General features: G+C 39.5%; 2 protein-coding genes and 3 long non-coding RNA genes across 5 annotated transcripts; 3 read left to right on the top strand and 2 right to left on the bottom strand.

The window, feature by feature from the left end:
- Window positions 1–4,897: 4,897 nt before the first annotated feature.
- FGF9 (fibroblast growth factor 9) lies at window positions 4,898–34,019 on the bottom strand. The gene is made up of 3 exons (XM_062615211.1): window positions 32,438–34,019; window positions 25,942–26,045; window positions 4,898–7,820 (listed from the first exon to the last, which is right to left on the bottom strand). The coding sequence occupies exons 1-3, from the start codon at window positions 32,712–32,714 to the stop codon at window positions 7,575–7,577; spliced, it is 627 nt and encodes a 208-aa protein (XP_062471195.1). The 5' UTR covers window positions 32,715–34,019; the 3' UTR covers window positions 4,898–7,574.
- Window positions 34,020–35,952: 1,933 nt separating this feature from the next.
- Window positions 35,953–48,367, bottom strand: LOC134161899 (uncharacterized). The gene is made up of 2 exons (XR_009964126.1): window positions 45,882–48,367; window positions 35,953–36,047 (listed from the first exon to the last, which is right to left on the bottom strand). It is a non-coding gene; the product is annotated as an uncharacterized LOC134161899 (long non-coding RNA).
- Window positions 48,368–60,994: 12,627 nt separating this feature from the next.
- On the top strand, window positions 60,995–203,342 carry MICU2 (mitochondrial calcium uptake 2). The gene is made up of 12 exons (XM_062615212.1): window positions 60,995–61,270; window positions 140,245–140,392; window positions 165,522–165,553; window positions 165,666–165,741; window positions 170,367–170,414; window positions 174,551–174,633; window positions 178,975–179,037; window positions 187,597–187,694; window positions 197,621–197,792; window positions 198,076–198,184; window positions 199,705–199,862; window positions 200,140–203,342. The coding sequence occupies exons 1-12, from the start codon at window positions 61,022–61,024 to the stop codon at window positions 200,242–200,244; spliced, it is 1,341 nt and encodes a 446-aa protein (XP_062471196.1). The 5' UTR covers window positions 60,995–61,021; the 3' UTR covers window positions 200,245–203,342.
- On the top strand, window positions 120,173–124,814 carry LOC134161900 (uncharacterized). Its single transcript, XR_009964127.1, has 3 exons — window positions 120,173–122,038; window positions 122,494–122,625; window positions 124,640–124,814. It is a non-coding gene; the product is annotated as an uncharacterized LOC134161900 (long non-coding RNA).
- Window positions 125,787–129,137, top strand: LOC134161901 (uncharacterized). The gene is made up of 2 exons (XR_009964128.1): window positions 125,787–126,423; window positions 127,440–129,137. It is a non-coding gene; the product is annotated as an uncharacterized LOC134161901 (long non-coding RNA).
- Window positions 203,343–209,773: the final 6,431 nt, after the last annotated feature.

Here is a 209,773-nt window from a genome sequence, read left to right on the forward strand (position 1 = left end):
TGCAGTGTACCTGTGTGTGTATGTACAACACAGCGCAGGAGGAAAACACCATGGTGTCTGCTAAGAACAGCCTGCTGGCATACACCAGTAATGCAGTTTTTAGATAGATAAGAAGACCATAAAAACTGAAATATTAATTAAGTGCATGGAATATGGGCCGACGTGGGAAAGATAAGAGGTTCAAATTCTACTGAAGCCAAGTATGAATTCCTTCATGTGGTTCTGGAACAACGAAGGTGGTCTCTTTTCCTGAGGAAACTTCTTGTGCAGTACAATAAACCAAGAGACAAAATCTTCCTTTCTAGATCAAGCAGCAGCCTGGCAGGCACTCTGTTACAAAGCCTGAAGCACAGAGAGACGCTGGGCTTCAAAAAGAACAGCCTGATCTCAAGAAACAGAATTTGTCAGTAACCATGGCAGTGTGTAAGAACACCCTCTTAGCAGAGCATTCAAGGGGTTCATTGTACATGACTTTGCAGGCAATGGATAAAAAGCTTTTGCTAGGATGGCAGATAATATCACTTGGAAAATAATGGGACATTACAGAACCCCAGAAAGACAGCCAGGAGTACAGAAATCTCTTAAGAGAGATCTTAGAAAGAGCAAGTTCACATTAGCTCTCCTTCAAACCTCTTTGAGATAAGGGGTAACAACAGTTAGTTTTCTTTTCCTTCACTCCTTCTTCCATTATCTTTTGTTTGTTTACTGGATAAAGACTGTTTTAGAAATGAGAGTACATTGGACCAAATCACAGTAATTACAAAAAACAGGTTTCACTGACAGTGTCTGACTCAACACCCAAATATCACAAAATTATATTAGGAAGATTAAGGTGATAGGAAGAAGCAGACAAAAATTGATTGGAGGAGGGTTTTTTTTTATTAAAAATAAAAGAGATAATACAGGAGAGGGGGCCATTTGGGAGTGATTTCCATGCACACTGAGGAGCCCAAAAGAACTGCTTTCCTCTGAAGGATAAAAAGGTGGACTGATGCCACTGAGGAAAATATCCTTACTGGAAGAGGGGACATGTACATGACTTTCATTCTTCCGAAAACAGTTCAGATCTTACAAGAAAAGTGATCGGCAACCAAAATTTGCACCTTTAACACACATGTCAAATCATTATGATTAAATGACTTGCAAACATGGAGTAATACAAAGTGGCTGATGAAGAGATTTCAAGTTAATAAGGTGATGACTAGAACAGACTTTATATATTAACTGATCTTAATGGATAATAAACAAGGGCTTACACAGAACACTCTGTGGAAGGAAAAATGGAAATGGATATGCCACATCTGAATAAACTGATATATTATATGGAATAACCTTCTAATGATCCTACTAGGAATACAGGGGAGATAAGGACCCAGACCATCCTGAAGAGGAAGATACAAGCACTGATCCCATCTGCAGTCAAACCAAATAAGGTCTCAAAGATCAAAATGAGCGGAGATTGTTACCAGTAAGTATTTTGCTTCCCTGGAATGAAGATAAGCTAGAACACACATGCACAGCCTTACCATGCATGTTCTTTGTGAAGGATTGTGAAACTAACTACAGTCCATGAATAAAAAAAGTCTAATTGAAGCGGGAAGAGAAGAAAAAATAAGTGTCCTAGCTGAGAAGTTGCTGCCTTGCCTGCCAAATATAAGAGGTCCAGAAAGAGAAAATTGGCTTAACCGAAGAAGACTGAGGTACATAATTTGGCTGTAACTAAGTCAATGTGTGTAGGACATTCATAACAAGCATAAAGGTCTCTAAAAAGCAGTAAAAATTATGTTACATAGAAATACAAAAGAAAGAAGTATGCGTTCAGGAGCACATCTGTGAGGGAATATTTCAAGACATAGTTTCAATGTTTACATCTACTCTCTCAACAAGGGTAGAAATAAAAATAATTTTAACTAAAGCTATACTTTGTGGGGGGAGGTTGTCAATAAAATGAATGAGTTACAACATTACAGCAATGCTCTTTTTACCTAGACTTACTGCCTCCAATAATATATACATAAATACAGGCCCTCTGGACATGGAAAAAAAAATCTACAGGGCATATTTTGCATATCACCATAATTTGATGGTCTGTGATTTCTCAAGAAAACAGAAATGTGGGAAACATGTTGACAGTTCAGTTTAACTCCAGAATTCTTTTGACTATGTCACAGCTACTTGTGAGTGCTGCACATCAAAATAATTTCCCTTAACCTAAACAAAAAGGTTCTTTTATTTAATTTATTTATTTGCTATGAGGTGAAGCCCCTCTGCATCACTAAGCAACATGGAGCTAAAATTTACTTTATACACAGCTCTCTATGACAGGATATTTGTGAGCGTGTGTTCAACAGACAGATACAGGTTTAATAAAGCTGGCATGACTTGAGGCTCATTTGAAAAGATGTCTCCTATGATAACAACAACATATAATGTATTAAGGCACAAATAATACTGCAACGCTCCATGTGATAGCTACCATCAGATGAGGTCATCCTATGGATTATACCAGCCACTCTGAGCACAACAGCAGCATCTTTCTAACACATGTGATCCTCTGTCCTAACCCAGGCTCACATGGTGACTTTCCTACTTCAGGGCTTAGATCCCAATAACTCTGAAGAATTATACAAAGACAGCTGGACCACAGAAATAATGAATAAAAAATAAAAGTTTTCTAGTATCATCAGGTAGAAGAAAATGCACACAAGCTACAAAACATATATAACCATCCAGGGAAAAAGGAAACAAGACCGGAATTATAAACTCCTTTGCTGGTGGAACTTGATTATTATTCTTGTTTTAAATTTTCTGAACATCAAGATACATTTTCTGCTTTTAAACTTCATGCAACCAAGCCAGCAAGACACCCTGCACAATAGCATTTCTTTGTTTATAATCACTAATTGTTTTTCTTATACTTGATGGATAAATTCAATGAGTCCTACATTTGAGCTACTAATTAGCCATGCTCTGATCACTTCTCAATGACAAACTGCTCAGCAACAAACTCCAGGGCAGGCTGTTCCAGCTTCTTGACATGAAGAAATGAAATTATCCTACTGGTACACGTTCAGAGGCCAAATGTCAAAACCACCTTGTAGTGTTATGGTAAGGTGAAAGGTAACACCAAGGCAGGGCAGAACTGACCTGTGAAAAAGCCATGAAGACTTCAAACAGTTTAAGAACAGATATAAAAGTCTGGAAAACAGAAGTCTTCTGGCTTCTCAGATCAGTAAACAGTATGTCATGTGGAAAAAGATATTGAGGAGGATGTTTTTGGTTATTTCTTCCCCTGAATTCCCTACCTACAAATATGGCTGCCTATACATACACAACTACATCAGCAGGGGTTAAGTTTCCAAGATTTCACTAAAACATTCAAAAATCTTGTATTTCTGTAAAGAAAACTGCAGTTTTAAGGAGCCTGGCCATATCCCTGTCTCCATGTTAGCTAATGTACCTCACAGGGACCTTGTGAGAATTAACTAGCTGGGACAGAAGTTGACACAAAAAGGCATTCAGCATGGTTCACAGCCCATCTATTTCTACTCCTATAATCATGGGTAACAGAGCTGAACCTTATTTCTGCTTCTTTACTTGACACAAGAATATGCAGAGGAGAGCATGAGCTAAGATGAAGCAAGTGACTCTGAAAGCCATGCTGCAGATGCACCTTCTCTTACCTCCCACCATATTGTGTCTTCAAGAAAACATAGAGACTGCCTTAGAAGCAGTGTTTTCAACTCTCTCCTATTTGTATGCTTATTAAACACATCTTTTTCCAGAGGAATAATAGCAATGCTTGACCTTTGATACCAGAAAGTCCCGTCTCCAGCCTGCAAGATGTTACCCAGTCCTTTATGAAAGGTGTCAGGCTTTTAGCTTCCAGTTGGCAGGCAATTAAAGTTCTGCACTAATTGGTAACAATTTAAGACCATTTTCCTCTGATTTTTCATTCTCCACTCTCTGCACTGATCAGCTCTGGTAGGTTTCATCCACCCCACTTAAGTTTGGGAGAGCTGCCTGACACCTTATCAGATGCAGCTCAAAACCAGCCCAAACAATATCATTGCTCTGGATCTGCATCACCTTTTGCCAATGCTGTTTGCCCAGACAGATGTGCTTCAGGTGAAATGCTAATGCAGTTCTTGTCAGAAGAATACCCCCTACTGTTTTCCAGCTTAACAAAAGGCACAGAAAATATTGTTTCGCTTTTCCTGGAACTCTCTCACAACCTTTCTAGAAATAAGAAAAGACATCTTTTTGCAATCCTATTATACATGTGCATGGCTATAAGAAAATGTTCTGAAGGGACATCAATCAAGTAATACCAATTTTCAAAATTCTATAGCAATGTATTTGTACAAATTACAGAATTCTGTATGTATTTACACACCATTACAGAATATCAAGTAAATAACACCAATTGTTCTTTTGTTTTTCCGTCAGATTTCTCTTTAAGTGAATTTCTGTGCTCAAGAAAGGTGCCAGATGGACAGCACTAGAAAATGAAGACTTCTGTTTGCCCACAGCACAGGAGGAGCAGCACTGCAAGCCTCCACGCTTTGCCATGTCAGCTCTCTCCAGCCCTGTTTTAACAGAATCATATAAGGAGCGGGAGGACGTCTGTACCCTTTCATGCTTTGGCAAAGGAGCTAAGCAGCACGCAGGTGATGATGGTTTTGTGCATCCCCCACCAGAAAACAAACAGAAATAACTCATTTTACACAAGTGACTGAGCAGAACCTGTTGTTCTCTACCTGAAACAGGCCGAATATGACCCAGTGAACCTGCAAGGACTGGCAAACTGTCAGCTCCCGGATCATCCAGTCTCGCAATGATGCCTATGTTAAATTACATGTTTCTATATTTACATAAAGTCAGTATTTACACACCATTATGGATTAATTCGAGTAAATCGGTTACAGTTTATTTATATGGACTGTCATAAACTCATAACATTTTTCTTGGGTTTAATCCTTTCTTTAGAAAAATACGAAAAAGAATAATAATTAAAAAACATGTTAACTAGTAGTAATGATTTGCCTATGACTAAAAAACCAAGTCAATTTAAGATTAAGACTCAAAACACGGCCTAGTATTGTGGCCTCAACTCATAGCATTGTTAACCTTTGCAATTAATTTCTTGGTGAATGTCAGATTTACTGAAATATCAGAGTTGTAACCTCCCTTCCTTGTGATAGGATTGTTTAACACTGAGCAATGAGCCCTAGTCTTCCACAGAAGCTTGCTTTCTTCTCCTGCAGTCCAACATGGCTTTGCACCACCCAGACAAATGATTCAGCAGCCAGTTGACCTGCAGCAGCCAAAGCACCTGCAGGTCTCAGCAGCAACAAGGGGTTGAAAACAAACTCATGGGTTGCAATTGAAGGCTGTAAATTCCCAGACAATAACAGTCCCTAGACAAGTATGTCTAACTATATCCTAAAAATCAACCAATGTAATTTGTGTATCTTTGTAATTCATAAACAACTGTAATAAAATTCAAATGCCACATTATATTTAAGATTACTGATATCACTGGTTTGATACATGGCCCTCCTACCTGCTCAAGTACAGAAAGGTCATGTTCATTCAGGACACCAAACCAGAAGTTATTCCAGAACAGAATTCAGTTTCAAATAATATCTATCACATGAACAAGAGTGCCTGAGACCAAAAATTACTTAATTATTAATAAGCTACAAACTTACGTGTAGCTCCTCCAAAGTACACTTGCACTCAGCCTCCACGCCTCTGCAGGCATTCAGGAGTGCTGGGACTAGCCATGCTCCTACACATCCAGCAGCAGAGGTTATGCCTCGACTTAAATGGCACCGGATGAAAATCCTAAGGGATAGAAGAACTAGAAAATGCATTTCTCATATGGACCTTGCATGTTTTATTTTCTCTACTTTATTTTGTTCTTCAGGGTACTAGGGAAAAAATGCCTCTTCCTAGGGATTAATTTCAAACTGGTAACTGCTAACCAACACGTTTGTGTGCTTAACATAAACTGCTACAATCCCTTGAATATTACATACTGTCAGCTCACTTATGGTTCATGAATACTTAAACATACTTTAGGATAAAAAAAATAACAAGTCTAATACTGTCCCCCTCATTGTTATTATTGATAGAGATTTATTAGTTTCATTTTGCAAGTTTTACTTTAGGAAGGGAGCTAATACCAAGTATTATGACAGTTCACACTGAAAGCAATTTTCCATAAAAAATATTACAATGACCCCTATGGAACTTGTATAATTTCATAGTAGATAGCCAAGTGCACAAATAAACATGTTTACAAGAGTGATCCTGTTAACCTGGTTCTTGCCCTCTGAAACCGTTATGTGCTATTTGTGGAATCTTAAAATTAGTACAACTGTTGATATTACTTATGCTGTTTCTGACATTCTGCTTTAGGAAAAAAAAAAAAGCATATTTATCTATTTGTTATTTAGCTTTGGTATACTCTGCAATAGGTTTTAACAAGTAGAATATATTCCAACTCCTGTATTTTCCACAGCTGTGAAATTTACAACGATGTAGGAAGTCACTTCATCAGAGAGGAAATATTACAGACGCGTTAAAAAAAATTGAAGACCCAGTTTTCTCTTTAATCCTCTGGGGGTAAGCTATGAAACAAGCAGTCAGAAGTGTAAGGACTCAGTGTCATGAGTGGTGTGCATAATTGTACAATAATACGGGCACAAAAGAGATTGTCGCCTTTAGTACATGAGGGTCACTAGAATTTATTATTATTATTACCTTTTTATTATTGTTTTTCTTTTTTATCCATGCACCTCTATATTTACTTGCATGAATTTACCACAGGTTCATAGTGGCCTTTGCCATATTAATGCTTACAGAGCCTAAAGCTTCCAAAATGCCTATCTGGCCTGTACATATTTCATTAAAAATAAACTCTATATAATAAATAAATATATAAAATAAATAAAATGTTGCCTTTGGAATTTCTATAAATAAATTTAACTTTTTATTTTTATCTTTTTACTAAGAGGTCTTTGCTTTAAACTCAGTGGGGTGAGACCCAGAGAGCAATTAACTGAAAAGTCTCTTGTTTAAGTAAGACTGCACCCTCCATGCCTTTGTAAATGCAGCGTACACTTGAGCAGGCCACCAGCCAAAAATCCTGATGAATCAAAGAATGGCAGCTATGCTGATATATGACAAAGTACAACTGATCAAAAATTTAAAAGCGTGTCTATTCCCCAGCATGCATCAGGCCTTCTTCCTCCTCCTCCCCTTGTCTCCTCTCTCTCGCGCTCTCACTCCCATTCATCCTCTCCCTTTCTCTCGCACTCACTCTCTCGCGCTCCCTCTCGTACTAAATCAAGCGAGTGGGCATAGGCTCTCCTCCAGGAGGACAAACCTTTAAGTGCAGAACAAAATCAGCATGTTCCATCCAAGCCTCCATCATACATTATGCATGCGACAAAGTTTGGCAACAGTGGAGCTGATGTGATGACACAGCTAATCAATAAGAACCCACCGCATGAAACCTTTATAGTGGTTACTTTTTAAGGGCTCAAGTGAAGGAATTGTCTTTGTCAACTTTGGCTTAAAATATCCTTATATAGTTCCGGTACTTTCTCAGGGTCCACTGGTCTAGGTAAAAAATGTGTAAATTTTTGATGCCGTTTAGTCCTAGTCCCTTCTCTTGGAGTCCCATCTTTATTTAACGCAACGTAGTATCGTCTTCCAGTGTCCACGTGTTTATATAGATTTGATGAATATGTGTTATACCAGTTTTCTTCAAACTGCTCTCTGAATACACACTCCTGGGTTAATTTTTCCTGTGGAAAGAAAAGAATAAGTAATAAAGGAGATAGAGAGCCACCAAAAAAAAAAGTTATTTTTGAAAGAACTACTGTTTTCACAGTACCTCCTTGCCCAATTTACAAAATGAACCATTTCAATACTCCCAGTTTCAGCTAAGTAAAGCAGTATTGCTTGGCATTTCATTAAGCAGTCACAAGGGTGGATAACTATGTGAAGCAAAAATGATTCTTCAAGTATCATTGCCCAAATCAAAACAGCAACAGCAAAACCAAAACCAGATATTTTAATTTCTGATCATTCCCAAGCACCTCGATATTGCTGGACTTCTGTAACTAATTGCTTCAGTTATGAGTGCATACATTTAAACAAACAGACATAAATAAAGAAAATTAGAACTGGTTTGCAGCACTGTAACACAATTTAGGGCCTTCAAATCTCTGTGTCCTTTCATTGCATGAGAACTCAATGCATTTCATTAGTGTAAAAAGATACAATTTGCTACCCTTCATTTGCTCTATTATTTCTATCACAGAACCACAACCCAAGACAGCCTCAAACAGGAGTACAAATCCCATGTGCTGTAATGAAGTTAGGTGAGGAAATTCCTCCAGGCTTGCTTTACTAGGGCTGTCCTTGTGCCCTGTCCTACTGATGGGATCTCCTGAAGACATCAACCATTTGCCACATCACCCTGCCACAGATTCCCACAGCTTTCAGTTCATCCACTTACTCGGTCTGTGTGTACCCTGCTACATCCTTTGGTCTAAATAGATGGTGTTTGCTTAAGAGGAAGCCACCTGATAACTGGATTCAATTTAGGAAGGACTCACATAAGTGACTGAGCAAAAAGACTGGAAAAAAAGGTAGTGAGTTCTAGCATGTGAGAGACAATGGAAAGCTTGGAAAAATTAGCTTGGAAATAGTTTTTTCACTTGGCACAAAAATGGCAATTTATTATATTTTTTCATAACAAGAGTTCTCAGCTGAATAGCAGTCACATTGATCAAATTCAGCTTCCAGCTGAGGACCAATTTCTAATTATTACAAAGCTCTGTGCTTTACAGACATTAAATCCTAAAACAGTCCTTTTAGATAGATACACAGAGAAGGGAAAATGGAGACCAAGGCCCAGATGCAGCAAAGTATTTACAGCACCTAGAGTTGTAAATGTGTGCCTGAACACAACCAAGGAGCCACAGCTCAGGCTCCAGTGTACCCAAGAAGCTACCGTCCATGGCTTAACCCACGAGTTTCTCAAAACCCACTATCACTGAAGAAGTCTGCAGCTTGCCCTGGGGCTGTAGGAGCCTTTGGGGGTACCTCTGCTAATAGGGACTCATCTCAAAACCCTTTCCCTGAGCAACATGCTTCAGCCCTGATGTTTTCATTGCTGCTCTGCATGGCTAGTATGCCGCTCCTGGTGTAGACCTCTGCAGCTTAGCAGGTTTGGGTACCAGCAACCTAGCCAGGTCAAATGAGCCCTATGCACCTTACAGGAGTCATCCAGGAACCATCCTGTTTCAGGAGTGGTACAGGAGTCACCCATCCTGAACTATCCTGGTACAGGAGTCACCCAGGAACTATTCCACCCAAGAATCATCCTGGGGAGAACAACCCCTGCATGAGTGGGGAGAGCAAGCCAGCACCTCTCTGCACCCCTGTGAGCTGGGTACTGGGCTGCAAAAGGTCCTCCTCAGTGCCTCAAGGTGTGCGATTTGGAGAGTTTCTAAATTCAGCCTGCGGCAACTCCAGCAGGCAAGAAAGGCAGCGAGCACACAGCTCCTAACTTCCCGTTTTTGGGGCTTTGGGAACATCATAACCCTTCAGGAAAGAGAAATCCACAACAGGACCAGGTTTCAGACACTAAACACTTGAGTATTCACTGTGGCAGCAGCCATGTCCCTGTGTGGATGAGGGTGGCTGCAGCTTGCACAGTCACAGGAGGAGCCTGTGATGGACAACAGTGGTGGTCCCATCCCTCGCACCCTCTCCTGCAGTTTGACCAGGAGATTTCACTCCCTGTGGGTCCAGCTGAGCAGCACGTGTGGAAACACAAGCATGTGCACAGGCCAGCTGTATATAACCATTGCTTTTAGAGGTGTTTCTGACTATAACATTTTTAATGTGCAAAGTAGCTCAAACACAGCAGCACTCCATACTGGTTATAGGAAAAAGAAGCACAAATCTGTTTACATTAAAACATTATCTATGGACCAGATCCTGTAACCTCCTATTGATAATTGCCTCTATGTCCTTCAACAGTGAGAAACTGCATCAACAATGCGTATTACTGGATCTCAGCAGCAGCTGCAAGTTACACACATTGCGGTAGTCCCCCTGTGCGGCCTCAATGTAAAAATTACTATAAAAACTACTCAGCTGCTATAAAGACTTTCTTTAAGTACAGCTTTCATTACTGCTCTATTTTGCATGAGGTTTAAAATCACTTTGTTTGCTGCAAGGCAGATGCTAAGTCGTATTATATGTTTGGCCAATAGGTCCATGGGGAAAGAGAAACTAATTCAAATTGTTTCTCCTGCTCTCAGAAGGCAACAGGATCACATGACAAGCACTGCAGAAGCACTCCTTGCTAAAAATAGCAACATTTTTGAAAGATATTTCAGTCCTGTCTTGAATTCATTAATTATTCACTTCATCTGCATTTTTTTTAGCATTCATAAATTTCTATCTTTGCAAGAACAGTACTTCCCTATGCCCTGGATGAGACATTTTAAAATAGCTTCTCTCTCTGACAGGTTTGATGGATCATGAATAGTGCTGCGGTACCCTCAACTAGCAGACCTTGAATAAGAGGGTTGGTATCGTACTGTGCTCTGGATGAGTTCAATAGATTACAAGCTTACAAACTCAATCTTTTTTACAAGCTTATCCTGCTTTTACTTTTTATTCTCTCACAACACAGCTACATCTCTTTTGCCTTTCATCAAAATTCTCAAACATTTGTGTACAAACAGTAGGCAAATACTTCAACATGAACTTGACAGAGCAATCAGGACTCAGGTTCAGATGCAGAGGGACACATAATCACACTTTCAGAGAAGCAAAATAATTTCTTTATAAGTCCATCAAACTGTTTCTTTCTAGGATGCCTAGAAATTCTGGTTGTAGTCAGACCACTGACTGGAGTAAATTGGTGTTGGCGACTTGGATCAGGCCCTATAAAGAATGTGGGGACCAAAATCCCATCATACCCTTGTTCCCTTGGTGTGGAGATACTTATAATAATGGCTCATCTAACACCATGACAGACAGAAGCCAGTATCCACTAGGATAGTCATGTATGTAGAATCGTAGAATTATTTAGGTTAGAAGGATCTTTAAGATCATTGAGTCCAACTGTTAATCTAACACTGCCAAGTCCACCAATAAACCATGCAGGTGCTACCACAGCAGTACTTAACACTAGCTTACTCTTGTGTTTTGAGCACACACGCCTTTATTCAAGCCAGAAATGAGCATAATACAGGTGTGAGACTGGTCCACCCTGCCAACAAGCACCTTCTTGCCTCACCAGTTTAGAATGGGAAAGTGTTGCTGAAAGCCAGCTCTCTCTGTATGGGAAGATAGTGTTTCCTGATCACAAATGACTTGCAGTTTCCCTCCTGGCTATGACTTTCAGGAAGTCCCTGTATGCACAGTCGAAAAGCAAGATTTAGCCCTAGAATACAGCGATTTTTGGATACTTCTATTCCAGCAACTGACTTCTCTATAATTTTTCCAGTGCCAATATTTACTTGCACCACTCTTAACATCACTAGACAATCTTTGTCGAAGGCTGACACAAATACCAAACATATCCAACTGGAACATCTATGGAAAGTAACCTACATTCCTGTGAAAGGGGAGGCTGCCTGCCTTGATCAAATCATTTAATTCTAAGGCCAAATAAGGAGGTGACCTCAAAATTATATAAATAAGATGTTGCACCACACACCACATGTTTTCTGTGAGGAATGCTCATACAGTACTGCACTACAAAGTAATAGATTCTCATTTTTATATTTCCACACTTTGTCTATCTGGGTTTTTTAACCTGTTGTTTACCTTGGAATTTTCAAATAATTAAATTGTGCAAAGATGCACATGTCACAGGTATGAAAACCTAAGGCAGATTTAATTCACAAGTCTGCTGCTGCCTGGTCAGTGTTAGCAAGCCCAGAATCTCTTTCCCTCCCTAAATTGTCCACCATCTAACCAGGGAGAAAAATAGTTATGTTATCCTATTTCCAGGTGGATTGATTAAAAGTGAGATTGTAAATTAATAAAGTACATAGTTACAGCCATCACAATGAAAATTTTGCCAGCTTGTTTAAAAATAAATATCCCTGTGACGAAACTAACTGAAAGTGAGTGGAAATACACACGTGCACTCCTCAGAGAACAGTTTCGTGACACTAAAGAATGGTAAGACCTTTATGCTGTTTAGTGACTGAAAGCGCAGTACAGGGTCCTATATCAATATTCCTTTTTTCTTTCTTTCTTTTAAATAACCTTACAAGGCTGTAACTTATTTTGTAACCTGAGAAAAGGAAACCTCTTCAGACCATCATTCCTAAAATCACAACAAACACTTTTCATGTCGAGCAAATGATTCTGTTCTATGCCATCGATTCAATAGAGACACAAGGAAACGCCTAATCCTGAAGTCCAAACAACTATTAACAAGAAGTGTATTCGATCTAGTCAGCACTTCCTACATACCTGCTGCACATTCTCACTGTGTTAATCCACCCTGTCTTAATAAAATCATGTCTAAATATGTAGTCTTCTAAATAAGTTAATGAAAATCCCTCATTATATCTGCATGATGTTAATAAAAACTGCATATGCAGTGAAGAGAAACAACAACAAAAAAAAAACTATTCTCTTCCAAAGCGGTTTTCTGGTCTTCTTTGTGTTCTGCCAAGAAACGCACACATTTTACATGAAGTTTGCCCTTCCCATGCTGTAATGTAAACAGCCTCTAGAACATACGGTGTTCAGCTAATAATTAACACTCATCCAGAGTTATCATAATAAAGGTGTAGTTTAGCATTTGCTGTGGTGTTGTCACATCTCCCATGCTAAGCCTGTTAGTCTCTGGGTGGGTGGACAACTTCCAGCCACAGTGAGAAGCCAAATGCTGGTGTCTGAGCAGCATCACCTTCCTTTCCAAGCTAGAGAGCAGTGCGAGACAAACTGAGGACATTGCCCGACTTGGTGGATGTCACAGAGTTTTCTTTGAACAGTTTCTCCAAGCAGTGCTCTTTTAGAAAACTTTGGTCAATAATTTGACAGAACATGAGAAAAAAAAGTCTGTCAAAAGGACTAGCTGATTGCTTTTTTTTGTGTTTGTGTCAGTGCTTCTCCACAAACACTTTGGAAAGACAGTGGGAAACCCTGCACATCCGGAAGACCAAGACAATAGCCACATACCCATTCACACGCATTTCATATTCTGTGGCTCCTTTCATAAAATGAGGGAAATTAGGCAAGATGTCCTGGCAAAACAACAGTTGGGTAATTGCATTCTCTCTACCTGAGGTCACTTCGTACTTTCACAGAGTTGGAGTATTCATATTAGTTTCTCCTTCTAAATTTATAGTTACTTTGTATAAAGTTTTTATTATACATAGATCCCCAATTAGGAAAAAAAAACCAAAAAGTGTGACTGTTCTGCTGCCATGGAGGAGTTATGAGATTAACATCTTCCACACAAAAAGCTTGCAAAGTCCCTAAGACCCAGCAAAACCTGGTTCCCTTAGGACTGTTATCATAAAAAGCCACAGTAGCTACACAGATACATGGCTTACACATCCTGATGAAGGCAACAGAAAAGCAGAGCTTCCTGAACAAAGCAAGAGGACTCCAACATCAAGAATAAAATCCCAAGAAACCATCAGTGCATCAGGGATTTAATTCTCCCCTTTGTCCCATTGCTCCTTTATTGACTCCATTGCTATCCACTCCATCATGGACCTCCTCTGGGGGGACCAGACTGGAATCCAGCACTACGCTATCACAGGGTTTTTTACAAAGCTCTTCTGACATGAGGTGCAGGAGGATGAGATGCCAATCAGATCTCTATCCATTTTTGCCACTGCCAAATCTACAGCTCTTAGTCTTACTGATATCCACTCCTTTGAGATTTCGAGTTTGCAGCATTTGTCAATCTTTAAGCATGCCCTTCCTGGACATGAAACCATTATAGGTAGAGCAACCCACTGTGCCTGAGCTCTCATCTGCCAGCACAGACTGCCTACCAGCAGCCATGCTTAGGTCTGCAAAGGCTTGACTCAGATCTGCCCAGCGAAGTGCATTAGATGAAAACGTGTTTTCACCTAACACCTAAGGTCTGCTTGGGCTGCTGTTGGGAGTCATGACAAAACTCCAGGGACAGGCTTCAGGTCACGTAAGCTGTCACAACACCATTTTTTTGGAAGCTGAAGAGCTTCCTTCCCTCTCTGTACCACAATGAAGCAGAACTGGGACAAATTCAACTCTTAAATGATAAACAAGCAGGTGTGCTCCCCTCCCTCCTGCGCCAGCAGGTCTGGGCCCACACTGTGCCATTTACTAGTCACACTTCTAACCTCTATTTTATTTTTTGTTTCCTAGCACAATCATGAACTGCAGTCATCAATGTTATCTAAGCATCTAATTCATAACGCTTGGCTGAACCCTTCCAAGAATCAGAAAGCAAGGTGGTATGCAATCTGATACGAGGGCTAGAGCCAATTTTTAAAGAAGACAGGAGAAAAGTTCCTATCAGCTTAAATGGAACTTGGATCAGGCTTGCAATGATAAAAAGGCAACAAATATTTTAAGACATTAAAAGAACCATTTCAGGCATGCTCAGATTTACTGAAAGCTGTAATTTGACCTACCTCAACTCCCCACTCCACAAATTCTCTTCTATCGAAAGACAACATGCGTGTCAAACCAGCTCTGTTATCCTCCAGCTACACACACACTCTCTTTAGCCTGAAATACTAGTTAAGCTTCTAAGTGAATAGAGATTTTTAAATAAAATATGCTCTCCTTAAATAGAACTAATGTGGAGTATAGAGTCAGTGTTTTGTCAGTATTTTTTACTTTGTTTTGTGGTTCTCTTAGCACAGAATGCTGGGTCAAAGGAAAGATAGCACTCCTTCAGCAGAAAGTGCTGCCTTTTGCACAAGTCTGCAGCTAAACTCACACGCTGAAAGACACTACAAAGTGGGTGATAAAAAGTACTTTATCTGTATGAGTCTCTGCAGTCAGTGAGTACACCCCAAACTGTATTTATCCATCATCAGAGGAGCACCTTATCCCTTAGCTATGAAGTACCATCACAAAAAGAGCATAATGCTCAGGGTCCTTCATAAAACACTTTGCCATGGGGACTAAACTATAATACATATGTGGTGATAAAAATGTACACTATGAAAGTACTTCATGTTTTATTCTTTCAGAAAGATGATTTGGTCAAGGACTGATGAATAAAAGCCTGACTCTATATTTTATTATTCATTTTATGTAAAGTTACCTGCTAGATACTAGCTCAGAGGACAGGGACATTAGTGACCACATTGTCACTCTGGATGGGGGCTGTCAAACAAACAAAACATCATGGGCTATCACATTTTGGGAAGACCCATTCCTCCTCACTGAAATGCCAAGCATGCACTGAAGTCTTGGAAACCAATAAGTTTGTCAGAGATTTGAAAATCTACAGTGTTTTGGTGGACAGTACAGCAAAGGGTTGGTACTCTAAGATCTTTACCTGGCCAGACTCAATTCTATACTCAGTTTAAGTTGTTTAAAAATTAGGCCTTTTAACCTCCCACCTTTTTGGACACAAAGGAAAGCCAACATTTCAAAGAGCTACTGCTGAAGAAAACATGTCACATTTGCTCTTTTAGAGAGCAGTGCTCCTCCATTGGCAAACATTTCTCATAAGTGGTCTCTCCAGAGATGACTCTGGATTTCCCCTATTCCTTTACCAAGAGGCAATCCCACCAATAAAGTCATGCATCTAGATACACAAATCTTTAGTGTTTAAGTTTATGAGTAAGACAAAAATGATTTCTCTAAAATTTCTTGGAAAAAACACCTAACTTTGGTATTGCTGTGTATTGACTTGTTTTCAGTGACACATCTAACCCAGCATTTGGAAAGTGCTGGACAAAGCTCCTCTGTGAGCCCCCTACTCCTCACACACACACATCAGGGGACCTGTCTTTCAGTGGGTCAAAGTTTAGCCATGCAGTTAATTCAGTTAATTTCAGCTTTGGTGACAGAAGTTGTCAATCCGTCTGAAAAAAAAAAAAAAATAATAACAACTTCAACAGAACTGGTGACTGAAGAGCTCAAGGACCAGGCATTTGGTCTACCATGCATCAGTCGCACACAAACCTTTCAAAGAGCTCTAATTTTTGAAGTACAAGGAAAAAAATAAAATTATGATTTTTTTAAAACTTTATATTTATGTATTCCAAAATGACTCAAAGGATTTTCATTAAATCTTGCCCAGTAAGTTTCCTGTTCTGAGTCCAGATTATACACTAGATGCTGTCCTAACAAAGGTATCAGCAGGCCAAAACCCCTCTTGCTATACAAAAGAAATAAACACTTACATGTTAAAAGACTGTCATTACACTGCAGACTCTCACAGGCAGGAACCTTGTCTGGATTTAGGTTTTTAAAATTATGAATTGAGCAAAGCTCTTATCTGGATCAGGGTCTGCTGACACAATCATAAAATTAATTGGTGATTTTACAGGACCAGGTCCAATCCTGATTCCATTGAAGTCAATGGCATTTCAACAATAATAGAAACAAGTCAAAATTTCTCCTGAGTCACTGTAGCCTCCATAATTGTGTAACATTTGAAGAGTAAAGTTTAGCAGATTAAAGAATGCACATCCTGGGCCAGACCCCAAAAGCATGCAGCATTCACACCAGAAGCCAAGTTCTTCTTTAGCAGCAGTCATGGAATATGAATATAAAATCTGATCTTCAAATCAAAAGTAACAGCAGAGGTCTGTCTTATAAAAAGAAAGAAAAAGAAATCAAAGGACTTGGGGGGGGGGGGGGGGGGGGGGGGGGGGGGGGGAATGGATGGATTTGCACTGTAACAAGCTTTATTTCTTGAGCTTTTTGAATGCAACACAAATGAACTGCATTACTGCACATCACCAAATCAGCCTGAGCACATTCAAACTGCAAAGCAAATCTCAACCTAGACAAAATCCCTAATGAAGTCCCTGCAGGGCAGACTTTTTTCTACTCTGCCTTTGAAAATGATGAATGGTAAAGTGGGGAAGAGTGCCATGTTCACGTCCCACTGGCTCCTGAGTCAGAAACAGAGCACATCAGATCTTTATCTGATGCAGCGAATAATCCCCAAGCATATCTCAGTATGTCACTGCTGATGATGCCCTTTTAGCATGTCACTTCAACATAGTATTCTCAGATCAACTGAAGACACTGAACCTTTTCACACCTCCATATCATTATCACGGCTAGCTCCAGAAACATTCAGGGCTGCAACGACTGGGGAGCTACACAACTGCAAAGAAATTAATCTGAAGACATTCAAACTGAACACGCCCTGCACTTGCTTGCTGGGTAGGATTTGGGTTTGTGATGCAGTTATGCCATTTAACAACTACCCGCTGCGAACAGTGCAGTGCTCAACGCCTCTCCCACCCCACACTGCAGCTGATTCCCCACACTGAGCATTGGTGCTTGCCCACAAAGGCAACAAGCCAGTTCAGGAAGCTAAACCAGCAGAGAAGCAACCCTGCAAAAAAGCAACTCCAAGCTTTCTTCTGTGGCTTTGCTTCTCTAAATTAGCCTTCTGACAGGTCAGACGAGTACTGCTGTTGCAGCAAGCAGACGCACACAGCAGAGGCAGGGAACCAGGACTGCCCTTTCTGGAATGGGGTTTCTGCAAAGTGTCAGATCACCTTGATGCCTCCTCAAGGAGCACCTCCAATCCCCTGGTTTTGTAAGAACACAAAATCCTTTAACTAGGGGAAAGCAATTATTACATGAAATTACGGTTTGAGGAGGAACTCGCTTTACCAAAGCTTAGCTTTATACACACATACACATGCACACACACATATATATATAATTTAGGTAGGAGATATTCTTACACTTTCCTGTCCCAGGAACGCAGTGAGAATCCAAGTTCAGCACAGAATTGCACACCAAGATCAAGAGATCACTGAGAGTTTTCTCTCCTAAAATGATCCTCAGACTTAGTAAGTATCTGGAATGAAGTCTTCTGAGGAAAATCAAAGATCTGAGGAAAAGTGTGGCCTCTATCCCACAAAAAACTATCAGCAGGTGTCTCTGTTTGGTGACAGGTGTTCTAATCTGTGAAATTCTGGTTTTAAAAACAGACTGAGATTTAAAAAGACCACAATAGCTGCATTTTCTCACAGAGCTTTTTCCCATATTACCTGCGTTAAATGTGTGGATTCACCCATCAATTCTTCCTTCACCAGTACCCACATCTCAGAAGACCTTTATTTTCTGCAAAGTCCTTCATACCTTGCTGAGTGGGTTGCAGTTTATGCTTTCATCCTCAGCCTGAGAGGAACCATTTACAGTACTCAGCTTTCAGCAAAGCTGCTATCCAAATTTAGAGAGAGACTATCTGCAGAGGTGAAGCAGATGGGGCTCTAGACAAATTTTCCCAAGTAACTGAAGTTTCAGGGCTTTTGTTGGACCTACACCTTCCACACAATAGGCTTCCACAATTATGAAGTTGTCTCCTACCGTACAGTGCAGGGAAAAAGCATTTATGCTTCATCTCCCACCTCCCTGCAAAAATTCCTCAGGCCAGCTCAAAATCGCACTTCCTCATGACCTGACAGTTCCTCATAATCCAACCTAAGCTTTCTTCTGACCCATTCAAACCAATTCATTCTTGTCCTCTATTTCAAAGACTTTTTCTTTCCTTGGTATTAAACTTCAACGCATTGACAGAGACCAAGAGCATACCCTCTCTTTTCATTCTGCATGCTAAATAAGCCAAGACTTTTAGACTTCATCATTTGATTGTCTTTTCACCCTTCTGATCATTCCATTAAGCCCTTTCTGCACCTGTTTCAGTTTCAATTCATCTTCTTTAACACAAGTGACCAACTGTACTTTGCATTTAGACTGGATCCTACCAGAGTCATAGGCAGCGGCACCAATTGAGCTCTTCCTGAGCCCCATGCGTGAACATTTTGGGTACTTCAGATCAGCAAGTCTTTTCTGTGACACTGCCTTCTGTCTGCCTTCCCAATTTTGCAAAAATTTCAGTAACACTACTACTACTTTTTTTATGGCAAGATGTTTAATGTCCCTAATAAAAGCAGGGAATAAAACCAGTCCAAGGACCAATCCATAAAAACTCCAGTAATAGCTCCACTCTCCACTAAGCTCCACTCAGTCTAATACTTTTCAACACACCTCATTGCTGCCTTCTCTCAATTTTTTCACCATCTATCACAAAAGTGTTCTACTGACACCCATTTTACCCACTGTAGCGAATGCTCTCTTCTATGGGTCATACCTAACACAGCCTTGCAGATTAGCACAGCCGTATTTCCTGTTTCTAGAAAAAGAAGTTCGTACCCAAAATAAAATGCTAGGCTTGCCTGAAACTATTTATCCAGCTTCAATAAACTCATCTCGCACATACTTCCAGGTCCTCCTCTACTCTTGCTCTTACGCCCCAGGCACAATCCGCATCAGGCTGATAACCCTCCAGCTTCTTAGGTTGTGCCCCAGCCAATCACAAACCACACAGCTATGGGACGACAAACACTCAAGGCTGGCAAACACCTGCATTGCCTTGGAGGGAAGTAAGCCCTCCCTCTCCCAGGCTTGCTCCCACCTCTGCATTGCATCTTGCAGTGACCTAGGAGGGGACCACAGTGGCCAAAGACAGCCTTTCTGTTTGGCCAAGTTATTTTCCAGTTCCCCAGTTCAGTTCACCAAGTAGCAACAGAAATGTTTGTGACAGCAGAAGGGAGGAGATTTATGGGTGGAGGGAAAATAGCCTCTTAACAGTGATGTTGGCTGCCCATGCTCCCTTTGTTCATCACAAGACAGGGAATCCCCCAGCCCCACCTTACCACCAAGGAGTCTATCAGAAATACCAGCTAGCCCAGTTGGCAGCCACGTTCTGACCATATTGCATTTACACTCCTACCTGAATGCACCATGTTTGTAAAGACTCCTGTTCCCTTTCCGATTACATACCTTAAAAAGTTTTTGCCTTATATTTTAGTGTATATTTTAGGGCCCCAGTCAGCTTTATTGTCGTAATTTCCATTTTAACCCAGTACTTTTACACCTCTAAGATGTGCTTTTCTACAACCTGCCCGTCTCCCATTCCTCACAGACCCTCTTCCAAGTACCCACAGCCTGTTAGTCTCCAGATGCTTGCCAGCAGTTTCACCCTTGCTGGGATACCATTTTCACAGGATTTCTGCATCTCTGACAAGGTTTCACATTTCCTTCACATTCAGAACCATAAGCACCTTTTTGAACTGGGCCTCTTCAGACCTCAAAGTCTGCCCTTTAGAATTAGCTACAGGCCTCCTTCTTGCAACTCGACTGCTTAAAGCAGATTTACTCAGGAAGACACAAATCACTGTTTCTGCTAAAAGACACCACTGGGTTTTTGATCACAGGAGGGTCAGGTTCTCCTGAGCAACACTGCTCATGTGGAAAGTCTGACCACTCTTGGAAGCCCAGACCCCCAGGAACTGCCCTCTGCCCCTTCACCATTTGTACCATTTACCAAAAGGCACTTTATTATTTTACAAACAAGTAGAAGGATGTTAAACCTGCTGCTGTAACAATTACTCCTCTTGGGATCTGACCATTCTCAGCCTAGAAGTCTGCGCTTTCACACAGGAAAATTGCACTTAATTCTCCCTTTGGAGGGAGTTGTGTGCTGCAACTGTCGTGCTTCATCTCACCCATAGGTACATGTGTGTACACTGACAGATATTCCAGATTATTAAAAAACCCCAATCAATCTGAGGCATATTCAGTTGCTTTAGGTCAGAGGTGTTTAACAGAGAAGTGTGAGTAACACTGCAGGGTAATTTATTTATCTATCCTATTCTTAGGTATCTGTAGCAACTGTATACTTGACCCAAATGCTGTTCCCAGCATGCACCTTCAACCTGTTTTTTTCTTCACGTTGTTTCTGTGCACCTTGACCTACCATTTGAAGGGCTGAACAATTTCCTTCCCTTATTTGCACAGGAACATAAAAGATATTTTTAGAATGCAGCTAAACAAATCCTTACCTACACCAACCAATTTTCAGTAAACTATGAAAAATTGTCCCTTTTTTTGTCAAAAGAATTTCTGTTTGGCTGTCTTTGTAGCCGTGTAGTCCTTCCAGGACTGTGGAGACCCAAACAAAAGTACAAAGCACTGCAGGTGCAGCCCTGCTGGGACAATAAAGCAGCATATCATCACCTCCCTGCACTCTTACTGGGAAAACATGTTTCTTCAAGGACAGTACTCTTTCTGTCTAGTCCACGCTCTCCCCTGTAGTTTTAGGAGCAAAAGGTGGATTTAGTGTCCCAAAAACATTTGGACAAACAAGTTTTCCACTGATTTTTTGAAGGACAGCAATTTATTACCCTATTATAAGCAGTCCTAAATTTCACTTTGCTGCACACACCCTGTAAGTCTGAAACCCAGAGGTGAGGAGCGTCCTTCCTTGACTCCAGATCTGGGCTCTTTGGCTCTTTCCCAGCTGCTCTATGGAAACATGAAGCCTCTCCCTCTTCAGTCCTCTCCCCTCTCCTTCCAAGCACTGCTAGCCCTCTCCCCCTTCCCCAACAACTCCACCATATGCACTCCTGCCTTCCTCATCCCTCTCTGCACAGCTCCCCTTGTAGCTGCTCCAGATCTTCCAACTCCCAATTTCCTTCTGAGCATCTAGCTTGAGCTGCCTTTTGCCACCTGCCAAGGACCCAAGGAGCAATGGAGACACCAGCATCACTGCCTGCTGTTAATATTCCCAAGGGCAGCAGTACAGGGCAGCATGAGGGTGGGACAGCACATGAAAGTCCTAGGACTTCTAAGACCTCCCTCACTCCATGGCATGGCACCAAGAAGCATAGTTAAGACATATTTGCTAACTTTTGCCAGAGATGTCGGCAAGAATCATTTGGCACCCTAGAAGGAAAAGGGTCTTTGTGTCTTGTCTTGACACCCTTCGGCTCCTATCTGTAGTTCCCTCTTCTCCAGTGACAAGCACAGTAGCTGTTGTGAAACATGATGCATCACGGCTGCAGACTGCAAGGGTAAGGCAAGGTAAACGGAGAGCAGGAACAGAGCAAGACAAGAGGGAAAGGTGTCACTAACCAGCCTCCAAGACATCCCTACGTAGCTACCACTGGCTTCGCTGCAGTACCATATACATGTACCTTCAGCTTTCCCTGGCTAAATCTGTGGGATGAGGAGGAACCTGACAACAGCCACCCTATGTTATACATCACTGCCTGAGAGCAGCAGGAGTGTCACTGTACTCTTTTAACCAGAAAATGCAGTAGGAACTGCTATAACAGTGACAAGTTGGGAAGAGGCTGTCAAGCATCTAATCTAGGAGGAAAGCAGCACTTTGAGAAGGCCAATGGGAACACGTCTGGATGAAGATATGCTGAAACTGTCTTTACTGTTGCCTTTCATGAAAATTGGCAGCAATCACCCGTCCTGGCTGCTCTGCTTCACCATATGTCCCATCTACAGTGGTACCACAAATATGCTGGGAAAAATCTTCCTGTGCCAAATGTTTCAACCACGAATATAGAAGTCTTTTAGGATGCTGGTTTGATTCACACCTAACATATTTTTCATACAGCAATTTGAATATAAATATGATAGTGTCGTAGACACAGGGCATTCATTCTGACAGCATCAAGTGCTGCAATACAGAATGCTTGCAGAAACACACCTGTTTAGATCCAAAATGCTATTGTAGAGCAGGACCAGGTATTTCTTAGGCTGCTAAGAAAACAGTTTCCCACCTTAGACAACATGTTTAGAGCCTCTTAAGTGTACCTGCTCCATGACAAAGCTGGTGCTATTGACAGCCCTGAGTGAAGAAACCAAGACACAGGGACCCAACTCCTGGTACAGGCAGCACAAGGACAGATTGCTGGGGCTACAGAACAGTTCAACTCGAGTGACTGCTCCACTTAATTCAGGTGAAAAACTTAAACCTCATCTTATCACTTATCAGTCTCAAAACTAATTTCAGTTAAACTGATCTCTCTCTCCAGAAAGGTAACTCTGTGTTGGATTGTGCTTGCTTCTGGTTCAAACCACAACATGTATTCCCATCACAGGACTTTATTTTCAATTAATTGCATTTTCTTGACCGAAATCAAATACAAAACACTGTTACTTAAAAATGTCCAGCCAATTCTCATGAAAATCTGCTCTGAGGCCTGCTTATCTCAGTGTTTCTATGAGAGCTGACAGTTGCTGAAATATAGGCACTAGGATTCCTAGTGTTGACAGGGCTTTAAAGCATCATCACACTGAGTAGCCATTAGAGGTTATATTTCATTTGAAGTAATGTAATTCAATTACCATCACTCTTTAGTATGTCCCATCTCTGGAGGCTGACAATAATCCATATCATCCATCAGATTTTAACCTGAACTTTGCATTCTGGCCCTGTAGATTGCCAGTTCTCCATTATGAATGGCTTTATATTTCTAGTGTCATTTCTTAGGGAAAAAAGGTTATCCAATTATATTACACATCCATCTGCCTGCCTGTCTGTTCTTCCCTAGCTTTTCAACCAGTTTCAATCAGGAGGCAAAGGTCTTTAAGAAAATTAAGTTCCTATCAGTTTTGCAACTAATCAGAGGCAGAGTAAAGAAGGGACATTTGCAGGTCCCACTTGGGAGTGGTGAGATATGCAATCCCTGCAAACTGAGAATCTAGTGTGCAGGGACAGCTAACACTGTCTATTTCTCATACAAGAAACACAAAAGCCTGAGAAATTTGTGTTCTGCAGGGACTGAAAGTCAGGGAGACCCACATCTTGGACTGTGAGACACAAAATCCTAGGAAAGCAGGCTCCCTTAGAACTGCTGTTCATGAAACAACTAGTTTGTTAATACAGTAAGCTTAGTAATTTACAAATGATTTCTTGTGCATATTTCCTGGCAAAGAATGCTTTGAGTAATTCACTCTGACAGTCAACCATATTGCAAACACAAAATATAAACTGCACAGAAAAGTGATGTAACATTTGCTTTTCCAAATCTATGCATTTGAGTTCTATCAATACCCACATTTTCTTTTTCTGAATATCTGAAGTGCAGAGTAACTGATTTACTATGTTTATCTGTTTAGATTATTACTCTTATTGATGATTATCAACATTACTGATTCATATTACTGTTGCTGTTCTGCCTTCTTGCCGCCTGAGCTATAAAAGTACTTGTGACTTCACTAGTTCTCTATCCCATTCATCAGCTGCACAAGGACTGTGACTTACGACAACTTACTCACTCTTCACAGGCAACTTGTTCACATTTGTCATTGCATTCATTTGCTTTCTCTCTTCCTCTCCATCTTTCCAACCTTTTCCTCCTCCATATTGCCATTTAGTAAAGGCTTTTCATTGGCCTTTCCCACTCACTGGTTCTCACCATCTCTGCATCTCCCCTTCTCCCCTGTCCACACATTCTCCATCCCAGCCTTGACCTTCATTCTACCACCTATTCTTCTGCCTCCCACATACACTGTCATGATCTGTACCTCCTGGCTTACTCCCCTAGCTGGTTCTTCACTCAGAAGACAGTCCCCTTCTCCTCTCTATCTTCCCTTTCTCACACAAAATGTTACTAGGAAGGGATCAGTGAACCTGGACACCCCTATAAAAACACTTCTGCTGCCCTTCCTGATCTTGCTTCATGTTCCACCACAGATCATGTATACAGAAGCTGAACTTCCCTCTTTCTCTGTTTTCACCTCTCCAGTTATCTCATTTCCTCTCACTCTCACTGCTGCCCCACTCAGTTTCCTCCCCACCCTTTTCCCAGTTACAATTACTCCCCTCTGACACAGGTACCTTCAGCCACACATGCTTAGCCTTTTTGCAAAATTTCCACAATCAGTTGACTATTGCCACCTTCTCCTCCATGTTTCTACTGAACCCCAGTGGATACACAGCCTCCCTTCACTCTAGGCACTTGCTTACTTTTCAAACTTGCCATCCTCTTCCTCAAATACAACTCCTTCTCAAGTCCTTGTCAACTTTGGAGGCTGATATATTGCTAGTAGAAGAGGCAGCCTGCCCATTACTATTTGGGGAGTTGCCTGTTTTGTTTCAGCAGATTTCAGATTCTCCCTGCACATGATGACCTCATGATGATACTCAAGGTGTGAACCCCAGTGTAATACATCAGATGTCTCAACTATTGCCAGGTAAGGGTCACACACACACACCCTTCTGCCACAAGGCCATGTTGCTAAGAACAGTCAGACATCAGCTGCAGGAAGGCTGGTTCGCCAGCCTAACTCCCATGTCTAAAAGTGGGAGTTTTATTCATCCCTCACACCCGTTACTCTCTCCTGCTGCCACCATCCCTCAGAGACCACCAGCTAAACTTTCAGGACAAGACCACCAACTTTTGTCCTCATTCCTATACCTTTTAACAACTTTTATCCACTCCTATTTCTCATTTGCTCATCCACATATGCCACCCTTCATCTCCACCTCTACTTTCGTCAGTTCCCAGAAAGCTCTCCACCTACACACAAAAGGTCTCACTTCAGGTCTTTACTGAAAGGACATGTTCACAAATCTTACAATACTTCCTTTTGACTTCAGTGACCAGCTCTGAACACCAGTCTCCATTGCTTGTATCTAAATTGTTGCTCATCCGCATTATTACTCATTCCTGATGTTGTCCCCTTTTTGTTCTCCCATATTTGCTATACCACCCACAGGGTCTTGCTTTGAATTAGACTGCAAGATATTTAGAACAGAAAGAGTGCTCATAGAACATCTAATGCGATGGGAGCTTGTAGGAGCTGGCAAGTATTTTTCCCATAGAATATAAGGATCACAACTGCCCAAGGCTATCAGGAACTTACCGAGCCGTACAGTTCCCCTTTCTCATTCATTCCAAGGTAGAGTCCACTGTCAACTCCTCGGATGCTGACCAAGCCCACTGCTATACTGATAAATTCCAGTATACCTATAAAAAGCAGGAAAAACAAACAATGTACATATTGTTTCCATTGAAAGACTTTATTTCTGATCCCTGAGCAACAAGTAGCTATTTTCACATTTCCCATTTTCAGAGTTGTTTGGAGGAAGACGAGGAACAAATAGATGTATCTTCAAGTACAACAGTAGACCGCTGAAGTTCTTTGAGTCTCTGCTAGAATGATGCATTGCAGACAGCATGAATACCAAATTAAAAAATTACTCTCAGTCCTTCTCACCATTTCTAAACACAGATCTAAATGTCGGTCATATTCTGGTTTGCACAAGTCATACATGCAAAGAAAAAATAGTATTAAAGAACCTGTGAAATTTGTCTTGCAAAATAAATTCTGAAAAAATACATTTGAATCAGAATTGTCAGATAAAGAACGTTACACACGGAACCAAAAGATCTACTTCCAGGCATCATGAATATGAGGAAATATTTACTCACAGTATAACCTTCCAGAGGCTTGAGAACTGAAAATCCTTAGTATAGTCTCACACATTTCTGTCTAGATAGTAACTCTTCCCTCTGGTGTGTTATTTTTAACTCATCTCAAGTTTGAAAATTAATATATTCTAAACATAAGTAATAGTGTGTAAATGATTAATTCTTTCCATGCACATAACAACAAGCTCACGTGGACATTTGTGCACTAGAGACAAGAACGTTTTGCAGAGAAGCCCTTCTTCTACAAAGCTCCTAGGTTCAGCATCAATGTGCATGGTACAGCAAGTATCTGTATCAAAAAGAAGGTCTGGGGATTTTTTGGCATCCTTCTGTCTTCAATGAGGATGCTACCAGCCAAGCCTTGCATAAGCCTACAAGTCGTGTGGAAAAAATGGAAACTGCTTCCTATGTGGAAATGCTTGTGTAGGACTGTAATGATTCCACAGGAGTTAGCCAGCAATGCTCAGAAGAACACTCCTGTGTTACGCTACTTTCTGAGCCACAAAATAAAACCTAGAGTAGCATTTTCAATATGTTTTTGTGAATCTGCATGTCTACACACCATGTAACTATTTTTAAAGCTTAATGGAAACTATATTTAGATTAAATAATAAACCAGCCATGTAGTATTTGTTGAGCCTCACATGGCCACTAAAAAAAAAACACTTTCATGGTTTTTTTGAACAATTAACTTGGCATCTCCCTCAAAATAGTTGTGCAGTAATCAATAACAGGCATGAATCACATAAATCGAAGACAGCACAAGTTGAAGCCAATAGGGAAAATTTATAGCCAAGCTAATGTAAAGATGAAATGTATTCCCTGTAAGGGACTATTGATCATTACCTTATATATTATTCAGTACTACAAACACCATATTCTTACTGTTTTGATAACCCTGGTTTTAGGCCTGGGCATCTTAAATTATTCTCTACATATGCACAAATAAAAAATACTGGGAGGAAATATTTAGTAATTAAGGAATTTTTTTTAAGTAATAAGAAGTGGTAGCATGCTGTTCATCTGGTATATGTAGTATCTCAGACACAATCGCTCCATTGAAACTACTTAAACATTCCCATTATATCTGGACATGCAATACTTCCAGATTTCTTACTAAGGCTTTTTCTGTAAAGCTTTTACCAAACTATCATATTACCTGATACATATTACCAAGCAATTTTAGCTGAGGTTAAATCTTATGTGAAGTGTGTATTATACCATACTATAGCTAAGTTAGGAAGTCTGGCATCTTTCACCTCTGTATAAATGTAGTCTTTAAATGCTGTCCTCATTTCAAATATTTGGGTGCATGCTGCTCTAGCATGTCAAAAGAACACAAAAAGCATTGTCACATCTTATTGTAAGTGCAGAAAATTAGTTTATGGTACTTGGCAAAGAGCAAGAGCATGTCCCTGCCCAGGGCAGGGGGGGTGGAACTAGATGATCTTTAAAGTCCCTTCTAACCCAAACCATTCTATGATTGTATGATCTTTGAGATCAGAATAGAGACTTCTTAATTTGAAATATTCAAAAGCCTATTCCCAGCAAGTTGTGTGTGCCATGCTGTTAAGTCCTTCAAGAGATTTTCTGAGGCCAAGCATGCAGTCTTACATGAATCTTGCCAGTTTAAGGACTGCATGATGTGGCCCAACACTCCAGTGAATATTTTCACTGCAGGGTTTCTGCAATATAGAGATGGCACTTAGGACCTGAACCAGATATTAAAATAGATATTCCTATTCAAAATGAGGATGAACCAAACAAAAATCAGGACAGCTGCAAACTTTAGAAGCTCAGGCCCTATTTATAAGCAATGGGGAAGAGAAAAAAGTAGAGAGGAAATGTCTCAGTACCTAGTATGCAGAATATCTTCTTGTCAGACACTGTCAAACACTGTTTCTTTAATGAAACCACTTCAAGGCAAAGATCTCCTCCTCCACAAAGGGGTTAGGAAGAAACTTTTGGGGAAAGTTATTCTTTACATGTCCCCATCAGCCCTTCATGCACCTTCCTCCACATGACGCAGCTTTGACAATGCTGAATGGCAGCAGGACACCAGTGTGGCCATGAAGGTAGCCGTGCTCTTCTGCCAGGGTCACAGGAGAGAGGCGGTGGGTCGCTTACACAATGTGAAATTTTAACTTCCATCTGGTCTAGCTCTGGTGAACAACAGACCTACAGAAGCATTTGCCTTGGCTTTAAGCAACAGACATCTCTACAGCTATGTATCTTTTTGTTGTTGCTGTTCCGCCCTTCGCACATTTTTGTCTTTGGCTATACATAGGCTGTCTTTGTATTGCTAGATTGAAGGAGTTTAGCTTCCGCTGAGCACCCTAACACACCATCCAAGACAACGAATACAGTAAACGAGCATCTCTGCCAGCCACTTCTTTGTACGACTTCCAGGGGAAGCGGAGAGAAAGCGGCGAGGGCCCGCAGGCGGAGCGGGTCTCTGGGGCTGTGCTGCCGTGTGCTCGGCAGGCAGCCATCCACCCAGGGGAGAGCAGAGGGGCGAGGGACGCACAGCCCCTCGCGGCTGGGAAGCTGCGGGAGGCCAGTCCTGGGCCGGGGCTTCCCCGGCTCCCCCCGCCCACGGCTGCGGCGCTCGGCCGCTCAGAGCGCGCCGCGGGGACACGTCCCGCCGCTCGCAGCTGCCACTGCTCCGCCCGCTCCTCCGCAGGATGCCAATTAGGAGGCGGGAGTGCAGACAGCCATGGCCCCCCAGGAGGCTCTTCCAGCGCCCTCGCCCCCCCACCCGCACGCATCCCCTCCCCTCCGCAACGCTCAATAGCAGAAGAGGCTGTGGGAGCTGCTGTGGGCCCTGCCCCCCCTCCAAAACCTGCCCCCCCTGATTCCCACTCCCGGGGGTCAGAGCCCTCTGCATGCATCACCCCCACCCCCCCCCTCGCCCTGGTCTGCCGGCTCTCCCCGGAGACAGAACGGGTTGGGGATGCGGGAGATGTGGAAGGTGCAGCCCCTGCTCCCCGCATCCATCAGCAGAAGGGCCCTCCTGCCGGAGCTGAGCCCCGTGCTCTGCTCGGCGGTCGACCCTCTTGCCAACCCGAGGGCCGGGGCGGGCAGGGCGTGCTGGAGTGGCGGGAGGGCGGGCGGCTGCGCGGCTCCCGCGGATGATGAACGCATCGCTTCCTTGCAGCAGCAGCTCCCGGGGAACGGAGGTCACCTGCTGACAAGCTTTTTTTTTATTTCCTTTTCCTGCATGCTCCTATCTTTTTAATGCTGTGCATGCAGTACTTGTGCTGACGCACAGAGACACGCCTCTCCACTGTTACAGGGTTCCTGAATTTACAATGATTCCAAATGCCCTAGACTAAAGGAGACTGCCTCAAAAATCTTTCTCTTGTGACCTGGGAGAGATAAGGCTTTGATCACCTACGATCGCATTACGGGGGAGACCGAGCCGGGCTCTCCCAGGGAGCTTTTCTTTGAGAGAGGGGCATCTTGCTGCAAGAATTGCGAAATGCCAGGGCTCCCAGAACCGGGCGAGTATAGACACACAATATGGCTCGGCTTATTGTATGCAATAGGCACACATCCAACATAGCATCACAAAAGAATTACTCTTATCTGATGTCTCTCTAGAGGTGTGTGTGCGCGCGTGTGTGTGTGTGCGGGGAGGGGGATTCCCACAGGGCAGAGCCCAGGGAGGAGTTTACTCGCAGCCCCCGGGATTTTCTCTTTGTCCTCTTTATTCCTGGAGGAAAAGTTCTGCGGACTCGCTCCCCCAGATCTCCCCCCCCGCCTTCCCCCCCCCCATGCAGCTTTCCCGCACACGCTGAGAGGAGACCAAGTCAGCCCGGGCTCCCCCAGGTAGCTCCCGAGTTGGGATGCCGACCTTCCCAGGATCATTGGAAGACCTTCCGATCACCGAAACCCAAACAGCATCAGCTATTCGGTGACCTCCCGGCAAACTCAACAGCAATGCCAAGGCACCCATATAAAAGCACCGTGATCCCTTCTCCGCCCCCAGACAAGCCGGGAGCCCCAGCGCATGCCATGGCTTTGCCCTGCCCCGTCTGCTCGACCCCGCACCGAGCAGGGGCATCACCGGCGCGCTCTGCGAGAGAGGAGTTATCACAGGGGCGCGTCCTGGGGAGGAGGCGGCGAACAAACAGGGAAGGAAAAAAAAACAAAATACATCTATTTAAAGCCAAGGCGCTGCAAGGGCTGGAAGAGCTGCTCCTCGGAATTGTCAGCCTCCTACAACTGCAGCTGGAAAGCCATTTGTAAAAATAGACGCCGCGAATAACGTGGTCGCTGCCGCCTTGTGAAGGGAGCAGCTGGCGGCCCTCCCCCGGGGCTGTCGCCCCCCCCAGCCCCTGCTGCCGGTACGCACAGCGCCGTGGCAGCCCTACACCTGCCGCCGGCCCCGCACTGCGCCCGCTCTGTGTGCCCGCACCCGCGGAGGCAAACCTGCGGCTGTGCTACAGCGTCTGCCCGTGTGTCAAGCAAAATGCCTGGATGCGAAAACTCCCCCACTCCCCTCCCTGCGTGGCTGCCTCAAACACTTTCTGCACTTTCTCTCGCCAGCACGCGTGGATGTTGCGCCCCCGGGACAGCCTCGACCCCCCCCCCAAACTCCGCAGGAAACGCTGGGCGGGCGGCGTGGGAATGAGACAGAGCCTGGGAGCAGTGTGAGGGTATCCGCGAGCAGCGGCCGGCGGCGGATGGAGTATAAACCTGCGCCCATGCGAGCCTCAGCCCTCTGCCTCCACGCCCCGTCCCTTCCCGTCTGCGCCCTTTGGAGATCAGTCTCCTACCATACCGGCGTTATCTAAACAGCTTCACAAAGCAATAAAATACAGCTTAGATATCGTTCCAACATCTGGCATTAAAATACGAAGACAGAAAAAAAAATCACCACAGGACTTTGTTTTTACGACCGAATCTAAGTACTGTCAGGTTCGTTCTCTCACAAGTTAACTCCTTCCAACAGCTGGGAGCGTGGCGAGCTAACCTGGCATGTTTTCCTCACCCCTCCTTAAAAAAAAAAACCCTCAACAGTAACCCAAAGAATCAGCTTATTCAGGCTGGTTTAGTTACTTTCGTGCATTCCGTCTGCAGGGCCTTAAAGAGGGTCCCTGGCAGCAGAAACTCCAGGCCCCCTTGCCTCGGGTGTGGGGTTCCTGGGTGAGCGGTCACAGGCCCTGGAGAGCGGCCGGAGCCACGACCTCTCCAGCTCTGGCTGCTGAGTCACAAATAGCGTCCCCTGGAAATGAGATCCAGGGAGCACTCTTGCGAACTCCCTGCCAGCTGGACACGCCACACAGCTCGGGAAAGGCCGCGTTTAGCGCAGGCTACCCGGCGGGTTTTGGGTGAGTACGAACCCCACCTGCGCTCCCTCCTTCCCGGGGCGCCGGGCACCGGCCGTGGGGTGCAGGTCGGCGGACGCTGCCGGTGAAGCCGCGCCGAGAAGCGAACTAGGCTGGGTTTGCATTTCGAGCAGTTACTAGGGCAGGTAATCGGCAGAGAAAACGAAAGAAAAGCCCTCGTTAATTTGCGTACAGGACGACAGCCACTCCCTTCAGGAAACTCGGTGAATTTTAAATTGTAGTGGTTAATGATTAAACCCCCTTTAAACTCGCGAAATCAAATCATCCAGCAGAAACGTCCCGAGCAAAAATGCCACCGCCGCCACCAGCGCCTCCCGGTACGAGCCTGCTCTGAAGCAGAACTTGGAGCTACACAGCATCGCTACCCCAGCCTGGAGACTCCGGCGGGGGCTCCCGCGCCGCAGCTGTTGTCCACCCGCAACCCCGGACACATCGTGTTCCCCTCCGCGGCTCAGCCAGCAGCATCCCCCACACGTCCCCGCAATCCTCGCCATCCCCCCGCCGTCCCCCCGCCCGGAGTTCTGCCCCCGTATTTCATCACATGGCCACTAAAGGGTTAAGGATAATACCTACCAAATCTGCTGTGGTCTTGCCTGGTTCCCTGGATAGTACCATTGGGGAAGATTTCTAAATGAAATCCAGTCCTGCAGTATAGCTGCCTCCGCCTGAGGATCCCCTTTAAATGATCCAAGTCCGTGACCGCAGGGCCCCTGGGCAGCCCACCTGCCTCAGACTGACCCAGGTGGTCACTTAACAAAACCGGGCTATCCACCGGCAAAACGGGCACATTCCCAAAGGGTACTGCGTCCTGCACACCGAAATAGTTCCCAACTTCACCTAAGGGAGCCATCAGAAGATTCTGCTTTTAGAGAATAAGAATAAACAATAATGATGGTGCCAAACCCAGGAGATATAAGATTAGGTATATTCCACTCCTCTCCCCTCCCTAGCGCAGTTACAGAGAAAATGTTCTTTCTTCAATCCATTAAACGCATAAATAAAAGTAATATTCTCTTTTGACTGGTACAGGTTCAAGGTCAAACCAGTTAGTCTAAGAAACCACCACTTTATACTCACACACTGACATATTTATAAACATATAGATGTGTATATCTATATAAATGCATATATCCCCAGCTCTTAGCAAGCAATACGGTCTTCAGCCCATCCAAGTGTAATAAAAAAAAAAATCCGTAGTTTCTCCATTTGGTTTAAGATGAGAATGACCATAGCAACTTAAATACCTAGGCGTTATAGGGATTTTTTTTTTTTTTAAGATGCACAGGCTACGTCAGGATTTATGGATTCTGACTCCAGAAAGGCATGCGCTGTTTTTACTCTATAACAGACTGCATACATCAGCATGAATCCTGCAAAGGGGGAGGGGGGAAATCTCACGTTGTTGGCTGAGATAAATCCAAAAAAAAAAAAAAAAAAAAGGAAAAAAGAAAAAGGAAAAAAAAAAAACAACTTTTGACGTCCAAATCTATTATCCAGAATTCTCAGGAGGCTCAGCAGATGTCCACTGGTTTAGAATTATTGACGATCCACAAGCAAAGCAGCAACATACAAGTGCTTGTGTCTTTCTTGGCTGGCTCGGAACAGGTGTTGCTTCTGCAGGGCTCCCTCTGAAATGTTGTACTCCAGCACTGAGCTGCAGCTCTTGACTGTGGATCTCCATCCAGCACGCAGACTGGCGCAGGAAGAGGCATTGGGCTGGGTTTAAGGTAGTCCTGATTGCTGCTGGAAGGATTCTCCGAGGTCCTAGCGCTCAGCCCTACCTGCTGCAATACAGAGCCGCTTCCAGCGCCAGGCACGGCGTGGAGCGGCTCTTGCTGCTCTGCGGCAGCGCGGCGCACGCAAGCAAATAAATAAATAAGTGGGCGAAACTTTGGGGGAGGAAAAAAGCAGCGCGATGCTAAATATACCGAGCCCGCCCGCTGCGGGAAGCGGGCTCCTCGGGAGATGCCCGCATAGCCCGAGTCGCCCTTGACATTGGCGGGGGGAGCGAGGCGGGCAGCGCCCAACCAGCGGAGCCCGGCCCCGCCGCCCCGCTCTGCCCCGCCGCAGGGGAGGCAGAGGCGCGGCCGCCCCGCAGCGCGGCTCCGGCCCGCGGCTCAGGTAAACGGCTGCCGCTGTCTCAGACGGGGTTGAAACTCGGCTCCGGCCAGGCAAACCTGGGGGGCGGGTGAAGTTTGGGAGCTGGGGCAGAGGAGGGTTATCGGCCACGCCGCGGTTTTCCCCTTCTCCACTCCGGCCCGCCGCAGCCCTGCCGCTCTGCCCCTGCGCGGCCCGGGGTGTAATGCTGGAGGTGCCGCCGCGGCAGCGGGTCGCGCTAGGACCCCGCCGCCTCCGCCGCCGCCCGGGGCGCTCCGGGGGCGAACCGCGGCTCCCGGCTCTGCCCAGGGCTATAAGAGCGCAGTGGAGGGGAGAGGCGGGCGGGAGGTGTCGCGGGGTGGAGGGGAGGCGGGGGTGCCTGTGCCAAGTACGTGTTGTCCCTCCACCCCCCCTAAAAAAAGAAGTTACCGCCAAGAGAGACCCGGCGGCGGGAGGAGGGGAGAGAGGATTTTTCTTAAGATGCTGAGGATTCGTGTTACGGAGGTTTTGCTGCTTTGATATAGCTGCATTAATTAGCAAAGGGACAGAAGGGTTTCCTGCCTTTGCAGAAGGTTGCTCAAGGACCCGGCACGACGCAGAGGCTTGTGTGAAGGAGAGGACGGCTCTGGCAGCCCCTTGAGTTAAGCGCAAAACCCAAAGATAGGTTTTTTTGTGGGGTGAGGAGAGTGAGTGAGGCAGGGAGAAAAGGAGAAGAAACATAGTATCTTGGGGGCTGGAGGGAGAGATTGTATGGTGTGAATGATGATGTGCATCACTGAGGTGGTGGGGCCCAGGAAGGTCACTGGTGGAGAGAGAGCTCGGGAGGAAAATTTTGCAAGGGGTTAATTAAAAATAATTGACTCTCTGCATGTCCTCCTGCTCAGTGGGCACGAGGCACAGGGGGCAGCTCTCCTCCCTTTCCCCACAACAAAAAAAGGCAGCTCAGGTCTGACTGGTGCAGCCTTTCTGCATCCCCCCCCCCCAGTTGCCATTGTGACTTTACGCTTGGGAGGGGGGGAAAGAGACTTCTAGTTTCCATGTCTAGTGGGGAAACTGCAGCAGGGAAAGGCTGCATCCTGAACCCCCACAGACCTTTCAAGAACTGACACAGTCCATGTCAGTGGTGCATGAACCACCTCCCTTTCATTTGACTCCATCAGTCTTTGCTGCTTTTTGAAGGATGGGATGGAGAAGCTTCAGAGCAGAGTCCCATTGTGGTAGTTCTGTACAAACCCACAGAAAGAAACAGTTGCTGCATGTCAGTCCATCCATTTTGATGTGTAAGAGCAGACAAGCCTCCAACAGAAAGGAGGAAAGCCAGTGTTCTCTGGTTCCATAGCATTTACCCTGTATATTGGGTTTAAGGACACTGCTCTTGCACACACACTGCTTATATCAGCATGAACATCTGCAGAATGACTTGGGAAAAACTGCAGAACTCACCATGTCAAAAATCATTATTCTTTATCAGCTGGATCCTGGCAGTACCCAGAGGCCCCATTCAGGGCTCACAGTCCTATTGTGTCGGATACTGTAGACAAATGTAATAAGAGAGATGGTCTATGCCCAAAGAGCTTATGATCTTAACCCATGATGAAAGACAACAGGTGTATACCACAGACCCATGGGGGAAGGATAAGGGGAAAAGCAGCCTTGAGAATAAAAAGCAACAGGCCTGGCCAATGACAAGTGTTTGGTGTCAGAAAGAAGTTTTAAGGAGATTTGAAGGAGAACAATAAAGTAGCTGTATGGTTATTAATGGGAAGAGTTTTTTCCATGCGTTAATTTGGCTAACTTGGAAAAGAACATAAAATTGCTTGCTAGGCACTTGGATTGCTGAAAATTGAAGGTTTGTGCCACTGGCAAAATAGAAGGTATATAGCAAAGTGACTGAAAGGCCTGCTATCTGGTGTGCTCTTGGTCCAGAAACAACTGGGAAAGAGGCTCCCAATTCCTTTTCAGTGCTTTAAAATTTACATTTCTAGTCCCAGTGAAAAGTATTATATGGAATTTTATTTTTCGTTCTAGTGCAGGCTTCAGTATTTTGCATCTTGTACTTCCCAGCAACATACCTTATGAAAAATACCTGAAGGTGAAGAAGAAAGTATTGGTACAGTTGCCTTTTTTTTTTTTAAAGATACTTAAAGCCCACAGATTATTTGCTATAGGAACTGTAGTGTTATAGAAGTGTTATCTAAGTTAAGGCTTTGATGTCTGAACTACTCATAAGTATCAAAGCCACACATGAATTATGCAGGACATCCCCAAAATTATACCCATCTGTGAGTAGGTGGTGTTCCAATCCTGCTTCACATAAAATCTATGTGTGATGTGTAATGTCAAACTTACCCGTTGCACAAGTCTGGCATTACTGATAGCTGGGGCTTCATTAAAAACCTACACTTTTATCCCCAAGACACTGAGGCAGGAACATCCCTACTCCTTGCTCCCCTCCACTCGAGATTCACACCCACTTCCCTTATACCCTCCTGGAATCAAAGGCTGCATCTGCCCCAGTGAGTCACCAAGAGCTTACTCATCAGTTTATGCAGGATTTTAACTCCTGCAAGCAGAGCTGGGTCAGGAGGAGCCTGCATTTCTTGGGGAGTTCCTGGCACACGTGCTCCTCACATGTTCCGCACTAGAGTGACACCTCTGGCAAGGCTTAGAGATTATGACTTTTTTCTTTCTTTCTTTTTTGTAAACACTGATTCATCTGTACTGTGTCGACCAGTTCAGCTCTACAGGAACTTTTCACATATTGATTTTTGAATGTCATTTAAAAAAAATAAATCAGCCTGCTATAAGAAATGTTTGGGGGGCATATTGGTTGTTGGGTTTGGGTTTTTTTCATTCCTCCATGCTGTGTGATTTCACCAAAGTGCCTAACTCATTTATTTCCCAGCCTCACAGATGCAGAACTGGAAGACTTACATTACTGAAAAGACAGGTGCTGTGACTTTCCCCTGACACACGTGGCATTTGCCACTTTTACTAAGATGCTGAGTCATCAAACTTTTAAAAGCTTTTTAATAAATTGACAATAATATAGAAAGTGATGCTATTTACAGTTTTCTTTAAAAATAAGATCTTTTAGGGTACTTTGAAGCATAATTTAAAGCTGGGTACAATAACTATTAATTCATCTTGCCTCACTTAAGGCTGTGGCAGTGGAGACATCAAGATCTAAACTACTTGTTCTTTAACACAGAAAAATAGGACCAATTTTAGGGCACAAATCATCTGACCTATTCTGTGCGCCTACTTTAGGATGACGTGACTCATGCTCTGAAGATGCTTAATTCTCCCTCGTGTATGAAGGGAGCCTATATTAGATATAGACTTTTACATGACAGAGGTCTAGATAGGACTGGATGGATCCCACCTGCTGCACTATACATGTGATTCAGCATTTCCCCAGAATGGCTGCTGAGAGCACAAAACTATTAATATAGTTGCACAAATTAATCGTCCAAGGAAAATTCATGTCATCTCAGCAATGAAAAGGTACTGAAAGCCATGATTATGAAACATGATATTGCCTGGAAGTAAATAAAATGTTTGTGAAAACCTGTAGCCACGTGACTCAGACTAACTGGATTAATGTAAGAAGTGCCTACAAGTTCAGAAAACTTGAGCTAGAGAAATGCATTTTCTTTCTCACTTCAAAAACTGTTGAAAAATCAGCAGTATTTATGACAAAAAAAAAAAAAATTACCTGTAAGAATCCCAGAAGACAACATAAAAGGGCCTGTTTCCCCCATCACCAAATGTTCAGGCCAGAGGAGTGTAAAACAGGCAGTTTGAATGGAAACCTCCAAGAAAATGCCATCATCAGTGTCACCACGTGATACACAGCCACAGTAGGGTATCTGACCTGGATTTCTTAGGGCATTAGTGTGTTTTGCCACATACAGAAACTGGTGAATCTACATTAAATAAGTGTTAGCAGATCTTTCTGACCATCCTAGGGAGGAAGTTATCAGATTACATGTGTTAAGATATCTTAATTTAAGTATAGAATTAATAATGCCATTATTGATCAGATAGTGAAGTGCATCGACACAGATGTTGATACAGTCTTTTGAAATGCGGGTCCTTGGTGGTGGCACTTGGAGGTAGACAGGGTGATGTAAGTGTGAAAGCTGCCAAATGTTTAAAATTTCTCCAATGCCTGTATCTGAGATGGCTTGTATCTGCATTTTAGTAATGAATAGATAATCCATGATGTTGCAAGTCCCTCCTGCTCAAGAGCCAAAGTACCATTTGGAAGGAGAAAAGGGGAAAAGATCAGAGTTGCCATGTGTGTAGGTGACCACAGAGGCCTCCGCGTGGCAAATGATTCGTGTATCTCAGCTCACAGAGCTGCTCACTGTGAGAACAACTCTGCCCCTGCTTACCCCTTGCCTTGTGCACTTTTCTTGCGCAAGCACAGTGTCTCATCAAAGAGGTTTCTTTCTTCATGCTCCCATACTGCTGGTGCTCATTTGCGACTGCAGGCTCGGCAGGGTTTGCCAGCAAGCTGCAGGGTGCTCCTGAGAGGCTTCCTTTGCCTGACAGACTTCCTTTGTAGATAGTTCACCAGTTGAAAGAGGAGGTGACATTCATATACCAACCAAGGCATACCCAGAACATCTGCTGGATGCTACTTACCCATGCCAGCAACCAGCTGGTGTCACCTCCCTGGGGGCAAGGAGAAAATGCCTCCTGGTGCTTGCCCAGCTCAGCAGGAGCCGGGTGCGTGCCTCGCTTACCACTCTGCATGCACTGCAGCAGATGCAGCATTCTGGTGTGCCTTTGCTCCGATGGAGAAGGTGACTATGCCAGCTCCATGATGGCTTCATGCCTGCTTTCTGGAATGGTCGAAGGCCTCACTAGCTTTCCCGATGGAAGTGATTACCTCTTCATCTAGGGCACCATAGCCATACAGGTCATCTCCTGCTGGAAATGCTGGTCACCAGACCCCAGGTGAAGGCCTCGGGGCCCCTGGCCGTCGCCGCCTCCAGAAGGCACGCCCGCGGAGGCTCCCGCTCCCCAGGTCCGCTCAGGCCGCCTGTAGCTGCCACCCCAGGGCGGGTCCCCGCCGGAACCCCGGGGCAGGAGTGGGACCTAGCACTGCGGGGCAGGGGCAGCGCCCCGCCGCGCTTGTGCGGGGCTCTCTTGCCCTCTAGCGGGCAAAGCCAGCGGGGCGGCCCCGCCGCCGCATGGCGGGAGCGATCCCCGAGCTCCCGAACAGGGGACGGCCCAGCCACCCTACTGCGGCTAGCGGGCGGACAGGGGCAGGAGGCCGGGGCCGAGCCAGCGCTGGGCGTGCTGCGTGTGGTGGGCATCCTGGCGGGGAGCAGAGCAAAAGGAGTGCCACACGCAGAGCGCCCTTCCAGGATACCGCCACCACCAGTCCGCCAGCAGTGCGGAGAGGGACACTGCGCCACGGCCCCAACAAGCAGCACGAAGGCCTGATAAGCAAGACCATGATGGAGCAGTCGGAGGCACCACTGGTCTTTAATGGGCGTGATCCCCTCAGCTGGTCATGGTGGCTGACAATGTCCCTGTTGTGCAGTGCTGGCCAAGGAACAGATGGGCTATGCACCCCCAGCTGCTAGGCAGATATTGCATGCCTGCTACTGGTGATGACAACGGTGCTTCAGGCATGGACTGCCCACACAGGAACCTGAAGCCAGCTCTGCAGTGAGCCCACGGCCGAGTGGGGACAGAAATGGAGCTGGAGGCTGTGCTTGGGGAAGAGAGGACATCCATGCTTGTGTAGGGTACTCTGGCACACCATAGGAAGACCAGTTCTCAAATTGTCTAGTCTGTGTTTACTAAAAATTCTCCTTTTTTACTAATGCATTTGAAAATATTTCAGTTTCACTATCTCCATCATCTTCTCATATCCAAAACAGTAAAAACTTGGTCTTTTCCTACATTATTTAAAATGTATTATCTCCATCTAATGAAACATCTTATACCATCACTAGAAATGCTTTCTTTACAAGTATATTTTAGGAAATTTGCATTTCATTATAAACCTGTAGTGTCTTTCTACTGTAGTCTTCAGCTTCAATCTATCACTTTCCCCATTTTGTAAATCAATTTTATATTTCTGTTATCTCCCCATTTAAAAAATTATTTTCAGTACTATATACTGGATTTTTGCTCTGATTGGTGGTGTAACCACTGAACCACAGTGGGCTTAAAAGTTATCCTTGTTATGACATACAGCTTGTTATCCATCTAACAGAATTCAGAATTTGTTTTCTTCCTCTCTAAAGCTTTTCTCCTCTCACTCTCATTTATAATTTCCCATTCTTTGGGAATTGCTGACACCTCTGGAGTGACCTTCCCCTCTTGTTGGGGTTCCCTGAAGTAGGGTAGTGATGAGAAAGTCCTGTTTGCCAGTAGTGAATGTAATCAGGTCATTTGGAATGCAGTCACTTGGAAGCCTCCACTCTCTGCTACAGTTATTATAATCCTTTGTAATATTTTGCATGCCTATGTCCATTTTGTTCATTTAAACGCTACCCAATTACTTTGTTGATAACATATTTTGCATAGTTTTGCCTTTTGATTTCCTTAATCATTCTGCTGCTATTCCACCAATAACTCAACAGTATGTAACTGCACTCTGATTCAGTGATGTGCAGGGGCAGAAAATAATATAACTGTATTCTTCAAATAATTACCTTAGGTAAGTACTAATGTTTTCCTTGTGACTGACCAAATCAAAAGCATCTCTGACTAGAATCACGGCTTCTTCCTTCTGAACTTCCTGCTTTTACAGTAAGACAGTATGGAGAGGAAAGGGGCTGCTCTGGAGAAGTCAGTAGCTGTGGGGAGCTGAGGGAGTGTAAGATTACTAAGCCATTCCCCATAGAGGACTGCCATTTTATGTTTAAGTTATTTATGAATAAGTTTCTAAAGGAACCAGGCAAAAGTGTGAGAATGAATGCTTCACATTTGGACAGAGTGGAAGGTCATGGAAAATGCACGCCATATTTTTGGTTTGAGAGAGTGTCTGACCTGTTTGATTCTCCAGTTAATATAAGGATATAAGAACACAGTTATAGCAGACTGGGACACAGCTATGATACTTTTATGATACCTTTATGATACCTTTATGATAGCTGCAGTGGGAAGCACCATCTAGCGAACACATCTGTTCCTGGCCACTTTGTGCAGTCTGATCCCCTCATTCCCATCCAGTAACCACAACCACTGGAAGAGGGATATTAGAAGGTACTGCCCTGCATATGCATACTTTGTTAATATGCTTATAGACCTGGTGCCCCTGAATTTGCTTAACCCTGCTTTGACCCTGCCTCCACAGTCTCCTATGACAACAAATTGTGGGAGTTCATTACTCTCTGTATAAAAATGAACTTTCTTCTATCAGTTTCACACCAATCTCCTATTAGCTTCATTGGAAACATCCTAATCCTTCTGCTGTTGAATAACAGATGAGCAACAGTTACTCATTCACTTGATACACTCCATTAATGATTTTGTAAACCTTACTCTTTGCTCTCAGACTTCTCTCCAAACTGAAGTCTCGATATACGTAGCCTCTCATCAGGCACCCAGCAGGTGCAAAAGTCTTATTTTCTCCTTGAGGAGACAATAATTATTATACACATTTCAAACATTACCGGAAACTTAGGCAATATCAACCTGAACTAAAGGATGATAGAAAATGGGCTTAATGAATGGGTTTATGCAGTGTGTTATGTGCAGCTCACATGAGGCAGGTTATCAAAATTATTTCAGACAGAAGAATCCCAGGGGCATGCTTTTATTTGCTGTCAGGCCAGTTCTCCAGGAACTGATCAAGGAACCTACGTTTTGTGTACAGTATGTCAAATGTGTTGTAGAACCAATCAATGCTAAATTCATTCATACCTGCAATGTGACCATCACCACAGATACAGCAAGCAGTGGACCGTTCATATAATGGATCTTGTAGCGTACCAGAGAGGTATCCAGGTGTTGACCATTATATAGCTCTCGTGAACACAGTTTTAACCATGGAGACTGCATCACAAGCTTATCTCGTCTTGATCCCTTGTCTAACTGTGCTAATGCTGTGTGCAACTAAAATGTTTGACCCTAGTACAAAATCAAATGATAATTAAGACATTAACATGGAGGAGTGTTGATGCTCAGACATCACAAGCCATTAAATGATGTTGGTTAGACTTTTTATGCTTGATGGTATTCACTCTTTCCTCAGTGGTCAGACTGTAGTCCTAACATTGTCAACTCTTAGTGAATTACTACATTGGCAAGGTGAAGGTGGAGAGAAGGTTCTGCACTGTACAAATTGACATCAGTGTAATCTGTTCACATGCTGTCCTGAGGCATGAAAAGCATTTTATATATTATCCCATATGCTGGTGAAGAACTGAAAATGCCTATGACCTAGGAACTACTAAGGTGTTTCAGATAAGGAGTTTTTCTCCTCCAGATCTCTGTCATGCACAGCTGCAAACTATGTTTGAAGTTACACAGGGATTTAACCAATTGTAACAGTAGTCTCTTCTAGGTTTCAAATATGTGAAAAAAATAGGCTTTCAAGAAAAGGAAGAAAAAAACAACAGCAGTTCTGAGCTACTACCCAGCCCTCAGCATGATTCTCCCTCCCACTCTGTGGCTCTCAAGGCACTGCTTTTGTGAGGGCCACCAATACACTTCTGAGTATCAGGCTGTATCTTTATTGGCATACCTCTCTATGGAGAAGCTGAACAGAAAAGAGTCTCTACTCCTCTCCTACCCTTCATTTCTCAGAAAAATATGACAAGATGAAAAGCTCTTTACTGACAGGAGTTTGCTTCTCTGCCTTCATAGCTGCTCTTGATAAAAAACAGCTTTCCCAACCTGTTGTTTAGAGATTTCATCAAAGTCTGTAAACCTGAAATCCACAGTGGGGATTTCCAGTACCCCCGCCCCCCTCAGCAGCTGTTATTCCAAGAGATCTTAGAAATTCACCAGAGGGTCTGAAAAACACATCAGCGCTGGGAATCCACAACTAGCTTTTCAGAAATAGATGTCTGAACTGCTTTGCTTTTTCTAGGCATTGCAGTGAAATCACTGACAAGCAACGGGGGAAGAAACTGTTCAGGAGGCTCCTGTGCTTCCTCCGCTTTAAACACTGCTCTAGATTTGAGAAGGAGAATTACATTTACTGTCAGGGATTCTCAGGGACTGGCTTTATAGCACAACCAAGCACTGAGAACTCACTTCTGCAGATACAGACAAACTGGCTCTGACTACCTTGCCCTTACTGCAGTAGCACTGCAGCCAACAGAACTACACATGCACAAGTTGAGACATCAGACAGACCTCTAGTATTAGCGATCCTGCTTTTTTAAATGGGGGACAGGCTTGTGAAGAAACACATGGCAAAACTGAAGGAAAATTATCTTGCCAAGTCTCACGCTATGCTATTTGTATAAATCTTGATATGAACAAGCAGAAGGAATTTGTTTGAACTTTCTGGAATTCATAGCTTGTATTCTTGTAATTATCTGCTTGTTTCAGCTCTGTATCTGGGACCTGGTTCTGCTGCCCTGCTGAGAGTTGCTAAGTAGAGCTCTGACATACAGAGTCTGTAAGCTTGCCTCCTTCTTTAGAGTACATGTTTTCCGGTTGTGTCTTCCAGTGAAGTAATGGTGACAACTCTGCAAACCCAGTTCCTCAAAGAAAAAAACGGAGCAGATTCTCAGCTCAAGTAAACTGCCACAACACGACCCCATTGCTGGAGCTCTGGCAATTGATATGAGCAGAAGATAAGCATGCATTTGGGTCTTTTTTTCTCTCATGTAAAAAAACCCCAAACCTAAAACAAACCCTTACAGTTAGTTCTTCATTGCAAATCCTCAGAATTTGTGGGCCATTCTTGGCTGCAGCTTCCATAGCGATGGAAAACTGTGGAAATCACTATCATGGATAGTTAACAAAAAAGCCCAGGTACACCAAGCACAGGGAAATGAGTACAATTTCTGAGAACTGCTTAAACATTTAGAGAGTCACTCACTGAATTTCTGGAAAGACTGTTTGCAGCCCAGCTGCTCAAAATACTTGACTCTCAGATGTGTAAGTGTGAGGACTAAGTCCTTACTAAATGTTTTTGAATTATCCTCTCTGGAGACTTGCCTGTCACTAAGTTTTTCTGGGATGCAGATTTTGGTCCAGTAGTTCCCATATTTTATTTACATTTTGAGTCATATGCTGCTTTCATAATTTTTTGTCTAGTCATTTTAAACATCTATGTAAAGTATTCAGACAAGAAGAGTGAATCTTGTAGCTATTATTATATTTGCAATTTCCCTTGGGTGTAAGCAAAGTCTATATAATGCAGAGTCTATCAAATATTTCAAATGTACTGCATTCCAAAGCTATTAAAAAGTTAAGGCATTACAGTTGTCTATTAACAGTGAGAATGAAGCTTATTTCATAGCATTCCTGAAAGGTAAAAAAAAATCTAAGACACACAAATGCCACACTTGAAAAATAACAGCATACTGGTAATATACTTGAAAAGAGTTGGTCATTTATAAGGATGTTTTATAAGTGGAGTCTCTCTCTTCAGGAACAGAGAATCAAATAACTTCCATTACTAAAATGATTTGAAATTATGCTTTTTATAAGGCCAAGTATTAAAAAAAAACCAAACAACAAACCAGAGCCTAAATTAAGACTGAAAGGCTAAGATTCTCAGAACTGCACTTTGATGTCTCTTTTTGGGCAATTAAATTCAAAAACTCCACAGATGCCTCATATGAGGGCTCAGTAAGTGAACTTCAGAAAGTACATATGGAAAATTAGGTCCATTTAGATCTCTTAATGGAATCATAGAATCATTTCAGTTGGAAAAGACCTTTAAGATCATCAAGTCCAACTATTAACTCAGCACTGCCAAGCCCACCACTAAACCATGTCCCTAAGTGCACCACATCTATATATCTTTTAAATACTTCCAGGAATGGTGACTCACCCACTTCCATGGGCAGACTGTTCCAATGCTTGACAGCCCTTCTGGGGAAGAAATGTTTCCTAATATCGAGTCTAAACTTCCCCTGGCGCAACCTGAGGCCATTTCTTCTTGTCCTATTGTTTGTTGGTTGGAAGAAAAGACCACACTCACCTCACTACAACCTTCTTTCAGGTAGTTGTGGAGAGTGATAAGGTCTCCCCTGAGCATTCTCCAGGCTAAACACCTGCAGTTCCCTCAGCCACTCCTCAGCAGACTTGTGCTCCAGGCCCTTCACAGGCTTTGTTGCCTTTCTCCAGCACTCCAATGTCTCCCTTGTAGTGAGGGGCCCAAAACTGAATACAGTATTCAAGGTGCAGCCTCACCAGTGCTGAGTACAGGGGGACAATTACTGTACTAGTCCTGCTGGCCACATTACTGCCAATACAAGGCAGGATGCTATTGGCCTTCTTGGCCACATCAGCACATTGCTGGCTCATATTCAGTTGGTTGTTGACCAGCACTCCCAGGTCCTTTTCCACCTCTGTGCAGTGTTTTATGTGGTTGTTGTGACTCTTCAATGTCTTTAACTATTTACTTACTTATGTCCTAAGTAAGGGTAAGGATTTCAGTGCCTGATTTTAAGCTCCCACTGTTTTAATTTCCTGGCTTCATCTTTCCATAGGGATATGACACTTTCATTGATCTATGGCATTTTTTTTAACATGCGAAAATTTAAAATACTTGCTTTACATCACTTCATACCTCCTTAGCTCTTCTGAAAATGACATCACCCAAATCTAAATCATGAAAGGCTTCCTATTTCATAGGATATACAGTTATGATCTTTGCTTTAGAGTATTTGGGTAGTCACTGGGGTAGCCCTGCCAGGTTATGGAGAGCAGACGTGAGCTGCCAAGAAGGCTGGTAAGCATGGTACTTTATTCATGGTACCTTTTTATTCACATGATTCTTCTTAAGCAAAGTGAGAAGAAAAGCTGGTTCAGACAAGACAGCAGCAAACCTGTATGCAATATACAACACAAGAGAAGGAACATTAGTTTAATACTAAATTCTGCCTGTATCTGGCCTTCCAGCCTGACCTTACTAGCAATTCCCTTCAAGAGTAGTCCTTAGATAAACTACTTCTGAGTAAAGGTTGTAAAATGACAATTTTTTTTTTTGTATCTTTTGAACAGCATTTAAGCATAGAGATCACAGTCTTTACTCCTTCCCCTGTTAAACACAGAGATCACAGTCTGCCTCCTTCCCCCTCACTTTAGGTGGGGAGCATGGGCATAAAGTTTACAGCTATTGTGTGTTCCAGGATTCTTCCTCACTGGGGTTGAATGTGGGTTCTTTGACCCTCAGGACTTCAGCCACTCTTGGCTGACTGCAAGTTCAAATCCTACGTCTGTCCACTGGACAAATATTAGGCAGCAACTTCAAACTTTCTGAGGTAAGCTTCACATAAGTGGCTTCAGTTGTAACTGCTCAATGGTAAAGAACTGCATGAGCTTAAACAGTCTTACTCCAAGAGGGAATACAAACAGCTCAGCTCAAGGTCAGTTACGCCTAGATCATGACAAAACAGGAATCCACAATGAGCTAGAGAGGAGCTGTTCATGACACTACGCTCTTTGAATATACTGAAAAATGCAGGCTAGTCCCTGCTAGTCCTAATGCTTGTATTTAGAACGTATGTAACTGCTGAAAATTAATATCCTCTAGGATGCATTTACGAAGACTGTTCCAGCTTCGCTAAGGACCAGACTGGGTATCTACTGACATAAAACAAGGGAAAAGCTAAAATTCCTATCTCAGGAGAGATACATGTCCCAGTCCACAAAACGAACCATCAGTTTAGACTTACAGGCAAGGATTTCTTTCACATTGCAGAATGCTGTCTCATGCTTTTCTGAGGACATCTGTTCCGAGTCACTACAGCCTAGTTGGTTACCATCAGATCCAGCATTTCAATAGTACTAACTGCTGCCGTATGGCAGTTACTGTTGAGTCTGCAGAAATTAATCCAGTCTTTTTTTGCTGACAGCATAAGCCATGAGATTGCAATGTTACGTGAGCTGTTTTCACATTTTGTCTTCTGGGTCTTGTTTTTTATGTCTAATTTCTTATAATTATTGAAAGGCTCTACCCGTCTGTGCTTCTTTACCTTTTCAGGGAGGTGCAGTCAATGCCATTCAGTCATCTTTGATTTCATCTCCAGTTCTGCTCTCAGTATGGAGCTATCTCATCAGCTCCACATTACATCACAGCCTTGCCTTTCATCTTACTTATGCTTTGGTGTAGATGTCTGATGACTGGAGCAAGAAATACTCATTCATGAATGGAGTTTTCAAGCTCTTAATCACTCAGTATTTACAGCAGAAATTCTAGCATTTTGCCCTTAACAATAATGCGAGTAACTTTGCACTGGGTATTACATTATTTCATGTTGTTCGTAGCCTTCTAGTGAAAGCTCATTTAGTTCTTCTTGTGTAACAATCTGATCCTCTTCCATTTTTCTTACCAAATTCATCATCCTCAAAAGATGAGATTCCTCAAAGAATTATGTGTGTAAAACAGAGACTAAAAGAACATGTCATTCTAGAGCAAAACCCTGTTATCTTCATGCCAGCTATGGCCCCTGTGCCATAACCTCTTTGTCTAAGCTACTTTCAGCACCAAGGGCTCTGCATTGCAGCATACACATCTTCTGAAATGTCAGAAGGAGTTAATTTATCATCCTTCTACTCCCCTTCCTGATGTGAACATTCTCAGCTGTGGAGGGTTAGAGCTACAGCAGAGCCAGCTGAACAGTTGACTTATTCTGTCCTGCCGATGATGTGCCACATCCATACAGAGACAATCCCCTTTGCACAAAGAGCTTGGTAGGAATGCTCAAATCTCAAGCGCTTTCTTCAATTAAGCTTTTCAAAATCAAGCAAAATTTCACAGGCCTTTTGAATTTCCTTTTTTCTATTTGTGTGACCATTATTCTCAGTATTTGCTAGGTGGTAACGTACCTTCAAGAAAGGAATATTTTCTGATATCCTGGTTCTCTGGAATACTGCTTTTTTGCTCTTGTTTAACCCCTTTGCCAGTTTTAGTATAGCCAACATGCTTTAACAGCCGATGAATCAAAGAGAACCACAACTTCAGATATTAAATATCTGAAAGTCAGTACAAGTACTTGGGAAAAACAAAAACTCTGCTTAAAGTGTGTACACAAAAGATGGCAGCAGCTTTCAGAATTAAAAATCTCTACAGTACAAATGCAAGTAATGTGATCCCAAAATAAAAGGCTGCCTTAATATACATCTGTAAATAAAATATGATCTGTGCTACAGACTTGGTTAAGAGGGTTGGGGGACCAAGACTGAGAGCAGACTAATGTCAGCACCAGGAAAAGATTGCTTTTTGTTGGTTTGGGGATTTTTTTTGTTGGGGTTTTTGTTTGTTGTTTTTTTTTTGTTCATTGGTTTGGCCTTTTATTGAGCTCCTTCTGACATGAAAACCTTGATTCAGAACCTTTCAAGCACAAACCTCACCCAGCATCTGGTATGCAATGCACAGAGGCAAGTGCTTCCATATTCAGATAATCAACAGCAGTTACTTCTCTAGCAGCAATTTAGAGATTTGTTGGTAGAACTGCAGTCACGGAAAAATCTAAAAAGGGGACACTCCTTCCCCTCAACTGAAGCTTTGGGCTAAAATTCTAGTCCCCATTTCAGCTTTCACAACATGTAAATGATACAGAGAAAGACAAACAGAATTCCTTTTCCTTCTCTTATCATCATAACACTCTTGATCACAACATTATTAGTCATTTTTCAGGCTGCTAATTCAAAGTCCACTGGCAGTTCCATTCTTTCCTCTTCAAGTACATTTTAATGGTATCTCATCTGAAATTCAAGCCTGGTAAACATAATAAATTTGATTGTAACTTAATATTCCCTACTTATAAAATCAGCTTTTCAGAAAGAGTGCTGAATCTAAAGGAGAAAAAGTTGCAAATGATACCTGACAGCTTTAATGCTCTTATAACCACATTAACAAAAGATGCTGTGATTCATCATATATAAAGTTTTGTGAAAAAAAAATTGGGTGAGCTGAGAAAATAATGCTAACAGCTTTGCAGAACTACTTACAATTTAAAATAATCTGGGTGGCAGGGAAAATATGCGTGATTCTGAAGACTACAAAGTGTTCCAAAGTATGTAAAATTTTCTCTTGAAGAATCTGTTTTTGTGTAAAACAACAGCAGTAATTTCTACTTTCATAACTGCCAAGGTAATATCAAGTATGGAGAAACCAGGCAAGATACCTTCTCTAAGTAAACATCTTACCATTTCCCTGATTTGCTAGCATGAAAGATGTGGCTGACAGCAAACCCATACTTTGTGTCCATAAACTTAACACATAATATTATTACCTACGTGACAATTGGGTGGTGTATTGTAGGTATCAATCTTATAACTCCAGGATTCATAGGAGAAGGCAGGGCATTATGACTTTAATGACACAGTAAAGGACTCAGATAAACCAGTGGAAATGTAAAGTGCAAATAATGGCATTCTTGTCTTTTGGCCGAGAACTCAATCACCTGAACCAAACTGTATGACTTCTGTTTATGGGTGTCCTGGAATTACTTACAGCGGATCTAGGGGGAGCAACTTTTTATTTATGCCATTTTGATAGAAACCTTAAGATAAACAAAATTCCAACAAACAATCAAACAAAACCCAACTGTATCTGGCAACAACAACAACAAACAAAACCCAACAAACGCAAACCAAACTAATACTATAATCTTCATACTTCAAGATTTAATATAAGAAATGAAACTAAGGGCTAGACTATCATCCAGAATCTTCTCTTTTCATTTTCATTAGGGAAGAAATCTTTAAAGATCAATGTCAAATCATTTGCACAGCTATGTACAGGTTTCATCAAATCACAGAAATTTAGGGCTAGAGGGATCTCAAGAGATCATTTTCTGAAACTACAACACCGGGGCAGAATGAAATATGTAAAGAAGAGTCCAACAGATTGTTACCAGATTTGTCCAGAAGAAAATTTCCCATTAAGGATATTCTGCAGCCCTTCCACATAGCTTGTTCCACTGCTTCCCTACATTCATAATGAGAAAGCTTTTTCTAACCTGGAAATTAAGCTGATTCTCCTTGCTTTTCCCTAAATGGCCAATCAAGAACTACTGATCACTATACTTAGAAAAGTCTTTTCCATACTGGAAGATGTCAGCACTTCCCTCCTCTATTTTCTGCTGTCTAGACTAAACTAAATTGCAGTTTTTCTTCATGTCACTGTTGCACTTCACTGAACTCACTTCTATTTATTTGTATTTTTAAAAGTTTTATGTCTCAATTTGGATACAGTAAACTAGTTCAGGTTTCTGGAAAGCATCTCACCCAAGATTCCTTTCCTACAAAAGGTTTTGGGTTTGGTTTTTTGGGGGTTTTTGGTTTTTTTTTTTTTTGGTGGGGATTTTTTTTTGTCTTGCTTTTGTGTGATTCCTCCTTCATCAGCACAAGAACCTGTTGCACTTGTTGATTTTAAGCCATGTCTGCAACTTGGGAGGATCATTTTACCATTCTGATCCTTTTTTTCCTATTTTGAACTTATTCCATCTTGACATAAATTTTGAAATTTATAAGCATATAGTCTAGTCACTTATCTCATCACATTGAAGAGAACTGTCCCAAATTCCTAAAGCCTACATGAAAAAAGTCTGCATGATACCCATAATATCAATTACATGTGGGCATCCAAATTAGCCAGGTATGGGGTATGCTGGCTAATGAACAAACTTACAGCTTTGAAAAAAGTAATTTACTAAAGGAAATGCTTACTAATTAAAATGTTCAACATAATCCTTAAGAGGCAATTGCAGCCTAGTGGTTTTTTTAATGTTACTGTGTAATCTGGCATTTTGCTAGTTTGGGGTCAAAACATGGTTCAAGTTATGACTAAGGATAACACAGTTTTCACGGAAAGGAGAAAACTTTATGGACTCTAAAACCACTTCTGCAGGGAATTCACTATTTGTTCTGGGTAAGCTATTTCTAAGGCTAGGGTATAAAGATGATTAGTAAAGCAGGTTAAGTTTTAGACTATCAAGTGTACATAGAAGTACAAAAGGTGAGTTCTGGACTGAAGTCCAGAATAGTTTTGCCAGATTAAAACTTTAATCTTAAAATCTTAGAGATTGTCTCAGAACCTTAGGGAATCTTAACTTGTGTCGTTTAACTATAAGGGACTTTTAACTTGTTTTATTTAGATACAAAGGAACTAGAATAAGGTGCACTAAATAAGGCATAAAGTTAACGGTAGAGATGCCCACCATTCTTTAGCCATAATTTTGTTACACCTTCTTGTTACTCGCTTTTATTGGACCATAGTTTGTTCTGTTTCTTCAGAATGCAAATTGCAGCAAATTAGAACCCATGGACTTACAGTTAGGAAAATTTTAAAATTATATGTAAAGTGGCTGTAAGGCAGTGGCTAAGCAGTAGTGTAAGACAGACACAGATATCCTTGGACTTAAAATCAAATGTGGAACCCAAAAGTTCAGTAATGCAGAATTTTTTTTTTTTAATTTGCAATAACCAACTGGAAACCATCCAAATAATGCAGCATTTGCAGAAAATGTTACAAATAACTTTTGCCTTCAACAATTATCTCCAGGTCTGTCACTGCCTTGCTTTAAGATGTTAGACAAATAATTTTAGCCTATGGCATTTCATGGTACCCAAAGAAGGCAATCAACCTCTATTGGTCCTCCACAGATGCTGTAAGACCTAGTCCTTAATGAGGTACATTAACCCTTCAGAGCAGTAGAGTCTCCTGCAGGGACTCTGGTACCTCATCAACTACCGGTGCTAGCTGAATTTCTGGTGATCAGCAATTAAAGCTAGCTGATGAATACACACAGTATCACTTAGACTAAAATGGAGCTTATATAAAAAGACATTAAGGATCTGAGTAGACTGAAAGGAGAGAGACACAGATTGCATGGGCGTTAAGTCATTTAGATCCCACCTTGTAACAACAACTGCTAACCTATAATTTATTCAATACAATAATGCAATACTTATTCCTCAGACTTGCCTTCCACTTCATCCATCCTGGTCTGTTAAGATGAGCGGGCTCTTTTGGGTGCCAGGATGTTATCAGGCATAACAGACAGCAGTCATGGGTAGATCTGGGGAAAGATCACACCATTCACAATCTCTGGTTTCCAGCAGGTTACCTATAGGCTCTGCTGGTGGTCCTCAGTCCTCCACTGCTGCCACAGCTTTCCAAAGCTTCTCAGGGCTTACAGTGTGAGAGACTCCAAACTGACCTTTGGTCCTCTGAGTCAAACAAACAGCTTGCTCTCATCAGTTGCTCCCTTCTTACTCTTAAAGCCCCACCCAGCTAAGCATAACGACAAGTAGACAGGTAGACTCTGGAACACTGGGCCATCTACCTTTGTGAGCGATCTCTGCAGCAGATAGGAGTGACATCTGAACTGACAGAGGATATGTGTATTTTTCATCCAAGTCAACACACGAAGGAGATGCAAATTCCAGCCTTCCCAAATACGGATGTTCATAAGCCTAGTAACAACCTAGTACTTAGGTGGAGAGGACATCACTTCTCCCATGCAGCAGCAATAAGACATTCTTTCCTCAGTGGCACACTGAAGTAACACATCCATGCTTCCACTTGTGGCACCCCATGATGAAACTGTGTCTGACTATCTCCTTTGTTGTCAATTCTGACAGCATAGTGCGTATGTACCCAGCAAGTTTGATATCCAGATCTGCAGGAGTTCCTTTTCCAGAATCTCTGCAACAGCCATAAGCAGTAAATAAAAGCAGCTTACAGTGTAGATATTTACAGCTGAGCTAAAATCGTTTCAGTTCCTCTTACAGCCAAAAGACTGAAATGGGTATTTCTTTGGCTGAGATTCATCTAAGCCACTTTGAACATTTATCTCAGGGTAAGACAAATCATGACAGAGATGCATACTTCTCCCTGTTGACTATAATGAGAGCATAAGGCAATTAATTCAGGTGCAGACACCCATATGTAGACATTTATGTGTAGCTGGAAGAATCTTAGCCTGTCTTACATACCTTTGCCTTTCTACACAAACCTTTGTTACACATGGTTTAGTCTCACCATGTGTAACACTGAGTCCCCTTTCCTCAGGAATTAAGTCCTAGATCCTGACTGATACTTGTAGGGGTACATCTTTTGCGCTGCATGAAAGGGAGAATGCTCAAGGACCAGAACCAGCACCACATGGGTGCCCTGGCTGTGCTGTGGGCTCCTCCGACTAAATCTCTCGATTACAGACCAGATACAGACAGGCTATACCTAAGCTGCAGGAACACAAGACCCATAAACACTTCAAATGCCATATGAACGGGAGACTCCCTAAGCCTTGTGAACATTATCCAGTCTGTGTATCCTGACTTTTTGCTCTTGGTATAGCTTATGCCTCCTTGGAGACATGCAATTCAGATACTGCAGAGAACCAACTCCCTCAGGTTCCCTCAAGACCCTTCCCTTTTCTAGAAGAGGGTCCTGTAATGGACTGGAAATCCTCTCAGCCAAGAGCTCCTGCCTGAACAGTGCCAAGTTGGGACTGTTCCCCAAAGAGCAGCTTTGTCCACAGTTGCTTCAAGGATTTTCATTAGTGCCATTATCACTATGCCTTTGCGAGTGGCTCCAACAGCCCCTTTTGATGTCTAAAGAATCCCTTGCTAGCAAATATACCATGAATACCCACAATATTTACATAAATATTACAGCTATTTTTCAACTCTGTAAGAGCCAAATGCATCTATGGAAACAGACTCTGCTGACCACAATGAACTTTGTATTAGGACTGTCAACTTTTTCGTGAAAGAATCGCAGAACCTTTTATAGTGAAGGTATGTGTCCACCACACACTTGTGCTATTAGCTTAGATCAGACCCTAATACTAATTTTAGTTACTACACAACTAAACACACATATTTGGAAAATAATCATGCCTTCTACTGCTTATAAAAAAATATGTGCAACCAAAGATGATAAATAGTACTCTCAGAAAAAGAAGTAAATGCTACTTAAAATAATGAAATACACTAAAGAAAACAGTAATTAGAATTTTATCATTCTTTCCTTTTTCAAAGAAATAATTACATACACTTCACCATCTTCAGTGGTATTAAAAATGTTATAATTTAAGATTACTTTCATTAATAAATCATAGTAGTACTACAAAGCATTATTAAAAGTAACTTTAGACAGTGCTGTGGGAAAAGAAACAAGAAAGAAGGTATACAGTGCTGCTTCTACTTCAACATTTCCAGAAAACATATATTTTAAATATATTTTACAGCTTACAATACTGATAATTCTATAATTGTTTCTTTAGTAATACTGTGAAGTAATGTCTTTGCCACTGTTATTGTATTTTTTGAACTACATAACAATAATTATTTACAATTATACCAGTCAAATTGCATTTAAAAATATAGAGTCAGAGTCCCTAATAAATCCTTCTGGTTTTTCAAGTAACACAGATAAAATTAACTTTGCTAATCTTGACTTGTTTTATTGTACCCTTATGTGCAATTTCTATCCCTCTTTCTTATTAAGTATAGAATCTATACAGTGGAAAGTGTTAGGCAACCTTAACTATAGTTATTGCTGCCAACTCTTCCTATAAAACTTAGGGCGAAATAGTGGTATAATTAAAATTGATAGCAATGCTCACACTAATTTCAGAGAATGGAAGAAAAGAGAAGAAACGCTCCCTGAAATACAGTAAGGCCCCCACAATAGAATTTTATATTTACATGGAAAGCACTGGTAATAACATTTCAAGAAATCTTATGATTAATGCAGTACACAAAATACATGTATAAATGTGTGTATATACATGTATGTATATAAAGACACATGTAAAAAGGATTTCACTTAGATGTGTTCTATCTTTTCAACCAGTGCTAGCAACACTAAAGAAAAATCCTTGGAAGGGAAGAAAAATGAAGTATAACTTATTCAGCTGGAACCATGAGGAAAATATTAACCACTAAAGCACATAATGTAATTCCATTACTTAAAATGTTTTCAGGGAACCTCTATTATTGTTCCAAAAGTGCCATGGGATCTTATCATCAAAAGATAAAACAGCAGTTGAACCACAGTTCTCATCTAATAGCAAGAAAGTCCCCAGTCTTCAGATTTATTTATACAGTTAATTTTATGCAGCAGGAATAGTCTTGCTTCAGACCACAGAACATTTCAAATGCTTAAAATTAGGCATACTATATGTAACTCATCACAGAACTGGGACCTACAGCTTAACCTGGAGAGCTGTAACGAATATACTTCTCAAATAAAAAAAAAAAAAAAAAAAAGCATGTTCCTTCAAAAGAGAGTACCGGTTGACCTGCATTTTTTATTCATATAAAAGCAGTATTTCAACAGTCTGTATATCATTTCTCTTATGAATTATGTATTTACCACAAGAAGGTCACTCCCAACTTAAAAAACTGAAATTTAAAATCTTTCCTATTACTAGTATCTTCAATTATTTTTTTTTTCGTTTTAATAAGAATTTTGCTTTCACCTTGCTTCTCTGAATTTTCAACTTGACTTAAGAAAGCAGTTCTTCTGAAGCTTAAGGGAACTTGTTATGTATGTCAGCAAGGTGTTTTTCAGCTAACTACATCGGAACAGTGTTAGAAGACAGTGTGTTAGGTCAATATAAATTAATGCTGTGAGAGGTATTTGGGAACACATATCTTAGATAAATTTTAATTCTTTTCCTTTTAAATGGACTCTATCATGATAAGCTTTCAAGTAACTTTAGCAAGTTGAAAATATTTAAAGATAAGCTGTATTTATAGCAAATGCAAAGATTGCTGTGAACTCTTATTTATGAGCTGAATAGTGTTACCTAGCCACTAATGTTCACATTTATTTTCAGTCTCACTAGTGGATGAGTGTTGACTCTCTTGTAATTGATGGCTTGGCTTCGCGAGCGCAGATTTGGGAAGGGCTTTAACTACGCTTACTACAAGGATGATGACCAAGAGCATGTGCGATATGCAAATCTGGTTGGAAAAAAAAAAAGGGTTCTTAGGCAATCGGGAAGTGTCCGACCAGGACTGGCAACTCCTGAGCAATCTCGAGCTACCCATGCGCTGGTCCGCCCGCATGCAAGGTTGGATCTGCAGCTTCCCATGCACCTTTTCACCTACCGTTTCGACCCTCGCCTGTCCATACAGACAAGTGAGAGTGAGCCCTTCCAGCCTGCGCAGTGGATTTTTTAGGTGAGGCGTAGCTTGTGCAGAACTGGCCCCACCCTTTACACCTGAGGTTTAACTGCCACGGCCTAGCTAGCTAGGACGGTGACAGCAAAGTCCACAGTTTTGTAAGAGTGTCCTTCTCCTAGATGGAAGACCTTACAAGGCTAGACGAGCTCCATCTGCCAAGGTTTGAAGATAGGAGCTTTCCGTCTCCTGTGAGGAGGCCTGTCCTTCACTAACGAAGATTCAGGAAGGGCTATTTCCATCACCTCCAAATGTTATACAATAACTGGACTTTCTATAAACTAACAGCACATTGTCATCTTAAGGCTTCTTAATCAGAGGAAGGCATTTCAGCTTCCTTGAAAATGATCTCTCATCTGCTTGTTATTTGTTTGGTTTTCTTTTGTTTGTTTGCTTTCTTGTGGAGGAGGAATGGGGAGAAATTACAGAAACATTCAAGGTCAGGTTGAATGAGGCTCTAAGCAACTTCATCTAGTTGAAGATGTCCCTACTTATGGCAGGGGATTTGGACTAGATGGCATTTAAAGGTCCCTTCCCACCCAAACTATTCTACAAGTCCATGAATAATTGTCTCTCTAGCATAGGAAGCAGCTTTGGAAATCTCTAGTCAGCTCCCAATCTCCACCATACAGACCTTGGTACAGGACTTTTGAGACTCTGGGGAGAGATCAAGGTATCAGCTGATCAACTTTAACAACTGTCTAGTTTTATCCAGTCACCCTGTAGTTTTCAAAAGTGTGCAAGGATTATTTCAGATTCTCACTTTTAACAAAACTTGTCTTCCTTGTGTTTATACCACTTTTCTGCTTCAAAGTATTTTCCTTGTAATCACAGACATATTGCACTCATGTCTAAGGTAGAATACAAGTGATATTCTTAATTTTGAGGGGGCTAAAGAAGGACTGGCATTGTGAGCACTTCCATTTCAGTCTCCTGTCTGACTTTGGGCAAAATTCAATCTATGGTCCAGTTTTTCACCTCCAAACCCAAGCAGTGATATTTCCTGTCTTTAAATTACCTTGTCTGTTCAGCTCCTCTAGGAAAGTATCCAAAATATTTTAGCACAGTGCCTTGTCTATTAAAATCCTATTTTTTGTTGGAGCTTACTGTGAAATCTACATATGGCTAAGTAAGCCAGACCACCTCCATGTTACTTCTTGTGAAATGGGGTCATGTATATAAAAGGTGGCTTGACAGCCCCTCCCTCTATTCACAAATGGCTGGTGGTCACCATCCCCAATCCAGTTTATGCAGCATTTGAAGTCCTGAAAGACAGACGAGCATGATGGGTGGCCCTCTGACTGGATGACTGAATCCATCTCTCAACTCTTATTCTATCTAAAATGGGAAGACAGGGTTTAGATTGAATGTAACAGGAGTTAATTTAAGCTGTTACAAGAGTAAATGAATGCTGGCACTAAGCCTAATGCTCTCAAGGGGATGGGAGTTCTAGCAGAGAGTGAACCCCTGTTGGAACTTGGCCTAACACTTTTACAAGACGCTGAGACATGGAAGTGGACCTACAGGCCTGGAGCTGTAAGTATACTTTGTATTTTTAATTTTTGCTATTGAATTTTTAACAAAACTTGGAAGAAATGAAATTTATGCCAAATGTGATTTCCTAAGAATTGCAGGAGTCACAGGGGTTTTGTTTCATGGTACTATGTTTTTGTTTTTTGATGTGACTTCACATTATGTTTATTATGTCTAACAAGAAATGACTGCATTTAAATATTGCTATACAACAACTCAGTGGAACATTGAAACTTACAGGAAAATTACATTCTTAAACATTTAAGAAAATATTTTATTAGACTTTTCATTTGCTTTTGCAAATTTTTCAGCAATGTAAACATCACTAGTACAAAGTCTGAAGTAAACATGTAGAAAGCAGTTGTCAAAAAAGCAGGTTTGTCAGCTTGCTAAATGTAATGATTTCTGCTTACAAGAGCCAAGCAAGAGCAAACTGAACAGTATGTGAATGGTAGTCTCTGAATCAGTGCCACAGGGCACAGCAATTGATGACATTTGTCACCATGCAGCTCTATTTTTTGGATGAAACTCCTGTTATATTTAGCAGATTCTCAGTGTCATTCCTACAGACTACAGCAATCTTTCCTTTCTATCATAAACTACTCTGCAGTAGCTCTGCATGAGGTGAAACAGAACTATGTCTTAATAGCAAAGAGTTTCCAAGCTACTTAGGCATATGTTCTAGCACCCACAAATACACCAGCCTGGTTACAGCAATACATTAACGCAGTGGTAGCTTTGCACTCCTGGACACTGCACACATGGGGAGAATTTACTGCATGGAGAGAAGGGGTGGCTAAGGACACTTAGTTTCCCAATCAGCATTGCATGCTTGCAGTCATAGGAGAGCAGTTCTCCATCCACACTGCAGTTGTATCTGTTCCAGTCAGGAATGTCATTTGACGGAAGACAAATGACCTACTTTTTTGCTCTTTCTCAAAGGAAAACTGAAAAAGGCTGGCAGGGTGCTGAACTAAACCTGCTTACCTGTGCTGTAGTTGTGTGTTCAATGTCAAGGGATCTGCATTCAGAATTCAGATCTCTCAGGCATCCTTTACAAGATTTCAGGGTGTTGCCAGCATTCATGAAATGCTTGTTATTGGGTGACACAGAAAGGGAAATATTCTCAATCTGTTTGTGCAAATATTCAGTGTCAAACTATAAGACTGGGATGGAAAATATGTTATCTGTCTAGAGGGGAGTAGAAATAGGGAAAAAAGAATTTGCTCCAAGTTTTACATCTCTGCAGCAGAAATGGAATTCTGCAGTGTGTGTTTGTGTATGACAATAGAGAGATTTTGCTGCTGTTTTACAGGATCTGGGGATTAGAAAGTATTTTCCTGTGTGAGTTACTTTTAGGTCTCTGGGGATAGGAAAAAGATTATGCAGTGTACATTAGTCTGCGGAGATGGAAACCACTCATCCTGCATGTTGCACTCCTGGGTGATTTTGCAATGAGCAGTCATCTGTGTTCCCCAGAAGGGTTTTTGAAGGGTTTGTATCCTACTAGGGACTCAGGTGGCACATTCCTGAGGATGTCTCAAACACTTCACAGAATGACACTCAGTGAACAACACATGCTAATGGAAGACTGGATAAATTTTGAGATTCCATTAGTTAGATGACTGAAATTACCATCTATGAAACTGAATTCATGACTCCGAATTCAGGTCAGGGAAGGACAGTGAACTAACATTCCTTCCATGGCACTCATGGATGATCCCTGTTTGTCAGTGTATAGAGGGCAAAAAGGCATTTCCGTATTTCAGAGCCTGTACCACAGCATTTGTAATGCTGACAGCATAGTACTGGATGTTGTATCAAAAAGAGGTGAAAGTTATAGTTTGCTAAAATGGACGGAGTACTTTCTGAAGGCCTTTAACCAAAGACTGAAGTAATGGAAAACTGCATACAGCAGTTTTTTCCCCAGTCTATTCCCACATTCACATGGAGCCATTAGGTCAACAACTCCAAAAATATGGATACTGGCATTGCCAATGTACAAATGACATTCAGCTTTCCTCTCCACTTCTTCACTGATTCCCAGATGGCCCGATGTCTGAAAGTGATCAACTAACATTACAGTGTGATCAACCAATTCAATCTTATCAAGGCATAGAGAGCTTTGTTAAAACTATGGTAGTGGACAAAAAAAAAGCATTTTGAAGCATTCACAGTGAATAATTTTCTTTGACATAAGTAATCAGTCCTGGTCAAGTCAATCTGTAATGTTCTCAGTTATCACCTCTACCATAACAGTTTCTGTAAGCATACCTTCTGTCACCTGTATTTAATGAGAAACCCTACTCTGCCCTTGAAAAAGATGTTCTAAACGTATTACTGCTTTTGTTGTTTCTTGTCTGGAACATAAGCATAGCACCACATCCATACCTGACATCTCTGACACTTGGAAAAACCCCAACTGCACAGCACTTGGTGTCAGGTCAGCCCAGCTAGTGCAAGTTCACCAGACCTGCCATACTCTGCATACTGGGCTTCCTGCAGAATTTCAAACCCAGCTCGTGACCCACTGCTCTTCATGTACCCAGCAGTGCTTAAAGCTCTGGAAGAAGAATCACTTCAGTGAGTAACATGAAGCTGTGAGAGACACAGGTGGAGGACCGTTACAAGCATCACCACTTTTCACTCTCCGCTACACAGGCGAGGCCTTGGTTACTGTCCTCCCTTATACAAGCGAAACGCCAGACTCCAGACACCTCCTTCTCGCTCCGCCAGGTACCTGCTAGGCGAGCCTGGCAGCGGTCAGGCCCTCCGCTTCTCTTCCCGGAGGAGGGCCCGGGTCGGCCGCGCAGGGCCTTTGCTCGCCGACCTGCCCCTCCACTTGAGCTGTTTTCAACGAAACGCTTGAAACGGGGGCCCGGCTGCCACCCCTCACCACTGAGAGACCTGCCAGGCCCGGGGTGGAGAGACCGGGAGCCCAGCGCGTTTCCAAGACAAGAAGGCAGCCCTGCGGCGCTGGTCACTGATGTGAGACCCTGCACACCTGTGCGTGCATTACCTCTCTGCCAGCTCCATCCCCTCCGACTGTACAGGCAGCCTCTCTCTCGCCAGCGGAGTTAGGCCAGCACGTTCCCAACAGCAGAGTGACCCGCCGACGCCGACGCCACCGCCACCGCCGCCGCCGCCGCCGCCGCCACCGCCACCGCCCCCCCGGGGCGGCCAGCGACCGATCCCGCCGCCTCGGACCCGGCTTTGCGCATGCGGCCGAAGGGCCGGATCGATGTCGGTGGCGCCACCGCGGCTTCCGGGAAGATGGCGACGTGGAGAGCGGTGCTGGTGGCGTCTGCCCGCGCTCCGCTGAGGGGGCGGCTCGCCGGGCTGCGGCTCCCTCGGAACCAGCGGCGCCTACCCAGCTGGAGGGTCGCCGCCGCAGCCGCGGTCTGGGGAGGCTCCCTGGCGACGTGTTACAGCGGGCGGACGGGCGTGTTCCCCATGGTCCTGGCTCAGGTAAAAAGTGGCAGCAGCATCCCCTCTCCAGCAGCCTCGTCTCTCGCCGACGGGCAGGGCCGAGTGGGCCGCGGCGGGGAGCCGGGGTCGGGTGGGGAGGAGTGGGCTGTGGGCGGGCAGGGGTTCGCAGTGGTCAGACCTTGCCTGACTCAGCTTTGTGAGGCAGGACCTGGCTGTGGGAGCTCTCGTCGCTCAGGTAGCCCAGCAGATACTGCGCGTCCTTGGCCCCTTGCAGCAGCCGGGCTCAGCAATGTGTCAGTCACGCTAGTCCTGCTTCCCCTATTGACAAGAGGTTTGCTGTTTTCTTCCGCGAGAGAAGGCAGGGTTTGCCTTAGCACCCAGCGTTTCCTCTGCTCCCTTTACAGCCCTAGTCGTGCAACCTGATGAACCTGTGTGGTTTGCACAAGCACACGGCCTGTTCAGAGCTCCATGCTTTGCTGGTAACTTTCAGAGGTTGATACTTCCATAATACCTGGTCTGCGCGTCAGGTGGTGTTAGTCAGTTGTGCACCTTTTTCCCATTAAAAAAGGAGTATTGTGCAAGAATAGTGCTTTTATATCTCGCACTTTGTTTGAAATGCTTCGCACATAACGGGATGATTTTCTCCTAGTACATCCAAAATGCTGTGCTGTGGATGTTAACATGTAGTTTGCCTTGGAGCATCAGTACACACTTAGAAGGTTATGTTCAAGGGCAGATGCACATTATTTACAAAATAATCTTCCCAAGATCAAAATACAGTTATGCTTCCCAACTGTATTGTTTTTATGGAGGTCGTGAACATTTTTCCGTTCTTCCTTCAGAAGAGTTGTTACTGCCAAAAAAGTTGGTCAGGTATTTCAAGACTGAAAGAACCAAATGTTTTTAGGCCAGAGAGTTTTGGTGGTATGGGGGAAGAGGTCAGCATATGCTTGCAGTACCATTAATCTACTTATGTTTGTGAAATTCTGGAAGTCTTCAACAGTTTATGTGCTTCAGTGTCATGTCTCAACATACTGAATAGGCTGAACTACAGGCATAGATATCAATCTTTATTCTTCAGTCAAGAGCAAGAATAATTGTATTTTTTTATATTGCAGTCTCAGTTGTGGAATTTCTAAGCTGCATCTTCTTAGGAAACTCCATTTTTTAAAAAATAAGCATGTTTCTAAATAGGTTAACTATTACTTCTAATTTCTTGGATAGCATGTTAAAGCTGGTTTTCTGTATACAGGTCATAGTGAGGGAAGGCATCTACTATTTCACTAGTAGTCCTACTGGAAGCATATCTTTGTGTTAAAGAGCCAACAGAATATGATTTTATATTCAGTTACATGATTTTTTTGGAAGCATTGTGCTATGTTTAAGAAGTCCTGTTGTTGAGAGCAATTTCACATATGTATGGAACTCTTGCATAAGTAGGTGTATGTGTAGGTATACATAAAAAGTGTTCAATGCAGGAAGTAATCACTTTTTAAAGGGTAGTGAGTGAAGTGATCTAATACTGCTGCTACTGTGTTCATGGAGTAGCTTCCATGAAATGCATGGATAGTCCTAAAGATACACTTTTGAATTCTCTGGGGAAGTCCAAAAGTCTACAGCTTATTTAATTAATTTTTTGAGTTAATAAATTGCTGGATTCTGCCAGTGTTAAGTAGTTTATTCAATTTAAACTTCTTCCTTGTCCAGTAAAATGACTGTTGGAGATGCTGTCATAGTTGCACACAGAAGTTCTCCATATGTCTTGTACTCCATATTGCTGCAATTAATGTATTGAGTTTTTTTAAACCACCTAAGAACTGGCTATGCAGAGTAACACTAAGGCAAATAAAGTGAAAGTGGAAGGAAATGGATTGTAAAAGATGTCAGGGATAGAGTAACAGAGCTAAAGTAGCAGGCTGCGAGTCATTTAAGTTTAGATGTTCCTTGTAGTTTTTTATTGGCAGAAATAGGAAATACTCAAAAGCAAAACAGAGTGCTGAAACAGGCACATCGCATTCATCTCATGTTTTGAAGTGATATTTGTTCAGTTCAGAGCTTGTGCAGTTAAATGGAGATGCTTTGCACATTCTAACAGTGGATAACTTTACATTCTATTGTTAAGTCCTTTTTGTTATAACCAGTCTTAAACATCCTTGCTTTTGATTTTACTGGCAACCAGTTCTGAACTGGTTGGTTGTGTTGCAGTATGTTATGTAGGGGAAATGTTTGCATCATAGATACGTAATATAGGTTAAAGCAAGTATTTGAAATTAAGCAACATAATTTTCATTATCATTGTGGAATAAAGGAATATGTAGTGGAACTATTTATGCTTATATCTCATCAACCAGGCCTAGTATTTGCTCTTGAGAATGCAATGAGATTATGCTACAGTGCTTCCTGGTTTCCCATCTAAATCTGTGGGAATTCATTACTGCAAAATAGGTTGTGATTACTTAAAATACTTGACAAAGTGAAGCTGACAAAGTGGCAATGTACCTCAGTGCTGTAAAGAGCCAACAGAATATTATGTTATCTGATATTTTTCAGCAAAGTCTTCCTTGTAAATACTTGCTGCTTGTTTAGTTTAAGTAGTTGAAATTGATAACTATTTAGATTTTCTATTAGTCTCAATAAAACTAGTTTCTATCAAAATAGATTTTTTTCAGCTATTCCTTCTTAGACAACTTTGGAGCTATGATTCGCTATTGAAGCTGGCAAACAACATTGTGAAGCTAAAGTTCTGTAAATTCAGTATTTGGTCTTCTTCTAAAGCTTTTAATTATTTTAAAATCAACAACAGATACCTTTGGCACCTAGGATCTTATATCTTTATTTAATCCCAGTCCTCATGTACTGCTGCAGTTGGTTTAATCCCACTCATACTGGTTGTTGGCACTTCTGACTTCTGCTCAGAGTGAATGAAGTCCAGCCTGCCTACAGTCATTGCAGAACCAAAGGTCTTGCAGGTTCAGTTAATCTGTTTTCTTCTTGTGAGTTGTATGGGTAGTGTCTGTTTTAATTTGTAGTGGTTTATGTTTGGTTACTGTTTTTAATATAATTGTTGTTTATTCTGGCAATAAATTTTTGGGTTTGGGAGGTTTTCTAAACTTTTTCTGGCCCAGTTGTTTATCAACATTTTCACTGCCATTGTGTGTTCTGAGAACTTGTATTAAGCAAGTAGCATATTAATAATAAAACTTTCTAAATTTAGTGTAAGATTACCTCAGATGTAATCTTTCATACTGAGTTTCAGTAAGTGCTTTATGAACTTATTTCATTCTGTATTTGCTGATCTACTGTTTAGAAATGTACAACTAATATGTATTGGAATAATTCCTTAGTGCTGATTATAAATCTCTACAAAGATTTTATAGCACAATTAACATAGTCCTTTGTGTTTGTTTTGGGTTTTTTGTTTGGGTTTTTTGTTTGTTTGTTTGTTTTTTTATTGATACAATGTTTTAGCTCTACCTGCTCTTGTTATGTACCAGTGAAGCTACCCTGACGGTATCCTAGACTACGTCAGCCTGTGCTGGGAAAACCTAACTTTTTTTTTGGGGGGGGGGGAGGGGAGGGGTGGGATTTTTTTATTTTTTTTTTTTTACATGAAATGAACTGGTCAGCTTGTATAAAGGGGTTGGCAGTGTGTAAAAGCTTTTGTTCTACCAATACTTTAGAATGAAGATTTATGTTGAATTTCACTTAAAATGTTTTTATTGTTACTCAAACCAACACAGACAGGTTAAAAATTTACAAACTGCACTGCACACTGCAGTTATACTATACAGGCTGTTTTTCTTCATTAGTAGTGTAATTTAAATGCCACAGTGGCATATGGTTTGTAACCTTGATCAGACTTACAGTATTGTCTACTGTGTCTTTATTATCTTGGAGTTTGCAAGTTGCAATACTAATGTAGCACTATATGGGCTAAAGCTAATGGAATTATTTGGTTAAAGTATGCTGTTTATCACCAGTCAGCTTTGCAGTCAGTTAGGTTCCTTTTATCAAGCTCAAGAATCAAGTGCCTGATTGTCAAAGAGCGTGCAAGTGAATTTGGAATGGCACACATTGGGAGGCTGTCTCATTTTATGAGAGTAAATGATTCCTGCCGTCCCACTCCAAAGGAATTTGTAACCTGGGATCATAACATCGATCTTGTATGTCCACAAACTGCAAATGATAAGGAAACTGAGAAGCAGCAGGCTGCCAAAGTCATCGTCTCCTGCCCCTGCTGAGTTTTTTATGGATATGTTTAGTCACTGTCTTCAGAAAGAAAACATGATTTGATTCACCACTGAAAAGTTGCCATCCCTGCAGTGTCACATTTTGCTCTCAGTCTAAGTCACTGTTTTCCAAATGAGACTGACTGCAGTTGTCACTAGCACTTATATGAAGTTATTTGTGTGCAAAGTCTTTTCTGTTTGCTGATAAATATGATTTTTTTTCAGCATTCTTTTTCTGTGGTTATGGGAGCATTTGTTGGTACTTAAAATTTGATACGGCTTGCCTGAGGTAAAGAGGAAAACACCGTTTATTAACAGCATTTTTTGTCCTTGGTACATTCTGTTACATGATTGCAGTGACTTGGTTCTCTATCTTACCTTTTCTGCTACTGCGGTGTTGCATCAGCAATGTGCTACAGTTCTTACAGATAAGAGAATTCTTGTTTCCGGTCCTGGAGGTCTTAAACAAATATTGTATGTTTCACCATTTTCCAATGTTAATGATTCTTAAGAGAAGCAAAGGTAAAGCACGCATAGTGGTAACTGTGTGTTATAATGATAAGGAAACTTATTCCAAGCAACTAAAATACTTCTAATGATTGAAACTAGAGCTTAGATCAGTTTTCCAGGGCTACATGTGTAACCACCAGGAAAAAAATATTTTGTAACTACTGCCTTAACCTATTTAAAGAAACCAAAGTACTGTAAAGAATTCCCTAAACACCTGTTTGGTCAGGGAAGACCTGCTTGGTTCTGCCACTGTGGAAAAGGGAAAATAATATACTTGGAGGACCTCTTTACAATTCTAGGGCTCTGTAGAACTCAGTGCCACAGTTCATAGGATAATCTAGGGAGAGTGCTTAAATTAAATATAACTTAAGTTTATCAGGAGTTTGGAAGATGTCTCTGGACTCTCAGACTTGGAAGTTGATAAAACTGGTTTATAAAGTTCTGAAGTTCTGTCTGTGTTTCTTGGTGACACTTTGAAATGTGCACTGTGTCTCCAAAGAGATGAGTACTGAGATATAATTGTTTTAGACAAGTTGTGGTGTATTGTGCATGGTTTTCACTCAGGTGAAATTTCCAGCCTAAATCAGTAGATGATTTGCGAAATAATGTCTAATATAAGCGTGTTACATGTTTAGTGATTAGTAGCTTCTGGCATAAACATGTAAAATACATATGCTTCTAAAACAGATGTAATGAGTGCATGTCAAAACCAACATTTTGTTTAGATCATTTGAAGCAGCTTCTTCAGAACAGTGGAAGGAATAAGTGTGTAGCTGTGGGATTTTGGTGGGTTTTTACACATCTTCTGTATGCGGGACCACTTAATGACTTTGATTATGCTTGCACTACTTTTAGCCCACACTTTCTCACTCTGTATATTTCTGAATATATTTTGTAATAGATAATACTTAGGAAGGCAAGCTGTGCATAATAACTGCATGTGAAAGATTTTTTGTCTTGACAGATAGAAAGTATATATGTGGAATTTGAGTTTGGTCACCAAATATAAAAAAAATAGTGTATGTCTTTGTAGGAACTATTGAATCTATGAGTTATGTGTAAGCATTTGAAGTTGTGAAGACATTAGAAAATCTTGTTAGAATGGGACTTTTTATGGGGGTCTCTTTGCAATCTTGTTTTAAAAGCCTGGTTCATGCTGAGGAAAGAACATTGCTATTAAGATTAAGTGTTTTGATAAATATAGAACCTGGAATGAAATTGCATAAGGATTTGTAATCATATATAGAATCGCCTTGAGGGAGGACTGTGGTTCTAAAATAAAACCAGAAAAAATACATGCAGTCTAATCTGAGAAATATACAGGAAGATTCTTGTTCTTACTCTGTCATAAAAAGAAAAAAAATTGTCCACTTTTGTTGGATCAAAAATCCTAAAATAGATTTTGTGTCTTAAGTAATATTTAAGAGTGTTTATGTCTAAGTCTTTATTCTATTAGAAATTAATTGAGAATGCAGCTGTAGCAGCGCATGCAGCAGATACTAGGATGCTCACAAAGTAAAATTAAGCATGTATAAAATAAAAGTCTGCAGCGTAATGCTTTAACAGGCTTTTGAAACTTAATGCAAATGTTTTTAATCCACATCAAACATGCAACTCGGTGATAGCTTGCAGACCTCAGAGAAGCCTTATATTTGAGTTCAGCTGGTGCAAACCTGCCCACATGGTCACATCATTAATGCTTAAAATCTGTGTATTAAAGCAAGACTATGTAAAAATCATTAAAATTACTTTGCTGTTGTAGGTTGGAGAATCTTTAAGGGCTATATTTTTGGGTGTTTTTTTTTAAACCTATCCCCTGCTTTACCTTGTCTCATTCTTAAAATGTTGTCTTTACATTTTCTTGCATCTTGTTTTGCTGCTGATGGTTGTTCCGTCTGTGTGGCAGAACACATTATGCTGTATGGAGCAGACCAGGGTGCAGTGCATGGAGCCAGGCAGTGATCCCCTGCACAGCCTTGGATTTCTGTCCTGATTGTAGCACACATGGAAAGGTGTTAGAGATTCCTCACTGCATCTTCAGGTTGGGACCTTGAACCATCTGCCAGATGATGCCTTCAAATCTTCTTCCCACTGAAGAATCTGCAAAACTGGCAGCCTTTGGGGGACGCAGTTTGATTCAAGGTGCCTTGAACCCATGATGTTTTTTTACTGAGGTGCAGTGAGCAGTAGCCATGTGGTGGCATCCCTCGGCCAACTCCATGGTTTACATCCTGCTGTTTCTTCACCGCTATTTTTACTGTCTCAATAAATATTACAAAAAGTGTTATCTTAGGTCACGACAAGGCAGTCAGCTCTGTAGGTAGATGCATTACATACTGCCTGGTTTTGAGCGGGAAATGGGTAGTCAATTTTTGATTACATGACTGAGATATTGATAGTCTATGGCTACAAAAGAGACAGTTAAACACAGTTCATGCATATACCTTCTAACTCTGGTATATCATATGAATACATTCCTGTTAAGTTTTTTCATTACCATCCTTCTTAGAAGCAAATTGAAGTATGACAATATAATTGGTTTGGTTCTGTGCATTTAAATGCCTTCATAATATTGTTGCCTCCTGATTCATCTAAAATTAATGGGTTTCAATTAACAGTCCCAAAATATTATGAAAATTCAAAAATGCGTTTTTAAACATTTGTCCACTTCTTAGTCATCAATAAACATGAATCTCCCCTGCAAGAAGAGCCCTTTGGAATTAGATTGCCAGGTCAACCTACCCTGATCTTTTTTTTTTTTCTTTTTCCTAAATATACTTCAGTATTTCTGAAACTATTCCTCTTGTGCAGCCAACCAGGGTAACCTTAGCTACCTCTTGTTTAATTCTGTATTTCACTGTGTTATGGAAATACTGTATGTATCAGGTATCCAGCAAGCAGTCTAAATCAATAACTGAGATATTAAATATATCACAAACATCATTCTCAGCATTGGTGACATACGGGCATTGTCATGTTATATGCCTAAAATAGAATGTGGTATTGAGAGTATGGAATCTGTAGGACCATGATGTTATAATTAATTATAGACTTAAATATTACTTATGGATGTGCATTTGTTTCTAAACTTTAAATATACACTATCCCTGTCAGCTTTCTGAATTGAGATATTTATATCCTGAAATTTTTGGCTTTGAAAATATTTACGTTTATTCCCTTCTCTATGTGCATGGAGATTCTTCGTGCAGGTGTCTTCATTGATAGTAAACCAACATGATGTCAAATGTAGTCTTAGTTAAATTTTAACCTTGACCGCTATCTTTCATCTGACCTGTCACCTTTTGCTTGAATTCACTCTTCTTATATGACTTCAGTGATTAAATAAAATCTAATTAACATTCTTTGTAGGCATTTTGATACATGTGGACAGATGGGGTGAGTGAAGCTGCATGGTTTTGTTGTGGTTTTAGTTATTGTTTTAATTGCAGTGTAATAAAAGGTTGGTGTTTAAGAGTCTTTGGCTGTTTATGTTAGTGGACAAACACAGACAGATAATAATTTGCCTGAAAATCAAAAGAATACTCTTTTGAGTAGAAATAATTGCCCAAAATAATATTATGATTTTTGAAAAAGATCCACAAAGATCCCAGAGAAGATCTGTTATTTATTTACTGGGGATATGAGACTTTTTCTCCAGTAAATAATCTAGGTGGTTTCAAACAGATATCATAATGTATCTTTTTTTATCTGGTTGCTTAGATGGAAGTTCTGGGTTGTTTTGTTTTATAAACAAACAAAAAAAACAAAAACTACCAAACAAAACAAAAACTTTGAACAGAAATTAGTCTTTTTTAATGAGAAATAATACGTTGTGTACAAGCAGTAGCATCTATTCTCCATTGCTGCTGTTTTGTACTGTTTTTCAAATGTGTTTGCTGGACTAGCACAATTGCTCTATATTACGTGTCCTTGCAGACATTTGTGTAAAGACTGTGGCTGGCTGAATGTGGCTATTCATAACAAGCCGGTCAGCAGCTTGGAAATATAAGGTAACCAGAAAAAGAAATAACTTCGAATCTACTTTAATTTGTGCTGTGAAGAAAATTTAATACCCACTTCACTGGTGATAGCTGTAACAATAGCACTAGGTCTGTTTATTCCATTTCCTGTTTTCTGCATTGGGTACTTTTAGGTCACTAAATTTTGATACATTGTAATGTTGTCTAATTCTCTTTTTCCAGTGGTTCCTATTATAAGATTACTTAATATAACTAGGCTTAATTTTGTTTGAATAATATTCCAGAAAGACGCTAGCTAAAATAATCATTAAGGATAAATAACTGTCACAGATAAATGACAGATGAAACTGTGAAATGCTCATTCAGAATACATGTAGCAGGCTATATCTCCTTACTGCTACTCATGAAGGTTTTTACTAGACTGAACTGAAAGACAGGAGGGGGGAGTCTTGTCAGCTTTAAACACCAAACATCATTTAAAGTAGTTCCTCAAGGTGTTTGTGTCCCTTTCAGGATAGGAGAAATTTCAAGAGTGACTGTCGTGCGCTGTTGGAGTCTATAAAAAGCAGTTACCGCAGATGTAGCTAGTAAATATTATCTTATCAGCCCTGATACCTTCCCTGCTCTTTTGCTAAATGAGTGGAGGAACTCCTTTGCCTGCAAAACCTGCAGAGACTAAATCTAGCATATATAAAAAAATTATATGAAATGAAGGAAATCAGTGTTGACAGAAATACCTTTTCTTTAATCTTGCCTTTTTTTTTTAAAGTAAGCATTTTATTTTATAAGGTGTATTACTTGAGATGCTGCCACATTATATTGATAATCTATTACTAAATTATAATGCAGTATTAAAATACATTGAACTGCATGTCAAGTTATAGCTTTACATACATATACATATCTATAATGTGAATTTATACTTTATATATTAGTAAGTATATAGTAGTATACATATATATAAACTAGACATGCAGACTGTGTGAATGCAGTTAAAAAAAAAATAAATACCGTGTTAATAATAAAGTTATGGCATTTATTTTAAACATCTCTAATCTATCTAAATTGTCAGATGTGCCAGGAATTTAAAGGATGAATTCTGCCTGAAGTTCCATCAAAGGCTCCTTCTGGTGGCCCTGTGAGAGGCAGAGGGCTGTGTGCTGCCAAGTCAGGCTGGGCTCTGAACTTGACTTTGTGCACATGCCAGTGTGAAATCTTGCCAAAGAGAAAAGTGGAAAGTTCTGTACTGTCATATTGCTCACTGTGGTGAAATGGATTTGGTAATTGTATTATATTCTCTCAAAATTGTCAAAGTGAACTTTGTTTTTCAGTGCAGAAGTCTTCATGGTTACATATTGACCATGTTATTTGACCACCTGCTTCTCCTTTTCTAAAACTTTGAAAATTATAAGGCACCAGATCTTAATGCCATAACTAACAGAAGAATTAGTTTGGGGCTACAGTACAGCTTTTGTACTAGTTCTCACTAGGTTTGTTTTTGAAGCAACTGTGGACTTCTTTGGTAGTTTGATGTTTTTTAAGGAAGTGCAAAATCAAAATGATACTTAGCTTGGAGACTAATATAATGCTTTTTACCTTTACTTTGTAACCTTAAATAGTCTGAATGCAAAGTGATCTAGTGGTCTCAGTAGTCTGGAATTGTCACAAAATGAAATGTTTTCCCTTGCTCATTTTTGTGAGGGGAACACATTAGAATATGGTTCTTAGGAATGCAGTAAAGTTGATTGATAAAACATCTGGCACCCTTTTGTACTGAAAAATATGCTTGATGGTCCTAGGCATAAGGGAATACAGCAGTATCACTGATGTAATTGGGAATAATAATAAGAAATGACAGGCTTCTGCTGAAGATGTGAAATAGCAGGAATAAACATTGTAATCTCCAAAAGACAAAAAACAACACCACAAAACGTGCATCAATTTGAAATCAGTGTATCCCGGAGCAATTTAGGTTGCTTTTACCTAATGTAAAGCAGTAATACGAAATTTGTACTTTTCAGTAGGGAGATGAATGAGGAGAACTGGTACTTGGTTTAGTTGTTCACATTAGATGGACTTCTGGTTCTTAATGCATAACTGTTCTTTGTGAGATGCATCTCGACTGAAGAGTAGCTTTTCTGCTTTTTGCAGTGAGCTGTCATGGTTTAACCTAAGCCAGCAGCTAAGCACCATACAGCTGCTTGCTCACTCCCACCCAGTGGGACTTGTGAGAGAATTGGAAGAGTGTAGAAGTGAGCAAAAAGTGAGAAGATTTGTGGGTTGAAATAACAACAGTTTAATAGACAAAGCAAAAAGCCACACACACAAGCAAAGCAAAACAGGGAATTCATTCATTCCTTTCCCATCAGTTCCTCAATCTCCTGGAAAGCAGGGCTCCATCCTGGATAACAGTTACTTTGTTTTGGTGTAGAGTAGCCATATAGAAAACGTGGACATGGTCACATGTTCTAGTAAATTTACAGTCAGAGAAATGTAACCTTTCATATTCTGATTCTACAGAAATCCTGTGGCTAGGTGAGAGATGTTTGTCAGCACATGAGGAACAACTGAGTGATGGAAATAGAGCTACTTAAACAATATGCAGATTCCATTGATGCCCAGTTGGATGAGCTCTACAATATGCAGATGCTTTTCTTGTGCTGTGACTTATTTTGTCTGAAATTATTTTCTTCTAACCCTCGAGCAGATTATCTGGCAGTGCATGCTGCTATTTATTCTTTACTTAAGTGATGGGTTTTTTTAAGCTCTGCGAACTCTTTTCATTTGCGTGTAGCCAGACCTTCCCATATGGAAAGTTCTCAATAAAATCTTAAAATATGTTGGGATTAATTTATAATAGCTAACCATGCTTTATTTTGTGATATACAGTTAAAATGTGTATTATAATTTACCAAAGTAATTTTCTGTATTATATCAGAGCTGGATTTTTTTTTATATAGCTTGGTGGTTGTTGCATGTGTGTGTGTTACTAGTGCAGTATTTCTCCTTCTAGGAAAGGATGGTTGTTCATTTTTTCACACAGGGCTGTGGTTAAGCACTTCCGTAAAGAAATTTGTGCTTGCCTTTCTTGAGCTCTCTCAACTTTCTTGACAAAGAATACTGAAGACCTAAAAATTATAAGTAACAGAATTTAGACTGTGACCTTGAGAAGGACTCAACATGGAAAACAAAATGAGTAAAAGCTAATGAAAATCTTATGTTTCTGGATATTTTTTAAATCTATTCAAACTTTGTATTTTCAACTTAGCTGAAGAACCATCATGGGCAATAAACAGCATAAAGTGTATAAAATTACTTTTCCTAGAACACAGTGTTTCTTTTTTTCTGAATATGCCTGTTGTATGGAATGTTCTTACTCAGTCTCCCAGAAAAACATTGTAGGAAATTGCTGACATACTTTTTTCCCAGCTGCTGTTAGATTTGGAAAACTGACAATGTCATATTTCCAAATGGTATTTGATTGTTATTCTTCAGTTTTATTTTCTTACTTCTCTTCAGCCTCAAATGTGAAAAATATAAAGAAAAATGGAAAGATTCAGGTGCACCAGAAATACTGCATGTGTTAATTGAGCAGACTTTGAATGAATACCAGATTCTTTATGTGAACACGTCTGTAAAAACTAATGCACTTTCACTGTTAATGTGCCATCTGCTTAGTGTATGTTTATCATGGGTACCTCATTTTCTAATTTGGACTGAAGAGGTTCCCCCACAGTACGGCTTCTGAAATGACAGCAATGTAATCAAGATGCATTGAAAAAAAAAATTGCAATTCATAGTCAGATTCCTTGGTGTAAAACTCTTTAAAGCAGTATATGATGTCTCACTGCAGATAGCTTTTTCTATGCAGTATACACTCATTCTCTGTGGCGGTGGCAGGAAGTACCACTTCTAGTATTGCAGAGTACTCATACAGACAGCAAACAGGGAGTGATTATCCTGAGAGTCATCACATGGATGAATCCTTTGAGGGAAGCATTTGTGAGACTGTAGTTGTGGGAGTAATAGGGCATCTTTCTTGTTCCTTCATCCTCTACTTGTTAATTAGATCTTTGGCGGGTCTGGGAGCCTTCACTGCGGAAACTCTTCCTTACAGCAAACACTGCTGCATGAAGTTGTGCAGACCGTCCTGGGTGTTCTCTCTTTTGCATAACCTGCAAGTTACATCACTCTCTATTCATCACTTCCAGGACCAGCAGACTCCATGTGAGGGACTGCTCTGCACTGCCACTTGCCAGCAGGAAGCAATGCTTGCTTCTGCTTCCTCCATTGCTGAAGCAGAAAGGCTGGACTGGGCTTGGCTTTGAATACAGAGTTAGAAGGTGGCAGTTAATGGGAAGTAGACACAGTGGCTCTGGGCCAGGCTTTGTAGAGATTAAATTCTGGATGTGGTGTTAATATGATGGAATCAGACCCTTCCATATGGTTCAGTAGAGCATGTGTGATCGCATATCACCTCTATAAATTCCTGTTATGTACATCTGCTTCTAACCATCAGAAATACCCAGTTGATCTGACTAGAGTACCACAAATGAATTTAGAAATTGCTAGTAGTTCTTTGAAGTGTGTTGCACTTCATGCATACAGTGTTCCTTGTCATCCTGGAGGTCATATCTGACTGTTATTTTGTTATTTCAGACATAGAGATGGTCAAGTTTCCCATCACTGCATGCCTGAGGGATGCTTCTAACCCATTTAGTGTCCCTCTGAATGTGTTTGGCAAAACAAAGTTGATAGCACCGATAGTCTTTATTAGACCAGCTGCTGTAACTGGGAAAATTGCATAAGCTTTCGGTCACTACACCATGCTGTAGACTGTATCTTCTCTGTCAGTACATTTTGAATAGACAGTTAATGAGCAACTGATGATGACCAGGTTATGATGAGGTAACCATGAGACAACAGTGATGTGCTTTTGGTTGTGGATAGGGTATTGGTCCTGGAGGCCATACTTTGCAAAAAAGCAGAGAACAGAATTTGAAGTTAGCATGCTGGCAAAGCTTATGCCTGTATATCAGCTGAATAATTTTTCATACTGGGATATTTTGCTGAATATGAGAAACTTATACCATAGGCAGTTCATAAAAGCAGTTCTTCTGCTTTTGCAATAAAAATGTCCTTAATTCAGTTTTGGTCCTGAAATATTTCTACTTAATATAATACTTTTATAGTAGGGTAAGGAGGGGAGAGGAAGTAGATCTGCTCTCCCCTTAGAATTTGCTCTACTGTATTTTTGGAACTGATTATATGCATAAGGCACTTTGGAAAGCACCCTGTGTTATTGTAGTTGTCTCAAGAAATGTTAGTTTATGTAATATACGCAATAGCATAATTAATTTCTCATTATTCATAAAATAAGTGTCCATGAAATGTCTGACATTCAAAGACGTTAAATTTCTGTTTAATATTGTATTTAAATAGCTTATAAATATATAACCAACCTGTTAATGGTAAAACAATGTTTTGACAAGAGACTAAATTGCACTTCATAGTAGAGTGATGCAGTGGTCATAAGTGTTCAGAAATAATCAAGCCTTAAAATTGAACTGGCTGAAAATGTAAGGATTTTGTTTAAGATCATGTGGATTCTTTTTACCAGTTTTGAATGTCCGGGTTTGAAACTTCTGAACTGAATGTGCTAGAAGTTTTTCAGTGAAAGCTGAGATACTTTCTCAGTATTATGAACAGTAATGTGACTTTAATGATATTGAATGATTTGCTAATATTCATAGAATCATAGAATAGTTAGGGTTGGAAAGGACCTTAAGATCATCTAGTTCCAACCCCCCTGCCATGGGCGGGGACGCCTCACACTAAACCATGTCACCCAAGGCTCTGTCCAACCTGGCCTTGAACACTGCCAGTGATGGAGTATTCCCAACCTCCCTGGGCAACCCATTCCAGTGCCTCACCACCCTTGCAGTAAAGATTCATGATGAATCTCGTGGTAAGAAATTTTATTGAAATGCCAAGTTGCACTACTTACCACAGTGAAAAATGAACCTTTAATATTAGAAAAAGGGCTGTAAAAACCTGATGACTTATTTCATCTTGTGGAATTCATATTTAAATTTCTTCTTTCCTTACAGTGTGTTTGCTCTGTATAGCTTATTTTCTTGGTTTGCGGAGTTGAGGGCTAGTGACCTTTGAGATTTCTCCAGACTGAAATGGGGAATGGATCACTTCCCACATTTTAAAAGCTAGAGAAAATTGTAAATTTAAAGAAGAAGGGGGGGATAAAGTGGTAGGGAAGTTTTCATTACATGGAAATAATTTACCTAGCTATTATAAACTTGGATTATCTTTGTGTCAGTTGTTTCTTATACAGTGCCTTGTATGCTGAGATTGTTAATGACAGGGTTCTCATGCACTGCAGCAAGCAGATACGTGAGCCATGAAGCCTGGATTGGGTTTTGCTGGGGGAGTAAAAGCTTCCCCCTTTTTTTGTGGGTGTGTTGGCAGGTAGTGTTGCAATTTAGTTTTTGCTTCTCGTTATCAGCATGGGAATAGCTGTGTTCATTGTGCCAGGTTTGGTATGGAATTTTAGCAGCCTTCTGTTAAAAGTCACAAGGCCACACTTGAGCATAACAACTATGCTAGGAAGTCCTGGGCATCTGCATTTGTGTACAGAAAGCCTCAGATTTTCCTGTAGTAGCAAATTTGCTGGAGAATTGGCAGAAGTTTTTTTTCAATTAGGTTGTGTGTTTTTTTTTCCCACTGAAAACAAAGAAGGTGGTTGTAGTCTGCAATGTTAAGAATATGTCTGTTTTGACACTATTATGTAGATTTCTACTGCTTAAGTCAGTAATAGAGTGTGTTTAATTAGTAAAAGTGTTTAAATTGTTATGGTATTGTTTATCTGTGATAAAAATATGAACCTTTTAGGGCCAGAGCGAAAGAGAGGCACAGAATTTAGAAGGTATACTGTTCCTCAACTTGATTGGGATATAACTAGGTATAGCAAGTACTTACAACTGAAGCAAAACCAAATCACTTTTGAAAGGAAACGTATCATCAGTTTTTCTCTATTCTCTCAGTTTACAAAGAACTTCCTAAAGGACTATGTTTTGAGTTTGTTTTTTTTTTCCTGAGACTTGGAGTCAAAATAGTTGATTTTATGAGTCAAAATAACTGTTTTTATGGAGTGTTTAAAAGGTTCACATATGGATAACTTGGTATTCAAGTACAGTTGGTTTAGTGTAACTCGTGTGTGAACTGTATCATTAGTTTAATTGGCTTGTTTTAAAAACAGTATTAGATTAGAGTTGGAAAGATAACACAGTAGTTTACCAAGTGTTAAACTGGGTTTAAAATCCTTCTTAATGGTATAGCCTGAAGTGTGTATCTCAGTTGTGTTAAAGATACTAAAGTTAAAAATAAAGGGGAGGAGGAAAGGCATATCTGTGGTGTCAGCGAGGCATGTGGTAAGCTGATGTATAAAGGGAAGGTAATGGATCTACTTGGATTCCAGCCAGCGGTGCCGGACGTGGGCATTCTGCCGAGGCACATTCCGGGGCATTAAGTGCAATCCCTTCCCTGAGCTTACTGAGCCTTTTGCGTAATTCATCTTCCTTGCAGTACACTCTGCCAGGGTCTGGGCATACAGCTTGGGTAGTTTCATTACCACTGCAACTTCTCAGTAGGTAGTTTTTCAACGAGGGCAGTGTTTGACTTCTGAACACTCAGACATAAGTAGCTTTGTTTGAATCTCCTGTACAGGCACTATCTTGCAGCTTGCTGTTTCTTTGAATAGGGTATTAGAATCTTGTTTCTTCTCTAAATTTCTGGTTGTAAGCAAATCATCTTAAGAAGATGGCTTTTTAATCTACTTTTTTTTCCTTAATGCATAAGCACCGTTGGTGTTGGCATGCAAAATTAAGTGGTGATATTTCGTTTTAACCTCTGTCATGTTATCAACTTAATCTGCTACTACAGCTGTTTGCTATCTTATAGCTACACTGGAGGGGAAAAAAAAAATTTTGTGAACAGAAAAGAGGAAGAACGAAAGAAAAAAGTTATTATTCATCAATGAAAGTTGCCTTTCACTGTATATTTCAACAAGTAATCATGCGCTGCAGTAAACCTCACTCCCTGAAGGTATGCAAGATCAAAGTTTACATCCTACAACCTGTGGGAAGCATCATTGCCATTTTCCCCATCAGCCTAATTTTCCATCTTTTCCCATTTTCTTGGCCATTTAAAAGCTAGATGAATTGTGCATACAACTCTGTTATGTCTCCTAGAGTAAAAACTTTAAAGACCTTCAGAAATGCTTGCAGGGTTGGCCTCCTGTTCCTTCCTATGCTCAGAGGGATGGGTTACCTCAGATCTCCCAATGAGAAGCATACACCATTTTGTGAAAATAGTTCCTCCAAGGTTGCCTTAGAAGGATTATTTGGCCGCTTGTTTGGGCAGAATGACCAGGGTGAGCCTGAACGTAGAGGCTCTAGCTTTGCATGTTTGATTGTGCGCAACCCAATTATGAAAAAAAGAAATATTATGAGAGCATTTAATAAAATATAAATGTTTATAATAGCTTTTAATACAAACTTTTATGCTAACAGCTATAATTACTTCTCATTGTTACTGAAAAGCTCTTTTGTAACAAGAAGTTACAGATAAATATTTAATGTCAAACTGGGCTGAGATTAATCAAAAGATATTAATATACCCAAGGTAACTGTGACCTGCACTTCATTGAGATGCTGTGCCTTGAAAACATAGAATTACCTGCATTTTTAGCATGAGTTTCCATACTCACTGTTAAAGAGCCTAATGGTCAAAATCTATTTTTAAAGTAGCTTGTTTTTCTGACATGCTGATAGCAATTAATCCTGATTCAAAGATGTATTATTACAAGCTAAGGTTGTTAAACTGTTTGGTTTACCTTTCATTTCTCCTGCCTTCTTAGAAAATCTTCCTACTTTAAATGCTATGTAATATTTCTAATTGTGGATGCAAAGAACTAGAATAACTGGAAAGTATATAGGAAGAGATGGCATTTTCCTCCTGTACCTTTGGGAATGTAGTGCACTGACATCTGTCCTCCTCCATTCCCACAGCCTTTCTCAAAAAGAAGTCGAGGTCCAAAAAAGTTGTGTTTAATTTGATGCTGTCATTTAACATTCTCTATGCTTCTGGAACAAAGCTATTTACGTGTGGGACCTAAATAGCTGTTCACAGCTGCTGCCAGTTTATGCGCTGGTGATGGTTATAGCTCCTCACCCTAACACTGGATAGACTTCTTTTAAATATAGTATTTTGATGAACACTGTGTTTTGTGGTTAGAGCCCTTGTCTAACCCTGTTCGTGTTTCATGTTTAGGAGAGCTGGCATTAAGCTCATCTCTGTTAAATATGGGGAAACCAAAAGCACTTGAGAAGACAAACAGTTCTGAAGAACAAATAGATGTAATTCAGCAATATGCCTTATACTAAGTAGTCTGTTGTTCAAATGTGAGAGTTGTGCTTCATTTTTGGCAAGTTCCTCTGGTTCTGATACAAGGCAATTTTTGTTATTGTAGTTGAACAACTCAGTGCCAGTAGTTTGACTGTACTTTTCTGGTAGCTTTTACTGAGCTTTCCCAAGCATTTAGAGCGTTGGGTATCTAAAGAGAAATTAATACGAAGCTCAAGCAAAGGCAGTTTTGTTTGCATTGAGAGACAATAAAAGGAACACTGAGAAATAGCTTGTCATCTCTTTCTCAACGCTGTTATCGATTCATTCCATAATCCTATCAAAATAAAGATAATAAATATCTGAATCTTATGTTGGTGCTCTAGCGTAGTGTAGCATGGGAAAATGGCCCGCTGGAACTTCTGACCTGTTTTTCTTCTTCTTAGGTAAGAATTTTCTAATTCTTTATTCTAGTTCACTTTTATGTTGCCTTTGTCTTACCTCTAAAGAATGTCCTCAGCCACCTTCTGGCTTTGAACTTTCAGTTTGTCTTTGTGCATTTTGATTTTAAAACATTTATTTGAGGAAGAATAAAACTAAAAAATAACTATGACAAGGGAGTTAGAGACAATGGAATTTGCAGGTAAGTTGTACAGACATTGCTGTACCAACAGCAGTGTAGCATTATGTGATTTACAGGGCAGAGGATATACAGCATCATAATATTCAAACTTCTTTTATGATAAAATGAATAATGAGCACTTGTGTGCAAAGTATTAATTGGAAAGGAATGCTGGTTTTTAAGAGTTATTTTGTGTTGACATTGAAAGTAATTATATATGGTCTGTTCAGTTGCATTCTGTAACATGTTAGGGTTTTTTAGCTACCATATTAAAGATAGCTTGGGCTTCCCTCAGTAGAAGTTTTAATGCCTAGCTCAAAGTGATTTTAAGGAATTAATGTTTAGTTATAACATTAACTGTACGGGAAATTAACAGGGTTAGAATAATTAATGAATAAAATTGTAACAGCTCTAATTTACATTGCCTAATATAAACTTTTAAAGCTTTCTTGAAAGGTTTTTGCTAATTAACACACTAAATTGGTTTTATTTCATGAACAGAATACAGAAAAATATGGGTAATTTCTTTGTAGGCTCCATTTGACTTGACACCTCACTGATTTCAAGCCTGGATTAAAAATTCACTCTTTTCTCAAAGCAGATACACTAGAGGTTCAAAATCCCTCAGTTGGTATTGCTTATTTTGAAGCCTCTGAAATTTCATTTTATTTTGTGATTGGATTTGCTTGTTTTTTTGAGAAAGTATTTCACCTTTTAGTGTGTATTGGTGGGAAGAAGGGGAAGGATTGAGAGATGAGGTTTTGAGTTCTTCCTCACCAGGCTAGAAAAAAGCCCTTTAACTGGGACACCAGGTGCTTGCATCACAGTTGACACACTCCATTAATATTTGAATTGAACTAAGTTTATAATATTCATACTTGAGGAGTACAGTGGGTATTATAAGTGTGCACACTGTATCTAACTTCGTGTAGTTTGGTATTCTAAATTCATAATTGTACTTAAGAAATTCCTTTCTGGTCTTCCAACTCATTATAAAAAATGGACATCGCTAACTGATGTAGGAGTGGCATCCCAAAGCTTTTGATCTCTGGTCTTGAATCTTTTGAAGTAGAAAAAAATAATAGCTTAGAAAAACTTGATCGAAGATTACTTCAAGAAAAATGGATTTAATAAGTGGCTGCTTAATTGACATGTGACCTGTAGGGTTAGAGATGCCAGACAGCGAAACTACAGTGAAAGAGCTGGGATAAACTCTATTTAAATAATGCTTTCAGATGCTATTACATATACAGATTGTAATCAAAGTGACTATTTTATCTAAAGCCCTGGTAGAGACTATAAGAATTGGTACTTTATAATTATTAGTAAATTCCTCAGACTACTGCTAAGCGCAGCTAATTGCTTTCCTTTCTATACTTACTTCTAATCAAAGAGGAAAAAAAAAACAGCTTAGTGTAGTGGCCAACATTGTGTAGCAGGATCTGTCACACTCACTGGTGTTTCACCAGCGAAGTTAGTTTTGTGCTACCTGTCTGAAGGGACATACTCTCAAAGAGGCATAACTGCCTTATAACCAAAGCACCCGTGAATAGTGCTGAGTATGGCAGGGCTGGGGATATCTCTTTCCCATCCCTAGTAATGTATCAACCATTTAAAGTTGCTTTGTTTGTAGAATGCTATTAATTTCTATGTAAAAATGAAGCAAATTACCAGGGTTGCTTTTTTTATTGTTGTTGTTTTGCGGTTTTTTTTTCACTCTTTTAAGTGTTGTCATTTAAAAAAAAAAAAAAAAAATTGGTGAGTTTTTACCATGTCAGTCGTCTTTACTTCAGGGATAAAGTAAAAGTTCTTGCTTTTCTTGAATTACCCTGACAATATGTGTCTGTACTTGAGTCCTGTGTCTTAAAAAGGATAAGGCTTGATGATTACTAGCATTTTATTACCATTGTTATGTGATGTGATGGCATGTAGCAGTTGGGAGAGAAGATACTGTTCTCTGACACATTAATTCCATGTTCTATTGGGCCATTCACAGACCATTCACATAGTCTTCATTATTACTATTAATCTTCCATGGCATACTTCCTTCAAATCTTTTGCCTGTGATCATTCCTTACTTGGAGTCTATATTTAAATATATGAAACATGAAATTTGTGAGTAATGTGATGCTGTCCTGGGTTCAGCAGTAGCAGTCATTTTTCTCCTTCTTAGTAGCTGGTGCAGTGCTGTGGTTTTGACTTTCAGCCTGGGAGCAACGCTGATAACACCGGTGTTTTTAGTTGCTGCTCAGTAATGTTTAGTCTGACCAAGGACTTTGAGTCTCATGCTCTGCCAGGGAGGAGGGGAAGCCGGGAAGAAGCAGAGACAGGACACCTGATCCAAACTAACCAAAGAGGTATTCCATACCACAGCATGTCATGCCCACTATATAAACTGGGGCAGTTACCCAGAAGGGCTAGATCACTGCTTGGTAAGTCTGGGTATCGGTCAGTGGGTGGTGAGCGGTTGTGTTCTCTTCCCTTGTTATTTCCCTTATCATTATTATTATTGGTGGTAGCAGCAGTGGTCTGTGTTATACCTTAGTTACTGGACTGTTCTTATCTCAACCCGTGGGAGTTACATTCTTTCGATTCTCCTCCCCATCCCTCCGGGGGAGGAAGGGTGAGGAGTGAGAGACTGCATGGCTGACTGAGTTTAAACCACAACAGGTGCCCAGGGAAGATTAATGCAGCACTCTTGGTTCCACTTGATCTGGGTTTTTGTCTTAATCATGTGATTCTTTTCTTTCAGTCCAGACAGTCAAATTCTATTTCCTAGCTTTTCACGTAGTCACACATAATTAAAGGCTTCCCAGGTTTCACCTAGAAACTTATTTATGAAAGTACAGTGATTCTTATCAGGTTTTTATGTATTAAAAAAAAAAACAAACACCAAAAGAACCCTGCGTTGTTTTTATGATCTCTTTTTCTGCTTCACTTTCCTAGTAACAACAGTTAATGGATTTACTTGGAATCTGTGATTTGTCATTTTTCTAAGCTTGTTCCTCATTAATGGAAAACCGCTAGGAATGGGGGAAAAAAAATTGTCTATAACTAAATTTGGAAGAATTAATACATATTATAACAATATCTGTATTGTATCATTGATACAATTGATACTGTTAGGGTGGTGAAGGCACTGGAATAGGTTGCCCAAAGAAGCTGTGAATGCTCCATCCCTGGCAGTCTCCAAGGCCAGGTTGGATGGGTCGTTGGGCAACATGGTTTACCGTGAGGTGTCTCTGCCCATGGCAGGGGGTTGGAACTAGGTGGTCTTAAGGTCCTTTTCCAACCCAAACCATTCTAAGATTCTGTGATTCTATGATACTGTGATTCTCAGGTGTTCTTTGATCAAATACCTCTTGCTGTGCTAGAAGACAGTAAATTGTTTTCTGTGTAATAGTGCTTCTATGAAAATACTAGTTTTTTTAAGTATCTAAATAATTGCATAAATTGCTTTCTTAAGCTGTTAGCAGTTTAAGTAATTTAAATAAAGATTAATACATGGGTGGTTTCATGCAGCACTTTAAACTGGTGTGGAAGAAAGACGACCAAAATTGGTGCTGCATGTCATTCCATAGGACAGGCAGAAACCGTGATGCTCTCATGTTGTGTGTGCTTTGGAGTGACCAGGATCTTTTTTATGCAGAGCACAGAATATGAAATAGGGGTTGTATACTTGTGGAGTTGGTGGGGGGAGAAGTGAGTTTGTGTGATGTGTGGGTTGGATTTCTTTTACTGTGTGGTTGGTTGTTTTGTTGGGGAGTGTTATGGGTTGGGGTTTTTTGTTTTTTTTTGAGGGAATGCTTTGATTTTTTTCTTTTTTTTTTTTTTTTCAGTGCAGGGGCTTTTACTCCTAGTTCTACTCTTAGGAAGCAGATCCAGTCATATCTTTTCTCATGGACAAAAAAGACCTACACTTGATGAACAGCTGTAAAAATTAGTTTCAGAGATTTTCAAGGACTTAACCAAGTTGCTTGCATGTTTAACTTTGCTAGTAATATTTCTACATATTTATATTTTTTTGCAGAGGTAATAGATAATTTAAAAGTAAAAATGTTGGCTATCATATATAAATAGAGACTTATTATTGGTAAAGTACCAATGGTAAGTACCATTGATAAGTAAGTTCAAACAAAGCTGTGGAGCAGACCAAAAAGCAAATGGTATGGATAGTAAAGTAATAGCAGCCTTGAGAGGTCTGTAATTCTTTCATGGATTAGATACATGATATTTTGCTGGCATTATGTTCAAAAACCTGTTCCTTTATTATTTGTAATTTGACTTCAGTCATGCATAGACTTGTTGACAGCTATTTACTAAAAATCTGCCTTTGCAAGAGACTAGAACCCTCCTGTGTAGGAATAAAGATATCAACATATCAGCTGCCAGAATTATTTTTCAGCTGTATTAATATGTAAATATTAGAAAACGGGAAAGAATTTAAGCAGAAGTGTGCAAATAAAAACTTCTCATATTAATTGCATGGCTGCCTGATTATGCTGTTTTCATTAGAATTGTGCATTATTTTGTTTATGAAATATCAATATTCAAATTACTTTTTCAAGTTACCTGTATTTAAAAAAAATGGTCCTGCCTAACAAATCCCAAGCTGTCTTTAGAGTTTGGGATTTGTGTATTAAACTCTCCTGTTAGTAATGGCCTGCAAGAATGTTGGAGAGGGACTCTTCATCAGGGATTATAGCGAAAGGACATGGGGTAATGGGATTAGATTTAAACCAGGGAAGTTCAGGTTAGATAGAAGGAAGAATACTGGATACTGGACAATACCATTTTGTAAAACGCATTAGTAAAACTATTGAGTTGGCATTAAATAGATGAAAATACTTGTTTATAAACTTCTGAAAGTTGTAATGTAACCATTATGAGAAAGCTGTGCTTTTCTTGCCTTCTGCCACACACATACTTTGAGAGTATGTTGATAACTGGGTTGCTTTCTTTGGTTTTGTGCTCCATTCGCTTCTGAGCACATTAGTCCAGTCTGTTTTGCTTATCAATGAACTGGGAGACATGTCCAACCTAATGACTTCTTTTTTGGCATTTCCAGTTGAATTGGTTTTCTTAATTACGAGAAGTCCTCATTTTGAGTATGCAGCATTTAAAAGTTTACTGATTCTTTGGATTGTAGGTTCAGAGCTAGGCACAGTAAACCTAGTTAATATGTCTCTGTTGTGTTGCTCTGGTTTATTTGTTCAGTAGCTGGAGGCTAACCCATACCTGTAATAGACTTTGTTTTCCCCGTATCTTGTCAGGCTCTGCGTTCACTTTTTTTAAATGTTGCAGAAGAATGATGATAATTCTGTACAGCATTCAAAACTGTGGTTACATGAGTGGCACAATGATTTTCTTCTTTTTATTCTTTCATCATTTCCTGATGATCCTAGCCTTAGATTTTCCATTTTGATCACTATTGGGATTTTAGCTAATGTATTTGGAGAACAATGTATGATGATTCAGTTTTTTCTCCCAGACTAGTAACAGAGCTCCTATCATTCATCATGTGTAATTTCTTTTTCTATGTCCTTTCTTTTATGTTTACATGGAATTTTATCCTTCAGTCATTTATACCTTTTGATCAGCTTTATTTTTGATTACACCAAATAATTAGTAAGCCATTTGACTTTTTTTCAAACTAGCTTTCTAGATCTTAGATGTGCTGGATCACAGTGACCCTTTTGTAACTCTGCTGGCAAAATCTTTCATACGAAAAACTGTTTATTTCTGCTCTTGCTTTGTTTTGTTTTAATGAGTTACTTAATTCCATAAGGACTTTCCCTTTTCTCCTGTATTAGCACAGTTTGTTTAGGAGATTTCTTACCTTTTGTCAGTTAGCTTGTCCAAACTTACTGAAAACTCACATCTGCTCTGTCATTAAAAGCACACTTATGCAGCTGCTTATCAGTCCTTTAGCTACTACTAGTAGTGATGACTTCCCTCTACAAAAGTTGTTGACTCTTCCCATGTATTTATCCATATGCTTAGTCTTGCTTTTTCTGTTATAAACTGTTTTGATACAGTCCTGACTTATCAAAATTCACTGACAGCTCGCAGAAAGCTATTTTTTTGTTTAAATGATGTAATATTTTATTCTGTCATTGCTGTCTTATATGAATAAATTTCACACCACAGTTGTTAGGTCATTTTTTTCATATTTTACTTTGGGAATTTTGGGTAAATAGTGTCTGATCCTGATGACTTGTCTAGATTATATTCTGATGACGATTGCTTAAAATGCTTTCTCTGTTCTATCTCTATCTGGAGAAAAACTCCAGCAACTTCCATCAGCTCTTCTATGGTGAGCAGCAGGGGAATGAAAAAATCAATGTAGCTTTTCTGGTACTTTTGTTTGAGCTCTTCCTTTATGTCTCAATCACATATTCAGCCTACTCATTCTCTCTCATCTTCATGCTTGTCCTTGGAACAGGTTTTAATTGTGAATTGAGAGAGTTACTAAAACTTGATTTTTAAAATTTATTTTTGCTCTGCTTTTTTACGCTTTCTTGTTAAATAGCAAAAGTTTATGGGGAGTTCTCTACCACATTTTTTTTTTTTCGTCACTGTTTAGGAGCCACATCCACTTCTAAAAAGATTATTCTTCTACCTAAAACAGCCTTCTCCAATGTGGTTTTTAAATCAAGCTGGCTTTTCTGCGGCTTTTTTATCTTTGCTTGCTTGTTTTTAATAAGTGATGTGTGTTTACTGTGAACTTCTGAGGATTTTGCAGATAATCCCTGTCACGTGCAAGTATTTACATGTGCAGGTATTTATGCTTCAAGGTGCTTGTTTTAAATAGCCTCCTAATTCTTACTTTTTACATTTACTTCCGTGAAATTTAACTTTATAAGAGTGGATATATTTTATATGCTTGGTGGATGCTGTGCTTACAGACCTGTTGGCTTTCCCACAGAAAGGGGTAAGGGAAGAACAATGGAAGCCATTTACTTTAAATTTTTGTGAGGCCTTTAGCACTGTCTCTCATAATGTTCCTGTCTCCAAGGTAAGACACTACAGTCTGGATGGGTGGAAAAGATCGGTGAAAAAATGGTTGAATGATCAGCCTCAGAGGGTAATGGTTAATTGAGTCATACTTCACCTGAGGCCCAATGAAACTGAAAAACACCAAATTGAAGGGAACCAGTTGATACACAGAGCTGCTATTTGGAGAGACTAGATGGGAATAGGACAGCATAGATAGATATGAATAATAATGTAGCATAATGAATAATAATAGATAATGATATGAACAACAATGAATAACAACAGATATATAGCAATATATATTATATTAATTATATTGATATAACTAAATTTAATATTTTATAAGTAAATATACTACATATACTATATTCAATATATTGTATAATACATATTTTATGTGTATATATTTATTATAGATATAATAAATATAGTATTAATATTGCAATATTAATATTATAATTAAATATAATAATTCATATTATAGATAATAGTAATAGATAATAATAGGTAGGAATGGGACAGCAGGAACCTCATGAAATTCTAAAAACAGATGCAAAGTTCTACACCTGCAAAGGAAGAATTCTTTGCAGCAGTACTGTCTGAGGAGCCCATCTGTGGAAAGGGTTAGGGTTTTGGTGGGCAGCAGCCTGAACCTAAGTTATCAGTGTGCCCCAGCTGCAAAGAGGGTGAAGTATCCTGGGCTATATTAACAGTAGATTGAGGGAAGAATAAACAGTATTCCCTTAACTTGGCATTCTTCAGACCATGTCTAGAATACCACTCCCAGTTTTGAACTCTCCAGTACAGAAAGGTGTCAACGAGCTGGAGTGAGTTCAGTACAGAGCCACCAAGACGGCTGGGGGCTTGAATGCTTGCTGTGTGAAAAGAGACTGAGGTATCTGGGCTTGTTAAACCTGGAGAAGAACTTTCAAGAGGGCATAATAGCATTCTTCCAGTGCCTCGGGGGAAGTTATCAAGAAGATGACCCGGGGAATTACAGACCAGTCAGTCTCACCTCTGTGCCTGGCAAAATCTTGGAGCAGATTCTCCTGGATGGCATGCTAAGGTACATGAAAATCAACAAGGTGCTTGGTGACAGCCAGCATGACTTCACTAAGGGGAAATCCTGGCTGACCAATTTGGTGGCCTTCTATGATGGGGCTACAGAACTGATGGACAGGGGTAGAGCAGTTGATGTCATCTACCTGGACTTGTGTAAAGCATTTGACACTGTCCCACACGACATCTTTGTCTCTAAATTGGAGCGACATCAATTTGATGGATGGACCACTCAGTGGATAAAGAACTGGCTGGATGGCCGCACGCAAAGAGTTGTGGTCAATGGCTCAATGTCCAGCTGGAGACCAGTAACGAGTGGTGTCCCTCAGGGATCGGTGTTGGGACCGGTCTTGTTTAACATCTTTGTTGCTGACATGCACAGTGGGATTGAGTGCGCCCTCAGCAAGTTTGCCTATGACACCAAGCTGTGTGGTTCGGTTGATGGAGGGAAGGAATGCCATCCAGAGGGACCTTGACACGCTTGTGAGGTGGGCTGATGCCAACCTCATGAAATTTAACCACGCCAAGTGCAAGGTCCTACACCTGGGTCGGAGCAATCCCAGGCACAGCTACAGGTTGGGCAGGGAAGAGATTCAGAGCAGCCCTGCGGAAAAGGACTTGGGGGTGTTGGTTGATGAGAAAATGAACATGAACTGGTTTCAGTGTGTGTTTGCAGCCCAGAAAGCCGACCGTATCCTGGGCTGCATCAAAAGGAGCGTGACCAGCAGGTCAAAGGAGGTGATCCTGACCCTCTACTCTGCTCTTGTGAGACCTCACTTCAAGTATTGTGTGCAGTTCTGGTGTCCCCAACATAAAAAGGACATGGAACTGTTGGAACAAGTCCAGAGAAGGGCCACGAGGATGATCAGGGGACTGGAGCACCTCCCCTATGAAGACAGGCTGAGGAAGTTGGGGCTGTTCAGCCTGGAGAAGAGAAGGCTGCGTAGGTACCTCATAGCAGCCTTCCAGTATCTGAAGGGGACCTATAGGGATGCTGGAGAGGGACTCTTCATTTGAGACTGTAGTGACAGGACAAGGGGTAATGGGTTAAAACTTAAACAGGGGAAGTTTAGGTTGGATATAAGAAGGAAATTCTTTCCTGTTAGGGTGGTGAGGCCCTGGAATGGGTTGCCCAGGGAGGTTGGGAATGCTCAATCCCTGGCAGTGTTCAAGACCAGGTTGGACGAGGCCTTGGATGATATGATTTAGCATAAGGTGTCCCTGCCCATGGCAGGGGGGGTTGGAACTAGATGATCTTAAGGTCCTTTCCAACCCTAACGATTCTATGATTCTAGGATAGAACTGGGTTCTTGGCAATGGTGAATAGTGGAGAGGACAAGACACAGTGGGCATAAATTGAAATAGAGAGGATCTTGCCAGATATTTTTTAAAAACTAACGAGTATAGTGGAGGTACACAGGGGGATTTTGTGCCTCTTGGCATTACTGTTGCATTTTTGGCCCCTTTAACTTTGAACTGTTTGATATGGTAATTCTAACATTCTTTTAACATTGTATTAACTAAAAGAAAAGGAACAGGTACTGGAAAAATACAGGAATGTTCTCAGCTGGTGCTGTTGCAATTACATGGTGTTCCCATTCCATAGTACTTGGGTTGGAATGCTGTTCAAGATGTAGAGTCTAATGGTGTTGTTGGACTGTATCTGATTGTGTGGTTTTGGGGTTTGGTTTTTTGCAACTTACCTATCTTGATGCAGATTAGTAACATGTAGAACTGTGAAATCCATAGGTAGTCATTATTTCAGTGTTAATGTTCCAGCTATTCAGAAAACAGATTTAGAAAGAGCGCTGTGAATACAGATGTGAAAACAAAATCTTAACAGAAAATACGTGTTGGTAAAAAACAATTCATTTCAGGCACTTCCAGACTTGCAAAAGTGTAAGCATAAATGGAGAGATGAAAAAATATCATTAGATCTCAGTAAGTAACTTGGAGACATCAAATACACAGGAGTCCTACCTTTATTTGTTGTGGAAAATTACATAATATTTAATCTTTCTTTTAATATAGAAACTTCCAGACTATTAGTGAAAACTTGCTGTTGTCTGAACTATTCTTAACTTGTAGAGGCAGTATTATTTCTTTTGTTATTTCCTCAAACATATTTTTCAACTGGAATTTGTTACTGTATGATAAAGCCTCCTGAGGAAGCTCTCTTAACCTTTGATGACAGTTGCACTACATTGTAGCCCTCTTTTTTTTGAACTAGGAATTAAAAAGCAAGATGGGTTTCACTGCTGTTTTTGTTTGCCTTAACAGAATTCGATCACCTGAAATGCTCTGTAAGACAGTTTGATTATTGATCAGTCTAAGAAAGTAACTCATATAACTGAAGTGTATCAAAGCTTTTCTGATTTGTGCTCTGCTGCCTCAACTCCCTCACCTTTCTGATTTCACAGTTGAGAAGTGGTCCTTTTCTCATGGAAACAGATACAGGTTCAGCCAAAGAAGAATTGAGAAATTGGGCCAGCATTTATGGAACTTTTTATAGTATGCTGGCCACTTGAGATTTGGCAGCCTGAGGAGAAGCTGTCTTGAACTCAGAATTTACTGGGTTTCCAGTTCATAAAATCATAGAATAGTTAGGGTTGGAAAGGACCTTAAGATCATCTAGTTCCAACCTCCTTGCTATGGGCAGGGACACCTCACACAAAATCATGTCGCGCAAAGCTCTGTCCAACCTGGTCTTGAACACCACCAGGGATGGAGCATTCACAGCTTCCTTGGGCAACCCATTCCACTGCCTCACCACCCTTACAGTAAAAAACTTCCTCCTTATATCCAATCTAAACTTCCCCTGTTTAACCTGTTACCTATTGTCCTATCGCTACAGTCCTTAATGCAGAGTCTGTACAGTCCCTAATGAAGGTTGGTTGTTTTTCCTTTTCAGTGAGCATCTCCAGATTTCACCTGAATGCAAAAATGTTTAGTTTCTACAGCATAAAGTGTCAGCATTTAGCAGCTGATTATGTCATGAACCATCTCCTATTGGTTTTAAGCATTTGGTATCCAAAACATTTATTAAGATCTCTTTTAAATGCTTCAGGTACAAGTCAGAATAGAAGCTAGAAACATACTTGAATGTTTTATCCAAATTCTGTATTTGCAGTTGAACACAGTGCAAAGTACCTGAAGTGAATAATTACAAGCACAAAGTTAAATAAAAAGCTGCTTTGTAACAGAAGTGTTATTTTTCATAATGAATCCTGTTTGTAACAATTAATGGAGTTGTGAAGGTAGAAATCTTTCAAAAATCTAGCACAACTGATTGTAGAAATATGCAACAGCGGATATTTATGCAGCATTTGTTTCTGTTTGTGAATATACTTGTCCCATACAGGTTGGTTGAACATAATGACACGCTTAGTCATCTCATCCTGTCTTCAGCAGTTTTCTTAGATCAAGAAGTAATGCAGATTGTCATTGCAAGACAGGGTCACTTCTTGTGTTCTCTACATAAAGTAGAGAAAATGATGGATTTCTTGAGGTTGTGGTTGTGATCCCAAAATTGCAAACCAATCAAGAGATGCAGAAGCAAAGTTTAAACTGGCTCACTGGTGACGCAGGACCAGTAGCATGTTTATCACCACAGCATGACTGTTTAGTCCTGCTGAGAACCTTCAGCAAAAGATACACTCGGGGGAAGTTTAAATTACCTTTAATTGCTTTTAACAAATTAAGAAACAGCTGCATTGTAATTGGGGAGTACTGTATGCTGTGCTGAAAAACTCTTTTCTCTTTGTTTATATGGGTTAAAGGATCTTTTGTTCATTTGTAAGCTGTAGGCAGCAGTTGCCAGTTTTGGCTCCAGTCATGAATTTTGAAAGCACAATAGACAACATGTTCTCTTTAAAGGCAGGTAATAGGTTTCAGTTAGGCTCTACACTGCCAGGATTTTGCTAGTTCCCAAGAGCGTAAGTATTATTCTTACTTTCTGTGGTAATTTCAACAGAAATGCTCAAATAAGTCTTAAATTTGATAAAGATTTCAAAGTTGAGAAGTATTGCAGTTAACTGTAGTACACCATAGTTCACGTTGTCCTTTGTTAACGTCATGTTAATCCAACCTAAGCAGAAAGCTTTCTCAGCTAAGCTGTAGCCTTGCTAGTATACAAGCATTTGTAAGGGAAGCAAAAATGATCATTTCTGTGTTGTCAGGTGGACAAGGATATATTATAAATTCTAATCCTATTTGAAAATGTATGTGGCCCATGATCTCCTGCCTTCCTGCATCCAAGGGATTCCTAGGAAAAGGGATAGCAGTGAGCATATTACACTGAGGGTACTGATTTAGTTTGTCACGCTGTGCTGGGCCTCAGGTAATATAGTCTTACAGGTGTCTTAGAATTTGAGCTTTCTCTGTAGAGTATAACGTTCATGTCAGCAATTGTTTCATGTCTAATGAATAGTCTTCCTCCATAAATTTCTGTGAGCATTTTTCTCATTTTCTTAGGAAACTACTGTAATGTTGAAAGTGATATCCTGTGGCTAAGATTTTGTCTTTTCCCTAGTTTGTCACCATCTATATTTAAAACAAACCCACAGCCTCACAGGGATTAGAGCCACCAATATGCTAGAAAATTATTATATTAATGAATGCCTTCAAACAGCTTTTCTATTAAAAGAATTTATCATTGTATGTAGACCCATCTGTAGACTTACCTGGCATTACTTCAGTACACAGTAGTCTTAGTACTTTTGCAAATTTTGGGGCTTTTTTTTATCACATACATTCTCTTTTTTTTATCTTGTAAAGTGTCTTTTCTGTGTCCTGAAGCATGGTTTTTTCATTGCTCTCATTATGCCTTTCAGTGGCACTCCTTGGTCTGGCATTTGATGATTATCAGTCACTTTCCAAGGCATAACTTGGGAAAGAAAGGAAATACTCAATCTTACCTCTCTAGGACTGCACATGATACTGTACAATTTCTTCTTAATTTGCCTGGATTTTTTTTCTTTTCTTTTGTCAGTGGTATTTAAAGGCAGGCTGTTGCTTGCACCATTTTGTTGAATGCCAAAGCTGTGAAGCTGCTGCTGCTGTGCTATAGTTTATTGGTGAATAAATCCTGAAGCTCTTCAAATATGTCTTGTAATAACTATTTGGTTTCAACTAGGGGGTCATTTGATCAGTAGTGGGGAAAGGAAACACAGCTCACTGTGAAGCAGTCTGCTCTTGAGGTCTCCTTAGCTGTGCTGCTGAGAGTAGCGTACCTCAGTGGATCCTGACTAGTTGGCAGTGTACAACCTTCATAGTGCATTACTTGTCTATTCCATTTAAATAAAGGAGTAAACAAAAGAATTGCATTTCCTACTTGCGGGTTTGTTGTGGGCTTTTTTTGCTTTTTTTTGTTTTTTTGTTGTTAAAATTGGTCCTTGGGTGCATTGTTTAGCAGTTTGTATTATTGGTGGCCACTAGCAAACGTTGTCTCTGTCCTTTCAGATCACTTAAGATCTCCTTTTCTTTCCTCTTTTTTACTGCTGTCTGGTTTTATGCATGACTTCCTTCCATCCTCCAAGGTTAATTTACATTGAGCTTATTTACGTTGGTTTTCAGCTCTTAGAAATTTTTTTTTTTGCTTGGTATACAGTTAGTCCTAGCTTGGGGGCAAGGAGAGGCAATAGAAAATTCATGTCTCTTAAACTCCGTTGACCTTATTGCAGTCTAACATGGAGCTTATTTTTTGCCAGAATTATCTGTGTTGATGAACCTAACTGAATTTACAGTGCTGTTGGAAGGGTTATAACATGAAATTTCAGACATTTACATCTCTAGTCACATTCTTTAACCATGAATGCCACCTGCAGATTCTTTTTTTCTGTTACCCCTCTTGTGCTATACAGTGTTTTATTGCAGTGACAACAAAAAAAAAGTGTTCCCTCTCAACAATGGCAATGGTTTAATCAAATTCGAATTAATAATATTAACAGATGCACTCCAATTGTTGTAAGTCAAAAGAAAGAAACTACAGTTTAGTATTTTCTATGCAATATCATGTAATATTTTATGGTCCTTAAATATATTGTCTGTCATTGTTACTGTGGTTGTTTTCCAGACTCTCATCTATTGTGAATAGATGACTCAACAAAAGTAACAATTCAAATATATTGTCTCACCTGTTTGTTATTTTTAGTGTATGTTTCTTTGGAGAAAATGATATGTAAGTCTACAGTTTGGGATGTTATGTTACGGCAGTTTTGTAGCAGTTAAAATTATAAATTACCTGGTACTACAGTGAAGAGATGATACAAGGAAGCTATACAGGGAGATCTCCAGGTTAGTGGTTTATGTGGGATTGTGTGTTTGCTGGTGGTTGATTCTAAGCTTGAAATATGCTCAAACACAGATTGTCTGGGAGTACAAAATTCCTGTTTCCCTTGAACAAAAGGGAATGCAGTTTGCTTGTCTGTGTATGCCAAAGCAATATACAGTCCATTTAAAATTCAAGTGATGTTTTGCCAAATGTCAGTTATAAAGAGACAGTATCAGTATAACCTCTCTCATTCCGTATTTTATTCTACAATTTTTATTTCTAATAAAATTTTACTGCTCTGTCTGAAGGGGTAATTAGAAGGCAGGTAGATATTTTAGGGTTTTTAATTTTCCATCATATGAAGAAAAAAACCCACATGCACAAAAACAGTACTTAACACTATGTAGTTTGTAAGCTGCTTGTTTATACCAGTGCCATTATTTTCCAGTTATCAGAGTTATGTGTACAGCTGTTTATATATAGCTGTCTGTGTAAGTATGCTTGTGTTTGTGTGTGTACATACACACAAGGACGTAGAGTGTCTGGCTGTATTTAAGTCCTTGCAAATAAGATAGCAGTGATTTTTATCACAAAAAAGAAAAAAATGCCTCATGCACTGTTTGTGAGAGGGAGAGGGGCATCCTCCCACTTAAGGTAGTTTACAGCTTAAGGCAGCTGCCTGGTGTAGTTCCAGCTTTGTGTTCAGCCTTCCAGCTGTCTGTGACACCATACATCTAACGTCAGCGTTGGGTACAGCAATCAGCTCATGTGCATGGAGCCTGATGTTTCAAGCTCTTGGTCCTGGGCAGCTAGCATGCCTTAGCCTTCTAGATTTACATGAATTTTAGCACTTAAACCAGTTCCAGTGGTGATCTTTTCCAGTGTTACCTGGCTTATTTTTTTTTTTCTGCAAGGCATGAAAGAGCAAAGCAAGGTCTGTGTTGCCATTGTAAACACCTTGGGTTTTACTTGCTTGTTGTAGAACCTGAGAAAGCCATCTTCGTTGCTCTTAGATAAGATGATCTTTAAGATCCCTTCCAACCCTAACCATTCTATGATCATTGGTTCACCTGTTTACTGTTGTTGCTTATGCTCCCTCCCCAGTCTGAAACCTGCATCTTCTTGTTTAGTCTTGTTATGCCTGTAGATTGAACATATAAAAACAAAGAAGCTTTAATATTTTCCTACGTAGGAAACAACACTAAAATAAATTGCTCTCTGATCTTTTTAGATGGGAGAAACAGATTTAGCTCTAGATGTGTTTTACAAGATTGAATCATTCTTGTAGCTCATCTTTGAACCTTATCTGGTTTTGGTTGTTTTTGGTTTTGTTTTTTTTTTAATGAGTTCCAAAATGAAACTCAAGTGTTTGTGGTTTCATGAGCTCATGTGTGAAGGCTACATGGATATCTATTCTCTTAGTCAGGATTGTTCTTGTTTAATTCCTGTTGGCAGAAAATGTCTGCAGAGAGGATGTCTGTGATTTTAATGAAAGGGCATTGTATCCATTTCAGAAGAGGGACCTTCTATATCCATTGGTCAAAGCAGACTCAAGAAAATAGAATTCCTGCATCAGGTAAAGTAAGAGATGCTAATGGTACATGGTAGTTTCTGTCTTGTGTATGGGGCACAAACTGGGGAAAGGGAATGGCAGAAAAAACAAAATGATTTTGAAAGATCAGTAGATCTTTAGGAACCTGTAAGCTGGGTAGGGTCCTTTGGGACCTCAAATCTAAACCCCTTCACTAGTAGGTAAGCATATCTTATGTAACTCAAGTCACATATTGCTCAGCCTTGACTGTAACTCATTATGGCTTGTAGCTTTTGTTTTCTTAGTCTTTTAATTGGAAGGCTGTTCCAGATTTTCATGTTGTTCAGGACTATTCTTTTTAAGCTACCTTTATTTGAGGTCAGTTTTTTGTCCTTGTATTATCTTTTTTAAAAAATTATTATAATTTTTCTAAATAATTTATACCTTTCCTTCACTACTTCGTATTTTTATATAGAATATTTTTTTCTCTTTTAGCTTTCATTTTGCTAGGCTAAGAAAGTCACAGTTGACTGTATTTTTCTCTCAATACATTCTTTGTTCTCCTGATCACAGTAATAGCTCATCTCATCTCTGACAGCGTTAGAAGGAGCTTAAGAATTTGATTTGGATTTTAATGGAAATATCTCTTTGAGAAAGAGATACTAACAGAAATCGCAATAGAATCATTTTCTCCAATTATAAACTGGCAAACAAATGCTAATAATAATGGCAAAGCCTGGGTGTTCCTAGCTGTTAACAGCTGCCATGTATTTTCACAGCATAGCTGTGTGCCTGCAATGGAACGTGCTAATTGTAGACTAGATCTTGTTCACTGAGGACACTGTAGAATCTTGACTAGTAGGATATAGATGTAAAACCAAGTTTGAGTGGAAAATAAAAAAATATATAAGAGTTTTTGTTTGGTTTCGTTTCAAATTAAAACACAAACTTTGAGAACTTAAAACAGTGCTTTAAGAGCATGGGAGCTCAGTTATGGAGGAAGCACAGAAAATAACTGGAACTTTAATACAAAACAAGAAAGAGAAACTTCCAGGAAAGGACTCCAAATTTAAGGGAAAATATAAGCACCTTAAGAAACAAAAGTCTAGAACAGGAGCTTGATAAGCAGAATGTCAGACGAGATAGCCATGCTAGAATTCAAGCGAACTAAGCTTTATGGATTTAAAGTATTTAAGTATCCTTCTGTGTAAAGACGATGAAAATGCTGGTGTTAGATATTTATAATGTTGAAACACGTGGCTAAAACTGAAGTGAAAATTTGTCTCAATTTTAGCTAGAAAAATACAGCAAGATGTGATAGAAAAAGCAGAAGGGCTCTATATGTGTTAGCACCTTCAAAGTTCAGATCTCGATATGCTGTTACCATAGTTGTCTGTATCTGAATGCCCCTGCTGCTTGACTGTATGCTCCTAGTGCTGGGACTTCAGTGGGAAAAATGGTGCAGGTGGTTACAATCCTGTTGCGTTTATCTCAGCACTTTATGATTTTCAGAAGATGCTTAAGTGGAAAAAAAGGTCGTTAAAAATATAGGTGCAGGTGAGACACATGACAAACCCCAAGAAACTTACTGTGTTTAGGTGACTTCAGACTAATTCACTATTTTAACAGTGGTTTTGCTGGGGGTATGGAGGCAAATAAACTGCTCCTTGAAAGAGTCCTTGCTTCCAAAGGCAGACTTTGAAGAGCTTGTTAAAGTCATGTTTGAGAGGAAGGTGGAAATGCCTTTTTTTGAAATTGTTTCCTTAATCTGTATTTTTCTAAATGTTTCTGACTGAATGGCTGCCTGGAACAGATGTATTCAAGTTTGGGCAAGATAACACCAGCAGTTACATTTACATAGCCCCCTGCTTGAATTCACCTTCTTTGAGAAGGAAAGGAAACCTTTTCTTCTCTGGGGGAGGGGTTCAAAAAAAATTGCTCCAAACTGTAGAAATTGTCTTTCAGGAGGATTCTTACTCATATTGGCCAGTCAAACTAAGAAATTTGTCTCTTGTTTCAACCATAATTTATTTGACTCAAGAGACATCTTATTTTTAAATACCCTTTTAATGCTTTCACAGAAATTTGAGTTCTGGCAGTTGATATCTTCAGATTAATTTTAGACAATATATTTGTGTTTGTGTAATCATAGCTTTCAGGCAAAAGTCTTTCCCTCGCTTTTATCTGATTTAAATTTGAGAGGGATCTCTTCAACACTACTTTCTCCATTTCTTCAAGGATGGTCATCTATGTGGGTTTTTTTGCTGTAATCTATATGTATATAGAAGAAGCCCTGTATAGCTTAATTAAAAATTCATTGCCAATTTATGTTTTACAAAAAGCTAAACAATGCATTAGACTAAATTGTCCATTACACTTTTTATGCAAGACAGTGTAATTACATGAAAAATAGCCTTAACAGTAAGAATAAAATTTATCATAGGATAGTGCTAATGCATTTATATGCAATGAGAGTAGGTTTAATTATAATACATTTAAGATTAGTATGCCAAGGGCAATAAACTTTACAACGACATACAAAATTTTAATAAGCATGAAGCATCATAAGAACAATGTAGACTAAACCTTCCTTGCATCCGAAAAGCTGAAATGCAAAGAAGTTTTTATTTATTGCCTCAGGTAAAAAAGTCTGTAGAAACACATAAGTGATGACAAAGCTTTGATGTTAATAAACCCAAATGGAAGTCAAAAATCAAAGTGTGTAAATGGCTAGGTTATAAAAAGAAAGATGACAGAGTTATACCCTGTAATTAGGCATAATTTGTGCTTTTGGCACAGCTATTTGTCCTGCGTGAATGAGAGGTTGTCTTATGTTTTCTTGTCCTTGTATAATAGAAGTGCAGTATGGGCACATCCCACTTAAAACCTCCCTAGGTTTTTTCCAAGAAGTGTTTGAAAGCAGCATGAGTATCAATCCCCACTTATGTACTATGGTTGGTTCGCCCTTCCTAGTGCTTGAAAATAGTCATAAACTGAGTGTTTATAAAACATTTCCAGCTAGAAGCAAAGTACTAATTTTAGAAAAATGCAACCAAATCACATTTTTTTCTACCTTGAGTATAAATCACAAACTTATGTCATACAAGTAAATTACATCAAAAATAGAGAATTAATAATCCAATTAAATTATTCAATAAGTTCTGTTTAGCAGCTGCATAATTGTCTGTCTCATCTATATTTTAAACTGTTGTAGAACAAATTGCTGTTAATTAAATAATTTGATTCCTGTCTTTATGGTACCTCTGTATGAGACATGAAATTTTCGATGCTGAAACCTATTTTACAACCATCTATTACTGCCATGCACTGTAAAAGTTTAAAATAAATATTTACTTTCTGTGTTGCAAAGAAACTGAAAAAGTTTATTGATTATGGGAAAACTTCAGATTTTACTGATGTCTACTTAACTGTAAATGTATCATTTTTAAACTTTCCTCTTTAGGAATAATTACTGTATTTTTAGACATGCTAAATTCTTTGTGTCTTTATGAAATTACCACAAGACTTGGTACTAAAGTGTGGTTTTAATCTCTTATGTGAAGTTCACAGCTCTCATTTGATTGGATGTGAAATACCCTTGCAGAGCATAGAATCATAGAATAGTTAGGGTTGGAATGGACCTTAAGATCATCTAGTTCCAACCCCCCTGCCATGGGCAGGGACACCTCACACTAAACCATGACACCCAAGGCTCTGTCCAACCTGGCCTTGAACACCACCAGGGATGGAGCATTCACAACCTCCTTGGGCAACCCATTCCAGTGCCTCTCCACCCTTACTCCCTCCTTACATCCAATCTAAACTTCCCCTGTTTAAGTTTTAACCCATTACCCCATGTCCTATCACTACAGTCCCTAATTGAAAAGTCTTGCCCCAGCAACCTTATAGGCCCCCTTCAGATACTGTAAGGCTGCTATGAGGTCTCCACACAGCCTTCTCTTCTCCAGGCTGAACAGCCCCAACTTTCTCAGCCTATCAGCATCTTTTGGTTAGCTACATCACACATTTAAGGCTGTAAATGCATGATATGCAATACAAGAATTGGCTGCTCCAGTAACGCAAAGGTACTTGCCAAAGCTTATATTTCTCTTATACATGAAAAATTAGTGTGATTGCTTTTTATCTTGACCTAAATATATTTTTGATTTGTTTTCAATGTCTCCTTTTTCATTTGAAATTCAAGTCTGACATGTTCAGAAGTTTTCAAATTATTTCTATGAATGCTGCAGCGTGATTGCATGTCAGTGTTGCTGGTGGCATGAGATGGCCCCCCTACATCCTGTGGATATCCTGTCTTCTGGTACCTCCTTGGAAGGGTGTTTGCTTGTCCTGCAGTGCATAAAACTACCTCTTTGTTTCCAGTTGTCTTTCCAGTTCATGAAGCTGTTTTCATGAATTCTATCTTGAAGGGCAATCTCCCTGGTAGGGAAAAAGGGTGCTCTGATGATTAAGACATTTCCCTTCTGTTTGGGCCAGGGAGGCTGCATTTTCCCTTCTGGGGATCTATGCTCGTTCAAGGGTGAGGGATTCCCTCCTCCCACCACAGTGTCATTCCCGACACTGTTACGTGTCTCTCTTGCTCCTGGTGTTGTACCTCATTCCAGAACTCCTATGGCTATATTGGGGAAAACGATTTGGCAAGTCTATTGCTTCCTGTTAAAGAAATAATCTTCTTGTTATAAAACAGTTATGTAATTTCAGAGGTCACATTTCTGTAAGCTGAAATGTTGGGCTAAAATTTCTGAAAGCCTATGTGGGATATTATTTAAATAAAATTTAAAAAAGCAAATCCTCAAACAGTGTTATTTCAACTTCTGCCCATGCTGTCAGTATTTTAAAATATCTTCAGAAGATTTAAGGGAATAGTCATAGTATACGAATAGGATGCTTCTGTAGTAACTTCAGCTCTTCTGTTGAGATTGTGTGGGATTCAGTAGAACTCCAAACCTCCGTGGGATGTGACGAGAGCAGAACGTTGAACAGAAGTTCAGTAATGCTCATGTGATTTGGTAGTTACAAAAGTAGATGCCTGTAGAGAGGTTTTAAACTAGTTTTCCACATCACCATAGTACTTCTGCAGCCTTAAAATTTGAAGAAAAAATTCAGAAAACCCTGTATGCTGTGTATGGTCAGTAAGTGCTAAAGATGTACATTTTTCTGCTTTACCTGTGAAACCACTCTTTTAAATGTGTTCTGATCATTACGGAGTTTCCTAGCCAGCCACCATTGACGACAACTCCTCAGGTCAAATCCAGCAAGTCTGTGTGACTGCAAAGAAATGGCTAATAAATTGTCTGTGACTTCCAGATAATCTTGTTTTAGAGAATCTGATTTGCCTATCAATCGGCCAGATTCATTATGTGGTAGGAAAAAAAGTCTGAACATTTTTTCTTTTTGCGTTTTTGGTCTGTTTGAGGTGAATGATTTTGTGAGAATTCTCTCTAACTCCAGTATATAAAAAAGGACTTTTTTTGCTTGTTCTTGAGTGGAGTCATTTCAAATTAATGTATTATTTTTAATTAAGAATGGTTTTCTTTCAAACATGAGGGCGTGGAGTAGGAATTTAGACATATTTCAGTATATCTTCCACTGTTTGGAAAAAGTGCTATTATATACCTCTGAAGTGTTGGTGCTTGGCAGATGTGAAATTTTCATGTGGTTTCCTCCTAAATTGGTATATGCACAGTATGATAGCAATGTACTCTTATTAAAAATGATCTTTCCATTATCCTTTTACTCTGATGAGGTGCTGCTGCTTGTTGAGAACTGGAAAGATGCCTTAATGTGAATAGAGGATTGGACTTCCTGTGTGTAGTTGTAGCATTGCATAGAGACTTATGTTAATGTGTGGTTTAAAAAAAAAAAAACAAACAAAAATGTTAATTTAGATGTGTGGTTACAGAGTTTTTTTGGTAATGATTAGAAGTAGTATATGTCGATTAAAACTGAAATAATGGATAAATTATCCTTTTCCAAATATTTAAGTGTAATTACATTTGATTTATAGGTGGAATATTTTTTCTACTTGTTCTCTGGAGTCTATATCAGTTCTGCATTCTTTGTTTCTTTTTGGTGGTCTGGGTTTTTAAGCCATTAATTTGATAGATGTCAAAGCTCTGCCTTTGTTTATAGTGTAGTATCATCTTTTTTTGAGGAAGTATGGGGACACTATCTGATAATGATAGAAGACAGATTTGTGTTCTTTAAAGCACTTGTTCCAAATCAAATTGTACAAAACCAAGAAGGGATTTGTTTCAGAGCATTCGTATACTAGAATGTTTGAGTACTATGTAGGCAATTCAGCCAAATCAATAAACTTAAGTGTATATGCACACACACACATGAATGTCTATGTATATATCTGCTGATGCTTCCACATCAAAAAGCTGCTAAGAAAAACGGCAAGAAACTTTCCTATGGCATTTTTGCATTGTCACATTAATATGGTGGCAATGAAGGAAGCACCTACCTAATTCAGGATAGGTTGGTGTTGTCTTACCTGTGCCATCTCTGCCTTTCCTGTTGAGAAAGTTAACAAAAGGGCTAGGTTTTCTTTAAGTAAAAATCCTGTCCTGGTTTAGAAACATAAACTTTTGTATGAAAATTGTACCATGTTTTTTTTCTAGTAGGCTATAGCTTGGCTTTTTCATGCCTTGATGTCAGTGTTTTCTGTTTCCAGACTGTGACCCTGAATATGGTAAAAGCATGATAATAATCTTTGCAGAGAACCTTTTATCTGTTTTGGTTCTGAGAATTTTTTTAAGTGTTCCAGAAAGAAAGCACTTCTATTCACCACTGTTATTTCACGTATTCCTGTAGTTCTGTAATTTATATTTTCCAGAGAGTTTTGCATCTGAGGTTGTGATATTTAGGTCTTTTAAAAATCAACTTTCAGAATTACTGTTTTACTGAGTTATTGGTGTCTGCCAGTATTAAGTAGGCCAGGAGTATTCTATTCTGCTTTTAAAACCAACAAAACAAATTTTGTCCCTTTAAATGGAAGTGAGAACAGCATTATGTAATGGCTGTTGTTTTTAGCTCAAATTTCTGGAGTACACCACAAATAAAATCCTACCTTTCCTGTGCCCATTGAAAGTGACAAGGAAAACATAACCTTGATGATTTCTGACAAACAAATGAGGGTTACTTATGGCAAGCCAGAATTGTTGAATTAGAAGCTATATTCCAAGCCTGCTTGTAAGTCTTCACAAATCCTATCACAATGGAAGCTATGGAGTAACAAAAATATTGTGAAACAAATGCCTCCTGGGTGGCTAATTATTGGCATTCTTTCCTTTTCACTCAAAGAGAAGCTCTGTATCTTCCCTGTAAAATGCTGTCAGACTCGAGAGCAAGAATGCTTTGGGGTGGGGAGCTGAAATCTCTTCAGTGGTTTATTTGTGAGAGATTTCTTATTTATGCTTATGTTATATTGGAAGAAAAAATAGTTCTTAAAAGGAATTGCATTAAATCCTTACAGTCACAAAAGGCTGTTAATACCTAGGCTTTCTGTATTAAAATATCATGTCAACAATGATTGCATTATTTGTGCTGGTTCATGGATGTTGTTCCAGTTAGAAATAAATGTTGAATTCAGAAGAACAGTTAATACAGAATCTTAATTTAACATATTTTGTTTAGATGAACTAATGGAGTGAGACGGTTTTTCAGTTTATTATACTTTGGTTTTAAGCGAATGCCAAAGCTTTTCTGCTGATTTGAAGTAAGAACTTATGATCATATTACTGTTTATCATGCTCTGTAGAGGTTGCAATTATTCCCTTTCTCTGAGCATTCTTGTGTCAGCTTGGTTATTAAAAGCTTTAGATGCCATAATGTTAATTAGAAAATTACAATGGTGTAATTGCATTTTCATCTTTGTGGAAAAGTGGCAGTTCTCAGAGAAGGAAGAAATAAAAAGCCAGTATATGCCTTCCTGTATCTGTCTGGAGGTGGTTCATATTATAGAAGCTTTTCGATGAGTGTAAAAAATAAGTCTCAAAGTTGAGAGACATTTAAAAACATTAAAGAAAATAAACTCTGTCCAGGAAGTCTGAATTTGAGAGAAAAGTAAGTTTCCCAAAATTATGCTTTCATATTGGCCATGAAAATCACTAAACCTGTTCTCACTTAGTTAATTTTAATTTAATAGGCCATTGCTTGTGTTCCAGTAACTTCAGTTCCTTTACAGAATCTGGGGAAATATTGCTATAAATGTGAACAATAGCCATCTCTCCTGATACCTTTATGGCCTGACTTTCTATTTTTGGTCTCCTTCATTTGTGTTGTGCTTCCTAGGAGATTTGAAATTCGTTATTGTGCATCTGTTCTGCCTTCTTTGTGAAAGCTGTCAGTCCAATATTTTGATTAGGGTTATGATTTGGGGGAAGAGAGGATTAGGGAAGAGAGAATCTATTCTCTTCTGACCATGCTGCAAACAGGTTTTGTTACAGCATTTTTCTGTCATGATTTTCCAACCTCCCCTGGAGAACTAAAGCAAAAAAGATGGAGATCCAGCATCTCTGACATTAGAGACATGAAGTTTGTGTGTTTCACATAGCTTTGGTATGTATGCTTAGCTTTCAGGGAGCTTCTCATTGTGTTACTTTTCTTAATACTAATGGTGAAGGGTAGAAGAGCTTCTTACTGCATGGTAACAAGCATTTTTCTTGTTCCATGAATGTGCAATAATTGTCCTAAGTCTGCTTTAAACAGGAAAGGGTAACTCTCATGCGTTTATAAGAAAAGCTTAGTGACAGAAGTCTGGTGACATCACTGGTTTGTTCAAAACTGCACCAGGGGAAGAGAATTTAGTTGCAACTTCACAGTGAGATAGCTCAGCACATCAGCAGAAAGCTCTCATAGAGACACAAAAACTCATGGCAGACAGCTATGAGAAATCTTACCATTTCTTACTTTTGTATTTTTGGCATTAATGAAGAAACAGGTTTATAATTCAGAGGTCATTGAATAGTGTAATTGTGGAATACATAAGAAAACAAAACAAAACAACCCTTATTAATTCAAGCAGTGGCTTAGAATATTTATTTAAAAATCTACAATTAATTTGCCATGAGTTCATTTCTAAAGACTAATAGGGTTATTTTTCACTCTTCCCTTAATAGTGTGTATCTGGCCGGGGGGGTGTATTAAAATAAAAGCATCACTGCTTGCCCAAATATCTGTGTTGTAGCTAAGGCTGGTGCTCAGTAGTCCCACAGTACTGTTTAAAAATCAGTCAGGCTTGCAATTTTTTATATATTAATAAAAATTAAGTAGGTGCTCTGGTCTGTAATCAGGATAAATCCACTGACTTAATCTGAGTTTTCTGATTCATACTATCTTCACTTGGTTTACTTAAAGAGAAGAATTGAGCAAGGGTAGCTAGCAAAAAGTAGGAGAAGGCGGATAGGGCAAAATGAAAATGTCCTGCAGTCACTTTGAAGATCGAATATAAAAAAGGCTGAAAGTCAAGTCAGGAAATCATGCTCCCTGACCTAACTTTGGAATGCAGAATATGGGGAAAATGCAGAAATGGCCTAGGAATTTCTCTGGGGTATGTCATTTTGAGAGACCAGTCCGTGTGTATATACAGTGCATCATTTTATACTTCAAATATAGTAAAACAACTTAGCTAAAAAAGCAGGCTGAAATACTTTTCTGAAAAAAAGAGGTTTTCAAATTATACTTAATTGCTGTTTGCTTAAGTTCTGGTTACATTAACTAAGCATAAATATGTCCATAACGGTGAGCACAGATTTAAGTGTTTTGTCAAACAGAAAGAGATTTAAACAAGCTTTGCTTGTGTTTAAATGTTCTGATCTGCCATGATCTACTGAGTACTCTTCCTTATATTCTTGAATCTAATAAAAACATGGTCTGTTAGGTTAAAGATGTAGAGTCAAAAATGTTTGGCTTTAATATGTTGTGTTCTCTTCACAAACTATAGCAGTAGGGCTGCCTTTGTAGTACTGAAAAACAGAAATGGAAACCTGGCAGTGTGTGGTATGCCTGTAAACTGCTGCCCTCAACGCTTCTCAACTAAAGTATCAAAATCAAACATCAGTATTTGAGCAAATAGGGCTAAGTACAAAACAAGTTATTGAGTGAAAATAGAAGAACTTACCACCTGTTCCAGCCTCTTTGGCACTTAAATTGTTCTCCAGAAGAAAATTTAGGGAGCTATGATTGCATGCAAGGATGAAGAGTTGTTGGTGAAGCCTGATGTGGGCAAAAGGTCCCACTGAATTGCTTGGAGAAATGGGATGAAAGGTTGGCATGAAGTTGGGAGCACATTCACAAGAAACTTGAAAAACTGTAATAATTTGGTGCTAAGGTGAATCATATTATTCTATCAAACATTAAACTGATAAATCAGTACTTTCTATTGAATGTTTTCCTCTGTATTATATACTTATGTAAAATACAGTACACATGTAGGGGGGTGGGTGTGTGTAGGTACACTCACATACACAAAAATCTTAAACTGAATATGTGGGATTTTTTCTTGAATAATTAAAATTCACCCTTCTGAGTCCATTTCATCTCCTTCGTGCCACCACCCCAAGTGTTGTCATGCTTTAGTATTAGCAAATGAAATGTATCTAGTCCAAGAAAGGACAAGTGTGAAACCAATGATGATTGCTTTGCAGAAGTCACATAACTGTCAAAAATATTAGTAATTTGTGGAGTGCATCAGTTATTTGCTTTTGACCTTTGGAAGGAAGAAATGGTGCTTATTCTGTAGAAGCACATCTTTTTAATGGTAGCATTTCCCAGAATCAGAAGGAACAAAAGCTCAGTTAGGAGCAAGACCTTTAATATATTTTAGTAGAAGTAACTGATTAAAGTTGATACATATTGTGAAATGTGGTAATTTCACTGCCTCCCAGTCCTGCTTGTAGCTGCTGTTGATCATTAAAATTTATAACAAGTTTCACAGCTGCTGTTGAGTTAACTAAGGTAATAGCCTGTGTTAAGCTGTAATTGGATTCTCCCTGTCATCTTCACTTGCAGCAGACTGAATTCTGTTAAACGTTATTAAGCTTATGACACCCTGTGGCAATAGTGAGCCATTGCATGTTATGTATTGCTGCAGAATTGCATTTTGGACACACTTTTGTGGTAGAGCCTTCACTTTTCAGAACTAAAGTGTCTACAGACTACTTTTGGCCTCCCAAAAAGATGCTTCCCTCAGAGGCAAGAGTAGAAGTCATGCTTCTTTTCAGCATCCTGCATTTACAAATAAACTTATTTGCAGGACCAAGCCAACACATTGTGTTTCGCCTGTCTTATTTTGAAGCTGCCTCTTTATCTCTGGTGTTTCTGAAACAGTCTTCTGACTGTGTGCCCAGGAAACAGCAAAGGCAAGCAAATACTTCTGAGAGGTGCAGTCTTCACTGAACTGTGTTTTTGTTTTGTCATAAACCTTTAAAATTATTTTGTAAAGCATCTGTTAGCAATAGTTGTATTATCAGCTAATCAAACAAGGTAGCAAAGATAGTGTTGTATGGACTTTTAAACCATAATACTTACAGTGCTCTTTGAGGATTCATGAAAGATGCTGCAGCCACCAGTTTGGTCGTGTTTTGGCAGACACTAGAGGGTGGGTCTGTGAAGACAATTCTTATCACATCTTGAAATATTCACCATGATGTTTGCACCTCTCCACTATAAAAAAGCATTTCCCCACAAAACCGTGTTTAGCTGAAGCAAGTTACTATGTGGAAGTGTTATGTCCTTATCTGCTGATAGCTACCTACTGGTGATGTAATGATTTTGCTTTATATCACACCCAACAGAAATGGGAGTGGGATATGCTTTTAGTGCCTCCAGGGTTAAACCCTGGTGTTCTGATCCAGCGTAGTAAAATACTTGGTATTTTTTGCAATAAATATTTATTTTGGACAGAGGACAGATGAAGTGTGAAATTTTATTTACAAAATTTGTCTATATCCACATAGTTACATATATACACATATATGTATGCTTTTAGGAGCTGGGACAACAGTTGTTCCCCAACACTTCCATGGGGCAACATAAAATTGAATGGGCTTCTGAAGTCACAGTTTTTACGGCTTCCAGGTAGCTCCTGTGGTTTTGCCGACAGAGGAGGTTACTCAAACATTTTCTTTACAAGCCTGTTTTCAGTGGTTCACATGTGTCAGAACATAACTGCTTGCTCTGAAATTCTCTGTGCCAGGAGTCAGCGTTAGGCTAAATTTTCCAAAATCATTTTTGTGAAGGTGAAATGGAACGCACAGGCACTTTCAGGGAAGTGTCGTAGGTGCAGGAGGTAGGAATAGGGCAGACTTGGATGAGGAGATGGGTGAATAAAACCAGCTACTGAGGTGGTGGCTGCTGGGTTGATGAAGGGATCAGCAAAGGAGACACTGAACAACTGAGGGAGTGGGCAGCAGGGATGGGGCAGTAACTGGGGCAGGGCAGTTTCTGCCACTCTGAGTCCTGGGTAGTCTGGTTTTGGTTACATTCTTTTGCTGTCTCTAAAATAGGATGTGTGGGGTTTTATTCCCCTCAGTCAATCAAAACCATGTTGAATCTACCAGTTACTCCCTCAGCTCAAACCATGTTGGCACATGCTGTAGTGAGAAGTGTAGTTACACTGTAAAGATGGTGCTATATATAACAGACCATGGAGGTGGGGAGGGGGGTGTGTTTCAATTGCTGAAACAATTGAAAGTACTTTTGGAGTCATATCACTATATACATAAGAAGAAAGGATATGTTCTGAGTCTTTGATTTTGTGGCTTTAATGTTCAGTAAAGTAAACTGAAAAGGATGCCAGTGGAAGGATAAAAAACATTTACAGTATAAAATGTAGTGAGTAGAAAAGTGAAGTAATCAAGACACTAGAAATTTTTTGAGAGCAAATCTTGAATCAGTTGTGGTGTTTTAAAAACAATTAAACAAAACTCTAAGCAAACAAACCAAAAACACTGCAGAGTTGAGGAGAAGATGACGCTAAACTAAATGTTCACCACAATTCATGATTCACCACAATAGCTGTCATTTCCTGGAGGGAAGCTGAACAGCTCTAAATGTTAAAGTAATCTAAAGTGTAGCTATGTAGAAAGAAAAAAAAAAAGGTAACACCTTAATTGAAAGGTAGATCTAGAGAATGAGTCCTTGACTGAAAATTTGAACTGTGAGACTGAAAGCAGCAGTGCAAAGAATGAAGTAAGGAGTAGAATTCATACAAAAAGAGGAGCTGAGTCTGCGTGATTTTGCCTCAGATGAGAAGATGGGTAGGCATCCCAGGGTGGCTATCAGAGATTGGGACTGAGCTATGGATGGAAGTAGTTAGGGTTAGTGGTAGAAAGGTAATTCATGCATCATCAGTATACCATGGTATGTGAAGGCATGATAGACAAAGAGTACCTCAAGCATTTAACTAAAAGTGGTGGGACATGGTAATTCGATAGTTACAGAGAAGTGTCCACCTTCCCTATATTGGAGAGACCACACCAGGTGGGCTGCAGGCAGCAGCCTGCTCACTGAGGCCAACTAACATTGCCGATAGTACTGACCAAGGTGTCTAAAACTCTTTGATTCTTTTCCAGGCTCCCCAGCCTGACCTTTACTTACAGAACAGCCATTATAATATGTAGCTTTTTGTCACTTTGTACCTTGTACACCTTTGTCAAAAATGTTAATACATCATTGATATGAAAATAATTGTGTGGTAAATGCAATGTTTAGAAACAAAGGCCACTTCACATTAAGAGAATATTATGAATACCTTTTAGTTGATTATGAATCTTTGCTATCTTTTGGGATATGATTTATATCTCTAAAGAGTATCCAGTCTATTAAAACCCACATTTCTCTTTCAAGCATACTTTGTTATGATAATTACATTCTGTTTCTCGTTTTGTCAGCATAATGCTTTTTATTAAAGCATCACACTACAAACCTGTGTTTTTCAAGTGTTAGTACACTGTTTTATACAAAAGACAATTTCAGGTTATGATCAGATCCTTGCGTATTCGAATCTAAATGTTCAAATCAAATGAGAAGAGGGACTCCACTTCTTAAATACTGTACTTACACATCCTTTGTTCTGTTTTAAACTGTTTGGTCCCTACTCTTTCATTTTGTCTTTCCAGTTAAAGACCTGTAACGAGCTCCATTAGATTCTTGATTCACCTTGTTCCTAAAGCACAAGTTGTAGGTTAGGCCTGCTACACCGAAAGAAAGTTTTTGGGAGCCTCATTTCTTGCTTTTTCATCCTGATTGTAGATTGATTTAATTGTCTTTAGGATTACTTTAATCTCATGTGCAGAAGAGCACATTCTGTGCCAGGGATATATAGATTCTTCGTTACAGTGGTGTTTACATCTTACATGATTAACACAATTGACAATCAGTTTTTCTGTTGACAAATATGGAAAGGTGAGAGGATTTTACCATTTTTCTTCCCAAATATTGATTGTGATAGTAGGTACTTACAGGTGCATTAGCTGATCATATAGCTGTGTTTTGTCCACTTTTTCATGTGGCATCTTGATCACACATGGAGTTCCTTAGCTCTGATGCGAATGAAGAATGACTGAAAGGCAGTTGCTCTGAATGTAATGCTAAGATGTCAGTTAGATTAAGATAAAAGGGTGGTTGGTACCTGCAGGGCAGAGGGGCATGTTGACAGGGAAAGTGTTATTGTCCAGCTTTGAACAGAGAAGCAAGCAGTGAGTTATACCTATTGTTAACATGACTGTGGGTGTGTGGTGGACTGTAATAGTCATAAGAGCAGTACTGAGAAATGGTTTGCTGGTAACTGGCTGTTTCTGTTTTCATTTGTGTGGTTTTATTCTGCTCTGCGTTGGTTAATGGTTTTATTTTATGGTCTCCAGGAAATCATTTTTGCATTTAGTATGTATTCATTTAGGAAATGTGAACTATGAGTCTGTATTGGGTGGTATTTGTAGCAATTGTTGAGAAGATTGTGACAAGGATGGTTAATTCTTGCAAGATCTTGTTCCATTCAATAAACCACTATAGACTGGCTACCAATAATGAGCTAGGTAAGTCCTGAAGAAGTCATAAGAACATGGTTTGGAAAACATACCTTCCATTATACACTCTATTTTGAGTATGTATTGGTTGTTCTCTGATGCTTTTTGCCCTGTATGCTTTCCAGCAGGGGGCAGTTTGACAGGTAGGGGCACGTTTGCGAGAAGGACATGACACAGAAATCTTGCTCTGAAGGAGGTTACTGTATATATCCTTTGTATATTTCCCTGCTGGGAGTATTTTTGTTGGGCAAAGATTATCCTTAGGCTGGTTAGGTTGTGGCTTGTCATGGCTCTGCTGAAAGCAGAAGTGATAAAGTTGCTGGTTTTATGTAGGCAAGTGGGTTTGGCTGTGGGCTTTTTACTTGTGGTAGTGTCATGCCTTAAACCCAGCCAGTAACTCAAAAGCACGCAGCCCTGCTCCCTCCCTCAGGACCGCTCCCTCTGCTCCTTCCCCATCCCCCAGCAGGGATGGGGAGGAGAATCTAAAGAATATAAACCTCACTGTTTGAGATAAGAACAGCTTAATAACTAAAAGAAAGTAAATTACAGTGATAATAGAAAGAATACCAACCATAGCAAGAATGATAATAGTGGGGGGGGGGGACACAAGAGAAGAAATGAAAGCTCAGAAAACACAAGTGATGCACAGTACAATTGCTCATCACCCACTGACCGATACCCAGCCCAACCCGAGCAGCAATCTGGGTCTTCTGAGTGACTCCCCCCAGTTTCTATATGGGCATGACATGCTGTGGTATAGAATACCCCTTTGGCTAGTTTGGGTCAAGTGTCCTGTCTCTGATTGCTCCCAGCTTCTTGTGCCACTCCTCACTGGCAGAGCATGAAAGACTGAAAAGTCCTTAATCAGGGTAAGTGCTACTGAGCAACAACTAAAACATTGGTGTGTTATCAACATTATTTCCAGCGTAAAGTCAAAACACAGCACTGCACCAGCTACTAGAAAGAAAAATAACTTTTACAGCTGTAAACAAGGTGTTGTATATTGCATGTTGGTTGTGGTGCCTAGGAAGCTGACCTTAGAGCAGGACTGTATGAGAGGGTCATTTAGTGAAGGGAGGATTTTAATATCTTTGCAGTAGAAGCGTGGAAGTTTGTGGGTTTGATTCAGGTGCTGGAGAAAGTAATCCTGTACGTTGCGGTTATAGTGTAATTTTGCTAGTTCGGTTACCTAGAAAGTAATTCTCGAGGTAGCATATTCTTGAGAAATGGCGTATTGCAGGTTTGTTCTGGGGTCTGTGATTTGAGGAAAAAAGGACAGTTGTTAATCTTTGATTGGACTACTGATTTCTGCGCCTTAGAGTGTGTGACAAATGGCTTTTGCAGATGTGGTAATAGAAGAGGTGGTAAGTTTTAGGTGCCTCACACCCATGGGTTGCACTCATGTACAGTGCAGTGGAAACCATAAAGTAACTGATTTTCTGAGCCCTGCTGGAGATAAGCTGTGTAGCAGTTTGTTTCATTAAAATCTGAAATTACAAAGTAAAAATTATTCATAAGATGCAATGTATTTCCCATTGATCACATACTCTGTTCATGTTTGAAATGTCTTTAGCATAATTCCTTTCTTGCTGACTCTGAAGATCTACCTTTTGTTTCCTGTCTACTCAGAGAAGGTTAGGTTAAGTTGCAAGGCTTCTCTTTTAGAACTTCTTTCCAATTAATGAGTACTGAACCAGATTACAGGCACTGATTCTGCTATTGTGTAGTTTCAGGCACAAAGTAATCTCTAATAGATATTTAAATTCTGATAACTGTTAAGATCAGAACAGGTGAACGTTGTTAGCTGATATTTTACTTTTTTTCAGATATCGAATTGGATTCATGCTTATGGCTTTGGTTTAAGTACTGATTTTTTTTTTATTATTATTTTACAAAATAACTTTTAGCCAGTCTAAAGATTAATAACAAGAAATTGTAGCTTGTATATTGCATGCTTTCTTTTGCAGATGGCTTTTGAAAGCACTCTGCATCTCAAACCCTAGCATGGATTTAGAATGGCTTTGAAACAGTTTTCAACATGGCAGAATAGAAAGAGTGTGACATGACTACTTAATCTCTAGCTGGGGCCAAGGGTTCTTTTTACATAATCCCATTATTCTTACAATCTGTTAATGCAGTGGAAGGAGTAACAGACCAATGGTTGCAAAAAAAAACTTGCAATAAACCAATCACTCATAATTTGGGACTGTGGTATACAAGAAGATTTTGAGGAGCCTTGTTATTGGTGAATTTAATTGCAGTTGTTATTATTAATATTAACAGATGACAGTGAGGCTAACATTGTCTTAAAGGTGAAATATATTATATAGCATTCATGTTCCTTCCACTAATTTTTACAACCTGGTAGTGTAAACTGAACCATCTACAGGCTGTAAAATTAAAATACATACTTCTAAAATATGTGTTGCATCTGATATTTCATCAAAAAACAACCAAAACAAAATAAAGGCTTATTTTCTAATGTAATTGTGATTATAAACTCAAATGTAAAATAACTAATATTACAGATTTGTACATTGACATTCCCTTTAGTTGTGTTTCATAAATGTTTGGTTTGGTACAAAAGACTACACTGCAGTTTTCACCATACCTCAATCTTGACTAACTTGTGTTAAAGTTTGTTTTGCTAAATCATTTCTATGAATCCAAGCCAAAATCAGTATGTTGAAAATTGTCTAAAGAAAAGAAATCCACCAGAACTTTACAAATCAGTCCTACAAAGGTGATTGAGTTTTTGCTTTCTCTTTAAAGATCAAACTTCCTGTAATAATTCCCATATAATCCCTGTGTAGTTAAACAGCACAGTAGTCATAACAGGCTTGGAATCTATGCAAGGCATCAGCTCAACAGTTTAACTCTTAATAACAGAAGGATCAAAGGACCTCACTGACAATTTTATTTTAAAATAAAACATGATACAGACATAAATGTTAGTCTGAGTAGAATGCTTTTGTAGCATGCATTTTGGATATTTCATATTGTAGATCAAAACCAGTGCTCCTTGTCTCAGCCACAGAAAGAAATCTCACACACTTCCACTATCCTAAAGCAAATGTTTCACTTCACCAGTTGATAGGTCTGTGCTGGAGAAAAATACTGCTGAGAGAAGGGAAAGGATCTGTGATATGCAGCTTCTTCCCTCTGTGCAAGAATAGTGTGTATGTTTGAAAATGTGGTTTGATATCTTAAAAAAAAAAGAACTCTTAGTGTAGGGATCTTGTATGTTTTTAACTTGCCATGCAACTTCAGAGTAATTAAGTAAACTTCCTTTGAAATTAACTGTGTTGCTGTAGGGTACTGAAAATAATGGAAGCTACAATATCCCATTAGTAATTTGAACAAATTATAGTCACCTTAGTGGCTTTTTTCTGTACTGAAATTTGTCTTTAGAGGGACAGTTGTGTGCCTTATGCAGTTGTCTTCTGGTATTTAGACAACTCCTGCTAAGATGAAATAAATCACAAATCTACTTAAGAAACTGACTGTAAACAGTGTCCTTTTTCTTGGTTCATTTTAAGTGAGGTGCTACATTGATAGGAAGTTTGCATCCAGTTCTCATAAACTGTTATTCTGACGTGTCAAATTATGAAATACCGTCTGCTGTCATAGGGTTTATTTTGTCCCAATTCTTAGAGATTTTGAATTTCTGGAAGTGTACCGCATCACTGGAGTAGACACGCTTTCTTTTTCAGACTAATACAGTGTCAAGTTGATACCTGAATATTTAAATTAAATACTTCCTGTCAAACATTCAGAAAGCCAACTCTCAATATTGAAGGTGGGAACTGATTCATCAGTGCCGGAACTCACTTTACTGTTGATGACAAGCAGAATGGTTTTTCTGCTGTTTTACAAAAGAATACTTCACATATGCAGTGTGATTAATTGCCCTGTTTTTTAGTTTAGTAAGTTTTTATTCTGCTAGAGCCCAGTGTATTATGCTTGTAAGTAGTAGTAGTGTGTGAAAAGAGTCCTAACAATTCCCAGGTACAAAATTATTTGCAGAGAAGGGAGGAAAGAATGTGAATCGCTTGGAGTTCTTACTCTTAATTTTAAAAATATCTATCTTCCTGGTGGGATATTATGCTAGTTTAATAGGATTCTGAAAATGGATTTGAGGTGACAGAGGGGAGATTTAGATCAGATACTTCACTATGAGGGTAGTGAGACACTAAAAGAGGCTGCCCAAGGAAGTTGTGGCTGCCCCATCATTGGGAGTGTTCAAGCACAGGTTGGATGAGGCTTGGAGCAACCTGGTTTAGTGGAAGATGTCTCTGCAAATGGCAGGGCGGGTTGGAACTAGATAATTTTTAAGGTGTCTTCCAATCCAAACTATTCTATGATTCAAATTTTAATTAGCCAAACTATACAGTCATTTAGAGAGTAATTCAGAGTTGGTGAGTTACTTAGAAGCTGGTAAAACATAGAATCATAGAATAGAGTTGGAAAGGACCTTAAGATCATCTAATTCCAACCCCCCTGCCATGGTCAGGGACACCTCACACTAAACCATGTCACCCAAGGCTCTGTCCAACCTGGCCTTGAACACCGCCAGGGATGGAGCATTCACAGCTTCCCTGGGCAACCCATTCCAGTGCCTCACCACCCTTACAGTAAAGAACTTCCTCCTTATAGCCGATCTAAACTTCCCTTGTTTAAGTTTTAACCCGTTACCCCTTGTCCTATCACTACAGTCCCTAATGAATAGTCCCTCTCCAGCATCCTTATAAGCCTCTTTCAGATACTGGAAGGCTGTGCATGCAGCCTTCTCTTCTCCAGGCTGAACAGCCCCAACTTTCTCAGCCTGTCTTCATGCAGGAGGTGCTCCAGTCCCCTCATCATCCTCATGGCCCTTCTCTGGACTTGTTTCAACAGTTCCATGTCCTTTTTATGTTGAGGACACCAGAACTGCACACAATACTCCAGGTGAGGTCTCACAAGAGCAGAGTGAAGCGGCAGGATCACCTCCTTCGACCTGCTGGTCATGCTCCTTTTGATGCAGCCCAGGATACAGTTGGCTTTCTGGGTTGCAAACACACACTGCCGGCTCATATTCCTTTTCTCATCAACCAACACCCCCAAGTCCTTCTCTGCAGGGCTGCGCTGAATCTCTTCTCTGCCCAACCCGTAGCTGTGCCTGGGATTGCTCTGACCCAAGTGTAGGACCTTGCAGTTGTCGTGATTAAACTTCATGAGGTTGGCATCAGCCCACCTCACAAGCATGTCAAGGTCCCTCTGGATGGCATTCCTTCCCTCCAGTGTATCAACCGAACCACACAGCTTGGTGTCATCGGCAAACTTGCTGAGGGCGCACTCAATCCCACTGTCCATGTCAGCGACAAAGATGTTAAACAAGACCGGTCCCAACACCGATCCGTGAGGGACACCACTCGTTACTGGTCTCCAGCCGGGCATTGAGCCATTGACCACAACTCTTTGTGTGTGGCCATCCAGCCAGTTCTTTATCCACCGTGTGGTCCATCCATCAAATTGATGTCTCCTTTCTTATTAAAAAAAAAAAGTAATTTAAGATTCAATTCTTTGCATTTCACCTTGTGTACTTTGCAATCCAGGAAATAACTGTTGAGTTTCTATTGGTTTGAATGTTTGCAACTAAAAAGGAAAATTGAGGCACTTCCGCAATATATGCTCTGTTTAAAAACACAGCTATTGAATTCTGAGATTTCAAAATATTGCACGGATACTGTGTACTGTAATACAAAAAGTAAGATAAAGCTTTAGAAAAGACCACAGAGTAAACGTGCTTGGAGAAGTCAGATGACAGGATAGGTCCCTTTGTTCCTAAGCAGGAAGATGGATAGAGAAAAAAAATCAGCATAGTGCGGGGTCTGGGCATTGTAAAGCATGGTGCAGATAATGTGTAACATGAAACTGTTTCATTTGTATTCTCTGAGAAATCCAGAGGTAATCAAAACTGTTAACACAATGAGTTTTGTTAAATTTATTAGGGAAAAAAAGAGTAAGAGTCCTTAGGACTGCTTTGAAGTCTTGCTCACACACAGTATAGCATCATGATAGCTATCAGATATAATTGGGACAAAAGGGACTTTGATCTTCTTGTCTTTCCAGAGTGGACCACCTTTTGAGGCAGGATCTCAGTTCTAGCTAACAAATGTTTAGAGAAGGGATTAGCTTCAAATTCATTTCCAGATTGTGCTTTCTTGTTTCAGACTTTCTTATTTCAACGCATTGTAACTGTGTTGGCAGTTTTGTAATTGAAGACCTAACTCTTTGCTAAAATAAAATGTATAGTTTTCTGCTTTGGCTGCACAACAATTTTATGAAGAAACCATTGTTAGAGAAACATATGACTGAGAGAAACATAATATATGACTGATGATGTAGCAGAATCTCTCCTGTATACAAGAGCTGAAATACCTGTCTGACACATTTTATGTCCGCTGTCAGTGTACTGTATGCAAAACTCAGCAAAATTGATTTTCACATTCTCAGCACTTATGCTCAAGGTTGTATCTGTCACAAACGGTCTGCTGTTACCTTTTGTATCACAGAGTGAGTTTTCATTTATTCCAATGTATGAGAAATGTTTGCTTTCCTTTTTGATGCATTAAAATACTCAAGTAATGACCTGCCACTCGTATAAATTATATTCCACTACAAGAAGGCTTTCCAAAATTCTTGCCAATGGAAACTCAGGTACTAGTGGCCTTAGGAAAAGTTTTGGGCTTTGTACTGCTCTGTGGGCATCCATGGAGTTGATACTCCATCTCATCAGCATCTTACCCTTCAAATTCAGAACTACAAACTCACGCACCTGTGCTTACCGCAATTTGTTGATGGGTGGTAGCTGCCAGTGTGAAAAAAGTTTTGGGTGCGCACTTCAAATGGTCTTGCTACTGCTTGTGCTGTATATCTGTCAAATTGAGCCCTTCAGTACTATGTTGAGTTAATTCAATGTTTAAACATTCTACCTTGATGCCAATGAATTCTGAATATCCCTAGGATTACCAGAAGTTATATGTGTATGCAGAGAGGTTTATTGGAGTACACCTCTTTCTGAAGATGTCCCTTGATACCACTTCTGGTAGCTGATCTGTTTTGGTTTTTTTTTTCTCCTCAGCATGTTTCTTTACCCTAGTCACTTCTTCCATCATATGTTGTGAGGGTCATCTGAGATTTATTTTCAACTACCAATACCACTGGATTTTGTAAAGGATTGTTTACTCCTCCAGATAAAGTTATTTGAAATTAAGTTTGAAATCTAGTGTCATGGCCTGTTAATGTGTTCAACTGCTTATTACATTTTAAGTAGCAATTTGTTGAGAAAGAAGTGATATAACACCATCTCTATCTTTTCAGCTGAGGAATCAAAGCACCTTTTCCACAGATAATGCAGAAACTCTATAGCATTCATTTCTCTCTCCTATGACTGTGAAAAAAGTCACCAAATACAAACATAAGCAATGCTCTGCTTATCTTTCATTTTTTCTAGATTGTTCCGAAAGTATAAATCTGCAGGAATGGCTGGTCTCCTTTAGTCATTTAAATGAAGTGATGAATGCTGAAAATGTAAGTGTGGGTGATAACTATGTGGTTACTGATCAAAGCAACTAGAGAGAGTGCAAGTTCGGTAATGACTCAGATCATTTTTTGTTATAAAGTCCCCAGGAGCCTTGGACTTAATCATACAAGATAATTGTGCTTTGAACACATGTAAACTAACCCTGTGTTGTCCATTTTTACCTTTTCTTCACATGCACCTAGTAGTTCATTAAAAAGATAAGTGAAGGTCTAGACTTCATGATTGTAAAGGTCTTTTCCAATACTGTATGTTCCTCATTTTTCTGTTTCTTTCCCCTGAGAAATTTTTCTCCTTTTTCTTTTCACTTTAGAAGAGGGACTGGAGGTTACACACACCCCAGTCTGACCTAACTGTGCTCTTTTGGTTCTTTGTAGGTTTTTTGCTTTTAAGACAGAAGATTTGTTTGTGACTATTATGCTAAACAAAGAAGGTGCTCCTCTCCAGTTTTGCACCCATTATAGAACATTGGCTACAGAGAGAAATTTAAATACAGTGAGCATGTCAGTCTTAGCTTTGTCCCCTGGGACTCTGGAAGAAAGCATGCTTTCTGTACTATGCACAGCTTGTCAGATTTTAAAATCTGAAAAAGTATTGTCATTATCAAAGATGAGATAAAAAACAAGCAAAGTATGCTATTCATAATAATCATTATGGTGTATCCTAACACATATTCTCCAATGAAAGCACACTTCTGTAGTAAGTATGCTTTGATGAAGTTGGATATATTTTTAGAGGTGTTGTAGAAGCCAGTGTCCTGCTAAAGTGTTTCAAAGGCAGGTTGTTGTTTTTAACAATATCCTATTTAAAGCAGTTGATTCCTTACCAGATGAGCTGTAAGTGCATCTATTTTGATAGTTACATACATGTAACACCAAAATGCTGTCACTGCATTTCCAAATACTATTGGAGTGTACTTGCTCAATAGCTGGACCTGAAAAATCCCTTAAGTCAGTCATATGCGAAGCTTGAAATCTGTACATCTACTTGGTTCATAGTTACAAACTCAGGGTGTGAGAAAGCAACTGCAACCTAGCATGTGTGGTTTTTCATGGTTTCTACTACAGCTAACATAGGGAAAAATCCTGTTGGATAGTGAGCTGTGGTACTGCATGCCTGCCCATGGGTCTCTTTTCATTGCCCAGGTTCCTGGGGTGGTAGTGCTCACCAGGGTACAGTGATTTGGTGTGCTGTGGCAAGTTGTAATTGTGTCAGTCCACTGACAGCTTCAAGTTTGGAAGGACAATCATCATCTGCATATTCTGCTGAGATGTGTTTTTTATTGTGATGCAATGGGTCATGTTCACACTTCCAGCTATGCAATCAAAAATTAAACATATAGTTGTCTAGCACATTGCTTGGAGTTGCAGCTGATAGCCATGGCAGAGTTGCATTTACTCCGAGTTCCAGATGAACACTGTAAAATAATGAAGGCAGCTTTTTAGTCAGAGCCATAGAGTATATTTACTATCAAACATCTGAATTACAAAGGAGCAAATTGCCTACTATTTCATTTTAAGCAAAATAATCATAGTGGTCAGCATATAATTTTTCATGTATTTATTTTAGACTTTTAGAAAATACAGCATGTCTATGATCTTAAATATAATAGTAAAAAACACAAACCAAAAACAATCAAAACAACACAACACAATTTCAGAAAACTCAGAACTCTGTGTGTTTTTTTTTTCTGGACAATGAGTGTAGAAATTAAGCCAGGATATTCTGATGGGTTTTATAACTTTGGGATTAGAGAATAAAGGACAGCATTAATTCCTGATACGATTCCTTTAGTTTTTGACCAAATTGATCTATGCTTGCTTCTAGCATGTATCCTCAATTAATCCTTCCATAAAGAAAAACAAAACTAGTTTTAATGCGGGAGCAGTTTGGAATAGGCATTTCCATTTTCTTCCCTGCCTGCAGAGCTACAACTGCTGTGATTGCTGTGACCTGGGTAATGGCTGTTGCTTAGTCTTTTTCATGAGTTATGGAAAGTAAGTGATAGTACTTGGGGTTTTTTTTTTTCCTTCATGAATTTTTCCTGCCTTTCTCAGGCAGTTGGAGTTATTCATGTGAGCTGTAGGCTGCATATTATTGCCAACTTTCACACTCTATCCAATTTCTTACTACACCTGGTTAGGGAAGAGTTAAGTCAGACATAGATTTATCAGAGATAAATGAAATTTTAGGTGTCCAAATACTACAAGGAGAGAGACACTCATCTTTCTTTACCAAATCTAGGAGGAGTCTAAGGTAACCAAGTTCTCACTTTTTAGGCTGGATCTTGGAATTTGTCACAAGCATCTAAAAAGTGATCTGTGAATAGCTTTTTGGATAATGACCTGTCTATCATCCCAGATACACCTACTGTTGATTCAAGGAAAAAAAAAATTAATCTTATCTCAGAGTAACTAATTTTTCCTTGTTTGATGCAATGGCCAGAAATAACTGGTTCCAGCTCCTTTCCTTATACATTTTCTGAGACAATGAATTCACATCTATCCATCTATCTCTGGAGAGGCTTCTTCCTCAGTATGGCTTTCCACTCCTTTTTGGGAATCCTTGCACTTTTTTTTTTTTTTTTTTAACATGAGAAATAATTTTAAAAGTGGCTAACATAATACTTCAGAACCTCTGCCAGAGGAAGTGGTTGTTGCAGTTTGCAAACTGAGAGGGGATGAAAAGAAGTTGACCAGTCAACTTCTCTGTTCATTGGTGACCTGTATTTCAAGGGGGGGGATTGAACTTCTGTTTGGAGCTAACTTATAATTATTGGTATCTAATGAGCCTGTACTTAAACCCCTACCCCAACCTAACCAAAACCTGCTTGAAATGAAATTTAAAAAATAAGAAAAGGGCAGGAGAAAATGGCTTTATCAGATATCACGCAAATGACAAACCTGTAGTCAGACAGCTCAGATTCTGTAGCCTTAATGGATTTCTGGCAGAAGCCAAGAGTAATAATTAAAGTAAAAACCTTAAAGTAATTTTTTTTTCCAGTCTGTTTAAACACAGACTGCTATTTCAAATGTCTGTAAATAAAAAAAGCAGAAAGCAGAGCACATTTAATTTGGGAGTTGAGGATTATTGTTCTGCAGTATGCTCCACTGCATGCAGTCTTCAAAGCTAATTCATATCCCACACTCTTTTTGTCAGCAAATCAGTACATATTTATATCAGTTTTTAGATTTAACTAGTATTTGTTCCTTTAAAACCATTTCTTGTAATGCCATAGGAATGGCACTGCAGTCATTTATGTTTCTGTAGAACATGTCTTTGATAGTCTCAAGTGTAAAACTACAACAGGAATACTGGTTTTTGAAAGAGGAATTAATGGCAGGAATGGGGATTGGATGGAAGAAATCAGGGAAACCTGCAAGTTCTGGTAGAGCTTTCTCAGATCTGATAGCGTGGAGAGTAACAGGTGCTGTGGCACTGGTAAAACGGTCTCTGACTTGATAGCCTGAAAATCAGCAGATGCTTCAACTTCATTCTTTCATGCTAGAAGAAAAGGGTGATCATATGTGGTGCTGGAGGCTGTCAGCTACTAGGTGAGTTCAGTAGACTTGCTCATTGAAGTAAAAGGTGGTAGAGCATCATTTAAACTATGCGTGTAACTCCACGAGTTTTGAAATAGAAGTATTCGTTGCACCGATGCAGTGCGGAGTTCTACATCAAGATCCCAGACTTTTAAAATTCATGAGGAAGTGACAATTTAGAACTTTCTTTAGAGGAGGAACAAATGTACAGAAAAACGAGGCTGTACAAGTGCTAGCAATTTTTATGATTTATCTGCCCTCCTCATATATGCATACTGAGATGGTCATTGTCCTGAGTCGTTGTAGTGAGATGTAACGTTACATCAATACTATAATTAGGAAGGAAAATTAAAGTCTTTTAAATACCAAAAAAATTGTCTTACAACAGATAGTGTTGTTATTTTAAATTCTGATAGTTTTCTTGCAACTAGAATCTGGAAACAGCTGTTTGCTGTATGCTTAAATAGGTAGAGTTTGTGGATGTTTGGTGAACTTAGATCCCACCTGACCTCGATGGGTTCACACGAAAAAGTCATGAACCTGTCACAGATCCCAGACAGAATATCGCTGATTGTTCACGACTGAGTACTGAACTTCAGGTAAGTGTGATTTGAAGTGGCAGGATTACATTTGGGATCGGGGGGGGGGGGGGGGGGGGGGGGGGCAGCTTTTTTCATGGCAGCTGTATGAAGCTGATCAGAAGTGTGAAGTGTTCAAAGTAGTCCCAGCAGATACGTATTATTGGAAAAATGCAAGTGAGGTGGGCAGAGCTGCCTGACAGATTGCAAAACCATACTGTAAGTTATACTGATCACATGCATATGGCCCCAATATAAGTAACGTTTATTTGTGTGCAGAGATTTATCCTCCACACCACCTTTTTTGTAGCAAAATTCAGAGCAGTGAATTAGGAATGCTACAATCAGATATAAAAGGATTTAGAACTGTTTAGGTGGCTGGGCCAACAGCTGGCAAACACAGTTCACTGTGGAAAAATGTAAAATAATTAGTCTGGGAGCAAGAAATTGAAGGAAACACAGTGTATGCTGCAATGGAACAATCATTCAGCACACTGATGAGGAAAAGGATTTGAAGGTTATTGTGGAAAAATCATTGAAACCGTGAGGCTTGTGCACAGCTGCAAGAAAGTAAGTTACTAGGTTGTATCAGAGGGATAAAATACAAAATCAGGGGCGATAGAGTTACAGGAGTGTTAGGCTCCATCTGGAATACTGTATGTAGCATTGGTCACCATGCTGCACAAGGAAGATATTGTCTGGAAAAGAGCACAAAAGCAGTAACAAAGGTAAATATTTTATGTGTGAAGATGTGGGAAGATGATCTAGTAAAACAGATACATATATCCTTTACTTTGTACAAGATTAAAAATTAGGAGTGATTGTAGAAATGGAGAAATAGAAATGGGCAACTTAGAACTGCATGGAAGGACTGATAAGGATCTGGAATAAATTATTTCAGAAAGTCTCTTGGTATATATAGCATACATAAATTCTGTAGATTTCATGACGAGAATTAAAGGGAATGACAATCCATGATAAATCTGTGATTGAGTTTTAAATTTGAAGGCAGGCACACTAAGCTGTTTCCCTTCCCTCTCCTCTTAGAGGTTTGCAGCTAGGATGACCATAGTTTTCATATTTACTACAGCTTGTAACTGGGAGGGGGGCACACAGTTTGTAGCTAAGAATTATGCTTCTGTGTCTGCTAAGAATGCTTCTAAGTACATTGAGGAGTACCCAAATTGTTCACACTGTGTATTAGGAATAACATGTTCATTCTGCCTGTGCTTTTCTGTATTTCAAAGTCCTGCAATTACAAGTTAAGGCTGACTTTCTAGTGTCTCTGTAATGCCATTACAGGATAATGGTGCGCTTACACAGCATGCCACAGGGTTGGAAAAGTGTTTTAGAGTGTTTGCTGCGTCATCAAACTTAGTTCTTCCATTGAAAAAAAATTGGGGGAGAGAAAGCCAAGCATATTAAAGAATATGGCATTCAGAGTTTATGTAAGTGGTAAAATTATAGTTAAGATGAGAAAATATGCTAAAGCAATTAAACTATTTTAAGTAATAAAACTTGTTTTTTATGGATTGAGCACTTGGCTGGGTGGGATGCTTAGCTCTTTTTTTTTTTGGGGGGGGGGGGGGTGGGTGGTTGGTTTGTTTGTTGGTTTTTTTCTTTTTTCCTTAATTCCTAGCTAGCTGTTGCAGGAGCAGTAAGAGAGCATGTGAATAATAGATAACCCCATGCACTTCAGTTCAGTGGAGAAAATTGCTCTGCAGATTTGAATTTAGCTATCTGCATCTTTGGATCTAAACCAGATGCAGCAGGTTAGGGGATTAATGTCTGAGAAAGCAGCCTGTCAAATTCAGTGTAACTTGTTAACTTCTCCTGGGAACCTTTTCAGTTTTGATACCCTACTTTGAAAATTTTGAAGTGGTTTGGTCCCAGCTGTTTCTCTGTTGTCACATGGCCATGGCAATGAGAACAGTTCTGCTGTAGTCTGTGTTCAGTGCGCTGGGGCCATTTCTCAAGTCTTCTGTGGAGGCATACAATAGAGCCCAGCACTCAGTATTTGATACTGTGATTCTAGGTTGATACTCATGAGACTGGAGCATCTTTTAGAGGAGAGACTGTGGGAGCTGGGCCTGTTTAGAGAAGACTGAGAGGGGATTTCATTAATACATACAAGTATCTCAAAGCTGAGTGCCAGGAGGATGGTGCCAGACTCTTTTCCAATGATGCCCAGTGACAAGACGAGGAGCAGTGGCCATAACCAAAGACACAAGAAGTTTTGTCTCAACGTGAGGAAGAACTTCTCTATGTTAAGGCTGGCAGAGCCCTGGAACAGGCTGCCCAGGAGTCTCTTTCTCTGGAAACATTCAAAACCTGCCTGGATGTGTTCCTGTGTAACCTGATCTAGGTGGCCCTGCCTTGGCAAAGGAGTTGTACCCAATGATCTCCAGGGGTCCCTTCCAACCCAGACAATTCTGTGATTTACATAACTTTAGATACCTAACTGAGGAAGTTGGTCTTTAAGTCACTCTGGCATAAGTGGGAAGGAGCAGTCTTCAGCTTCTCCTTCTCTCTGCAGTTTGATACCAAAAATTTATTGTTATTAACACCCCTCCCAATTTGTGTTTGAATTCTGGAACAAATCAAAGTCAAAGATATAATTCTTTGATAATTAAATAAAAGAAGATCTGTTCTTCAGTCATACTGCTTTTGACCCACTTTTGATAATGTCACTTCAGATTGTTTCCAAGAATTAGAGAAGGGTGGCATACATAATTGTTAGACTCAGGTCAGAAAAGCTTCAGATGTTACCTTAAAGACTGTTTGGCAATCATAAAACTGCTCTAACTGGATCCACAAGATCAATGAAGCGTGAGAAAGTAGATCAGTTTTGAGTAAACCCATGTATAGTTTAATTTGAAATGTGCAGCTGCAGTTTTGCAGAAAACAAAATATAAAAAGCACAATGCTTTTATTCAGCTTGAAGTGAAAGCATTTTTTCCAGCTATCAATTTACAGCTTAAGATAATGGATTTTGGCAGAGTGCAGAGCTATTAAGTAATGTTTATTAAAATGGATAAGAAAGGATTTGAGAGGTGGCCTGTAAGAGAGATTTTTTAAAGGACTGGTTAGTAGAATAAAGAAATAGCATTTTCTTCTAGAAGTTTTATGTCCCTTTCATTTATGTCCTTTATAGGTCATTAATGAAGAAAATTGTGGTGATATCATCTTATTATTTAGTACAGTTTGTGAAGTGGTATGGAAACTTACAGAGTTTTTTTCACCTCTACTGTAAGGCTGAAAACCTTAAGCTTGTAAAACATTTATCCCAAAGAGAGAAATGACCAACTATATCTAAGTTTGCCTCAGTCACAAAACTACCATATAATTTGACATGAACTTGACATTCCCAGGGTCTATTGTCCATTGTGCAGTTCTTCACAATAGGCAATAGATGTGTGAAGCTCCATGCCAAAAGTCATTAAAGCCACTACAAGTTTGCATGGACTCAAGGAGATGCTGGGCAAGTGCCAGAAAGTGATATAACCAAGAATTCTCAAATACATAGAAACCACATCCAGCTCAGGATGTCCCTCAGCTCAAAATAGATTAATACTGAGAGAATATTTTTATTCCTTCCTAAGCATTTGCTTATGGCCAGTTCTTGAATTGATGCAGACACACTGCTCTTGCACTTTTAGTATAATGTCTGACTCATTCAGATGCTCTAACCTTGCAGCCACAGAACCATAATGAAGGAGAAGGGATATTGGATGAGGTGGACCTTTGGTCTGACCCAGTGCAGTCATTCATCCATTCTTCTGAGACCATCTCTGACCAAATTTGGGAAGATATTTAAATGTTTTCTAAATACTTTCAAGAGAGGGCTAGACATATCTGTGGGTTCCGCTCTGAGCGTGAGCTTACAGTGTATGTGTAAGTCTTAACAGTGTATGTGTGCATATTTTTGTTTTTCTGAATAGAAATGCTTTTGGAGTCTATATCTGCTAAGAGGTCACAGAATTGAAATATTCCAAATGGAAGGTCAAAGCTTTGGAGCACTACAGAGCCTTGGACACAGGGATGTCTTGGCACTTTTTCTGCAGTTAGAAGCAGGGTATAACTACTTTAAATGAATATTTTATAATAATAAGCTTTAATATCATATAATGTCATATATATAATCCAAAGATTTCTCTATTTAGAATAATCTAAATATTACTGAGTTTACCAACTGACACTTATGTGGGCTGACTTCTTTTAAGTCTATTCTGCATGAGCAATAAAAATATTAAGACATGATGACATTCAAGGTAGGTATGGAGTTTAGGCACCCCTGTAGGCGTCTTTGCAATAGGGGGTACCCTGGGACCCCATTCTTCACTGCAGATGTTCCCCAAAGATCACCTAAGTGGAGGTAATGGCAAGGAGAGTTTGAGCTTGGCTGAGCACATGCCCTAGATGCAGTGGAGACCAAAGAAATGTGCATTTCTCTTCCATTGTCTTTCAAAATGAGTAAGGTGTTTCCTAAGCACAGTGAGGACAACCCTGTAAATAGTATCTACCCATCTCATTACTGGCTTCAGTGCTACAGATCCAGAATGAATCTGGTTTTTATGGATGATGGTTAGTGCTAGCTAAACATCAACTCACCAGTTTGTGCTTTCAAGTTGTTACATTATAGTGGTGGCTAATGAATCTTCTCCAGCAGATAGGGGAAAATTTACTTGCGTAATTTTAGGTACTACTGTAAACATTTACAAATCAGCAGACTATCTTTGAAAAATGTAGGCATGCTTGAGATCTTAGGATGTCTGAGAACTTTTATTTCATTAAGAGAAAAGAGGTTGGACAAATACAGCATTAATTTGACTCAGTCTGATTTTTACACAATGTCATCCGTCTTGAATTAAATGCTGTAGTCAAATTATTTCACAAAAGAAGTCTGAGATAAAGATAATCTTAAAAACTTTGAAGAGGAGGAGAAGAGAGAGTTGCATCAGATAGAGTTCTGGACCTCCCAAAGAAATGTAATTTTTGTGCTAATAGCACAGTCTGCTTCCAAGAATATGGCAGCTTTGATAAATGAAGCAACACTGATAACCACTGAGGTCTTGAAACAGAAAATCACCAGATGCTTGATGACCTGCTTAAATGGTACAACCTCTACAAAAGCTGTTTAAGGTGCAGCCAGGATTACTGAAAACAACTTTATCTGTGGTACAGAGGAATGTAGCACAGAAAAATGGATGACCTACCAGGTACGGGTTTCTGCTAGATTGAGATGCTGCAGAGAAGAAAATCTAGTGTTGCATTGTGACCTTGCAGTTGTGCTGAAGGTGCAGCAGTGATGGGCTTCAAAGGGAGGATTGAGAAAACATACTTGAACTTTCATTATAGAAGGAAAGTTCAAAATTAGAGAATGGAATTTATAAACACAATAAAAAATGAAGGGTCGTTACAACTCTGCTGTAATCAGGAATACACTGGTTTTACACTCAGTAATGGCTCCAATTAAAATAAATGTCAGTGTTACCTTATTCAGCATTTCATACTGAATTAATTTCAACTTTCAGCATAACTGTTACTGAAACTACTGAATGTAAAAGGGATCTTTTGAACTTCTGTGGAGTAAATCTAATATCCTGGACAGTTACCTTCTTGACATCCACTTTAGAGGTAGTAAGACATTATCCCATTGCAAAGAAAGTGTGTGTATAAATTAATTTAATGAATTCTGGCTTCTGTTACTTTCTGCTGGTGTCCTTTACTTTGTCTCATCTGTTTAGTTTTCTGTATTTTTTTTTTCTGTTAGAGGCTGTCAGAAACTGATCTTAGAAGTTATAATCTACACAGCGATGTGCTGGAACTTTTAAGATCAATCTTGCCAATATTGCGAACTTAAAGTATTACGGAAATCTGATTAAATAATGGTGCTTAGTTCAAAGCAAATATGTCAATATTTAATAATAAATATGGTTTTAATAATAAATATGTTCTAGGAAAAAATGTTGATTGCAATGTTTAATTAGTCAATGGGAATACCAGAATTTAGATTAAACTTTCAGTATGATTTATGTTTTTCTGAACAAGTGGCACGGCAGAACTAACTCTCTCTTTATCCAGTCTTTCCATGTGTAATCTTTGTGTCAAATGAAAGTGCTTTAGAAGAAAAATTCTGTGTAGGTAGAAAGTTTAAAAAAATAAGCAAGTCTGAAAAATATGCCTGGTCATTGGAAAATAAATATAGTGTGTTTAGGACATTCAGGTTTAAACACATAACATTGTCACAAGATCAGTGACTCCTACAGAAAACAAATCATGTGTTTAGACAAAGTCAGCAGCTTTATGGAGAAATAAATATAATTTTACAACTTAATTACAGTATAAACATTTCTTGTGGTAGCAAATACTTTGTTGTTATTGTTGTATTAATCTTACAGGACATATGGATGTTTGTTTCAGTATCTCCTGGGACCTGCTAAATCCTCTGAGCATAACTCTGGCCGCTGTTGTAAAGAGCCAAACTTTTTAGCCATTTTTCATCTTTGTGGCTAAACCTTTAATAAATAAATTTTAAAAACAGAAAAAGAAATGAAGGCTTTAAAGAGATTCTGTTTTCTTTCTTTTACATGTTATTCTCTGATTAATTTATCACTGTGGAAGTTTTATCTCATAGTGTTAGTTCACTGTATTTAAAAGTGAAGAATTTCACACTTCCCAGATGCTGTTGAATCTTTGGGAGGGTTGGTGGTGGTAGGCTTTTCTATGGCAACCTAATCAGTTCACTCCCCATCACTTATGGCACCTTTTTAAGTACCAAGCTCTCTGAGAACTGAGAAAATGTCTTGTTGTAACATAGGTAATAATGAGGTTTAAAATCTGATAGACTTTTTGTACAGTACAGAACATATTGTGGCATATTCAGGTAAGTATTTCATGCTTATGTCTAACTTGGCATGTCTAACTTGGAAATTTTTGTTATAAAGGCTGGAGAAAAGAAAACTTTCTCCTCCAATCACCAACCCCTGAAAATTTAAATCTTCCGGGGGAGCAGTAATGTGATTAGCTCTGCATTGTTCACATTATCACAGAAGGGAATTCTGATTCTTTCTGAACACATTTTTCCTGTCTTTCCAGCAGTCTGTCACATCTAGGATTCTTATATATTCATTCTTAAGGGAATAATATTTTTTGACTGTTGCCTACTATTTGGGCTCTCCTTTATTTTAAACAGGGGTTTTGGGGTTTTTGTTGTTGGGTTTTGTTGGTTTTTTTTTTTACTTTCTGAGTGTTATAGCAAGTACTTGTGTAGTTGCATGCCCTCTTCTACTTTGATGTGTTACTGCAGACTCTAAAATTCCTAATTCCTTTATCAGTAAATGTTTTTATGTAACTTTGCTGTGTAAAGCACTGCTACCAGTGTACAACTGGTATGTACACTGGTATGATGTACAGTGACCATTGATACTGTTAAATACATGAGTGGATTAAAAGAAGTTCTTTAAAGCACCACTTTGTAGAGCAAGTGACCAAGGAATAATAAATTCAGGGCTCCTGTCTCAGCTGAGTACCAGCCAACAGAACATTCTTCAAAGATTCACTGCATTTTTTAACTGCTTCTTTATATTGAAGACTTCGAAAAGGAGATTATTGAAATGTGGATAAATTCGTAACAGCTACAAGTTTCTTTTAAAGTATTTGCAGACTGACTAAGTAAAAGAGAGACATTTAGAGAGACAGGTGACAGCTAGCATATATGATGCTTGCATATTTAAAATTGTAATCTTTTTTTTTTCTTTTCTCTGATAATGTAGTATAAGCATTTCTAAGCCTTACATAGGCATCCTGTTTGGCTTGGTTTGAGTTGTATTTACTTTTCTGTACAGTAACACAGTTCTTAGTCCAGGAAGATGAAATCACAGGGTATTTCTGTTTTAGGGGTGCACACAAGTAGTTATAGATTCATAGGTTTTGCCGCTGTGTGGTTGGTTTTGATCAGTGCCGTGTTAGCCAGCTCAACAGCTGCAGTGCAGGGTTTATTTCTTTGTAACGGATTCCCGGTGTTGCGATGAAAATTCCCTGGTAGGGCGAGTCCAAAGTACCTAGGTTAAAAATTAACAGGATTCACGTTTTAATGTATCTTTTGGCACACTGTTTCTGTGAGTGGTACGGAAATCTGAGGCTGTTTTATCTTCACTTCTGTGGAAGGCACCTTGCATTCCAGACACTGTTTAAAACATTTTGGATGCGCAAACATGTTAACAATAGTGCTTAAACAAGATTGGTACTCTGAAATGTGTTTCAAAAACATGCGAGTGGCAGTCTTCTCTGGTGACAGAGAAGCAGTTTCTTTCAGTGTTTCCCTTGAAGTGTATACATTGTAAAATACCGTGTGTAAAATACCATGTAATGCTTTTTCAGTAATGCTTTTGGCACATTGTTGCAAACATAGGTTATACAGGCCTATTGGAAGTGTGTGTAACCATTGGCAGAGGCACTTTGAAGTGGTTTTAAAAAGCTTGTAAGACCAATTCTGGTACATTTTGAGGAGATATTTTTTTTTTGTTTGGATTTTTTTCTTGATTAGTTAGTGTTTTGTTTAAGTTTGTAATCACTGAACTCCCTACTATCTTAATTCCCATTCCACTGCATTTACTGCCTCTTGTTTAGGCCTTATACAGATTATAGTAGCCATCTTCTTTCTGGTCGCATTTATATATGGACATGGATATATCTCAAAGTGTGCAACCATTAAATGCTTTTTCTCCTGCCTTTACAGTTGTTACAGGATCAAGTACTATGACAGTAAAAGCTTTCAGAGCTGTAAATCATCAGGTAAATATATAGCACAGTGCAGCCGGCATGAGTTGGGCTGCAGAAATTCTGGTTTGGAGTTGCACTTCTCAGACTCTGACATACATAGTCCTGTTTTGAAAGGCATGCAATTAAACTGAACTGCCATGTAATAAATTGGATTGTCTCTTGATAGTTCAGAACAGATCAAGTAGAGCTACTATCTAAGTTACCCAAACAAAGTAAGAAGCGATTTGAAAAGAGCATATAATTTCCTTCTACAACACAAGCCCACATGAGAGGTAAACTCCTATTAACTTGAAAAGCCTAAAAGATCTGCAAGTCCAGGGTAAGCAAAAAGTTCAGATGGCTAGAGCCTCTCCAAGTTCCTCCTGAGAAGATGTGCTGACAGACACTCCGTACATCATTTGAATTGAAAAACAGGAGGAAAAATAAAGATAATACAGCATTTCAGGAGTGTGGCCAGCAGGTCAAGGCAGGTGATTCTCCCCATCTGTCCAATTCTTGTGGGATCCCCCCTGCAGTACTGTGTTCAGCTCCAGGGCCCCCAACACAAGAGGGACATGGATCTGCTTGAGCAAGTCCAGAGGAGGACCACAAAGATGATCAAAGGGCTGGAGCACCACTTCTATGAAGACAGGCTGAGAGAGTTGAGCTTATTCAGTCTGGGGAAGAGAAGGCTCAGGGGAAACCTTAGAGCAGCCTTTCAGTACCTAAAAAGGGAGCCTACAGAAAAGATGGGGAAGAACTCTGTCAGGGAGTGTAGTGATAGGACAAAGGGTAAACTGTTCTAAGATAAACCATTCTATGATTTTAAAGGCAATTAATTAAGCACCATGTATTGTTTACATACTTGCACATAGCATCTTTCAAAAATATCTAGGTTTTAACTCTAAAGATAAATGTGTTCATGTCTTCGCATCTTAGTGATGGACTGAAAAAGATCAGTGAGAAGCAGGTCCAACACATTTTTCAATTAAGTCTGTTGCCTGTCAAATACAATAACAGTGTGATGAGCTTTCCTAGAGAGCTGTATGAACCCATTTCCTGGGAATGTTGTGTTTGAGTTGTCTGTGTGGTCCCCCCACTGCTACGTATGTATTTAGTACCTCTGCACCAGTGTGTTCAAGTGGCGTGTCAGCCTCAGCAGGAGAATGTGTAAGTAGGGCGGTGTGATAACTTGCAAGTTAAGGTGTAAATGTATGGTTTGTTAACTAAACTGGTTCTCTAGCTTGTTAGAGCTTGGACACCTTATTTGCCTTTGTTACATTGTTAGGGCAAATGTGTTAGTTTCTGACTTCTTTTTAAGTTTATGTTTAAAAGCAAGCTCTGCTAAGGCTGAAATTTGTAGAATTGAATAGTGTAATTAAAAAAAAAAACACCTTCTAAACCAAGACTTTTCTATATTATTCTTACATCTGGGTTAATTTTCCTTTCAGCATGGGTTCTAGTGACAGTGGAAGATGTGCTCTGTGTAAACCAGTTTAGTCCAAACTCAGTGAAATGCAAGGGGTGGGAGAAAAAAATTAAAATCAAAAATGTCAGGGGTTTAGATGCAAATAAACTGTTCAGCTGCTGCTTCAGACGTAACCATCACAAACTAGTACTAGCACAGCAGAGTTGTCTGACCAGCCATTTGAAAGAAAGAAGGGGAGGGGCACCTGTTAGTGCATAAAAAGGGCTTCATCTAATTTTGGAGTACCTATATTCAGCAGCATTAACAGTAGCCAAATATAAGGCTATTGCTTTTTCATTCTTCTCTTGTCCTTCTTTTAGCAGTCAGTTTTGCATCTCAGAAGTAGCTCCTGAGAAGGTATTTTAATCTTTTGTCCATTTCGTAGTTGGTGATTTTAGGGCTGTTACAGCTTTTTTATATAGTTTCACATAGAGTGGAGAAAGAAAAATTATATCGGGGGAAAAAATAACTGGAAAATGTAGACTATAAGCAGAAAAAAAATTAAGATCAAAACACCAGATTCTGTGCAAAGGCATAAAAAGTAAAATGAACAAAAGTGGAAGACAAAATTTTAACAGAATGGTAAAGTGTGTATGTGTATTTTAAGTCATTTCTGATTCATAATTAACTGCAAATATTTGAGTTTGTATACAAGTACTTACATTTTGACTGGATGCAAAATTTGCTTAGCAGTGTCACCAAGATCAGATCACAGGGATCAGCAGTGTTAGAGAAATCTCAGGTAAGTGTTATCAAGACTTTGTTTATGCAACCCTTAGTTTTTATTAATTAAAAAAAAAAAGAGTTACACTGAATATAAAGATTTTACTTGGCTTTAGCTTGCTATTTTTCATGCCCAAAAGATCAAAGCCAAATACTGAACACCATGAATTCGTTATTAGCATCCTAAATTATGAGACTGATAAACAGATTCATTACATCAAGCTGAAAATTAATTGTAAGACATAATGTTGTTGCCCTTATGCATCTCTCAGTGCAGGAAGCCAAGAAGGAAACAATAGTCTTCAGTAATGCTTAGAGACGCCAGTGGTTGCTTATCCCCTGATCCCTTGCCATGACAACTGCAGAGGAAAACATCCTTCTAGAGCTGTTTTCATGTCATTCAATTCTAATTTGCCATCAACTATGATAACTTTACCATGGGTATTATCAATTTGGCACTGGAGGCTTGACATAAAACCACAAAGGCAACTAAATTCCAAATTAATGCTGAAACTTCATTCTTAATTCACCGGGTTGTGTGGGGGAGCATGTGGGAATACCCAGCGTTTGAAGCCCCAGCTGTACCCACACACAATACAACAAGTTAAGGATGGAATTTCAGCACAAGCCTTAACATTAATGCAGCATAGCTCTGTTGTGTGGTTTGATTTCTTCTTGCATGGCACTGTTAAAGACAACAATAAACCCAAGTGAATCTCAGAGTAATTTGAAATTATGCTTTAAGAATCTCATGCAAGCCATAGTAATAGATTCCTCTCACACGTTACCTCTCAGTAAATTTGAATTTTTGTATCCTGCTTACTTTGAGTTTTCACTGCTGGAAACTGCTGAGATGTTAGATTACACAGACCTTAATACCTGGAGTCCAGCCTTAAGTGCATAATTGTTTCCTACAGTATACCTGTCTTTACTTGATGCTCATTTTGTGGAATAGAATAAAAGAGGTAAACTTTGCTTTTTGTCCTGTGCATGCATTTTTATGAGCAAAATGAGCTATGACAGTGTTTTTAGAAACATCAGGAAAGTCAAATCTTTTTTATCTGAAGGACTTCTTGGATGACTCAGGAAAAAGTACTTGGAAATTAGTCAGGACTTAATTGAGTGGAAATGATACTGAAATGCTGGGAGAGAATTTGGTCCCCAGTGAATGCTTTAGGTTTGTACTTTAAAAGAAGATCAATCTTAAGTGATTGAATCAGCCTTTTCTTCAAAACATAATTTTTGTTCAGTCTTTGGTTAGGCATTTGGAATGTGATTAGAATAGTTACTCAGTCATTTATCCCTTCTCAGAACAAATGAGAGTTATGTTTCTAATCTACTTTCAGAAATTCATAGCTCTCTATGTCTTCCTATATATTTCCATCCTTTACCAGCTGTTTTCAGTGCTAAAGACATGGAGAGATACATATCAGTGAAGAGAATAGTGAAGGAAAGGGATACAGCTTTTAAACAAGCACATAAGCTGCTGTTGTAGACCCATCTACATTTTAAACTTAGCCACATGACATGGCCTATACCTGCTTCAGGATGCCCATGTCCTCTTTTGTGAGATAGTACATCTGCTTTTGCTCAGGAATAGGGACTGTTCTAAACCATAGTTTCAGGAATAACTTGATCACTGGCAAACGTCTAGAAACAACAAACAATTTGGTGGAAAAAAGTGATATAGTTAAAGCAAAGAGTCTGGTAATTATGCTTCAGAACACCCTCTGAAATTATGTTTTGCATTGGAGAATAATCACAGCGAAGTGTTATGCTCATATTGTTTATTTAGATTATGAGAGTGGGTTTGTGAGGTGAAACAGAGAAGAACAGAGGCTGTATAAGGGTCATAGTTGGCAATGTGACTAATGAAAGTGTGATGACTGAAAATGAGAAAGGTGTCACTCAGAGCTTTATTAAATGCTGGCAGTATGTTTAAGAAGAAATTATGAAAAGCAAGCATAAGATCATCAGTGCATTTAAAGGCCAAATGTCCAGCTACATGCAATTTAATTAAAATTGCACAAATAATTGTACTGAATATTTTTGACAAATTATGAATTATATGGCTTACACCTGAAAAGTCATCACTTTTTTGGTGTCATTAAACTTGATTGTGAACTTCTAGCCTCTGATGCCAAGTGTAGCAGGTTGAAGTCCTTAATTCATATTAAACCAAACTGAACAGTATTATTGTTGGTTTAGGAAAATGTTGTGAAAAATATGTCAATTGAAAGGCCTGACATCATCATGATGTGTTATTTGAGTATGTGACCACTGATGGTACCTGCCTCCACTCTGGACAGTAGAATCTCCATATTCCTTACACACTTTCTGGTCTGGCCAAATCATATAATACCTCTGCCACCACCTCTTTTCCTTCACCTTCTACTCTACAGTTATATTTGCCCAGATTTTCATTCTCTTATGCAATAGAATTGTGCAGATGTCTTTGGTGTGAAGGAACATCAGCCTTTTTTCATGGTGCTTTATCCCTCCCTGCATCTTCTGGATGGTCTGTCTAGACAGCTAAAGTCCCTGTAATTACATTCCTGAACTGCTGTTCTCACCGCTCATTACAAAGGGGGCCTGGATTAACTGTGTTTAATGGAGGTGCTTGTTCGGTAGCTGTATGAAGCTCCAATGGAGAACTCAGCTCAGTCATTATCATAACTTTCCCGTAGGCACTGGCGGGTTGCTATTAGGTCCCTGTGAAGGTTTTTTATTCCAGATTGCAAAAGCCCAGCTTGCTCAGCTTCCAGATGCTCTCTAGTAGAAAGGATCTTTGTGAAAACTTTCAGGTTATTTTTTGTCATAGGTTTTGGGCAGAATGCACAGCCAATTGGGGAAGTTTCAGCCTTTATTCTCATAACTGTCAAGGCATGAAAGTTATTAAGCATTTTTAAAATATTTTGATAGGCTTTTTATTTTGCCTGTACATGTTTCACAGTCCTTCACTGAGGTCTGCCTTATGCAGACCTCCATAAATTAAAGTGTAAAATGTGAGATATGGGGTAATTGCTTTTGTGTTATACTTCTGCACTTCTGATTGTTGCACAGTGGGTTTTGTTTGGTTCTGATTTTTTTTTCCTTTATCACTAACATACTTGGAGTATGCTGTAGAGACTGTCACAGTAACCACACTAAAACATGGTGGGAAAACAGAAATAAAGGTACCTGCCATCTTTATGGTATAAATGGTTTTGTAGCTGGTATAAGTGGTTTTACAGCCATTGGAATGCCATGAATTTTCAGTCTGAGGCCATAGAAGTAGTAAGCAGTTACTCGTGAACAGCTGAGCTCTAGCGCAGCCCTGGCTGAGCTCATGCTGGTGTGCAGGAACCAGGGCGCTTTTAGTGGACACTGAGCTTTTTTCATATACAGTGACAGGACATCGGAAATTTTGCAAAAGCTTTGAAAACAAAGTAGGAGATGGCACAGCTGATGCATTTCATCCCATAAGGTTTGCTTATCTCATTTGTGCTAATATTTGAAGCTGCCTTTCATAAGAGGTGAGCCATATTCCTGTGGCTGTTCTGCAAATCAGGGATGCTAGTTTCATGAAATGAAAGGAGCTTGATGAGTCACATGTTATTGTAATTCTGGTGGCAATACATTCTTTTCCAAACACAGGGCAGTCTTCAGAGTTAAAATGTGAACTTGTATCTATCTATTTCAGTTAAAATTGTGGATTGCTGGAATTCAGTACTTTGGTATCAGTCACAGTCACAAGTTTAGCTTTAGACGGAATTCAGACAAATTCTGCAAGACTTAAGAAACTTGAAAATCCAGTTGGTTTGAAGACATTGTAAGATTAGCTCTTTACTTTTTGTCTAAATATTTTATTTTGTGTTTGTGCAGAAAGGTTGTTTTTCATTCCTTAATTTTAGTTAAGGGACAACTGTGAAGCAATTTTCCATTTCTTCTAAATTTACTGTAGGGCAAAAATTGTTCCTGTTGTTAGGAGAAAGAGATGATTTTAATAAGAATACTGCATGTTAATAGCCACCAACTATGAACTATTCATATGATATCTGCAACATTTGTTGAATCTTGTTAACTAAGCAATTACAGAATCACTTGTCCCCCAAAGTTTTAAAAAGAATAAAGCTAAAGATCTCATTACATTACATTTATTTTTAAACAGTGTTTTCCAGAACATACGGATCTGAATCACAGAACAGCAGCAGGGCAGCTTGTGTGTAGGCCATGATGAAGCTCCATACTGTATAAGAAGCTTAAGGCAGTGCTATTGATACAAAGTGGTCATATCTAAAACAAAGCAAACCTTGGCTTCAGATGCTTGTAAGTAGCCCTCATTCTCCTTGCATATCAGAATATTACTGTTTTAGTAAGTGGCTGATGCTAGCAGAAACGTGCAAGGTGTAGGATTAAATGGCAAGTTGCAGCCTTCTATTTAGAACTATAATTAAGTATAATATAGTATAAAGTAGTATGGTAATAATTGTATCCAGGCTGTGGCTGTAGGTCTTCCAGTTGTACCCTTTTTCTTGAGATCCCCGAACTGTACAAACATATGGTCCCCATATCCAGTTAGGGACCACGGTGAGTAGAAAAAAATGAAACCTAATGACACAAAATTGAAATGCTTCATCCTCTTCTCTGATGTCTCATTGTCCGGTGAACTGTTTTTCCTGTTTCTTCAATGGACTGGTTATTGGGCGCAGCTTGTGGTCCACTCTCACGTTCTAAGAGTCCTTCACTTTGAAGAAGTTGGTTGTTACTGTTAGACTACACTGGGTGCCATTATCTGGGGCTGCCTATATCAGTACAAGTCCTCCATCTCATTGCTCTGCCTCATCAGCCTGACACTAAACCTGGTGTTTTCTATTTTAACTTCAGAGCCCTGTCTGAGAGCTAGAAGCTATCATCCCAAAACAGCTTATATGTTCATCGTATCAGCTAGCTCCCCCTCTATCTTTGCCACTTCATACCAAAGTCCTGTCATGTTGTTGGCTGAGTGGAGGAAATGTAACTGCTAATGCTTGATTTTGCAGTTGTTCAAACTCAGCAGAGGAGGCAAAGTTAGCAGTCCCCATCCTGGAGGAATAGCAACTTAAAACTCAGGTGTCAGAAATCCAGTCACAGCTTTTAAGCGGTTCAGTCTCATTCCCTTCTGTCTTGCCCACTTCCTGGATGTGTTCATACAAACACACGTGCACCCCATTACCTGCTATATTTACAAGTATCTGGGCACATCCCCAATTTTCCTAACAACCTCCCATGCAGCTGGTGCCTCTTATCTTGCATGTTGCTATACCAGTTCTGACTGCAGTAAAACCAAGAGAGGTGTTCCCCCTGGTCTCCCCCCTTGTTCATCTATGTACTGTCTGCCTGTCTGTCTACCACCACTCACCCCATAAACACAGCACAGCAAGCCCTGTGTTTTAACATCTCATAGTGAGACCCTAGCTGCGCCTGCAGCTGGTCTGAGTTTAACTAGGAGCCTGTCTCAGGAGTGTGCCAGTGTGCAAAATGCAGCATACACCAGCACTATACTGGGTTGCTCTAATGCCAGGCAGTCCATAGGAATGATCCAGAAACTGAAAATTGCATAAACAGTGATTTTTTTCTGGAAGATGTGATGCAGCACCTCAGTAGGCCATGCCCTAGGCTATACCTGCTCATCTGCATCACACATGGAGTAATGTCACAGGCACTGACCTAGCCACAGATCCATCTTGGTATTTACTGACTTGTTTCAAGTATGTTCAAGTTGGAATTTTGGTTCGTAGTCTTGGATTTTCTTGCTTTTTTTTCACTTTCTCACATCTTTGAACAGTCCTAAAATTGAGTGATGCTGCTGGTGGTAAAATTGTTCCGTGTTCAAATATGCACAGGATGTTCTGAATTTTAAAGTGTCTTGGTTTCCTGTTTTCACTTACCGTCTCTGAAATCCTAAGAAAATATTTCACCATGTCTGTGTCCTCTCTTGCTGCCACTAACTGTTACTACTCATCAGAATGTTGTCAACTTGTGTAATTTTGATCATGAATCTCAATATTTAAAGGGGGGGATGGAAGTTGGAAGATTTTTGTTTGCTTGAGAAATCAACTTTGGGTTTGGTGATGAAATCTGTGACTTGTTGGTGTTTTCATTGCTTTTCCTGTTTTTTCTGACTTCTCTGGAAGGTAGGCCTACACTTAAACTCGTTATTCTCCCATCTTAGGAGTTGCTCCACATCTTGATGACTGACTTCAGGAGTTATCATGCAGACCACATTTTCAACCTTTGCTGAACCAGTCGCTAATCTGGCAAAATACTGTTTGCTGTTTGGTCGGTTCAGTTTTCTGTTGAGTTAACAAACTGAATTTGGCTTTAATTGAATTTAGCTAGACTGCGACAAGTAGTCCAGCTGGCAAAGGAGAGGGTGCAGGACCATATGCCCAAGAGCGAGGGAATAGGAGCTAAGGGCAGCCTTTGGTGACAGCAAGCCATTAATTTAGCTCAGCTGTGTTGTTAAGGCATGCTCTCAGTGAAGCCAAATTTAAACGTCATTCATTAAATTGTGCCGTAAAAGCTTTAATTCTTGGTAGTCTCTTCTTGTGGCTACCCACAAAATACTGAAGTTAATCAAGATCAGGTATAGGATTCCTTCTAATTACAGAGTTGGTCTACAAATGCAGCCATCTTTCTGCATGGATGTTTTTTTTCTGTTTCAGAAGGAAGATGCCATTCATGTGGAAATGGATGAAAGACTGTCTCTTCGGAAGCATCGCTTCATGCGTTTTGCATCATTGGAATATGAAGGAGAGTATTACATGACACCAAGAGATTTCTTGTTGTCGGTTATGTTTGATCAAGTTGAACGTAAGTGGTTTTCTCATCTTTGTGTTTGTGAAGGAAAAGAAACTTGCAGGTCCCCTTCAAGATGTAATTTGCCAGTCACTGGGATAAGATCCTTTATTTGACATAAATCAACAGAAGCCAGTTTATAAATGTTGTATGTATGGATTCTTACAGGCATCACCACCCTTTACACCAGTGAATTTATGCTGATGATTTAGAAATCTGGTGACTTGATGAATGAAATTACATCTCTGCATAATTTGCATGTCTGATCAGTATGTAGTTCCTCAATTACTTACATGCCACAGAATATAGTAGGAGTGTAATATAATAGTGTTCATACCATTCCTGGCCCCATTAACTGTCTATCCACTTCACCAATAAATACTCTGTGACCTTATTTCTTAGAAGAAGCAGTGATGGCAGTGACTTGAATGAGTGTAATGAAGCATTGAGCTCAGCTCTAGGTTTCTGGTTTCAAATTTCGTTTGGTTTATGCAAAACCTAACTAAGAACAAATCAAAATTGTATGCATGTTCTTAAAAAAGTACTTCTAAAAGCATGCTTTATGGGGAGAAGATAAGACCAGCACACAAATAAGAAGTGCCCTAGGTGGTTGTTCTCTTTTCCTCCAAAAAATTGGCTTTCATAGCTTTCCAAAGAATTTTTTGCTTTACAAAATTTAAATTTTCCAGATTTCCAAGAGGGTTGTCGTTCAGAGAACAAATAATGTCTTAGTACCTCTGCTGTGGGAAAGAGGGGTAAATCCCAACTTTAATCATTACATGCTGCAGTCTGCACATACCAACCAGGGCAGCACTTTGTCTAGCAAAAGCCGTTCATAGTCTGGGATGTTCTGCCCAGCTAGCAGCAAATGTCCAAGTCATATCGGAGTGCTGAACAGGATATACAGAAAGGAGTTCAAGGTACTGTGGAAAGGCTAGTGAGACAGGGAGAAGGAAAGAGACTTAATGCACTTTGATTCAAGCCTCTGGGAAGCTTGGGGCAGAGTAGAGTTCACTGAGTTGCAAGTGGTCAAAGAACAGGAAACAAGAAAAGTTTTTTTTGTGTCTGCCAAAAATCTGTAGGTGATAAGGATACATGGCTTCACTGCTGACACACAACTTCTAATATTATACAAAGCTGAATGTAAATCCTTAGGACTTTATGACCTTGAGAGTCATGGAGACTCTCAAAATAACTTTTTTTTTTTTAATATATGGCTAACAAAAAGAGTTATTTCTCCTTCAAATCTTAGGTCATTAAGTTAAAAACCTAGAAGAGGTTTTCTTTTAGGTTTTCCAGTCTGAAACAGTGAAAGACAGTGAATGCTGAAATTCGCAGTTTTGAAGGTGTGGGTTTCAGACAGTTGTCTGTGAAAGCAAGGTTAGAGAAATAAGTGTTTTTCAGTCTTAGCAGTTCATACATATTAATTGATTACTCCAAGTATAATAGTGCAGATTTTTAATGAAGTGGTATGGGGGTAAGGTTTATTTGTAATGCAGCCAAGTTAATTTCAGGTACTTTGATAATATGAGCAGAAAACAGCATTAAATATTAAAAAAAAAATGACAAAAAAAAACATGAAGAAAAAAAAAATCTTTGCATTAATGCCTATTTAGAATTTCAAATTGAGATCAGGCTTACAACAATAGCACCGTAGACAGTTCATAAGAAAAATATAATCTAATGCTCCTAAACATTTGCTTAACCATCATTGATGTGGATTCTTCAGGCAGTAGCATAAACCCAACAGTAAACAATTCTCTTCAAGTGACATTTCTAGGGATTTTAGGTTTTCTTGTAACTGCAAACACGCAAAGCTTTTGTTAGCAGAGAATAAGATGGTTTAGGTATTTTAAAGTCAGTGGTTTGAACATTTTGTTTAGAAGCGTTTCATACAAGGAAAATGAACAGACCTATCTCAAGTGTCTGTCCGGGTATATTTAGAGTAGATGAAGGTGGTGAATTTCATAGCAAAGCATCAATTATTTTGGGAAACTTCCTGCTTATATAGTAAAATTAATTCCCTTTCACCCTGAACAGTGGTTTTAGAAATGAAAACAGGCATGCCAACACTAATACTAGAAAGCCCTTTGCATACTGGCATACTGAGATGCAATTTTAACACGTGATAACTGCATGCAAATGGTGAGTCTTGTAATGCTGAAGTTAAGTCTGCAATGATTTGGTTATTTGCTACCTATTTTTTATTAATCGCTAATAAAAAAAATACGCAAAACTCTTGGGAAAATTTGAAGCACCTTGGCCTTAATCATTCATCTTCATAGCTGTTTGCTTGGAGTTTGCCAGTGGTTGTTGTATATAATAATATGGAAGGCTTAGGGCTGTTCTGAGGTTTTGCTTCTGCTTTTTTTTACAGATAATAGGCAGGGACATATGATCAGCCTCAGGAGCAATTTAGCTGTGTACACCAAGAAATATTGCTGAGGTTGATCACAACATTCTGCTCCTTTGTTCCTGTTCAGAGATAAACACTTCCAAAGGGGAAAAAGCCAAGTGAAAAGGGGGGTTGAGAAGAAGTTACAGGTTGGAAATTGAGGCCTTTGTCCAGCCCCCTTGGGGTTGTTTTGCTTACTGTTGCTTGTCATTGGAGAATTACTTTGAAATCTCCTGTTAGTTCTTAAGCACAATTAAATGTAGAAGAAAGTAAATGCAGTGTTGTGTAAACCAGATAAGTTGTTGGTGCTGGATCAAAAATGCTGACGTTAGAAAATACCAAAATATTTTAGCTATGTCCAGATTGTCAAGTGAATTCCTGTACACACTTGGTTGGAATTTATTACAGAAGCAAAAATCTTAGGCGTGCCCTTTGACAAGGTTGCAAAACATGTAATAAATTATGATTTATTATAGAACACTTCCCAGATAAGAAAACAGTTGAACTGTAGTGCAAATACATCAGCTGCCATCCAGCCCAAGTGATCATGAACCCTGCTTGATAGACTTCAGTTCACTAGTTTTGCTCATTTGTTTCCTGGTGCATGGGTCTCTCTATTACTCCTTTTACTTAAGGTAGGCCAAAAATTGTGAAATCTTGGCACTTCTCTTGATTAAATCACACCTGCAAAGTTATTTACTGTCAGGGTGATAATGAAGAAAAATATTTACAGTGCTGACATCTAAGGAGAATGAGCTGATAACAAATGCAGGGTTTCCTGACAGACTTACTTTGTTCTGCATATTGACAAAGCAAAGGGCTCTTACAAAGGCAGAAAAGCACCATCAAAAAAAAAAAAAAAGTGCTTGCTTTTAGATGCAGTATTTCACATTTGATTACTTTTGTAAGTATTTGCCTAATTCTATTGCCGTTAGTTATTTCATGGAAGGAAGTAACCACCTCTTTATAAACAGTGGCAGACAATAAATGAGATGTGGTAGCATAGCACAGGATTTGTGCTTGTACGAAACACCTGAAACAGTCTGCGAGATATTCATGTAAATCATCATAGAATCATAGAATAGTTAGGGTTGGAAAGGACCTTAAGATCATCAAGTTCCAACCCCCCTGCCATGTCTGATGCAACAATAGGTTAGTGGAAAACTCTTTTCTGTTACTGTTCTTATCATGTAAAAACTTCCCAATGTCTAGTAATATCTAATAAGAATAATACAAACTTGCTGTGTTGCATTGGAAGTTCTAGCATCCTACCCGTGGCAGAAGGGGAGAGGGAGCTGGGGGTCCTAGCGGACAACAGGATGACCATGAGCCAACACTGTGCCCTTGTGGCCAAGAAGGCCAATGGCATCCTGGGGTGTATTAGAAGGGGGGTGGTTAGTAGGTCGAGAGAGGTTCTCCTTCCCCTCTACTCTGCCCTGGTGAGACCCCATCTGGAATATTGTGTCCAGTTCTGGGCCCCTCAGTTCAAGAAGGACAGGGAGCTGCTGGAGAGAGTCCAGCGCAGGGCAACAAAGATGATTAAGGGAATGGAGCATCTCCCTTATGAGGAAAGACTGAGGGAGCTGGGTCTCTATAGTTTAGAGGAGACTGAGGGGTGACCTTATAAGTGTCTATATATATATAAAGGGGGAGTGTCACGAGGATGGAGCCAGGCTCTACTCAGTGGCAAACAATGATAGGACAAGGGGTAATGGGTACAAACTGGAACACAAGAGGTTCCACTTAAACTTGAGAAGAAACCTCTTCTCAGTGAGGGTGACGGAACACTGGAACCCGCTGCCCAGGGAGGTTGTGGAGTCTCCTTCCCTGGAGACATTCAAAACCCGCCTGGACACATTCCTGTGTAACATTATCTAGGTGTTCCTGCTCCGGCAGGGGGATTGGACTAGATGATCTTTCGAGGTCCCTTCCAATCTCTAGCATACTGTGATACTGTGATACTGTGAAGGGTCGGAACGAGATGATCTTTAAGGTTCCTTCTAACCTAAACCATTCTATGATTCTGTGATTATAGGTGTAAGGGTAAAGCTCAGCTGACTTACACTGAATTTTCATTTCAATGCAGGAGTATTTTTAGAAGACACTTCCAGCTTCATTTAAAACTTATGTTTTAAACAGTTGCACATGCTTAGGCTCATATTCCAGATTATGTAACTAATACTGTGTTAGAGCTTCTCCATGGAAGTGTTGCTGGTATGCTGTTGTTGTAGAACATATAAGAAAACCTACATTAAATTTTGAAAAGGACTACAGGAATCCATCAGAAAATGAAGATTTTGCAGTACATTAAATCTGGAGTATGCTTATGTTCATTCTACCGGAAAAGATTATTCTACTACAGAAATACCTTCCTGTTTCAAGTAGAAGACAAATGTTCAGGTTAGCTTGTCTGATAACAGTTAATACCTGGTAAATAAAGGTCGTGATCCTTCTGTATATCCTCAGTACAGATTTAATGTATCATAACACCTTCACATCCCAAACCACTCCTTTATCTGCAGTAAAACAGATTTTCCTGTGTTCCATAGAACTAAGCTGCCAGAGGCAGTATTTCCACAGTAGAGTCCTGTCTGTGAGAGTTAGAGTATTGTAAGTTTGCTGGGAAGAAACTGTTTGAGTTGGTTAAGCTTTCTGTGAAAACATGGTTGGAACAAGTTTGTGGTATGTTTGCAGGTTTGATATGATGTGTGGCTTCATGTCATAGTATCAGCGTGATCATGACTGAATGAATCTGCAGAAAGGATAGAGTGCAAGGCTGCAGTGGCTAGAAGATTGAGTTCTCCATTATCCTTAGTAAAGATAAGTGCTGGTGCAGTCAGTGGGGTCTGGAGAGCCGAGAGGATCCAGCCAGTAAATCGGCATTTCGGAACAAGCTGAGTCTGTTCAGTCTTTCTGTTTCTGGATCTTGAGTTTTTGCCTCTAGTGGGAGTTCAGATGCCTAAAATTCAGTGTCTTCATTTTGACCTGAATTTCATATACAATAACTAATCAGACTGATATGAGTCATGCATGGGGATTCAGAGTCAAAAACTAAGATTTAAGCTTGTGTAACTGGTGAAGCTCCATACAGGAAGTGAGGATTAAAATGCTGTATGGAGAGCCATTGGCATACCTGGGAACTGAATGCCATGAGCTGAATTCTCCTGAATTTCTAATGCATTAACAAAGAGATCATTTTCTCTTTATCTCTGTATTTAGTATTTTTTAACACTGATGTGGTGGTGTTGCTCATCTTCTCCAGTAATTTCCACAAGCTGGGATATGCAGGACAGAGGTGACCCTTGACCAAGGCTAGATGGAATGTATAGCAAAGGCAAAGAAGCAAGGTGGTGATTTAAGGTCATGATATAAATCTCTTCTGCGTTCTAGAAAAATGAAACAAATCAGCCATTTCTAGCCAAAGCTTCTTAGTCATTGTTGTTTACTCATTTCTTAAAGTGGGGTTGTGGGTGGAGGAAAGTAATGTTCCGGTTGAGAGATTTGTGCATAAGCAAAGATAAGGAGATTGCTGAAAATTTCTGCTTCTGTAACTAGCCAATACTGTGAAATTTTCATCTTCAGCTGTCCTTCGTCACCAGAGCAGTATTAGGAAGTCCTGCCACAACCCTGCGAAAGTTTTCAAAGTAATATATTGTATACATATTGCCTGTTACTTTCCCTTAGGTGTTCAAATACAACATTAAAGTTCGTGTTCTATGTAAAATACTAGATCATTTTGGATAAAATATTGTACCTCAGCCAATTGCTGGTAAATAGTATAAGTAAGGGTGGGTTTTTTACTTCTTTTCTCCTTTGCGATAGTGCATTAACACTGACAACTTAACATGGGCTCTCTAATGCAACACCAACGATTTTCATGGGATTGGTATATCTAAAAATTTATTTGAAGGAAAATAGTTCTTTATCTAGAAACAGTAGAAATACTTAAGAAGTTCCTGTGATCTTGATAATGTGTATGTATGTTTGGGCATAAGCTTTGTTGTGAAATTAAAACAAAGGCTAATACATTTTTGTAGTGGTTGCATCACAAGGTACTACATAACAGAATCAGAGATGGGATTCTTGAGGGGAAATGGGGTATTCCTCCCTGCAGCAATCAAATTTGGTGTGTTGGCCAGGCTGCTTTTTTGGTCCATTAACCTCTGGCCACTGCACTGACTCACTTGTTTGCTTTCATTTTTCAGAAAAACTTGAGAGTCCAAAAAGTAGATGCATGAGGTACTGCAATTAGAGCAGATGTGTTAGGCAAGAGCTGGCTTACAGCCGTCACTTAAGAAGAAGCAGGTTTTAGCATATCATTGCACAGGGAGAAGGTGTCCTTTTTTTACTCCTGTTTCATTTCCATGCCTTGAACCACTGCTGAAAGTACCTGGGACACATTCCTTATAAGGTCAAACAGGAAAATATACCTTTGATCCTTAAAATTATACTGACATTGTATTCATTACATTTATATTTTTGTGGCTATGTCTGCATGAGGCAACAGTAAGGTTGTAATAAGCTTATGGCTTTGTTGTGATTAATTCTTATTTTTCCCTTTGTGGCGTTGCTGACTAACTGGAGACACAGAATCAGAGTTCTTATCTCGATTGACTGCAGTGCTTACTGTTTAGGTAAAAACTTTCACATGATGTTATGTTTTGAAAATACAATACTAGCTATTTAGCTTTCTGAAAAACAGTTGTTAATGAGAAGATATATCGCAGCTTCTCAATGAATGAAAGCAAATTTTTAAAACTCAGCACAAAAATAGTACCATTAATAAAGCTGGTCAGGCTTCTGCAGAATGGTGAGCAAGAGGCAAGTGGTCTCAACACACATCTTGAAGGATTTAGTTACTTAAAGTGTGAAAGTTATTGGTTATTTAATGGCATCTGAATGGAAAACAGATTCTTTGAAACAAATGAAAATATATTGTGCGCATACAGAATATTTGTAGTACAAGTAATGGAAAGATCTGGTTATTAATAGCGGGAGCCTGCTTGTATAAACATCGGCTGTCTTAGAATTTCAGAAGTCTTGCAACAGTTTCTGCTTTAGTCAAGTATTCCAGTTTTGTGACAGGCTACCATGATATTTAAAATACTTAACACAGAAGTCACTTTTCTTTCGTTTATACATATGATCAAATTTCAAGAACTCATGCAATCATTCTTGTTCTCCGAATATTTTTCCTATTTGTAAAGATATTTTCTTTTTGTAGAACATCACACACTATTTCAACTACATTTGTAACATACTGTCAGCATACCACAGAAAACATCTCTGGGATTTTTTCCACCATGGGTTCTGAATACTTTTTTGACAGATTACTTCAGTATTATTTTTTTTAATAAATTCAGTGGAGCTTAATCAGTTCTGAAACATCCTGCTTAACTGACAATTAAGTCTTAACAGATGTAGCGTGAAAATCAGACTCTGATTTTTTTTCACTCTTAAATGTATTTTAATTTCTTGCAACATATGTCCTTAACCACAGGCAGGTATTGGTTTGTACCTAAGAAGTACAGTCTGTTTTCAAAATTCCTTGGGTTATGTTCAGACATTTAGAACTGATGGGGATCTGGCGGGCGCTCACTGGACGACAGCAGGTGCCAGGAGTGCAGGTCAGGCTCCTGCCAAAATCTAATATGTGTTCTAGCCTCACATTTTTTGTTGTTCGTAACTCAGTTGATGGTTCTGTGCTTTGCCTTAGGCCAGCACTGAATTTTTATTATGTTAGTCATACGATTTATTCTTTTTCGTGCTTTTTTTGTTTTTCTCATGCATATTCTCTAAGAAATGTTACATTATGTTTTTTTTTAAGAAAATAGCTAAGGTAGAACTGTTGAGGATCAATCACTTTCCTTCTAGGCAGTAGCAGCAGGCAAGCTGTGCATGCATTGGTAGATGAGAAGGGCTGTCCTTACTTGCAAATGGCTGGGGGTCTCCAGGGAGATCTTCGAGAAGTTCTGCTGCTCCCTGTTTAGAAAACACTGGCATTGATTTCCTAAGGGAGAAACTACCCATTTTATGCTCACTTTTTTTCACTCCTCAGCCCTGCACCTGCAGTGGGTTATAGCACAGATTGCACTCAGTAGCCTTGCTGGTCTACTATGAAACAAAAGTAAATCCTGAGCTCAAAGACTTTTCCATGTGGAAAACATGCAAGTTTCTCTTGTTAGAGGCACCTGCCTACATGGTAGTGCCCTCTCTTGGGCTTACCAGCATCACTGTTGCAGAGAATAGCCAAGAGCCAACTCTCCATAATCAAAACAATCTTCCAACATTGTCCCGTCCACCAGAGAGCTCTGGTCCTCACACCACCATCCATAAAGCTGGTGAGCACCTAGACATTCTGCTGACTACATCTTTAGTTAAATATCTTTCCTCTCAGACCTGGAAAAGCCTTGTGCAGCTGAAAGCATAAGGATTTTTCAGCCATAGATAACAAAAGATACAGTGTTTTCCAACAAATCCTGCCTTGCTTCTTACCATGTGTAAGGTAGTTCAATAATATTACTAGGTCCAAATGCATCCTAATTGACTGTTCTTGGTTATCAGTGTATATATACATATATCTATATATATCTATATATATATATAGGTATATTTCTGACTGGAGTATCATGGGACTTTGTTCACCAAGAGCTGCAGTCCTACCTGGCTTAATAAAAATTAAAAAATGGGCTTCTTGTATAGAATTTGAATATAAACCATGGACAAGACAGCTGCCATTTGCCTTTGTTCAAACTATTTCAGTTGTCTTTCAGAAGACCTGATGTTTGAAGTCTTCAGAATGATACAGCTGTTTTTCTCAGGTGGTAGCCACCTTTTCAGGCCTTGAATGTATGTCCTTTCTGCCAGTACCTATGGAACTACTGGGCAATGGAGTCTTGCTGCTGCACTGGTACTGACAAGCACTTAGTAAGTCACGTATCCGACCAGAGAAACTGTCAGTTCCAGAAAACAGATGACTTTTGTCTTTTTTTTTGTTCCTCTACAAAGTTTTTTTGGTTTTGTTTTTCCTGGGGAACAGCAAGATATGTGTGTTCTTAACTGTGGACTGGATCCAAACCATTGCAAGCCTGACAGAGCAGATTCTTATAATAGAGAATACTAAAATTAGTCATTTTGTCTCATGTGGATGGGCATCTACTTTTCCATTGGGACTGTATTTATTTACTGTGTCTGACAACTAAACAGTCACCCACACCCTGACATAGGTATTTCTTCTCTGTGGATTTTTTGGTGGTTGAGAATGTAAGAGCTCACTTCTGTTTCACTGTCACTTTCTGGCGGGAAAAATATAAAACCTAACCTTCAAAAATGTCATCTGCCTCTCTGGCTTTGTTGGAATTGGCAAAAGAGAGCAACTGTTAAGCAGAAAAGAGTAACATTTTTTGCAGTGTGTATGGTGGTAAAGGCAGTCTGCTGCTGAAAAAGTAAGAAGGGCTTTAAAACCAGTATGGTCAGTTTAAAAGAACAATGGGCAAAATAAATGACTTAACTCTTTCTGTAAAAGAAAGCCATCTGTTGTTTGCCTTTCATTTTCACCAACTTTGAGAAATGTAAAAAGCCTACTTAAAATTTGATTCACATTTCAATTCAGTCTCTTTTTTCTGCAGCTAACATAAATGTTCATTTCAGGAGGGCAGTCCCTATACTTTATATCCAGTACTGCTGTAAGGAGGAAGAAGAGTATCTGCTTAGTTGTACTGTTGTAAGAATGCTTGTATTTATTACCACAGCTCACCCAAGTTTGTGTGTTTGTAATGTCTTGTGTAATAATGTCTTGTAATGTATTTTTAAGGATATGTATCCTCTACTAAGGTGATACTTAATGGCTTAGCACTTTTCTTTAGCATTTCATGGCTGTGTGATCATATATGTTCTAAAAGCTCCAATTTTAGCAGGAAATACAGACTTAAAATGTAGACCTGTTACACACTTTTCCTGCTCAGTTTGAAATAATTTCTAACCACTGCTCACATCGGAAAACGGTGGCACAGTATCTCCTTTGTTGCTTGAAAACTCTTCTGATACCCTGCCTAAAATTAATCTATTTAAACCTACTTGCTCTTGTGCCAACGTTTCACATTACCTAAAATAGGGGTTCTTTTTTCTTTTGAACCTTAACCCCATGACGCATTATAGATAATTAAATTACCACTCAGTGCTAGTCTTGTTAGGTTAAGCAAACCCAAGTTTATTTCTATCTCCTCTGGCTGGGTGAGGCCATCCATTCCACAGCTTTATGTAGGTAGCTGTGTTCCACGCTTTTGTGGGTCTGATTTCTTTCTGTAAAGTCAGTTTCATTCTCTGGCTCACAGCATAATCCACTGGCCGTCACTATGGCCTAAGAGATGGAACAAGGATTGAAGTCAAGAACTTCTTAAATTAATACTGTTGCTGAAACATCTGAATTGTCAAACTGCAGCTTCATTCAAGGAGAAAAATACTACAAAGCAATGCTCACTAGAGCAAACAAACTGTTTTAGCCTGTGCTTCACTTGCAGTCACTACATGCAGAACAGCTTCCAGCACCATAGGTGCTTTGGTCGTCATTTGTATCTCCATGTGTCTGCCAGGCTGATAGTAGTAGAGTAGAGCAAATTATCATGTGTTCTTAGGTTGAGAAATTTTTAATGTAATCATGGAATTGTGATTAAACAGGAAAGGAGAGTCTGCTAAAGAGCATCCTTTTAGAAGGTTATGTACAATCACATGCTTGATGTCCCCAGTTAATGTACACCTTCAACAAGAATGGGAAAAATTGTTCATTTTTTCAGTCCAAGATTCCTCTGGAGGAGCCATTAGTTTTTTCAGAGAAGCTGAGTATGGCCTGAAGGAGGCAGTGCAAGGATAATTAGAGGCAGTGGACACAGGAGCCCAATGCAGTAAAGGCTGATGCAAGTTAAATCAGATATTAGTGGGAATTTTAATGTAAAGTCTATTTATGCATTTTGATTTGCCTCCTCCGTTATCTTTACTGAAAGAATATCTCTTCTATTTCTGTTTTGACAGACTTACTATGATGTTTCCTCTGGTGCTTAATAAGATCAGAATTCTTTTGAAAATCTGAATATAAAATGAAAGCCAAATGTCTTTCTGAGGTTTGTTTCATCAAATTATTTGAATTTGGAGGAGAAAGGTTTATTCCTGAGGAAATAAGACAATTCTAGAAAAGAATAACTTAATTTTTTGAAAGAGACTATTGATCTTTTGTCTATTTTTTTTTTTTTCTTTCTGCCAGACTTTTTTCTGTGAAGAGTTTGAAGTACAGGGTCAAGGGATGACTTATCTTTGTTTCTGTTACTCGGTCTCCAAAGTTCACCCCTTAAGAGTGGAGGTTTCTAGGTGGTGCATGAAACTTTCTTTTCTGCTAGTAGGGAAGGCTGATGGACCTCCTGTCAGTAATTTATTATTAAACATGCTGTTAGCAACATTATTTTTTTTCTAAATTGTAAATAACCAAACCATTTTGGCTACTGCTAAAAGGCACAATTCGCATCTGTTTTTAAGCTGTTCTGTGATTCCTCATTACTTTAGTTCTTCCCAGTCTTTTAGGGGAGTTCTCAGACTTTTCACAATCCCACTTCTCTTCCAATTACCACCTTATCCTTTGAAGAAAGACAGTGGTTCAGATTAGTTTTATGTAACATTCTGGTATTCTGAGAAACTAATCCAAGCTAGAACTCTCCATTAATCTTTTCATGTGGCAAAAATAGGATAAAACTTTCTCAGCTTGAAACACAAGAGCATTCTGTTATCACTTACATACCCTACAAGCCCCTGCTGTAAGAAAGCTTCCCAAACATCTGTTAATTGCTATGTGACAGATGTTAATGATGTATAAACAAGTCAGACTCAGCAGGGGCTGTTACTGGTTTGCTCAGAGCTTCTGTATGTGCTAATAACAGAATGAGCTAATCTTAGAAGTAGAAAGAAACTCCTGGCTAATTTAAAGGTAAAAGCGAGAATGACGTGGGCTGTCAGCTGAAGGAAAGCAAGTCAGACACTGAAAGGAACTCCGATTAAATGCGAGAAGGAGAAAGAAAGAAAGGAAGAAAGAAAGGAAAGAAAAGCTAGAGATTGCAGTAATGCTTGAACCTGGAGAGTTATGGAAATAATGAAGTAGGGCTGTGCAGGATCAGTAAATGCCCAAAGCAATAGACAGACTTCTGTAGGAAAATTCCCAAACATGGTCATTAGAATGTGCTTATCTTCTCAGGGTGGCAGTTGGAAAAAGTAATGTCATCACTGGGGTCATCTGCATTAAAATGGCCTTCCTAAAATTTTCATGTAAGATTGCACTTCAGAGCCTTATAAAGGGAAAAGGTTCCTTCTAGAAATTCTGACATGACAGGATGAGCTTAATTCAGCTCTGAATAGCAGTTCCCTTTATCACTAGTCATCCTGTAATCTCCAGGAATCTGAAATCTTTGAAGTTAAGTGCTGCAGTACTGCACCTATGCCAAAAGTCTCTTCCCCTAAACCAGCATTTTTATTATGTTTTTTCTTTTTTTATGCTGATTCACTAATCAGTAATGGCAATTAGTTGCAATTATTACAATTCTGCTGGGGAAAAAAGTGATACATTATGTTCTGCTAGAATAGACACCTGGTAATTCAGTTCATCCTGTTACTAAAACTAATTGCAAAATGGCTATGTTTATTCGGTGAGTGTTTATTTATCCTTTTCTTTCAATGGATAATGTCAGGTGAGTGTGAAAGGATGAGGAATAGATGGATAATATCACCAATTTCAAAAAATACAAAGATCTTAACTAAAATCGTAGAATATTAGCAAGTGAATCAGAAACAACCTTGTGTGCTTTCTTTTGTTTAGATTCATCATGTGGTTTAGAAGTTCCACTTACCCACCTTCAACACAGATGGTAATTAATTTACTAAAGCATTTCCAAATTTCTAGTAAAGAGAGGGATTTAATCCCTTTTTGTCCTCTTGCGTAGATATATTTGTTGTTTCCTCAAGAAAAGAATACTGCAAAGCAAAGGTGAATAGGAGCTACAGCTGTAACTCGGCCAAGACACCCCATGCAGTAACTGAAAATCATCTGTTGGGTGTTCATCCTTTCATTCCTAGACAGAATTTATCTTGGTTATAATTTACAAATTAACTGTTCTGTAAACTCAGTAACAATGCCCTCAGACATCTAATCACTGTAAATTGCGTATTCATGTTTGGGGCTTACGTTCTGGAAATAAGCATAATAAGGTTCTGAATTTTTGTGACATTTATCATGCTCTGGACAGGAAGACAAAATGTCTCAGGCCTTGAACACAGTGCTCTTACTAATGAAATTACCAACATAGAATTGTTTCCTTTCAGTCAAATTCAAAATTTGCTTTTAAATCAGCACTTGGTGCTCTCATGTCTCGACAAATAAGGCAAAAATGTCTTGTCTTCTATTATCAATATTGTAGCCAATTTTGGTTTAAAGTGTAAGTTTTATTAAACCGAGTAAGCAATAGCAGATAAAACAGCGCTGGGTGCGCTGGGGAGTCCTCTGCTCCACCCAAGATGCGCACGTGCGGTCCCTGGGAGGCGGTCCTTTATCTTTTTCGGTTCAAGGTCCCAGCCAATCCTGTCTCCCCTCCTCACTCGGATGTTGACATGGCTCTTCCCCATTGGTTCCCTTTGTTGCAGGGGGTCTCATTACCGAGAAGTTTCGAGAAGCTGCCAGAGGCTTCGAGAAGCGTCCACTGGAGCCTCCTCACCGTCGCAGCCCCCTCCCCTCCCCTCAAGCGTTGCAACAAGACACCACTTCGAGCCACCCAGCCCTCTTTTCTCTCTCACAATCCTGTGCAACAATACAACTGACCTCCCCCCCATTACTTACAGAGTACAACAGTTACAGAGTCAAAAGGAGTATTGTTTCACATAAGGACAGCCACAGGGAGCCTCCCTCCCCCCAAACTTCTTGATGGACAAACCCCACACATTACATCTTCCTTCATAGGTAAGTCAGTGAGAACTGAAGCCAGGATAGTCTTCAAGTGCATAAGAACATAGTTGTCTCTGGTATAAGCAAGGGGGGGAAATCCAAAACTCCACATAAAGCCTACCAAAATACTTTTCCTTGCATTTAGTCTAAGTTACAAAAGCACCTAAACTGATATTTTACCATTGCAAAGTTGGTCAGATGATTGTATTAAATTAGAAAGATGTTCTGTATTCACAGTCCTTCTAGAAACAAATGTCTGCAAGCATATTACTCAACACCCAACTGGTCATGATTTTGGGAGACCTCCCAGACTGCTTTGAACTTTTTCCAGTTGTCACCATGAGAATTACCACCATGATCTCCAGAGCTCCCTTCCAGTTTCAGCTATTCTGTGAATGAGGTGATTCCCCATAACCACAGGGAGCCCCACTTCATGGGTCTTCCCACAAGCTTCTCTGAAAATCGTGAGACCATCTCTCGCAGTGACTAAAAAGGTGATGTTTGTGCGGTATTCACTAGAATTGTTACCACCGGCACATGAGTAAGAACAAGATGTTGGAAAGGATGTCTCTGGGGGATGTAAGGCAACCCTAAAGGAGTCAAATCCTACATATTTGATGGAAGGGCTAGAGAATGAAATAGGACAGTCACGTCAGCACCATTATTAGAATAGTGCACCAATAGAAACTGGACATCCTGCTGATGAAATTTCTAGATTTCACAGATGTCCTTCTTCAGTGCATCAATCTCTCCGTTTTGTTTTTTTCTTTTCTTTTTTTTCCCTACCAAAGGTCTGACTAGGGATTGTTGGGATATGATGAACTCAAGTTTACTGAAGTGGTATTTCTAGCAAAATTCCATTGTACATTTCCAATGAGCTGTCACCTCGTGGAACATTTTTTTTACAATATTTCTATGAATTTTTACTGCCCATTGCTGTAGTGAAGTAAATTAACCTTTTAAAGAAAAATACTGTTTTAGCAAAAGAGAAAGCATTAATGATGATGTAAAAAAAATTTGGTATGTGATAGGATGCAACAGAGAAAAAGTGAGCTACTCTATAAACTGGTACTAAATAGCTTTTTATATTTACAGGAGTCTTGAGAACCCACTCAATTTATGTGAAATATCAGTGCTCCCAGTTACTTACCCACTGCAGTAAACTGAATTGGCTTGATTCGCTAGTAAGTCAGCTATTTACTGCTTGGACACAAGCACTATAAATGCCCTACATCTGAACAGAATTATGGTAACAGACTGCATTTTTCAGGCTGATACCATGAATAACTTCAATTTCTTCACTAATTTCCAGGTTTAATTTTGAAAAGTTATTTTATTTTTCCAGTTCCACTAGGAATAAGCAATAACAGTACCCTGAAGGTTGTATGTGGATGAGCAAGTTTAAGAAAAAGCGAGCTATTCCATAAACAAAGCAGATGAATTAATGTCATTATTGTCTTTTGAACTTCAATCATAGAATTGTTTAGGTTGGAAAAGACCTTTTAAGATCATCGAGTTCAAACATAAATCTAATGCTGTCACTTCCACCACTAAACCACATCCCTAAGCACCATGTCTATACATCTTTTCAATACCTCCAAGGATGGTGACTCACCCACTTTCCTGGGCAGTTTGTTCCAGTGCTGATAACCCTAATATCCAGTCTAAGCCTCGCCTAGTGCAACTTAAGGCCATTTCCCAAACTGCAGTTAAGTATTAATACTATCTTTTTGAACGTGTGAACATGTATTTGTGTGCACATAAACTGATGAGATGATGCATGAGCAAAAGTCTGTGGGGAGCAATAGGACAAAGTAGGTGACTCACATGGTCATTTCTGGCCTCGTTATCCGTAGTTCTTGCATGTTAAGAGTGTTCATTACATATCTAAGTTCAATAACTAAACTGTACAGTTACTTCATATAATTTGACACAGTTTGATATGATTTGCAATTTCTGCTTAAGGGGTAAATTGCATCAAAGCAAGAAGTTGAAAAAGGCAAGCCTCTCTGACACATGCCCTCTCTTTCTGTGTTCCAGGGTTAGTAAGGTAGCTTTATGCTGATAGATTCCCACAAAAAGGATGAATTCTTCACCTGGCACCGCAGCTATTTGTCAGCAAGTGAATCCAATTTATAATAATTAACAGTCTTTAATACTCTTGTGCCTAGTCTTTAACTGAACTGTTAGTAGTATTTTTCTTTTTTTAAGATGCATGTGAAAAGTAACAGTTTGTCATGGTAGGGAAGATTTCAGATATGTGGAAGAATACAAATTATAAAGGAAGTGTCTAAATGAAGCTATAGGGATAGTTGCTACGGTGGTGGTGGTGGCTGTATTGAGCACATAAGCCTAAATAAAGTCTTGCACAGTGAGGTAAGAATCAATTTCAGATGCTGTTAAGGTGCTGACCTTTTCTTCCTTCATTTTGATTGTGGCACAGTTAATTTGCACACATGTTCATTCTGAATCCAGATTAATCTTTGCCTACAGTTAAGATGCAATTTGCTCAAACTGTGGATTAAGTTAGATTTTAACTGTGTCATTTCATTATTATTCTTATCCTACTTTATTTGTTGTTCTACTTTTTTTTATGCTTATCTTCTTTAGCTGTAAAGTAGATTACCAAGCCTTTAGGATGGGGATCATGACTTCTGATGCTGCCTAGTACAGGAACAGAATTAAACATTTAGTGCTACGAGGCTATCATAATAGTTTATCTTCATTCTTTGTTAGTACCTTAACATAGCATGTGCTCCAACGCTATAGCATTTAAAAAATTAGTCTGTGTTAGCAACAGGAGGTAACAATGTAAAGCGTAGCGATGCTAAGGAGATAATCTGTTCTTCATTTCAGAGTAGGATTAAAGTTCATTAATTGAGTCTTCTTGAAGGGTTAGTCTATCTCACGCTGTCAGTTTTGAGACTGACTACCATCTCAAGTCTAAAAATAAGACTTTTTTCTTGAGTTGGGACTCTGCCTGCCTGCTCTCTGTGGAAGGTCCACGCCTTTGTACAGATTCAGGAGATGCCATCCATCTCAAAGGTCTGAACTACATAATGTTCTCTCCAGCTTGGCAAGAGTCATTCTCCACCCTTCTGGTCTCAGAACATGTATTATGGATACAGCTTATTCCAGGTAATCTTAATTATCCTTTATAATACTTCATTGATCCAATTATGTAGCCACTCTGCCTCTTGAACTGTAGTACACTTTGCCCGTGTATCTGACAAAGTTCTTGATAAAACAGCAATACATGCCCCCAGCTCTGCTAACATTGGGCTGATAGATAGGAGGTTGGAAAAAAAAGATTACAGATATAACAAATAGAAAAGGCAATCATGGTGTGAGTTATCTGGCTGTGTGCAGAAGGATTCATGTACTTAATTTATATATATAAAAGATTAATGTCAAGTCAGGGCAAGTGATTGTAGCATCTCTTTATAGTTAATGGAAAGAAACAGGTAAGTCCAAGGCCTGTATGAGACACCTATCTCAATCAGGAATAAATTGCTTTTTTGCTGTGTTTGTTTCTCTCCCTTGATTATAAAGGGAGCCTGGGGTCATTAGTCAGGATGAGATTTGTAAACAGAGCTAATGTCTTTTATTAGACCAGCTGCTGTAAGTTGGAAAAAATTAGACAAGCTTTTGGGCATATGAGCTCTTCTTCAGATCTGAAATACGAGCAGCAGATTTCAAAGTTAATTATAAACCCTTTTCTGCGTATGTTCTTACACCATCATAGTTACAGCAATGCACCGTAGAGATCACTAACTTGGATTTAGGCATCTAATTTTTAGATGTCTAAATGAAGCCAGAGGAACCAAGCATGAGCTGCTTATTTGGAAGTTTGAGGATTTGCATTTCACATGACACATTTTTCCTCTGGATGCTCTCTCCAGTCCTGAGCTCGGAACCCATGCAGGGTTTGTGCAGCCTCTTCTGCTGCGGAGATGCTCATCTGCAAATGCACTGTGCTTGGCTTCTTGCTGCCTGTTAGACTTTTGTGATGTTTTGAAAGAAATTACTGTCTGTATGGTATGTGTCATTGCAGTGCGTTTGATGTGGTAAGCTTGTAAGTTTGAACCTATTCTCAGCTTTTGCTATCTGCAGTTTTGGTATGTTATTAGAAAGAGAGCAAATCTGGGAGCAAGTCACCTTCCCTGGTTGGTACTTAAGGAAAAGGTGTTCCCCTGCCATCCCTGCACCCCCACAGCCTCCAGCTACAATCCAGTCCTGGTGAGGACTGAGCTGCTCATGTGCTCTGCAGTGAGCACCACAATGTCTGCTTTTACGTTGATGACTTTGGTTATTTTGGAACTCCTGGCAGCACTGGTGACTTGGTGCTGCAGTCTCGCACAGTTTTGGAAACTAGCTTATCATTATTTTTCAGTCTGTTTCAGTTTCCTAAAAGACTGTCATCCTTTGATGCTTTCTCCCTGCTTCAGCATCCACCTTTTTTACCTAGAGCTGCCTTACTCACAGAGAAACCTTCTGGTATTAACTGGCTCTGGTGCAACTGCTCCTCTGAAATGGAGATCTGCCAGCGCTGGCCTCGGCCTAGAAGTGTATATTTCTCATTTCCTCAGATGAACAGTTGTTCTAAATAAAGAAGGACAGATGCAAAGCTTGTTTTGTAAAGTATATCAGAAGCTCCTATTATTGCAAACTGCCTTTTCCACTGGGCATACTTGGATTTTAATTCAGGTGGTTCAATTCACTAATTCATGTGATTGAAATTTTATCAATTACCCTTCAGTGGAGCAATGCATTAGTTCAGTAAAAGCTTTCTGTCTGAAGTGGATTTTTAATTCGTTTAAATGGCACCCTCATTTATTATTCAGATTTTAGTTTGCCAGAAGCTATCATAGCAATCTGACCCCACCTGGTTTGTCATGCTTTCAAAAAGCCTTATTTTTTTTCTTTTTTTCTTTTTTTTTTTTTTTGCTATCCTTGATTTATCTCCAGTATCACCAATGTTTTAAAAGGAGTCCTTAAAGGACTAGTTACTGGCTTGAATTTTTGCTCTTTACATTATTGGTTTCATTAGCAGTAAGTACTTTATAAGTGCATAGAAGAGCTTTAAAGTGCTGAGAATGTAAATAAGGCAGGTAAACAAAGGACACCTTGTTTGGATAAGGTACTTGTCCAGTATGGTTAAAAATATCTGAGAGAGAGATGGAAATGAAATACAAGATATTGAATTTCAATGATCTTCTGGTTTAGGCTAATTTAAACAAAAATTCTAACAGGATCTCCCCAAGGATATCGCCATACATGATTCTTAGCTAGCCCAGCTTGCTGGCACTCAGGGCAGGATTCTGAGAGTTCAGCTTGTGTAAAAGCTGGCAGCCAACTAAATGGAGAAATACAAATTCTTGTTCTGATGGGAGGCAGAGCTGCAGGGCGGGCTCTACTGTGAACGGGTGAGCTGCACACAGTGGTTTGGGTTTATAAAATGCCCTGATCCTCAGATTATGAGTGTGGTGAGATCATATCCAGCACGAAAGGTTTATTTCACTCATCATTTTGTGGAATCAGAATTTGTTTGAATTGTGACATACTTAATGGTATTCTTAATTTTTCATGAAAAAAATTGATTTCCTAATACCTCACTATGACTTCAAACAGCAAAGTTAGCAATGATTGCCACTAAAATTTAAAAAAAAATGGGAAACAATTTCCTTTTTTTTTCTTTTCTTAACTTATCACTGTGTCTATCTGAAATGGAGCTAGAAAGAAGTCCTGGTCAAACTATCTCAGTGACTTTGCTAATAAAAGGGTTAGGGGTTTGTTCTCCTCCTAGGGTAAGATACCTATTTTACACTGTTCTCATGAGAAGTTAAGATTGCGGAAAAAGATTGATTCAGAAATTAATTTTAATTTTCATGTTACAAAAATAGAGCAACTTGCAGACTTAAAATTATGTTTTCTTGCATATAGTAGTGACTTCTCTACTTTTGCTTTGGTATTTGATCATTGGTTTTGTAATGGTTGATCATAATGATTGTGTTCACTCTTTGGCTCTAAGATCCTTTGTCAGATCTAAGCCTTTCCTTAGCTGTACAGATGTAAATGGGTGTTACTGAGTGCAAGTGGGTGCTTGTTTAATTCAGCCCCTTCCTAATGTTAATCCTAACATTGATGTCAGGTTCATTCTATGTCTTGATGTAAAAACCTGATAGATGATGGAAACACTTCTATTGTAAGAAATTTATGTGACAAAATACCTGGGTTTGTCAAAGGCAAATAAAGGCAAACGTAGCTGCTCTTGGCAGTGTTTTCATAATTACAGTTGTCAGCTAAGTTTCTTGGCTAACAGCACAGAATTTGTGGACTTCTAAGTAGACTTGGTATTCATTCAACTTAAAAAGCTAAGATGGCTTTTTGTCCGTGAAAGGTGTGTCTGTACCTCATTGTCATTTCATGGATCCGATACAGGTGGTGAAAATTAGATGACAGCATCTGTAAAATACATAGGGACCCTTAAAAATACTCACTGTCCTTCAAGCCAGAATTCCATCACAGTCTTGGCAGGTCTGGAGGAAAAGAAAAAAGTTGTTTTTCTTCTCATTCATTCAAATTCAAAACAATAAAAATTCCAAGTTTCTTTTCTGATCCCAAAGTAAGACTGCTGCTACTACAGAGTTCTCTAATATGACATTAATTTTACCTATTAGTAAGAATCTATCAAGATAGAAGAATAAAACTATAGAAAAGTGCATCATACAGATCTTTCACTTACTAGATGAAATAGTTCCTAATAATTATAAGCATTGCCTGTATTCCTCAAAGAGAGACTTATATCCTGATATATTTGTAGTGACAGCATCAAATTTAATTGATAGGAAAGAAGAGGCTTTTCTTTTTTTCATTTTCAGTGTCTGAACTGGCTAAGAAAGCTGCTCATACCTTTGCAGTACATTTTCTGTGAGAGGAGTTAACTTCCTTTCGCTAATTATTGTAGACAAGGCCTTGAAAGACCTGGTTCCTCAGAGGGCTGCACATTTGCTGTGGTAGCATGCAATATTAGCAGAGCTTTCCTTGTTGGTGTTTAAAGGGATCTCATTGTTAGGAAGTGAATAGTTGGGAAGAAATGGAAAGAATAAGCACCAAAAGCTAAATTATTATTCAGGGAATATCATAAGTGCTACAATAAAAGTAGCTAATGTTTCCAAGTGAAAGCTGAGATTTAAGTCTTCACAGATGATTTTATATGGTGACAGTTTCAGTATAATGTAACTGGATTTAATTCTTAGAAAATGTCAAATAATTACTGGAGGCAACTCATTCTCCCGTTTGAAATATTACATTATTAAAAGATTTTATTCCAATACCTTACACAAATGGCAATATGAAAAATAACACTAGTGTTCCAGTTGTCAGTCTTCTTAAAATAAATTCCTGGTCTACCGGTGCACATGCTGACATCTGTATGCCATTTTCATTTGACTAGGTTATAAAATATTTTGATTTTTAAGCCCATTTGAGAAGAACATGATTAAAAGGCTCTATATTTATTACTCTGCTGTATTTACTACTTAGAAAAGAGAAGTACCTTTGTTTATCTCTCAATTTGTCTCTTTCCCTCCTGCCTTTTTTCCTTTTTTTTATTGTAGTAGCAGCCCCTTATGTAGTCAGCTGTAGCAGGGACCGATCTCACCCGCCTTGTTCTGCCCCTCACCACATTCTGGGGTGATGTGACTGTCCTCTTACTCTTCTGCCACTCAGCAAAGGCTTCCTTTCCTCCACTAGTCTTTTCAGCCATGCCAAGATTCCCTAGTCAAAGGTAGCATGAGCACCTCTGTATTGTTGTTATTGTCTTTTCAGCTCTGAAAGAAGTCAGTTGGCATGTCAATATCTTAAATGTCATCTCAGGGGTGGCCACAGCTAAATGCGAGAGAGCAGATACTGATGGCTTCTGCAACCTTGTGTATGACCTCTAGGCAGTTGCAGTTGTGAAAAGAAAGTCCATATGTCTGCGTCTGAGTACCTGAAGTTTTTCAGAGTTGCTTTGCTGAATATAAAATGAAGAAGAGAAATATGGACTTAACCGTAGAGCCTCACAAATTTGGCCAACTAGTGTCTCAACTGTAGCTCCCAGTGCTTTCTCCTTACCTTGCATCCGTTATGCATGCCTTTACTGTTCCAGCTCACAGAGTACAGCTTGTCTCCATTGTCCTCCTGGATGCTGACAAAAGGCTACTGCCCGGTGTGCTGCTGCAGTAGTGGGTACTGTTCCAGATGCGATGCTCTTGGGGCCACAGGAGAGTGGAATGACTGGAGCTGCTGTTAACTGAATTCGAGTGTATGGCTGGCTTCAATACAGAGTGGTTTTCCCTTTTTTATTTCAGATAATGTTTTCATCAGGCTTACAGCCTGACTCATTTCCTCCTATAAGGCTTCCTGCTATGTGGGTCTCCCAGAGCTGAAAAAGCTGCTGTAGCTTAATTCCACATTGAAATACCCTGTACAGAGACAGCAACATTTCAGAGCTGAGGTCTGAACCACTTAATTACCTAAATAGCCATTCATTAAAATGCTCTGCAGTCCTGAGCAGTGTTAAACTGGTGTTACATCACACTGCTCAAGATTTAGCCTTACTGGATGTCATGATTTTTCCTTGTTTTCCCAAACCATTATTAGTCTGACTTCCTTTATCTCAACTGAGACAAAGTAGAGTATTTAATACATCCTTTGAGCTAGAAGGTATCTATCTATGTAGCTTTATATATATATATTTTTATATATATATATATATGGGTAAAAATACATATACATGCACTGCACAAAAATGTATTCATCCACAGTTAACAGGTGGTGCTAGTAACACCTGTTGATGGGGTCGCTCAACACTCCAGTATTAAAAACCTAATTTTAGTTGCTTATAACTTTTGTCAAACTCAAACATTTGGATTGAAATGTTATGTGCCAGGTGTCTGCCTTAGGCTGATTTGGGGGTGGGGAGAGGAATTTATCATCAAAACTGTTATTCCCAGTTCGGGGAGCAGAAGCCAGGGCACAGTTTTGCCTGTGCTGGAAAAGGAACTATTGCTGGTTGAGATGTTTCAGCAGCTTCCCTCGTCTGAAGCCAAACTGCCAGTGGAGACCTCCTGCAGCTGGGCTTGTCTTTTGCCAGCATTATGGAAATTCGCTATTTTACTGAGAAAGCACCTCTGGCTGGCTAAATTATGGGCCTGTGAAAATGCTTGGTAAAAGTTTGTTGATAGCTGCCCACCAGCTCCATCATGTCTATTTCCAAACAGCAGTGCTGCACCGGTGACCTTTCGAATGGAAGATGCCCATTATGTGGCAGAGTAAGCCTTGGAGTCTGAGTGTGGAGCAGAGGAGCCTGCTGCATGCAGGGCACCAGTCCTCAGAGCAAATGAAAGCAGCTCAGATTGTGCTTGCACAGTGTGACTAAATAGAAGGGAATGGTTGGCTGGAATCCAGAGGAACTGGTGATTAAGGAAGGGAGAGTGAAGGACACAGGGTTTTAAGAACTGTATGAGGGGAAGTGCTGAGGAGAAAGACCAGTGTGTGCAGTTCTGGTTTCCTCATCATAAAAAGGACATGGAACTGTTGAAACAAGTCCAGAGGAGGGCCACGAGGATGATCAGGGGATTGGAGCACCTCCCAGATGAAGACAGGCTGAGAAAGTTGGGGCTGGTCAGCCTGGAGGAAGAAAAGGCAGCGTGGAGACCTCATAGCAGCCTTCCAGTATCTGAAGGGGGCTTATAAGGATGCTGGAGAGGGACTATTCATTAGGGACTGTAGTGATAGGACAAGGGGTAACGGGTTAAAACTTAAACAGGGGAAGTTTAGATTCGCTATAAGGAGGAAGTTCTTTACTGTAAGGGTGGTGAGGCACTGGAATGGGTTGCTCAGGGAGGTTGTGAATGCTCCATCCCTGGTGGTGTTCAAGGCCAGGTTGGACGGAGCCTTGCATGGCATGGGTTAGTGTGAGGTGTCCCTGCCCGTGGCAGAGGGGTTGGAACTAGATGATCTTAAGGTCCTTTCCAACCCTAACTATTCTTTGATTCTGTGATTCTATGATAGGGTAGACAAACAGCAAAGGCATGGAGCCTCCTCCCAGTCCATGAATGCAGGATTTCTGAGGTGCCCTCCTAACCAGCTGAAGCGTTCCACTGATAATACATTGCAGTTCCTCAAATGGGTGATTTAGAGAGGAATATAACTTAATCCTGCTGCCAGCGGCTCCCCTATTTGAGTGTGTAAACTTGAACCTACTGATAAGCACTTAGGAGTCTGCATGGTTTCATCTCATGCTGTTTCATGAGGTGGAGTTGTTCAGTTTACTTCTGCTTAATAGAAACATCAATATTTTCATTCTTTTTTCTCTTTTTTTAGTATTTCTTAGTTTTTGCATACTCAGCCTACACTTGAAGGATTATTATGTGAGCATGAAAATCCCTTTCTGAATGCTACAGTTGTTTCCTACTGTATAACCTTGCTTTGGAATCTGTGCTACGTTTGTAGATCACAGTACGTGAAATCCCACTAGAAAGTCAGTCATAGATACCAGTGGGCTGTGGTTTCTTCTAGGTTGCAAGAACACTCAAACAGACTGCTCATATTATTTTTAAATGTTGTCCTTTCTTGATCATTGTGGGAATTAGAAACAAACTGCCTGTTGCAAAATACTCTGTTTCATATTACTTAGCATTTTCTCATAAAAATCTGAAGAAATGCCACAGAACCTGATCAAAGTTTAATGTCAGTTTGTTATTGAATGATGATGATTTTTTTTTTTATAGGTAAAGCCTCAGCCAAGAAACTGACAAAAAAGGTAAGCAAAATGTTCCTTTCCTTCTTCAAAAGAACTTGCATTCTTTCTGTTATTCAGCTGAATACTTCTCTTTGAAAACTGGCTTTATATTTTCTTGTTTGTGTCTTTAAAGGAGGTGGATGCTGCACTGCTGTGTGTTACCAAAGCTAAACCAGGACCAACCTTTTTTAGAGAGCTTGGTGATAAAGGTAATGAGCACTTTTCATAGTGAAAAGTACATCTTGCTTTTTATCTCATTATATGGTATGAATTGAATGTATTTTTAAAGAAGTTTTCAGGGTTTAGACTTCATTCCCATCTAGCCAGTAGCTGCCTACTTAGCAAAACTCTCACTTATGCAAGACAGTAAAGAGACAGGGCTGGGAATTGAAAGCCTTCTGAGATACTGGAAGTCGTGACAGAAATCAGAAAGCCCACTTGGAGAAAAGAGCTAAAGGGATGACTTCAGCATAAAATGGACTTTGAAGACGTGTTAATAAGCTGCTGTTTAGCTGTATAACTTAAATGCATGGAAACTAAGACTAAAAATGGAATTTGTATCTAATTATGTAGAGTGGTATCCTGATTTCAGGCAGCATGGTCTAGTGGAAGGTGTCCCTGCCCATGGCAGGGGGTCAGAACTAGGTGATCTTTAAGGTCCCTTTCCACCCAAACCATTCTGTGATTCTTCAACTGCTCTGTTGCCCTTCACAACACTGATGTGCTTCTGTTTCTTTTCACCCAGCCTTTTCACCTTATATCAGGCTACATAAAGAGAAAACTCTGAGAGCTGGGATGTTGTTTGTTTAACAACAGGGAGCTAAAGAACACCAAATAAACACCTCATTAGCATAAATTAATTGCAGGGAAAAAAAAACAAACGAGGGTCAAGGAAACCAAATAAATGAGTAATTAACTATTTCACCGTAACAAAGACCGAAATCCCCAAACTAATGAGAAAGACCAACAGTGTCTATTCACAAACTGTGTGGTAGAGTTCAGCCTGAATCCCTTGTCCCATGGATGGTTCTGGAAAATAAAGCTGCCTTTGCACTGCTGCAGTTCCTTGGCAGACATGAGCAACGCTCTCTCCATGCACAGCAGATCTCTGGCCATGGCTGGCATCTTGGGCCAGAGAGCAGCCCTCGATCTGAGCCTACAGTGTTTTGCCTGCCCTTTGGCCTTATGGTTAATTTCTTACATCATTCTGCCAGTGTGGGCAGGTCTTCAGCCAGGTGCCTTGCAAGATCCAGCATACCCCAGCAGCCCTGAAACATATCTGCACAAAGTTGAACCTTTTTTTCCTGTCTTAGAGAAGGATGGATTTTGTATTAAATAATTATTCCTGCCTTTTCAAATTAATAACCATCATGTGCTTTCCCAGGATTTTGATAAAGGATTCCCAGTCATTAATTCTTAGGTGTTTTTTTTCTCTATTCCTCGTTTGGTAGAGCCTTTCTTTTTGTTGTGGCTGACACTGCAAATCCTCAAAGCATTCTGCCTGGGAAAACCAGGAGTCCGCCAACAGAAAGTGAAAACATAGCAAATCAGCACAGCTTCCTTTTATTGTACTTCTGCCAGCTGACTGCTTGGCAAAAAGTGGGCTTGCTGATAAGCTCAGACTGATGTCTTTTGCATTCTGGACAAGGCATTTATCTCCCCTTGCTTAGGTTGGCATACCCTGTCCTTCAGAGGTCAGGAATGAGTTTGAGACGATGCAGGAATATTCATTGCTGTCATCCATATGTCTCCACAGCACATGGAGTTTTTACAGCATTTGGGCATGATGCCTCTTTAGTGACTTTGATGCTTTTACTTTGAGATGTATTATTATTAAATTTTTAAAACGTAACTATTTAGGTATTAATACTGCTTTTACAAGTACTAGAATAATGACTCTACACTTGTTCCGCTGTTTAGCTGGGTTTATTTTAACTACCTTTAAATTGTTATTTAAATATCAAGTAGTGGGAAACTCTCAGCAGTCCAGTTCGTAAAATGTAATGCTAGGGAATTCTGCCTTCTAGTGGGCAGTTTTAAAATTCATGTCATATTTTGTGGGTATGCTTTTGATTTATTCAGTGATAAAAATATTGTACTATCAGCATTTGCTATCAAGTTTGAGGGTAGAGATTTCTAGGGAGGCATAGGGAGGGTTCATTTAGTTTTAGAAAATGACAGTATTTTGCCGATTCTAACTGCAAATGCTTGGCTGCAAGTATGCTGAGTCATTCAATTGTATGGGAAGCTTTAATTGTTTAAATTTCACTTGGACATGATTTTCACGGTTTGGTTTTGTTACTTGAGGGTTTTTTAATTTGTTGCATTGCATATTTTGGATAACTTTGTAGTGATTACTGTAGAATGAAAATAAAATTACCAAAATATTTAATTTACTTTACAGATAAGGTAAATTGGCTATTCACCTCAGGTAGTAAAGGGACAATAAAATCAAAATAAGACTTTTAATGGGAATCGGTACACAAGTTTAAAAAATTCTTATCTCAAAGTATTTTAGTGTAATCAGTCTGCCAGAAAATGTCAGGCAAGCTGTGGATTTGCCTTAAGGCACTGAAATGGGTTTTAAAGGACAATAAAGATATTTTTATATATATATATTTTTATTATGTTTACCTTTTTACCTATTTTACTGTATCAACTTTTCAATCAGCTTACAATAAGATGATGAAAACAGAGTCTGTGACTCACCCAGCCATTTCTTGCAAGGCTGTTCTTTCCAGCCCTCTGCAATTTGAGTGAATAGAGCCATCATGCTTCTCACTTGAGACAGTAAGTGTTGTCCTTAAATTGGTCTTCTATTTGCATCCTACCATCTCCAGATAAATTTTGCAGTCTTTCTGCAAAATTTATAGGGTACAGTGTTTCTTGGGTACCCATATAGCTAAAACTATCCAGGTGTCTGACATTTTGTGTCTCAGTTATTACAAGTTTAACAAACATGATCTGCCATCTTAATATCTTTTCAGATGCTTTGATAAATATGTTTTTCTTACATGACTCCTTTGAGTATATGATCTCTTCTTTTGTATCCCAGCACTGGGATCTCCTTGTTCTGTTTTATCGCACATAAGCTGCTCGTCTTCACCTTCCAGGTGTTTCTTAGACTCTCCCTGTGCAGCGCATCTCAAGACAGCCAAGAAGCAGACTGCCACTTCTCCTTGAACAGTGATGGTGGCCTTCAGCACTTGCTGTTTAAAAGTGTCAGGCAGGGATCTTTGTGCTGATACTATTGCAGTCCACGACTGGGTTAGGGTTAGGTTTTCTATATAGACTTGAAAAGTTCCTGCCTTGTCTTGTCTTCATTTATATTATTCCTTTAAACATTATTTTGCTGTGTCACACACACAGAAAAGAAAAAACAACACACCCAACCAAAACTGTAGAAGTTCTTTCTTTTTTGTAGAGATTCTGGACACTTCATCTAGGAACACGATTCCAAGTTTTTCAGCAATGCGAACAGTGATTTACGTTCTTGCAGTGACAGTAACCCTAAAACTTATAAGCAAAACTTAAATCTTTGAGATAAAAGTCTTTTTTATTTCCACAAGATTGTACAAGATTGTAGTACTGTGCTGATTTATACATTATGCATGCTGGATGATAGGCTGAATAGCCCTATCTCAATGGAGAGGAAAGCTGAGATATGGAACCACAGTGAGTTGGCAACAGGATCAGCATTAGACTAGTCTTTAGCTAAAAGTTGTTCTCAGATTTTCAGACTCTTGCAGTCAGTAATTTAATATTTCTAAACTCTGGTACTTAAAACTTAGTATTAAGTCACTATCTGAGGTCAAATATAAATGCTGTTGGTTCTGCATAGTAATTTATCAGAAGTAAATTGTTTATCACTGAAGCTTAAGTGGATTCCTTATCTTAAATTAACTAAATATAAATTATAAAAAACAGTTTATCTTTGCATAAATAGGCATGTTTGAACTTCCTTATTTTAAGCAGCTTCATCATTATACAATGTTTAGCTCACAAGTTAAAAGTAGCTCAGTTATTTTCAAAAACGATTTAGAAAAAAGCCCTTTACATTTTTTCTCTGAACATTATTGCAGGGCAGATGGTTCAGATTCTGTTGTTTAACCACCCTCATTATGCACACTCTATCTTTAGCTTGTATGCTCTATTTTGACGCTATCACATCTTTGTGTTTGTTCAGGCTTTTCACTTAAGGCAGTATTTCAAACAAAAACACTGGAATTTTCCTTCAAAAGGGGGGAAGATGCTTTCACTTTGTAGAAAGGACATGTTCCTATTTAAGAAAAAAAGGAAAAAAATAAAAGATGCCTCCTCTTGGCGCATGGCCCAGCAGTACTATCAGCACAATCTAGCAGCTTGGCAGCTTTGCGTGTTGCCATGTTCCCCTTGAGAATTAGAGGAAAGCTGTTCTCCGCCTTCATGAGCCTGCCAAAGGATGGAGGACTTTGATCCTTGAGGGTAATGTTAGAGTAGTTCTCCTCCCAGGTACTAAATGTGACAAAGCACATTTAATTTATTTGCCTTTTATAATAACATTGAATGTTTTCAGTGAGAATCCAAAGATTTAGTGTAGGCCTTTTATTAATACCAAGTAAACCTTACTTTCTTGGTTAGACACGAACATTGATGAATGTCTGGATAGGGAATTTTACCATCAGAGCACTAAAAACAAGTAAAAACTTTATTAAATAATAACATGGCTTACTTTAATAACTATTTAAAATTATGTTGAACTATATTTTTTATGTTTATAAGATATGATCTTTCAAGTCTTGCTGTAAGTATTTTGGGGGCTTTGCAAGTCATTTTTTAACTCTTTTTATTTCAGGGTTGATATCTTATGCAGAATACCTATTTTTGCTGACAATCCTTACAAGTAAGTATTACGTGTAAATTATCAGCTACTAACAGCTTTTCAGTAACTTTTTCTGATATTTTCTAAATTTCTGTGTTATAGGAAAATGTAAAGAACTGTCATATGTAGAATGATAAGGTGTTAATATAAGTGGATATAACTTTGATTGCATAGTGTCATCATTGGTCCCTAGCAGTACTTCAAAAATCACGCTAATCCCTGCTCCATGGGATGAGGGAAGTCTGCCAAGTGACTTTGAGAGAGGAGAGACATTGGTTACAGGACCACAAAACAAGGGGAAGAAGAACAGTGGGGGAAGATAAATAATTTGTTTCACAGTAGTTTCAGTCATTTTGGACAATGGGACATTATAGTTCATGCAGTGGTATAAAAAGCTGTTGTGTCTGGAAGGTTCTTGCCTACTATTCATGTGTTCAGATATGCACTGGGTAATATACATAAACAGCAGAATTCTGCAGTGTCTTTTTGTTCTAGCTTTTAATCCTTTTATTTTCTCCTTTTGACTTTATTTCTCCAAGTATTTTGCAGGTATTTCTTCCCCCTCCTTTGCCTCCTTCCTTTTTCTCTGTCAGACACTTTTTTAAAAAACTTTTTTGTTTGGTATTTGCTTTATCTAGAAACGGCAGGCATTTTTATTGTGCATAGAAGTGATCTTGGATTATCTGGGTTTCCTCACCCACACTTACTCTATGCCAGGCTTGCCACCTCCTAATGCTGTTCTGATGAGATGTAGGTGACCCTGGAAAATATTGAGGTTTGAGATGTGTGCAATAAGCATTACTCAGTAAGACCCATAGACTAGTAGTGAAGTAGTTCTCATGCATGTCCATGTAATAGTCCACATGCAGTCTTGTTTTGACTGAATTACATGGGTCGAACATTTTAAGCAAGAGGCAAAGCCAGGCATACTCATGCTATCCAGCGGCTGGGGAAAGGAGAGAAGGAAAAAGTCGCTGTTGCCGCAATAGAATGTAGATGCTTGAGCCTCATCACTTCCATGGCTGAGAGATCCAAAACTTACACAAATGGACAAATTTTCCTTATTCTACTATCCCACCTTCTCACAGTGTAGCATGAACAAGTAACATAGGTTGCCAGAGAGTGGAGAGATTATGTCCAACCTTCACAGATGGTGATCATTGGTGCACGCCTCTCGTGCAGTTTAGGTAGCCCTTTTACAATTTGTGTCATCTCTTAGAACTGCATCAGTTCCTACTGCATGGCATGAAGGGTGATTTCTTTGGGTATTTCAACCAGTACACAATATTAAATAGGGTATGTGCATTAGGATAACATATTTAACATATAAATATACTCTATCATCAGTAGTGACTGACCAGTCCTACACACAACTCAAACATGAGTTATACCATGTGTTCAAGTGGTTTCTTTAAATCATAAATAATTTGGGCCTAGCCCAGTTAGAAAGTCAATTTTAAAATATTTGCTGCAACTCAAAAAAGTGTTGTTTTTTTTTTTTAAATGACAACCACAGCAGCCACATTGTAACTTCAGAAGAATACCTTAATTAAAGTTACAGTAATAGGTGCCAAAGATTCTATTTCTTTAAAAATCAGTGGCAGCTGAAAGTAAATTCATGCTGATTTACTGGCTGAAGCGATTACAAAATTGAAGCAGTATAAGAGCAAGTTGTTCCACTTCTCCAGACAATCAAGCAACATTATTTTTCACAGAATTTATATAGGAATGTATTGAACTGCAAAAACAAAGGCACATTTTGATGCAGGACAAAAATGCAGTGGCCAGTGTTGCTGCTTTGGTTATGCAGAGAGTTATCATACCAGATCAGTTTGAAAGCAAATGTCAGCACGTGTTAGTGCCTCTGTCTTTGCCTAACAAGTATCCTATGTCAGTCAGTCCCCATTTACACAACCTGTCTCTCTCACTAGTGAGAATTAATTTGAGATTTCTTTAAACAGCCGTTAATATTTAAGTGACTTCTAAGTCACCAACAGAGCAATATGGAAAAGGGAAGTGGCACCAGGTTTCCAGGGTCCTGGTTCCAGACTGTGCTGCCTGTCATATAAAAGCACTGTCTGTAACTCTGAATTTGAAAATGTAATTTTGCAGCAAAGGTCATATTTTGCCCTCTGTGATCCCCTTTTTTTCTGTGTGCCTTGTATTACTGCTATATTTTTTCTTCCAGTGCTGTACTGAATTTAATTTCCAGTGATTAGTTAATAGAGCTTCTGGTAAAGACCTGCCTGGTGAAGGATCTCAGGAACTGAACTGGTCTCTTTTACTCAAAGCTTCATGTCAATTAGCCAGTCACACAAGTTGACAGAGTGGTCAATGTAGGAATAGTTGGAGGGGAAGCACCCAAGTCTAACCTGCACTCACAGTCAAGATGCTCTTCTGTTCAGATTTTGGAATTTTGCCTGATTCTAATTAAATACAAATATATCTGAGGTGGTCTTTGAACTATACTTATTTTTCAAGTGCATACCTTTGGGGTTACATCATGTCAGATAAGTATGTCATCTCTGAACAGTAAAAGCAGCTTTAGGTCGTGTATTTTCAGTAACAGCTCTCTTATCTGAAAATTGCAACACAGATGGTATGAATTACTATTAAATACATCAATTACTTTTATTCTCTAAATATGCTATAGGATATGCTTGTCTTGCTTTTGCACTAGTAATGCAAATTTAGCTTGTGGCATTTCCATGGAAAGGAAACCAGTTTTGAGTATTACAACCCAGTTGTCAGGGAAGAGATCTGCTCTGCAGATTGCAAGGGTATTTATAAAATATCCCTGCATCACAGGGTTGCTCCACAGAGAGCTTTAGTTGTCTGATGAAGATGTAGTTACATCTAAAATGAAAAAGTACTATTTACTTTAACCAACTTGTTACCACTTAAAAGGAATGGGATATCTCTTTAACTTGTTTCCTCTGCAGAAAGATTCCCTTAAAAAAAAAAAAAAAAACAAGACTTACAACTTTACAGGATGGAGCTGGAAGAAAATATTTCCAAAAGAAAAACTGCAAAGGCATTAGAGCTTTTTAGAGATACTGCTTCACTGCCCTCATGAGTCCAACATTATTCTTGGAAACACGAATATATTCTAGCGACAATAAGTCTGTGGCTTTCATATTAATGCTTGACTTGACTGGGTTGTGGAATTAATTCACCTGCTACCAGAAATTACTGGGATAAGTGCTTGCTACTGTAGTGAACTGTAACTATATTTCAGCAGCATGCTGCTCCTGTGTGGGCTGGCTAATGAGTGAGTTCACCTCCTGTAAGCAAAGCAAGATCAGGAAATTGTGGGAAGGAGCTCAAAACACACTGTGTTTTTATAGTGCCTTCAGGACTCAAAACTCATTGCATTTTTGTGTTGAAAAGAAACATCCATTTGGTGAAGGAAATGCAGGGTAAAATTGTATAAAATTCCTGGAAAAAATTCAGCTTGATGGGAGTCATACAAAACATGCTTTTGTCCAAAAAGGCCAGAAAGAGTGGTTTATTACATCTCAGTAACATTTGAGTACATTTAGGGAGGAAGGTGAAGGGAAGGAAAAAAAGGCCTGGGGCTAACACAGCAGGAGCAGGAGCCGAGGGAGCTGGCCAGGATTACAAAATCGGTCTGTTTGCTGGGGAAGACTAGGAAAGACTGCAGATACTGGCATACAGTAATGCATGCAAGAACTACCTGAGGGGTACACTAGCTCTTTCAGGCAGTTTGGGAATAATTACTGGTTTCTCAAAGCACTTTCCAGTCTTCTCACCTGAAAACGAGCTCCAATAAACAAGGCAGAGCTCAACTTCAGAAGTGATGTGGGATTAAGGAGACATCTATAGGAGATATCTAAGACCAGGATAGGACATACAACATTTTTACAGTTGTTGGGATCAGATGAACATTTATGGTTGCACTTAGGCACTGCTGGCATTTCTTGCTTTGCCATTGCATTAATTATCCCTTGAAAGGGTAGTAAAAAGGTGCTCAAAGAAGTTTGGTTATCTTGGAGGAGGTACATACGGTTTACTAAAAATTTCATATACATGCAAAGCAATGGAGGCCGTATTCCTTTTGCATCAAATATTTAAGTACTAGTGTAAGAGTGAGTGTGTGTGTATTTACAGTAAAGTTCTTTTGCAATTTATTGCAGAACCCCAGACTGGATTTCAGATTGCCTTTAAAATGTTGGATACAGATGGCAATGAACAAGTTGAAAAGAAAGAATTCTTTAAGGTATGTGTGTTCATATGCATATGAATTTTATAAATGAAGATTCAATGAAATCTTCAAGCCTATTTTTCAGTTCAATCTATGATCACATACCTACAAAAATACTGTATAGGGTAGAAGCACATGCTAAAGCATTGCTGAAGTACTTATCATACTTGAATCCACTTTTATAAATGTTACCTGTGACTTTTATCTAAAACTTTGTTATTGGGGAAGTAGCAGTTGGTGTACACCAATTAATCCCGTGATTAATATGGGAATATGAATAATCAACTGGAAAAGTCTTTTATTTTCTAACTATTTTGATTATTTTATATATTTTTTTTTAATTTACCATCCTCTCTTGGTTCTTATTGTTTGCTGTTACACAGGTTTTTTACCAGTTCATACTTTGGAGAGTAACAGCAGTTTTTACCATATTTTGTGTAAAATATAGGGCAGAAAGTCAGATGCTTAAAAAAAAATGAAAATCTTGTTCTGATGTGTTAAAGAAGAATAGGGTTAATGATATAGCTTATTCAACTTTAAAGTATTTAACAGGAGAGTGTTAATTAAATACTTCTTGTCAAAAGTCAAATGCAAAATTAACAAATGTAATTTCTAATAGACTCCCTCAGCTTAATTCAGATCCTCCATTCATGTTGGGGGTGACTAGAGAGACAATTTTGTTATAAGCTGAAATGGCTACTAGAAAACAAATTATTTTATTTCACTAGGATAAAGTTAAAGATGATCACTAATGCAACAACTCTGGAGAACCATAGAATCTAAACTAAAGATGCACCAACTGAAAGAGAAATTACCAAGAATTTAAGTGTACTTTCATAACCTTAAACAGTGAATAAATAATACAGTTGCTGTTAGCATGTTTTGCACTGCTAGCCGTTTTTTAGTGAATTGTCTTTTAGCAAGATTACAATCGATATATTTTAAAATATTGTAAAAATGCTTTCAGGCATAGTAGTACTACTTAAAAATAGACTATTTCCCAAGACAGTGTTCCCAGAAGCCCCTAACTGAGCCTGCAGATACCTTGCCCTCATTTGTTGCTGCACAAAATCTTTTAAGCTGGAAGAATTTTCTCTGTTTAAATGTTAACTATTCTGATGATTGAAAGAAATCAAATTCTAGCCAAAGCCATTATTTTTAACCTGCTAAACCTGGTACAGTCCTAGTGAATTGTTATCAGAGTAGCTGTGCCCTGATCACTGTTATGGCTGTATTGTTCATATACAAAACATTACCGGGGAAAGTAAGTTCATGAACACAAGTGAATGTATTCAGCCTGTGGTGCCTCTGCACCACAATGCCATGCTAGCAGTACTTCCTTTAAACTGTATTGTGTCAGTTAAGTAAATAAGGAGACTCTTGCAGAAATACAGCACAGCTCTCTTGGGGAGGTGTACAGTATGTCATATATTTAATATACATTACCCATTTCATGTAACTCTAATTGAATAAGCCAGTATGAACAACATTTAGTCATCAAAGCTAGAGGTGAAAACATTATACAAATCATTAAAAATAATTTCATTTCCATAGAGGCAATCAAATTAAATTAAGATTATTCTAGTTAGATAGATTGTTACTTTGCATTTCCTTTATGGGCTGTATTGATTAATATAGGGCGGTAAAAAAAACTTATAAATTGCTTTGTCAACTTATAAGAATCATCAGAGAAGTCCCACAGGATGCAGGCTGGTTAAAAGATGAGCTTTCTTACATGACTGTATACTTAACATTTATAAATAGTGACTATTTTAAAGTAAAACTTGATTTTTATAGGTTAGGTTTAAAAACAGAATTTTTGGAACATAAGAACGGCCAGGTTGAATGGAGTCTTGGGTGACATGGTTTATTGTGTGGTGTCCCTGCCCATGGCAGGGGGGTTGGAACTAGATGATCTTAAGGTCCTTTCCAGCTCTAACTATTCTATGGTTCTAACTTGGAAAAATGTATGTGCGTTAACCTCTGTATACGCTAGTTATGTACGCATCATAGGATGCTGCTGTATATCTAACAAGTTAATAGGTTGTTTGGATAATCTGTCATTTATCTTATCCCAGTTGGCATCTCAGGAAAATATATCTTAACTATTTTTTTAATATATATATAAAATATATATATATATTCAAAACTATTGGGTATGGAGTTAGGGTAACGCTGTTGCCACATATAAGAGCTGTGTGATTTAAACTTTGTAGACTGTCTTTATACACTTGTCCTGGGCAGCAGTTACCACAAAAAACTTCCAGAGGTTCATCTAGGGCTGAATGAACCAGCACCTGCCACTGCCAGCAGTTGTGGTGGTTTGGTACAGAATAGCTCTTGCAGTCGTAGAGCATTTGCAAGCACTAATCCCCCTCAGACAACTGGAAGATGTAAAATCACCTTTTTTTTTTTTTTTTTAAGAATGACACAGCCTTTCTGACAGCTCTTGTCTTCTGCAGAAAAGATTGCTTCTTAATATGTCATTAGCAAAGAGGCATCAGTTATGCATAATAGGTCTCATTATCTTTGAATTAGCCAAATTAGCCATTAGTATCTTGAGTGATGAACAGATATAAATATTAAATACAGATAAATGTTACATAGAACAGTTGTATACAAGTCCATTTCTCAAGGGCAGAATTATTCTCCCTGTTGCTGCATTGTGCTGGCAAAAACCTGCAAACTACTGGAAATAGTATCAAGTTCTATAAGGATTTATATACTATGTAAGAAAACAATAAACTAAATCTTCCAGAACACTTGTGAAGAAGAATGATACCATGTGTCTGTGCTCTTTAGTAGTCTCTGCAGATTTTTTAAGAGTCCTTTCAAAATAAAATCCAGAACTGAAAAAAAAAAAGGCATATTTTCTCTTGTTGGGAAAGTATTTGCAGTTGCGTTTCTTGTGTGTGAGTAAAAGATGGATTTTCCAGGTAAGAAAAAATGTAATATTTCTATAAAGCACTTGTGGTTTTATCCAGTGTTCTATATTGATATTTTGCTGTGAGGGAAATCATAATGCTTTTAATATACTAGTACATTGTTCTCTGAGTGATCAAAAATAAAAAAAATTTGGAGAAACTTGGAAGAACTAATACTGTTTAATTGTCTTTTTTACAGTATTTGATAAATACGGTCCAGGCACATTCAAAAATAATAATAGAAAGTAGCTATCCTGAGGAACTCAAAATCTGAGGCTTACGAAAAAAAACAGAACAGGTGAAGTAGTCAAAATTTGAAGGCCAAAGGAAGATCTTTAGCAACATGAACTGTTGGTGGGTTTTGTCCTGCTTACTGCTTTACAAGCCCATCTTGCTTCTCTAAACAGCATTAAAACAAAAAAGAGGCCCTAAGGAGAGATTTGAAAACCCCACAGAATGATGCCTATGCAAATTTGGTCATGGATTATTTTTTCCCAGTTTTAATGGGCAAAGTGAGGAATCACTCAGAAATGTTTGAGAAGCAAACCAGAAGCTTTGAAAACCCTGAGCTTTTAAAGCATCTTTCCTAAAGTCTCCAAATCCAGAGTGATTGTCATATGTCCATATCTATACCTGAAATGTAGTAAGTCCCTTGTTTTTTCATTTTTGCTGTCCTTTTGAGGATTCATGAAAAGGTCTGTGAAAGGTAGGTGTACCTTGTGCTGTTTTGAATCACTCGTTCTTGGGGCAGTGTTGACCTCTCAAGCTAAAATACATTAGAAGAAGCCTTTCAGCTGGGTTATACTTGAGGTTCTGCAAATTAATGCACTTTTTATATTACCTTTAAGCTCTACTTGGGACAGAGCCATTTCAGTACTTAGCCAGCATTCAAAATTCATTTATTTATGGGGTGGAGGGAAAACTCAAACCACATTCTGAATAATGACAGTTCTGAAAATACATTTCTTATGTAATTAAATTATTCTTTGTTGTTAGTTGTACCTGAATTGAACAGGTATGTCTGTAGCAAGACTATGTAAAGCTGTCTAGGAGGACAGCATAAAAATCACAGGATAATTTTTATTTCTGAAATGACCCTTTGTGTTACACCCGTGAGTTTCAAAATCTTATGGAGTGATCAAAGGGCTTCTAGTGCAAGAAAGTATCCTCTAAAAAGAGTGAGCGGTGGGCTACAAGAGTTATGTTCATATGCTCTGCTTGGTTTTATTAACCACAGACATACCTAGGAGAAAGTGTGTCTGAATAGGTAAACATCCTTAACTATGCAAATATTTTGTCATGAACCTTGCATAATGACCTTGTAATTAAGAAAAGGTGAAATTAATGCAAATTTCTGATAAAGGAGAGATGTGTAAGACCAAATTTGTAATTTTCCTGTGGTTGGGTTTTTTTCATGTTTTAACAAATACAGCTACAGAGAATCATTGGGAAGGAAGATGATTTGAAAACATCTGGAGATGAGACAATATTTCAGGTATGAAATAGAGATATATTTTTCTTTACACAGGCATTGTCGTATTTCCCATGAACTTTGTTATTTTTTTCAGTTTTTAGGTAAGCATATAAGCATCAGGATTAGTGCTTTAATTAAATGAAAGTGCATGATTAGTCAGCTGCTTTCTAACTGGGAAAAAAAATGTTCGTCACTTCTGAATCTCCTGATGAAATGTATGCAATTAATGTATTTCATTACTGTGTAGCAATCCTCCACTCCATTATTTAGTTTCTGTAAGTATCTGCTTTCTTCTGTTTATGAAGAACTGGGAAAAAAACTCTGTATTGCCAGATAAGAAAATATGATTTTCCAAATAGAAATTGATACCTTAAACTTACCTAAGTGCTGCTGTTGCAGTAATATCAGCTTATTCTGAGTTCGTCTGAAATGTAATTATGTCATTGAGGTGACAAAGGGAAGGATTACTTTAGGTAGGTCTGCTTCCAGAAAGGAAATGTTGTAGATGCAGCCCAGAAGAAACAATATTAGAGAATGATCTTCCAGCTAGGTTAGAAGTTTCACTGAATTGAAGACCATTAGCAATAGCAAATATATCTCATCATTGAAAGGGGCAGGGTTAGGGTTACCTGCTCTCTTTTGGCTGTTTTCCCCTGAATCCTGGCACTGCAACCTGCCTTCTTCACAGATAGGGTCTTTGCCATTTCCCATCTCTTCATCAGTCTGTAGTCAGCACAGAGATGAGGAACTCTGAAAAATTAGGCATTGAGGCAGTGACTGCACATGTTGGTAGTGTTCAGTAAGGAATTTATATAGGACTCTACTTTATAAACCTATGGTGCATCAGCAGTCTGTGAAGAGTTGGTTCAGTTCATGTTCTTTGCTTTTTCACCTGCCTGGGGAGAAAAAATGGAAGTGGCACTATTCTAATGCCTTTAATATTTACTAGGCATTAACAAAACTTTCTCCTGATGCATAATGGTTTTGTTCCCTCAATATGTGTCCAGAGTTCAGTTAAAAATTGTTTGACTGACTAACAACCATCCCCTTTCTTGAATCTTTTCATCAGTCACCAGATTAAAATAGCTAGGATTAATAGGGTTGTCTGCTCCTCAAAACCTATTTCAATTGAGACTTAACTGCCATGACAGTGAAAGAAAAAGGATCTTTATTCTGCATGAATGCACAGCTATAGTATAAAATTTCCAGAGGAACTTTTGATACAGTTTGACAGATTTAGTTATAAACACATAAGCTTATCGGAAGCTAATTAAATACCTGAGTTAGAATGTCTCTATTTTGTTTTCTGCCTTGCTTTAAATTTTGCCTTCAGAATTCTCCATTGAGAAAAATCTGAAGTTATTGTAAGCAAAAAAATAAAATACAATTTATTAGCAAATTACAAATGGAATTATAGTATGTTGAAAACAAGAATTAAATAGCTTCAGGGAATACAGCTGTCTTGAAATTCTTGGGTTTCCATATTTCTACTTTGCAAAACCCAAATTATTGCTTTTCTTCTAAATTTTATTTTCTTTCCTGTCTCAGTGTCTCACAAAAGAAGCCAATTATAAGCAGTGAATCTGACTATAGGATATAGTCAGTGCATATCGTTTTACCCGTTATTTTTAGTAATATTGGCGTTATAATAACTATAGTATTACTTTCAAGCAAAGCAGATAAAGCATAAAAACACAGGGTTTAAATTGGCTATGTTCTTTGAAAGCTAAGATACAGCAACAGAAGTTTGATGTTTGGGGTAACTCCTTATTTCCACAGCACTTTCACAATGTGCATATGAGTTTGCTGGTTTTTCAAAATGATCGCAGTTTGTGATACCAGATGGGAAATGTCACTGACTTATGAAAATAAGATTTAAATGGTAGTCTGCAACTTCATTTAACTGGCAGGTATATCCAGGTGTGTTCCCTGTACAGTGTGTAGGTGGAGGTCCCAGTCATTCTTTTACTTAATACTCATTGAGATATTATATCTCAAGGAAAAGAAAAAGCAGTTAGTTTGATGTGCTCCCAGGGTACTTGTATTTCTGCCCCTTTTACTGAGACACATCTAAAATTGAAAATTTCACCACCTAGTAATGGCCCTTGCACTGGATTGCAGTGGACTTGGTTATCCAAATAAGTATAATTCAGTTGAGGGATTTTCTTTTTCCAGTATTATAATTGTTGCTGGAAGAGAAAACAGAAAAAATCTGTCCTGCCTTAACTGGCCCAGTCTTTTGGAAAGTTCCTTGCTGACTTTTGCAGAGCAGGCAGTCTGATTTACTCATAGCACAGGCATGCAGACAGTGAAGGAGAGATGCAGGCAGAATTGCAAGACTGGCAACTTGGTTCTTTCTAGATAGACTGGAGAAAATGGTGCAGAAATCAACAGATGCAATGACTATCTCGCCTCACCCCTTTTCCTCATAGGAAAGGAAATGCATTCCTCATTCCTCAAAGTAAATGCAGCGTCTGGCTTCCTAGCAGAACTATTCTGCTTCATATGAGACACCCAGCTGAGCATTTGACCATGCTTCTCGGAAGAGGAGAGGCAAATTCCTTGCCTGGAAGTGGTGTAGTGTTAGAGGAAAGTGAACAAGCTAGAAAAGTTGGGTGTATTCTGAAAAAGGTGTTGCCCAGTGAACAACACCAGTTGCGTTTGTTACTGCCCTGAGTTCCTTGAAAGGGCACTCTAATAATGTTAAGTGCATTAGTGTTCTGATAGTGAAAATAATGGTAATGGTTGCAGGTATCTACTGCACAGGCCAGCTGTCCAGATCAGGGACTTTAAATTTAGAGTGATGAATTATCGAGTAGTGTGAGTACCTCTAATTTAATATGCCTTGTGTAATGACTAAACTTTAGAAATTAATTTTAGCTATTGTTAGGAAAGGAATGACAATACAAAATGTTCTGTATTTGTTCTTGAAATGGAATTCATGTTGGGAAATAATACATGCATCGTCTCATTTCCAAATGGGTAAACATATGCTTCTAGATTCCAGAATGAGCACATTTTCATATGAAGTATCTCATTTACATGTTTTTTTTTAATCATTTAACTAGTACTTGGGGACACAGCTATTAATCTCTTTTAAACTGAAAGCTTTTGAACTCAGATTTTGTCTGACTATAAGCAGTATAGTTTTAGACTCACAACTTAGCTGGTCAGCACAAGGTTTTACACTTGGACCTTCAGACAGTGCAGCATTGTGATGCATCTTGTCAGCCACAGGGATTGTGCAGGCCATTGTAAGCTGTCCACTGACCCCTAGAATTTCTAAACAGTTTAAAATTTTCTACCTATAGCTTCACAGTCTGCAAAGCCCTGGGCTCAGAGTAACTAAAGACTGCCTGAACTGAATGGAGGAATATGGTGGTTGAGAGCTATACTCTTCCAGTGCGCTCTGTGTCAGGGTGCAGCACATCAGATTTTGCAAGAATCTGATCCAAGACCAAAATTAGTATCCCTCCCCAAAAGAGTGTGTCATTAATCTTGTCACCTCTCAGTTCAAATGGAATGCACATTTTTTTCTTAACCTGTCTTCTACGACATAAATGTGTGTTTCATATCAGCAGATTAACATTGAATTTTATTGAAAAGCTTTCTAGTTATGTTAAACCAAGGAGCAGTGCAGTATTCCTACATGCCTCAAAGTTCTCCGACCATGTGAACCCCATAAAGAATCAAGTCTTGTGGCATCAAAATACTAGGCTATTAAAAAACTGCAGGGTCGCTGTTTACCTCACAGACAAGGAAATTATTTTTCTATGTGATCTGATGATATTATAACCTCAAGAGAGACAAGCATGCTTTCTGACATCTTTTTAGATACCTATTCTGCAAGTACATTGAATTTGGCTTGGATATCAGAAGTTTCTCCCACAAGGAATTAATCTGGAAGTCCACTCTGGTCACAGTTGCTTTCTGTTGCACAGATGTGTGCGGCAAGGCTACTGCTTTAATCTGTGGTACTTAACCTGGTCTAAAGCACTTTGAATCATATAGAGAAGCCAGATAACAGTGTAGGCTCCTGAAAGGCCAGGGAAGACACATGATTTGGGCCTCGCACTAACAGCTTTACTCTTTAAATCAAAACAGAAAGAATCTGGTCATTAATCTCTGAAGGCTTGTAAAATGAATTGGAATAAACTGGAAATGGTGCATGTAATCTTACTCATTTGGCATTTTGGGATTACTGAAACTTGGGATGCCAGCCTGAAAGTGGACTGCCTGGAGTTGTGTTCAAACAGCCACATGGGGGAACTGGTCACAGTCCACAAGTCAGTTTTAGTACCCAGAGCAAGGAGGTTTACACATGCTGAGGATGGGCGTGTGTGGCCTTTGGGGCCAAGTCCACTTTAACCAAAAGAGTGTCCTTCAAAGAACACACCTCCTGAGGGGGGTCCTTGTTACGGATGCCCTATTTTGGGAGGAAATCAATATTTATAAAGTATAACATGACAGGAAGGCAGGGCCTGAATTCTTGAGAGGAGCTCTCCCCAGTTGTGTGTGGAAGCTGCTTTACCCAGCACCAGTGGTGCGTGGGTCAGGCAGTCTCAGGCTTTGCAGTGCAACAGTGCCCATTCCCTGACTGCATGATGCAGTCAGCCTGCTGGCAACAAGACCAGTTTCAGCCTCTTCCTCTTTTTGGCATAAAGTATCTCCTGCAGCATCTACTCCCAAATTAGCCTTAGCCCATTTGGCTGGAAACTTTTTATTCTGTACTTCCTTATGAATTGGTGCAAAACTGTGGGTGATGCACTGAAAGCTGGGAAGGTCCAGGAAGTCACATTTTCTTCATTGCTAAAGGCACCAATGGAACAGCATAGCAATTCCATGGCATTAGTTGTTATTAAAAAACAACTAATCCCTGGTAATGGGAATTATGCATGTTGTTGAATGCTGAATATAGGCTGTTTAGTTTAGAAAATACACCACTGGACTTCTCGGATAGTGTCTGCTATACCCTCTGTAGAAAAATATTATGCACATTTTAGCCCTTCTGTATCAGAGTTGATGTATTCCTGAATCCTACCTAGTAAGAAAGTGCCTTGCAAAACATTAAAAACTTTAGTGCAAATTTAATCACTTGCATGATTAAAGCCAATTCATTGTAAAATGGTAAATTGTTTCGATCTGGGGCCTGCATAAGACTGTCTGGGCTTTGCCAAAAAACACTGCCTTTGAGATCTGGATCTCCTCATACCACTAGCTTGACTTTTTACAGTTCTTTTGACTGGCTATACCTGGTAGGATTAATGTCATAATGGGTACATCTTTTAAACCTTCATCCGAGAAATGCGTTGTAGGAATAGCCCAACATCTTGGAGGCTCTCAAAATGGCAGAAAGCTTGATGCTCTTTCACTGTTTGAGGCTAGACTGCTTGGATTGAAGCCTATATTGCCTTCAATTATAGAAGCCTGGCATGATGCACTGACTGACCTAGCAGCTAAACAACAAAGTGCATTTCAGAGAAATGGACTCAGAAAAATTTCCAAATATTTAGTCTTACCTTTGGAAAGATTTGGGACATCACTAGCAGACAGAAACTAAGGTGTTGGTCTCCTTGACCCTCCTCTGTTTTCTGCCCCTGTTCTTCATTTATTCACTCCCCTTCTATCTTAACAACAACAAAAAATCCAAAAAATGCATTATTTTTACAATTTCTATTGAAACAAGATATTGCACAGCAAATACCATCTCCCGGGAAGCAAGTAAGAGAACAAGGAACTTATTACAGATTTTAATCATGATGAATGCTTTTCAGTCATGCCGCAGGCAAATCCTGCAAGGAGGGATGGTGAGAATCTAGAGACAGTAAGTCTGTTAACATTTCAGATGAGTTTTAAAAATCAGTTAGGTACATTATTCCAAAAATCCCGTCTCACTGTACAGTAAGTTTTTTCTCAGTGGCACGTGTTGCTACTTGCTGCAGTATCAGGTCCTGGATGTCAAAAGCTCAGTGGGGAGCTACAGGATTAGGTAGAGCTGTGCCTGTGACTCAGTGTTTGCGGCATCAGGCTCCTATGTTAACAGTCTGTGTAATGTAATAAGGAAATAAATGTTGTGTTATCTGATATTGCTTAAAAGGGAATAATGGCATAATTCAGCAGTTCATAGAATCATAGAATAGTTCATGGTGCTTTTGAAAAGTGTATGACGTGTTAACATTACTGTAGGAAAATAAGCCTATGTTTGTAATATGTGCACACATGTTCTGGCCACTTGTGTGGCATCAGAGCTTGGTCTTTGGGATTCTTTGTCTGAACCACTGGACCCTGGTATATGTCTGTGTTCCCCAGTTGAGCTACACGTCCCTGCCCATCCTGTGCTTGTATCAAGGTAAGATTTAGAACAGCACCATCCTTTCTTCTCTGTGTGCCTCAGCTTTTTGTAAAGCGCTCAGCCCAGAAGGGTGCTATAGTGTACCTTCCCAGGGTTGAAGCTACCAGATACACCAGAATACAGACTTTCACTGAATTTACTTAGTAGCTCTGTAACTCAAAGCTACCAGTCTGGTGCTTTTTACAGCTCCAGGATTAGTTTACCATTTCATTCTCATTGCCAAGAGAGACATTCCAAATGTAAGTTATTCTTTTACTTAAGCTCAGGAGGGTGAGGTGTTGGAAATATTAATAGAGCTCTCATTATCTTCTAACAAAGATTTGTCATGTCGGTACTAATTTATACAGTTCAGCAGCAAAAGCTCCTAATGATTCTGTGGACAAAAAGGAATTATGTACTAACATGTACTTTAGTTTAATAGCATTAACTCTAGGAAAAGCAATTTTTTCGAAATTTTACCCTTAAGCTGTAGTCTCTGTGATTTCCTACTGCATATTCTATTTTAAAAAAATGTACTGTTTTGTATTTTTAAAATACATTTAACTCTCACTAACATGGTGTTTGGACATCTGCCAATTCCACTTTGGAATTTCAACTGATGAAGAGGGTAGCCAACAAATAGGTGCATATATATTATAAATCCAGGGATAGGCTTTGTCATCTTAGATAAGATAAGATAGGTATTGTTTGTATGTCGTCTTCTAGCTATAACTAAAGAAACATGAACAGAAGAAAAAAACTTTTTCTGTCACAGACTTAGTTTTTAAAAGGTTGTTTTAAAACTCATTTTGCAGTTTGTTTTCAGTACAACACTGATTTTAATATGGAGTAATTAAATTACAAGCATTAAATTGCATAATCACGAGTTCAGTTTTTAACATTACATCAGCAAATAAATTTCTTGCGTTTTTCATGTCTTCTTTAAACGTGTAAGCAAAAACCACAGAAAGCAGATTAGAATCTCACTGCAGTGAGAAATAAATGGGTTCTTCTCTGTTTCTTCTTAGAAAACTTTACATTCTGACAAAAATAGTTTGGGTTTGAGTTTCAGATAAGCATACATGAGTGTTTGACTTTTGACTTTCAAAAAAGCATGTACTGATGTTTATGCAGCATTCTTCGTGGTAATCTGAAGTGCTTAAACTTTAGAAGGATGGATCTTGTGGGTATTTAAATATTCCTTGCCTGCAGTTAAATGATAAAAGGTCAATAAGTACAGTTTGCATATGGCTTGAAAAGTTTTTTTTTCTATGTCCACTCATACATAACTCGTATCACTGGCATTTGGTGAATTGTAGCTTCCAGTAGAAATGAGGCATGTTACCTCTTTAACTATAAAATAACTGTGTCACATATGCAGTAAGCATGAAACACACAGTGGGCTAATGGGACTTGTTGATGATGCTGAAAGCTAAATAACCATTAGTATTAAATCTTATGAATAGACTCTTGTCTTTCATCTTAGCTCTTCAACCAGATAAAAGACACAGAAGCTATTTAGATGTCATAAGAATAGTTTGTTGAAATCCCTCCGGACTTAGGAGGAAAAAAAATCTCTCTTCATGTTGCTTAGTGTTTTGTTGCATTCAAAGAAATGCCAGTGCTAGTGCTGAAAGAAGAATAGAAAAGCAATCCAGCATTATGTGTGGGTTTAGGCTTGTTAAAGATGCTGTTGAGTTGAAATAATGTGCATCCCGTTTCTGCAGAAATCTCTTCATCAGATTTAAAAAATATATTAAAAAGTCACTAACATTTAAAATGTGCAAGAAGCCTTCTAAGTCCATGTCATAACAGAGCACTGTGAATGTATTTTTCTAGTTGTGTTTCCTAGAATGTTTTTAATGGGTGTAACAAATTAGAAATATCTGAGTAAAAACTTTTTTACAAAGATGTTAACTTTATTTCAAGCCTGTATTCACCTAAGCATAAAGGCTTTTAAAGACCTAGCTAGCAACCTCCTCAGTTCTAATGATAAAATTCACCAAAGGTGGCTGTAAATTATACTCATCTTTCCTACAGAGCATTTTGAAGCAGAACATAGAATACACGGTTACCAGTTGATGTGGAAGAATTATTCAGCTCTGAGATCCAGTGTGGTAGCTTTGGGAACAGTAATTAAATTGCAAATAGCTCTTGTGAAATTCTAGTTCAAGTAAATATTGCTAGATTTGTTATGAATAGATATTAAAAATACATAATAATTAATCATACAGTTTTTTGTCTTATAGGGAGCAGAAGTGGAAAGCTGTGGTGTTAATACCATGTTGCTGGTACATTTCTTTGGAAAAGAAGGAAAGGAAAAACTTCGCTACTCTGAGTTTTTCAGGTATTTTTTTAGCTAGGCAAGCCTAACAGCAACCAGTCCTGTTCCTACCCCGTCTCCTTTGCACCAACACTGGCATTAATCTGACCTCACACTGAGCTGATTCAGAAAGTTAAAGCAGGTAATTTAGAAAGTTGAAGCAGGAGATTATTCATGATTTTGCATTATTAAATTTCTAGTTTGGCTCCTGGAATCTGCTGTCTGCAGGAGTTGAGTACCATACTAACTCCAAAACAGCAATAGGACTGGAAGCCGTGAGAGCTGAGACTGCCATTCTTGGCAGCTGCGTGATGACATACCTTAAAGACAAATGATTCATGAGTATTTTTCTTGATCAGATCACCAAAAAAGTGACTACTAATCATTTAAAAAAGCTTTTCTGAGGTGAGATACCCCCTCCTCATTAGAAATATCATGGTAGGCTACAGGCAACTTCTCTGCTTGCTTCAGATTCCAGCTTGTGTTGAATCTTTATCTGTGCTTTTTCCTTTACCCTTTGAAATACTTTTGCAGCGGGCCTATGCAGATACTTTATGGCATTTATGTCAGAACTGAGAACTGAGCCAGATGGTAAACACCACATTATAATGAAACTGCAGTGGAATACCAACTGGCCATCACTCCTGGAAATGTAGATCTGTTTTTCTATTTCACTGTAAGATTTTCAAAATCAGAAGTTAATAGAAAATTCTAAGACTGGTGTAGGGAGTCATTCAGTTTATATATCATATACACGTCAGAAAGATCTTGTACTCCTTGTCTACATCAGAGTATGAAGTTCTGCTGTGGTTGCTTTTGACTTGAAAACCCAACCAGATATCAGGTGTTAGTGTTTTAATTAGATGAGATTCTTTCTTCCAATGTTTATTTCTATCAGTAATGATGACCACCATCTACACAGCATCACAACATAACTCGTAAAAACTCTCTGTTGGGAAATCAATTACTCCTCTTAGTATGAACTACAGATACATCTTGCTATGTGAACTTGGGCCCAGAATCCAAATGCAGTCTTTCTTTGAGATAAATGGAAGTGCCTCAATACCTGTGTGAGTCTTGGCACACATCTTGTAGCACAACATCAAGAGAATATTATCTACATTAGTATTAACTTTTCTACAAAAATAATCAGGCATTTACAGACTGCAAAAATAAATTAGGATGATGTGGTTTAATTTATGTTCAGAAGCAGAGAATCTGTGTCAGCCCTCTTGAAAAAGAATGTTGTTGCAATAAGCAGAGGTTTGGGGAAAGCTAGAGTAGAAAAGGAAGAGTAGCGATTTTTCTGACACTAAAAAGTGTTCGGCTCCACTGTCTCTGGCACACACCAGTCTTTAAATAAACAACCTTTCTCTTTTGAAGGCCTTGGTTCAATAGGAATCTGAGTAAAATAATTTAAGATGTCTCCAGCTCCCTTTTCTATAAATACCATAGATCCTCTCAATGAAACAAAAGGCAGAGAGCACCAGTAAAAGGTTGTGTTTGCATATACAGTGTAAACTGAAAAGCCTCAGGTTTTAGATAAAATCCTACATTGATCCAATGAGGCATGACATTGATGAAACTATGTACCTAGTACGTTCAGAACACATAGGTTAAAGACCTTTGCCTACCACACAGATAGATGCCTGTAATCAAAATCAAACTCCCACATCTTGCTCTTAAAATTTGTGGGTAAGTGTAAGGTTTAATGCAGGTAATTTTTCAACACTGGCAGTTAGGTTTCGTGGAGCTGGAATGTGCCTCTTTATCACTGCGTAGACACTCCATCTCAGTTGCAACATGACAGTGAAGTTTGTTTAACATTCAGAAAGGTGAATAAAAGGATCACTGTCTTTTTAAACTCTGTGAAGATATCACCTTTCACATGATTTTATTTGCAAGTAAATCAAGCACATCTTTTCTGGGTTCCTATTGTTCAGAGAAAATGTGATTTCTATCTGATGGCCTCTCATAACATTTTACCTTACGCGGGAAGCTATTGTTGGCTGTTTGATCAAAGTGCCATGCTGTTTTTACAAGAGATGACTGATGAGCTGTACAGACATAGATCATTGTCAAAAGCAGAAAATAATGATGGTAAATGCTTTTATCATTTTCCAAGTTCTTGCCTAGAAAGCTTTTCCATTGATCAGTGTACTACCTACTAGAAAGTAAGGGTTATTAGGCTTGATTAGGACACACTAAAACTTGTCACATTAGTTAAATACACAGATACTCCTGTGCTGTGGAGCAAACTCGAAACTGGAAAAAAAGAAAAAGGAATGCTTTCTTTATGGAATTTCACTGTACTTACATGGGAATTCAGAAAGCTGAGACTAGTGTTCTCACCTCGTTACTTATATGTATTTTCTTCGTGCTTCCCCCTTTTCAGTTTGGCTGACATTTCCTTTTGGAAGTGTGCAACCATCTGTATCTGCATGTACACCAGTGATGTCCAACCCTTTTAGCCCACAGTCCAAACATTTAAAAGATGTCAGACAGCCACAGTCAATACATTAGGGCAATTAATTTACCTTTCTTTGCATTCAGATGGCACCAAAAAAAATGGAAACTGTCTACATCTCTTGAGGAAATGTGGAGCTGGTGTAAGCCAGCTCTTGTTGCCTCCCTTCCTATTACCCGGAACACAGGAGGCGCAATGGCTATGGGGGCGGAAAATGGTTAAGCATGCAGTGTGGCATCTGCCTCCAGCTGGTGCATGGCTCTTGGGAAAGCATAGGGAGGCAATACACACAAGGACAATCCTCAAGCTGTTTTTTACCAAAGAATGAGAGTGCGAAACAGAGTATCGGATCACTTTTCAACCATTCCTGGGCTGCTGAGTACATGCAAGTAAAGAAGTAACTTTTGTGTAAGTGTTTTGGGACACCAGTCAAGGTCTTTGTTCTCTACAACATAGTCAAAGCAGCAACCAAAGCTGCTCCTTTTCATTCTCTGCTGAGCAGAAGTGGTGGCCCTCCCACTTTGTTCTGCAGCTTCTCCTGGAACCACTTAGAACTATGTCTTACGTCTTTCCCATAGTAACAAGGTAGTTTCAGAGATCTTAAGGTGGGACTCAGCGTATGTTCAGTGTCAGACTGCCACATGATTTCTTGCCAGTTGTATTGTCCTTAACATAAGGACAATGATAATTATTAATACTAATTCACAACTTTGAAAGTGACAGATTGTTTTCCTGGCAGAAGTTAGGAAATTTAAATCTAAATGATTCTGGGATATGTTTATGTACTGCACTAGTAAAGATGTTGCCTTCTAGTCAAATGCAGCTGAAATCATTATTCTCCTGTGACAGTTTGCAAAAATAAAACAATATGCAGAAAGCATAAAATCAGGTAACAAAGAAGTGTAAATTTCATAGAAGAAGCTGTAACCAGGTGAGATTTTATTCTCAGAAGATCTGAGCTAGTTACTGTTTCAGATGACCACCTCAACACCAATGTCATCTTAATACCAGGACCCATCTTAGAAATCTTGTCAGATTTCACACATGAAGCCAGAAGTTGTCTGGGATTCCAGGCTTTTTATTCTTTTGTATAGGTTTCCCCTGTTTTGTGAGACATAAATGACTTTTGGTCTTTTCCTTCCAAAAAGTGTTTTACTTGTGCTTTAATTTCCAGCTATACTGTATATACTATATTTTATTCTGAGTAGAAAACTACTTCATTTTCTAGGTATAGCAGATATTTCTTCTTGACAGCCACTGTATTTTTCCCCCTGAAAAAAAGTCCCTTACTGATCTTGTTTAAGTGTGTCTAATCCCAAATAAAAGAGGAGACAGTAATTCACTCACTAAACAGTTTAACAACTGCTGTGATTTTTTTCTGTAATCTGTCCCCAAGCAAGCTTAAATCTCTCACAGTCTCCTTGAAGGGGAAAAAAAAAAATAAAGTGCAGAGAATATGTGAAGAATATTCAAAACCTTTCTGATTGTTACATTGTTTTCCTGGGATGGCTTTCCTGCTATGCTTAAACAATGGCCATTGTTTAATTATGTAAGGAAAATTAACATTTCAAATCCAGTTTATGGCATTTTCTTACCTGATTTGTTGTTTCCAAACTTCCCATTAGTTAATAGAATTTTGCACCAGAAATATTATTTAATTGTGGTTTCATTTTTATTTTCTGCTTTAGTGTGAAGGTCACAGATTGTATGACCATACACAAAACATGCCTTTTCCCTACCTGTCCTGCTTCTTTCCTTAAGTATTTTGAATCGCTTGGTACGTTTCATTTGAAACCTTTCATTTAAGAAACCAGAATGATCCAAGCTGAACCCCAGTGATAGTGCTGACATTTTTCTGGTGCTGTTCTGTGTTTGCACCAGTGCAGACTGTAGGAACTCTTTCAGATAACATCATCAGTGAGCAGTGGTTTTGCTGTGACGGTAGCTTGTAAATTTCCAGTGATTTTCGTCTAGGTATTTGGAAGTGCTTTGCAGAAATAAAATATGGTTGCCTCCTTATTTGTCTCTGTACCTACATTTGTAACTGTGTGTGTATATATATAGGGAGAACGCCCTAATACACCTAGAGGTTACATCTCATGCAACCAGGATCAGACAGTGAGGCAGCAGAGATGGGAATAAAATCCTGTATATACATGTATATTCCACGTATACATAGGAATATACATGACTGTACATTCCTATCATAAATGAATCTGAATATTTCCCAAAAAATTTAGTAAAGCTGTTAAGAAGAATCTGTTTCTTCCTTTCTAGTATACTTAGCAAAGAATTACCTTGATTATTTTTTACAGAGTGCTTATAAATGAAAATGAGTAGTTTTGTTTGATTTGGTTTGGAAACATTGAAGACAGGGAATCAGAGGGTTTTGCCTGTAATTCTGAAAATGGTGAGATTGATTAACTGTCTTACTGCTTGCAAAACTGAATTTACAAGCATAGACCTAAATGTTCTCTAAAGGTTAATGGTCAAGCCCTTATTAGATTGTCTATATTCTGTTTTGAAAGTCAGATTGCAAAAAGGCAACCTTGAAGCTGTTTTGCAATAGCGTTTTGATACAGGGAAGGTTATCAAGTCTTTAAAAGGACTTCAGTGTCCAAAGAGGAGACAAAGCAGAGTACAAATGCCTGGGTGGTATATCCACCCTTCTTTGCTGTTAAATTTCCTTCCTATAAATCAGTGCGACAAGAAATGGTCAGTTGTGTAGTAGAGTGTTAAACCTCTGCACAGACTTTCAGTTCAGGTCAAGAGGTATAAGAAGGAAAACTTTCCCTAACCTTTTCTTTTATGTTTCATTCTGTATTTCTTGTGCTGTAAGGAATACAATGCTAGCACTTTTAAGGTTGGAGGGAGAATAGCTGCATTCCTGAGGTGTCCCCACTTTTACTGCATTTTCACTTCTATTAAAGCTGAGTTGCCAAAATATCTTGAGACTCCCTCTTTCTATAGTAGAGCACATTACAAAATGAGGGATAAACCCTGATAAGGTTTCTGGATGCTGTTGAAACACGGTAATAGATTTGGCCATTGGCCTTCAAAGTGAGTGTTTTCTAAAGAGTGTGGATAAAATAAGCTATCTTGAAGAAAGTACTGTCTGTTCCCAGCCTCTTCCCCATCTTATAAATTTATGATTTACCTTTCCTTTTTGTTATTTGGAAACTCAGGGCTTGCTTTTATTTTCAAGCTACTATAGCATAAGAGTATTCCCAGCATAATTATTTTTGAATTGCAGAGCACATTTACAACCAGAATCCTGTTCCTGTAGTAGAATTCTGGCTCCCTTAAAAGTTCACGGCCATGCTCCCACTGACTTTGAGAGAGCAGGAATTTCATTCCTGTGATGGTTTTTCCTAATATCTGGATAAATTTTTAAGGAATTTCCATCTGAAACTCAACACACCATGATCCTGAAGGTACAAAAGCAAGTATCCTGAGCTGCATCAAAAGGAGTGTGACCAGCAGGCCGAAGGAGGTGATCCTGCCCCTCTACTCTGCTCTTCTGAGACCTCACCTGGAGTATTGTGTGCAGTTCTGGTGTCCTCAACATAAAAAGGACATGGAACTGTTGGAACAAGTCCAGAGAAGGGCCACGAGGATGATCAGGGGACTGGAGCACCTCCCGTATGAAGACAGGCTGAGAAAGTTGGGGCTGTTCAGCCTGGAGAAGAGAAGGCTGTGTGGAGACCTCATAGCAGCCTTCCAGTATCTGAAGGGGGCCTATAGGGATGCTGGAGAGGGACTCTTCATTAGGGACTGTAGTGATAGGGCAAGGGGTAACGGGTTAAAACTTAAGCAGGGGAAGTTTAGTTTGGATATAAGGAGGAAGTTCTCTACTGTAAGGGTGGTGAGGCACTGGAATGGGTTGCCCAGGGAGGTTGTGAATGCTCCATCCCTGGTGGTGTTCAGGGCCAGGCTGGATGAAGCCTTGGGTGACATGGTTTAGTGTGAGGTGTCCCTGCCCATGGCAGGGGGGTTGGAACTAGATGATCTTAAGGTCCTTTCCAACCTAACTATTCTATGATTCTGTGATTCCTAATGGTGTCTTGGCATTTAAGTATTAAGTTTTGCTTCCTAACCAGAAAGTTATTTTTAATAACTTTCACTTTAAAATAAAAACTAATTAGGATTTTGAACTCTCAGATCTGGGAATAAGAGTGACCTAGAATGCTGATGTGATTATTCATACTCTTTTAATTCTTGTAATATGGAGACAATCACATACAAGTTTTAAATTGAACATTTCAGCTGCTGCTCCAGATAGCATTTGGTACAGAAGGAAATCTTCCCACTTCCTACAAGTTGAAGTGAAATATCTTAATTTTTTGGTACCTAACAAGTAATTCTGCTCCCCTGCCTAATCTGTATAGTGCTACAAGATGCTCTTGTGCCACGGGAACGGTGCAGAATCATTGCCCCTGAGCAAGTGGAGAAGTCAAGAGCCCAGTCTGGGGAAAGGCAGTGGAAATCCCCCAGTGGGGCTGGAGAAATACAAGACTTCATTCGTTGTCAAAGTAGAAGAGGGTGCAGAAGCAAGAACACATCAAAAATGTCACAGCCAAACCCTTCACTTTCCTCTTTGGCTTTGCTGCACCTGGCCACTGGCTGATGTGTGTGACTTAGGTGGGCCACCTGCCCCTTCCTCAGCATGTAGAAATGCTTGGTTTTTCAGCTGTCTTGCCTTTAATGACTATGGCTAGAGGGCAGGTCACTGAGGGGGTTTTGTTTAAGGAAATGCAATATTTAGAAAATATGGAAGAATATGTATTTTGGCATCACCTGTGGCTACTGACCACTAAAGCTCCCCAGGATAGCTAACTCATACATTCAGTAATAGACCTTAAGTGTCCACGTTTCATAAATTAAAAGCCAAGAAAATAAAACACATGGTGTATCGTTTCTCTACATCCACATGTTCGGCATGTTTCTGTAAGTGACCTCATTGTCATCAGCTTCTCTGCCAGACCAGACATTACATGGGTTGGAAACAACAGTCAAAGATGCAGTTACTGTTCTTCGTGGTCTCTGACCTCCATCCAAGCACAAGCCACACATCCCAGATACCATCTACTCCTTGTCTTTAACAGCCACTCCCAAAATGCAGCTGAGTGGCCCTAGTCAGTCTCTGCTCTACTGACTCCATGCGTGGTCCACATGCATGATCCATGCTGTACTCTCCCCCTGCAGCTCGACCTCCCTTGCCAGGATGATCAGAGGGCTGAAGCACTTCTGTGAAGACAGGCTGAGAGAGTTGGGCTTGTTCAGCCTGGAGAAGAGAAGGCTCCAGAGAGACCTTTCAGTACCTAAGGAAGGTCTACAAGAAAGCTGGAGAGAGATTTCTACAAGGGCATGTAGTGATAGGACAAGGGGGAATGGCTTTAAAGAGGGTAGATTTAGATTAGGTATTAGGAAGTTCTTCCCTGTGAGGGTGCTGAGGCACTGGCACAGGTTGCCCAGAGAAGCTATGGCTGCCCCATCCCTGGCAGTGTTCAAGGCCAGGTTGGATGGGACCTTGAGCAATCTGGTCTAGTGAAAGGTGTCCCTGCCCATGGCAGGGGGTTGGAACTGGATGAGCTTTAAGGTCCCCTCCAACCCAAGCCAGTCTGTGACTCTATGGTCAAGGAAGACTCTTGTGGGTGGTGTGGCAGGATCGCTCCTGCCAGGCCATGCTGGCCCATCTCCCCAGCACATGCTGACTGCGGGGCTGGCTGGAGGCTGTGGTTACCTCATGAGCTACATGGACAGAGGCTGTGTCTGAAAGCTGAAGCGCGGTTTGCAAGCTGCGTAAGCAAGCTCTCACTGGTCTGTAAGACGAGGGGCTTCCCCTTCACACTGGTGGCACAAACAAGTCCTTCCGTGTTTCATCCCATGTGAGAGGGAAAGTCGGGGGACTCGAAAGTGAGCCAGGTCTTAAGGCAGCATGTGGAGAAATATACCTCAATGTTTGACTGAACTGTGGGAGCCTTGTAGCCACTGGAAGAATGCCCATATAAAACATGAGAGCATATCATACCATCCTCAGTATTGCCCTAACAAAACTGTAGCCTGAAGCTTAAAATCACCTCCACTGTCAGGCTTTCACTTACCTGGGTGACCTGAGGTGTAAAGCATTTGTTGGCCCTTTATTTGCTTGTGCAGCTCTAATTATTACAGGAAAATACACAAGAGAGAAGTTATGCTGCAACAGCAGTCTTCAGCTAACCCTTTACAGACTTTGCAGAGCTTTGAGCTATTAATTGTCCAAGTGATCTCATTAAAGAGCTAAAGATAGCTGTGTGGACTAAACTGCCATAATGTCAGGGGAAAGAATTCAAACCCAGTGAGGCTGTGCAAATACTGTTGAGCAAATGAGCCTCTGCGCATATTTGCTACAAAGACCCTTAACTGTTCCCTCACTAATTGCTTTGTCCCAGTATAGGAGTATTTCATTCTCTCCTGTCAATAATTTTTGCAACTCAATAAAGCAGGGTTCTTTCAAAGTGCTAAAGGAATTCTGGCAAGCATCAATGCAGTTTTAGCCTTTATAGTTCTAAATTATCACTTATATTTGGATTGCCTTATTTCTGAAGTGGAAATTACCAAATGGATCATACAGTATTGTTTTTTACTTTCTCAAAATTAATATTATTCAGAAAAAATGATGAAGACCACATAGACTAAACTGAGGACACTCAAAACTACAACTTTTCTTACAGTTCTTGTTGTGTGCCTGCAGGTTGTTACTTGGTTCATGCTACTTTTTTTTTCCTTCTTCCTAAAAGAATGGGTGTCTCCCAAAAACCTTGATGTTCACCCCTTCCTTTTTCAGGCAGCTTTCTTCTTACCTTTCCAAACACCTGCAACATCATTTTCTGTGCTCTTCTGAACTTTGCACATGTCAATTGTAATCCTCTCTAATCCATCCTCTAGTGAGCGCAGAACTCATTTGCCAAACCTCTCTTTGCAGTCATAGTCTTTGAGGCTTTTAGTCATCTTTTCCTGCAGTGATGATTTCGAGTTTCCTGTTTTCTTTCACCTTTGTGAGTATTAGGGCCTCATCTTTCTAGGCGCTTTCCAACCTTGTCATTCAGCTCTTACTAATGTGAAATTTCATAAATCATGTGTCAGGTCTTTAGTTACCATGTCCTTTTTTATTCATGTATTCATTAGAAACAATAATTATTTTATCTCATTATCTGCACATTTTTAAACGTTAGTAAAAACTAGATGCCAAGTGTATCTGTAAACTATTTTAGCAACAGCCATCAATGCAAGACTTAGAGAGCACCCTACTGGTGTCATTATAGAAATGCACCCGTGGAAACATCTGCTTACACAGGTAAAATTAAACCAGTGACATTTTAAACAATGATGTTGATAGAATCTGTGATTAACAATTAGTGTCTACCACATTTAGTAGCTAACGTAGTAATAGTGATGTAGTGGTGCAAGTGTCAGCTGTTGGATAATATGTGTTTACACCTAGATTCATGGAAAATCTGCAAACAGAAGTTCAAGAAATGGAATTCATACAGTTTTCAAAGGGTTTGAACGTCATGAGGAAAGAAGACTTTGCAGAATGGTTACTCTACTTCACTGATGAAGAAAACAATGAAATTTACTGGCAGAATGTGAAAGAAAGAATTGAGGCAGGAGAGGTTGGTACATAAAGCATGCTGTGTTTTGCTTCTTCCTTTGTTTGTACAGGTTTTCATTTCAATAGGAGTATCTAATAATGTATAATTAGTTTCAAAGAGAATTACTGCAGCCCTTGAATTTTATGTAGATAACAACAATGTTAATTTGCCAACTGAGAAATACAAATACTGACAATGAGTAATCACACCCAAACACTAGGTCCCAACAGATATAATGAAATAGATTTACTGGGCTTTGAATGTGTTATTCATCATATGTCATCTGAATTCTGTGATACTCTAGAATATCAGTTTGGAAGAATTCAAGACTTTTTGCAAGTTTACAAATAACCTGGAAGACTTTTCTATTGCTATGCAGATGTTTACTGTAGCCAATCGTCCTGTTAAACGGGGTAAGTGCTACACACCTCTTGTATGTTTTCTTAAAAAGAAAAATGCATATTTATTGTGGAATTAATATAAATAAGTTATACCAAAGTATTCCAAAATAGCATGGTGAATTCAAAAATTATTATGCTGCTCTTTATTCTGAATTATTTCTATTTAATGAATAAAATTATAAAGTTCCCAAAACGGTTTGATTTTTAAGTTCTAATGTGCCATCATATGCTGGACCCCTCTCAGCAGACTAAACCGTAGAATCATAGAATGGTTTGGGTTGGAAGAGACTTTTAAAGATTATCTACTCCAGATCTTCTGCCATGGGCAGGGACATCTTTCCACTGGACCAGGTTGCTCAAAGCCCTGTCCAGCCTGGCCTTGAACACTGCCAGGGATGGGGCAGCCACAACTTCCCTGGGCAACCCATTCCAGTGCCTCACCACCCTCATTAAAAAACATTTTTCCTTATGTCTAGTCTAAATCTGTTCTCTTTCAGTTTAAAACACTTTTGCCTTGTCCTGTCACTACAATCATTGGTAAAAAGGACTCTTTGTTATAAATCTTTATACATTGAAAGGCTGTTGTAAGATCTCCCCAGAGCCTTCTCTTCTCCAGGCTGAACAAGCACAACTCTCTCAGCCTGTCTCCATAGGAGAGGTGCTCCATCCCTCTGATTATCTTTGTGGCCTCCTCTGTACTCGCTCAAGCAGGTCTTTGTCCCTCTTTGTGTTGTTGGCCCCAGAGCTGAACGCAGTACTGCAGGTAGGGTCTCGTGAGAGCAGAATCACCTCACTTGACCTGCTGGTCACACACTCCTTTGGAGGCAGCCCAGGGTACAGTCAACTTTCTGGGCTGCAAATGCACACTGCCAGCTCTTACCCAATTTTTCATCCACCAGTATTCCCAAGTCATTCTCCACAGAGCTGCCTTCAGTCCAATCTAAATTCTAGATTAGGGAGGGTTTATTGAGACAATATGTGCTTTAGTAGCAGTTCATGATAACAAAGCTTTTTCCTCATAGTGACACTAGTTTTCTTTTGCAGGGTCTGTAGCATCTTGCTGTATTGTATTTAATTTTCCATACTGCCTTCTCTGTGTGCTTATGTAGTGTGATTCAATCATGGCTGTGAAAAACAAACAGTGTAGTGAAGTAGTAAAGTGGGTTTTAAAGTAAAGATTTGGAGGAGGAAAGTTGCTTCCTTCCATATAGTAGATACAGGAGCAAGGCAACTGAAGTTTCATGGACACACAAATGCTTTTTTGCTGAGTTTTCTAGCAAAAATTATCACTCTGTTGCTTGAGTAGTGCATTTCAGAAGTTTATCATATAATTAAGTGTTCTGAAAGATGAAGCAAGCTTAAGAATGCATGAACTGAGGCCTCATAATAGTTTACTAGTTCACACATCCCAAATTCTCCAGTTAGGATACCCATGAGACATTGTAAATTGTGCAGAATTCTGCTACTTATGTGTTTTCCAATTCTTTTACAAGTTCACAGTCACCTGTGATTTAATATTATGTCTTTACTAGCTGAGTTCAAGAGAGCAGTGAAGGTGGCAACAGGACAGGAGCTCTCAGATAATGTGTTGGATACCATCTTCAAGATTTTTGATCTAGATGGAGATGACTGCCTCAGCCACAGCGAGTTTCTTGGAGTCCTGAGGAACCGAATTCATCGAGGTTTGAGGGTAACAAGCTGACATCACTGTTTTAAATACCACAGCTGATTGCTACAACTGTCTTAATGCTTGTAGAAACACAAGTAGAGATAGTGAATAGAAGGAATTTATATTTTAAACTGAATATTCCTTCCTGCTTACTCTGGGAGGAGTGCTGCCACCAAGAATTTGTTATTATGCATGTGAACTATGGAGGCAGCAGCACCTCATGACATATTATATTTACAGAGTCTGTGAATCAGTCATTTCTGTATAAATGCTAAACATACTTTAAATTTATTAACAGGTACCACAGCAGCAAGGCATTCAAGGTTACTGGAAGTGTGTGAAAAGAGAAAGCATTAAAGGAGCCAAAGAATTGTGGAAGCAAACTGGGAAAAGTCCTTTCTAAAGCAGTCTGTTGTTCTTTTGCTATGAATTGTCATGTAGAGGAGTTTGTCCTGTTTACAGAACAGCTGAATCAAAAATACTTTCTTTTTTATTTACCAAAGTTAAACTTTAATTTGCCCAGATTCTAATGCAATATCATTCAGTAATTTTATATCATTCTGGTGCAACCAGTTTGGTTTACAGAACTCTTATCACTGTTCACCTCCATGCGGAAGCACTCTTGTTCTAGGAAACAGCATTGTTTAGTCTTCTGTGGAGTCTGACCCTGCGCGGTAGCATACAGGATATGCAGGATTTAACAGTGGCCACTGGCAGGAACATCACAGCACTCTTCCTGTTGGAAGTTAGATGCTCAGTTAGCAACTAGTACAGCAGTTCTCTTTCTCTGGCAAGTACAGAGGTCCAGAGGGCAAAATCACTTGCTCAATCCATGCAGATCACATTACCCTAAATCAAAAAATAAAATTCACATGGTTTCTGCCCTCATTACTGTGAACTGCTCATGTGCTAGTAGATGATTCCACCAGATCCTGTCTGGTTTCTCTACCTTCATGATGATAATATTAAACTGGAAATACAAGATTGTTGATACAGACTTTAAAAGTTGTACATTGATCTGTGAATGTGCATTGAGTTTCTCAGACCTCTTCAAGAAGTAGCATAAATGAGAAGCAAAAATCCTCATTCTACCATGAACAGCAGCAGCTACAATGTGAGTCATAACTATTTTGCTGTAATTGTATTGCAGAGGGTGAATGTGTAACAAATAATTGCTTTATCTTACTAAAGGTTGTGACAGGGAATGCTGCAGTATCTCAGGAGTTCAAGGTTCTAATAAGCAGGTGTTGGGGAAGTAAGTTGTCCAATGAAAAAGTAAATACAAACGTTTATTACTCCCAAATGCAAAGTTAGACATTGGATTTTAAACAGTAAAACAAGGAACAGATCAAAATTAGTATGTAGTAATTAAAGATTAGCATTTTTTTAGCTATGCATTCTATGCATAGAATCATAGAATATCAGGTTGGAAGAGACTTCAGGAATCTTCTGGTCCAACCTTTCTTGACAAAGCGTGACCTAGACTGGATGTGTCAGCACCCTGTCCAGTTGAACTTTAAAAGTGTCCAAAGTTGGGGAATCCACCATTTCCTGGAGAGATTATTCCAATTGCTGGTTGCATATATGTATACACAGGTATGCATGTTACATGTTTTTTTCTTTCTTACAACCTTAGGAGCCAATAATCCCAAGTCCAGATCAGTCTTCCTAGTTGGCCACTATATACAGGAGATAGATGTATATGTAAAGCTGTCAAGGTTCTTTCTCTTTCCCTCTCTCAGCTGTCTAACTTGTCTTGGCTGAGGTGAAAGCTTAACTTTTCAAGGCAGGTTTGTGACAACAGACTCAAAAGATGGACTAGTGAAATGTCTCAAGAAAAACAAGCAGGAAATCTCACCACTGTGAGAAGTATCCATCCCTTTTAAGCATGACACTAGCTGTGTTATCCTCAAAGCTCAACGGGAGGTATTTTTTTGTAATTTCTTTGTGTTTTGGTGGGGGAAGTCTTGAGAAGAGGGGAGCAGCCCTCACTCAGAGGAAGGACAGGAGAAGCTGCGTTAGGGAAGCCATAAAGATCCCATTTAAGGAGTACTGAGATCAGAGAATGCATTTAATGCATTTGGTATGTTGGTAACTGGCAGGCAGGCTTGTGCTAAGGAGGAGTACTACTGCCAAACTTTGGTGTGGTGGTCTTGCATAGGGAAATAGAGTGAGAAGCTGGCAAAACCGCTCTTCCCTTCACAGCCTTCCCTTGGAGCTTTAATTTAAATTGTGTTAAAAAATGCTTGTATTCTTGTCATCTGTCAGTGTCAACCACCAGAACGAGAGCATGCCTAGTGGGCATCCTGAGACTGTCCAGAAGATCAGGCACCACTGACCACCCTCTAGGAAACAATCCAAATTAAATACAGTGCAGTAGACACCCCATCCTCCCCCTGCAAACTGAACTAACTCATGCTCTGTGAGCAACAAGAAATTCAATAGCTGTTTTACTTTGTGTGTTTGGAAGGTGCTTGCTTCTTCTGGTAACGGGAGCTGTGACTGGGAGATACCTGATGGGAGCAAGGGTGGAGCAGCAGGACTGGCATCAAAGTATTGATGCTTTGCATCACCAAATAATAAGTGATGTTTTGGCAAATAATTTTTACTTTGGAATGGAGATTATTCTTTAACATTTTATTCTGTGTAATGTTAATAGGTTTATGGTATTCTTTATTGCTTTTGTGCTTTATTTGGTTTACTAATTACTTGCTTACTACAAGCTTTTTGGTTTTCTTTTGGAAAAATCAATTCATTTAGCTTTTGTGTATCTAGAAGTTTAATTCCTCATTGCTCATTTGTATCTGGGTTTGTGCAATCAGCAGTATCTGCTTTCAGCAGCAAGTTACTAGAAGTGGGATTTGCAAGTTTTATTTTTTAGCAAAAGCTTTGGTGTCAAGTTCAGAGGGAAAATAAAGCAGATATGCTTATTCTTAAATGAACTTTGTGTGGGTAGTAAAAAAAAAAAATATTGATTAGGAATTAAAATAGTTAAAAATCATTTTCAGAAGAAGTTATCCTGAAAGTACAGCCAGGTAGGAGCTCCTTTGAAGGCCAGGGAGAACTCATCCATCAGGCTTGAAGAATCACACCCTGTGTTGAATTTGTAGTCTATTTTTATTTGTTTTAACTCAAAGGCTTTACAAAACAGTCTTAAAATAATTTCTCTTATTTAGTAACTTAGATTTAAAGAGCTGTTTATGTATGTGTTCAGATGGACCTTGTCTTGTGAGGAATCTATCACAGTTTTAGCGTTTGATGGTTTAGTTCTTTTTAGTAACTGTATGGTATTTGCAACACGTCTGTCAGCATTATTCAACACAATTCAGTTAAAGGTTTATGCAGCTGCCAATCTATCAGTTAAACATCAATTATTACTTTCTTACTGTTAGGAACTCTTCCTCTGAACAGAAATATATAGAAAAGCTAAATACTTTTTTTTGATCTCCAATGTTGCATCTGAATGTTATGTGGAATAAAGATGAATCCAGTGCACATTGCGCAAGTCTCAAAAATTGATTTGTCATTTTCAAAGGATACACAAGAGTAAGTACAGGTCATTTACAACATATAACTCATTTACAGAATTTTAGTTGTACCACCATAACAAGACTGGACATACTCTTTCAGTTTGTTTAGTTCAAGGTAATTGTTTACAAATACCTATTTTTCATTTCTCAAAGAAGCAAAGGCAGAAATGCAGTGTGATATACTAGAACTAAATGAAACTCACTGGTTGTTTCTAGAGACTGATTTTGGTGTCTCAATTTATGCAGGCCTCTTTCTAAAAGCAAAACCTCCTGGAGTGAAACCGTGTTGGCAGGTTTTAACAAAATATGACATTTGTCATATTTAACATTATTTAACAAAAAGAGGAGTACATATTCTGTATATAAGAACTGAAAAAGAAAATTTTTGTCACTATGTTATATGGCTGCATCAAAAGCAAATCTCTGATTTCCCCCATTCCCTCCAGTGTATCATCTCCTCTCAGGGTTCAGACAGGTTGCCACTGACGATGCCTCAAAACATGCCAGTACCTGATCTGAACTCAGATGTCACCAGGATGTGCTGGCTTGGCTGCTGAACCAGGTATTATTAAAAGTGCGAACAATGCATTCATTCCTAATTTCAGGCTTTCAGTGGGGAATACATAAGATTTTTATAATTTTAGGAATTATAAATGTTTTGTCTCTAGGCTCCAGGGTGTCTCAGAGCTCAAGGAAATTTGGGTATAGGTGTCAGGTCTTGGCTCTAGAGAGTTTACAGATCACACTTGAGTTACTAGAGAGCAGAGGTCAAACAGATAAACAAGCCAGGCCATGGATTGCAGTTTCATGGCATTTCACATGTCCCATGCATATAACAAAAAAGGATCACTGCCCAGTAAAGGGCTAGAAAGGGAGAAAACCCAGGTATTTAAAGTCAGGCATACTGACCGTACTTGACTTAAGCATAGAAATGGATCAATAAATGTATATTGGAATTTTAAAATGTACTTCTCACGCAGGAGTTTTCATGGAAGAGTGCAAGCATGTCTTGTGCCTTCAGATTTAATCTTTCCTATATAAAGGGGGCCTACAAGAAATCTGGAGAGAGACTTTTTACAAGGGCATGTAATGACAGGACAAGGGGGAATGGCTTTCAAGTAACAGAGGGTGAACTTAGATATTAGGAAGAGTTGTTTACTGTGAGGGTGCTGAGGCACTGGCACAGGTTGCCCAGAGAAGCTGTGGCTGCCCCATCCCTGGCAGTGTTCATGGCCAGGTTGGACAGGGCTTTGAGCAACCTGGTCAAGTGGAAGATGCCCCTGCCCATGGCAGGGGATTTGGAACTGGATGATCTTTAAGGTTCCTTCCAACCCAAACCATTCTGTGATAAAACGTCATAGCTGGGTCATGAAACTACTCCAATGCTGAAAAAATCTTCAGTTCCTCTGAATAGAAAATGCCTGTCCAGATGATGTTGTGGTTATTAGTGAGATCCAGGTTGACCAAGCAACAGCTCCTGTAATGCAGCTGGTCACAAGGGGAACACAGAGATGAAAGTGGTGGATGTAGACACACACTGTTGGCCCCTGGTTGACCACAGTCAACTTCCACAGTGAGTGGAAAGCCCTGTTCAGGACAGGAAACCTGAGAGGCTTGGGCATGCACTAAGTTAATGGGCAAAAAAGTGCATGTCTCTCCACTCCTGCTCTTTGAAGGTTTCCTGTTTGCTTTGTTGATTAAATTCCTGGTTGGTTCAATAATATAAAACTTATGCAACATATGCAGAGACAGATTTCCCATTAGACTGATATTGGCTTAGTTAATAATGTTTTCAGTTCATTAACCAGAGTGCCCCAGTGCAGAGTTCTGTTCGCCATCCTCGGGCACTGCTGCTCCTGCATGCCAGCCTCCACAGGGAAGCTGCTTAACAGCGCGCCCACCTATGTGGCTTTGGAAAGAACACCTCATGCCCTGAAAAACAAAAAGCCATGTTTTTCTACACATGCGTACCCGACATTGTCTTTTCCTCTTCTGCCCCGGGCTGCCTTTTCATGCTGACCAGGTCTGGAAGTAACATGGCAGCAACAAGCTGTGGGAGCACTGATCCTGCACCCTGCAAAACATGAGGTTTATGTTGACCCCTGCTCAGACACAGATTTGAAAAGCTGGGAGGAGGGGTATTCTGAGTTAATGCAGAGAAGTGGGAGGGAGGGGTTCTCATGGGGTTTCATGCAACAGCTGTCTGCTCTGAAACATCCTTTGGAGGACTTAGCCTTTTTCCATCAACTGCAAAGAGCACATGGAAGATGACTAAACTTTTACTTTGTGAATGCCACCTTTCCTCATCGTCTTTAATGGCCTCTGAGTACAGGTACTTGCATTTGGACATTTTTTGTTACTTAAGACTCTCAGTTTATGAAAGTTTATGAATTTCGACTTGAAGGAAGTAGGTTCTGAAATGAGAACCATTCAACAAGCGATTTCCTGGAGAAAAGAAGTATTGCAGGGGTGTTATACTGCACCAGTGTATGCCTCAAGTCCACTGCTCTAGAGGAAACATGTCAGTCTTAATATTGTCCCACAGAGAAACTGGTAGCTCTGAATCACCCCCAAGAAAATCAGTTCGTTTTAAGACTTGTCAATAAACTGATATAAGAATCTCTTTTTCCAGGATAAAGATTTTTTTTGTAATTATATGGCACCTTACTTTTTTTAATCTACTTTAAAACCGATAGTTAAAATGAACAAATCTTACTAAAAACATGGTGTGCATCTCTTAAATAATGCACAGAAGGTAAATCCTAGAGCAATGGTGTCTGAGTGACAGGACAGAGGATTACATTCACTGGTGAAAAGGAAGGATACCAAAATGAGATGCTTTGCCACTAAAGAAGGGATTTGAAAAGAAGACTAAATGCTAGGTTCTAAAGAGAAACAAAGCTCTTTAAAATGCTGTTAGAAGAAATGATAATTGAGGAGACATGAATGTGGCTGAACAAAAGGACACCAGGAAAGCAGGGAATAAATCCAAATTCAATTTTTCAGGATGCTGTTCGAGCAATAGCGAGTCTTCGTGATTTAGAAATCTGACCTAACACAAACAAGGGCAACTGAACACTCGCAGGCGGTGTGTACAAGATTACATGAGCTGTACTGGAATGTGAAGAGCAAATGCTTACACAATTGCAGTTAGTTTTATGTGTATATCAGAAACATGAGAACTCAAAAAAACTGATCTGATATTAATAAGATTCCTAATGAGACAAATTATCATTTTGGATCAGTTTCCATTTAAGAGGCTGTTGGGATGGAGGCCTGTAAGGATGCTGGGGAGGGACACTTCATTAGGGACTCTAGTGACAGGACAAGAGGTAACGGGTTAAAACTTAAACAGGGGAAGTTTAGCTTGGATGTAAGGAAGAAGTTCTTTACTGTGAGGGTGGTGAGGCACTGGAATGGGTTGCCCAGGGAAGTTGTGAATGCTCCATCCCTGGCGGTGTTCAAGGCCAGGTTGGACAGAGTCTTAGGGGACATGATTTAGTGTGAGGTGTCCCTGCCCATGGCAGGGGGGTTGGAACTAGATGATCTTAAAGTCCTTTCCAACCCTAACTATTCTATGATTCTATGCTGCTGCCTGGGGATTGCATGTTCCTGGAATTGACGATGAGCTACTCTGAGAGGAGAAAAATACAGAAACAAAATGGAGATTGAATTGTTGTACATTATGAGATCTAAATAGTACAGAAAATCTGGAGAGTTTGTAGTGTCTTGCTCTACGACACCTTTTCCAAATGTTCGTAGCCAGTGAAGGGTCTGGAGCACACGTCTTAACAGGAGTGGCTGAGGGAACCAGGGGAGTTTAGTCTGGAGAAGGCTCAGGGGGAACCTTACCACACCCTTAACAGCTACGTGAAAGGAGGATGGAGTGAAGAGGTGACTGGTCTCTTCTCCCAAGTAACAGGTGATAGGACAAGAGGTAATGGCCTCAAGTTGTGCCGGAGGGGTTAGACTGGATGTTAGGAAAAATTTCTTCACCAAGAAGGTGGTCAGGCTCTGGAATAGGCTGCCCACGGCACTGGTGGAATCACCGTCCCTGGAAGTGTTCAAAAGCATGCAAATGAGGCCCCTAGTGACATGGTTTAGTGGTGGTCTTGGCAGTACTGGGGTTGGACTTGATGATCTTAAAGGTCTTTTTCAACCTAGTTGATCCTATGATTCTATTCTAAGGAAGACTGGGATAAGGAGGGTAATGTTGGATCACCTCACATTTTCCCTAGCACAGTAAATCACTTGATAGGTAAGCCTATCTTTATTCATGGCTATGCTGCTTAATCTCCATGTTAGGAATTGTGCTTATTGCAAAGGGTCATGGAATTTTGTTAGGAAAGCTGGTGGGAGCAGAGACAATAGGAGGTCAGTGCACAGTAACAGCCAGCCCCACACAGCACACGCTTGGTAAAAAACTCTAGCTTTACTTCCCAGGTCCAGCTCCCTTTCCTTTAGGTTGCAGGCTTGAGAGTATAATGTCTATTCACTGAATACTAAGAAACTAACACAGCAATTATTAACAACAACACAACTACAAAGCTAAATAAAATTCTTAAAACTTGCAGATTACACCCAATGATATTGCATTACAGTCATCCCTCGTCATCTCCCCACTGCCCAGGATCAGGGTGCAAGCCTACCCTCCTCACTCCATGCTCCCACATCAGGTAGTTTGGGCAGGGAGTAGTTTTGATGAGGAGTCCAGCAGGATGGCCCTCCTGACACAGGACTCTGCTGTATTGCTCATGCGAAAGGAATTTACTCCTTACAGGCATCTAACCACTGTTTCACTGTTGCCAGCAGTTGTGCTTGGTACAATAAATAGCCAGGCATACTGTTTAGTTGAACACCTCAGAGGTATTTTCTGTTGGTCTGGCAGTCCCTTTTGGCATGTGCCACTGCATCAGATAACCATCCCAAGCTTGTTACCAAATTACTTTCTATAGGCTTCAAAATTCAATTCCCCATCCCCATCTTCCTGAGTTTAGCTGAGAGGATTTCAGTATCAAAATAATTTAAGATTGTTATATGTCAAAGGGGCCCATAGATTCTATACTGTTCCATGACATTTGCCAAGCAGCCAGTATGCCAGGCAGGCAGTACAGAAGAGGCAGCACGGTCCAAATGTCTTCCAGAATAATTAATTTCTGGCATTCTCTATTTTTGACATTCCCTATTTCATTCCATACATTAGCGGATCAGTATGCTCAGTGTCCCAAACTAACCTGCAGCACATGCAGGCTGATGTAATTGTGTCCCTCTAGAATTACTTTGGTTGCAAAGGTACCCCACAGAATCCATGCAGCTTCTGAACCTGCCCCATATTGTGCTCAAATACAAAACCCCTAATGTACTTGTTTCTTTTTTGCTTATTCCACACCCTTTTAAAAGTAAAATCAGTTACTTTTAAAAGTACTGTTAACACATACTCATTAGTTGGACACCAAGCATTTGAATCAGTTCCCATTGTCTTGAAGATGAATGTTAAAATTCCCTCAAGATCTTGAGGGAAAGCACATGCCAGCAGCTGTTGCATGTTTTTACAGCTTTAACAAATAGAATGAAGATCAGAGGAGCTGGAATACTTTAACAATATTCCTGATGTGCTGACCAGCACATGAGCCCAAGATTTTCCTAGATCACATTAAATCCAAAAGGCTTTGTGCTTGTCAATACTTCTCTGGAGTGACTGGGCTTTATAACCGAGATGCTGTCCATGTAACCAGTCGCTCCTCCAGGTCTCTGTCAAGAATGACGAGGCCAAGCTGTTCCACCAGTTCTCTCCCTTTCCTGTAATCCCCTTCTTTACCAGTTCTTGCTACATACGATTTTGCAAATCCATTCCTTACCATCCTGATCCTGCTCCCACATTCTAGCATCCCCACACACTTGGAGCTGATCCCAAAGTGATCCCTCTGTGGTCCCTGGGCAGAGCTCCATGCACCACAGTTACTCTGTATATGTCAAAATCTGTGGTCACTGCTTCTTCCTGCTCTAATACCCAGCTGAACACACACACACTTGACCACACACAAGCTGCTGACACTTGGGCATTTGTCTGGGCCATCCTTTCCCATCAGCTGTTAGAGGCTCACAGTCTTCTCAACCCCTGATCACTCCTCTCAGTATTTTTCCATCATCTCATCAGCAGGCAAGGCCATAACAATCGACCCTGCCTCCTGCAAAGGCACTGCTCTCACCCTACCACCCCCTTCTCCTCTTCACACTCAAATATGCGATCCCGAAACGGCCCACCCACACCAGCCACCTCCTTTGCTGGTTTCTCCAGGCCCGCTCCTTCCGAGGCACCGCTCTCCAGTGCTGCTCAAGCCTCACCCTTCGCCCTGCGGGGTTTGTATTTCCAGGGGCTCCAGGCCCGCCAGGCCTATCCGC

The sequence above is a fragment of the Pezoporus occidentalis genome, unplaced genomic scaffold (assembly GCF_034315485.1).
Source record: "Pezoporus occidentalis ecotype Australia unplaced genomic scaffold, CSIRO_AGI_Poc_V1 ctg18, whole genome shotgun sequence".
NCBI lineage: Eukaryota > Metazoa > Chordata > Aves > Psittaciformes > Psittacidae > Pezoporus > Pezoporus occidentalis.

Bases quoted from the DNA above. Each gene is read 5' to 3' on its own strand.
- FGF9 (XM_062615211.1), bottom strand. From the start codon at position 32,714: ATGGCTCCCTTAGGTGAAGTTGGGAACTATTTCGGTGTGCAGGACGCA. The intron at 26,046-32,437 runs GTAGGTATTATC...TGCTTTTTATAG, and splicing joins GCAAGACCACAGCAGATTTG to GTATACTGGAATTTATCAGT. The intron at 7,821-25,941 runs GTAAGTTCCTGA...TTCTTTCCACAG, and splicing joins AAGGGGAACTGTACGGCTCG to GAAAAATTAACCCAGGAGTG.
- MICU2 (XM_062615212.1), top strand. From the start codon at position 61,022: ATGCGGCCGAAGGGCCGGATCGATGTCGGTGGCGCCACCGCGGCTTCC. The intron at 187,695-197,620 runs GTATTTTTTTAG...GTTTACACCTAG, and splicing joins CGCTACTCTGAGTTTTTCAG to ATTCATGGAAAATCTGCAAA. The intron at 198,185-199,704 runs GTAAGTGCTACA...TGTCTTTACTAG, and splicing joins CAATCGTCCTGTTAAACGGG to CTGAGTTCAAGAGAGCAGTG.